Source organism: Oncorhynchus kisutch, linkage group LG16, assembly GCF_002021735.2.
Source record: "Oncorhynchus kisutch isolate 150728-3 linkage group LG16, Okis_V2, whole genome shotgun sequence".
Classification (NCBI taxonomy): domain Eukaryota; kingdom Metazoa; phylum Chordata; class Actinopteri; order Salmoniformes; family Salmonidae; genus Oncorhynchus; species Oncorhynchus kisutch.
Window position 1 is genome coordinate 43,999,014 of NC_034189.2, and position 232,573 is coordinate 44,231,586.

The window sequence follows — 232,573 nt, forward strand, 5'->3', positions numbered from 1 at the left end:
CTGCCGTCATCCCCTGCTTCCCCTACGCCCGGCAGGATAAAAAAGACAAGGTAAGCTTACCTTCCGGGCTGCTCCTAGGCACAAATAAGTCACGACTATGATTCACTGTGTGGTGTTCAGTATGTAGTGCAAAACGTAGCATATTTACAGTACCAGTCAAAAGTTTGGACACGCCTACTCATTCAAGGGGTTTTATTTGTACTATTTTCTGTATTGTAGAATAATAGTGAAGACATCAACTATTAAATAACATATGAAATCATGTAGTAACCAACAAAGTGTTAAACAAATCCATATATATTTGAGATTCTTCAAGGTCGCCACCCGTTGCCTTGACAGGTTTGCACACTCTTGGCATTCTCTCAACCAGCTTCATGAGGTAGTCACCTGCAATTAATTTCAATTAACAGGTGTGCCTTGATAAACGTTAAATGGTGGAATTGATTTCCTTCCTCTTGTGTTGTGACAAACTCCATATTATGGCAAGAACAGCTCAAATAAGCAAAGATGAAGGTCAGTCAATCCGGAATATGTCCAACTTCTAAAGTTTCTTCAAGTGCAGTTGCAAAAACCATAAAGCACTATGAAACTGGCTCTCATGAGGACTGAATAAATGCAAGTAACAGACACATCTCACAGTTCAAGTAACAGACACATCTCAACATCAACTGTTCAGAGGAGACTGCGTGAATCAGGCCTTCTTGGTCGGAATTGCTGCAAAGAAACCACTACTAAGAAGAGACTTGCTTGGGCCAAGAAACACAAGCAATGGATATTAGACCCGTGGAAATCTGTCCTAATTTTAGATTTTTGGTTCCTACCACTGTGTTTTTGTGAGACCCAGAGTAGGTGAACGGATGATCTCTGCATGTATTGTTCCCACCGCGAAGCATGGAGGTGGTGTGGGGGTGCTTTGCTGGTGACACTGATTTAAAATTCAAGGCACACTTAACCAGCATGGCTACCACAGCATTCTGCAGCAATATGCCATCCCATCTTGTTTACGCTTAGAGGGACTACAATTTGTTTTTCAACAGGACAGTGACCCAACACACCTCCAGGCTGTGTAAGGGCTATTTGACCGAGGAGAGTAATGGAGTGCTGCATCAGATGTCCTGGCCTCCACAATCACCCGACCTCAACCCAGTTGAGATGGTTTAGGATAAGTTGGACCGCAGTGAGGGAAAAGCAGCCAACAAGTGCTCAGCATATGTGGGAGCTCCTTCAAGACTGTTGGAAAAGCATTCCAGGTGAAGCTGGTTGAGATGGCTAAGAGTGTACAAAGCTGTCATCAAGGCAAAGGGTAGCTACTTTGAGATTCAGATGTGAATGTCATCCAATAACTTCTGTGTTACTACACAAAAACCATATGAGAAATACAGCATCTACCAAATATACTGTCCTGTTTGAATCAGAGCATGGTTCATCACCCGACAACAATTAGGCCTAATTCTCGTTAACAGTTTGTGCTAATGTTACTTAACTGAAAGTTGACGTCAGGCATTCCAAGAGGGGAGAAAGGGTTCACAGACCACCGCTTATCTGGTAAATGATTGTCACACACTCTTCCAGTTAATAAAGTAACAACAGTTTCCTCATGTAGCAAGCCAGTTGTTCTGAGGCCTATCCAACATTCCACCGTTTCTCCCTCCATCAACCCAAAGACAGTGTATCAAGCACCAGTTACTATCGTGAGACCCTAAGCATGAGATCTCAACGTTTTGGAGCATATTTAACCTTTAACTAGGCAAATCAGTCTAGAACAAATTCTTATTTACAATGACGGCCAAACCCGGACGATGCTGGGCCAATTTTGCGCCGCCCTATGGGACTCCCAATCACAGGCCGGATGTGATATAGCCTGGATTCGAACCATGTACTAGTAAGGCACTGCACTGAGATGCAGTGCCTTAGACCGCTGTGCCACTCGGGAGCCCTGTTATGTTTTCTAACATGAAGGTGGAACATGCCAGACCCCAAAGGCCCCTCTCTCAGTGGCATACTGTAGCCCAGTGTCTCCCTGCTCCAGTACTCCAGTGTACCCCCAACAGCACACATTTTTGCTGTAGCCCCGGGCTGACTTAACTGATTCAAGGTCATGTCTAGCAGGGATCCTGCTAATGTCAATGACGTCATAACTTGTATATTCGAGGTCACGTTGGAGAATTTTTGCAATTTAGCTAACCCTTTTCCTAACCTTACTTCAATGTTCCTAACCTGCTTTGAAAAGTCACTTCTGACATCAGGGGCATCCCATCTAGAAACCCTGATTCAACTCATTGAGGTCTTGATGATTAGTTGCATCAGGTGTGCATGTCTGGGCCTACAACAAAAATGTGTGCTGTAGGGGTTACTGGAGGACAGGTTGGGAAATACATCTGTAGCCTATACAAACACTCTGAACTACAAGTTCTAGAACAGGACATAACAGATTTCTGACGAGTGTTTACTTACGTTTGTAAATCAATGTTCAATACAAGAAGGATTTATGTTTGATTATACCAAATGATGGATGTTTAATTCCACATGTTGGCCTATCACTGAGGCATGTTAAATCCATTCATGGCACTGTGGAATGTGACCTAGTACAAAATTGAAACAAGTTGAAACAAGCATCTTTCCAGAGTTTCCAGAGAACTTGTGTGTGTAAATAAAGTAACCTGTGATTTGTCCCCTGAAACCAGAATCTCTACGGTCACCTTGTGCTGCTATTTGGCTACAGAGGGCTGTGTGTGCATTAACCGCAGAAGACTAAGATGTCTGTGTTGAACACGTGACAACCTGTAGCCAACAAGGATTGTGTTCCTTGTGGAGGAGCAGAGCATTTAGACTTCACTAGTTATTCAAGTCCAGGGCATTTTACTGTAGTACTACAATTGTTGCCACGCTGAATAATTAAATTGTGTGCTTCATTTGAAAGAGCCTGTAACTCCCTCTGTCCCAGAGTCGTGCTCCCATCTCAGCCAAGCTGGTGGCCAACATGCTGTCTGTAGCCGGCGCCGACCACATCATCACAATGGACCTCCACGCCTCGCAGATCCAGGTAGGCAGCGTCCAACACGTCACAGCAATGCAATTGCAGGGTGCAGTTTCCCCTGTCGATTTAAATGAAGTTATATTGAATTGAAACGACTAGTAGTAGTTGCTCAATTTTAGTTTCATTCCAAGTTATTGCAGTGAAGTCTGAAGTTGTCGCTATGTTTTTGCTCAATATTGGGCTAATCGGAGAGGCTGTATATTATCATGTTATTAAAGGGGAAATGTTGTAAACTTTTTCTGATCTCTCTCTGTAGGGATTCTTCGACATCGCCGTGGACAACCTGTATGCAGAGCCCGCGGTCCTCCAATGGATCCGGGAGAACATTCCAGAGTGGAAGAACAGCTGCATTGTGTCCCCTGACGCTGGAGGAGCCAAACGGTAATAACCAATTCAATGTGGCAGGGTCACATGAACCAGGTACGGCTGGTCCTGAGGTCTTCAACAATGTGGAACAGCTATGGGGAAAGTCAGAAATGTTTGGACCTGTTCATCTCTCCCTTGTTTAACCTTTCATTGGGGTTTGTTTGTACTTGTCCATCTTCGAGATGAGTTATGCTCGACTTCTGGAGGTCATGCGAATGAGATGCTATTTCAGCTGAGCGCTGACATGCATATCTCATATTTCTTTGTTTAAATTCCTGTATCCAGAGTGACCTCCATAGCTGACCGTCTGAATGTGGAGTTTGCCCTCATCCACAAGGAGAGGAAGAAGGCCAACGAGGTGGACCGCATGGTCCTGGTCGGAGACGTGAAGGACCGCGTGGCCATCTTGGTCGACGACATGGCCGACACCTGCGGTACCATCTGCAAAGCTGCTGAGAAGTGAGCGACCGTGTGTGTGTGTCTGTGTACACTCACACAGCTCCTAATAGCCCCAAAGTTATTCTACCATGGCCTTGATCTAGTTTATTTGTGTTTGGCTTGTGGTGTCAATACAAGTCAGTATTTATAGCTGGTTGCTATGTAGTCTCATCTGTTGAGCATCCGTTGATCTCAAATCACCGTATTGGTTATTGACCTGAACCACTGTATCAAACCTAATGAGAGAGATTATGTAGAGGGTGAGGAGTGATGTGAAGACTCAAAATCCACTCAGGGTTTTTTTCTGCATCAGAATGGGGGCTTTGCCCAAATGTAGAAGCCCTGCGGTTTGCTGCAGTTACAAAACGTAGCTGTTTTTAAAGTTTTCTGCTATTTTTATTTTACTGTTTGAAAAGGGGAAAAAGTCATTATCGTTTGTTCCAGTCTCAACCATGGCTCCCGTTTCATTGTCTCTCTCTTCAACATTTCACTCTTCTATTTGATGCTTGTGCATATTTCATTTTTCAACTTTGCTCATATGCATTATTTTATCTGACTTTCAAATGCAGTTTCCATATTACTGTCACATTGTTTTTTATATTACACCACTCATATCTCTCTCTAGATTGATTGATGCCGGTGCGATCAAGGTTTATGCTATCCTCACGCACGGCATATTTTCCGGTCCGGCCATCACGCGCATCAACGATGCTCCCTTCGAGGCCGTGGTGGTCACCAACACCATCCCCCAGGAGGAGAAGATGAAGTCGTGCCCAAAGATACAGGTACCCACTGTCCAGATGGGCACTTCCTGTTTACTCACACGTCCTGGTACCTTTTAGCCAATGAGGTTTGAGGAATCCCTTTGTTGATACATGCAGCATTTTGCCTCTCCCATGCCTCGAAACTGTAGCTTGCTGCTGTTAGAGCTAACCATTCCAACCAGGATTGATTGGCTGCCCTATAGGTTGCCTGACCTGAGGCACTGGTTGATGGCGGTCTGCTATAGAGATGTATCTATTATGATGTATTTCTATGGTCTCCACCAGATCATAGATATAGCCATGATCCTGGCCGAGGCGATCAGGAGAACCCACAACGGCGAGTCGGTGTCCTACCTCTTCAGCCACGTTCCCTTGTAAAGGATGGCCACGAGCAGAGGCCACAGCAGCCATTTCCTCTCCTCATGGTCCAATCAGCTCGCACCTTCAATGACCCCCGCCCTCCCGGAAGTCCTTAAACCCTGACGGTTTGGGCCAATTACATGTGGCCAATTCCTAAAGGCCACGCCCACTTTCCCAGCTCCGTTGTTCCGTGTGGAGACCCAAGAAAGAGTATCACCTCCTCTGAGACCAGCAAGTTTCTATTTATGCGTATTACCATGTTAAGATTTCCTTACTGTGTTTGTTTCAATATCATGCTTTGCCAGCCTTGCCACCCAAGGCATCTGGCTGTCGTTTTAACCCAAGGTCCATTGCCTAACGATGTTCCTGTTTGTTTAATTTTCCTTCCATTTCACTATAAATGAAAGCATTCCATTGTGTGATGTCACTTCTTGATTCATCTGACTGTTCTAACCTGCTCTGGAGAATCTGCAACGCTGTTGGTTTTAGAGGCACCTTTGTTTCATCAATACACGCCGATTACGAAATACCAGGGTCCTATTCACTAGACTAAAAACGGTAGCAAATGGGGGGGGACTATCTGTACAATAAGAAATGCCTGTCTTCATTTTCTGTTGTGGGATTTTTTGCTACGGTGTGTGCTAATCAATGCCACCTAGGGTTGTTTAGTCATCAACAGCTGATTTGTTTTTGATTTGTTTATTTCTTTAACCAGCAACATTTTGGTTAGTGTGGGCCTTTTTTTCCAGAGTAAAGACTGTATTTGTTCAACCAGCAAATAGATTCCTACATAATGTTTAAGCATCTAGCATTGTCTTCTTAACGTCCCAATATTGTATCATGGAATTCAATTTGAGATATGAGAGAGACCGTTCTAAGCATTTCCACAATTTCTGGCATTCTAGTTAAAACATTATTTTGTTAGTGCCACGTAACAAGGCCAAATCTGATTTGCCATTTTACTTTCCTTCATTTAGTATGCCCCTGGTGGTGCACTCCCTCTTGTGACGGACTTGTGTCATTGCAGGGCCTCATGCTCACTTTCGTATTTCTGATTTACCATCTTGAAATTGCTAATTTACTACTCCAACACCACTACTAATCTCCTGCTGCCCAGTTTTTCAAAAGTTATCTTTTCAGATTTCGGCAATCGGATAGGATGAAATTAATAGAACGGGTATCCATATTCAAGTCAATGATACACCCGCTGTATTTATGTCAATTTAATCCCATCCGATAACTGGGGACAGTACCTCTGTATATCAAGTTTATCCATCTTCTCAAAGGGTGATTGGTCGAACAACCCACACCCATAAGGTCATGAAGTATAAAAATGGTACTTTCCTCATGTCTTGAATGTTTATTTTTTTTCAAGTATTAGTTGAGAAAAAAGTTATAATGTATGAGTGTAACTCCTCTGCGTTCATTTTCTCCTGTTGTACGGTGAGTGTGCGCCGAAGGCAGTCTTCAGAATGAATTAGCGGATGGGTTGAAAGCTGCTGGCCGACAGGCAGCCACACGTTCTCTTTTTTTTACACCACCAGGGTTTTCATTGACAATAAAAACTTTGACAATGACATTACGTAATGCTGACTGTCTCTTTTCTTTGACCTTTGGTTACTGAGGATCCTCAGATGAGTTGTTATAGACAGTACACTGTTATTTTCCCTATTGGGGGGGGGGGGGGGGGGGGGGTGTTATCCCATTGGAAGATGTGAGTAATTAGGTGGCCATTAGGTGGCTACTCATCGCACCATAATCTTATTGCAGTGCCATGTGAGAGCAAGGACCTTGGTTGAATTCATGTTTGTCAATTGCAGGTTTTTAGAAAGGCAAGTTCACCAAACTGGGCATGCAACACTACCGCCCAACCACCATCTAGGATCAGGTCCTCCTTGACCATGTAATCTTATTAATTGTGATCTAAAAGGCTAAACTGGTACTAGATCAGCACTCCTAGTCTGAGATGCTTTCCCCTGGACTCCCATCCAAGGACCAAGCAGAACGAATATCCTTGTCTGAGCCTAAACAACTGCAAAAAAGGGGGATGCTTGTTGGTGTGGCTGATGGCTACAGCCATATATAGTGTGTGTATATTAGATAGCCTACTACCCTGACGGTGGGTGGGTTGCCTTAATACTGCCTTGTCACGTTCTGTATAAAGAGTTGGCAACAGTTTCTCAGACATGAGGACTGTCATTTTTGATTCCTTAGTGGTGGATAGTGGCTGATGAAAATATCCATAGCTGGCGTCCACGTGCTTATTAGGTATTTAATCTGAACCAGGCCAAACTATTACGTAACCATAACAATATACTTCACAAAGGATCATCAGGTGAAAATAAGACAAGTGCTATTAGATACAATTTGCCAGTGGGAATAATCATATGCGTTTGTTCATATAGAAACTACTGGATCGAACAGAGGTAATAGAAGGGACATGTTTTTTTTTTCTCTCTTTTGGAAATCAAAGGGTGTAAGAAAAAGTCACATGATAATGGTGATAAATACAGTATGTGATACCTCCATTTTCCGACAGGTGGCGTCTTGTGCATACTTCTCTCTGTGGTGCCTGAAACTCGGTGAATAAAGTGATTAAAAACACATCTGTGAAATTTTGGACACGTATCACGTCTCCATAATTTGTTCAAATTCCCGCCGTTGAAAAATGAGGTTCAAATGTTGTATTCTAATTTTAATATGGCATGTATTTAATTTCCAAGTCGCTCCTGGATGGAAGCTGTGTCATGACGTCAGACTCATTTGCATATTGCTCAGTATATCTCCTATGCTTGCGCAAAGGCGGGACACACTGCTGCAACGCGAAGCCTGGAGAAGTACAATTAGTCCATCAGTCCCAACTTTGGTAAGCACTGATATTCATATTTACTTTATGGTATTGGGTCATGTAAAAGTAGGATGCCTGATATCTGCTGAAATGCTGCCAGAATAGTGTAACTAACCTGAATTTATCCTTGCGAGAACATTCTAACCTGTACCATGCCAAGGACAAAAGGTGCGACTAGAAATATGTTTGGATGGGTGCAACCTCTTTTTTTGAAAGAAACATCTAACTAGTAAAATAGAAAAGACTGGATATGTGTTCTATTTGAGGTTCGTTGTGTAACACTAGCCATATCAGTCTATATCCTTTGTTCAGATTGTCTGTGGTGGCGATAGGCTACACTCAATTGTCATGCGTAATAACATTTGAAATGTGCCTTCAGATAGTATGTTATGACACGTATAGTCATGAATGGGCCTATTTGAGGGAGTCGCGGTACAATTTGGGAGCCTATCTTCGAAGGTAAAGCGGATCTGGGCGGTGGTTCTCCAGATTGCGCTGCCCAAGGGAGAGGCGAGTCTTAGACCAAACATGTGGAATTGACGTCTGATCAGCATTGTAGACAAATATTTTTTAAATGCATATATTATGCAGTATCTTGATACTTTAAAGGTTGATTTGAACGCATAGTTGGTTATGTGTGGCCAACCGCTTTTTCTCTTTTCGGCGTTCTCAACAGGGGAACGCGTATTGTTATGTAAATGTTCATTTTGGGGAATATTAGGCGCCATTCATTGTGGGGTGCGGTTTTGTGCCCCTGTGTGTGACATGGTCCCTGAATTGGATAACGGGATGTGAGGCAAATTGCACCAGGCTCTGCTTGAGGCGAACAAAAGAATTGCAGGCGCACTACTTGCACGTTTTGGTCACGTCCCTAGTTGCGCACTTGAGGAAAATATATTGTGGCTGCAGTACTGTCTGCGCATATGTTTAAGTAAAACAATGCTTCTCGTTTTGACAGATTCTTCGCAATCATGTCTGACAAGCCAAATCTCGAGGAGGTCGCCAGCTTCGACAAGACCAAGCTGAAAAAGACCGAGACGCAGGAGAAGAATCCGCTGCCGACTAAAGAAAGTAAGGATACAGACATTTATGCAATAGTCTGACATTATGATATGACACATGAATACTATATTTAAAAAATCTTAATAGACCTATCCCACTGGGCACACACTGGTTGAATCAACGTTGATTCCACATTATTTCGATGAAATTGTTGAACCAATGTCTGCCCAGTGGGATGCATCATAAGAAGGCTACTGTAGGCCTACGGGTACTCTTATAGAATATAATCCTACCTTTTCAATATTAACATTGTGTGTCTAATCTACGCTACAGTAGACATGACAGGCCTAGGGTAAGTGAAAGACCATTTATGCCTCAAGGGTGTTGCCAGTGAGATTCTCATCACTGTTTTTTTATCTCTCTGTCTCTCTCTCTCTCACTGTTCCCAGCCATTGAACAGGAGAAGCAGGCGTCGTCGTGAAGACCATCCCTCCGTCATGCACTGTAACCCCCTCCTCCTGCATTGCCTTCTTTTCACTCACTTCTTTTTAGCTGTATAACTTGTCAAGAAAAAACCGACCAACAACACAAAGCTGTACTGCGATGGATGACCATCCATGTCCAGGAGCTGACCCCGCCCCTCCTACCACCTCCACCAATAGAGGAGCAGGCCCTCGCCTAGCCAGGCCAGGAATGAGGAAGTACTACCAACCAACCAGGGGCGGTACGGTGAACGGTACCAAAGTTGTCGGGTGTGGTGTCCAAACATCAACACGGGGTAGAGAGGGCTACAGGATGTGGCCTTGGATCTAGGAAGTTGCGTCTCTCGTTTGACATCCTATTTCCTGTGTGGCCTCTTGTCGACCTGGTAACACACGCCCCAACGGTCTCCGGCTTTTTATATTTTAGTTTCGGAAAAATGCAAAACCTTTTTTTGTTTTTACACTGGTAATATGATTAACATACCCATCGGTTAATACAAGTTTTCTGTCAGATATTTTTTTTATCGAACCAAGGATGAAAAAACATAACCCATCTAGTCTTGGGAGATACTCGTGTGGACTTTATTTACGTCGATGTTTTTAAAACGTTTATTGTACGGTGACCTTTTTTATCAATGTGATTTGGGAAAGCTTTTTGTGTTGCACCCTGTCTCTGAATTGTTTAATATTGTAAGGAAAAAAGATCATTACTGGAAATTAATTCCATGTGTTCTGCAGTCGATCAAATTATTTGGAGTTTTCTAAATTCCCAGCAGTCATGTTAATCTACCACATACCATTACCAATAATGGAAACAGTGAAATGTTGTAATAAAAAAACAATTTGTTTCTATGAAGTGAATTGCGACATGCTTTCTTTATCCATGCATTTTTTTTAAACTTAGTGGACCACCCACGTTCTGTATGTGTCAACTAAGGCCAAATCTCTGGTCTGCCGACTAACCCACATTTCGTGCTCTACACAACCCATGGGCGATGACCCTTGACCCTGCAAGGCTATGAGACTGTTTGTACTGGGAACATCCACTCAAAAACCACAATATTTTGATTGATGTATTTTACAAATTTAACTAGGCAAGTCAGTTAACAACAAATTGTTAATTACAATGACAACCTGCTCTCTAGTAGGCTGTCAAACAGCCCTGTTCAGGGGGCAGAACAACACATTTTTACTTTTGACAGCTCAGGGATTCGATCCAACAACCTTTCGGATACTGGCCCAATGCTTTAACCACTAGGTCACCTGCTACCCCAATATCTTTGGGTATTTTACTCATTAGTCCACTGTTGATACAGTTCCAACATTTTTTTTCCATCATGTCAGCAGTCAAGTTTTCAAAATGAATCAACGTGATGATGTGGCAGGTGACACTTTGCTTCTTGAAAATCCTATATCTGGAAAAGCTGACATGCAACATATTTGGGACTATCAACAGTGAACTAATACACATCTTTTTTTAAAGAGAGTTTGAGTAAATGTACCCTTTTTAAAGGCATATCCAGGACATTTCAATTAAGAATGCAGTACTCCATTTCCAGAAAGATCCATGATGATTAAGGCCTTTTATGACCTGTTTATTGGGGAATAAGACATCTCAGACTCGGCATTGATTATTACACACATTCAGTATCAGCTCAGGCATTGTAGACACTTAGTTGAGAGAAAAAAGTAGTGGCTGCGTTCATATCTACTGTTATTCATGAAAGACACATTTATAGAGTATTTATTTGTAAGCCATGTGAACAAGTGTGTACGGATTTACAAATATCTGTGGCACAGTGTAGATGTAAACTCTTGACAGAAGACTATTTTTAAAAGTTCAATGAAATATAATAAGCTCATAAGAAACGTGAGTAAGATTCACCTCAATTAGATTTTGTATGAGTTAGCAGTTCTTTGTCCTCGGGGTCAATAGGGTGTTGCCTCTCTAAGTTGGGGATTTATTCAGCCCAACTCCCTTCAGCTTGAATTAGTGTTCCCCTGCAAAGCCTAATGGTATTATCATGACATCAGACACTCCACTTCCTGGAGATGGACAGACCCATGACAAACATACTCACCTCCATCCATACACAACCCAGGCCTGTTCCACTTCCTTATCAATATAAAAAAGACAAGTTGCCGATTGGGCTTTAATGATGACACTGTTCGTATTGTATGTTGCGACTGCAGTCAATTACGATGACTGAAAATAATGAAATCTTGAGATGAATACTGCAGTCTACTCTGTTGACATCTCTGTCCATCGGCCATATGCTAGTGAAAAGAGAAAGACCACTGAGTACTGTATAAGGATTTCAATCCAGTCCTCATTCCGGCCTGCAGTGTCCACAAAATATGTCCAAGACCTAACAGTAGGTTAATCACACGTCAGTGTAAGTAGATTGATGTTAAATCAGTTACTCTTAATAAGGCATTAATCTGCTGCCCGGGCTGGACAAGGCTGACGACTCTTGAGACAGTCCGAGAGAGAGAGAGTAGGCCAGGGCCACAGCCTCATTCACACGCCTCACGCTGCTCACATGCATGGGCACCGTGACCTCCCTGGATTAACCCCATAACTAACTAACTAACTCTCTCTCTCTCTCTCTCTCTCTCTCTCTCTCTCTCTCTCTCTCTCTCTCTCTCTGTCTCTGTCTCTCTCTGTCTCTCTCTCTTGTTCGTAGTCACCATCTGACCAACCCTATTGAAGGACGTTATTTACCAAGATGAATGTACTGTATTATAATCTCAAAGTAATATTAGCAATCCAATAGTGTGGTGACTCATATCTTATGTCTTAGTATGTGCATATGTGATGTGCCTATGTGCATTTGGGCCGTGCATAATGAGGTGGGGGTGGAAAGGGGACAGGGCTGTGCATCGGGCCAGATGTGTCACCAGGGTGACTGAGGACGGGGCCGTGATGACCTACCGCATAACCCATGGTAACAACTGCATGGGACTGCAGCTGAGTAATTTCCTGGTTTGTTACTCTGATGCGTGTTGTGGATGATCACAGTGTCCTACCAAGCACATTCCATGGGTTTGCAGTCTAAATAGAAAAACCTTTATTGTTATTTCTGCCCATTTTAAAGCCACAATCTGGACTTATGTTTCATTCCAACTGCAGTCAATGGGTTGGGTTGTCCTATATCTTTCATTGAAATGATCATTGAACAGCAGGAAATATCCCATATTGTTAATTTAAAGAAATACACAGACAAACATTTAGGGGCGCCCATCTAGAACGAGCTCATTCCATCTCTTAAATTCATCCCTCTCTCCACTGTGGATTTTGAAATCTGTGACCTCCTCCTTGGGTCCAGTTCCACAGAAGTCATCTATTGTTTGAAACTGGGCACAGATAGAGCGATGGCCACATTCATTGATGGATTGATAGATTGATTCATTAATGGTCCCTGTACAATCATTCCTTCCCTGGCTGCAGACATACCCTGCAGAGGCCAATGGGAGGCCGGTTAGCTCTTCACAGGCGGTTGCACAAGGTTGGTGCTCTTTAATGTCCGGGACAGCGGGCACTAAATAGATAAATGAAGATCGGTGTGAGAGTGGGTGTCGATGCTCGGCAGCACAAGCGAACAGCTCTCAAGAGCAGTGTTGTTGTGCCATAGGCAGGCATAGCTACTTATTGGGGACTGTAGATGGTATGTAGGCTACAGAATATGATTGTAGATGGTGTGCAATAAAATGTGTTCAACTATGTCATATCATTGTGACATATTTGGCTGATTTGTGTTTACTAGCATTGACATGCTCCTCCATTGAGGTAATGAAAAATAACAATCTGTTTTTAATCGTACAATGATTGTTCATGGATGCTTGATTTCTTTCTCCCCAAAGACAACACAAGACGTGTGTGGCAGAGACTCCAGACAATCACGGACTATAAAGGGAAAGCCAGCCACACCGATGCCTTGCTCCCGGACGAGTTAAACACCTGCTTCCGCTTCGAGGAAAACAACACCGAGTCGCCGAAGAGGGCTCTCGATGCTCACCAGGACTGTGTGCTCCTGTTCTCTGTGGCCGACGTAAGTCATTTAAGCGTGTTAACCCTTAAATGCCGAGACGGCATCCCAAGCTACGTCCTCAGAGCATGTGCAGACCAGCTGGCTGGAGTGTTTACGGACATATTCAATCTCTCCATATCCCAGTCTGTTGTCCCCACTGTGTTGTTCCTGTACCCAAGAAAGCGAAGGCAACTAAACTAAATTACTGTCGCCCCGGAGCACTCACTTCTGTCATCAAGTGCTTTGAAAGGCTAGTTGATGATCATATTACCTCCACCTTACCCGACACCCTAGACCCACTACAATTTGCACATCGCCCCAACATATCCACGGACAAACCAATCGCCATTGCCCTGCAAACTGCCCTATCCCACCTGGACAAGAGGAATACCTAAGTAAGAATGCAGTTCATTGACTACAGCTAAGCCTTCAACACCATAGTGCCCTCCAAGCTCATCACTTAGTTTAGGTCCCTGGGTCTGAACCCCTACCTGTGCAACTGAGTCCTGGACCTCCTGACAGGATGGTAGGCAGCAACTCTCCCACAGGGGTGAGTGCTCAGCCCCATCCTGTACACCCTGTTCAGCCATGACTGCGTAGCAAGGCACGTCTCAAACTCAGTCATCAAGTTTTCTCACGACACAACAGTGGTAGGCCTGATTACCAACACCGATCAGACAGCCTACAGGGATAAGGTGAGATCCCAGTGGAGAGGGTCAAAAGCTTCAAGTTCCTCTGCGTGCACATCGCTGACAACCACACAGACATGAGGCTGAAGAAATGTGGCTTGGCCCCTAAGACTCTCACAAAATTCTACAGATGCACCATTGAGAGCATCCTGTCGGGCTGTATCACCGCCTGGTACGGAAATTGTACTGTCCGCAAATGTAGGGCTCTCCGGAGGGTGGTGCGTTCATCCCAACGCATCTGCGGGGGCACACTGCCTACCTTCTAGAACATCTACAGCACCCTGTGTCACAGCAAGGCCAAAAAATCATGAAAGAGCTCAGCCACCCTAGCCACAGCCGGTACACGCCGCTATCGTCTAAGGGGCAGAGACAGTACAGGTGCATAAAAGTTGGGACCGAGAGACTGAGTAACAGCTTCTATCTCCGGGCCATCAGACTGTTAAAAGTCGCCTTTGCCCAGTACATGGCCCTGAACCTTAGTCACTGTTCTAACCAGCTACCACCCGCTGCTCTAACCTGCACCTGAGAGAGTGCTGCCCTATGTACATAGAGTCATTGAACACTGGTAACTGTAATATTGTTTACATATTGTAACGGTTACTAGGCAGCTCAGGAACATTCAATGTCGCCCTGGTAAGCAACTCCAGTCTTGTGTTTTAGGTTATTAACCTGCTGAAAGGTGAATTTGTCTCCCAGTGTCTGTTGGAAAGCAGGCTGAACCAGGTTTCCCTCTAGAATTTTGCCTGTGCTTAGCTCTATTCCGTTTCCTTTTATCATAAAAAAAAACGTCCTTGGTCCTTGCCGATGAAAAGCATACCCATAACATGATGCAGCCACCACCATGCTTAAAAATATGAAGAGTGGTACTGTTTTTTGTTGGATTTCCCCCAAACATAGTGCTTTGTATTCAGGACATAGAGTTAATTTCTTTGCCACATTTTTTGCCTTTTTACTTTAGTGCCTTATTGCAAACAGGATGCATGTTTTGGAATAATTCTATTCTATACAGGTTTCCTTCTCTTCACTCTGTCACTCTTCACACTGTCAATTAGGTTAGTATTGTGGAGTAACTACAATGTTGTTGATCCATTCTCAATAGTCTCCTATCACAGCCATTAAACTCTGTAACTGTTTTCAAGTGACCTTTGGCTTCATGGTGAAATCCCTGGGCAGTTTCCCTCCTCTCCGGAAACTGAGTTAGGAAGGACGCCTCTCTCTTTGTAGTGACTGGGTGTATTGATAATAACTTCACCACGTTCAAAGGGATATTCAATATCAGCTTTTTTTTTTTTTTTTTTTTTTTTTTTTTTACCTATCTACCAATAGGTGCCCTTTTTTGCTAGGTTGAATCTGGTCTTTGTGGTTGAAATTGTGTTTGAAATTCACTGCTCGACAGAGGGACATAACAGATAATTGTATATGTGGGGTACAGAGATGAGGTAGTCATTTCAAAAAATCAAGTTAAACACAATTTATTGTAAGTCCATGCAACTTATTATGTGACTTGTTAAGCACATTTTAAAACCTGGATATATTTAGGCTTTGCCATAACAAAAGGGCTTAATTGACTCAAGACATTTCATATTTCAATTTTTAAGGGATTTGTCAACATTTTGAAATACATAATTCCACGTTGACATTATGGGGTATTGTGAGTAGGCCACTGGCAATCAATCACAATTTAATATATTTTAAATTCAGGCTGTAACAACAAAAAAATGTGGGAAAAGTCAAGGGGTATGAATACTTTCTGAAGGCACTGTATGTATATACTGTATTATAGTCATGGCTTGTCCTATATAACTATTTATTTTTAATTTTTTGGGGTTATGTGTGTATCGTTTTTTAATGTGTTATTATCATTATTATTGCTAAGTATTACTGCACTGTTGGAGCTAGAAACACAAGCACTTCGCTGCACCTGCGCAAATCTGTGTACGCGACCAATTAACTTTGATTTGATTTGTCTGAGGCCTTTATCTTCTTATCGCCTCACCCAGACAGTATGTCTGAGCCAACAGTCGTATGCCCAGTAGTATGTATCAGTAATGACTCTGAAGTGGAAGTACACTGCATTCGTCCAAAGACCTGACAGTAGCTCATATATCCATCTGCCAAGATACAGTGTGAACTGTTCTGCACTCCGCAAGACCTACGCCTACTTGTCTAGAGCGACTGTTACCTGTATTACAACATCACAGTTTAAAGTTTAACATGTCTCTTTCATATAGATTGTGATTGAGCTGTAAGGTATTAGCCTTGATAAGAGCTTCAGTATGTAGGATGCCATCATGGGGTCGAAGGTCATGTTGGTTTGCAATCACAGGAAGTGACTTCATACACCCTTTGAAGACATGTGAACTGCAGGGATCTGTCAGGAATCCTTGTCTTACCAGGTGATAGGTATTTTCATCATGTGAATTCATGCAAAAAAAAGGGAGTCAAGGCTATACAACCCCTTACAATGCAGTTGGGAAATTGAGGCTTCACTGTTGTCAGCATTTATTACCCTCGTTCCTTTGCTATGTGATACAACCGCTTATCAATCTAGTATCTGTCACCGTGTCATTGATTGTCTGTGTCTTCCTCATCAAATGTCATTTTTAAAACCATGTCCTGGACTTAAGCAGGAGCCATGACTGACATCTTCATCTCTGCAATCAGTTGTATCTTGACTTGGCTCTGGTCTCATAGATAAGAGATATGTTCTGTTTTCTCTGCTCTGCCCCAAGAAACAAAGGTGTGTTAATGCTTGTCTCTGCAGAACAAGTTGGGGAGAATTGGGTCTGCCCTTGTCTCTACATGCTGGGTGTAGTACTATATAGTTGGCTATCGTAAAGAGATTCCTGCCAAACTATGTGCCACACTCCTGTAGACTACACCCTACTCTATTAGACTAGCCCCAGTAGGCTGGAGATCAATGATGGCTAGTGGTGTTGACTGTTCTCCAATCCATGTCTGTACTGTAATGCGTTAGCCGAAGTAGAGGGGAAATCGATGGGCACTGCTTGGACAGCATGGCTAAGCACAGCATCAGTCCACCCATGGCAGATCGACTCATGGTGATTTGATGAAGTGGCATGCTGGTGCTGCTGACAGTAGTTATCGACTCAAAGATGTTGACTTTGATGTTGACTCAAAGATCTTGATCCCCCCCACATGTCTGTCTGTCCTTCTGTACAGTATGTCTGTGCCTCTGCATGTAAACATGTGTATGTCATCAAGTCTCATGTTCTGCATTCAAGTGTAAATGTCACATTTAGCAACATCTGCCTGCCTGCGTTGCCTGCCTGCGTTGCCTGCCTGCGTTGTTCCTCCACTCCTCATTAAGAGGTGGGAGGTGTAAACATAAACAATCTCTCTTTATAACTGCACTGAGTAACAGTGATGACATTTCCACTGAGCAGGAAACTGTGTCCGACACGCTAAAAACAAGTGTGTGCCTGTGTGTGTGTGTTCATGCCTCAAACCACAGAGATATCTGAGCCATTTCTCACTTCTTCTTCCTCTGAGACAATGCAGCTCACTTCACTTTCAGATTTGTCTCTGTGAGACTGTGTGTCTGGTGTTGGGTTTGCAGTGAGACTGTGTGTCTGGTGTTGGGTTTGCAGTGAGACTGTGGAGGCACAGTATGAATTATATTGTCACAGTAGGGCCTGAGAAGGATAGAGAGAGAGAGAGAGAGCTCTGGTTAATTACCAGCCCTGGTGCCAACGATGTAAGACTCCTGATTCAAACACAAAGACCAGGGAGGTTTTCCAATGCCTCACAAAGAAATGCACCTATTGGTAGATGGGTAAAAAAAAAGCAGACATTGAATATCCCTTTGAACATGGTGAAGTTATTAACTGCACTTTGGATGGTGTATCAATAAACCCAGTCAATACAAAGATACAGGCGTCCTTCCTAACTCAGTTGCCAGAAAGGAAGGAAACCGCTCAGGGATTTCATCATGAGGCCAATGGTGACTTTAAAACAGTTACAGAGTTTAGTGGCTGTGATAGGAGAAAACTGAGGATGGATCATCAACATTGTAGTTACTCCACAATACTAACCTAAATGACAAAGTGAAAAGAAGGAAGCCTGTACAGAATATTCCAAAACATGCATTCTGTATGAGGCACTAAAGTAAAACTGCAAAAGATGTGGCCAAGAATTTAACGTTATGTCCAGAATGCAAATCGTTATGTTTGGAGAAAATCCAACACAACACATCACTGAGTACCACTCTTCATATGTTCAAGCATGATGGTGGCTGCATCATGTTATGGGTATGCTTGTCATCGGCAAGGACTAAGGAGTTTTTTGGGATAAAAAGAAAAGTAACAGAGCTAATCCTAGAGGAAAATCTGTTTCAGTCTGCTTTCCACCAGACACTGGGAGATGAATTAATCTTTCAGCAGGACAATAACTTAAAACACAAGGCCAAATATACACTGGAGTTGCTTACCAAGACGACATTGAATGTTCCTGTGGCATAGTTACAGTGTTGACTTGAATTGGCTTGAAAATCTATGGCAAGACTTGACAACGGCTGTCTAGCAATGATCAACAACCAACTTGACAGAGCTTGAAGAATCACAATCCAGGTGTGCAAAGCTCTTGGAGACATACCCAGAAAGACTCACAGCTGCAATCACTGCCAAAGGTGATTCTAACATGTATTGACTCGGGGGTGTAAATACTGATGTAAATAAGATATTTCTGTATTTCATTTTCACAAAATGTGCAACATTTTCTAAAAACATGTTTTCACTTTGTCATCATGGGGTATTGTGTGAGAAAATATATATGTTATCTATTTCGATTTCAGGCTGTAACACAATGTGGAATACGTCAAGGAGTATGAATGCTTTCTGAAGTGAAGTGCTATGTACCTTAGTTAACATACAGCAGTGGACAAAGTCTTGTGTGATTGCTTAACACTCAAACTATTACCAGAATATCTCTTGGCCGTCGGATCGACACAGAGACGCTCAACCACTAACCGTTGGGATAATAAAATGAGCAGAATTACCATGCTGGTTTGGGAATATGTGAAGGAATAGCTGAGTGGAACTGGGACGTTCAATATGAGCATTTCCAATGGATAAAACGGGGCCCTTTTTCCATTGTATGAGTGCCCGTGTGCCTGTTTGTGCACATGAATGTGTGGTGTGTGTTTTGTCTGTCAAGGCAAATACTGTGTCAACTCACTGTAGCATTGCTCACCTCGAATGCTACTTTGTCCTTGTGTGAGCATGAGCACTTAGCGCTAACTGGTGATCCAATCATTCAGTCTTACAGGATACTCTGTCAAAGTTTCTGTAATTTATAACACAAACTATGTGCCACAAAATGCTATTGTGTTCCCTTATAACACTCTTCCTGTATTAGGAATAAGTATTAGGCATCAATCCGCCTGAATCTGTTTGGGCCCATGTGCTATTTCTTATCCCTTAAAGCTCCGATCTGGGATTTGTTGTATAACAGAATAGCGAACCAACCATTCATTTGTTTTGGTTGAACAGATTCCCAGATCCCAAACTGTAGCTTTAACTAAAGCAGTGGAACCCAGGAGTCTTACATGATTGGCCCAAACATTGCTCAATGGTATGTGTTCATGTTGATCTCTGTCTAGGTCGAATATGTTTCAGCCTGGTTCTGTCTGCTGCCTCTGGGGATGGTTATTAGTGTAATGATGACGAATAGGGACATATAAAACTGCCTTATGTGTGGCTCCTTATCAATGAATCATCTCTTGCCAGAGCCCTTGAGCTAAGAGGTTGATAACGTTCTCATTCGCATGTCAAGTCTGAAATCATAATTCATTCATTGACTAAGACATCAAAAATTGAACTTGTGTGGGCCGTACGGATGACGGATGTGTTGAAAGACATGTATTGTACCATATATTATTGGTCTCCTCAAGTGTATACATACAACGGACTACAATGCCAGAGGCCATCCCTGAGTCATGTGGCTGGAATCCACAGTAGGGTGAAGCAGCGCCACTGACCGCCCCACCACCGTTGTTATAGTTGTTGTTGCCGAGCTGAGGAGCGTCGCACATCATAGTACATATTTTTTTGCAGTACATACATATTTTTTGTTGCGGTGCATATTTTGCTCTTCTATCAGGTGTGCAATGATGTCCGAGAGGGAGAAAAAACTGTGTTTGCTGTTTACAGCACAAGAACTAGGAGTACCTTGCTGTTGTAATATCGCAAAAGGACGTGGCTGTTTCACCATTAAGATTTCCAGCTGTAAGTCACGTACACATGAGGAAGAAAAGATTTGACTTTCTAGATTTGAGATGGGAGCCCTTAGACAAACTGTATACAATGACATCACGGTGTCCAAATGATCCTATTCTGCCAGAAGGAGGGATCATCCGCAGAATACTCCGTGTGTGTGTGTGTGTGTGTGTGTGTGTATGTGCGTGCGTGCGTGCGTGTGTGAGAGTGCGTGCGTGCGTGCCTGTTTGTGTTGGTGGGGGGTTCAAAGGTTAATGATGAGATGACTGTCAGTCTGATTGAAACACATGATTCTTCCCTAACACCCTATAGTGAGCAACAGCAGACACACCTTTCTCCAGTGCAAGGGAACCAAACCAGGAAGTTGGTCCATAATCATGGAAGCGGTAACTAGCTGTAGTGGAGTGCATGCAGAGTCAAGGGGAACAGCACTAAACTAAACCAGGTAGAAACCAGGTAGAAATGTGAGAAGGATTGTAGCATGCAGCAAGTACATAATGTCTCACATACATACACACACACACACACACACGCACACGCACACGCACACGCTCAGGCTGTGTTGCATGAAAGATTTTAAAAGGGGACATTAGCAGATATTTTTCTCATTATCTGTCAAGTTGTACACCACCCTAGTGAGGTTTATTGAAGTTTCACATACATCTTGAAATAGGAGACAGGGGAGCCAGTGGAAGAAAAATAACGATGTCATTGATCTCCTATATCCTGTTTCTCATCTCATCATCTACATCAAGGGGATGCTTTGATTATATTCACACATTTCTAGAGCCCCGCCCACTCTTCAAACACATGCACACACGCACCTCATGCACGGACACAAACACACCCACACACACCATGGGTATGCCATGGCAAGGGACCAAGAGGGGCACATTGTCCTTATTACCTCAAATTAAGTCACCAACGGTAGGCTATATAATGATGGGCCTCCAGAAACAGCACAAGGAAATCCCCTTGACCAAACAACATCTCTTGTCCAGTAGATAACTTGGACGATAAAAAACTCAAATGAAGATGTTGGATTTGTCTTAGTTAATCTACAGTAGGGTCTTGCTAAGTAAATATTTATCCTGCTTTGGTAAACATAAACAGAATTGATCATTTATCTATTTTCTCTGCAAGGACAGCCTTGGCGGTTCCTGAACCTCTCATCACGCTCAAGGTCATGTACGTGCGTGTTTGCACACAGAACGTACACACAACGTATACACAATGTTTCATTCACTACTTTGCAGGCATTTTAGGAATTTCAGACACATTTAGTTTTTTTTCTGAGGTCAGTGAATTCTCTTATTGATCCACACAGACGTTGTGGGAATTGGCCATAGAGCTGGACCCAACTTAACCACAGAAGACGTTCAAGGACATGTTCTCCTTAGAAATGTGTCTGTTGCTGAAATTGAGTTGGAGTTTGCAATTGTTTGAGACACACAGTGGGTTATCTTTGATCCATAAGGAATGGTGTTTGCTGACTTCATCATGCTTTTTCAAGAGGACCGGTGAGAATTGTCTACTCCTGTCTGTCAGAAGGCCGGCCAGTTAAATGTGTACTTTAAAGTTTTCAAAAGAACCTAAGTATGTTTACCAGTATTTGAAAACTGCATATATACAAAAGTAAAAACCCACATGGCTACTATATGGTGTGGCTGAAATAATCTCTCTCTCTCTCTCTCTGCCAAGTCTTGCTGAGCTTCCTCCGTTCACACCAGAGGACTGAATGTCCCTGAATGTTCTCTCTTCCTCCATCACAGATGAATGAGTCCTTTTGTTAGCTCCATTGAAACAAAAAGAAGAAGTAGAGGATATCACTTCCTCTCAGGGTATATCAGTTGAACAGTTTAAAAGTAACAGGAGCTATTCAGAGACAGTTTGGCAATTGCGCTATATATTATATGTTGTGTGGTCCATTGGAAAGGAACACACGGAATGCTGCATGTTTTAATAATTCCCGAGAAGCAAAAGACATTCAAGTTCGAAAATTCAGAGGGGGTGGAGTGATTCTCAAAGACGCCAGTGTCATAGGAGGCAAAACAGGAAGTTGCACAGCAGTGGAGCTCCAAAATTGACCTTTTTTGTGTCACTGCCCATCTCCTCTCAGATCTGTAGAGTGACTGCATGGGCCTCAGCGCTGTCTCCATGGCAACAGACCAGCTATTCCCCTCAAGACGTGTTGATGATGTACATCTCAATCTGATAGCTGTGATAGGCCTGGGGGCAGTAATGTATTTAATCTGACCTGGTGGAGCAATCATTTCAGGTGTGAAACCGTCTGAATTCGCTTCGATATGTGTTTGTGTGTCATTCAAAGGTTGAATAGGCAAGACACAAAATATATGTGACTTTGAACAGGGTATGACAGTAGGTGCCAGGCGCACCGGTTTGATGGTGCCAAGAGCTGCAACGCTGCTGGGTTTTTCACGCTCAACAGTTTCCTGTGTGTGTCAAGAATGGTCCTCCACCCAAAGGACATCCATCCAACTTGACAGAACTGTGGAAAACATTGGAGTCAACATGGGCTTCAATCCCGAGTGGCGCAGTGGTCTAAGGCACTGCATCTCAGTGCTAGAGGCGTCACTAAAAACCCTGGTTCGATTCCAGGCTGTATCACAACCGGTCGTGTGTAATGGTTTTCCTGAGGTGAAGTAGAGGCGGACCAAAACACAGCGTGGTTGTTATTCATTGTACTTTAATAAAGAAACTGTACACGAATAAACTAACAAAACAACAAACCTGCGAAAACCTAAAACAGTCCTATCTGGTGCAAACACAGAGACAGGAACAATCACCCACCAACACACAGTGAAACCCAGGCTACCTAAGTATGATTCTCAATCAGAGACAACTAATGACACCTGCCTCTGATTGAGAACCATACTAGGCCGAAACATAGAAATACCCAAAACATAGAAAATCAAACATAGACTGCCCACCCAACTCACGCCCTGACCATACTAAATAAATACAAAACAAAGGTCAGAACGTGACATCGTGATTGGGAGTCCCATAGGGCGGCACACAATTGGCCCAGTGTCGTCCGGGTTTGGGTTTGCCCAGGTTAGGCCATCATTGTAAATAAGAATTTGTTCTTAACTGACTTTCCTAGTTAAATCAAAATATTTAAATACAAATAATTCCTGTGGAATGCTTTGTAGAGTCCTTGCGCCAAAGAACTGAGGCTGTTCTGAGGGCAACAGTGGGTGTACTCAGTGTATACACCATGCACTATTGTGATACGTTAATTCACCTTGATGGCAACATTACAAGTAGGCCTATCTATGAGTCATTGACTATGAAATTGATAAGGCAATCTATTTTAGACTGGAACTCATTGTCCCACAATATAGCAGCCATGTAGGCCAATCTGATATCAATGTAGGTAAGACTGGATGACTGTGCCTGACTCCGTGCACCAGAGGAGGCTGGTGGGAGCGGTATGGAATGGTAACAAACACATCAAACATATGGAAACGACATGTTTGACTCCGTTCCATTTATTCCATTCCAGCCATTACAAGGAGCCCATCCTCCTATACCTCATCCCACCAGCCTCCTCTGCCGTACACATTTTCAGAACAGTTGTGAAACCAATGATACACTTTATGTCAGGGTGTGGCTGATATTGAAATCATTAGATTTGCAACTATTCGTGCTACACTGATAAGGCATTGCTTAACATAATGAAGTTTGAACACAGGAGGTTGTTGGCACCTTAATTGGGGAGGACGGGGCTCTTGGTAATGACTGGTGGAATGGTATCCAATACATCAATTACGTGATTTCCATGTGTTTGATGCCATTCCATATACGCCGTTCCAGCCATTACTATGAGCCGTCCTCCCCTCAGCAGCCTCCACTGAGTTTGAATAATGCACAAGGTGAATCAGATAGTATCTTTTCCCATGTGGAAAACCTGCTAGCATGCAGGTGTTCACGCTACATTTTCTACAAAACAGGACATCATCTGAATCCTGCCTGCTCTTTCAGATTACATGGATACCAAACTAGTAATGTGATTGAGTACTTTGTTTCTCTGAGTGGTTTTGTTGATTTGAGGTTGGTCCTCCTCTAGACTTCCTGAGCTCAGGTCTGTGTGACTGTGAGCTTGAGAAGCCCCTTGTTGTTCCTCTCTGTGTGAATTTAAAACAATATGCACTGTGATGTGTCTGATGTTCTGTCGTCTCTGCACAAGGAAGTCGGCTTCAAGGAGCTGATTGCACTTCCTGTTTTGGATGAGATTCTTTGGCCACCTAGCTGTTCTCCTTTCGGACCAGTTTCCTCCTTGTTAAATATCAAAATGTAAACCACTACAGAGGTGGTGACTCAGTTGGCTCATGCTGGGAGGAAGACACTGTTGAACGGTTGTGCAATCGACTGAGCATTGGCCAACCCTCTTCAGAACTTCAGAAACTTAAGTCTCTTGTGACAGAGTGGGTCAAACATTACAACATTATAATCAAGTAGCTGGTTCTGGGTGCCGAGTACTTTTGGGTGGCAGGAAAAATGTAAGGAGTACAAAGTACATTATTTTCTTTAGGAATGTAGTGAAGTAAAAGTAAAAGTTGGCAAAAATATAAAAAGTAAAGTAAAGTACAGATACCCCAAAAAACTACTTAAGTAGTACTTTAAAGTATTTTTACTTAGGTACTTTACACCACTGCAAACAAATTCCAGCATGCATCTGTTAATGTATGAATTAAGCATGTGTTTATTATTTTAAAAGAAAGTCAACAAGCGTTGCTTGGGTTAAAGGAATCCAGATACCTTGAGCTTTGGCGGGTAAAACATGCATCCCCTGTGTATCTCTTTGTCCATTGAGCCCCCCTTCATCAGAGAGGTCTTAGGTCGGACGTGTGCCTGGATTCTCTCCCAACCCCCGGGGCCGGCCTCTCGTCAAACTCTGGGCCCAACTCGCCCTCTTTGCTTGCCGGCCTGTAGCATGACCCGGTCTGGCACCTGGTCCCACGGGCCGTGCTCCAAACTCCCCCACTAACCCTTGTTCCTTTTGCCCAACCCCTCCCCCCATGCCCCCCATCAACCCCATCCCAATGTGGGCACGGTGCCAGACTGTCCCCAACAACAATAGGCTACCCACTCAAGCATAGACAGAGAAAGGAGAGAAAGGAGAGTGCGGAGTGGACACAGTCAATCAATATGAAGGGTCTGTGCGCCAATTGGGTCTTTTGTTTCATTTTAAACAAATTACTTTTTTCAATCCATTCATATTAAATCAATTTAACAGGGATGGCTTGGGGGAGAGGGAGTAGTCTACCGGGTGTGTGTCTGGGGGGTGACATGTATGGCAGAGAGAACAGGGAAGCATCCAGATAAGATTCAGTGGAGTATAATAATAGGAATATGGGGGGAACCGGGAATAAGGTGGAAGAGAAGGAATAAGGTGGAAGAGAGGGAAGAAGGTGGAAGAGCGAGAATAAGGTGGAAGAGAGGGAATATGGTGGAAGAGAGAGAATAAGGTGGAAGAGAAAAAATAAGGTGGAAGAGAGAGAATACGGTGGAAGAGAGAGAAAAAGGTGGAAGAACGTCAGCCATGGAGAACCCTATAGGGAGGTGTTGCAACAGATATTTCTCCCAGGCACCTCACAGCATGAAGGAGACAGATGACAAATGAGATAGAGGATGAGGTCTCACGGCCTGTCTGTCCCCTGAAGGTAGCTGATTCTGTACATGTCTGTGCAGGCAGTGGAGTGGAGTGTTGGGAGGCCTCAGCTGTAGGCTACACAGACAGTGTTAGAATGATTTCATCTTTCAAGTCCCCCCATGACTTCAGGGGATATATTTTCAATCAAATGTGAGGTTCAGAATGAGATGTTCTGATATTCTAGAGAGCGCATCAGTTGACGACTGAAGTCGACTTGAGTAGTCTGCTGTGTACCAACTCCTTGAGACAAACATAATTGAAGCGTTTCAGATCAACTTTGAGTGAATCCCAGAGAGCACAGCCTTTGTGGATTTTCTGAGTGTATTTCTCTGTAGACCGGCTTGGGGATACGCTCCTGGTTAGGAACATTAATTTGCATCCAGTACCTACAGGCAATACCAGAGGATTAGCTGAGAGAGAGAGAGAGAGAGAGAGAGAGAGAGAGAGAGAGAGAGAGAGAGAGAGAGAGAGAGAGAGAGAGAGAGTTGAAAGAATGGCCTCCCTCCCTCCAAAGAGCATTCTTCCAAACCCCCATGTTCTCTCTCAGGGAGGTCAGACTCAGGGTTACTTCACAGAAACGGTACCACCCTCCACAGCTCTCCATAACAAAGCTCTGGAATAATGATTAGGATAATACTGAATGCTAATGTGTTTTAGGACAGGATCATACAAACATTAGGGTTGTATTACCACACTATGTGTACTACGTGGAAAACAGGAAGTGTGGACCAATGTTAAATCAAAACAAACATTCAATACTGACAGCGATCTCAACCATCTGGTGAGGATTTGTGATTTCGCAACATATTGTTGCTACCGCACTAGTCTTCATCCGACTCAGTCCACTTAAACTGGCTTTATTACAAAGGTTTCATCATGTGTTTCATGTGGAATTCATAATGTGTTTCTATGTTTGTGCACGACTATGGACATTTATTTGTCTGTTTGAAACCACAGTAGCCATTTGCAGGTACTTTAGCAATAGCTAGTCTTTAGCAACAGCAAATATGTGCATGTTTCTTGTGTGTGTGTGTGTGTGCTTGTTAGAGCCACAAGCATTCTGAGGCCGTGGGCTGGACTGCTCAGTCAGTCGGGAATCTTTTTTTCCCTTCAGGCTGAGTCCCTCCCGTTCACACTTTTCACCGAATGTGTGTAATGGTTAACATCTTGGCAGGCCGGGGTCATACCAAAGGTAATTTTGCAGAGGCTTGTGTGGTGTTCCAGTAATGTAAGGTTGTATACCCAATCTACCTGCCTGTACGCTTGTTTATTCCATGTGTAACTCGGTGTTGTTGTTGTTTGTGTCGCACTGCTTTGCTTTACCTTGGCCAGGTTGCAGATGTAAATGAGAACTTGCTCTCAACTAGCCTACCTGGTTAAAACAAGGTGAAATAACAAATAATAATATGAAAAAATATCAAACATACTCATTTTACGAGGTAAAACCAGCTTTCAGGGCCTCATCCAAGATGTCCATGAAAAACTAGAATGTGTCAAACAAATCTCCTTGAAGTTGAGTCCTTTTTTAGTAACAGGGTTGAAAAGGCCTCAGTTATTGCATGTTGACATTCTGGTTGACATGAGATTCCAATAGCATTACAAAGAGGGTACTTTAAACAGCAGAGAGGTAGACCAACACTAACCAACCAATAGAAAATAATAGAACAGAATAGAATAGAACTGAATAGAATAGAACAGAATAGAATAGAACAGAATAGAACAGAACAGAATAGAATAGAACTGAATAGAATAGAACAGAATACAATAGAAGGGAGCGGTGGGCGTGCATTGGCATTTATTCGTCCCAGGGCCCAAGTGTGGACGTCAACATGTTCATGAGGACTCCTAACTCCATTTCTTCTAACAGTCCCATGGCAGATATATGTATATGAGATTAGCCAAGTCACAACAAGATCCAGCACAATGCATTCTTTATCAGTCTCTATCCGTTTCTATCAGATGGGCACTATGAGATACTGAAACAATGGTCTAATGTTATGGGCTAGCTGGCTGGTAGCCGCCTCTGGCATTCCTGCATTGTGTAGTCAGATAGATGGAGATAGACCCACTGACCATCCATTCAGACCTATTAAGAACCCAATCAATTTGCACAGGGATGGGAAAAACCATGTTAAATGCATCCACTCAGTGTCACATTCTGGATGTGATGGCAGTGTCAGGGTGGATGGGTACTTCTAGAAGGCTGCTATAGCCCAGAGGGGTCATTGAGTCAGTTGAGTGTTCGGTTCAGTAATATAGGGCAACTGGTGTTGCTATAGCTACAATAACAATGTCATTTCAGTCTGAATATAAGTGAAACAATTCATGTTTAAACTGAAGCTAAGAGCCTTGTTTTCTACCATGTCTGGGAGTTTGTACGTTGGTGTTTGGAGGTTTACTATCTTTAGTTTTATTATGCTCCTCAAGAGTTGTCTTTAAATACAAACGATCCAGAGTGTTATTATCATCAAATATCGAGACAATGCCAAGTGGTTCTTATGAACATTTCAGATCTAATCAAGGGAATTCCAGGCTTGCATGTTAATTACTTTGCGCTCTCCCACTCATCTGATCTGGTGTTCAAGCGCTTCTATTTTGACATGGCGTTCATTTTCCGAAGTGTGAAGCGTTTCATCCTGTACCATGACAGACAGACCGACAGCTCTCATGGTGCAGGATGGCACGCTTCACACGTCGTACACGTCACTCAAACTTCCATTCTTCCCGAGGGTTTAGAATTGGGTGGAAACCGACAGGTTACATAATAGACAGGCTGGATCCAAGAGCCTGAGGCAGGGTATGTTAACTCTCCCGAAAGTCAAACATAACCCCATTCAACTCAGCTTGTCTGTGAATAGCAATATTAATACATTACACTGTAACATGGACACTGTAATGTAAAGTGTTAACAAAGTGGAAAATCTTTGTTCTTTTGAATGAACTGTTTAACCCAAGTTAACAGGCCTTTGTTTCAAACAGTGCCATATGAGACTGCCTACTCATACAGTAAAGCTTTGCTAGGGCCTGGTGTTCTTCTGTAACTCGGCAAGTCAGTTACGAACATATTCGTATTTACAATGATGGCCGAACTCGGACGACACTGCGCCGCCCTATGGGACTCCCAATCATGGCCAGTTGTGATACAGCCTGAAATTGAACCAGGGTCTGTAGTGACGCCTCTAGTACTCAGATTTAGTGCCTTAGACCGCTGCACCACTCGGGGGCCCAAATGACCCGGCCAGGAAGATAACTATTGTATTTAAGCTTATAGAAAGACCCTTCGTGAGGGGGAGTGTCAGCTAACATAGTACATCTAGTTATAGCTATAGCTAATCTGCTACCTGGTCAAGTCTGACGTTCACATTTTACCAAGCTTCATTTGAAAGATGGAAGGGACGTCCATTTTCCAAACACACACAGACACACACACATGCACTCACAGTCTTTGCGCACACACGCAAATTCGCACACACATACACAGAAGCACAAAGGTGTTAATCGTAGTGACTGGAGACCATTCACACCTATGACAGGGTGTGGAGGTGGAACCCTGTAGGAAAACAAGGTGTGGAGAAAGGGAAAGGGGGATACCTAGTCAGTTATACAACTGAATGTCTTCATCTGAAATGTGTCTTCCTCATTCAACACAACCCCACAAGGTGTGGAGGAGGAACCCTGTAGGAAAACAAGGTGTGGAAGAGGAACCCTGTAGGAAAACAAGGTGTGGAGGAGGAACCCTGTAGGAAAACAAGGTGTGGAGGAGGAACCCTGTAGGAAAACAAGGTGTGGAAGAGGAACCCTGTAGGAAAACAAGGTGTGGAAGAGGAACCCTGTAGGAAAACAAGGTGTGGAGGAGGAACCCTGTAGGAAAACAAGGTGTGGAGAAGGAACCATGTAGGAAAACAAGGTGTGGAGGAGGAACCATGTAGGAAAACAAGGTGTGGAGGAGGAACCATGTAGGAATACAAGGTGTGGAGGAGGAACCCTGTAGGAAAACAAGGTGTGGAGGAGGAACCCTGTAGGAAAAATAGGTGTGGAGGAGGAACCCTGTAGGAAAAATAGGTGTGGAGGAGGAAACCTGTAGGAAAACTAGGTGTGGAGGAGGAACCCTGTAGGAAAACAAGGTGTGGAGGAGGAACCCTGTAGGAAAACTAGGTGTGGAGGAGGAACCCTGTAGGAAAACAAGGTGTGGAGGTGGAACCCTGTAGGAAAACTAGGTGTGGAGGAGGAACCCTGTAGGAAAACTAGGTGTGGAGGAGGAACCATGTAGGAAAACAAGGTGTGGAGGAGGAACCCTGTAGGAAAACTAGGTGTGGAGGAGGAACCCTGTAGGAAAACTAGGTGTGGAGGAGGAACCCTGTAGGAAAACTAGGTGTGGAGGAGGAACCATGTAGGAAAACAAGGTGTGGAGGAGGAACCCTGTAGGAAAACTAGGTGTGGAAGAGGAACCCTGTAGGAAAACAAGGTGTGGAGAAGGAACCATGTAGGAATACAAGGTGTGGAGGAGGAACACTGTAGGAAAACAAGGTTGTAAAGAGATAAAGGAAGAGAAAGGTCAGAGGAAGTGATGTAATCACAATGGGGACAACCCTTTTTTCATGGGAACTGCTGTGAGAGTAGTAATGTTTTGGTTTGCCCTGGTAAGGTTCCAATCTTGTATGTCTCTGTCATCTTATTTCCTACCTCACAGGTCAAATGTGACACAAACATCCCCCTTCCACCCCCACCCCCGTTGGCGCGGTGATACTTTTAGCACGGCCATGAAGAAAATAGTCCCAGTGCAAATAGGAATCAAAATGCGGTTAAGGTTAGACTACACCTCAAAGTGTCATTCAATGGATGTGCAAATTTTCACTCTACAGTGATTATGGTGTACAAATAGCCTGTCATAAATATCAGTTCTAAGTTAGTAGAGGCCCTGATGTTTCCCTGACCATGTGACCGGACCAGGAAACCCAAACAGAAGTAACAAAGGAGAGATGGAGACTAACCAGGTGACATGAGACTAACGCTGACTCAGAAACTCACTGTGACTTTATTCCCCCTTTCGAAGGTGTGGTTAAGCCTCTTTCTCTGCTCAGTGTTTTATCTACTAGGTGTTTTATCTGCTCAGTGTTTTATCTGCTCAGTGTTTTATCTACTAGGTGTTTTATCTGCTCAGTGTTGTATCTGCTCAGTGTTTTATCTACTAGGTGTTTTATCTGCTCAGTGTTTTATCTGCTCAGTGTTTTATCTGCTCAGTGTTTACTCTGCTCAGTGTTTACGCTGCTCAGTGTTTACTCTGCTCAGTGTTTACTCTGCTCAGTGTTTACTCTGGCCTGTGGCGAGGAGAGGAGAGCAGTCTCCTTGCCTAATGATCTACATCACTGTGGTTCGGGTTATAAATAGCGGAGCGGTCATGGATGATGCCAGCGCAGTGGTGGAAAACGTTGTGCCCTCTCTCTGCTGAGAGAGAGAGACTCAATAGGGATGGGGTATACGGCATTGGGCGTTGGGCGTTGCCGCTGCAACCTCAGTGGGCAAATACATTTCCCAGGTTGTCAGGGCAAATTAATTCAAATAAGTTGCAGAGGGAGCATGTCATATTGATGACATGAGCATACGGTACGCAAATCAACTATATTGCTCAGTCAGTATGCTAGTAAAATGTTCCGGATTCACAAGGCTCAGAAGTTTCCATTCTATATCATTACAGGAAATATACAATAATAAGCATTTCCTTTTTCTTTCTCATGCTCATAGGTGTATGCAGCCTCTATTACTGAGCAGTGTGTGAGAGAGTGTCGTTTCTATTCCATTTCCACATGCAGTGTATACTGTATTGGTTTTTATGCATTCACATTTTTATGCAAATCACCGTTGAGGAATTTCGAAGAGGAACTTCACTCTGGCTTCCCTCCTCTGTTTTAGCTGTCTCTGGCCTAATCTGGAATAGGGTCCACTTTGTAGCAGGTTCTACTTACAATAGAGTCACAATAGTTTGTGAGTGGTTTATTATTGATCGTTTGCATCTTATCATGCAAGCAGGTGGTTGAAGAGCTGTATATTACCATAGTGAATTCCTCAGGTGGGGAAAGAGGGGAGGACAACCAAATCCGTCTTCTATTATGAAAAACAATGGAGAGCCAATCACAATATCAATTACAAATATATTATGACAAAATATATTTCACAAAAGGAGGTGATGGAAATGAGACTTAGTTGTTTAGCGAATAGTGAACAGATTTCATTGGGGTTGAATTAGTAGCCTATATCTTTCTATGTATCGGTGTTGCCATGGGAATGGATATTGGATATGGAGCCAACATACAACAGATGGCATGTGAAATCAGTGGCAGTGTGTCAACACACTAGCTTGCTTACAGTTCGAACCAGAGAGGGAGGAGTGCACGACTATTCTCTACACAGCCTGCACAGGCTATTTCTTTCCCAAGTCTGTTAGAGTATGTGAGGGAGAGCAAGTATGCACAGGTGTTACTGTCTTTATCACCCAGCTACATGGGTTCGAATCTCTTCTCCAGTAATGTGGGTGTGACTTACTCTTCTGAGTTTTGTGGCTATCACAGCTGCTCCTGGAATAACTAGGGCTAACTTAGTGGGAATAATTGGACAGTAGTTGTTCCAAGGTTATTTTGCTGGACATGCTGGGTCGGTTATTTCCGATACCATTGTACTGTACACTCCCTAGCTCTGTTCCCCCTGCCTAAAAGTGTTTGACTTCAATTGTTTTCAATTGAAAAGATCTGTGAATGAGAGGCCCTGGATGTTGGTGTGGGAGGCCTAAGAACGGGGAATGACTGTTTCTGTACAGTACCCAAAACTTCCAATAGTACAGCAGTCAGCACTTAGCAGGCCCCCTCAATGCACACAAACACACACACACACACCACACACACACACTACTTTTGCCTGGCTCTGGACCCAGGCCAGATATAATTACTAACATTCCACCACAAACCCAGGCCTGCGTCTCAGGTTAAAGCTTCAGCAGGACTTCCACTATTCCACTGACATCCTCATAGTCTCCTGTATGGAAGTGGGAGACTTGTCCAATTAAGGTTAGGTCAGAACAATACCTATGTGTGATATGATGCACTATAAATGTGCATTACTGATGTACATAGTTATTTTTCAATCGCCCAACAAGATAACCACAAAGTACAGTACAGTGGGAATTATCAGGTAAGCATCATGCATCATGCTGTCAGTCCAGTCTCTCTTTTTTCCGTATAATTGCTTTACATTTCTATGAGGCTTCAAAGCTAAATCTGATGCTTTTCATTTTTACTCCCCTCAAGGAAAGGACACAGTGAAACAAAATTCTCACTCACCCTTCTTTCTTCAATCAATATATTATTTTCTCTGTCTCTCCTTGTACAGTATTAGCATACCCATGGCGGGAAAGGCAGGCTTGCCATTGTCTGATTGGGGGGCACCAACGCCAAGGAAAACAGCCCACCAATGAGAGGACCGCCTGCAGGGACAGCTGCGTGCCATTCAAGTGAACTGAGGACATTTCTGCTCATTATGACTCTGTGTGTGTGTGTGTGTGTGTGTGTGTGTGTGTGTGTGTGTGTGTGTGTGTGTGTGTGTGTGTGTGTGTGTGTGTGTGTGTGTGTGTGTGTGTGTGTGTGTGTGTGTGTGTGTGTGTGTGTGTGTGTGTGTGTTTGTGTGTGCATTTGTGTGTGTAAGTTTAAAAAAAAGAGAGGGAGAGAGAGAGAGAGAGATGGAGAAAGAGTCAGGGGGGAAGCATAGGGCATTTGACCAACTGAAAATAGATGCAGACAGTTGTTTTTCCAACATACTGATTATACAGCAGCCGGAGCATGAACACAGTGAATAATTCCACCTTTCAACACCCTTTCAGATTCTTTCAACACTCTTTGTAGTGACATCTGAGGCCACCGACTCGTTCCCTTGTTTTCGGGGGTAGGAGTTTAAATTGACCTTTTCCTCTGGGAGGCCTGAGTGGAACACATTCACCGCATGGGCTCCAATCTCTCTATCTCCCTTCTCACTTCTCACTTCTGGTGTCTCTTTTCTCTCTTGCTCTTTTCCTCTCACTCCCCAGGTAGCACATTTGGTTCCTTGGAAGTTGTGGGAACGTACGTTTTTGTTTTCCGATTTGTTCTGGGAATTAAGCCATGAGTTTCCTGACCATTAAAATGTAGTTTTCTAAACGTTCTGAGAACTGAAGTGAAAATGTCGCCTGTTCTGGGAGCTTATATTTCAGGTTGCAGGGAGGTTCTGAGAACGTTGTTCTATGGTTCACTGAAAGTTTTGCTGAGAAATTATAGGTTATTTTACCTTTAATTACAGTGCAAGCATAATTTGGCTAAACTGTTTTGAACTCCAAGCACAGATAGAAATTAATTTGATTAGGCATTAATCATGTGAACTCATTCATTTGTTTATTGTGGCATGGTGTCTGTGAGACTCAAACCTAGGATCTTCTGCTCTCTATCTATGGAATTAGTCAACTGAGCCACGAGGATGGAGCTACCATGCCATGTTATTTCTTTTACTCATACACATCATTTTTGCCTATTTAAACAGACCCTATTTCAAAGGAAACAAGCACTCATTAAAACCTACACACCTAAACACAAGATAGAGGATAGAGAGAGTTTTGTTGATGCAGAATGTGTATGTTTTTAAATAACATGTAGAAACCTGTAGAAAACGTTATGCTGAAGGACTGAAATTCCCACAGAAGAACGTTGTTACTTAACGTTTCTTAGAACCATGAGAAAACCTGTAGGAAACATTATGGGAAGGTTGTATGCAAAATAACTATAGGACAACCACGCTCTCACCAAGCTCGAAGAATATTATGGCTCTAAGAACGTCACATGCTAGCTGTAGCCCTCTTGCTTTGCTCTTTCCAACTCTTTCTCTCTCTCTTCCCCCCTCTCTCTCTCTCTCTCTCTCTCTCTCTGCCCCTGTCTAGTTCTTAAAGTGTTAGCACACACAGCCATATTAGGATGTGAAAGAACATGCCCTTTTCTGCACAGGAATTTCTCAGTTCAGCTCCTTATCTCCCAGTACTCAGAGTGTAGATGATAACAGATCCTTTTGGCTGGGTACAAGAGCCAGCACTGTGTTTCAGTGAGAGGGGAGAAGAAGAAAGGAGAGGGGGATAGAGAGAGAGAGAGAGAGGGAGAGAGAGAGAGAGAGTTGGAAAAGAGAACGCGAGTGAGGGAGATGGATACATATTATTCCATTAGGCACTAATATTAGAAACCAAGGAAAAGAGATCTAGGGAGGAGTCTGAGCCTGGATTTCATGCCAAAACCTTGTCCCCTTCCTTCTTCTTCCCTACCCTTCACAGATCTGATAGTACAGGTTAGGTCAAAGCAACATGGATGAAATTAGGTAGATCTAGAACAGTGAGGAAGCTCTCTTGTCATTGTCCAAACACACAACATTCCTACATTTAAATATAATGCACTTTTGACCAAATCAGCAGTGTTGTAACCCACAGACCAGAGATAAAACCTCTGTTGACATCGTTACAAGTACTCCGAGTCCCAAATGGCCCCCTATTCCCTACATAGTGCACTACTTTTGGGGACACAGCCATGGTAAACCACAGTCCCTAAAATGGACAGGTTGTACAGATCCGTTTGTCGACTTTCAGAATAATGAGGACGGCCCACATTCTTTAGCTCTGACTTCATCGTTTAAACCTACAGTGATTGGTTTAAAGTTTAGACACATGAGCCCCACTCTATACTCGCTTAGAGAAAAATCTTGGTGAGAGGCTTGCCACAGCAGCTCTGTTCCAGCTGTTATTTTGTAGTGCAGTCTTAAGCAGCAGAGCATGCCTCCTCAAAACATGTTTGGATTAGAAGGAGAGCATTATGCTGAAACCATGAGGCAGCATTTCACTTCAAAACGTTGTCCCCTCTTTTTCACCTTCACATTATTATTATTATTTATTAAACCTTAATTTAACCAGGAAGGGCTCATTGAGATTTAACATCTCTTTTTCAAGAGCGTCCTGCCAAGATAGGCAGCACCAAGTCATTACAAAAATTACAGACAAACAACATGAAAACCTACATGTAATCTAGTAAAAACCATAGAATTCACATGAGTATAACAAAATCATAAAACAGTCAATTAAAAACATTGACAGGTCAGGGAATCAGTGATTTAAAAATACCAATCGGGACAAGTTCTACCAGTTTAAAAGTATTTTGTAAGGCGTTCCAAAACGATGGTGCAGAGTTCATAAAAGCCCTTTTACTAAATTCAGTTCGGACATTTGGAACAGTTAGCAGGATAAAGTCCAGCGAACGAAGAGAGTACCCACCACATTTCTGAACAATAAAAATGCCCAAATAAATAGGTAGTAAATGCAAAATGGCTTTGCAAATAAAAGTATACCAGTGACTGAGCCTACGAGTGACTAGAGAAGGCCAGCCAACCCTGGAATACAAAGTGCAGTGGTGCGTAAGGGTTTTGCAGTTTAAAATAAATCTCAAAGTGCCATGGTAAAGGGTGTCAATTGATCTCAAACACTGAGCGGAAGCATTCATATATAAAATAACCCCATAGTCTAGTAAAGGCATAAATGTAGCTGATACTAGCCTCCTTCTGGCTTCAAAAGAAAAACAGTCCTTATTCCTAAAATTTCAGCTTCAATTATTTTGTAAGTTGTAGAATATGCTATTTAAAAGAGAGGCCGTCATCAATTAAAATTCCAAGATATTTATATGAGGTTACAGTCTCAATCTCAATGCCCTGACAAGTAAGAATAGGTGAAAAGTTCAGAAGTCTGTTTCTTGCTTTAGAAAACACCATTAGTTTAGTTTTGTCAGTATTGAGGATAAGCTTCAATTGACACAAGGTATGTTGAACAGTATAAAAATCATTTTGCAAGTTCTGGAAAGCTTTTGTAAGAGACGAGGCACAACAGTAAATAACAGTATCATCAGCATAAAAATGAAGTTGTGCATTTTGGACATTTTTGTCTACATTTTTTATATAAATAGTGAATAAGAAAGGACCAAGTACAGAGCCTTGGGGCACACCATTACAGACAGACAATTGAACAGACATGAGCCCATCAAGTTCTATCAGACAGATTGTTAGCAAACCATGCAACTGCATCCTCCGAAAGACCTACACTCGACAATCTCTGCCTTAGTATAGCATGATCAACTGTATCAAAAGCCTTAGAGAGATCAATAAAAAGTGAGACACAGTGCTGTTTTTTGTCAAGGGCTTCAGTGATATCATTTACAACCTTCATGGCTGCTGTAATTGTGCTATGCTTCTTCCTGAAGCCAGATTGGTACATTGATAAAATAGAGTTAGTATATAAAAACTCGTTTAGCTGTTCACTCACAAGGGTTTCAAGTATTTTTTTGAGGAAAATAAGAACAATCCGAAATTCCTTTTTAATACTGTCGCAAAGCTAACTAAAAAGCAGCATTCCCCAAGAGAGGATGACTTTCACTTTAGCAGTGATAAATTCATGAACTTCTTTGAGGAAAAGATTATGATTATTAGAAAGCAAATTACGGACTCCTCTTTAAACCTGCGTATTCCTCCAAACCTCAGTTGTCCTGAGTCTGCACAACTCTGCCAGGACCTAGGATCAAGAGAGACGCTCAAGTGTTTTAGTACTATATCTCTTGACACAATGATGAAAATAATCATGGCCTCTAAACCTTCAAGCTGCATACTGGACCCTATTCCAACTAAACTACTGAAAGAGCTGCTTCCTGTGCTTGGCCCTCCTATGTTGAACATAATAAATGGCTCTCTATCCACTGGATGTGTACCAAACTCACTAAAAGTGGCAGTAATAAAGCCTCTCTTGAAAAAGCCAAACCTTGACCCAGAAAATATAAAAAACTATCGGCCTATATCGAATCTTCCATTCCTCTCAAAAATTTTTGAGAAGGCTGTTGCGCAGCAACTCACTGCCTTCCTGAAGACAAACAATGTATACGAAATGCTTCAGTCTGGTTTTAGACCCCATCATAGCACTGAGACGGCACTTGTGAAGGTGGTAAATGACATTTTAATGGCATCGGACCGAGGCTCTGCATCTGTCCTCGTGCTCCTAGACCTTAGTGCTGCTTTTGATACCATCGATCACCACATTCTTTTGGAGAGATTGGAAACCCAAATTGGTCTACACGGACATGTTCTGGCCTGGTTTAGATCTTATCTGTCGGAAAGATATCAGTTTGTCTCTGTGAATGGTTTGTCCTCTGACAAATCAACTGTAAATTTCGGTGTTCCTCAAGGTTCCGTTTTAGGACCACTATTGTTTTCACTATATATTTTACCTCTTGGGGATGTTATTCGAAAACATAATGTAAACTTTCACTGCTATGCGGATGACACACAGCTGTACATTTCAATGAAACATGGTGAAGCCCCAAAATTGCCCTCGCTAGAAGCATGTGTTTCAGACATAAGGAAGTGGATGGCTGCAAACTTTCTACTATTAAACTCGGACAAAACAGAGATGCTTGTTCTAGGTCCCAAGAAACAAAGAGATCTTCTGTTGAATCTGACAATTAATCTTAATGGTTGTACAGTCGTCTCAAATAAAACTGTGAAGGACCTCGGCGTTACTCTGGACCCTGATCTCTCTTTTGAAGAACATATCAAGACCATTTCGAGGACAGCTTTTTTCCATCTACGTAACATTGCAAAAATCAGAAACTTTCTGTCCAAAAATGATGCAGAAAAATTAATCCATGCTTTTGTCACTTCTAGGTTAGACTACTGCAATGCTCTATTTTCCGGCTACCCGGATAAAGCACTAAATAAACTTCAGTTAGTGCTAAATACGGCTGCTAGAATCCTGACTAGAACCAAAAAATTTGATCATATTACTCCAGTGCTAGCCTCTCTACACTGGCTTCCTGTCAAAGCAAGGGCTGATTTCAAGGTTTTACTGCTAACCTACAAAGCATTACATGGGCTTGCTCCTACCTATCTCTCTGATTTGGTCCTGCCGTACATACCTATACGTACGCTACGGTCACAAGACGCAGGCCTCCTAATTGTCCCTAGAATTTCTAAGCAAACAGCTGGAGGCAGGGCTTTCTCCTATAGAGCTCCATTTTTATGGAACGGTCTGCCTACCCATGTCAGAGACGCAAACTCGGTCTCAACCTTTAAGTCTTTACTGAAGACTCATCTCTTCAGTGGGTCATATGATTGAGTGTAGTCTGGCCCAGGAGTGGGAAGGTGAACGGAAAGGCTCTGGAGCAACGAACCGCCCTTGCTGTCTCTGCCTGGCCGGTTCCCCTCTTTCCACTGGGATTCTCTGCCTCTAACCCTATTACAGGGGCTGAGTCACTGGCTTGCTGGGGCTCTCTCATGCCGTCCCTGGAGGGGGTGCGTCACACTGTTGTGGTCATCCTGTCTGGGTTGGCGCCCCCCCCCCCCCTTGGGTTGTGCCGTGGCGGAGATCTTTGTGGGCTATACTCAGCCTTGTCTCAGGATGGTAAGTTGGTGGTTGAAGATATCCCTCTAGTGGTGTGGGGGCTGTGCTTTGGCAAAGTGGGTGGGGTTATATCCTTCCTGTTTGGCCCTGTCCGGGGGTGTCCTCGGATGGGGCCACAGTGTCTCCTGACCCCTCCTGTCTCAGCCTCCAGTATTTATGCTGCAGTAGTTTATGTGTCGGGGGGCTGGGGTCAGTTTGTTATATCTGGAGTACTTCTCCTGTCCTATTCGGTGTCCTGTGTGAATCTAAGTGTGCGTTCTCTAATTCTCTCCTTCTCTCTTTCTTTCTCTCTCTCGGAGGACCTGAGCCCTAGGACCATGCCCCAGGACTACCTGACATGATGACTCCTTGCTGTCCCCAGTCCACCTGGCCATGCTGCTGTTCCAGTTTCAACTGACCTGAGCCCTAGGACCATGCCCCAGGACTACCTGACATGATGACTCCTTGCTGTCCCCAGTCTACCTGGCCATGCTGCTGCTCCAGTTTCAACTTCCACCTGACTGTGCTGCTGCTCTAGTTTCAACTGTTCTGCCTTATTATTATTCGACCATGCTGGTCATTTATGAACATTGAACATCTTGACCATGTTCTGTTATAATCTCCACCCGGCACAGCCAGAAGAGGACTGGCCACCCCACATAGCCTGGTTCCTCTCTAGGTTTCTTCCTAGGTATTGGCCTTTCTAGGGAGTTTTTCCTAGCCACCGTGCTTCTACACCTGCATTGCTTGCTGTTTGGGGTTTTAGGCTGGGTTTCTGTACAGCACTTTGAGATATCAGCTGATGTACGAAGGGCTATATAAATAAATTTGATTTGATTTGATTTGATATTTTCACCAGGGGTGACAGCTTTGAGATTGGCCTATAATTATGTAAAACAGTTGGATCTCCCCCTTTTAAAAGTGGTAGGACAAATGCTGATTTCCAGACCTTTGGAATTTCATTACATTCCAGGGTTAGATTGAACAGATATGTAAGTGGTTCAGCTATGAAATCAGCTGCCAGATTTAAAAAGCAGGGATCCAAAAGATCAGGACCTGCAGGCTTTCTCTGATCTAAGGATTTCAGGGCTTTATGTACCACCTGCACTGAGAATGGCAAAAAGCTCAAAGTTTGACCAGCTCTCACTGGTTCATCCACACAGGGTTGTACAGAGACAGAGGACACTGAATTAAACAGCCAACCATGATACAAAGTGCTCATTGAAACAATTCAGCATTTCAATCTTGTCATATACAGCAACAAAGTCCTTCAATACACATGACGGCAATTCATTAACATTACTGTTACCAGACATAGACTTAATAGCCTTCCAAAACCTTCTAGGGTCTTTCAGGATATCAGTGGTAACAGACATAAAATATTCAGACTTGGCCTTCCTGAGAAGAAAAGAACACTTGTTTCGTAGCTACCTAAAAACAAGCCAATCAGCATCAGAACATGATTTCCTTGCTTTAGCCCAGGCTAGATTACGATCGTGAATAATACAAGACAGCTCAGAAGAAAACCATGGATTCTCCCGCCCTTTAACCCTGAACCTGCGGAATGGGGCATGTTTGTTTACTATTTGGAAAAAACCATCATGAAAGAATTTCCAGGAAGTTTCCACATCAGGAATAAGCTCAATCTGCTCCAGTCAAAATAAAACAAATCATGAAAGAAAGCCTGCTCATTAAAACACTTCAAATTTCTCTTACGAATAAAACTTGTCTTAGGAACCTTAGTATTTCTAACAGCAACAACAACAGCACAATGGTCACTTACGTCATTACAAAAAACACCAACGGCAGAATATTTATGTGGAACATTTGTCAACATCAAATCAATCAGGGTAGGTTTTACTGGGCATTTAAGATATGGGTAAGATTCAACTGGGTAAGATTCATAGAATTACAAAACATTTTTAAATCATCAGACACCGGCTTTAACCAACACCAGTCGAGATCACCTATCAAGATCATTTCACTGTAAAGAAGTTTAGACATAAGGTTCATCAGAGAAGAAAATGCATCACAGAGAGCAGAGGAGGGTCTGTAACAGCCAATCACAGTTATAGAGAGACCCTTTGAAACTTCAATATTCAAAGCAAGAAATTCCAACTGTTTACAAATAGTTTCAGACTTCGCCACACTTACAGGGAATTTAGTTTTTACATATATAGCCACACCCCAACCTTTCTTAACTCGATCAGTGCGATTAACATTGTAACCACTTTTACAAATATCCTTATCAAAAAATACCTGAAAGGATTGGATGGGTTTAAACTGTTAATGATGATGGTGATAGTCTATGGTACAATATTACTGAAATGGTGTACTCTGTCCATCACAAATATTCTCTTGCATTTCATGAACATGTTATATTGAACGAAGGTGCAACCAAACCTGCCATAGTCATTTTTATGCAGTAGCCTATCTTTATTCACAAACTCCTCTCCGTGCACATGACTGAAAAGTAAACACAAAAGGGAGAAGGTGGAGGAAGAAGAGAAGGATTGGAGGGAGAACTGAGAACACTAGCCCTCGTGGCCGAGCCTTGTCCACTTCTGCATTCACCGCTGCAGAGGAAATAGGAGCAATGACCTCCTGTCGCGGTGATGAACGCCACGGTTCCTTTACTACCCAGAACCCCTTGTGCCACAGCAGGCGGTAGAGCTACAGGAAGTGTGATGTAGGGGTCATACTGGGTGACTATTTCAGATGGACTGACCACAGGGTAGGCAGAGATGTGTTCTTTATGCTTCCTGTTTGTTGCTTGTCAGCAGATGGACTATAGTTTGAGATAGGTCAAAGGGTGGTGTTTTGCTGTGTTAGAGTGGATTGCAGGATTGCAATATTCTGAGGCCTGGACCCGGTAGTCATGTGATAGACACTATTTAATAAAAACCAGTAGTGCAGCTTCAAAGTTCAAACCCTTTATCAGACAAGATAATAGAGGAGGAAATGGCATTGTCTCTCGTATGCCCTGTGCAGATTGGCTGATTCTCTCATATGGTCATGTGAAGAAAGGCTGGCTGATCTATTGCACTGACAGAATTTGGATTCACACAGGAAATAGAGTCAGACTAGCTCAGCGGAGTAGTGTGTAGTGTGTGTGTGTGTCCTATTGTACCTTGTACCATATCACTTTTATTTTCACTCTCTTAAAACTTCGGTGCACAACTCTTGTCCTCGAGGCACAGCCACAGTCTGTTAAAACAGACCTGGCTAAGCAGGGCCTACTTGTCAATTAAGAGCCAGAGGGAAATCATACCCAGCGGGACTTTGGCACTTGCGCACTTAAGTTGTGCCGCCCTGCCTTAAACCATCCTACCCCCTCCTATCCCTTAGTCACTCTGCCAGTCAAGACACAACTTCAAAGCTGTCGCTATTAACCCAGTCGACCACTCCGAGTTAACTGAGGTCAAGAATCTTTCTTAGGGTATGCAGTGACCTAACCCGAAGCCATGTCATGACATCAAACACACTGTAATTCTTGTGCTCTTTAAGATGCCAGATCCTGATAGCGCAGGGTATGTCATTCTTAAGTCCTAGGCTGGGCAGACACCCCTTGGTAAGGCTTGGGTTGATAGGCTACTAATGCTATGCTAACTAATGCTAAGTTCCCCTTGGTTTGAAAAAAACCTGCGGTGGAATTTTGGCTCCCTGGAGCTTCCTTCCTCTCCGCCATGATACCAAATATGACCTGAGCTTACCACATTTGCTGAAATATGAAGCTATGTGTGTGTGTGTTCACTGTTTTCCCTGCTGGCTATGATATATGACCCCAGCCACATACTATGAAATGAATGACATTGTTGTTTCTTTCTCTCCCTCTCCCCCCTCCTTTTTGTCCCTCTGTCCTGCATTTTTACATGTTCTGTATAATGTAACTCTGTTATACTGGCCAGGGAGATAGTGAACCTTTGCACTGCTCAGAGAAAACGTTTCTTTCTTTTTCCCCTTTTCAACTCCGCAGTCAGTTGCTCTGTTTCAGTAGTTTTCTATGTGTGAGTAAAGAACGTCAACAAGAAATAGACGTATTTTTATTTTGGGCAGAGTTTGCATTTACACTTAAAAACAGTTTTTATAACAAAGCCTAAATTAGGAAAATGGAGAGTGTTGACTGGGTTTGGGGAAAAGTGGCCCTACAACTAGTCTTGCACAATGTGTGTCTGTAGTAGGATATTCCGAAAGATGTCATTTCAAAATGTTGTTGTGCATCAGCAGTTTTTCTCTTGTTATGTCAGTCACTGACAGTCACCCAATTAGCCTTATCAGCTAACAATTTTTTGATTGGTAAGTTAGTAAAGCCAGCTATCTAAACATGGCCGAATACCAACCGCATGGCAAGATTTGATTTGATTGATTTTGCCTCCAGGGGGCCCGTAGCGCTTTTGCTAGTCACTCTCACTCTAAAAAAAAAACTCTGATATCATTAACATGGCATAAGTCAAAATGTGTAGAATTGCAGGTAATTAGGTTTAAAACGGCTAAAATTACTCTCCGTCCCACGGCAAAACAGGATCCTGTGGTTGGCGTTTGCATAAAAATATATATATACATACATACACTTCCATTTCTCTCTGCCCTACGGGCATATGATCTGCCTAGTCGAAGTAGTTTATATGTAGGCTACTATAGACCAGCATTAACACTTCTCCTTAAACATGAGATGTTGATTTCTCACTTGATCATCTCAGTTCCTGTTCGGCGATGAGATGAGGTTGCATGTGAAACGTTCACACAGGGAAGTGAGTGAGAGAGGCTTCTCTAAATGAAACTTGTCACTTCTACGTGACTCCCTTGAAATGAGCAAAGTGCTGATGAGGGGAGTGAACAGAGAGAACAGAGATCAGACAAATCTTCATAACTGGCTCTGGTGTTTACGGTTCCAAACACTGATCTCAGTCCAGAGATATGCAAGAGAAGTGAGGATTGGTACAGTGGGCCTACATCCTACCAATACTGTACATCCAACCCATTCTCCCATCTACTCAAAAACCAACCCCAACAACATGTCTGATTGTCTAAGTTGAACACGTGTTCTGTCTGTTTACTAGTCCTTTTTGGAGTCAGATGGCCTTAACACTGGGTCAGAGGTATCTATACATTTGAGAGAGAGCTTGAAGTGGTTACTGGTTGTAGATGGTAAGACGTAATGTGTCTATGGATGTCCTCCTGAGTTGTTTTACTACCCCCAGAAGGCTAAACTCCCCTTATCACACACACACACAACAGCTGTGTTTGGTAGGCCTGGTGCAGGAGTGGGACATCTTTGAGGGTCCTTCCTGAAGACACTCAGGGAAGAGAGAGAGAGGGCTCTCCTCCTCTTTGTTTATGCCTTTGCCACATGAGCAAGCAGGAATATGATGTGCTCATAGTGGCTAGGAGGGGTGTGTGCAGATGGAGTTGCATTGAAGACAAGCCAAACAAACAGCCACATACCCACGAAACAAAGCTCCTCCCTACTACACACATACCATAGCCCAGTTGACGATTGGTCCTAGAAACTACATCAAAAAGTTAAGAACCAGTCCAACTGAAATAAATTTCCCCACCTTCTGTTTCTCCCTCTCTCTCATTCTCCCTTTTCTCTCCCTTCATACTCACTCCCCTTGTTTTTCAAAACACTATTTTAACCCCTCCCTATCCACTATCTTTCTTCTCTTATTTCACTGTACCAACCCTGTTAAGTCACGTGAATGTCTGTTGTTTTTTCCATTTTTCTTCTTCTTGCATGTTTGTCTATCATGGATCTGCCTGTGGAGGAGAGGAGAGGAGGAGAGGAGAGGAGGGGTGCTGGGAGTATAACAGGGGCCCAAGGAATGCACAGTTGGGAAATATGCAGTGGTTGAAGGCTGGGGGTGCTGAGAGATGGAGGGAAGGGGCGGTTGAGTAGCGTCCTACACATGCCACATGCCAAAGAATCCTCACTGTGGGATATCTGGTTTTCATGCGCAATCACCCAATGGAAATTACCATGAAAGAGAAGGGGGGGGGGGGGGGGGTGCAAAACAGACAGCAGTACAGTACAATCAGCCTTTGTCCTGTCCTCTTGAGAAAAGTAATATATACACAGTACCAGTCAAATGTTTGGACACACCTACTCATTCAAGGGTTTTTCTTTATTTTTACTATTTTACATTGTAAAATAATAGTGAAGACATCAAAACTATGGAATAACACATATGGAATCATGTAGTAACCAAAAAAGTGTTAAACAAATCAAAATATATTTTAGATTCTTCATGTAGCCACCCTTTGCCTTGATGACAGCTTTGCACAGTCTAGGCATTATCTCAACCAGATTCACCTGGAATGCTTTTCCAACAGGCTTGAAGGAGTTCCTACATATGCTGAGCATTTATTGGCTGCTTTTCCTTCACTCTGCGGTCCAACTCATCCATGTCACGACTTCCACCGAAGGTGGCTCCTCTCCCTGTTCGGGCGGCACTCGGCGGTCGTGGTCGCCGGTCTACTAGCTGCCACCGATCCCTTTTCTTTTTCGTTTGGTTTTATTTGTCTTGTTGTTCGTGTAGCTGTCATTTGTTTGGGTTTTGGTTTGTTCTGCTGAACACATGTTTTTTTCGGGACTACGTTCCTGTTGTTTTGAGGCTACTGTTGTGGTCCTGTTCCTGTTCTTTGGACTTGTAAATAAAACGAGTTTTATGGATCACGGGTTCGCGTTTAAGTTAGGGATTCCCTTGGTTCAGATGGACCAACCCTTCCCCGTGCACGCCCTAGATAGTCAACCGTTAGGGTCAGGGCTGGTCAGGGAGGCCATGGTTCCACTGGACATGGTGATGCAAGGGGGTCATGAGGAGCGGATTAGTCTCTTCCTCATTGATTCTCCTGCGTTTCCAGTGGTGCTGGGGATTCCCTGGTTGGCATATCACAATCCCCAAATTTTGTGGAAACAGGGGGCTCTTAAGCGGTGGTCAGAGGAGTACTCAGGTAGGTGTGTGGGAGTTTCCATCGGTGCTACGATGGTGGAGAGTCCGGACCAAGTCTCCACCGTGCACATTACCTCCGAATATGCCGATTTGGCTATCACTTTCTGTAAAAAAGAGGGCGACCCAATTACCACCTCATTGACAAGGGGATTGTGCGATAAACCTCCAGGTGAATGCTGCACTTCCCGGGAGTCCCGTGTGTCCCCTGTCGCAGGAGGAGACGGTGGCTATGGAGCCATATGTCATTGAATCTCTGGGACAGGGGTACATTCGGTCCTCCATGTCACCCATCTCCTCGAGTTTCTTTTTTGTGAAGAAGAAGGAGGGAGGTCTGCGTCCGTGCATTGACTATAGAGGTCTAAATTCCATCACAGTGGGGTTCAGTTACCTGCTACTTCTCATCGCCACGGCGGTGGAGTCATTTCACGGAGCACGCTTCTTCACAAAACTGGATCTCAGGAGCACATATAACTTGGTGCGAATCAGGGTGGGAGATGAGTGGAAGACCGCGTTTAGTACCACATCTGGCCATTATGAGTACCTCGTCATGCCGTATGGGTTGAAAAAGGCTCCAGACGTTTTCCAATCCTTTCTAGACGAGATTCTCCGGGACCTGCACGGACAGAGTGTGGTGGTTTACATCGATGACATTCTGATCTATTCCGCCGCGCATGTGTCTCTGGTGCGCAGGGTACTTGGGCGATTGTTGGAGCATGACCTGTACGTCAAGTCCGAGAAATGTGTGTTCTCCAAACAAGCCGTCTCTTTCCTGGGGTATCGCATTTCCACATCTGGGGTGGTGATGGAGTGTGACCGCATTGCGGCCGTGTGTAATTGACCGACTCCTACCACGGTAAAGGAGGTGCAGCGTTTTTTAGGGTTTGCCAATTACTACCGGAGGTTTATCCGGGGTTTGGGCAGGTGGCTGCTCCCATTACCTCACTGCTGAAGAGGGGTCCGGTGCATTTGCGGTGGTCGGCAGATGCGGACAGGGCTTTTGGTCGCCAGAAGGCGTTGTGTACCGATGCTCCCGTATTGGCGCATATGGACCCCTCTTTGGCATTCATAGTGGAGGTGGATGCGTCCGAGGCTGATGTTGGAGCCGTGCTATCACAGTGCTCAGGCACGCCCCTGAAGCTTCGCCCCTGCGCTTTCTTTACGAGGAAGCTTAGTCCGGCGGAGCAAAACTATGATGTGAGGGACCGCGAGTTGCAGGCTGTGGTAAAAGCTCTGAAGGTGTGGAGACATTAGCTTGAGGGGGTGCAACACTCTTTTCTCATCTAGACTGACCACCGTAATCTGGAGTACATCACAGTGGGGTTCAGTTACCTGCTACTTCTCATCGCCTCGTCAGGCAAGGTGGGCGATGTTTTTCACCAGATTTCGTTTCACCATCTCTTATAGACCAGGTTCCCGTAACGCTAAGGCCGACGCATTGTCCCGTCTCTACGATACCGAGGAGCGGTCCATCGATCCCACCCCCATACCTCCGGCCTCTTGTCTGGTGGCACCGGTGGTATGGGAGGTGGACGTGGACATTGAGAGGGCGTCATGGTTAGAACCCACGCCACCTCAATCCAGCTGGTCGGAGGTACGTCCCACTTGGTGTTCGCGATAGATTGATCAGGTGGGCCCACACGCTACCCTCCTCTGGTCATCCGGGGATCGATAGTACTGGTGGCCCACCTTGACCAAGGACGTGAGGGTTTATGTTTCCTCTCGACCCGAAACTTGCCCCTCCGCCTGCCCTGCCGGAAGCTGGACCCGCAGTTTGTGGGGCCATTTAACGTCCTGAGGAGAATAAACCAGGTGTGTTATAGGTTACAGCTCCCCCTTACGATCGTATTAACCCCTCGTTTCATGTGTCTCTCCTCAGGCCGGTGGTGGCAGGTCCACTGCAGGACGTTGAGGTGCGGGAGGTCCCTCCGCCCCCTCTGGACAGCGAGGGGGCCCGGCGTACACTGTGCGTCCATCCTGGACTCTAGGCGTCGGGTGAGGGGCCTGCAGTACTTCGTGGATTGGGAGGGGTACGGTCCGGAGGAGAGGTGCTGGGTGACGTTGGGGGCCATCTTGGACCCATCTCTGCTTGGTGAGTTCCACCGCCTCCATCCAGATCACCCTGCGCCTCGCCCTCCGTCGTCAGCTCTCCCTGTTCGGGCGGCGCTCGGCGGTCGTCGTCGCCGGTCTACTTGCTGCCACGGATCGCTTTTCTTTTTCATTTGGTTTTGTCTGTCTTGTTGTTCGTGTAGCTGTCATTTGTTTGGGTTGCGTTTTGATTTGTTCTGTTGAACACGTGTTTTTTTTCGGGACTACGTTCCTGTTGTTTTGTGGCTACTGTTGTGGTTCTGTTCCTGTTCTTTGTACTTGTAAATAAAACACCCTTTCTTGCAATTCGCTCTCTCCTGCGCCTGACTTCACACCCACCTCTCCTAGGGAGAACTTGACAATCCCAAACCATCTAAATTGGTTTGAGGTTGGGTGATTGTGATGCCAGGTTATCTGATGCAGCACTCCATCACTCTCCTTCTTGGCCAAATAGCCCTTACACAGCCTGGAGGTGTATTGGGTCATTGTCCTGTTGAAAAACAAATGATAGTCCCACTAAGCTAGTGGTTAGGTCCTTGGGCCAGTAACAGGAAGGTTGCTGGATCGAATCCCAAGAGCTGACAAGGTAAAAATCTGGTGTTCAGCCCCTGAGCAATGCAGTTAACCCACTGTTCCCCGGGCGCTGAAGACGTGGATGTAATTTAAGGCAGCCCCCACACCTCTCGGATTTAAAGGGGTTGGGTTAAATGCAGAAGACACATTTCCATTGAATACATTCAGTTGGACAACTGACTAGGTATCCCCCTTTCCCAAAACGCAATCCAGATGGGATGGCGTATCGCTGCAGAATTCTGTGATAGCCATGCTTGTTAATTAAGTGTGACCTTGAATTCTAAATAAATCACAGACAGTGTTACCAGCAAAGCACCCACACACCATCACACGTCCTCCTCCATGCTTCACAGTGGGAACCACACATGCGGAGATCATCTGTTCACCTCACAAAGACACTCAAAATTTCACATTTGGACTCAATAGACCAAAGGACAGTTTCCCACCGTTCTGATGTCCATTGCTCGTGTTTCTTGGCACATGCAAGTCTCTTCTTCTTATTGGTGTCTGAAACCACTTTTACCAGTGGTTTCTTTGCAGCAATTCAACCATGAAGGCCTGATTCACGCAGTCTCCTCTGAACAGTTGATGTTGAGATGCGTCTGTTACTTGAACTCTGTGAAGCATTTATTTGGGCTGCAATTTCTGAGGCTGGTAACTAATTAACTTATCCCCTGCAGCAGAGGTAACTCTGGGTCTTTCTTTCCTGTGGCGGTCCTCATGAGACCCAGTTTCATCATAGCACTTGATAGTTTTTGTGACTACAATTGAAGAAACGTTCAAAGTTCTCGACATTTTCCGGATTGACTGACCTTCATGTCTTAAAGTAATGATGGAATGTCATTTGTCTTTGCTTATTTGAGCTGCTCTTGACATAATATGGATGTGGTATTTTAACAAATAGGGCTATCTTCTGTATACCCACCCCTACTTTGTCACAACACAACTGATTTGCTCAAACGCATTAATTACACATATTTACTTTTAACAAGGCACACCTGTTATTTGAAATGCATTCCAGGTGACTACCTCATAAATCTGGTTGAGAGAATGCCAAGTGTGTGTAAAGCTGTCATCAAGGCAAAGGGTGGTTACTTTGAAAAATGTTTAACACTTTTTTGGTTACTACATGATTCCATATGTGGTATTTCATAGTTTTGATGTCTTCACTATTATTCTACAATGTAAAAAAAAATTGTCAAATTAAAGAAAAACCTTGAATGAGTAGGTGTGTCCAAACTTTTGACTGGTACTATATATACAGACAGATACCTTTCAATCTGTCTGTTCTACAGTCATAATATACAGCTTCATGCATCTAATGCTTACAGCTCCTACAGTATAAACATTTTGTAACACTTTTATGTGTGCAAATTCTGATATGTTCAAACCATAATACAACAACCATGTTACTTGTAGTGGAATAGTCTATGACACACAGGGTGGGTGTGACCGTACAAAACAAAGTGCCATTGTCAGACCTCTTATCAGACCTTGGTTATCACACCTGTGTACACACATTCATATACGTAAATGTGTTACCACAACTGATAAAGGTCCTTCTATGTCACTGGACTTTCTGTTCTCTTCAAGTTAGGAGAAGTGAAGGTTGTGTGGTTGGAGTATGCAAAATAAACAGACTCCTGTTACACACACAGTACCAGACAGATTCCCCCCTAAAGCATTTCATTCATACCACATCACAGTGACCATGAATCAACCGTAAACCTCCGGATACATCATATCAAATCAAAATCAAATCAAATCAAATTGTATTTGTCACATACACATGGTTAGCAGATGTTAATGCGAGGATAGCGAAAAGCTTGTGCTTCTAGTTCCGACAATGCAGTAATAACCAACAAGTAATCTAGCTAACAATTCCAAAACTACTACCTTATAGACACAAGTGTAAGGGGATAAAGAATATGTACATAAAGATATATGAATGAGTGATGGTACAGAGCTGCATAGGCAAGATACAGTAGATGGTATTGAGTACAGTATATACATATGAGATGAGTATGTAAACAAAGTGGCATAGTTAAAGTGGCTAGTGATACATGTATTACATAAAGATGCAGTAGATGATATAGAGTACAGTATATACGTATACATATGAGATGAATAATGTAGGGTATGTAAACATTATATTAGGTAGCATTGTTTAAAGTGGCTAGTGATATATTTCACATCATTTCCCATCAATTCCCATTATTAAAGTGGCTGGAGTTGAGTCAGTGTGTTGGCAGCAGCCACTCAATGTTAGTGGTGGCTGTTTAACAGTCTGATGGCCTTGAGATAGAAGCTGTTTTTCAGTCTCTCGGTCCCAGCTTTGATGCACCTGTACTGACCTCGCCTTCTGGATGATAGCGGGGTGAACAGGCAGTGGCTCGGGTGGTTGTTGTCCTTGATGATCTTTATGGCCTTCCTGTGACATCGGGTGGTGTAGGTGTCCTGGAGGGCAGGTAGTCGACGAACATTGGAGGCATTACCTTTCTTTGTGTACGATTTTATATATATTTTTCCAAACAATACAAAACAAACGCATGCAAACAACAGCACACAGACGCACACAAACATCAACGACATCACACCTACTCACACCCCCATCTCCACACGGTCTACATGGACTAAACTGCACCATTTTGTTTCTCTCTGACGCCCAACATTTAGATAATAAAGCATTTGACCTTTCCATTTTATTAACGATGAAGGATTTGGTTGATTTCCAATTTTAAACTATACGTTTTTTTTCAAGATGATTAACGAGAAAAGTATTATCCAACCCATCAGTCATAGGAGGCATTACTAACTTCCTTTGCATGCCCTTTTTGGATATCTCTAAGCATTGTGGGAGGATGTGGGCGATTGTGTCTATAAGGACTCTGGTGGGCTGCGGCTTCCCGTGAGACCAATCATCTCTCCGATGGGAGTTCATGGGAAAACAATGTTATGAGTCACCACAGTGGCAAATCGTAAATACACTGTACAGCCAATCGGATGGACATATGTTAAAAACCACAGCAGTGGCTGAGCAGGAACATAATCAACATTTTCCTTCCCAGAAAATACCTTACTGTGATCCGAGGCCTACGGTGAGCAGGATGGATCAAAATACATAATTCAAACAATGTGAGAGTGGCAGAGATCCATACTTTCGATACTAAGTGCAATCATTCACATTCACTTGACAATGGAAAGGCAGTAAGCATCTGTATACATGCATTCAGTCAAGGGAGTAATGGAATATGTTAATCAATTGTTCAGCGCACTTGAAATGAGTCATACTTTCACCCAGATTTCCCATGGACTGTTTCGATATCGTCTTCTGAATTATGAACCATGCTGTAGAGCAGGGGTACTCAACTCTTACACTACGAGGTACAGAGCCTGCTGCTTTTCTGTTCTACCTGATAATTCATTGCACACACCTATTGTCAGTCCCTGATTAGAAGAGGAACAATGAAACAATGCAGTGGAACTGGCTTTGAGGTCCAGAGTTGAGTTTGAGGGCTCTAGAGCCTCAATACAACTTAACACACACGGAAAGCAGACACAGTAGGGGGGGGGGGGGGGGGGGGGGGGGTGAAACACAACACACTGTACCAGTTAACAACAAGTAGGATAGGAGATATCTCTTCTCAGCTATTTCCTGATTAAAAACAATAACGTCTCTTATCACACCGACTGAAACATCCCCCCACCTCAGACATAACAGGGGGGGGGGGGGGGGGGCAAACATACAGTAACAGATGGGCGGTCCAATAGTATCCTGAGGTGATGTACTAGTGTCTCGTGAGACTCTTTGTTAGCAAACACACAGATGCGTAGAGTTCAGGCTCGGCGAGCAGGGGTGAATCCCTTGTGGGATAACAAAATCTGTCACACACACTAACCCTCCCCATCCCTGTTGTCTGTCTGCTCTCAAGGTCACTGTGCGTGCGTTTGTGCGCGTGTGTGTGTTGGCCGGAACAGTCAGCCTCCCCCTCCCTTCCTGTACACTGTGTTGTCTGCAATACTGACTGAATCCATCTCTCCAGTCTCCCCTAACAGACTGATGCAGCGATGATGCCGTTATATCACTGCTGTAAGTGAGTCTAAAGTGAACTGGCTTAACAGAAATCGTGACACATTCAACATAGACACAATCCTTTCACGAAATGTGATTAACAAATAACATAAATCCTTTTCAGAATAGGTTGCATTTTTTAAAAGAATGACTACTGTCAGAGTACTTGAGCAAGCTGGCAGCAGGGAGAAAATGAAACATTTGTGGGAGGTACCTTGGTGCAGGCAATGGTAATATTTGGGTGTAAGGGATGGGGGCTTGGGGACTGGCCACATTCCTTTTCTACCTGCTCATTCTGTATGAGAATCTTCATGCTTTAAAACAAGTTCCCTCCTTATGAGGTGTCAAGCAGAGACGTTGGATGTGGTTGTGTGTGCGCATTTGTGTGATGGAGGAGGAGACAATGTGACAAAGCACATTACGCCATCACGTCTATCTGATACAATCATAAGGCAGAGAGCGCCTCCTTGTGGCCATAACATATCTGAGCATCATTATCATCATCACTACCAGCTGGTAAAATTCCATTCCCTCGTACAAGGAACGCACGAGTGCAGGGAGGACGGACTGCGGTAGCGGGCCAAGCAAATTATTCAATAAGATCCAAAGGAGCCTGGTGCGGGTTTTTAGAAAGTCCAATCATTCCTGGTTGCAGTTAGATCAGCACACTGGGGCCAGTCGATGTTGTGGTAGGCCTACAGCTGGTTTTCCCCTTGACTAATCAACAGACCAACCTGACTCCACCCATCTCCTTCCCCATACTGTAGCATGATAAGGGTGAGTTTAACGTGTTCTGAGAATTCCGTTTTATTCCCCACTGATCTTTTGTATTTAAAAAAAAGTATTCATACACAACCTCTGTATACCTGCTGTAAACAGTACATAGGAGGCCTAAACATATAGGAGTGGCAAGATTTCGTGAGAACATTGAGTATTGTAACTATCACCTGCATGTAGGCTTTCAGAGAAAAGGTGAAACTCTCCCTTAGTTTATTGAAAAGGTCACCTTGTATTCATCAAAGTAAAAAATAGAGCTAAATCCCCACAACACAAGGGCTCACTACACCAATTACAGGTTCCCAATACCTTTACTCTGCCTAACTTCTATGGCCAATGATTCCCAAATTTGGGCCCCAGGACCGAGTTTGGGAATCCCTGCTCAAGAGCATAACGGCATGAATATAAAAAATCTATTTCTCTTCAATGCAAACCATGTCATGGAAAAGCAATGCCAAAGGTTTTAGTCAGTGTTCCCCCCCCCCCCCCCCCCCCCCATTTATTTTACTATTGTTGTTTTTGTTCTTTTACACTTTTAAAAAAAGTCAGTAGTTACATACAAACCATTCTCTGTTAACAGACTGAACGCATTGTGCACAGCTACTTGTGTAATGTAGCCTAGGTAAGTTATACCATTAAACACACTGCCCATTCAATAATAAAGGTCAAATCAAATCAATACAAATGATAACACATGAATAATATAATGTATGCCACATTCAGAGTCATTGTGTGTTAAACTTGATCCTGGTTTACTGTACAGGTTTACTGTACGATGCCACACCTTAGCAATGCCTACTGCTCTAACTATAGACCTACCAGGCTGCCAATATTAATGCAACACAAACATTTGCCTTTCTTCTTTATGTCATACCAAACAGGGAATAGCTCAAACCCCATTCATCTAACACCTGTCGCTTTGCAAACCGTTAGCTTTGAAAGTTCTCAAGCGAGAGAAGGGGAAAAGATCCTCATGCCTATTCTACTTGGACCGTTGTACTATTTACCTGGCGGCAAACTTGCTAGCCACAATTTCACATCCCAGATGTCATGTGCCCATTTCCACAGTTCTCCCTCAACTTTCTAACTTTTATTGCATAACATAAAGTTATTTCATTTCACAACTGACAGAGTTGCCTCATCTTGCTTGTAATACTTCCTTTTCTTAGCTTTCGTTCATTGGCCGCATTGCAGAAAAAGTAACTGGTTTCAGCACTGTTGCTTGAGAGAACTCTCCACAAACAACTCCACAACAAACACTATTATAGCTGACCAAGGTATGACCTCAAAACAATACTTTAAAACAATGTGATATGGGTAGATATGGCTTTATTTATAGAATATTAATTATTATTATGTATTTTCTACCTAATACGTTTTTCAACCTTGCCTACAATTTATTTCATTATAATGGAAATGGAAACAAACATGGCAAAAAGTCACATGGACATATTACGATCAAAGATGTTCTATTATATTGACAAGATAGTCGAGTGAACGCTCTAACAATGGAAATACTTTTCCTCAAAGAGGCGGGGGGAGTCACGATCAGGTGGGACCATTCTAGCCAATGAGAGGGCAGATTCACGCGTGTGAACAACAGGGATAACTCTGATATAAAATCGTTGTTTTTTTGAAGAAATTCCATGTGCGTCCGCTTGTATCAATATATTCGTAACAAAATAACAATTACGAAACTTATATTCGATCAATTTAAGATTCACATAGCAAATTATATATTATTTTGTTTTAGCAAATTCAACACTCTCATTGACCTCCATACAAAAATGTTTCACTTCATGTCTTATTTTCTTGGACATATTTTGGGCGGAGTAAACCTTCTCGCTTAGCCTCTTCCTTCCTGTTACAATATTGCAACAAGTAACAGTTGGACACTGCCTGGCTGAGCGGCGCCCTCTTTCAGAAATCTGGTTTGGAAAACAGAACAAATGGCGGTTGACAGCTCGAGAACTGTTATTCGATTCGAGTGGTAGGCTGTGCTGTAATTTTCGAAAAATAAAAAGTGTAGCCTGTCCTGAAGTGCATTAGCTGCATTTTAGAATGTGGTTTCAAAATTCTGTACAAATGTGTCTGCCACACTTCAAAGCATTGCATACAAAATATATTAACTGCAGAAATGTTTGCAGGCCCAAGGGTTTCCAATGCCAATATCAAACAAAATGTCATGACCCTACAAAAGCTGTAGCCTAAATTGCATTTACATATCAGTCGTTCTCCGGCCAGTCTCTAAGAATATGACCACCATACCATGGACACAAAACAGATCACTCATCATGCTCTCCAAATGGACAAATTTAACAGGGAAGGTAACTATGGCAACATTATGCCTCTCCTAACCGCCCTTGATAATGACTGTGTGACTTGTGAGCAGCTGCAAGGCACAGATATCGTCAGGGTCCTTTACAGACTCCTCAATACCTGCTCAGACCATTCAGTGAGAAGAACTGCCAAGCACCTGTTGTCAAAATGGAAGAAACTCTACAGCTACCCCTATCACATCTCAAAGCAGAAGGGAAGCAGAGAAGAATTCACTGTCGTTGGAGAGAGTATGCTGGCTGATAAAGCTTGTCTGGCAGACAGAGGTGGCCTAGCTGCTGGTGACGCTAGTAAACCAGTGGAGTTGGGTGCGTCTTGTGAACATGTGGTTTTCCATACTGGGTCCGAGGACAGAACACTCACAAATGGGACCAAGTGTGGGAGAGCTAAGAGAGAAGGGGTGACATCATGGCAGGCAGCTGGTGATTTGTCTTCGGAGTCAATTTTGCCCACCCTCTCAAAGCAGTCAGAAACTCCTGCCACCACTTCCCTGGGTAACCCTTCCCCCTGTAAGGATTCCTATGAGTTGGCTTTGAGGACAAAGTGCATCCAGCTCCTCCTTGGTGCTCTCAATCCAGAAACTTCCAAGGAGGCAGAGGGGAGGAGGACTGCACATCCACCTCTATGACGTGAATGTGCAGCCCGCGTCATAGAGGTGCACATCCACGCGCTGCACCGTGCAAACGAGGCCAAATACAAGGCCTGCATCAGGGATAAGATGGCCAACCTAATAAACCCCAAAAACGGCCACCTTCGGTGTGGTCTCCTGGGCGGCAGCCTGGGGCCGTAAGTCTTCGCCGGGATGTCTGTGGAGGACATGGCCAACAAGGAGCTCCAGCGGCTACGGGAGGAGTACTCGTCGCGGGGGGTGAGCGAGATGCAGCTCCCCCAGGACCTGGAGGGGACACCCACCCAGAAGCTGCGGTGCGAGGGGTCGGACTGCAGGGTGACGCGGGTGTCCCGGGGCAAGCTGTTTCTGCTGGCGTGGTTTCGCCAGGCCACTGCAGACCAGGATGCCATGACCTTTGTGACCTGTAGCAGGTGTGGGGAGCAGTGGTACCACAGCGGCTGGGTGTGCCTCTGATAGGCCATCCTCACCACACCACATGTAAAATGCCTGCTTTGTTTTTGTCGAGATCCTGCTGATACGTCTTCACCCTATCAAACTGAATAATGTCATGTTTTAATGACAGAAATTAAGAATTCCATTTAACATTTTACCACATGATGTGTTGTATGCATTACATTGTCATTAAACTTGCTGCGCTACATACTGTAATACAAGAGTGTTTCTCTTTCTTTTACAATTTATTTCTCATTTGCCATTAATAGGTACTGTGTGTTTAGCATGGGGTCTGTCTGTGTGTGAGAACACAAGATGTAGTCCCTATGTTGACATTTCTGTTGAGCTGCAGAGTAAGACCCATGTGGCCTACCTGTGGTCATGTGACCCTGTGAGCAGCACAAGGAGCATGTGACCCATTAATCAGCCCAAGATACAGCTCCAGCAGGGTCATGTCTAGAAGGGATACAGCTTATGTCAAATTGATGTCAAAAGTAGATTTGTATTTTATTTTAGCTAACCATTTTCCGAACCTTAACCTAATTATCCTAACCTGCTGCGTAAGATCTCGTAACCTGCTACGATCTCAATTTTGAGATCCAGAAAAAAACCTCCGGCCGGGGGCTTGCTGATCTCCCATGATCCTTCACTTTCTAGCCCACAGCCAGTGCTAATGACTCAGCAGCCCATCATTGTGATGACAGTTGGACAAAGTTAGCTTAATGAGTTATTCTCTGTGGGCAGGGATAGGGGTTTGAAGATATATGGAATGGTAGCAGCATTTCATATCGGATAAGATTATAATAAATGGTTAAATTGCTAAAGAATGTTCAAGTTACATTGCTAAATGGGTATATCTTTCATTGAAATGGCCATTGAACAGCAGGAAATGTGAGATTATAGTATATGATTTGTTCTCATCAGTGTTTTTGTGTCTGTACACATTACAGAGACATCTGTATCAGAGTCATTGGAGATATCATTATGTTTTATCAATTTAATGAAGTTTGTGTTTCACTGTCAGTATGGCACGTGTATTTTCAAGGAGTGGCTTTTCCAAAGTCCATGCAGTTCCCTATCTTATTGATAGTCTCCCTATTTATAGCCTTTAACCTTTCAATCGTTGTCTGATAACTTTCTTTCTTTGAGACACACACACGCGCGCGCGCTCGGGCAGTATGTGTGTACTGTGCATGGTGGTACTTACAAACATACACACCTTCACAATCATTCACATTCACACTGTTTAATACATTGTTTGTGCAGGCTTTTCTGCCCACTCCCACACTGATAATATTACAATAGATAAACGTTAGCAAGTGGAAAGTCCACATTCTCCTATCTTTCAAAGAGCACACTATTGCTGATACTGTACATTGAGGTACAGCAGAATACAATGTAGGGGAGAGTGGGATAAGTTTGAGCCAAAGGGGTAAGTTGAGCCACCCTTGTTTCTAGGGAAACCATACACAAAATGTATATTTTACCAAATATTTAGGAAGAGGTCGTCATTTCATGGAGTCTGTTAAGGAAGAAACCACATGGAAAAAGTGGTAAGCAAGTTATGTGCAAGAAACTGATTTTCACCAAGTCATATGACTTTGTGTTAGAGGTTTCATGATGCTTGTATCTAAACCAAAGTAGATAATTTTACGATTGTTCTATACATCATTTGGGGTCAATATGAGGTCCTACACCTAGCATGAAATTGCATCCTTGAAGCTGTGTGGGCTAAAATAGTCAAATGTTTGCCTTTGGGTAAGTTGAGCCAATGGTTGAGCCAATCACAAGTTGAGCAACTTGAAGTGTTTTCTTCCCAGGCATAATGCAACGCATTATCGCTTGGATATGAGATAACAACAGGGCCTGGTCTATGTTAAAAGTGTTAAGGTGTTCAGCCTGCAATGTGAATTGTGTTGACATGGTTTTAAAAAGGTAGTGGTAATATTTTCATTCAGTACAGACATTTGTAGGCGGCTTAATTTACCCTCTCCCGGGGCTCAACTTACCCCATACTACAATGTATCTTCTTAAAATCTGATTTTAAACCTAACCTTAACTACACCGCTAACTTTATGCCTAACCCGAACCTGAATTTGGACTTTTGTAGACAATTTTGACTTTGTGGTTGTGCTATCTAGTGGAAACCGTGTTCTTGTCACAATGGGGCTCGGCTTATCCCTGACAAAGTGCAGCGTTTGAGTGATTGACTGTGTCATTGACTAAAAGATTGCTATAACATATGATGTAATTAGCTTTAAAAAAAAACGACCCATTGCGTTGTAAAATCTGACATGTGTAAGCAACTCCTGGGCAGAAGAACGCGCCCATTGTATGGAATATTACAGTGACGTCATCACAATATTGCCAGAGATGTTTTGTATGGTCATTGCCATGGCCACATTCAAAAGCCATGACGCATCAGTGTTTAGAATGTCAATTTCCTGCTATACTTTAATATACTTTTTCAGTAGTAAAATCACAATTACACACACATTAATAGCTTCCTTTATCCATTTTGCCCACAGTAGGCGTGACAAACGATCGGTCATATGAGCGTCAGTAGCGCCATGTCACCGGGGAAACTCGGCCGCTTGTGAGGATTTTGCAAAGGGATGGCACCGCCGAAGTACATTATAAACAGCAAGGTACAGTTGTAACCAAGTGATACAATTCGTTGTTAGATATTTTTGACTTTCACATTTAATGTTAACTATATATATGTTTTTACCAATTAGCCTAGCCAGCTACATTAAGCCAGCTGATGTTTAAGCTACGCGCATGATCTCAGACTACGTGGTTCATGGCAAGCGAGCATTTGGTGCTTTCGGGACAGCTGGGAACTGGAAAAAGAAGTTAAACCATGAGTCGGTGATCTTCAGGTCGGAAAGTCGGAGCTCTAAAAAAGCTGCCCAAGTTTCCGAATTGTAATTTCGAGTTGGATGACAGTTCAAAACGATATTTCCAAGTCAGAGCTCGTTTTTCCCCAGTTGTCTTGGACGCATTGAAGTCAAGGATGTCCGAGTTCAGAGTTGTTTTGAACGCGGAAAGTGATTTACTGTATATTTACTAGCAGTCTTTATTCCTATTCTTTGTTTGTTATTTGTGGCCATGGGAGTCCGCTATACTTATTCCATACGACAGTCTTGTTGTTTACCTGCTAATCAACCTACAGTACTACCAAAGCAAGTTAGTTTCAAATAGCCTATAGCTATAGCCTACGTCCCTTTTCAGATCATCTTCGCGATGGATATGTGTTCACTTTTATCCAAGTGTGTCATCAAGCAAACATTCCAAGCTTCTGCGCATGTCCTATCCAACCAAGTTCTCTGTTGGCTAGTGATATATGTAATGCTGGGGATAGGACCAGATTGGCTTGTTCTACAAATCAGTGGTATGATATTTTAGTAGGGCTCTCTGTTAAATAGATGGAGCATTACCATTTACCATAGTAAAACAGAATACCATTGATTACCATGCTGATAATGCTCAAACTATATATATTTTTTCTAACTGAACAGTTGGCCTACTTCCCCTTTAAAATGTATGTGTGTGCCACAGCTGCAGAAATGCAGCATAACAAAGGTGCAGTCAGTCAGTGTCCTCTCTGTCAAGTTATATTCCGGCACATTAAATTCACTGTAGTTGGCTGAGGCGGCTAACAATAGGCAACGTCTTCAACCAATTTGACTAACAGGATGTGCGTCTGTTACCTATGTCTCTGACCTACTTGGGCTGATTTTCCCATTACACTACCCCTTTGGATGTTATTATATCATTATGGAAATGGATAGAGGGCTAGAGAAGATTTCTGAAGTAGTTAACTCCATTGACTAGAGGTCAGTGGTGCAAGTCATTTCAATTTAGTGACACAGTATTGTCACAGTATTTGAGGAGCCTGCTGAACACTACCTCAATCCGAGACGAGACATTGATCGATTATGTGTTGGAGCGGCATTGAGGGGGTGATAAGCTCATATTTCTCTACACATTCTAACCCCTTCATCACCAACTAGATAACAGTTGGAGCCCTGTTTAAAATTGTCACTCTGGAAGAAGGCTCAAACAGGTCTCACAGGGATGATAGGATTTTCTGTTTCTTCTCATTTAAAAAAACAAAACAAAAAAACAACTTGAAATATAATTCATAGAACTGCAAGTGGGTTGACCCACCTGGTCTCTTGGACTAATTTGTGTCTTTGTTTGTTTAAGGATAACACTCTTCTTTACTTTCTCAGCAGAGTGCAACGTCGGTCATTGCTTAATAGCAGAAACATTGAACCCGTCAGTGTGTTCGTGTGTTACTGGATTCATAACCAAGGCCTACAACAACCTGGAATTGTAATACCCATACCAGACATCCATTAGACTAATAGGGTTGAAATGAACGACATTCATTCTAATTACAGGAACTTAAAGGCCTCATTAAATGCATGTCATGGAATCCTTTGACATGTTCACGTAGTTCATCATCGTCATGATATTAGTCTGATATCATGCCTTCTGTTTTTTCTAACAGGTGCTGAATTAGGCTATGGTTTGCCCTGATATGTAACGGTAAGAAATGGCATGTGTTGCAACAATGAAGAATGTATTACTGTAACTGTCTCTTGTGTCCTTACACAATGCATTCCATACTCAACTGTACTACTGTATTGTGGTAGGATAAACTAAGTTTTAGGCCTATCGTTGTCTACTTTACGATCGGCCAAACTCAACCCGTGTATTTAATGCAAAGTGTCTGCTCTGAAGCCGAGCTTTATGCATGCAAAACGGTCTCGTGGTGTGTGTGTGTGGCCTCTGGCAACAGCTTTGCTCATGTGATTCTCTAAGAGATGCTCATCTGATCATTGTCCATGTGACACATGCTGAGAATATTACAACTCCTACAACAGTTAATGTCGGGCAGGAAAATGCTACGTCTTCATTGGATAAGATATCAACTACTACTAGACTGTATAGCATTGTGACTGATTTGACTTTAGCTGACTACAGATGAGGTACTGCGTTGATATTGTTAATCTGTGTTTCTTAATCTCATTTTCTTTTCACAGACGGTTAACAGAGCAATCAATCAGTTGATTGATTAACCTGAATGACTGTCATCTATTTGTCAGGTAGCAGCAGCGCTTCCCAGAGCATCTCCCCCCTAGCCAGCTACTCCACCAACCCTTCAGCCCAGGCCCAAGCCCAGCCATGACAGCCAAGTCGTCCCTGCTCAAGGTGATCCTCCTGGGGGATGGCGGCGTGGGCAAGTCCTCTCTCATGAACCGCTACGTCACCAACAAGTTTGACACGCATCTCTTCCACACCATTGGCGTGGAGTTCCTAAACAAGGAGCTGGAGGTAGACGGGCGCACCGTGACGCTCCAAATCTGGGACACGGCGGGCCAGGAGCGCTTCCGCTCGCTCCGGACACCCTTCTACCGTGGCTCCGACTGTTGTCTCCTAACCTTCAGCATGGATGACAACCAGAGCTTCCACAATCTCAACAACTGGAAGAAGGAGTTTGCCTACTACGCTGATGTCAAGGAACCCGAGAAGTTCCCATTCGTGATCCTGGGTAATAAGTTGGATGTGCCAGAGAGGCAGGTTTCGGGCGAGGACGCCCGCCAGTGGTGCCGCGACAACGGCGGCCACCCGTACTTTGAGACAAGCGCCAAGGACTCGACCAACGTGGTGGCGGCGTTTGAGGAGGCGGTGAGGAGGGTGCTGGCGCAGGAGGAAGGGGGGGAGCACCTCATCCCGACGGACACAATGGACCTGCACAGGAAGCCGCGCTCTGGCGCCTCCTGCTGCTGAGATGTAGGGGTGATTACCTTTATTTGACTCTTAAAGGCCCAATGAAGCTGTTAATCTCAATTTAAAATGGGCAAAAATTGATTTTTAGCAAAAAACTATTTCTCAAGCAAGAATATGGCTAAGACTGGGAAAACTAGCTGTTATTGGAAGAGGGGTTTGGAACTGTCTTTGTTATTGGTCTATTAACCAATCAACCGCATAGTGATGTCACCATGGACAGCTGAAACTCCCCGCCCATGCAAACCTGCTGATTATAATGTCCTGTGTAGATTGCATTTTCAAACACCAACTATCAGGAAATAAACTGATCACATTTTTTCACAGTTTTTACAGTGTTTGTTTAATCAGCTGTTATACAATATGAATTTTGACTGCACTGGGCCTTTTTAAAGAGACAGTAGGAGCTCATTTGAACTTCTGCTGCCCAATTCTGGCCAACTTGGCTGTAACTTGTGAGTACTGATGATACCAACGGCCACTTGGTTCCAATTCTCCTTTTTTAGCTGTGGTTAATGCATTCGTTCTGCTCTGTGCTCCTCCCTTGGTTTACACGACTGCATGTGCACGCGGACACACAGCCTGTTCATAACGTCATACACACCGACCTACTTAGGCTATATAAGTTTCATCATACACAGGAGTGTACATAGTTGGGCCTGCTTTTTGACATTCCTTTGTGCTGGTGAGAGTGTGTCTGTGTTATCAGTGACCACTACGGTCAAGAGATTACTTTGTTATTCATTCCTCCTCCCAAGAGTTGCACTACTACTGTGCTGAAAGACACATACAGTAATCAAGTAATGACTAAGTATTTACATTTTTGTCATAGCAGACACTCTTATGCAGAGCAATTTACAGTAGTGAGTGCAGTACATTTTATGTACTTTTTCATACTGGTCCCCCATGGGAAACGAACCCACAACCCCGCGAGCGCCATGCTATACCAATTGAGCTGCATGGGAAATATTACATTGTCATCCCATCTATTAAATGGGCTGAATGTGCCAAATTTAATATTGTTGATTGTTAAATTGTATTTTGAATTAACGTTAGTGGTGCTATTCAGTACACAGGCTAACTGAACGACAGTATGTGTCGGGGTAAAACCAGATGGTTCTGTCCAGTCTACATCATTGTACAAATGGGAAGAAGATTCCAGTCAAACCCAGTTCTCTGATTATTCTCACTTGATGGGCTATGTGAATTCGATGCTGTTCATTGGCTGGATCACGTGGTCTATAGTGCAGACCAACGTCTAATGGACTCCCATCAACATCCATAAGTATGTCCAGCATTCATAATGACTGTTAGAGCTTTAACATGTTTAATCTCATCCCATTTCCAGATCAACCGTCAACAGCCTTTTTATAGCCATGTTAATGTGTGTTCAATAGGAATGTCAGCTCACTGAAGCATGTCTATTTCTTTTTATTTTTTAAAATAATTTTTTTAGCTACGAAAACATTTAGCTTTAATTTATTTACAGTCACTCATTATGCAAACTAGTGCACCCGAAGCCTCAGGATATAAGTGCATTAGCTAGCCTAACTGTTTTCGGAGAGTTTGGAAATGAATGGCTTCTTAATGTTATGTTGCCTGGACCTGCACTAACCATTTAGGAATGGAGCAGCAAACCCAGGGCCATAGTTTGTGATAAGTAGGCTATTAGTGGACTTGTGCTATCATGAGTTGTGTGTACTATAGCCCCAAGGAAACCAGTCGTGAATGCATACCAGCTGTTTCTACGTTTTGCTGTAAAACAAGACCAACTATGACATACCAAAAACTGTAAGCCTATTGTAGTTTGTTTCTATGTTAAAAAATATATATACACTGCTCAAAAAAAGAAAAGGAACACTTAAACAACACAATGTAACTCCAAGTCAATCACACTTCTGTGAAATCAAACTGTCCACTTAGGAAGCAACACTGATTGACAAATGTCACATGCTGTTGTGCAAATGGAATAGACAACAGGTGGAAATTATAGGCAATTAGCAAGACACCCCCAATAAAGGAGTGGTTCTGCAGGTGGTGACCACAGACCACTTCTCAGTTCCTATGCTTCCTGGCTGATGTTTTGGTCACTTTTGAATGCTGGCAGTGCTTTCACTCTAGTGGTAGCATGAGACGGAGTCTACAACCCACACAAGTGGCTCAGGTAGTGCAGCTCATCCAGGATGGCACATTAATGCGGGCTTTGGCAAGAAGGTTTGCTGTGTCTGTCAGCGTAGTGTCCAGAGCATGGAGGCACTACCAGGAGACAGGCCAGTACATCAGGAGACGTGGAGGAGGCCGTAGGAGGGCAACAACCCAGCAGCAGGACCGCTACCTCCGCCTTTTTGCAAGGAGGAGCACTGCCAGAGCCCTGCAAAATGACCTCCAGCAGGCCACAAATGTGCATGTGTCTGCTCAAACTGTCAGAAACAGACTCCATGAGGGTGGTACGAGGGCCCGATGTCCACAGGTGGGGGTTGTGCTTACAGCCCAACACCGTGCAGGACGTTTGGCATTTGCCAGAGAACACCAAGATTGGCAAATTCGCCACTGGCGCTCTTCACAGATGAAAGCAGGTTCACACTGAGCACGTGACAGAGTCTGGAGACGCCGTGGAGAACGTTCTGCTGCCTGCAATATCCTCCAGCATGACCGGTTTGTTGGTGAGTCAGTCATGGTGTGGGGTGGCATTTCTTTGGGGGGCCACACAGCCCTCCATGTGCTCGCCAGAGGTAGCCTGACTGCCATTAGGTACCGAGATGAGATCCTCAGACCCCTTGTGAGACCATATGCTGGTACGGTTGGCCCTGGGTTCCTCCTAATGCAAGACAATGCTAGACCTCATGTGGCTGGAGTGTGTCAGCAGTTCCTGCAAGAGGAAGGCATTGATGCTATGGACTGGCCTGCCCGTTCCCCAGACCTGAATCCAATTGAGCACATCTGGGACATCATGTCTCACTCCATCCACCAACGCCACGTTGCACCACAGACTGTCCAGGAGTTGGCGGATGCTTTAGTCCAGGACTGGGGGGAGATCCCTCAGGAGACCATCCGCCACCTCGTCAGGAGCATGCCCAGGCGTTGTAGGGAGGTCATACAGGCACGTGGAGGCCACACACTACTGAGCCTCATTTTGACTTGTTTTAAGGACATTACATCAAGGTTGGATCAGCCTGTAGTGTGGTTTTCCACTTTCATTTTGAGTGTGACTCCAAATCCAGACCTCCATGGGTTGATAAATTTGATTTCCATTGATAATTTTTGTGTGATTTTGTTGTCAGCACATTCAACTATGTAAAGAAAAAAGTATTTAATAAGAATATTTAATTCATTCAGTTCTAGGATGTGTTATTTTAGTGTTCCCTTTATTTTTTTTGAGCAGTGTATGTATATATATATTAGTTGGTAATTTGACAAAAGACAGTGATGTCACCAGTATTCAAATGCAAACCAGTCATTTTTACAGCAGGGTTCCCAAACTGACAGCCTGCAGCACACCAAGTTCTCTCAGCATATACAGTACCAGTCAAAAGTTTGAACACACCTACTCATTCAAGGGTTTTTCTTTATTTTTTACTATTTTCTACATTGTAGAATAGGGAAGACATCTAAACTATGAAATATCACATATGGAATCATGTAGTAACCAAAAAAGTGTCGATTTTAGATTCTTCAAAGTAGCCACCCTTTGCCTGGATGAACATTTTAAACACTCTTGGCATTCTCTCAACCACCTTCACCTGGAATGCTTTTCCAACAGTCTTGAAGGAGTTCCCACATACTCTGAGAACTTGTTGACTGCTTTTCCTTCACTCTGCGGTCCAACTCATCCCAAACCATCTCAATTGGGTTGAGGTTGGGTGACTGTGGAAGCCAGGTCATCTGATGCAGCACTCTCCTTCTTGGTCAAATAGCCCTTACACAGCCTGGAAGTGTGTTGCGTCAATGTCCTGTTGAAAAACATGATAGTCCCACTAAGCACAACCAGATGGAATGGTGTATCGCTGCAGAATGCTGTGGTAGCCATGCTGGTTAAGTGTGCCTTGAATTCTAAATAAATCACTGTCACCAGCAAAGCACCATCACACCTCCTCCATGCGTCACGGTGGGAACCACACATGCGGACATCATCCGTTCACCTACTCTGCGTTTCACGAAGACACGTTGGTTGGAACCAAACATCGAACATTTGGATTCATCAGACATATTTCCACCGGTCTAATGTCCACTGCTTGTGTTTCTTGGCCCATGCAAGTCTCTTCTTATTGTCCTTTAGTAGTAGTTTCTTTACAGCAATTCGACCATGAAGGCCTGATTCACAGTCTCCTCTGAACAGTTGATGTTGAGATGTCTGTTATTTGAACTCTGAAGCATTTATTTGGGTTGCAATTTCTGAGGCTGGTAACTGAATGTAATGAACTTGTTCTCTGCAGCAGAGGTAACTCTGGGTCTTCCTTTCCTGTGGCGGTCCTCATGAAAGCCAGTTTCATCATAGCACTTGATGGAAAGAAGGAAATAAATTCCACAAATTTACTTTTAACAAGCCACACCTGTTCATTGAAATGCATCCCAGGTGACTACCCCATGAAGCTGGTTGAGAGAATTCAAAGAGTGTGCAAAGCTGTCATCAAGGCAAAAGGGTGGCTAATTTGAAGAATCTGAAATATAAAAACACTTTTTTGGTTACTACATGGTTCCATCTGTTATTTCCTAGCTTTGATGTCTTCACTATTATTCTAAATAAATAAAATAATGAAAAACCTTTGAATGATTAAGTGTGTCCAAACTTTTGACTGGTACTATATATCATTTTTTGTTGGACATAAGACTATAAAAACACTGGGACGTGTGTGATTTTTTAAACTTGGAAATCGGTTCCAACGTATTCCCACATATTAAAGAAAGATACATGTGATCGTATGCAAATGTAAGGAAGGTTTAAAATGATTGTTTTAGTCAAATATTCGATCTCTGGGCTTCTTGTCAATTTGCAGTCTGAAAATAATTGACCCTCTGCTCAAAAAAAAAACATTGTCCTGTTCCAGTGTCTTGCATTAAAACATGAACCAACCTGAAACACTATCAATACGGTCTTAAAATGTATGTTTTTGTGTGTTGAAATAAAGTTGGCCATTTTAAACCTGCGTTGAAGTAATGTGCTCCATCTGTGGAGTGTGTTTGGTCTTCCACTGTACTGTCGGTCAACTGTAGGCCAAATACACTGCTATCCTAATTTGTGCGCCCCTCCTTGGAGTGTAGGGTGAAGTTGCTCCTAGACGGTGATCTTGGGTCAGTTTTGTATTTCCCCCACTAATGGTTAAGCTTACGATTGGGGGAGGGGATCCTAGATTTGTACCTAGGGGAAACTTCACCCCGGAGCTACCCTTAGTCTTAAATCAATGGTTTTGGACTACCATTTTAGGAAATGAACAATGCTACATTTCCCCACCAGGTGGCCCCTGCATCTCACAAAACTCTACAAAGGCAACACCCCAAGGTTGTCCCATCACTGTGGTTGAGGGTGAGCACTGGGGCGCGTTCAGCAGGATGCAACATTTTGGAACGTTCAGATAGCCCATTTCTATGTAGAACAAACACGCCTCTCTGATACATAGAATAAGGAATCACATCAGCTATATAAATGGCATTTCTATCTGCAACATTCTACAATGTTTGGCAACTGAACTGTTCAGAGCACATTTGTCATTCATCTCATTGCATGTGTGTTTAACAGGAAGTCCAAACTTGTAAGAAAGAGACAGATAGCAGCTCTTTCACGATAATAAAAAATATCGGTTTTTACTAGAGAAGGTTACAAAAATCATCACTATACAGGAATCATAACTATTGGAAACTTTAAAAAGAAAAGCAATGATGAAACGACTACAGGGACAACAATGTCATCCAAGGTACAATGGATATCTTTAAAAAAAAAGAGAGTTGAGTGGGGGGCAAACGCTGCCTACCATAGTTGTCAGTACAATTGACGACACATCACCTGAAAAACTGCAAAGACAGTCATGTCGCCTTCATGCAATAACGAGGAAACGACAACACACCCTGACACACGCATCTTATATGAAACGGCGCATGCCCTTGCCTACGTCGACCTGGTGGCAAAGCACACTGTACTATATCAAACATAACACACATGGGAATATAGTCATTTTTTCAGTATTTAGACGTTTGCACACGTGGACAATACCGACATGCCTTTTCATATGAAAGTTAAAAGTATCATCGTTTCACTGCTGCGAGGAAGATCACTCGAGAGCTTTGGGACTGTAAGGTTCTTTCTGCAAAAAGATGATTCTGAGGTAATTGGCTTTACCGTTTCGAGCCCTAGTTGTTTTGAACGGTGTCAGCCATTTTACCTTGAATTCTTTTGAACTTAACATGAATTGGGGTATTTAGAGTATACTGTATGTAGGTAGAGAACATCAAACAGAACAAGGCTATGTCACTAACTCAATTTAGACTAAAATGCAGATAGAACCTTATAGTCCCGGAGCGCATGAACTAGTCAGTGATCATTATTATAGATTCGGTTGTCATAATAAATGATATTGGGGAAAAAAAATGAACATTCCTGACTTGTTATATTGTAAACATCCAAATGGTATCTGTTCATATAACAGGCCTAAAAATATGAGATGAGTCACTTACATTTGGCTTGCCACAGTAAAATAATGTCAAAGACAAGTTCGTCATTACTTTAGCACAGGGAAAGATTCAGCAGTCTAAAACTGATTTTTTTAAAACACTGAAAACCATTTGGAACATTTTTTTTCTCCACATTTCAAAATGTACACAATACAAGCACCACCGCCATCATGACTCTGTACTTGCTTCCTTCTCACAACATACTGTTTTAAAAGATGTCACATTACTATTATATTTAATGCAGAACTAGTAATAGGATGCTAAACATACACTCCAAAAGGAAACGTTTACATATTGGTAATGAAAAGGTCAAATAGCATGGTAAAACATTGACCGTGCTCTCCACATTCAGGAGATGTCAGTCAATAAAACTTCCTTTGGGGCGGTCCGTATATTTACAGGTGAACTTCACCCCTTTAAGGGTGGACTTGTCTTGAGGAAAGCGAACGTATGATTCCCTTCACAGTTGTGTACAATGAACAAACATTGGGACTTTTGCTAAGTTCACTTCAGCTGTGGCCTTGCCTTGTAACAAGCATGTGCTTAATCAGTAAGGTGTTAGCCTGGTCCCAGATCTATTTGTGCTGTCTTGCCAACTCCTATGGTCATTATCATGCCAAACATAGGAGCAGGCAAGACAGCACAAACAGATCTGGGACCAGGCCAGAGGTTCATCTGAAGGTCAAAGCATTGTGTTAGCACTGCAGACAGCTGCTGACAGAACTGCTGCTTTGGGCCACAGTCACATTAGTGCATGTGTCCAATCCAGTTAGGGTACAGCACACGTTTTTCTACTCAGGCCAAAATGAAGAATTACTCAACAGAAGTAGCTGGATGTCAATAAAGGAATGGGAAAGTTAACCTAATAGTAGCAATATTTTCTAAGAGAGGCACCCTGAGATGCTGTGTATGTAATGTATGTAATGTATTCATGTTTTTTTTAAATTCGACTTTACTTTTTTCTATTTTTAAATAGTGCAACGTATCAAGCATTTCCATTTTTTTTAAAGCAAAAAACTAAATCAGGTAAAACAGGATTGCGATAAAATACCAGAGATAAGAGAAGACCAGATAAATATAATAATAGTAAACCTGTCATACTTTGTAGTATAAAAAAAACAAAAAAACATTCATACATACACATTCACACAATATATTCATATATATATAAAACAGCAAAAAACAGGACGTTTTGTGGCACACTTCCTCAGGAGTTGTGCAGACAGTGACTTTGTTGTTAGGCGGTTATTAGGAGCTGTGTTAGTGCTGTGCTGTGATTGGCTCAGAGCAGTTAGGCTATGGCAGCAGGGTTGCACTCAATAACGGTCCAATCGAGAGCAAACGTTCGGAAACAGAAAGAGGTACCACCTAACCTGAGCTCATCCAATAGGAACTTCTTATATACCTGTTCCGTTTGAAAACGTTTGCTCCCATTTGGACAAAGGACCTGATTCAGAGGTGAGAAAAGTGTGCGCAACTCAGACTTGTCCATTGATGTCAATGGAAGACATGGGCTGCATTTCATATACACAGGCAGTCCAATTCTGATATTTTCTTCACTAATTGGTCTTTTAACCAATCAGATAAGCTCTGAAAAAGAATTGATGTGAAAAGATATGATTGGTTGAAAGACCAATTAGTGGGGAAACAAAATCAGAATTGGGCTCCCTGTGTAAATGTAGCCAAAGTGGGACAATTTGAGTTGAGCGCACATATCTCAAGTCAGAACACCGCCCATAGTGAAGGAGACCCAGGTGTTGGTTTTACCCAGAAGGGGGTTGGAGGTTAGGTGTGAGGAAGTGTGGTTGGCCGGTTCTTATGAGTAAGAGGAGTTGAGACCCTCCTTGGAGCCACCCTCCTCCGCGTCGTCGTCCTTTGTCTTGATGTCCTGGTACTCGTTCTGGTTGCAGGAGCTCCTCAGGTAGGCCCAGTTCGCCGACAGGATCATCAGATAGTGGATCTGTGGAGAGAGAAGGGGAGAGAGAGAGGGGGGGGGGGCAGGAGAGAGAGAGAGAGGGGGGGGGCAGAGAGGAGGGAGGAAGGGAGAACAGAAAGAAAGAGGAAGGGAGGGAGGGAGGGAGGGAGGGAGGGAGGGAGGGAGGGAGGGAGGGAGGGAGGGAGGGAGGGAGGGAGGGAGGGAGGGAGGGAGGGAGGGAGGGAGGGAGGGAAAGGAAAGTGCATAGGGTGATGGCCAGTGAGAGGGTTAGTTAGCCAAAGCAAGCTACATGAGTAGAAGCTACATGTCATGTTGACCAGTCTACCAGATGTCAAATGCGACACATTAGCATTGCTACTGTACAATGTCAGTATTCTTTTGGTTAGGTTGGCTAGGTTAGTATTAGTCAATTACAGTGGGGATTATTTTTCTCCAAACAGTCACTATCCTAAAAAGAGAGGACAATGGTCTTGGTTTTTCTTCACATTTTATGTTTATTTTGCATAAACTAAAAAAAGGCTTTCATAACAAATATCACAAAGAGGCACAAGCCTAAACAAGCTAAAAAAAGACTTAACTTCAAGCTAGACAGTTGGCACTTGGGGGAAAGATATTAAAGTGTCGTTGGAAAGAACTATATCCTTCGATTGGAATAACTACAGAATACTACAGTAATCTGAAGCTAGATACAGCAACACATATATTCCCTTGTTCTTACACTGGCGCCGTCCCTTTGTATGGATGATCTATCCATCCTCAATGCTCTGTGGCTGCTCTACTCGAATGAACTGGTCAACCTCACCATAGCCTTGACTAGTGGTCCCACATGGTACTGTACTGGATCAGTACTTCTAGGTGCATATCCTGTCTGGAGAGAGATTGTGAGGGACCTCAGCCATGTTGGCTAATCATGCACTCGCTAGTCCCCTCAGTGTGGTTCAAAAGGTGTGTGTGGCAATAGGCTTGGACGCAAAGGCACATAGATCTATCTGTATTACGTTGACAGTAGTGTACGTTTCTCTATATGCTACAGTACATACTCTCCTCCCCACCATTCGGTCTTTCTTTCTCTCCATCTTTCTTTCTTCCTTTAAACCGTCTTTCTATTTTTGCTCCCTCTGCTTTCTACCATTTCTCTCATTCTCTCGCTCGCTAATATGACTCGGAGAACTTTGTGGATCGGCGGCCGCCGTGGCTCATAAACTTGAGAACAGCATAGTTATACGTGGTGGCCATCATGTAGATCAGCTGGGAGGGAGAGACGAGAAGACAGACTGGGGTGAGAAACAAAGTCAATGACCAGGAGGCCTTTGGGAGGCAGTTGCTATTATTGGGTGGCATCTGGCTAGATTTATGCAGTACTGTACCGTCACGTTGCTTCACATTGCATACATCTACAAACAAAGTGAGATTGCTACGGCGCACACAATTTCAGATGGCCGTCTACGTGCTGAATCTTCTCACACCCACTAATGAGCAATCCAAGTTTGGTGGAGTAGCTGAAAGGCATTAAGCCCTGTTGCCTCAGTGGAGAGCATGGCCTCATGACCCCATTACTGATTCCAACTGAGTTCAACTAGCCATCACATAATGACAACCACACCGATTGGATAAAACAGCTTAATTATTTGCAACAAAAACAAATAATTAGCTCCACCTACGAAGACTTAAACACCCTATAGAAGTCTTATTCTATCATCTCTGGTGCAAAATACAGTGTGGACAGAGTCTCTTGTGAGGCATTCCTCTCCTTTGGCCACAAAGCAAATGTGGCCCATGTCAGTGTGTCCAGCCAGAAGCTATAGGGCAGACTTACGCCCTCAGGAAAACTGAGTCAGAACCATGAAGCGTGGAGGAGGGATTACCATGGCAACAGATCAGCATGCCATGGCAACTCATGCAAATGATTCAAACATGGGGAATTCGGGATATAGGGCATCCAAAGCTTACCAATGCAATGAGGGTGGCGCCTGCCCCAGCACACGCAACAATGTACAGGTGGAAAGACAGGTAGAACTGGAAAACATGGAGACCGATCTCTGGTTAGTGATGATACTTTGATTGACACTCATAAAATATGTCCTTTCCACAATCAGCCTCTGTATAATTGCAGTACAGTGATGAAGAACGTTATATATATTTTTTAAATAAGTAGTGAATAGGAAGGTTTATATGATATTCCTATTATATGAGGTTCATATGATGTGCGTAAAGATTTACAGGAGGAGGAGGGGGTTGCCGTTCTCACCTCGCTGGTGCTACAGATGTCTCCTAGTGTAGATCCGCAGGCTTTGCCGGGTGTCGCGTTCCATGGGATAATACCTACACGATCAGGAACAAGAGATATCGGTTTAGGAGCGACAACTGTGGCTTTAAGACAGGCCCCATTCAGGGCAGTGGCCAATCACGTCATTTGGTGGGTAAAACCAGTTGAGTTGACGTAATGCGATAGTAAATGTTAACACGTCCTCTCATTCAGATGTATAACCGTTTATACCATCTTGTCATGACTTCCGCCGAGGTCGGTCCCTCTCCTTGTTCGGGCGGCGGTCGGTGGTCGACGTCACCGGTCTACGAGCCATCGCTGATCCATCTTTCATTTTCCATCGGTTTTGTCTTTTTTTTCCTACACACCTGGTTTTCATTATCCAATGACATGTTCATGTATTTAAGCCTCTGTTTCCCCCATGTTTGTTGTGCGTGATTAGTTCTATGTTCAGTTTGAATCATGATGGCTGGTTTATTTGTTTACCATGTGCCTTTAGTTTTTGAGTAAAGTCCATTGCTCACTCATTTTGCTCTCCTGCGCCTGACTTCATGCACCAGCTACACTCACCTTCTGACACATCTGCCATTAAAGAGGACAGATGATGCACTGCTTCAGGGTGATGGTAAGAGTCGTAAACATGATATGGATGTCGATGCAGTAAATGACTTAAACACCCTATAGATATTGACATGTAAAGGTTAAGTGTTATCAGCACCCGTAGCGAAGGCATAATGTTTATAAGATACAGCCTACCACTGCCAAGTGGACGTATGTCACACTGCATTAGGCTCTTATGCAGGGCTATATCGTGAAATCTATATATGGCTCATATACGGACGTGTTGTGCCGGACGCTATAGGCCGAATGGTTGTCACGTGAATATGGGTCACACTCCTAAATCAAATCAAATTGATTTATATAGCCCTTCGTACATCAGCTGATATCTCAAAGTGCTGTACAGAAACCCAGCCTAAATGCAGGTGTTGAAGCATGTTGGCTAGGAAAAACTCCCTAGAAAGGCCAAAACCTAGGAAGAAATATGTGTGTATGTGTGTGTAAACTCATGAACCAGGTTGACGTAATCACACGGATCAGTGTGTGTGTGTGTGTGTGTGTTACTGAGTGACACTCACCGTACTGCCTGACGTCCACACAGATGGAGTCCGGATCGGTGATGTTGGCGATGGGGGACTTCATGGCAGCACAGGTAGTCCACATGTTGTAGAAGAGGAAGACTGGGATGGCTGAGAAGCCAAAGATCCCCAGGAAGGCCAGGCCCAGGATATACGTAAGGAACACAAACTGATGAAGAGAGAGAGAGAGAGAGAGGAGTTAGTGACATCATCATCATCCTCGTCATCATCGTTATCGTCAATCATCACACAAGCATTTCGCAACACCCGCAGTAACATCTGCTAAAAATGTGTACGTGTCTAATAGAATTTGATCATCGCCATTTACCGTCATTGTAATCTACTGCTACACAAAACACTGTACTGTGTATAACTATCCCTCAATACAACGTCACCTAATGACCGAGGAGATTTAAAACCAAGCTCGTCATTCTCCTCGTCACCATATCGTCATCCACATTACCCTGATACATGACACAGTACCTGGTTAGAAGGGAGGAGACAGTTTCATACGACGTTAGCTTGGCGACACTCGGGAGAATACAACCGTCCTCATAGCAGCCTTAAAGGCTGATGTTACTGGACATCTGCAGCAATTACACTGAACAGGCTAGAGAGGACAAACTGTGCCAGTTACCCTCCAGGGTTTGTGTACAGCTGTATGTGTGTGAATGCATGCACAGCATGTGTGTGGTTGTACGTGTGTGCATGTATTCATGAGTGCAATATGTGTGTGTGTGTGTGTGTGTGTGTATACATGCATGCGTGACCATATTTGTGTGTGACCATATGGGTGTGTGTGTGTGTATTCATGTCTCACCGTGGCTGTGATGCAGCGGCCACACACGGTGGTCTTGAACTGGCTCTGCAGCTCCTTCTTGACGGCGCTGGTGGTGTAGAAGCCCTCAGCCAGCAGGATGATCCCATAAACAAAGAAGAAGGAGGCGATGCCATAGATGACGTACTGCATGGTCTGGATCCTTCTCGGACGGATACAGTAAACAATGTGAAAACGGGCACATTCGTATTGAATAACCTGGATAAGACTTCAAAGACATATCTTTACAAAACAGTAAAGGTTGACATATAGGTAAAGACATAGGGATCTTACTTTCTCTGTATGTATCTCCCATTTCTCTCCCACACACACACTACCACACCACTCCCCCCCCCCCCCCCCCACCACACACACACACCACACACACACACACACACACAACTTACACGATGGTGAGGGTGGCGTGGTCAGTGGTGATCTGGGAGAAGTGGTTCTCCAGCATGGTCAGTGTGCCGGTCAGCGCCACATGACCACACCCGCAGAACAGAGCCACGCCCGAGAAACAGAGGATGGTGGCCACCAGCGAGGCGTAGGGCACGCCGCCCAGACACTTGATGCAGCATTCGAAGCAACCTGCAGAGGGAGACAGAGAGCACCTTGCTGAGAAGGAGCAAAGAATTACACAGTTGGTCAACGTTTTTGTTGTTGAGCTACATTAGCCTAGAACTCAGCCTCTTGCTACATTATAATGTAGGCACACATTGCAACTATACTATGTATGTATTTGTCCTGGAGAGCAACGGTCACTGCTTAATTAATCATGAATTAGTGAATTCATAAATGCGATCCGATTTAGCAGCCCATGTCATATCTGACTGAGAAAGGGATTCACTGTATGCTGTAGCCTGAAACCCTTGAGGATTAGCATTCTTGCTAACCTGTGTTGAGTAAACAATGCTTAACAGAAACAACCAACTCACATTTACAGTAAAGTTGATACGGTAGTCTCATTGCCTCCAACCAAGAGCCACAACATGTCTTTTCTTCATCCATCTCAACCATATTGGAAACATTTTCACTTCATCATTGCAACTTTCCCAGTTAGAATTGACATGCTCAAGCACCCAGGAGTGTTCAATTTGACATGTGTTCGTTAGTACAAGCTCCCATCTTCCCCTCTACTTCCCCCCAAAAAGAATCCCTTTCCTTTGTCTTCATAGAGAAACCTTTTGACCAAATGGCATGAATAATGCACCGTCTAATTCTAAATGAAAACCCTTTTAACCAATGGCATAAATAATGCACGGTCTAATTCTAAATAAATGATTGCTACTTATTGTCAGAGCAGTGGTTTCTGGGCCACAGGCAAACAGACCTGGGCCGTGTTCATTAGGCACCAAACGGGAGAAAACAGACAAACAGGGAGGGACTACCTGAACTTTTTTCATTTTCAGCTTGTTTTCGTTTTCCATTGCAACGTGTTTTTCTACGGTGTGCCATAATGAACACGACCCAGATGTGTGGAACTGCGGCTAGTTCAAATCCTCCCCAGCACACAGAGTGGTCAGATCTCCTGCTGGATGTTCATAGAATGAATACAGAACCAACGCTAACCAGTGCTAGCACCACGAGATGCTAGAGTTGACCTTTGACTTCAAGCATTGCTACACTAGATCCCTGACCAGTCCTCTGTGCACAGCACCCAGTCATACCATCTAAATGGACACTACTAGTTCAACACAGGCAGGATGAGAGAGTTTTGAGGGGTTTACTATATTAAATAGTACTGTGTCATATGGTGAGTCAATGGTACCCTGATATTTTGCTTTGCCAATGGCAGCTACAAAACTCCACAAAATCAAAACTCTATAGCGTAGCCATGGATTCTATTCTATTTGTTTTGTTTCAAGACCATTCAATCTGACGTCGCATCGGCAGTGCACTGTGATAAGCTCACAAAGAGTTACGGGCAGGGTTGTAATGAAGGACCATTGTGGGAGGCAGTGGAGCGGGTTTGACAGTGCTATGGTTGCTGGTTCCTCAGAGGAGGCAACAGCAGTGTTGTTAGAGGGGAAAAGCGAGAACGAAGGAAAACACATTACATTGAACACAAAGTGCTTAAGGCTTATGTAACTGCCCGTTATAAATAGCATTGCAAACGTGGGATGTTACATCTGGGAAGATATCGCACTCTTACATGTGCCACTGTTTCCATGACAACCTGCTCCAATTGCCATCTCTCACACTAATTACAGACTCTCAAATATCTCCAGGAGTGTTACGGCTCTTTCTTTCACAGTTATTCCTCCAAATAAACAAATGCATTGTGATTTTATACATTTTCCATTTTGGAGGAGGATGTAGCCATAGTTTATTTGTCGTACTTAATTGAAGAGGCTAAAATGAATGTCGGGACAGAACCCGACTGAAAAGAAGGGGCCTATAGGCTATTCCGTTGCTATAGTGATGGGTGACAGAGTTGACTGTTAATGACATCCACAGGCCAACATCAATGCCATCCCATAATATCAGGCAAAGCATTTAGTCGTCCTCACTAGTGTTGCTTCCAACTGACGATTCACAGGACTATGGACTTCAACATCAACTGGATATCAACAGTTTGCCACAGGCATTGAGATAAGAGTGCGACAGAATCTTGTCTGCATGCTAGGCATAATAGTAATACTTCCAGACAGCACTAAGGTTGGCTTATCCAGAAAACACAAGGGGTTAAACCTAAGATGCAGCTGCTGCTGAGCGAGAAGCTGAGACTCCAAGATGAGGCGTTGGTTGGTTGCATAAGAGTATGGAGACGGAGCGAGAGCGAGCGTTGCATAATGGATCTCTATCCCATTAATGTTAATGAAGTACCAAGGCATGGCATGGATGGCCGTGTAGGGGCCACTAACTACTAACTCCCATCTCTGCGGAAAACCAGGCTAAATGACGGAACGCCAAATGGGTTGGTCGATATGGAACAACTCGGTCTGGTTCCCCTGACTTGTGCCCCGAGTCAAAAGGACAAATGAAATGGTTTACTTCCATCTCAAAAGACAACCATCCTGGCAGAGCTCAAAAGGGATTGGTCGAAATGGGACAAACAGGTCGGGCCCCCTTCAGTCTTGTGCCCCCTCGTCAAATGGAATGGTCCACATTCTGCTTTAAACTGTGGGCCTGAACATGCAACATCTGAGAAAAGAACCTGGCTAGACGACCAGAACTCAAAGGGGGTTTGTCAAAATCGGACAAACAGGTCGGGCCCACCTGAGTCTTGTGCCCCCTTGTCAAATGGAATGTTCCATTACTACTCCACTTCCTGCTTTAAACTAGGGGCCTCATCCGGGGCTATGCTGCCTGTGGCAATGCCAGCTGAGCTGACTGTTTATCATCACAGTTAAAGTGCACTAATGGGAAACAGACAGGCATGAGCGGACGGCCTCGGCGGACCAGAATGGAAATCGATGGGGCTATTCATTATAGGCGAATTTAGGTGACAGAGCGAGGTCGAGTCCATCTCTCTCACTTTGCCCTGCTTCTCTCTGGGGTGAAATATGAGAACTACAGGGCCCCAATAGAGCTATGGACAGAGACCTCAGACCAGATACAAGGCTATATATCTATATGCCCAATAGAGCTATGGACAGAGACCTCAGAACAGACACAAGGCTATATACAGTGGGGCAAAAAAGTATTTAGTCAGCCACCAATTGTGCAAGTTCTCCCACTTAAAAAGATGAGAGAGGCCTGTAATTTTCATCATAGGTACACTTCAACTATGCCAGACAAAATGAGGAAAAGAAATCCAGAAAATCACATTGTAGGATATTTAATGAATTTATTTGCAAATAATGGTGGAAAATAAGTATTGACAGAGGTCAAACGTTTTCTGTAAGTCTTCACACACTGTTGCTGGTATTTTGGCCCATTCCTCCATGCAGATCTCCTCTAGAGCAGTGATGTTTTGGGGCTGTTGCTGGGCAACACGGACTTTCAACTCCCTCCAAAGATTTTCTATGGGGTTGAGATCTGGAGACTGGCTAGGCCACTCCAGGACCTTGAAATGCTTCTTACGAAGCCACTACTTCGTTGCCCGGGCGGTGTGTGGGATCATTGTCATACTGAAAGACCTAGCCAACTTTCATCTTTAATGCCCTGGCTGATGGAAGGAGCTTTTCACTCAAAATCTCACGATACATGGCCCCATTCATTCTTTCCTTTACACGGATCAGTCGTCCTGGTCCCTTTGCAGAAAAACAGCCCCAAAGCATGATGTTTCCACCACCATGCTTCACAGTAGGTATGGTGTTCTTTGGATGCAACTCAGCATTCTTTGTCCTCCAAACACGACGAGTTGAGTTTTTACCAAAAAGTTATATTTTGGTTTCATCTGAACATATGACATTCTCCCAATCTTCTTCTGGATCATCCAAATGCTCTCTAGCAAACTTCAGACGGGCCTGGACATGTACTGGCTTAAGCAGGGGGACACATCTGGCACTGCAGGATTTGAGTCCCTGGCAGCGTAGTGTGTTACTGATGGTAGGCTTTGTTACTGTCCCAGCTCTCTGCAGGTTATTCACTAGGTCCCACCGCGTGGTTCTGGGATTTTTGCTCACCGTTCTTGTGATCATTTTGACCGCACGGGGTGAGATCTTGCGTGGAGCCCCAGATCGAGGGAGATTATCAGTGGTCTTGTATGTCTTCCATTTCCTAATAATTGCTCCCACAGTTGATTTCTTCAAACCAAGCTGCTTACCTATTGCAGATTCAGTCTTCCCAGCCTGGTGCAGGTCTACAATTTTGTTTCAGGTCTGTGAGAGCCAGAAATCTTGCTTGTTTGTAGGTGAGCAAATACTTATTTTCCACCATAATTTGCAAATAAATTCATAAAAATCCTACAATGTGATTTTCAGGATTTTTTTTTCTCATTTTGTCTGTCATAGTTGAAGTGCACCTATGATGAAAATTACAGGCCTCTCATCTTTTTAAGTAGGAGAACTTGCACAATTGGTGGCTGACTAAATACTTTTTTTGCCCCCCTGTATCTATATGCCCAATAGAACTATGGATAGAGACCTCAGACCAGACACAAGGCTACATATCTATATGCCCAGTAGAGCTATGGACAGAGACCTCAGAACAGACACAAGGCTATGTCTAATTCTCCACCTTCAATGATTCCCATGTTGTTTGGGTGGAATCTGACACTTTTATACAACCAACCTTCAACCAATTCAGACAAATCTGTCGTTCTGCCCCTGAACAGGCAGTTAACCCACTGTTCCTAGGCCGTCATTGAAAATAAGAATGTGTTCTTAACTGACTTGCCTATATTTACAATTATAAACTGGTTGGCTGACAGCTGGATATGACAAAACATTTTTTTTTACTCTAGTAATTACGTTGGTAACCAGTTTATAATAGCAATAAGGAACCTCGGGGGTTGTATCCAGGCACTCTGTGTTGCGTTGTTCATAAGAACAGCCCTTGGCCATATACCACACCCCCTTGGGCCTTATTGCTTAAGTATAACGTTTGGTGAAGTATGGGAGCCTACGAGGCTCAGTTGGAGAATTACAATGGCAAAATAGGAAACTGTCTGTCGTTTGTGGCCTATATTTCTGCCAGCAGTGAGAGAATAGCAAGGGCCTCCAAAGGCTCTCACAAACAACCCCTCTCAGTGGTTCTGCTGTCAAGAAGTTCAGCCTACTGCTTTGTGATGTAAGAGAGGGGGGAGAGACAGAAAATCAGAGAGAGAGAGAGAGAGAGAGAGAGAGAGAAAGCAAAGAGCACTTTTTTTTTGTCCCGGGGGCCAGTGAATAGTGGTTGCCATGGCAGCATGTTACCCACGACCCAGTTGAGCGGAGCCTGTAGCTAGCTGACTACATCCCTCCACAGCTCCTCGCTTCCCTTCCCACGCGTACACAGCAGAAGGACATGAACTCCCCCTCGGGGGTCAGAGCAGAGGGCTCAGGGATGGGGACATGACTCCGAACCTCAACCTGAGCGTGGTCTGAACGAGGTAGAGGAGAATGTGCGTGGTCCAAAAGTGGTCTGAACACTCTTGTCAGCCGGTCCCAATTCACTCTCTACCCCTTTCCTTTGGCACTTCAATGCAGATCTATAAGATGGAAGCAATATATCTCCACCACTACACACCTATCCAGAGCCTTCAGATCTGCAAACATGGAAGGGGTAAGGATGGTTAGGGGGGAATTGGGACCAGCTGTGAGAGTACACAAAACCTGTTGTTAGAGAGACGACAGACAGAGAGAACTGCGGCTCTGTGACTACGCCTACATCCATTATTCATTAGTCAAGTGATTGGTGATTGGTTTTTATCCCATTTGGAAAATGGGGCATCCACAGCCAGAGGAAAAGCCACTTTAACATTCATATGTTGATGGGTAGAAAGCTCTGAAAAAAAGACACCTATTTAAAATAGCTTCTGTACTTGATACTTTTCCAAGGGGATTTTCCTGCTCCAAATTATGAGTCACGTTATGACACATTTAGTAAATGACACCTTTAGTAATATGACACATTACTAACTATTACGAGACATGATGATGAAATGTTACAGTGACACAACTGTACATTGACTCGTTTTAGCGCCTAATAAAGTCGGTTATAATGACTAGCCTTGTGAATATTTCACCGCCAGTCTGTTCTCTTGCCTCAGGGGCTATTCCAGTTTAGCTCCATATTCATTATAGGACAACTTCCTCTTGCATTGATTGCATTGTGGGAAGACTCCCAACAGAGCTGTGTGGATCACCAAAGAGAGACACATGTCCTTTCTACAGCAGGAAAGAAATGGCTCCTTCAATGAGGCGTCGATGAAAGAGAAACCCCATCTGTTTAAAAAGTGAACAGGTTCGGGGTGGAAAACAGGCACCCGACACGTGTCATGATTAGAGATTAGCTGAATTTTGATAAATGATGACTAATACTTTCAGCATGTTCTGATATTTTAGGCTACTCCGTGTTTCTCATGTAGCAGTATGTTATAGCCCTATTCTACAACTGCCAAGCACAACGATATAGACCAAATAAATAGTGAAATCCAACGGTTCTAACGACACGTGACAGCATGTTTCTGTCGGATATCAAAGGACGGTACAGCTTAAAGGATCACGTGAAAAGTGACCTCCATCAAACTTCTCTTCCATATCCAGAGAACCTTTTCCACCTGACCCTGATCTGGTCTGCATCCTATAGCCAAGTTCTTACCCTGGTCCGGCATTAATATGAAGGACGCTAGGCGACAAGGTCCGTACCTGCTCACGCATAATTAAGTGTAATGAAGTGTACAGCTTTTAAATCCCATCTCAGCACTTGTCTACGACACTCCTATAATTTGATAAATACTTTATCCCAGCAGTGATCCCTAACCCTGTGCACTTACTGTAGCCTTCGCTCTTTAGCTGCCTGCCTGTATCCCTGCCTGCCTGTCTCTCTGCCTGTTTGTCCCCCTTCCTGCCTGCCTGTCTCTCTGCCTGCCTGTATCCCTGCCCGTATGTCCCCCTTCCTGCCTGCCTGCCTGCCTGTCCACCCCCATCAGCCAGTGTACTGTTATGGGAAATCTGGGATAAACCTAGCCAGCTGTGCAGGGGACTCCCATCATACACTTATGCACACATTAATATACAACCATACACATATGCACACAGAGAACTAGCTCTATGTAGTCAGGCACCTATAAATCGCATATAACCAGCTAGCACATTTGGTTTCTTGGAAGTTGTGTGAATGTACGTTTTTGGTTTCTCATTGATTCTGGGAACGAAGCCATACTTTTCCTGACCGGTAAAACTGAGAACATTCAGCCTATTCTGGGAACATACATTTTTACATTGCAGGGAGATTCTGAGAACAACTTGCTATGGTTACCTGAACGTTTTCCTGGAAGGTTTTATTCATTCATTTGCTTAGGCATTAATCATTCAAACATTTATTGTTGATTCTGGCACAGCATCAGTGAGATTTTAACCTATGATCTTCTGCTCTCTATCCATGGAATTAGTCCACTGAGCCACCAGGATGGAGCTAGAACGCCATGTTATTTTTTTCAACTCAAAGCTGTTCGTTTTAGTTTATTCAAAGGATCAGATGTGGCCAATTAGTGTGTGCGGCCAACACACCTGAAAATACTTAACAAGACAGAGGATAGAGAGTTTTGCTAACTCTGAGAATAGAATGTACATCTTTTTAAATCATATTTTTTGGAAGTTACTAATGTTTTCTTGCGTTATGCTAAAGTACTAAAATTCCAACAAAGAACATTGTTTCTTAGCGTTCTTGGAACAATTTGAGAAACCTGTAGGAAACGTTATACAGAAATTCACACCTAAGAAACATATGGTTCTCAGAACATTATGTGCTAGCTGGGTATCCTGCACCATTCCCAGAAACATCGTGGGGAGGTTGTATGCAAAATAACCATAAGACAACCACACTCTCACCAAGCTCTAAGAAACATATGGTTCTCAGAATGTTATGTGATAGCTGGGAAATCACGTAAACATACAAATACAAAGTACACATGGCCTAAGCAGCTAAACACACACACACACACACACACACGTCTCGAAGCATATGCGTGTAACACTGAACCATGCGTGAGAGCACTAGCAGTTCCGGACAACAGTGTGATCACGCTCTCCATAGCCGACGTGGGTAAGTCTTTTAAACAGGTTAACATTCACAATGCCGCAGGGCCAGACGGATTGTAGCAAGTTTCTTCACTGATATTTTCAACTCTTCCTGATCCAGTCTGTTATACCCACTTGTTTCAAGCAAACCACCATAGTCCCTGTGCTTAAAAATGCCAAGTTAACCAGTCTAAATTACTATTGCCCCTTAGCACTCACAGTTGTAGTCATGAAATGCATGAAATGCTTTGAAAGGTTGGTCATGGCTCACATCAACACCATCATCCCAGACACCCTGGACCCACTCAAATTCGCATACCGCCCCAACAGATCCACAGATGAGTGCAATAGAGATTGCGTCCACACTGCCCATTCCCACCTGGCCAAAAGGAACACCTACGTGAAAATGCTGTTCATTGACTACATCTCAGTGTTCAACACCATAGTGCATTCCAAGCTCATCACTAAGATAAGGACCCTATTATTAAACACCTCCCTCTGCAATTGGATACTGGACTTTGACGGGCGGCCCATCCGCCATGCTGAACCTCAACACAGGGGCCCCGCAGGGGTTTGTGCTGAGTCTCCTCCTGTACTCCCTTGTTCACCCACGACTGCGTGGTCGCACACAACTCCAACAACATCATTAAGTTTGCTGATGACATGACGGGGTGGTAGGCCTGATCACCGAGGACAATTACACAGCCTATAGGGAGGAGGTCAGAAACCTGCCTGGCAGTGTGGTGCCAGAACAACAACATTTCCCTCAACGTCAGCAAGACAAAGGAGCTAATCGTAGACTACAGGAAATGGAGGGCCGAGCACACAAATCTACATACTAGAGGTCGACCGGTTATGATTTTTCAACACCGATACCGATTATTGGAGGACCAACAAAAGGCCGATACCGATTAATCTGACCATTTTTTTTTACATATTTTTTTTATATACATATTTGTAATGATGACAATTACAACAATACTGAATGAACAATGAACACTTATTTTAACTTAATATAATACATCAATAAAATCTATTTAGTCTCAAGTAAATAATGAAACATGTTCAATTTGGTTTAAATAATGCAAAAACAGAAGTGTTGGAGAAGAAAGTAAAAGTGCAATATGTGCCATGTAAAAAAGCTCATGTTTAAGTCCCTTGCTCAGAACATGAGACAATATGAAAGCTGGTGGTTCCTTTCAACATGAGTCTTCAATATTCCCAGGTAAGAAGTTTTAGGTTGTAGTTATTATAGGACTATTTCTCTCTATACCATTTGTATTTCATATACCTTTGACTATTGGATGCTCTAATAGGTACTTTAGTATTGCCACCCTAATCTCGGGAGTTGATAGGCTTGAAGTCATAAAAGTCGTAATAGAGCTGCTGGCAAACGCAGTAAAGTGCTGTTTGAATGAATGCTTACGAGCCTGCTGCTGCCTACCACCGCTAAGTCAGACTGCTCTATCAAATCATAGACCTAATAACACACAGAAATACGAGCCTTAGGTCATTAATATTGTCAAATCCAGAAACTAGCATTTTGAGAAGAAAAAAAACGAAGCGTTTATTCTTTCAGTGAAATACGGAACCGTTCCGTATTTTATCTAACGGGTGGCATCCATAAGTGTAAATATTGCTGTTACATTGCACAACCTTCAATGTTATGTCATAAAATTCTGGCAAATTAGTTTGCAACGAGCCAGGCGGCCCAAACTGTTGCATATACCCCGACTCTGCATGCAATGAAATGCAAGAGAAGTGACGCAATTTCCCTAGTTTAATATTGCCTGCTAACATGAATTTCTTTTAACTAAATATGCAGGTTTAAAAATATTTACTTCTGTGTACTGATTTTAAGAAAGGCATTGATGTTTATGGTTAGGTACATTTGTGCAACGATTGTGCTTTTTTCGCAAATGCGCTTTTGTTAAATCATCCTGTGTTTGGCGAAGTTGGCTATCTTTGTTAGGAAGAAATAGTCTTCACACAGTTCGCAACGAGCCAGGTGGCCCAAACTGCTGCATATACCCGGACTCTGTTGCACAGAACACAAGAGAAGTGGCACAATTTCCCTAGTTTAAAGAAATTCATGTTAGCAGGCAATATTAACTAAATATGCAGGTTTAAAAATATATACTTGTGTATTGATTTTAAGAAAGGTGTAGATGATTATGGTTAGGTACACATTGGTGCATTCGCTTTTTTCGCGAATGCGCTTGTTAAATCACCTGTTTGGCGAAGTAGGCTGTGATTCAATGATAAATTAACAGGCACCGCATCGATTATATGCAACACAGGACAAGCTAGATAAACTAGTAATATCATCAACCATGTGATTATGTTAAGATGGACCGTTTTTTATAAGATAAGTTTAATGCTAGCTATCACCTTACCTTGGCTCCTTGCTGCAATCGCATAACAGGTAGTCAGCCTGCCACGCAGTCTCCTCGTGGAGTGCAATGTAATCGGCCCTGATCGGTGTCCAAAAATGACGATTACCGATTGTTATGAAAACTTGATATCGGCCCTAATTAAAATCGGCCATTCCGATTAATTGGTCGACCTCCAGTACATACTGTATTACCTCAATCAAGTTCCAAGTTTGAATGTCACATGCACAAGTACAGTGAAATGCCTTTCTTGGTAATTTAATCAAACACCAACTACCTCGTACCCAAGTACACTGTCTCTGTACCGGTACTCCTTGTATGTAGCATAGCATCGTTATTGTTATTTAATGTGCGATTTTACTGTGTTACTATTTTGTTTTTTGCTATATTTGTGTATCTATTACTTTTATTCTATCAATATTCATACCTTTTAACTGCATTGTTGGGTAAAGGCTCGTAAGTAAGCATTTCATGGTAACGTCTACAACTTGTTGTATTCGGCACATGTGACAAATACATTTAGATAATCTTTTTTTTTTTTTACACACACATACACACACACATAGTATCATTCCTATGGTGAAACCAGAGGGGTAAGAGTGTTGTCTAACCTTGTCCCTCAATCCTCAAGGTAAAGATTATGGTCCTCTGCTCTGAGACATTACATGAAAGTACGGCTCCATGCATTGTTTGCAGCGGTGTCGCATTAATTCACCAAAATGTAAGTCTGAGTCTCCAGCCAAAGGGTCTGGTACAGTCTGAATCGGAGTGGCAATGGGCTTATGTAACAGACTTAGCTAATGCCCTTTCCATTGCCCCTGTCATGTGATTATGGCCATTCACATGGTCAAATTAAGCATTTACATTTCCACCAATGTCTTCTTCAGGTCAGAGTGAGTGGAGGGAGGTTCATACCTCACTGGTAAGGATGGACACTAGCCCAATGTGAAGTCCAGTCCATTTCGTACAGATGCCAATGGAATCAAAGATGGACTCCACAGCAGAGATTGGCCAGAGAGCCCCCTGTCCTTTCTTAGTGGTGGTTATTTCAACATGATGTTATATTGCGAACCAAAGTGAACCAAAGTCATGAGAGAATGGTTTTTACTAACAATTAGGGAATAACACACAGTCTCATGGAGCCCATTTCCATAGAATAGATTTCCATTCAATGTTTCCATTAATACACCATAGTCCTCTTTGTCTTTTGCTCCATTTCACTCTCTTTGTAGTCACTGGGCAAAATCACATTGGCCGTCTCTCTTTATGATCCTGGATGTATTGATGTCATCGTTAACGATGACGAGAGTTAAATCGGGCACACTGAGATTTATGGGATGTGAGTGGAGCGAGCAGATTGGGCATTAGTAGGCGATGGAAGAGGGCCAAAGAGACTGACAGGAGGTTGGCATTGCGTTGGAACAATGCATGCTGCTCCAACCTGTCACTCAGTGCTATTCATATACCCACATACAGAGCATACTGTAGACAAAATTAACACACGGCATAAACACACTAATATGCACACAGACACGTACAAAAGGACTAAAACACACAGCCTAAGGAGCTGCACGTGGATACTCCCACTAAAATACATCTTATGCATGCATGAATGAACACACACACACTCCCCAGGTGGAGGCTGACAGCGTGTGTGTGTGTGTGTGTCAGAGAGAGCAAGAGAGAAATTGTTCAAGGCCTTGGAGGTTAATTAAGATAGTGGAGATGAGAAAGAGATGACAGTGAATGGGTGAGAGAGGGATGTAGCAGACTGACTGAAAGAGCGATGGGATATGAAAGAGAGAGCGACAGAGTGAGAGACATTAGGAGAGACTGGGTCAAATAAATGAACAGAGAAAAAGAAAGGGGAAGATGGGGGGAGAGAGAGAATCGCCATGTAGCCAGCAGCATGAAAATCCTGCCAAGTGAAGGCGTCACTGTACACTCAGAAAAAATGGTTCCGAATGGGTTCTTTGGCTGTCCCCATAGGAGAACCCTTTTTGGTTCCAGGTAGAACCCTTCTAGATAGCACCTTTTTGTAATGAGAGACCTGCCTATTACAGGTGATATGAGAGAGATACCAAGCCAACACACAAAGAACTAGGAAACCTGCTCACTCCTCCCTCGCCCCTTCTCACTCCCACCTCCACCTCCCCGCACGTCTATCAAACAACAGGTCTCCTGAAGGGGAGGGACCTTTAGATACACAGGGCCTCAGCTGGACCTTTCCTGAACCTTCTGAGAACGGAACGACTGTGTGTGTGAATTTCTGGGATCTTTAATTCCAGCTCATGAAACACGAGACCAAAACTTTACATGTTGCATTTATATTTTCGATCTGTGTAATTTTCACATACAAACGTTATATGTCTGAATCAAAATCTGCTTTCCAAAAATAACATGGTCGTTGTGCTAGAATGTTCCTTTTGATTGCCGATATTCTGCATTTATCCGAGTGCCATCAGGTTTCATGCGTCCATGTAATTATCCGAGTGCCATCAGGTTTCATGCGTCCATGTAAAGAGGATTATTAGGGAAATCGTTCTTCTTCCAAAGCATGTAAACGTTTTAATCAAACTATTTTATTCATCTGACATTCCACAATAATTGCATTATTGCATTATTGCATTATTGTGTGCATGTAACAGCACTGAATGTAACCAGGGAATTTCACACACACCACCTACAGTGCTACATTCCAATGGCATCCACTTATGCTGCAGTTGGATACATTGCATTGAGAATCTTTACACAGAGGTTCAGTACAGTAGAGGGTTTAGCACAAGGGAGCATAGCGCTGCGAGTGTTCTGCCTGCTTGAACGGTAAGTGAGGAAATGTTCTACGACTCATATATTAAAACGGAACCCATCAGCGCTCCACTGTTACGCCCCATCGCCGTGGTGGTGATGATGTAATCCCTCACGGTTGTGATCTGAAGACGTGGACGGCAACGCAGCGGAGAGTTACGTAAGGGAGAACATACTACCCCTGCCCCCTCCCTCCTTTCCTGTGTGATACAGGGAGAATAGGAGGTTTATGCCTGGCTAAGTCAGTCTGACATCATCGATAGAAAGAGAAGGAGAGAGAGGGAGGGGGAGACGTAGGTGAACTGACCGAGCGAAAAATGGTGACAGAGAGTGAGCGGAAGAGGAGGGAATGGGAAAGGCCAAAGGAGAGAGAAAGAGGAGAGAGAATAACTATCCTGTATCATACAATAGGGTCAGAGACCAGTCCCTGTACTGAGGCACCACAGGTCCAAATAGTAGGGATATAGCCTATAATAATTTAAACTCTCTCGCTCTCACAGCCTCTACTATATTGGAGTACAATATAGCCCAACTGAAACCCCACCTAGCCTCCTCAAGGGGTTTGGCAGAAATACAGGAAGGGATGCCAACTGGGTGTTCGAAATCACAGCCAATGTGAGCGGTTGAGTTTGTCTTCGGCCTGAAAGGCGGGCGTGGCAGATGTCAGCAGAGATGTTTTATAGGCTACATTGTAAGGGGCTTTGATGTCAGGTCACATCTTTGGTCAGATTACATTATGAATTGTGACGGATGCGTCAACTGAGGTGTTAGGCCTGCGAGAATGCTTTGGTTCGATCCCTCGAGGCTGCCTGGTTGCCCGAATCTACAGCTGTTACTGTGCAACTGATGTTGTTGGATCCCCAATGGAGGCGAGGCACTTACAACACACAAGCTTCTTACATGACATGGCAGAGCTTCAACTGCTTGCCCTACTCACTATAAATCTCTTCCATCTTAGAGATGCTGAGGATTATGGTGCAACGTCAACAGTTGTAGAATATACTCCAGTTGTAGATCGTGAAGACATTGCCAGCCACACGGCCCCTTCTCTCACTGTGAATGCCATCCACAGCCATACCCTTAACCAATCCATAGGATATCAGGTTACATTCATTTCGTAGAGATAAGCTACATATCCTGTAGAACGTTAGTTCTGCAAGTGTCATGTAAGACGATTCACCACAGGAGAACTTCCTAAGGAGATGTTATACAGTATTGGGGAAGCTACTCTTAAAATATAGTTTACCAAGCTACCAGTTACTTCACAAGGAAGTTAAACGACACTAAAGCTACCGTTAAGAAAAATATAGTTGACTTAACTAAAGTTACTTTGAAATTGTAGTTCACTACTGCCAAACTACTTTTTTGATCAATTATAATATCTAAATCTGAAATGTCATAGACTAGAAGTTGCAAGAACAGACCATTGTGGAGTCAGATGTTAACATCCTGTGTGATTTGGCCTATTAAACACAAACTGTGTTTTAAGTGAGAATTAGGCATGTCTGATGCTGAAAAAGGAAGGATGTTATAGCCTACTTCACCCATTTTCTTTTTTTCTTGCAAAAACAGTAGTGTGCAGCTCCTGTAATTAGCTACACTTCTATATACATGGCAAAACAGGAATTAACTACTTGAAAACACTGTCAAGATTTGAATTTAGTTCAACTACCACCAAGCTGCTGCAAAATCTATATGTATTGTTCACTACTCCCAAACATTGATGTTATAGTGTTAGTTATTATGATTAGATCAACGTAGGCTATTTGTTGGCTATGGCAAGCCTTATGACATGTAGCATGTATGCCTACTAAATTTAAATCGCTATGTAAAACATATTCAAATGTAACCACATCTGAACAACGTATTGAATGGATGGGGGATGGGGAGAAAGCCTTGGTGTCTGTTGTACACTGTTCGGGAAAGTAAGGTGCCATCTACAACATAAGTGTTATTTGGCTGTCCCCATAAGATAACCCTTTGAAGAACTCTTGTTGGTTCCAGGTATAACCCTTTTGGTTAATTGGTTCCAAATAAGTGCATTTTGGGTTCCGTGTAGAACCCTTTCCACAGAGGGTTCTGCAAGGAACCCAAAATGGTTCTAACTGGAACCAAAAAGGGTTTTACCTGGAACCAAAAAGGGTTATCCTATGTGGACAGCCTAAGAACCCTTTTGAAACCCTTTTTTTGAAGACTGTAGCGTTATATGGCTAGAAACAGGAGGATGGATGGGGTGGCAGGGTAAAGAAGCAGCCCCGAGGACACTAGCTGCTACATAGCACTGCCCTCTAGAACTGATTTAGGATCAGATTTGTGCATTCAATTCCTGACCTCAGCCACAGGGAGGTAATAGAACCAGCTGCTATTAGATTTAGTAGGCTGTAGCGCCAAGGGATAGTCTGTATCAAAATGATTGATTGAAATAGTGATTGCAAAATAGTGTAGCCTAATTGAGGTGATGGATAATGTTGCCAGTTATCTGATTACCGAGAGGTAATGACTGGGCAAGGGTGTTATTTTGCCCCAGTAACCTATATCACAAACAAATGTAGTCCCTATGTACATTCCTATACATTGGGCAAATTGAGTCGGCCCCACCCCCTGCTTTGTAGCTGGACAAAGGCAACGACAACCCAACATATAGCGGAAACAATATTATGCCTTGCGCATAGCCTACTATTTATAATTTGTCATTCCATGACCAATGGTGGTCAAAAGCTGCCGTTTTTACGAGAGTTATCATGTGAAATGAGAGGACCGAGCTTGGTATGTGTCAAGTGGAAAGGGACCCCAGTTTATGTGTCGCTGATCCCTTATTCCCAGATAGATGGTTTTTTGATGTATTTAAAAAATATCAACGCTCGCCAACATATGGGCGCACTGCGCTGCATCCTCTTATACTCGAACAAAATAACCACATCCTAATTTATCTATTCCATAAACCAAAGACAACAATGACAGTCACATTGACGACCACGTCTATGGCAAAATCCCTTTGTGAAACGGCTATTTCGCAATGATGAGATCCAATCTCGGCAGCAGTGGTCCATGCACCTGACCATTACGCGCACCTGAGACAAAAAATATATATATAAAAAAGGAGACAATACAATGGAGACAACCCCGCCTTTGATGTGCCACACGAGTCATTTATCATTTTCACATGATTGAAAAACAGGGTAATGGTGATTCTACATGGCTCCAGCAAAGCAAGACATATTGGCATTAACTATGCTCCATAAAACCGAGCGCGCGCCTTCAGCCCTCTGTCTTGGTCAAGCAAAACATGTCCAAATAAAAATCAACGTTGATGCGACACACACACACACACACACACACACACACACAAAATAATGTCATTTAATATTCTTTGTCATTTGCAAAAGGCTCATAACAAAACACATGCCATCGCAAGCCATGGTGCAGGAGGAGAAAACAGCGCTTTTGTGTCACGTGAAGCGAAGCCATCGCAAGTAGGTGAAATCGCGCAGTAGTCTAACAGTACGATTGAAACGCGCAAAAACGCTCCGTATCACAACGACCATTCCGTACCTTTGCTTTCTTCCCTCTCCTCTTGGTTTTCCTCTGTGGTAGACTCCATGACTGGCTTCGTCCCATCCATTTGGAATGTTTTCCTTTGAATACTTTTTCTCCCTGGCTTTTGGATTCTGACTGCTCTCTCTCCCTCGCTCGCTCTCCCTCCCTCCCTCCCTCCCTCACCCTCTCTCACTTGCAAGCTTAGCTCCTCTGTATATACTAGGCTACAAGATTCAAAGGTCTTGTCCGATTTTGCACAGATTAGTGGTCCCTAAACGATGCCAGCTAACGCTTTAGCCGTATGTCACTTGCAATCCCAATTTGGCGATGGACAAAAACGTTGATCATGGCAGATTTTTGAGCGCCCATTCAATTTTATAGTATATCACGTTACCCATCCCGGCCTCCAGGCACATAGCATCCATACACTTCTGGAAAAAACGGTTCCAACAGGGTTCTTCAGCTGTCCCCATTGGGTAAACCATTTTTTTTTGTTATTCCAGGTAAAACCCTTTGGTTCCAGGTAGAAACATTTTGGGTTCCAGGAACCAAAAAGGGTTCTTCAAGGGGTTCTCTGGACAGAAGAAGAACCCTTTAAGGTTCTATATAGCACTTTTGTTTCTAAGAGTGTACAGCTATATCACACAGGTGAGAGAAAGAAAACAAGAGAAAGAGAGAAAAAAGGAGAGAGAGATACAGATAGTGAGGTGGTCACCCCTCCAGGGTTATAGGTTACTGCACCGCAGGCTGTATCTGTTAGCACACACATGCACCAGTGTGCAAACTCACAGCACTGACACACAAAATACACACACGTCAACGCTCACATATGCACTTGCACTAACGCACAGCAGCTACCACACAAAAACACACCGCCCACTCTCCATCTGGTGACTAGAGGGCTAGAAAGAGAGAGAGTGGGTGATCTACAGGGAGTATGAGAGAGAGAGAGAAGAGGAGAGAGGGAGAAGAGGAGATACAGAGAGAGAGAAAATAATACACAATAGTCTAGGCTTTATTTGATCTGTAGTATATGCCTACAGTTTGGGGGATGGGGGGGTTACAAACTTTCCCATCCTAACAAAATATAAGATATTTCATGCTGGACAAAGAATTACAGAGAAAAAACATATTCATAATTCATTTGAATTAATTTGCTATGTACTATTGTTCATCTCATTTTCTAATAATACACACATCCCCAAACAAAGGGACGCCATCTGCCCCGAATCCTCTTAAATAAGGTATTAATTCTGATGCACGTGGCCTAATGCAGCTCAAATGCTTGGTGTCTAGCTGGACAAAGCCTAGTGCTCTGTCTGTTGTAGCAGGGCCACACAACTGTCCAGGAAAGGGGCTTTCAGAGCACACACAGGTGTTTTACAGAAGGGCATCAGGAGTCAGACTCTGATGGTGGAAAGATCTTCATATGGAGGCTCAGGCTGGCTCTCTGAGCTGAGCACTGGGCAGTGCAGTTTAACCCTACAGCTAGGCTCCTGAAGGTTGAATATCGTCACACACACACACACATCCTCCACCCCTACCCCCCACACACACTATCCAATAGTCATAGAGGGGAAGCAAACCGCAAACCTCCTGGGTGAACCTCAAGGTCCATTTCCCCCACATCCAATAATCCCTTATGCTGGGTCACAGATTAAGCACTTGTCCAGAAGATGAGATGCAGTGGGCCCTGGCACTCTCTCCTTCCGCACACAGATAATACACACACACACACACATAATACACACACACATATACTACACACACACACACACACACACACTACACACACTGAGGTTCGGATCCAATCTGTTCCAATTTAGGAGATATAACAGGTCAAGCCAATACTGTATGTCCTCTCTGGAAATCTCCTGCAGAATCAGACATTGGGCTTTGGTCAAGTAGAGTGGCTATCAGCCCCAATCATAGAATCCTTGACCATAGTGTCATACCAAAAACAGCTGTTCTAGTTATTATATTTCTATGGTTAGTCCGTGGTTGGGAGGGACATTGGGGAATGGGGGGGGGGGGGGGTTTACTCTGACACACTCTGGTCAAGGCCACCCTGATCACTAGTCTTTGCTGGCTCATTCTATGTCCCAGAATTCCTCTCTCTATTAAAGTCCAAAAAATGCACTGAACCAAAGACCCTTTAAAAATAACTCGACAATGGAACACTGCCTTTACTTCCTCAGAGGAAATGACTACTTACTTTCTTATGACCACAAAATAATAATAATTTAAAAAACTATGAATATGAATTCAGGAGCGGGACCGGGACCCCTCTCCTTCCTCATTACTGTGGAATAGAGAGAAACTAGAGCCACAATGGGTCGTCTCTCTCCCAGTAATGAGGCCATTACGGCTCCATTATGCCCTCCGATGTAGAGTTAATGGGGAGAAAGGAACAGTCTGGCCTCCCTTTGATGTCCCTGGAAACAACACTGCAGTTATGTCCGCCAATTCTGTCCTACTCCCAAAGCACCTCCATTTTGGAAATCGGTTTGCAAAACTTAACCAATTCCGTTAAAGGATATTTATGTATATCTGACTTGGCAAACTGGATCGGTCCGATCTTTCACAAGTCAACATGTGAGTCGATTCAAATATCGACTCAACATCAGAGAGATTATGTTAGGCCGAGGGGATGTTAATCGCTGTTGCTATGGTGACATGTCAACATGACGACAGCCATAAGCTGATTGAAATCTATGAACCTAACTATGCTATCGGTTCCTAGGACACGTCCTCCGTGTTCTCTCCGACAGCCGAAGTCAATAAATTGCAAATCTTTGAAATCCTGAGCCTAATATGGATGGCTGTAAAGAGAGTCTATATATAGTCAACCCTGTGGGTGGATGTTCTGTCTAGGCCAGAGCTGCCCAACCCTCTTCCTGGAGATCTACCGTCCTGTGGGTTTTCAGTCCAACCCTAATTTAACACACCTGATTCTACTAATTAGCTGCTCAACAAGACCTTAACTAGCTGAATCGGATACGGTAAATTAGGGTTGGACTGAAAACCAACAGGACAGTGGATCTCCATGAAGAGGTTTGGGCAGCCCTGGTCTAGGCCATCAGCAGTTCAACTTATGACATGGTCTGTAGACGATCTCCCCAGAGCTAGTGGATGGCCACCCAGACAGAGGCTTTAGAACAAACAGTCATGTTTTTGTTTACGCCTCAAGCTCTCTCGGTCTCCCTCCCTCTCAAGAAGCTATTTAAAGCCCCCGAAGACCTGCCTCCCCTCCACCGCTTGCGGGGCTCTCCATCCATTAGAGAAAACAACAGGGTTTTCTCAATGCACCAAGAACAACAAGCACACCACCCCTAGAGGCATTCTGCATGCACCTGCATCATCCCAAATGGCACCCTATTCCCTCATTAATGGTACTCTAAAAGTAGTGAGCTACTGTATATAGGGAATAGGGTGCAATTTCAGACATGCCCATGTTATTGGACAAGTTCCCATGATTCTCATGACCCCCATTAGGTCACCCTACTGCAGCCTACGGTGTTTCCTCCAATGGGCGGCCCTTGTCTGACCCCTGAACCCTCTCTGAACTGTCGTCGGAGTCTAGTGTCCTACTAACCTGGGATAGCAGCAACCCGTCCAGTGATGGTGTGTGTCTACTGCTTATCGGGTGGGGATGCAGTTTCATCAACTGATCACAAACACCAGCAACCAAATTAATACACACACACACACACACACACACACACACACACACACACACACACACAATCTGGGAGTGGGCATTAGGAGCCTCCTGCTGACGCTTTAGTCTAATCCTGGCCATTTTAATTGCCTTTGCTCCCTGTAAAAGGGAAACGTTGGCTGGGAGAAAACCAGTGGATGTTCTGATTAAGTCAACCACAGCTGGGACTAGAGGACATGGAGGGCTGTGAAACAGCAGCGACTCCTATTCTGCTCCCCTGGTTAGACGGGGCAGAGCGGACAGAGCCGGCCACACGGGACGTAATCTGGCAGGATGACCCACTTTCCTGCCAGGCCATTCTCTGCGCGCTCTCGCCCCGCCCCTACGCTGGCGGTCGCTAAGGAGACGCCTAGCTCCCTCTCATCAGGGACTCTGAACGTGGATGCTGGAAAGAGTTAATCCTTAGTAACCAAACACACAAACATCAATGGAGTTGTAGGTTCTGGCGGCACCTTTCCCAATCCTGCCGACAACCTTGCCTGCTCATACTCACTCCCCACAGTTTTACTAGAGCACACACACACATACAGATCCACTCTCACACATGTACATCCATGCAAACTCTGATGGTCGCGTCTGACTTGGCTCTCAGACACTGCCTAAATGAAAACACCCGCAACTCTAGTTTCCTCACCTTAACTCTGGCTGAACTATACTGTGTGGGCCAACAATTTCCTGAGCCAGCATCCATCCCTAGACATATAGGGATGTAAGGGGAGTTACATACGTAGGGGAGTTACATAGGGAAGGGAGGGGGAGTAGGGGAGTTACATAGGGAAGGGAGGGGGGAGTTACATAGGGAAGGGAGGGGGGGAGTTACATAGGGAAGGGAGGGGGGGAGTTACATAGGGAAGGGAGGGGGGAGTTACATAGGGAAGGGAGGGGGGAGTTACATAGGGAAGGGAGGGGGAGTTACATAGGGAAGGGAGGGGGAGTTACATAGGGAAGGGAGGGGGGAGTTACATAGGGAAGGGAGGGGGGAGTTACATAGGGAAGGAGGGGGAGTTACATAGGGAAGGGAGGGGGGAGTTACATAGGGAAGGGAGGGGGAGTTACATAGGGAAGGGAGGGGGGAGTTACATAGGGAAGGGAGGGGGGAGTTACATAGGGAAGGGAGGGGGGAGTTACATAGGGAAGGGAGGGGGGAGTTACATAGGGAAGGGAGGGGGGAGTTACATAGGGAAGGGAGGGGGGAGTTACATAGGGAAGGGAGGGGGGAGTTACATAGGGAAGGGAGGGGAGAGTTACATAGGGAAGGGAGGGGAGTTACATAGGGAAGGGAGGGGAGTTAGATAGGGAAGGGAGGGGAGTTAGATAGGGAAGGGAGGGGGGAGTTACATAGGGAAGGGAGCGGAGTTACATAGGGAAGGGAGGGGGGAGTTACATAGGGAAAGGGAGGGGGGGAGTTACATAGGGAGGGGGGAGTTACATAGGGAAGGGAGGGGAGTTACATAGGGAAGGGAGGGGGAGTTACATAGGGAAGGGAGGGGGGAGTTACATAGGGAAGGGAGGGGAGAGTTACATAGGGAAGGGAGGGGAGTTACATAGGGAAGGGAGGGGAGTTAGATAGGGAAGGGAGGGGAGTTAGATAGGGAAGGGAGGGGGGAGTTACATAGGGAAGGGAGGGGAGTTACATAGGGAAGGGAGGGGGGGTTACATAGGGAAGGGAGGGGGGGAGTTACATAGGGAAGGGAGGGGGGAGTTACATAGGGAAGGGAGGGGGGAGTTACATAGGGAAGGGAGGGGGGAGTTACATAGGGAAGGGAGGGGGGAGTTACATAGGGAAGGGAGGGGGGAGTTACATAGGGAAGGGAGGGGAGAGTTACATAGGGAAGGGAGGGGAGTTACATAGGGAAGGGAGGGGAGTTACATAGGGAAGGGAGGGGAGTTACATAGGGAAGGGAGGGGAGTTACATAGGGAAGGGAGGGGAGTTACATAGGGAAGGGAGAGGGGAGTTACATAGGGAAGGGAGGGGGAGTTACATAGGGAAGGGAGGGGGGAGTTACATAGGGAAGGGAGGGGGGAGTTACATAGGGAGGGGGGGAGTTACATACGGAAGGAGGGGGAGTTACATAGGGAAGGGAGGGGGGAGTTACATAGGGAAGGGAGGGGGAGTTACATAGGGAGGGAGGGGGGAGTTACATAGGGACGGGAGGGGGGAGTTACATAGGGAAGGGAGGGGGGAGTTACATAGGGAAGGGAGGGGGAGTTACATAGGGAAGGGAGGGGGGAGTTACAATAGGGAAGGGAGGGGAGTTACAATAGGGAAGGGAGGGGGGAGTTACATAGGGAAGGGAGGGGGGAGTTACATAGGGAAGGGAGGGGGGGAGTTACATATTGAAGGGAGGGGGGAGTTACATAGGGAAGGGAGGGGGGAGTTACATAGGGAAGGGAGGGGGGAGTTACATAGGGAGGGGGGAGTTACATAGGGAAGGGAGGGGAGTTACATAGGGAAGGGAGGGGAGTTACATAGGGAAGGGAGGGGGGTTACATAGGGAAGGGAGGGGGGAGTTACATAGGGAAGGGAGGGGGAGTTACATAGGGAAGGGAGGGGGGAGTTACATAGGGAAGGGAGGGGGGAGTTACATAGGGAGGGGGGAGTTACATAGGGAGGGGGGAGTTACATAGGGAAGGGAGGGGGGGAGTTACATAGGGAAGGGAGGGGGAGAGTTACATAGGGAGGGGGGAGTTACATAGGGGGGGGAGTTACATAGGGAAGGGAGGGGAGTTACATAGGGAAGGGGGGAGTTACATAGGGAAGGGAGGGGGGTTACATAGGGAAGGGAGGGGGAGTTACATAGGGAAGGGAGGGGGGAGTTACATAGGGAAGGGAGGGGGGAGTTACATAGGGAAGGGAGGGGGGAGTTACATAGGAAGGAGGGGGGAAGTTACATAGGGAAGGGAGGGGGGAGTGGTAGTTACATAGGGAAGGGAGGGGAGAGTTACATAGGGAAGGGAGGGGGGAGTTACATAGGGAAGGGAGGGGAGTTAGATAGGGAGGAGGGGAGGGAGTTAGATAGGGAAGGGAGGGGGAGTTACATAGGGAAGGGAGGGAGTTACATAGGGAAGGGAGGGGGGAGTTTACATAGGGAGGGGGGAGTTACATAGGGAAGGGAGGGGAGTTACATAGGGGAAGGGAGGGGAGTTTACATAGGGAAGGGAGGGGGGTTACATAGGAAGGGAGGGGGGAGGGTGGGAGTTACATAGGGAAGGGAGGGGGAGTTACATAGGGAAGGGGAGGGGGGAGTTACATAGGGAAGGGAGGGGGGAGTTACATAGGGAAGGGAGGGGGAGTTACATAGGGAAGGGAGGGGGGAGTTACATAGGGAAATGGAGGGGAGTTACATAGGGAAGGGAGGGAGTTAGATAGGGAAGGGAGGGGGAGTTACATAGGGAAGGGAGGGGGAGTACGATAGGGAGGGGGGAGTTACATAGGAAGGGAGGGGAGTTACATAGGGAAGGGAGGGGAGTTACATAGGGAAGGGAGGGGGTTACATAGGGAAGGAGGGGGGGAGTTACATAGGGAAGGGAGGGGGAGTTACATAGGGAAGGGAGGGGGGAGTTACATAGGGAAGGAGGGGGGAAGTTACATAGGGAAGGGAGGGGGGAGTTACATAGGAAGGGAGGGGGGAGTTACATAGGGAAGGGAGGGGAGTACATAGGGAAGGGAGGGGAGTTAATAGAGGGAGGGATTACATAGGGAAGGGAGGGGAGTTACATAGGGAAGGAGGGGGAGTTACATAGGGAAGGGAGGGGAGTTACATAGGGAAGGGAGGGAGTTACATAGGGAAGGGAGGGGGAGTTACATAGGGAAGGGAGAGGGGAGTTACATAGGGAAGGGGAGGGGAGTTACATAGGGAAGGGAGGGGAGTTACATAGGGAAGGAGGGGAGTACATAGGGAGGAGGTGGAGTGGGAGTTACATAGGGAAGGGAGGGGGAGTTACATAGGGAAGGAGGGGGGAGTTACATAGGGAAGGGAGGGGGGAGTTACATAGGGAGGGGAGTTACATACGGAAGGGAGGGGGGAGTTACATAGGGAAGGGAGGGGGGAGTTACATAGGGAAGGGAGGGGGAGTTACATAGGGAAGGGAGGGGGGAGTTACAATAGGGAAGGGAGGGGAGTTACAATAGGGAAGGGAGGGGGGAGTTACATAGGGAAGGGAGGGGGAGTTACATAGGGAAGGAGGGGAGTTACATAGGGAAGGGAGGGGAGTTACATAGGGAAGGGAGGGGAGTTACATAGGAAGGGAGGGGAGTTACATAGGGAAGGGAGGGGAGTTACATAGGGAAGGGAGGGGAGTTACATAGGGAAGGGAGGGAGTTACATAGGGAAGGGAGGGGAGTTTGAGGGTTCAAGAGACTCCAAGACAAAACACTGAGATCCCAGGAATGGAGACACATTGGGATAAAAGTGTCTGAATAACACAGGGGACAGGTCACAACTCTCCTCTCGAGAAGCAACCACTGTTTGATAAAAACAGATCATAATGCATTTTGCTTTCCCGTCTATCTTGTGCATCTTCTGGTCAGAGAGCTCAAAAGCCAAGGAGCTGAGGATGGAAATCGAGGCGGGAGTCTGGGGTCTCCCAATATCTCACCACCGTCTTTGCTGACATGCATAACCCAGCCCTCCTACTCCACCCCCCCACTGTTTTATCTGACTAGCCCCGTAATCCCTCTGGCCCTCTGGCCCAGATACTGTAGGCAGCGCAACATGATGTCACATCACACACCCCCCACCCCCACCATTTCATATATCCCCCAGGAAGCCAGGGTCACATGACCAGGGCCTTTGCTTCAAAACAACCCGCCCCCCACCACCCAGGAAAATGTCGCACCTGCGCCTAGCCTGTCGCTCCAATGGAATCCTTTACAGTGATCACACAGAGGCCAAAAATAAGTCATTTTGCAGGAGGTTAGTATCATCATTGCCATCGTCATGGTTCCCATGTAGATGCAAAGAAAGATTGACACGGCTACAAATAGGCATGCTCGGCCTGTATGTGTGTGTGTGTATGTATGTATGTACACGCACATGAGTGTCCCCAGATCACACGTGACAGGATTGAGACGGTGCTTTTTAAGCTTCCAGCATACATAGCTGTCGCTATGGCAACAAGTTATCTCAACGACCCATCCATCCATCGTCCCATCTCAGAGACCAGAGAAACCAATGGTTGCATGAAAGTCTTAGAAATGGCTCCTACCACGGGATTGGCTACAGTAGCCAGACAGCCAATGGCGGTCATGGAGATTTCTTTACAGTGAGAAGTGGGGTAAGAGAGGAAAAAGAGAGGAGTAAGACTTCCGCTCCAGTTCACCATTTACCCAAATATCCTACGTTAGTTTACCAAGTGTGTGAGTGTGTGTGTGTGCACATGTTCATCAAGTGTGTGTTGAAGAGGCTCTTCGCTGTTCAACTCACAATGAACAAATGGCCATTTATTTTATTTAACAATGATTTTACCAGGAAAGTTGACTGAGAACACATTCCCATTTACAGTAACAACCTGTGGAATAGTTTCTGGGGAGAGACTGGGGGATGAATGAGCCAATTGGAGCCATCTCTGTCTGTGAAGCACTTCATGAAGCAGTGACGCAACCGCTTCCTAACCAACCAGAGGAGAGCAAAGAGAGAGGAGAGCAAAGAGAGAGGAGAGCAAAGAGAGAGGAGAGCAAAGAGAGAGGAGAGCAAAGAGAGAGGAGAGCAAAGAGAGAGGAGAGCAAAGAGAGAGGAGAGCAAAGAGAGAGGAGAGAGATGGCGTCTTATTGGAGAGGTTGGCTGACAACTAAGTGAGGTCCTCGTGGGTAGTCAGTCAGTGTATAGCACGACGGTTCTCTTTTGATTAGTCAGTCAGTGTATAGCACGACGGTTCTCTTTTGATTAGTCAGTCAGTGTATAGCACGACGGTTCTCTTTTGATTAGTCAGTCAGTGTATAGCACGACGGTTCTCTTTTGATTAGTCAGTCAGTGTATAGCACGACGGTTCTCTTTTGATTAGTCAGTCAGTGTCATAAGTCAAACTCTTTGCTCACACTGCAAGCAGAAACCATTTCACTACGAGAATATTCCCAGTCTCTGTTGGGGCAGAGCGTAGTCTGCCATCAGACTCCATGGATACACACTGACGGGTCGGCGGAGAATGTCCAGAGTAAAATGAATTATTCCAAGGCCACAGCTGGGACATAACACTTGGATTCTTTCCCATCCATTTGGTCTACAACAGGGGCCAGGACACACTCACCGCATTCCCTTAATTTATTAGCGTAGATAGAAAAAGCTGATATAATATAAAACAGAATACAAAAAAAAAGGATTTATTATCTGTAGGCTACTACATTCTTTAGACCTATTAGTTTATTGGATTATAATTTGTTGTTGTTGCGTAAAGTCAGCCAAATCACAGAAAATGCTCAGCATTCATGCATTAGACAGTAGACTTGATTAGGCAAAGGAACTATGAGAGCGCAGATCGGATGATAGAATTTATACCTGCCACCATAAAGAAAATGACTCAACATCGCCTTAATCTTGTCAATTGATCGTGCGTGTAGGCTACGTCTACCTCTATCCTGCTGAAAACCATTGTTATGACATTAAAAACGTACCCAAGTATGAAGTTAAACAAAAAAATACATGTATACTCAAGTTTTCCAGTTGAAGAAAAGGAAAGTATTTGGGTATTAATAAATGCACCTACCCATTTTGTTACTTTCGTAGAATTTCAGTGCTTGGCCGATGCGATGTGACAAAAAGTTCTGCAAGTGGGGAACTGTTTCGTGCAGGGCGCGCGCTGGAGCACCAGTGCACGAACGCTCTCCCCGAAATCAATGCACCCCATACCGCAGGGACGGGGGAAGGGTGAGTGACGTCGCTGCTGAGCCTTGGGCCCTTTTTAGTCAATAGAAAAGTGTACTAATGTCTGCAACAAAATTGCATTCAACATATTTTGATCTATATAATGACATGCTTGATGTAGTATTTTAATTTTGTATTTAACCTTTATATAACTAGGCAAGTCAGTTAAGAACAAATTCTTATTTACAATGAGGGCCTACCCAGCCAAACCTCGGCCAATTGTGCGCTGCCCTATGGGACTCCCAATCACAGCCGGATGTGATACAGCCTGGATAGTAATGTTTTTTGGGGGGGTTGTTTTTGTCAATACTGTTACAGTGCCTTTCTTATTGTCAAATGTAATAAACTTGAATGGGACAAGATAAGTAACATCAGTGTTTATGGTAGGGGAGGAAATTATCTATATAATATCATGTGACCTCTTGGATTGGCCTCCATGGCCAGTGGGCTAAGAGTGAAATGCCAGGTGACGCAAGACCTGTGCAGCTCCTGCCCTACACAGAACGCCACCAACGGTTTGCTGCACCATGACCCCAATGTAAATGGCAAGCGTGTGTAGATGTAACTCACTAGAGTAGAGGTCTGGTTCCGTGTGCTGGCCTCTTTTCTAGCAGTTGGACCAGCTGATTACCTGTGACAGTAAGTTGCTTTAAAAATCAAAGCCAAAACCTTCACTACAGCTATGCCGGAATCCACTGAGTGGCTGGATTCTCATATATAACAGACTCAGACCAAATTAAATCAAAGTACCAAAATTCTATTTACAGGGACATAAATGATCATTAGCCTCACTGAAACAGAATTTGACATTTCAAATCTGATAACGTATTTAGAGTTTCAATTCATCACAAACATTCTTTATTAGAAACTATATCAACAATCTTATCTATAAAAAAAAATACAAGCGATTTTGATATAAAACAGACACGTGGGAAGAAACCAACACATTGTTCTACCTGAGCCGCTGAGACAGATACAACCCATCTGAATGTTGAGAAAGAAGCAGACAAACATTGAGGCGGAGGCTATTATGCAGTATCTGGAGATGATGAAATCAAAACCATCTCTTTCTTCATTTATGGTTGAATGAAATAGGAAAGAAATCCCCCCCCCAAATAAAAAATATATACAAAAAACAACTACCGTGACAGCAATAAGAGGATCATAGATTGAAAGCTACCTGGACATGAAACCATGCTCGTTGACAGAACAGGTAGCCTGAAAAAAAGATTTCACTTTTGAGTCTAAACTCAATTTGCTGGGGGAGCTTAAACATTTATGCAAATTGTGTATACTCGTCCTCTTCTTGTGCCTGCATCTTATGAATTTGATTGTGAAACCAGAAGAACAGAAATAACTGGCTAAGAATGACAGAAAAAAAATCCCCCCCCCAAAAATGTTGGTTGACATAAGATTTTATGGTGAGAGGGGAATGTTTAGGCACTGTGATCAGGTTGCAGGGAGTACCTCTCCGTTTCGATCAGTTTCCTCCCTTCTGAACATGACCCAGTTTCTCAGCTCTATGTTTCAGGGGGTTGTCTCGTCTGGAACTGTGTTGGTGGGCTTCATTGGAAGAAGATGGATGTCCGTAGTGGAGCTACAGTTTTAGAGGGATGACGGGCCAGTATTTGGGCTGTTTCTTGTCACAGTTTCTGTCAAAGGTGAGCTGCATGGCCGCCTCCATACCCTGGACCTTTGCCGCGTCTTCCCCGTACAGCTTCTTCATCTCAGCGCCTCGGCGCTCGCCCGGCCGCTCAGAGGGGGGCAGCGACCTGCCGTGCCAGGAAATTCTGTGCATGTCCTGGTCGGCCAACACGTAAGTATCCTGCTGCTCCGCCTCCAGCTGCTGCTGCTTCTCTGTGGGGAGGAACACAGCCTCAGAATACTTCATAATTCATTACATGTAGTTGTAATAGTGCGTTAAGTTGTGTACTTATACAGCAATATGATCAAAAGACCATATGACCGTGGTGTTAGGGGGTTATTATAGAGTTATTAACACTCATTGTGGAATTTTTTAGATGTAGAGACTGACACACACACACACACACTCACTGAGCTCCTCCTTGTGCCGCTCAGTCTGGGCAAAATACTGGCGCAGCTCCTCTGTGATCTCCATGTTGCTGACATCACATTCGATTTCGCTGTCCGAGCCACTTTCCCCGTCCCCCTCCTCGTCATCTGCACCCCCCTCCAAATCCTCTTCCACATGGTCCTTAGCAGCGACCGTCTCCTCTGCTCTCCTCCCTCCACCCTCTCCCCCATGCCAGTCTGCGTAGCGTTGGGGGTAACCTGGCCCGTAGGCAGCCTGCCAGGCCTTTCTGTAGGCCTGCCTGTGTCTCTGGTGCCAGTTCATAGCCTGCTGGTAATGCTGCCAGTAGTGGCCATACACAGGGTGGGCAAACCAGGAGTAGATGCTACAATGGTCCTCCTGTCCAGGACAACAGAGGATGGATGAGATTGGCATCACCATGATTCATTGATAACACCCAACCAACATACATTGTTTCATCAATGTTTAACGTGCACAACTAACCAAAAAGTGCAGATCTAGGCTAACCAAAAAAAGTCCAATGTGGCATCTTGATTCTAGAAAGGCACCTTACCATGGTGGTGCTTCTCCTGCAGCGTGGTTTAGATCGCAGCTACAGTCTCGTCTGTAAAGGGAAATGTATTGTTGTCATAAAACACTTCATTTCAAAACTAGCTAACGTTAGCTGGCTAGCATAGGCGCTCCGGGGGGGCCATAGCGAGCAAATGATCAGCAGCTAACAATGACATCATCAAAACAAAGATGGAGGCAGCTGGCGGTTAGACACACACCAGAAATAAAATAGATATGTCCTCAAACGTCAATAGCTATAACATTATTATAGACGGTAACTCATTGTGAATAAATGCACGATACGTTATATCGTATATAGCTCGTTACCTTCATTTAGTGCAGTACACTCAAACGCTGACAAACGCATACGGCAACCAAGAACAGGGTGAAAAAAATATCCCAGAAGCCTTTGAAAAAAATAAGCTATTTAGTTCACGACTACATGGTGCCACCTAGTGGATAGTAGTTCAAACTAATACATAGAGAGCAAGTCGGTTATTTAATCAGATGTGTAGCGCAAGGGCAAAAACCAAAACGTCCAGCCATGGGGGGGCCCAGGACCAGGACCAGGTTTGGTAAAACTCTGGTCTAGAGAACTTCACCTGTCAATTGGCAGTGGCACACACACACACACACACAGGTGCCGAAGATTTTATATGCAATTTGTGCGTCATACATGTGCTCTGCTACAGCTGTAGTCCAAATTAAATTGTTTGTTTTTGTTGTCATTAGAATGTTTGAGTGTTCAGTGTTGACTACAAAATATGTTGTAAACTATCCAACCTCATACTGTACAATCATTGCATCCATTTTGCCTTTACCAAACAAAGTGGCAGGGCCAGACTGTCGAAATGACATTGTGGCTTTTAAGCATTTGGAGTGTCAGTTCGTCTGTAACAGCTGAAATGTTGAAACATGATGGTCTACTTCCTCCCAGACAGCGCGTCAGGCACACATCCGAACCAACTGGTTTTGGTTTATCTTTTGAGCATGACGGACGCAAGATCGGCTTTATCAGAGCAGGTAAGCCTAATAATAACAGTAAAAGTTGACATTCTAGTTGTAACATTTGAAGAATTGGCGATATTTTTTAATCTTTCCTCTCAAACAGGACATTCAAAAGAAAATAGAGGAAACAAGAAAACGATTCCGTATCGAATATGCACAAGGTGAGCGCTCTGGTTTCTACTTGTTGTCCTGGAACAGCTGTTTGTGTAGAGTACAGTCGTGGCCAAAAGTTTTGAGAATGACACAAATATACATTTTCACAAAGTCTGCTGCCTCAGTGTCTTTAGATATTTTCAGATGTTACTATGGAATACTGAAGTATAATTACAAGCATTTCATAAGTGTCAAAGGCTTTTATTGACAATTACATGAAGTTGATGCAAAGAGTCAATATTTGCAGTGTTGACCGTTCTTTTTCAAGACCTCTGCAATCTGCCCTGGCATGCTGTCAATTAAATTCTGGGCCACATCCTGACTGATGGTAGCCCATTCTTGCATAATCAATGCTTGGAGTTTGCCAGAATTTGTGGGTTGTTTGTTTGTCCACCGCCTCAAGGATTGACCACAAATTCTCAATGGGATTAAGGTATGGTGAGTTTCCTGGCCATGGACCCAAAATATCGATGTTTGTTCCCCGAGCCACTTATTTATCACTTTTGCCTTATGGCAAGGTACTCCATCATGCTGGAAAAGGCATTGTTTGTCGCCAAACTGTTCCTGGATGGTTGGGAGACGTTGCTCTCGGAGGATGTGTTGGTACCATTCTTTATTCATGGCTGTGTTCTTAGGCATAATTGTGAGTGAGCCCACTACCTTGGCTGAGAGGCAACCCCTCACATGAACGGTCTCAGGATGCTTTACTGTTGGCATGACACAGGACTGATGGTAGCGCTCACCTTCTCTTCTCCGGACAAGCTTTTTTCCGGATGCCCCAAACAATCGGAAAGGGGATTCATCAGAGAAAATTACTTTACCCCAGTCCTCAGCAGTCCAATCCCTGTACCTTTTGCAGAATATCAGTCTGTCCCTGATGTTTTTCCTGGAGAGAAGTGGCTTTTTGCTGCCCTTCTTGACACCAGGCCATCCTCAAAGTCTTCGCCTCACTGTGCGTGCAGATGCACTCACACCTGCCTGCTGCCATTCCTGAGCAGGCTCTGTACTGGTAGTGCCCCGATCATGCAGCTGAATCAACGTAAGGAGACGGTCCTCACGCTTGCTGGACTTTCTTGGACGCCCTGAAGCCTTCTTCACAGTAATTGAACTGCTCTCCTTGAAGTTCTTGATGATCCGATAAATGGTTGATTTAGGTGCAATCTTACTGGCAGCAATATCCTTGCCTGTGAAGCCCTTTTTGTGCAAAGCAATGATGGCGGCACGTGTTTCCTTGCAGGTAACCATTAATAACAGAGAACAATGATTCTGAGCACCACCCTCCTTTTGAAGCTTCCAGTCTGTTATTTGAACTCAATCAGCATGACAGAGGATCTCCAGCTTTGTCCTCGTCAACACTCACACCTGTGTTGACGAGAGAATCACTGACCCGATGTCAGCTGGTTCTTTTGTGGCAGGGCTGAAATGCAGTGGAAATGTTTTTGGGGATTCAGTTCATTTGCATGGCAAAGAGGGACTTTGCAATTAATTTCAATTAATCTGATCACTCTTCATAACATTCTGGAGTATATGCAAATTGCCATCATACAAACTGAGGCAGCAGACTTTGTGACACAAATATACATTTTCATTCTCTAAACTTTTGGCCACGACTGTAGACTAAAGTAGGAGTGCACTGCAGCTCAACTGAATTCAATGTACCACACAAACGCACAGAGTAATAGTACTGAGCGACATCCATTTTCCCACAGACTCATCAGACAAGTATGACTCCAGGGATGTGGACAGGTTATGGAAGGATGATGTTTTGGTTGATGGTTATCTGGAGTGGCGCCACTTTGAGGTGGAGGACACCTTGAAGATGATCGATGAGAGTCTTCAGTGGAGAAAAGAATTCAAACTGAATGGTGGATTGACCTTTGCCTTTACAGGGACTTGATGTGAACCAGTGGCCTTGTCCCATACTGTATATCTGTATTAATGAACATATAGCTTCAACAAAGAACAGTAGAATAGCTGGCTAGAACACATACCAGATTATTATGCATTCTGCAAATTGCTGACATACTTCCACTCGTTGAACATGATGGTGTTGATAAGATGTTTTCCGCTTTGAAATTTCATTATGTTATGAATAGTGCTATATAAGTATAATATATAAGAATGATGTATTATTATTATAGACCGCATTGATAGTCCGGTGTGATTCATTTTATTTTTTTATATCCCTTTCTCTTTCAGACATCAACGAAAGCTCTGTTCAAAAGTCTCTATTTGAGTCTGGCATGCATTATCTCCATGGCTATGATAAAGAGGGCAACAAACTGTGTAGGTTTTTTATTAGATTTTTTTGAACATATGTGCTCACTGTGAATCAAGAAGGTTCTGTTGTGAAAATGTTGTTTCTGAAATACCTCATTTATGGCCACCAACATTTTATCTCTTGTAAAAGCCTCATCCTTTCTTTGGGGTGCTGTGATAATTTTTCTATGCATCTCACTATTCAGATTGTAGTTTCCTGATTTAGGTGCAGACACAATTCTAGTTAGGATTGAGATTGGAATCTTGAATTTTTGTATGGGTGATTACAGTTTGTCTTTTTTTGAGCTATTTGGGTCTCTGCCTTGAAGGCGTCTGAGGATTACCCGTATGCTGTCTGCCCAGTCTGGTTCAGGGTTAAGCTGCACGTGAAGGATGTGAAGATGTTGACAGAGAAGAAAAGGTACGTGGCCTTCTGGTTGGAGAGCTACGCCCGGCGGGAACCAGGGATTCCCCTCACCGTGATCTTTGACATGTCCGAAGCGGGTCTAAGCTGCATTGTAAGATGTCTGCTCTCTCATTCTCCTCTAGCCGATTTGTGTTGTGGAGCTTGGTGTCAATGTCCAAACATGTTGTGTTAACAAGTCACTGGGTGGATCTTTACAAACTAATGCTTGTCTTTGGGTGATTTTAAACTACCTTTGTGAAGACCCACTAAGGTAAACCTGAACTATCCTCACCTATTCTACACTCATGCATGTTCTGTTATTTCCTTTCCATATTATGTACAGTGCACTGTGCATGACAAGCACAAACATGTAGTAGATGGCAAGCTCTGAAATACTAGATGCTGACTATTAATTGTATTCTAACATTTTTCTCTCTGAAGTGGTTTCTTAGGAGCGTAAGATGGTATAAACAGAAGCAGTGTCTGGAAGACATTGAGACAAAGTATTCTCTGTTGCCCAGTCTGGGTCATGCCTTAGCTTGGGGCTCAAAATATGGCAGGAGACATGCAGTACAGCTGTGTGCTTTCAAAACAAGTTTCTCCTCACATACCAGGGTGAAAGATATTGGTTTATTTGTTGAAAATATTTATTTGAATGATAGGAATTCTCTCTTCTCTTTTCTCTTGTATAGGACATGGATTTGATCAAATATATAATCAATTGCTTCCAGGTGTATTACCCTAGATTGCTTTGTAAGTATCCCTTTCTTCTGGTGTGCTTCCAACACAGGAGGTTGCTGAGGGGAGGACGGCTCATAGTAATGGCTGGAATGGAGTAAATGGAATGATACCAAACACATGGTAGCCATGGGTTCGATACCATTCCATCAATTCCCTTCCAGACATTACTATGAGCTTGTCCTCCCAAATTAAGCTGCCACCAGCCGCCTATGGCTTCCACCTGGTGCATTTGGTCCCATAGCGTTAAAGGACTCAGTGGACCCAATTGCATGCCTTTATTGCCTACAGAGAATGTCAAATGAATCATGTTATGATTTATGTGTCCTATTTAATTTCAGGCAAAATGCTCATGTACGAGATGCCATGGATCATGAATGGTGAGTCACTTAAAGAAGAAATTGCTATGCTTCCACTCAATGTCACTGTTGCAGGCAATACTACTAACTACACTCCCCCCATCTTCTGTATATAGCGGCATGGAAGATTGTGAAGAACATGCTCAGTCAAGACGCCATCGACAAGCTGAAGTTTGTGTCCAAGAGTGACATCCAGAACTATGTTGATAGGGAGAACCTCCCGTCCTACATGGGAGGAACTGTGTGTAACTTACCGCTCAATGGCCACAATGACCCCCATGCATCCAAATATCTACTGAGTACATAAGCACATGCAGATGTTAAAACATCTGTGTATGCCCATTGGCTAACATGACAACATGCATGCACATTGCTTTCGGTACAGTGCATATGATGCACAAGGCAGACACATGACTGACATATACAAGAGTCATACATCCACGTTCTCATTTAAAGCTGCTGTGTCTTTGCACACACACATACTCGCATACATACAAACAACGCCATTTGCTGGTATCATGCATACAGTACATAAACCAATACTCTTTTGTATACACACACACACCTTTCCAGAATTCATCACCAGTACGTTATACTACAAGGATAAATAAATACATTTATTTATGGAATTCTTCTCTCATTTTCTCCCAGGACCCATTCAAATTCAGTTACCCACCGTTGCCTGATGACGTCTTCCAGAACCCCATATCAGAGACTGGACAAGAGGATGACACTGAGTCAAAGGATGATGACCTGGAGGCCAAGGACACCCTGGAGCCGAGCTCTCCTACACTCAGAACCAGAAATGTTGTCCTTCATTTCCCTTACGACACCCCTTGGTTTTAATACTGAACTTTGTGACACTCAAATCTCATAAGTGCATTGAATGATATCAACAACAGTAACAATAGTGTCCTTGATTTCTCTGACTTTGTCTGAGGCAGGTATACTTGGCCCAGGATGGGGACAATGATGGCTCCATCAGATGGAAAGGATCCCGTAGGCCAACCGTCACTTTCAAAGGCACCTTACTCTATATCAGGTTAGCTTTGGATTCTGTGTATTTGCCCTGATACATACAGTATAGTTTAAGCACTTCCAAAACGTATTGAGTCACATAGTTTCCAACCACAGACCTCACACTACCTTTTAAGGTTATGAGGCAACTGTTTACACTAAGTGCTGCTAGACGGAGATGATATGTGGCTCCCACACTCTCGCTCTCTCTTTCCAGTCCTGATGATGAGTTGTGCTTTGGCCACAGAGAGGGTGAGAAGAGATGTCCGATCATGCTTAATAATGTCACCAAAAACCAAGTGGCCTTCAAGGTCAGTTCTCATGTTGCTCTTTTTAAGTGTGTGATTGCATCATTACAATATACTTGTATGTATGAGAGCAGCCTTCTTTGTGTTTTGCCGCAGGTGCGGACCACAGCCCCAGAGAAGTACAGGGTGAAGCCCAGTAATAGCAGCTGTGGGGCGGGCAAGAGTATGGAAATCACTGTGTCACTGCATGGAGGTACTACATATCGTAGCCCTAATTCTTCCATCTCCTCTGTCTCTATGTAACATAAACCCATCATTCAGGTTTTGAGAAGGTCAAGGACTAGCCCATGTGGAATTGTTGCTGTCCTCTAATTGTTTGTGGTCGAATTCCCTCCTCTCTGATTGGCTCTCAGGGTCCCTGTGCTCTCCTCAGGACCGCTTCTTAATCATGGCTGCTGAGATGGAGCCATGTAGCGGTGGGGGGAGCACAGACCTCGCCCAGTTCTGGAAGGGTGTCCCAAAGGCTAAAATAATGGAGCACAGGTAGCACCATCTATTACACACAAAGAACACAACTCAAACCAGTTTTATGAGTATTGGTTTGTTGACTGTCACCAAAGGCAACTAGGCCTCGAGGACGCATGTGTAAGGACTGTTCACCAATGGTCTTCTATTTTCTTTACCTTCAGGCTGCGGTGTCGAATGCTAGAGAGCATCAAGTCGGCACTCAGCCCTGTGACTGACAGGTCTCACAAAATGGAGACCAATAGCTACCAAGACATGCACACCATGGTGAGTTGTGACCTCGGGTGACAGACACTGACACACACACACACTTATTATGCAAATGTCTCAATAGGACAATTACATATGTAGTATTATCTTTGCATGCTTAAATGTTCAATCTATCAAGTCCATCTGAAGTCAGTTTGTGGTCTGAAAAAGGTCTGATACTTCACCTGGGTCGTGTTCCATATGGAAGGGAAAGTGTCTTTAAATGTTTTGCAACTGAAGACAAAAATGGGCATTACTTACGGGACAAGGGCAGGTAGTCCTACTATGTTTCGGTCTGTTTTCTTCCATTTGGTGCCTAATGAATATGCCCCGGATGCCGTTGGTGCCCTCTGATCCTCCCCCAGCTCCTTCAGTTGATGGCCAGCAGCTCCAGGCTGGAACAGAAGATGGACCACTGCCTGTGGTGGCAGAAGCTCTTGACTGTACTGGTGACTGCACTGACGGCCTTGGGCTTCTCTGCCCTCTACATACAGTACACTGGGGAATGGCCATTTTGAAACTTTCCCACGGTGGAGGAAGAAGACAGAAGGACCAGTCACAGTGGAGTCAGGATGAAAGTCGATTTCTGATTGGAGCAGAAATATGAGGAACTGCTCGCAATCCACTCTATGACCTTTGAACACTGAATATAATTATATTTCCACACGATCAGGTTGGAATAATACTGTGAAATTATGAAAGTAATTATAATGCCCTTTTAAGTGTGAGACCTGTTTGAGTGGGTGATGGCTCGAAGGGATCTAGCTTTCGTCAAGTTAACGTCAGACTTGACTTTTCGTAGCAGGTTAGGAGAATTAGGTTAAGGTTGGCAACTTTTTACATTAATTTGACGAAAGCTGGAGCCTTTCTCGCCATGACCGTTTCGATGGAATGGAGTTTTGGCCTGCCTGGTGACCTCACCAGGCAGTAAATTATTTAATAGACCAATAAGAAAGAGGGTTGCAAACCTCTCTGCCAATAACAGCTAGTTTTCAGTTTTCCCGTACCCACTCAGACCACTCCCAGGCAGTCCTAGCAAAATTATTTCTTGAGAAATTTCACTTTGCTAAAAAGCTATTTTTGTTTCTTTTCTGACCATGTTTTCAATTAAAATCACAGTAAGGTACTACATTTTTACCCAGAAAATGATTTGATATTGAGATAAAAAACAGCTGCATTAGACCTTTTTAACCTATTTTCTGAATTATGTCTAACTAGAACTATTTACTATGGGTTTATATGAATGGAAGACCACAAATAGAGTTTTATAGTCTTGGTGTTTATACAGTGTAATTTACATTAGTTGTTACGTTGTAAAAGTCCTGTAGCATTTTCCCTTGATTCCTCTGCAGAAGCAGCCAAATACCAACATACACTCTGATATAAACACATTTATTGATTTGATTTAAAGATAATGACACTCACTCACCTCTCTCCCTTTGACACCAATGCTCTGAAGCACATTCTGAGATATTTACGGAAGTAATCAACGGTTGTTGTTTTTTTTAAACACCCGTCTGTCACTATGCACTCCACATCCAACTCACAAGGAATTGGGAGAGACACATTCATACATTTTTCTGAACGAAATAGGCAACGTTGTTTTTAATTGGTCTACTCTACTGCATAGTGTGTGGTTGGCTTCTTTTGGCAGAGGAGCCCCGCTTTGAGCAGATGGCTCTGGGGTGACCTTTCCCCTCCGCTGATGTGACAGGCGTTCTGGAGGGAGGTGTAGATGGAGAGAGAAACAAACGTTCTCCTCCCAACACCTCCACTGATTAGCTGGGGACATGGCGGCTAGGTGATACACCTCAGACAGAGATAGACAATTTAATGGCTGACACGCATTCCGTGCGACAGATGTGATCACTAGGTGTTTTTTTTCTCTCTCCCTGGTAGTTTTCTTGTGTAATTATCTTGACTGTTATTACACTAATTGAGTGTGATTCACTATTTGACTCCCTCTTTGATGCTGAGGTACGGCCTTCCAAGAATAGATGTAGAGATGTACAGCAACTGGCACATTAGATAAAGTATGTGTGATTGTTAAGTGGTGATCGTATTGCCCCCATCTTCTTTGTCATTGGTGACAATGGTTCTGTAGCCTAAACCCATTTATTACATCTATTGTACACTTTGGTAATATCTGTAATATCAGCTATTGGTCGGTCTTGACTTGATACCAAAGAACATGTTCCACAACTGTGGATCATCCTTGACTGTTTTGGGACGTGTCCTCATTCTGTGTAGGCTATGTCTGCCTGCCACCCAAATGTTGGTTATACTAGAAATCCATAAAGAGAAGAGAATGGGAGCCATTGTGGGGGTGTAGTAAGAAGCTAATTACAAGGTGTCAAATCCCCATGGATGGAAATGGGGGGACCAACAGTTATATATTATGTGAGAAGGGAAGCAGAACAAAAACAGCTTTTAGTCATTGCACGACAAACAAGCTACAAATCTCAGGGGAATATAATCGTATGATGTGACAATTATAGCAGGCTGCACTAGGATGCCCACATTGGTAGCTAGGGACAATGGTAATAATGCATTCTCCCAAAGGTTGGAACAGGTTTGTTAGCCTAGTTTGTATCACACTAATATTTGGAGCTTTGAGCATCAATTTGGGTCTGTACTAAATGCATATACTGCTTTACTGGCTGGTGCAGCTTAAGGGATAGTGATTCTGCTGCAGTCAGCTCCCCCTTGCTTCTAGAAAGCGACCTACAGCAGAATGTAGCGGAGAGTGGAAGTGGTCATCAAGGCGCCGGAAATACCCAATGTTCCGACGAATTTGTTTTGATTGAGGAATTCTGGCTGATTCATTGTAGCAAGCGAGACTTGAATAGTTAGCACACACGACTATTCTTTCCAACATTTTCACATCTTGAACAGGTAAGATATCACTCCCACAAATGTTTATATCACTACCCTAGCAACAATTAATCCGTGCCGAAAAAGTAGCTATGTAGTCAGTTTTGTTTTTCGACTGTCGCGTGTAAATGAAAGAGCTAACTGTCGCGTGTAAATGAAAGAGCTAACTGTCGCTAACGTTACCGCTAGCAAGCGAGCTAAGGCAGTTTATCTGGTTAACGTTAGCAAACTTAGTCAAACATGTTGGTTAGTTGACAGAGACCACTCTTTTTATAAAGAATTGTATGTTATCCCGGGTTTAACACTATTTTCTTTGTTCTGGGGGATAACATTAACTTAGACAGCTAGATGATTGACGTTAGCCCACTATCTATAATATGTAGCTAACTGTCAACGTCGTTAGTTAGCGTAGTCACTTTACTGTCATTATCGATCATTTGTGATGAGACAATTTAATATATCTAGTTATATAATAGCTAGATGATACTGTATGAAAGCAGACATTCCAGATTAATCATTAAAATCAGCTAGCTACATGTGAAACAGATGGTCACAACCATGTCTTCTGACAGTTAACGTTAACTGGCAAACTATGCCATGTCATTCCGTCCTGCTCTTTTGACTGCCTTTTGGTTAAAGGGATTAACAACTGTTTTGTAGTTTACGAATGAAAAACAATGCATATTGTTTAGAAAGTAATAGGGTTGAAGATGATAAATAGGGTTGACATTCATTGCTGTGTTTTCCCTCAACAGAAATGGATAGGCTGTTGAGGCTTGGAGGAGGAATGCCCGGACTGGGTCAGGTGTGTTTTCAGCCATGACTTATCTCGCACGCTGTTCCTATGGAATGCCTTTAGACCCTGTCTCATTAACTCAATAATGAATCAGAGCCCCAATATTGGGCTATAACTATCCTAGCTATATATCTACAACACCTATCTTATCCCTGATCACCAAACAGGGAGTGATTCTGACTTGAGTTGGGTGGAATAGGCTGAAGCGACTACAAATTAAAAGTGAGAGGCTATAGCCAGGGTAGACCTTGTTGCTCTTATTCACAGACTGAAAAGGACCTGGCACAGCTCGGCTGTCTTAAATATCGTGAATGTTAGTATGTTGTGGTCTATAATCCACACAATCAGGTTAAGAGTTATTGTTATAAAAATGTATTTCGTTTTATTTATTTAACCGTTATTGAACTAGGCAAGTCAGTTAAGAACCAAATGACGGCCAACTCTGAACGACCCTCGGTCAATTGTGCGCCGCCCTGTGGGACTCCCAATCATGGCCAGCTGTGATACAGCCTGGATTCGAACCAGGGGCTGTAGTGACGCCTCTTGCACTGAGATGCAGAGAGGTTGCCTCCCTCAATAACCTCTCTGCCAAGTTAAATAGTTTTCTTAGCTATAGCCTATTTGCTCTACAGTCTTTGTCATGTGAAATGGATAATGAGAATAGATTGTCAAGGCATTCTGTTCAATATGTATTAACAAATTCTAAGTAGCCTAATAGAAAGTAAAGAATTATGGTGTAGGCCACCTAACCACTGCATTGTCTCCCTTGCGCTATTATCGAGCATGCTTTGTTGGAACATGTTTTTATTGTAGCCCTGCCCAATCACAAGGGCCCGGGGCGCTCTTTGGTGAGAGAAAAGAAAAGAGCCCACTTTGTTGTGTTCATAGCGGCCAAGCCTTGCGAGGCCAATGAGGAGCTTGCTCCCGACTGGCGTTGGATTTGCCAATTAACACCTCCAGTAAGTGGCTGCCTTGGCACCCTACAGAGGTGTTAAAAAGAGGAGGGTGTCTTCTTTTAACTTCTCCCTCTCTGACATGCAGGGCTTCAGAGCACCATTTAAATTACAATATTACTTTCAGGATATTGAACATGCACTGAGTGTACAAAACATTAGGAACACCTGCTCTTTCCATGACAGACTGACCAGATGAAAGCTATGATCCCTTATTGATGTGACTTGCTAAATCCACTTCAATCAGTGTAGATGAAGGAGATGAGACAGGTTAAAGAAGGATTTTTAAGCCTTGAGACAATTGAGACATGGATTGTGATTGTGTGCCATTGAGGGTGAATTGGCAAGACAAAAGATTTAAGTGCTTTTGAATGGGGTATAGTAGTAGGTGCCAGATGCAGTTCTTGACACTCAAACTGGTGTGATGCTGCTGGGTTTTTCACTGGCTAGTGACTAGGCTAATGTCAAATTGCAGGTGGTGTTTATTGTCAACAAAATGTTAAAGGTAGACTCAACGATATGACGTAGAAGCAGAAAGTAAACGGCAATAGTGGCTCAATTTCCGCAACAATTAAGAGGGTTGAAGCACGAGGCTCAACTTCCCCGTGGACATGCGCAGACACTGAGAGCAAAGTCTTGCATCTCACTCATCTCAATATCTGCGGTGACGCTCGTGGCAGCGTCATTTCGCTGAGTCTCCCTTTAAACAATGATCATCAGTTTGTCAATAATATAATACTAGTATATTATAAACTCCAGTGAAGTTGTATTTTGTCATCCCAATCAGCTCTGTGTGATAAACTATAGCCTAAAATCAGTTATTTCCCCCCCCCAGGGCCCACCTACAGACGCCCCCGCCGTAGACACTGCAGAGCAGGTGTACATCTCCTCACTGGCACTGCTCAAGGTAAGAAGGAAATAAACAGTTGCCATTTTATACCGACTAGTTACATGATGTGTGTCCATGGCGTCTACGTCTCACCATGTATTTCCATCTCCTTCAGATGCTGAAGCACGGGCGTGCCGGTGTGCCCATGGAGGTCATGGGTTTGATGCTGGGCGAGTTTGTGGACGACTACACTGTGCGAGTGATTGATGTGTTCGCCATGCCGCAGTCAGGAACTGTACGTTTTCCCAGTCATTTCCCCTAACAGACCTCGCAGGACAATGTTGAGTAACTCTACAGTTATGCGTGTGATGTTTTCTCCATTCGTGTTTGAGTAATAGCACTTCTCTCTCTGACAGGGTGTCAGTGTGGAGGCCGTGGACCCCGTCTTCCAAGCTAAAATGTTGGATATGCTTAAGCAGACTGGCAGGTAAATGCATATGGACGACTTACTAATATAAAACATATTAGTTAGAACACGACTGTTCATTTGGCATAGCTTCTACCGGACAAAGTCACACTGTAAATGCTCTCCACTCCAGGATACACTAAAAACAGAAAAATGTCATTTCTAACAATAAAACGAAATGTGTAAAATAGACATGAAGAAAGGTATCTGTGCAGTAATAGTGTGGAACTAAAATAATTGAGGTGGTTGTCATTGCTGTGGCTCCTCCAACTAGACCAGAGATGGTGGTTGGCTGGTACCACAGTCACCCCGGGTTTGGCTGCTGGCTGTCCGGTGTTGACATCAACACCCAGCAGAGTTTCGAGGCCCTGTCGGAGAGAGCCGTGGCCGTGGTGGTGGACCCCATCCAGAGCGTGAAAGGAAAGGTAGGTCCAACAACCATAGGGATGCCAACTCATCACAGCGGTGCTAAAAAAGTAGTTCAGCACTCCCTCTCGTGTACAATTTCATTAACCAGGATGCGGGCTGTTTTAAACTACTCATGGCCCAAATTTTTGTTCTCAAAATAAGTCGTCCACGTGAACTTTGTAGATCCAGAAAAATAACTGTCTGATTGGGAAATTTGGAATGCAACATGGCTGCAAAATAGTGCTGTGACTATAGTTGATAAGAAGGATGTACGTTCCTATGGCGCAAATTATTACACAGTTGTTAATGTTAGCTAGCTACATTAGCATCTAAGTTGGCAAGATAACATTACCACACGCTTGCCTCGGCTTACTTCACTGTGTGTGTAATAACCTACTGGAACACGTATATGCATTGGAGGAAGGGAGGGAGTGACTTGGATGCTGTATTACTAAACCCAGCATGGTAGCGCAGGCAGGTAGCTGCACAACAGTGTATATTGGAGGCGTGATGTCCCAATACTCTTTTCAATGAATAATGGTGTATGCTTATCGAAATGAATAACTGAGAACAGAATGCGTCCTACAAATAGAATATCTGAGCGTGATGTCATATCAGAATGAGTGTTTCATGCAATATCACATGTGACTGTTGTGAGCAACCAGCTTGCGTTCGCCTACTCAGCTGCTTTTCTCACGCCATACTTTCTGCGCATCTCGGTCAGTTTTTTTAAATGTAATTTAGCCGTGATGGAGAGCTGGTGTGTGCAGACAGTGATGGGGTTTCTGTTACATTTGCTTAATTATTGGAGTGGCTCACAGCGTGAGCGAAGTGGATAGTATCTTTTCATTTCACCTGTACGAGCAAGCAGGCCGGTCTGACTAGGCTTCGCTGTCATGCAGCCTCTGAGTGCCACTGCTATAGAGGAAAAAAAGAGCACAGTGAAAGTCTGTGAGGTAATTGAGGTAATTTCGTCTACGAGGGGTTGGTCAAAACGAGCATTGGCGGGTCATGTTTCGGAGGACGCATGACTCAAACCTTTGCCTCCCGAGCCAGTTCGGAAGTTGAAGCGATGAGACAAGATCAGAAAGAGGGGTTAAAATACAATTATAAATGTCAAGAGACAAACGTTTGTACAGAGCCTTCGTTGTTGAAAACTAAATGTTAGACTGGATGCAAGGAGAAGTAATGTCAATAAGACAATTCATTACCTGGATCTTCACTGTAAAAGGCATCTAGACTTTATACCATTTGGTTTGCAACAACTGATGGAATGAACAGCCGGCTTGGCTAGCAACCGTAGATGTGTCGGGACTAGGTCGATATTTTCGTCAGGGATGAAATAGTAGCCTATGAATTCATTTATAGAAATATGCTTACGTATTTAATTGGTTACTGGTTGTGCAAAACAACTTTTTTAACATGACTGGTGATCTACGGTGCTCTGCCTCGTACATAATAACCAAGGCACAGCCGTGCTAAAGTAGTTCAGCACACCCTCTCGTGTACAATGTCTTTAACCATGACGCGTGCGGTTTTAAACTACTCAAGGGCCCACGTTTTTGGTTTGATAACGAACAACCTTGTTTAGTGATGTTACCTGGCTAGCTAGCATGGTACCTTGGCTATGCACATTTTGGATGGCACTCTTTTTCTGGTGTAACTTAAATTGTAACTGACAGCGTTTTAGCAACATGAAATCTTATTAAAATCTGATCATATACACACCCAGGAAGAATGACACCGTTGTTTTACATTTTCTGACAAGCGAGCGCTTAGATACGGTCGTTTTCATAAATTCATAGAATGTTTGGGAATGGCTTATATTAAGGCATTTGTGGAAAGCGGCCGTGCGTTTGGATAATTAAGACGCTGCAGTAAATAAAACCTGAAGTCTTTGCAGTTCAGTGCGTCATAGCCAATCAGTTACAGTAGGCCTATATGCAAATAAGCCATTTGCCACGCGGGTCTGCCGTCATTCATTTTGAACTGGACTGTGTGTTTACAGGAAGTAGCAGCAGCGTGACTTTTTATCATTAGAACGCATACGCCAAAAGCCATAAAATACATCTGGATGGATTATTTCTGCAAATATGTAAATACCACGGGAGTCCTCTTACATTTGGCAACTTCAGTCCTATTGATCAAGCAACCTTAAAGTTAGGCTCTCTCTCCCTCCGTTGCCTATGCACATCAACAACAATAAGAACAACAACTAGCTAGCCAGAACGTGATGAGCTGAAATCTAACGAGGGAACATAAGATAAAACCTCTCAAACTTTCAGCTAGTTGGCCGTCTCAATTGTACTGATAAATGATGGGGAATAGTAGCCTGCTCGTCCTTCTGCAGCTTGCCTGTCAATGCATGCTTGTCCCAACTCACGTTTTGACAACTGAATGGAAACTTGCCTGCCTGCCTGCCCGCCCATGTGATTGATGCAAAATATATACAAACGGAACTAAGCGATATGCTTACTGTGGATGTCGTTCAAATTCAAAAGAGCTAGCTAGCAAAGCGGTTCACATTTCTTGTTGACTGCAATAATGTCCCCAGAGCTGTTGCCAGAGAATTGAATGGTCATTTCTCTACCATAAGCCACCTCCAACGAATTTGGTAGTATGTCCAACCGGCCTCACAACCGCAGACCACGTGTGTGGGTGGGCGGTTTGCTGATGTGAACAGAGTGCTTGCCCTATTAGGCCCTGATCTAGGGATTTCACATGACTGGCAATACAGATATGCATCTGGTCACAGATACCATTTTTAAATAAAGGGAGGGGTGTTGATCAGAAGAGTCAGTATCTGGTGTGACCACCATTTGCATCATGCAGCGTGACATCTCCTTTGCGTGGAGTTGATCAGGCTGTTGATTGTGGAATGTTGTCCCACTCCTCTTCAATGGTTGTGCGAAGATGTTGGCAGGAACTGGAACACGCTGTCGTACACGTCGATTCAGAGCATCCCAAACATGCTCAATGAATGACATGTCTGGTGAGTATGCAGACCATGAAAGAACTGGGACATTTTCAGCTTCCAGGAATTGTGTACAGATCCTTGCGACATGGGGAAGTGTATTATTATGCTGAAACGTGATGTTGGAGGATGAATGGCGTGGACAGCATAGTTTGATTGTATTGACATTCCCAGCCTTAGTTAGTCATCCGTTTTTGTTGAAAATATTCACTCATTGAAACTGAAACAGTGCATCCTGAATGGGTGGAGGCAACAAACTATGTACCAGGCCAGCTTTGCTTTACAACCTGATAGCAATATTTTCTGGACCACCAAGAAATGTATTGGTGAATTATATGAATCGTCCATTGAATTGCAGAATAGATATTCTGCCAATAATGCCTTACTATACATCATGGAATTCTGAGTCAAGTATAGCCTATTTTTAAAACCTCTTATAAAGTTGGTTTTCTAGCATAAACTGGGAATTTTATATTTTTCATATTATGGTTGTCTGTCTGACAGTGCTTGAGTTACTTAGCAGATATGAAACAGTTTCACTTTAAATTCTGTTTGGTGCCTAACATTTGGGAGGGTGTGTGTGTGGCAGGTGAGGAGAGTGCGTAGGCTATGCATTTAAAGTTGTCTGAAGACTAGGCTAAATATGGTTTCATATAGGCCTAGTGTGTTACCCCCTTACTGCCACAATGAAAATGCAGATCATTATGCAGTTGTATTCCTAACTACGTTCCTCCTGCCCGATCATAGGTAGGCCTTTGGATATGAGCAAATCAGCTATTTTCTGCAGTAGCCTTTTTTATTATACAGTAAAAAAAGTGTGAAGCTAAATTCAATGTGTTGTATTGAGTAGAGTGTTGTATTGAGTAGAGGTGTGACTATCAGGTTTTTGTGCAGCACACGTATAGAAAATGGGATCAGGCGTTTACACAGATTTTTTTCCCCCCGCGATATTTCTCACCTTTTTGGGCCTTCATCAGTTTGCGTCCCTGAACCACCATGATTGTGATGGCACCTGCCAATGCTGTGAATGGACTGGTGATTTGATTATCTTTTATATTTAGCAATGTTCTAATTTAATTTGTATGCCAATTGTGTGACAGGTTGACATTCTTGTGGGTGCAAACTTCAATCAATCCAATAATAAAATCAGTGGTTGACTGACTGGGAGGAAGCTAAAATCTCTAACGATTTGAGTTAACAGCGTGTGTAGTCATCTAAGGTTGTTTACTCATCTAAGGTTGTTTACTCATAGATCTCCTGGGATTGAGACGTCTTCATCTAGAACTGATCATACACCCCACTCCCCATCCCCACCACCCTCCTTTCCTTGTTATGTTTCTTTCTCTCTCTTCCACCCTCACGGGCCCCATATGGCACTTCCTCCATCTGCTCCTGCCTCTGTGCTGCAGGGAGCTGTCTATTATCACCTCCACAGAGCTGTCTGTGAATGTGAGAGCCAATTCCATCTCAATGTGTGATCTCCGCTCAGAGGAGAGTGCACCACTAGAAATGAAAGTTAGCTCCCCAATGTTTTACATTAGAAATGGTTCCGAAGCACAGGCGATCTCATAAAGATATTTAATTAGATTGCTATTAAGAGTAGTGTGTTGATGACCGAGGGGATGGCTTACAACCTTTTTAGTCTTAATATTTTGCTACCCAAGCATGAGAGAGAATATACAAACATATACATTACATTTTTACAAATACCAGGGCACGTTTGCCAATCTTCATTTTGACATATTTGTGTTTTTAGCAGGTTTCACCGCCTCTGCCTTCGAGAAAAAAGGTGTCTCTCAGCCAAGTCTTGCTTGTGAAAGATGAAGCCTACGCTTGATGTGCTCAGAACATGGCAGTGTCCTGCTTCCCTGTAACGTTCACTGTCTCTCGTCACTCTGTCTGCCACTCGGAATCTCATTGTACACAATCCATTATGGTCCATTCAATGAGCAGCCAATATAACCACAGAACATGACAATAATGCCTGTCGTTTCACGGCACCTTTCCTTCGTGAGACCAATTTCCATGCAAGACACGATAACCTAGAGTTAATTTGGAGTGACATGGGTATTAAAAGTCAAGTACCTCATCCTTGGCTAAGGCAGCCAGGACCAGTGAAAGAAAACAGCTAAATGTGTTTCAACACACTAATTTCCGATGCTTTGTAGTAAAATGTATGGATGCAGGTCTCAGGGTGACATCCTAGTAAACAAGGCATAAGTCAGGTCCACCATAAATCCATCAATGTTTTAACATGACTGTAACCGTGAGCTACTCACCTGTCATGCTTTCCGGCAGAGCCTCTCCAAGCATGGTTGCATATCTTAGCCTTGCTATGGCTATGCAATGTCTACTCACCTGGAAGGATGCAACGCAGGGTCTAGTAATAGGATGTGACTAGGGACATGTCCTGCACTCAGGCAAGGCTGTGGTTTCGGTGTCGTTTACACACATCTGGAGTGACAGCCTGCTTACAGCAGTTGGTACCGTCCCTGATCTGCTGTTCACTATCTCCCTCCCTCCCCCAGTCACCTACTCTCCCTTTCACAGTATTCTCACACACGACGTTACCCTCATGGCTTAGATCCAAAGCAGAGTGTGGTACTTACTTGGCATTCTTTCAATTTTTTTCAGTTTTTTCTTCTTCTGTTCGGGAATTGAATTTCAAATGGTACGGACTTCGTTTCTCTGCTCTCTGTGAGATAACACGTGATTCCTTCTTGTTATTTCGGGCAGGTTGTTATCGATGCGTTCCGGCTGATCAATGCCAACATGATGGTTCTGGGACACGAGCCCAGGCAAACCACCTCCAACCTGGGGCATCTGAACAAGCCCTCCATCCAGGTAAGACCATGGAGCCTCTGACCAGCTCTGTGTTTTTAACATGCACGTGAATGTAGAGTTTCTATTCTTATTTCAATCATCTGTTGTCCTCCTCCAAGGCTTTGATCCATGGACTGAACAGGCATTACTACTCCATCACCATCAACTACAGGAAAAATGAACTCGAGCAAAAGGTGTGAAACATTTCTGAAAATCTATTATGACATCTGTTTAAGGGGAGTATAGAATGATATCAGAAAAGATGAGGACTGTTGACTGTCGTAGTTTATTGAGTTAATTATGATTTTGCCACAGTGACATTTCATAATATGCTTACTGTATGTTCTCCTGAATGACAGGTGATGTCATCTTCTGTGCGCCATAACAATACGTACACGGTGCCTCTATCCTCTCTTGGTTGCATGTGCCACATTAACATATGATCCTTGAGTGACTTTTGATCCTTGACCTCCCAGATGCTGTTGAACCTACACAAGAAGAGCTGGATGGAGGGCCTGACCCTGCAGGACTACAGTGAGCACTGCAAGCTCAACGAGAACATCGTCAAGGAGATGCTGGAGCTGGCCAAGAACTACAACAAGGTGAGCAGGCAGGGATCAGAAGGGGAACGTGGGAGGGCCTGGAAGTATTTTTAGACCAGGGGCCAGCGTGGGCAAACTACATGAGTTATCCCGGGTGGTGTTCATTAGTATTCAAATTGAAGAAAATGGACTACAACAGGGAGGGACTACCTGGACTTGTCCAATCAGACACACTAATTTCCAAGACATGGGCATGGCGCATGGGGGTGTAGTGAGATACCTGATGGGTTGGACGATGCTATTCTCATCACTCATCTTGAAAAAATGTGGAAATCAATCAATCCGCCATCATTAACACAATGGAAAAATCGAATGATTTATTATTTAAATATTGAAAGTGAGCGGGCTAGGGAGAGAAACAAAATGTTGGCGTTTCAGGCCATGTGGCGGAAAGTGAGGTGGCCGCTGGAGATGTGTGATGGTGTTCTGGCCAGGTGTGATGCAACTGATGTTTGTATGATGTATGTTTTGTGTTTATAAAAGGTCAAATAAAATAAATGCACTTTTTTTGTATTCTGTTCCAAATAGTTTTTTCCTTTACATGCCATAATGAACAAAACCCAGCTTTAAATGTTAATGTTGAGTGTTAATGTTGAGTGAGAATCAATGTTCCTGTGTTCTACCCCAGGCGGTCGAAGAAGAGGATAAGATGACCCCTGAGCAGCTGGCCATCAAGAACGTCGGAAAGCAGGTATCCGTCCTCGCTGTAACCTGAACACAATCTCTGTTTTGCGAGCTACATCATAAATGCCCATGTATAATATTTGTAATGACCCTCCCTGACCTGTTTACCGTGTTCTTCTCGCAGGATCCCAAGAGGCACCTGGAGGAGCACGTCGACGTCCTGATGACGTCCAACATCGTTCAGTGCCTAGCCGCCATGTTGGATACTGTGGTTTTTCAGTGAAGCCACCCCCCCTCTTGCATTTAACTGTTCATATTCTAACTTTGTTTTGTTTTATAAAAAATAAATGTGTATGAAAGGTGGGCCGTGGACTTGTATCCTTATACAGAACAGCAGCATGGGTGATGTGTTGCGGTTTGACTGGCTGGTCTCGGATGGGTGTCTGAGAGAATGTTTTGGTCCATACACACAGAATGGCTGCATCTGAAATGGCACACTAATCCTTATGTAGTTCCCTGGTCAAATCTAGTACACATATATTGTGAATAGGGTGCCATTTCTGACACACCCTATGAATCTTGCCAAGCTGCCAGCTATCACTAGCTGTCATTTTTCAATTAGTTATGCCATGGTTGATGGCACTTCTGATACTCCTTGAAGCCTTGTTTTCCCAATCACGTTAAAATTACCCTCCCCATTTGATGAGACATGCCCACTTTCAAGATTGAGTAATACTTCCTGATAAAAAAAGGAAATATATGAATGTTGTCATTTACTATAAACGTGTTTTAAATATATAATCTACCTGCCACATCGTACTAGAGGTATAACAGCAGTATTTTGTTCCAGTCCAGCAAAACGAACATGATCAGAGAAATGTCTATAACTGTTATAAACGTAACTGTTTATATAGGCTACTTCTCCTGTAATGTAAAGTGTAAAAACTGTAGGCGTTTCATTAGGTTCGTTCCAAGCGTATTTAGAGTTCATATTCCCTACAGGTGATACGCGTAACCTTAACCAAATTGGTTTTTGTGTTGCGCGTAATGCTACTTGCGCAGCTCCAGTATCTTCGCATCTCAACATCCAACGCCCAATAATATGGATAGCGACTACCACAGCTCAGACAGGTCTGAACTCGCTACCCAGTACCGCCCTATGCTCTCCTCTAGTGAGGGGCTGAACTGAATAGAGGAACCTAACACGTTCTAATAAAGAAACCACAGGGATGACAAATCCGTCAGAAGCAGACGACTTTATCGACTCGGAGGACTCATTTGGTGACGGCGACAAGGGAAGCAGGAGGCAGTCTGCTCAAGAGACCGTCTGTGACATTCGTCATACCTTCCATGGATCTACAGAGGGACGGTATCCCTCGTCTCAGCCCAGCCAAGCTCAGCCCGCGTCTGCTACCTCGCCTGGTACCATGTTCCCACACCGGACACTGCACGGAGCCACCTACCCGGCCCTTGCCATCACCAGTTCGGGTCACTACATGGCACACCATCCTGTGGTCACGCAAGGCTCATATAATAGCCTCTTGACCACCACATCACCTCAAGGCTTCCCAGCGCCCGGATACTTTTACGCCCAGCCATATGGGCATGGCCACCAAGGAGGTGCTTTCCACAAGAGCTCAGCAATGCAAACCGGGATGGTTTTTGGTAAAGCGCAAGTTTATCTCTGCAACAGGGCTCTGTGGCTCACGTTTCACAGGCACCAAACAGAGATGATCATCACTAAACAGGGGCGGTGAGTATTGACCCGTTCCTTTTCTCGCCGCCCTTGCCGTTATGTTGGCTAATGTCAACATAGTGGGCAAACTGCCGTACTTATTTGGACGAAGTAGATTGACGTGTTTATTAAAACCGCGTGGGGTTTACTAACACATTATGGCCACAGCAATAGTTCAAATTATAATTAATTTCGTTCTCTAAGTAAAATTTTAGCGGGATTTAGGAATTTGTAAAGGAAATAAATTCCTATTAATCTTTTTTTCTACTTCCAGACGAATGTTTCCATTCCTGAGCTTTAATATATCTGGTCTTGATCCGACGGCAAATTACAATATTTTTGTGGACGTCAGTCTCGCTGACCCTAATCACTGGCGGTTCCAAGGAGGACAGTGGGTACCCTGCGGCAAAGCTGACTCAAATGGGACAGGCAAGTGATTTTACTTTTATTTTCCCCCTTCTATTCTCTCCAAGTGAGGTTTTCTGGCAACAAAAGTGAGTAATGTCTTCAATAATTAATTTATAGGGAACAAGGCCTACATGCATCCAGACTCTCCGAACACCGGCGCGCACTGGATGCGTCAAGAAATTTCTTTTGGAAAACTGAAGTTGGCAAATAATAAAGGGGCATTGGAAAGTGCAGGGCAGGTAAGTGTTTAATGTGGTCCTAATTTCGTACAGTCCCAAATACATATATATAAGGTGAAAGAGGTCTTGAAAATATGCTATATTCAAGTCTGGAGACGTTGCATTGAGAGATTTTATTTACAAAATTATGTTTTATGCATTTATCAACCGTATTGTATGAAATAATTCAGAATTTATTCTCTTTTTTTTTTTGTATTTAGTGAAAAAAAATCATCTTTCAAGTTGTTCTTTGTCTCTAGAGATGATCACAGATGCCCCAATTAACACCTGTTTTTCATGTCCTCTGTTCAGATGGTTGTCGTTCAGTCCCTCCATAGGTACCAACCCCGTCTTAATGTGGTCGAGGTGCACGAGGATGGGGCCGAGAACGCAAGTCAACCCAGACAATCATTTACGTTCCCCGAGACGCAATTCGTTGCAGTCACAGCATACCAGAACACAGACGTAAGGAAATTCGTTCCTTCAAATATTGATTTATTTTCTTAATTGGGGCTAGGCAACATTTTTCCTAATGGGGTAAAAGTGGTTCACAAATTTACAGTAGGCTAGGCCTTTTTAATGTTATTTTCCTCTTTCAGATAACACAGCTGAAAATAGACCACAATCCTTTCGCAAAAGGTTTTCGGGACAATTATGACAAGTAAGTAAAAATAGATTAGCCTAGCCCATGTTCTTTTTTAATAGCCTTACATTATTTAAACAGTATTCTATTGGAATTATTCGAATCTCAAATTGTAACTCGAATATGAACACATTTAATGTGGTTTGTTTCGAGATTAGACTGCTTTACGCACGACTTTTCCCCATTTTATTGGTGACGATACTGTCACTCCTAAAACAACCATAGTTTAAAAAAAAAATGATTTCTTCAATACCAGCTTTAAGTTAAGGACTACATTCTGATGTAAACGATCATTGAAAAAGCATTACGGATTTGGATACACGCATGTTTTTGTTCCATTGGACATTTATGAGGTCACTTGTCAGAATTCCCGTGGACAGACAAGTTCGATTTTTTTGCCAATATGCTCTTCAAATAATTTTTATTTTATTTTTTTACATCGAATGTAAGAAACTATTGGAGCTGAATTAGGCTTAATGGTGTAAGACCTCTGGAGTTCTTTTTAAATGTGTTTTATAATTGCATGCCATTGTTACTTCATACTTGTGGAAACGTTTTATTTGAGGTCTTTCTCATTTGTATTATTTTTCAATTTCCTAATTGATTGTTTTGGATATGTCTAGAATCTACACAGGCTACGATAGTGACCGGTTGACGCCATCACCGAGTGACTCGACCTACGCTCAGTTTGTGCCCGGTGCCAGATATGCTCTTGCTAATTCTTTCCTTCAGCACCAATTCGTCAGCACTTATGCCAAGTCCTGTTTCCGCCCTAGCGCAGGAGCTACGTCTGGACTAGACTATAACGTTCCCTTAACTAACAGCATGCTGTCACCGCAAACCAGCGAGGAGGACACGATGGCGGCATCCCCGAGATGGTTTGTGACACCGACAAACAACAGACTGGACTATGCCTCCCGCACAAATGACGCGACTGGAAACACGGCCACTTTGCTGTCATATGCAGCAGCTGGAAAGGCCCTACAGCTGTCCGCAACGGACAGTTCCGGTAGAGCCCTTGCTTATTACGCAGAACCAACGGATTTTGCGCGTACCTCACCCCAGTATTGCGGTGCGTCTAGCCCGGCTCTGTCCTGCTGGACTAATGGACACGCTATTGGTACTGCGAACTTTGACGAGGTCCTCTCACTTTCAAAGGAGAGTTTGCCAACGGGTGTCTCTGAAGACGCAAAACCACAAGGTATCTCGGAGTCTAGTTGGATAGAGACATAAACTGAATTGAAGAGATATCCCATCCTAGGTTATTGGGCATCGAGAACTGTCTAAATACCCACCTGGACATCGTTCATTCGTTTTTTTTCATTAGACTGCATTTTTGGAATAGCCTACAGTGGGCTGTGGATATGACTGAAGTATTAAAATGTTAACGACAAAATAGTCTATTTAAGCTATAATAATGTATATATTTAACATTGGCTGTAGTCCCACTCTAGATGTTTTCATTGAATCCTGTTTTCTAATTTGACTGATTTGATTGATTTTTGATTTGTTGAATACATTTTTGGAAGGTGTTCATGTCTTAGCCTGCATTGAGTTTCATTGGCATTATGTTTTATTGTGCTGGCTTTAGTAGGCTATATAGGATCCACAATGTCTTTACTTGTGCAAAAAAAACAAGGTTCTGAGCTATAACAACTGTACTTAAAGTAAGTAGCCCAATGCTTCAAAGGACATATTCATAAATCAATACCCAACGCAAGAAGGTCAAGAGGGAATTTGTTGTAGTCTTTGATAGGATGTACACTAATTCATTATCTAAAAAATATAAATTGGATTAAAAGCAGATGGATAAATTGTCATTCCTTTTCTCTTATACCTGGTATGAAGGTTTATTACTGCGGTTGCTGCTTTGCTTGCAGATGCGTGAACAATGGCGCAAACTCCAGATGAAAGATATTCATGAGGACCACAATGGACATAAGTAATCTGAACTTGTTTTTAATCCTTGATAATGTTTAATGTGTGTATTGTTGTACTCACATAGCTGATTCAACATATGTATTTTAAATTTGTCAAAGAACTCATTTATTCGGCGACTCTTGAAGTCTTCTTTAAAAAGAAAATATTTTAGTGTTAAAGTAACTGTCCAGTGTTTCCAGATTTTTATGAAATATGACCTATAATTGACAATATGAGTGAAATACTTTTCATTTCAAAAGATGATAATTAAATATGTTGAAAATAAGCTTTTCGGTGTTTGAATGGTGTGGGCATACCCCAGTAACACAATGGTGGGGGTGTATACAGGTCATTAAAAATATGAATGACAAGCCAACCGTTGATTGGCCAACTCTGCCAATGAGCCAACCTGACTTTACATTATATGCGGAAATTGTAAGCATTTTTTAAATGTTTTTTTTTTCCTCAAATGTATGCTTTGGCTTCAAATACGAGTATAGGACGAGTCAACAACATTATTTGAGTATGCGCTAACAAAAACCTTTTAAAAGTGACATTTTCACTGGACAGTTACTTTAACCGTCATTGAGCTATTTAATAAAAATTCATCTCGGTTAGCCCAGAAGAAAAATCTTGCGCAATTTGTTCAGCTGTGTTTACATATTTTAAATATAACGTACATTATTTGCATAGAGCTTCCTATTGGTTGTTTATGATAATTTCCAAGTGGGAAACTCAGCCAAACTGGAAGTTTACGAGTTGTTTTTCCAGTAGTCTTTCTATGAGAGATTAACAGAAAGTAGTCGTGGCCCAATCCCAAACCAGGGACTGTTTACATAGCAGGTAACGTGGCAGGTTAGAATTAACATAACAGGCTAGGAGAATGAGGTTAAGGTTGGGAAAAGAGAGGTTGACAACTGTAGCATTGTAGTTAAGCCTAAACAACTGTTTTCCCCCAGACACTCTCCATTAGATGGAGCTGTAGTAGACCTACTCAATCTAGTCACAACGGTAGAAACTAAACAGACCATCAATCCTGACATACCATCAGTGACAACACGTCAGGCATTTTTTTACTTGAGAAATACTGCACCAAACACACAACTGACCGACTAAAACCTGCAAAAACGTCCAAATTAATTACAGATTAAAAAATATATATATTCTCACTATTTAGAAAAAGTATTGAGTTTGTTCCTATGGTGACCCATGGGGGACAAACATCATGAACGGCCACATCGAACCACACCCCCCCCAAGAATGTTTATTTTTTTATTAATGAGCAACAGAAACACTGAGCGTTCACTTGCTTTTTAGCCTAATCAAAAACCAGCCTCCAAAAAAAGCTAAAGGGGATCTATAAAGATTTGCTATGTATTCTCCTAAGGCCCATTGCTACTAGAGCAGCCCTTCCCCAAGACCAGCCTTCTGACTGACTTCCTGAAGCAAGGCCGCTGGAGAGGCCCATTGGAAACATCAGTCTACCATCCACTGCTCAACCTGTTGTGAAGATGTCAGGTGTGAATCAAAACTTGACTAGTTTAGGCTACACTTATACTGTTTAATTGCCTATACAAATAACAACCCTTTTTTTTTTTGGTAATCATCTTCAATTGCATATCCTAACTTTGGATTTCTTACCAGGTCATGGCTTAAGTTGTTCAGACATCTTCATATACACATTGTGGCTTAGTTGGAAGAGCATGACGCATGCAACACCAGAGTTGTGGGTTCGATTCCCATGGGGGACCAGTACGAAAATGTATGTACTCACTACTGTTAGTCGCTCTGGATTAGAGCTTCTGCTAAAATGTAAATGTATAAATACTTATCATATATTCATCTCAGTTCCTCTGGGGCTGGAACAAGAGCCGTTTATAGTGCTGGAAGGAGACAATATATGGACTTGATCCTGCCCTTCAAAGGGCTTTTTCATACATTGACATTGACATTGTAGAATGTTGACATTGTAGAATGTATCCATGTCAAAAATGTATTTGTTTCCCCTTCACTGTCTGTCATCTAGTATTTAAATGAATGAGTGCTCACACGCATTTGAATCAGGAAATCTCGATTTCTGCATAGAACAACAGTGCAGTGCAATTTCATTGTGGTTATGCATGTGCCTCCCCCCCCCCCCCCCCCAGGGTATCAGGCATAAGCATCAGACCTCAGAATAAGATTAGATTAGATCTGAAGGTTCCAGCTCGTACACACTTTGAACCCTCTCAATTTGAAGCACTGAAATAGCTCAAGGTGGAAACAGGAGTCAGTCAGATTAAATAGGGGTTTACCAACAAAATTGGCCTCCAAATATCTAGGGTTGGACCAATATGCACTTTAAGCACTTTGACATGCAAATACAAGCACAGCCTTACTCAAGACATTTTAAGACCTTTGCACTATCCTGCTGACTTTTTGTAAATGTTCTGTAAATATCCGTAGCTTTTTTTTCTCTGATGTTTCACACATTTCAATATGTGAACTTGTCATATTAACTATGCCTGCTGCAAAATGGAATTGCTTCTTGGGGACATTAAAGTAGTCTGGGGTAATTATTTCAGCTGTATAAATGACACATTAGTACTTCAACAGAAGGAGCTCTTACTAACTTGGTTCCCTGCAGACTTGAGCTCGCCATGGGGGAAAACGAATGTGTGTAGTCTGCAGCGGTTCTGTGGAACAGTTTTACCAAGCTACCTGAAAACTCATCAGAGAATAGCTTCAAGGTGTCCCAAACAAACCAGAAAATATTTTTAGAAATACCATGGCGGTTCGATTCGGGGTATTCTCCCACGAGGTGACTCTTAAATGGCCACCTCTGTACTGTAGATGTTGTTGTTGTAAATGGATTGCTGTAAATTGCATTTGTTGTTTTTAATTGCATTGAGTGCATGTGCAGTGTTGTTCTTTCCCACCTGTCGCCTTGCTGAAAAATGAGGACCACAATGGAAATAAGCCATCGGGTTTTATAGTGTTTTTTTTATCCTCGATAATTTTTTATGTATGTGATGTTGTCGCCATCTGGAGCAGCCTACTGCGTTTAACTACCCAATACATTCTATCAATCAGTCGATTAACAACTTTATCTTGAGTTGTACCATAGAATTGACCTGAAACGGGTATTCATTGGTTTTAATGGGCATTCATTTCAATCTAATATCTCGATGTGATTGGAGATATTTGTTTTTTTCTGTTATTTGTTTTATATTTGTAATATATTCCTGCTTGATTAATGTTGATCATTGAATTTTGAGAGAAATTAGCTGACTACTGAAAATTACGCCAATTTATTAATCAAATATTTCAGTTTGATTTGACAGATCCCATTGAACACCAGGTGGCACCAATGTAACGTTTTTTCCAAAGGATTTCAGTCAACGACTTCATAAATGGGTGAATGAATCGATGTGCTGTATATCCCATCTCACTGCGCACACATGTGGGCCATGATATAAATGGTTCATGGTTATCTGCATGCATTTTACGGTCCCCATTTTCTCTCGTGGATTGCAATAGAGCAAATTAATTGCTTTATAGGCTAATTTCATGGGTCAGGCAGCAATCATAGGATCCTTTGTTAAGCACATCGGAAACAGAACCAAAATAGGCAACATTAAAATATAGTAGCCTACGTGTTTTTTGTTGTGTGGGTAATTGAATTACAATAGGTCCTTGGTAGCCTGCCTAATACCTAATTACATATTGTCCCAAATTAACATAAATATATGTCAAGATAGCTACTAGAGCCCACCTCTGTTTTATTCTGAGCTTCTCCGGTTTCGTGCGTTCATATCCTGTTCTATTGAGTGCAACCCGTCCTAAACCAATATTCTGTATCATTTTTAAGAATAGGTCCAAATGTCTGCAAACTTGGAGCAACGCGCGCCACAGTAGACGCAATCTATATCGTGCTGCGCTTCATTGCCTCACGTGTGCTCTACCTCGTCATGTAGCGCAAATTGCACTCTCCAAGCTTGAGCGAGTGAATGGGAAATCGCTACCCTATGCCTAAATGATGTAGGACTGGAAGAGGAGGATGCTTATCTTAATTTGAGAAAATCAACCCAGTTTATATAAGGGTTCACCCTGATTTAGCCCGGCAACACTAGACAGAAGACGACAAAAGGAGCATATCAAGTCTACAGAGAAAGCGAGGCAAGGAAAATATGGACATAACGGACCAAGGAGCACAAATGGAGCCGCTACTACCCTTGGTAAGGATGTCCCATAGGCAACCTACAATAGGCAACCATTGTGTTTTCACTGACAAATGGATTTCATGTCGTTGATTGAGAATGTCGATGTGGGGATTGAACACACCACCATAGACCAGCCTGTGTGTACAATACATTTGAAATAAATCATAGTCTTTATATGTTATTACATTCTAAAAATGACAAAACTGTAGTAGGTCTAATACAGGTAAGTAGGTTATAACCTAGTTTTATAGACAACGGTTTTATCCCAAATATCGAGACATCGTAATCTGGACCATCCTGGATCTTTTTGTTTGTTTCTTGTGCTGGACCAATAGACCTACATTAATATTGTCATCAAATTGGGCTAATTACATTTTCAGAAATGTTGTTGCTTAGTCTGCTACAACATCAAGTACCTATAGAATACGGTAATTAACCTGATTTAGAAAGATACGGCCGTCTATTTACCTATTACCAATGCCTCATTTTCTTTACATCCACTAATTTCTCCTCTAATGCCACAGCTGACACATTTTGTATCTTTGATAAAGGATGATGTAGGCCCATGTCTTTGTTGAGTCTGCAGTTGATGTGTCTGTGGTTCCAGTTCAATTGGTCCCTTGTTGGATAACCTTATGGTGGAGCTGATTTGGGAATGTCTGTCATCTCGTGAACGTTCATCAGGACCCCGAGTTAGACGCAACCTAAAATCACCGCTGATCACCAAAGTCTTCATAGGTAGAAGAACTATGGTGAAGTCCTATTCAGTCTGTCTGTCAATCACTGATTATGATGCAAATAAAATAAGCCATTTAAGAGTTTTTGGACAGAGCCAGCTCCTATAATTAAGGACAGCTGTAAGTTCACGGCCCCTTGCCTTTATGGTAGTTTACTACTAGACAGTGGACATCGGGCTCATCTGATATCTGATTGGACCCATTAGGATCTATAGGTGTATTACTAAGGTAAGCCACAGACAGACACCACTCGTCAATAAGAAGCATAGGTTTTCTCTCTCACCCTGTAGGACACACTCTTTCTATGGTCAATCCTCGGCCATAGACCAGATTGATGAACCGTAACCTATACATGCTTCTGCATGTTGGACAGAGACCATATGTTATTAAACGGGTGACGACACTCAGTGGTGTCCAAAGACTGTGCCTGTTCCAGCGGTCAGGTCCTGTTTAGCATTCCGGTGATGGCGTGTTGAGGAAGGGAGAGGAGAAATAGGACTTTTGTTCAAACGCCGTTGAAAACATTGTTTCCCTTCTTATGAATAGGTCATTACAAAAAGAAAAACAACATTGATAAATAAATAAACCATTGATAAATTACATTGATAAAGCAGGCATCTGTGTGAGCCTACTTAACCAGTGCTGTAGATTGACCACAGGTTGACTATGACATGGGACGCTTTTGTTCACTGACTTAATGCAGTGCAGTGCCCTGTCATCATAACTCTTGGCTGCCTAGCTGTAGCGTGTTTCCCGAATCCCAATGCGTTGCCATAGTTGCTAAGAGTCGTTGTGTGGGTACGTGAGGTGATAGTAGGAGTGAGTGTTCTGTGGAACTTCTCACTGTATGACAAACAAAAAATGTCATGTAAACTTGTATTAGAAACCTGGGGACCGGCAGTGATTGCATAGCACTCAATGACTTCCAGTGTGAAGATGCGTAGCTAAGCAAGACTGGATTATGCATTGAAACAATGTCCTGTGGATTGATGTTGTACTTTGACCTTGTTATTTACAGGAACCAGGCCCCCAGAGCCCTCAGATACCTCAAGGAGACAAGAATGTGGTGAGTACTTCTGCTTTCATACCAAGCCAAGCATGCAGGATAAGTCCTACTACTTTTGCTCAGTGACGCATGAGTCCTTTTGATTTCCACTACAGACAAGCCACTTCATGCAGCAAATGTGCAGGTATCCATTTAAAACCGTCTTGGTTATGAACGTCACGGAACATCCATCTGGCAAGCTTCCAAAGACCTGAGTCAGAGTTGAGATAAGAGCTCCACAACCAAGACCTTCACAGAAATCAGTCATTGACATCAACGGGAGACTTCAAGCAAAAACTTGAGTCAAGCGCACTGATTCCACATCAGAAATATATATGCTGGCATATATTGGGCAGAGGGAGGGTGTTGGGAGTTAGGGCTGGAGACAGGAGATGGAGAGTGTGTGATGTAGTAAAGATGGGACGGAATGTTGAGCCCTAATCCTAGACACTGAGCCTGGCTGGTCTTCTGGCTGGAGTGGATCCAGTGTGGACAGACGGGGGAGGTCTGTAGAGCAGGGTGGGTATAGCAGACAGAGGTAGCCCTGTTCTCTTGGACAAAATGTTCCTGGATCAGTGGGGCATCTCTGTCTGACTGGGTGATCCGACTGTGCAGAGCCAGCCCCACTGTAGCGAGATAAGTGCCTAGACCGGCTGTGCGCCCTTGGATGTTTAATTATAGCGGATAGAGGGAGCTAGATGAAGAGAGAGGGGGGGGGGGGGGCGAGACGACACAGCTAAGAGAGATGCTAGTGCTTTTTCGTCACATTTCTGATAGTTTCCCCAACAATCCTATTTGTCATCTGTGCCTAAATTGTTATTGATCCAGTACTACTACCACTGGTAATGTATGTCATTAGGTAGTGTAGCAGAAGAATCGCTTGAAGCGCTGGATCCATTTCCATTACAGCATGTTTCTGCCATAGTGTTCCGCTGACCATGCAGCACAGACAGAGTACAGTAGTGTCATAGGCAGGACACACACGCACGCAGGATGACTGCAGAGTAGAAACGCCTCATAACATGTCCCTGTGGAGGTGGGTTGGATCAGATGTGGCAGGTGCAGCGGTGAGAAGTCCTAGGGCTTTTCAGTTCGAACCCCACAGAAGAAGGGTCTGTGTGTGTGTGTGTTTTGCTTACCGTGACTTAGCTACAAGCCTCTCTTAGATAAGAGGGCCACAACACCACACATCGGTGATGTCAGCAGCTCGCTAATCTCACAGGGGATTGGTGGATGGATGCTTGTCAGAAAACATCGGAGCCCGTCTGGATCAGAGCTGGGTAGTCTGAGCGCTTGTTTGTGTTGCGAAGCTGCTGTCAGGATGAGGCTGGCTGGCATGGGGAAGAGGAACCGGTGAGAAGAGCCTGGCTCGACCTTACCGCCAATACCTTTAGCCGACAAACACAGGTTCTGTCCGGGGCTTGGATACTGAGCTTCCATCTTGCGGTCTCTCGACCACTGTACAACCAAGAAGAAATCTCAGGCATCCTTGCCCACACTGACGCGCCATGTTATCGGGGAGCTTGGACCCCAACTCTAATGGATTTAACTGCCAGGTACGCCTCTGGGTTTAGCCTGTGCCACCTCAAGGAGGTTGGCACATAGGGGGTGGCACAAAGAATGGGATGGAAATGCTGATGATGTTGAGGTGGCCTAAACTATTGGTTGTTGCGTCACAACATTGTTTGTGTTCATGTAAGAATATATCCTGATTGGCGTTATAGCTCATATTTGGGGTTATGAAAGTATACAACTGCAGACTTAACATGCACACATTCACGTCATGATTCCTCGACAGTGACATTGGACAGAATCAATATACAACATTATTGATGGATCGCAAACGGGCCATTTTACGCTTTCCTGAACGCTTTGGCAGATTAACAGTGAAGTCACTACAGGGCAGAGTGAATGGCCTTCAGTTCAGTATTCTAGTGTTGGTTAATGCGATGCCTGATCACTGCTGTTGTTCTGCAGTAGAGGCTAGCTGTGCTGCAGATCTCCTGGCATAGGAAAAGGTCCCGAGGAGCTACTGACAGATGGGTCTTTGAGCACTCTCATTTTGCGAGTGGTGGGAGATCGAGCTAGAGATTATACCCACTGTCATGAACCCGATTGATCTTTGAGAGAAGCAAATGACCTAAACTGACCTAAACTGTTTGTGTTTGTCTTTTTGTCCGTTTATGGCTACATCAGAAGCATTGCTGTTTGTTGATGTCTTTTAGGTTTTGGATTCAACTGTCTTGATGTCACTAAGTGAATAGGAAAGCCTGTGATAGAGAGGTATGGCTTTGAGAAGCTCTGCTGTGATGCTGATGCTGAGCACACTGCCATTGCCACGGTAACCACGGCCATCTGTAGGGATCAGACCTGTGACAACGTCTGCCCTTAACCAATCAGATGGCTCTGGTGTAAGGGGCTCCGCCCATGCTAATCCACTAGCTGTAGCTATATAGAATCCCCTCGGCTTGAAACACATGTACAGTACTCTCATCCACATTAGACTGATCTACAGTCAGTAATCCTCTATCCAGTAGATGAGGCTTTGTGAAAAGTCACATGCTATATATGCTTCAGATTCACATAGGTGTTGTTGGTCAAAATAATAAGTAGAGATGTTCTTTAATGTATACCTCGTGGCCTAGATATCCTATGAAGGTAAATGTTGATCATCTCTGCAGGTTCCGTGCGTCACAGAACTCCCTGAGAGACACATGAGGAATGTGGAAATTGGGTCACAAGGCTGGTATGTGTGTCCTGGAAAGCTGTATTCTAACCTACCCGGCTTCCTGGAAACGGCTCGTGTGAAAGCTCCGGGGTGAAGTTTCCCCTAGGTACAGATTTAGGATCAGCGTCCCCTCCCCCAATCCTAACCTTAACCATTAGTGGGGGGAAAAAGCATAGCTGACCTCAGGTCAGCGTCGAGGGGCAACTTCACCCTACACCCGTGTGAACAGATAGGTCTGTGATTTTTACTGGCAAGGATATGGGTACATAACCCAGGCACACCTTTCGGTCAACATTAGGAGACATCCTCTGTGTTTATTGTTTCTTAATGAGTTCCATAATACTTCCTCCCCTTGAAAGATAACATCAGCAGACCACCTCCTCTAGTGCAGCAGCCAATCATATTGTTCTCTCTGCTGGAGGTCGACCTGAAGTCCCAGGATGTCATTATGATTTGTAGGTGGTTTACATTTTAAACAAAGACTTTGTTCACAACCGGGATGTGCAACCCTGGCCCTGGGGTTGCAGACTGTGTGCTAACAGGCTTTTGTTCCAGCCCTGCATTAACACTTCTGATTCAACTGGTTACATTTCGTGCATCATCAAACCAGTTCCTCTTCGAACTCAAAACAAAACAAAAAAAGAATGTATTTTCCTGTGCTGAAAATCATCATCTCCTTGAATACGGTAATTCGAAAATAAATGCTCAAGGGAAAAGGAAATTTCAAGCAAGGTCCTAGAGTGGTTATCGAAGAAAGGAATGACACCCAGCAGTGTGTGTGAGAGTTAAAGATGAGAAAGGAAGTCATTTTAATCTGACAGTCATTTTTAAGGGAACTGAAAGTGTTGGGTGCAGTTTATTTCAGAACACATCAGTCGCTAGTTGAGAGACCTCTACACACCATGCTCTTTGTTGAAAGCCATCTGACCATTTGTCTGTTTGATGAGAGCATGTCGTTATCACAAAATTGGACATGAAGAGATTGCTACGGTTCGTATTGCCCTAACATGTGAGGGGAACGCAGGTGCTATCGTTACACACACCATGTGTGTGTGCTCACTCAGGTTCTATACTGAATAAAAATATAAACGCAAAATGCAACAATTTCAATTTTTTTACTGAGTTATAGTTCATATAAGGAAATATATTCATTAGGCACTAATCTATAGGTTTCACGTGACTGGGCAGGGGTGCAGCCATGAGTGGCCAATCAGAATTATTTCTCCCTCCTCCCCACGCCTCCTCAGATGATCCCGCAGGTGAAGAAGCCGAATGTGGAGGTCCTGGTCTGCGGTTGTGAGGCCGGTTGGACATACTGCTAAATTCTCTAAAACGACATTGGAGTTAGCTTATGGTAGAGAATTTAAAATTCAATTCCCTGGCAAAAGCTCCGGTGGACATTCCTGCAGTCAGCATGCCAGTTGCACGCTCCCTCCAAACTTGAGACATTTGTGCTGTTGTGTGACAGAACTGTACATTTTAGAGCGGCCTTTTATTATCCCCAGCACAAGGTGCACCTGTGTAATGATCATGCTGTTTAATCAGCTTCTTGATGTGCCACACCTGTCAGGTGGATGTATTATCTTGGCAAAGGAGAAATCTTCACTAACAGGAATGTGAAATAAGCTTTTTGTGCGTGTGGAAGATTTCTGTCATTTTTTTTTCTATCAGCTAATGAAACATAGGACCAGTGTATATTGCCTCATTTGTCATCACCTCCAAGCCTCCAGTGCTCCTTCGTGGGTCGTCCTTGTTACCAGTATCAGTTAGTACATTATAGAGTTTTGATTAGATGGTATATACTGTAGCTACGAAGTGACTTTTTCATAGCAGGTTAGAACATATGCAGCAGGTTAAGAGAATTACCCTAACCTTAACCCTTATCCTAACCCTAAACTTAACCCTTACTCTAACCATTAGCCTAACCCTTATTCTAAACCTAACCATAACCTAAGCAAGCAGTTGCTTATCAACAGAGAGTTTGTTGGTAGTATGATGCTCTACAGATAGAAAATCTGGACTATCCAAATCTGGACTGAATTAGGTTAGGAAAAGGGTTAAGGTTAGCTAAAATGCTCTCCTAACCTGCGACAAAAAGTAACTTTCGGTGGTAGCTGTACTCCATCTAGTCACATCCCTTATCTAAGTCAATTAGCTTCCTGGTGGTCTGACCTCTCTCAGGTCTCAGGAAACACTGACGGACTTAGTTGATTCCTAAGGTCACAGTCACACCCACTCCATAATAGTCCATTGATGTCAGAACTCATTAGAATGAGTGGTGGCTGGTGGGGATACAGACTACTAGGTTACTCTGGGTCAGTTGTCGTGTCCCAGAGTTGGGGGCTGATTTGGGTCAGTGGTGTATTGTATTGATAGGCTAGCTGGCTGGGGGAATGAAAGCGCCACCTGTGAAACTGTAATTCTATTCCGGGCCACCTGCTGTTTGTAATCCGTAGAGGGATTTTGGTTTGGGAGGCTTTCGGCTTGATTCTTGTTTTTTGTTGCTTCGTCACTGTCACGGAAAAAAGCGACTAAAAGTACGATTTGACGGAAAAAAATTGTGTTAATATTCACTTTTGTACCTTTTCACTTTATAAAGAACGTGTGTCCTTGATGTTTTTGGATTCAACGCAGGAAACCTGTTTACAGGGCTGTTTAGATTAGATGTTTTATTGTCACATACGCCGGATAGGCCCTGCAATAGACTAGCGCCCTGTCCAGAGGGAGTACTTGTACATCAATCTGCCTCACACTACAGAAACAGGAGAGAGCCTCCTGCGCTATGGGCCATTCTGGCTTGGAACAAAGCTTACTTACTAAATAGACAACCGATACCCCTCCCATCCCACCTCTACCGCCAAATCTGTATATCAGCAAATATAAGCGTATCGGATGCAGTCCAGATTAAAGGGGGACTGTTGTAAACTTCAATTAAATAGTTTGATGAAGCTCTTCCTGGTCCCTGTTCTGTTCAGGGCTCTATTTTCAAGGCTGTGTTCCAAATGGCCCTGTACTGCACAGATGGTACATACAGTTAGTCAGCTTGACAGGAAGGAGCAGGGTGCATCAGTGAGCAACACGTGTTTATTTAAAAAAATATGTTTTACCTTTATTTAACTAGGCAAGTCAGTTAAGAACTAATTCTTATTTTCAATGACGGCCTAGGAACAGTGGGTTAACTGCCTTGTTCAGGGGCAGAACGACAGGTTTGTACCTTGTCAGCTCGGGGATTCGAACTTGCAACATTTTGGTTACTAGCCCAACGCTCTAACCACTAGGCTACCCTGTCGCGAGATGGGGAAAGGCTGCAGTAACCCTGAACTGAATACCAAACAACTGTACGTCTTTCTCCTCCTTTAACTCTGTCTGTCTCCCAGAGAGACGCTTTAGGATAAGAATAAGACTGCGCTTTCAGTAAATAGTCAAATGACACATAATAAATCATGGATAATTGCTGATGGGAAATGCAGTAAATTCAGCTACATGCCATTTCTAATACATCTATGTGGAGTGCATAGAGTACAGGAGAGTGAGCCTTGGTGTCTAGTAAACAGAGAGGAGGGAGAGAAGCCAATGACAGGCATCTCTCCAAGGTCAACCCTGAACTCGCCAAACGTGGAAATCAGATAGATGTCAACTTCCTCGTCCTCCTTTGGTTTTCAGTCCAGAGCTACAGCAGCTTCCCCTTCCCCGTACATGATGTCAACTTCCTCGTCCTCCTTTGGTTTTCAGTCCAGAGCTACAGCAGCTTCCCCTTCCCCCTACATGATGTCAACATCCTCGTCCTCCTTTGGTTTTCAGTCCAGAGCTACAGCAGCTTCCCCCTACATGTGTTGCTCTGCTCATTCCTATCAAGCTGACTAACTGCCTGCAGAACTAGGCCTGGATATGCGTTTATTAGCGTGCTTATTTCTCTGTGCATTTATGTGTGTGTGTGTGTGTGTGTGCACGCGCGTCCGGGCATGGAGAGCAACTCCCACCCCACGCTGGCTGCTCTGATGTCGTCACCAGGCAGAGAGCATAATAGGAGCTGATTTAATCAGTGCTGTGTATATCTCATCCAGGGTTAGATCCTGGGATTTACACACCTATGGCAAAAGGTTAGCATTTGTGGGGAGATGAAATCGTGGACGCTCTCTCTGCCGCTCTTCCATCAGTGTTCTGCAGCCTGCAGGAGATCCCGTCCCTAACATCATGCTATTAAGAGATAGAGACAGAAACCTGCTGCAGGCCGGAGATGCTGTCTCATTTGTCAAACTGAACAGAAGACACATAGCACCACTCTGTCCTCCTATAGTGGTCCCGGCACAGAGAAAGACAGTTGGCGTTCTAGAAGGATTTATTGACCTATTTTTCTCAACGTGTTGATCTAACGAGACTTCAACATGAGGTCATGAGCAAAGTCTCTGTTAAGATTGTGTTGTGAGCCTCCCGGGTGGCGCAGCGCTAGCTGTACCACCAGAGATTCTGGGTTCGAGTCCAGGCTCTGTCGCAGCCAGTCGCAACCGGGAGGCCCATGGGGCGACGCACAATTGGCCCAGAGTCGTCCGGGTTAGGGAGGGTTTGGCCGGCAGGGATATCCTGATATCCTTGTCTCATCCCGCACTAGTGACTCCTGTGGCGGGCCGGGCGCAGTGCACGCTGACCAGGTCGCCAGGTGTATGGTGTTTCCTCCGACACATTGGTGTGGCTGGCTTCCGGGTTGGATGGGCATTGTGTCAAGATGCAGTGCGGCTTGGGTTGGGTTGTGTTTCGGAGAACGCATGGCTCTCGACCTTCGCCTCTCCCGAGTCCGTACGGGAGTTGCAGCGATGAGACAAGACTGTAACTATTGGATACCACGAAATTGGGGAGAAAAAAGGGGTAAAAAGAAAAAAAAGATGTGTTGTGGGCTCAGAGTCCTTTCCATTCCAACTCCCTCAGACCAGGAAGATAATTGAAATTTGATTCATTAATAAAATTAGTATCACGAATGACACTTCTACTTATGAATTGAACCGAGATTCATCTCCTAAATTCACTGAATTGAAATTGAATTGGCACTCAACCCTGAAGAGGATGAAAAGTATTTGATCAGACCCAGACATTCTCATAGGTACATTTTGTAACGGGCTAAGAGCCAGGGAGCAGGAGGTGGGGGATTTCATTATGATGTCACTGAGAACGAGGGGATTTCCCAGGGTGCCATGGGTCCTCCTGGGGAAAGCAGCAGCAGGGTCTGCCCCCGGTCACCCTTCACATTTCTCCAAGGGTGGTCTCTTCAAGGGTGGTCTCTTGCGCTCCACTCTCTGCTATGACAGCCATGCTGCCTGATAAATAGAATGGGTATACATGACAGTTTTGCCCTACACCAAAGGGACTCTGATTATAACATGGCTGATTAGGACGTCTGTCTGTCCGTCCGTCCGTCCCTCCCTCCCTCTTTTAATGCTTCTTCCCACAGCCTCTATACTAGAGATCTCAGTCAGACTGTTTCAGCTGTGTATGTGGAAACAGCTTTGCCTGTGTCCAACTTCTTGACTTCCTTGACGTAAATGAATTGACATCCAATATCACATTTACAAACAAACCAGCCCTGAAAACGTTTGTATACTTTCTATTGGTAATTCCTTGATCTTCATCTGAGAAATCACCCTCCACATATGAGACGGTCTAATGTGATGTCTAAGCCCACACGGCCACAACCCACCCAACCCCCCCCACCATCTGTCCAGAACGTTCCCATGATCCTCTAGGCTCAGTCACATGGGCGTGCATGTGTGGGTGCCTCCTCTCTTCAGTAACCTGGCCTGGGCTAGCCTAGTCTTCTTCAGCATCCTGGCCTGGGCTAGCCTAATCTTCTTCAGCATCCTGGCCTGGGCTAGCCTAATCTTCTTCAGCAACCTGGCCTGGGCTAGCCTAATCTTCTTCAGCAACCTGGCCTGGGCTAGCCTAATCTTCTTCAGCAACTTGGCCTGGGCTAGCCTAATCTTCTTCAGCAACCTGGCCTGGGCTAGCCTAATCTTCTTCAGCAACTTGGCCTGGGCTAGCCTAATCTTCTTCAGCAACCTGGCCTGGGCTAGCCTAATCTTCTTCAGCATCCTGGCCTGGGCTAGCCTAATCTTCTTCAGCATCCTGGCCTGGGCTAGCCTAATCTTCTTCAGCATCCTGGCCTGGGCTAGCCTAATCTTCTTCAGCATCCTGGCCTGGGCTAGCCTAATTTTCTTCAGCAACCTGGCCTGGGCTAGCCTAATCTTCTTCAGCATCCTGGCCTGGGCTAGCCTAATCTTCTTCAGCATCCTGGCCTGGGCTAGCCTAATCTTCTTCAGCAACCTGGCCTGGGCTAGCCTAATCTTCTTCAGCATCCTGGCCTGGGCTAGCCTAATCTTCTTCAGCATCCTGGCCTGGGCTAGCCTAATCTTCTTCAGCAACCTGGCCTGGGCTAGCCTAATCTTCTTCAGCAACCTGGCCTGGGCTAGCCTAATCTTCTTCAGCAACCTGGCCTGGGCTAGCCTAATCTTCTTCAGCATCCTGGCCTGGGCTAGCCTAATCTTCTTCAGCAACCTGGCCTGGGCTAGCCTAATCTTCTTCAGCAACCTGGCCTGGGCTAGCCTAATCTTCTTCAGCATCTAGGACTGTAGGACCATCTTTGATTGGTCTGTAGCCACAGTCATCCAGTCACGGGATGCGTATGTAATAGTGCACAATAGTGCACTGCTTTTGACCAGCATTCTAAATGGAATGCAGAAAATACACAATCATTTGTAATACTGTCCAGATTGATCTGAACTGCAAAGATGCTTCATATATCATTTCTTTAGTATAATTGAGTTATGTTAATAAGCTCTGGTTTCTTACCTGTGGGAACTGGGGGGTAGAGTCCAGGGCCAGAGTCATGGCCAGGGTTACTTCCAGCTGTGGGATAGAGCCAGTCAAGGCACAAGGTTACTTCCAGCTGTGGGGTAGAGCCAGTCTAGGCACAGGGTTACTTCCAGCTGTGGGATAGAGCCATTCTAGGCACAGGGTTACTTCCAGCTGTGGGATAGAGCCAGTCTAGGCACAGGGTTACTTCCAGCTGTGGGATAGAGCCATTCTAGGCACAGGGTTACTTACAGCTGTGGGATAGAGCCAGTCTAGGCACAGGGTTACTTCCAGCTGTGGGGTAGAGCCAGTCTAGGCACAGGGTTACTTCCAGCTGTGGGATAGAGCCATTCTAGGCACAGGGTTACTTACAGCTGTGGGATAGAGCCAGTCTAGGCACAGGGTTACTACCAGCTGTGGGATAGAGCCAGTCTAGGCACAGGGTTACTTCCAGCTGTGGGATAGAGCCAGTCTAGGCACAGGGTTACTTTCAGCTGTGGGATAGAGCCAGTCTAGGCACAGGGTTACTACCAGCTGTGGGATAGAGTCAGTCTAGGCACAGGGTTACTTCCAGCTGTGGGATAGAGCCAGTCTAGGCACAGGGTTACTACCAGCTGTGGGATAGAGCCAGTCTAGGCACAGGGTTACTTCCAGCTGTGGGGTAGAGCCAGTCTAGGCACAGGGTTACTTCCAGCTGTGGGGTAGAGCCAGTCTAGGCACAGGGTTACTTCCAGCTGTGGGATAGAGCCAGTCTAGGCACAGGGTTACTACCAGCTGTGGGATAGAGCCAGTCTAGGCACAGGGTTACTTCCAGCTGTGGGATAGAGCCAGTCTAGGCACAAGGTTACTTCCAGCTGTGGGATAGAGCCAGTCTAGGGACAGGGTTACTTCCAGCTGTGGGATAGAGCCAGTCTAGGCACAGGGTTACTACCAGCTGTGGGATAGAGCCAGTCTAGGCACAGGGTTACTACCAGCTGTGGGGTAGAGCCAGTCTAGGCACAGGGTTACTACCAGCTGTGGGATAGAGCCAGTCTAGGCACAAGGTTACTTTTGGGGTAAAGCCAGTCTAGGCACAGGGTTACTACCAGCTGTGGGATAGAGCCAGTCTAGGCACAGGGTTACTACCAGCTGTGGGATAGAGCCAGTCTAGGCACAGGGTTACTTCCAGCTGTGGGATAGAGCCAGTCTAGGCACAGGGTTACTTCCAGCTGTGGGATAGAGCCAGTCTAGGCACAGGGTTACTTCCAGCTGTGGGATAGAGCCAGTCTAGGCACAGGGTTACTTCCAGCTGTGGGATAGAGCCAGTCTAGGCACAAGTTTACTTGTGGGGTAAAGCCAGCTGTGGGGTAAAGCCAGGGGACAGGGCCAGGGTAAGGGTGGTTACAGCTGTGGGGTAAAGCCAGGGGACAGGGACAAGGCCAGGGTAAGGGTGGTTCCAGCTGTGGGGTAAAGCCACGGGACAGGGACAAGGCCAGGGTAAGGGTGGTTCCAGCTGTGGGGTAAAGCCAGGGGACAAGGCCAGGGTAAGGGTGGTTCCAGCTGTGGGGTAAAGCCAGGGGACAGGGCCAGGGTAAGGGTGGTTCCAGCTGTGGGGTAAAGCCAGGGGACAAGGCCAGGGTAAGGGTGGTTCCAGCTGTGGGGTAAAGCCAGGGGACAGGGCCAGGGTAAGGGTGGTTCCAGCTGTGGGGTAAAGCCAGGGGCCAGGGTAAGGGTGGTTCCAGCTGTGGGGTAAAGCCAGGGGACAGGGCCAGGGTAAGGGTGGTTCCAGCTGTGGGGTAAAGCCAGGGGACAAGGCCAGGGTAAGGGTGGTTCCAGCTGTGGGGTAAAGCCAGGGGACAGGGCCAGGGTAAGGGTGGTTCCAGGTGTGGGGTAAAGCCAGGGGACAGGGACAAGGCCAGGGTGGCTGTGAGTTAAAGCCAGGGTCAAGGCCAGAGGGGCTTCCACCTTAACAACCTCTGCCTGGAGCTTAGCAGGCTGTAAACAGACAGAGCAGTGTAACAGCAGGACAACAACACATATAGCCAAACTAAACAATAATTTGGGACACAGATCATTTGGGTCCAATTATAATGCACCTAAACTGCTTCACATTTGACTTCTGTGGTATAATTGTGTTATGTTACAGTTTTTCTCAGTCGCTTTGGTGCATTTTTCACATCATCCCTAACATGTGCAAAATAATAAGTGCATTTCTCAGAACAATTTGTACAAACTGCAATATACAATAAATATGTTTCTAAAGCTAGTCAGTCACTAAAAATCCTTAGGACATCTCTCAAAAGTAAATATTCATGCCAATGATCATGTCAGTGTCATCAGAATGATAAGTCATTGAGTCATTGTTCACGAACAAGGTCGTCAAAATGTTTAGGCATGTTGTCAATGTAACTGTGTACCTCGACCGTATTACCTGATGTAAACTTAGGCTACAGTTTGGATGACAGTTACTGTATTGAAAATGCACAAGGCTGCACTTCTATGGCATATATCAATTTCAACAGTACTATTTACATATTACTGTATGTGGGTTATTGATTGAAAGAGACTGGACAACCCAAGGGGCACAAAGGAAAAAAAACTAAATTAGAAAGAAACACAGGAAACCACCCCTAAGGCACCTGTCTGTCGGCCCACATATTCTCATCCACATCACACCGGATATTTTCCCTTCCAATGCAATGTGGAAAGAATCTTTTGGAATGCCTTATCCATCCTCTGCAGGCATCTACTGTGATGTCCTCACATGCTGCATCCATTGCAGCCAGCAGGGTCATCTGTGTGTGTGGCTGACGATCGTACACCTTCCACTTCCATGCTGAAAATAACTACTCAATTGGGTTAAGGAATGGTGAATAAGGTGGGAGGAATTCTATGAGCATCCTCGGGTGGGTCACAAACCATTGCCTTATGACGTTTGATCGATGGAAACTCACATTATCACAAATGACCACATACTTTGGGAAATCCTCTCTAAACACACCCCTCTCATCATCAGGGATGAGAGCCCTGTAGAGAGTCTCTAAAAAGTTGAGTAGATGCTGGGTGTTGTATGGCCCTATAAGGGGGATATGGGTTAGGACACCATGCTCCGAAATAGAAGCACACATGGTGATATTTCCTCCCCGTTGGCCTGGCAAATCCACAGTAGCTCTGTGACCGATGATATTCCGACCCCACCTTCTGCATTTGGTCAGGTTGAAGCCAGCCTCATCCACGTATACAAAGTTGTGAGAGGGTTCACTTGATTCCAACTCCATTATACACTATATCATCCCAGAACACACAGTTGAATTTGTTTTGGTAAGGAAGAGTGACATAAAATGTACATATATTGCATGTTCCTTCCACAGCAATGGAAATGTGTGCCGTTTATGCTTACTGTACTATGTATCACTATAAAATGTTGCTGTAAAGTAGTTACATAGATATATGTTTTACCTGTACATACTGGTACCGTAGCTCCTTAACTCTGTCCTCATTCCTTTGGAATGGTACACGGTACAGCTGTTTCATACTCATCTGGTTTCTATGCAGCACCCTGTCGATGGTTGAGATGCTAACCGTATGGATGTTTTCAAAGACATCGTTGTCTTCTATAATGGTCCTTTGTATTTCCCTGAGTCTCATGGCATTGTTTGCTCGGACCATGGTGCAAATAGCCTCCTCCTATTGAGGTGTGAGAAGGCGTCCTCTGCCACCGGTTTGAGGTAATCTTGCAGTCCTATGTGGGGAAAAATGCAGAGATGCATCGCACACTTTCACATAGACAAAAACTATGCGAACACACATTTTACTGTAAAACATACAGGTGGGTGCATGTAAGGTGCAGTATGTATCTGTATAGAGTATATTTCTGTATGCTTTGAAATACAAGTGGACTACTGTAATATGAAGCATTGTAGGAAGTATACAGTATACTGCTTATATACAGTAACAGTGCACTGTACATTGGTGGACATACCTGTTCTCTCTTCGAAATGTTTAAACTATTGAGGACACGGTTGAGCTCCCAATATTCGGCTGCACCCTTCGACCCGCCTCAGCCATTGTAAGGCCATGATTGACAACATGGTCTACAATAGTGGCCCTTATGTCATCAGATATGGGGCGGCAGCGTAGCCTAGTGGTTAGAGCGTTGGACTAGTAACCGGAAGGTTAACCCACTGTTCCTAGGCCGTCATTGAAAATAAGAATTTGTTCTTAACTGACTAGCCTGGTTAAATAAAGGTACAAAAAGAAGAAGATTTGCGCCTATGTCCTCTGCTGCCTCTTCCTCTGTTTTGCCTTCCACCACGCATCCTTGCTCCTCTTCTTCCTCCTCTTGGCTGTTGACCTTGTTCGTTTCCTGGTCCATCCATTATTGGAAAATTGCAACTCTGTGTTGTGGTCTGTCTATATATGCTTGCCAATTGATTCTTCATGAGATGCACCTTAGACAACTGGTTGATTGTTGGTTGAACTAACACTTTACATTCCTTCATGAGTGAGGGTCAATTTCACCTGCATGATTCATCAATTAACGTTTTTAGACAAAAGGTCTAATAGAAATGTGTAAAACTATGCTTGACAGTTTATGACAAATAGTTCAACAATTTTGCATGTAATGGCTTATGCAAGGAACTAATGCCTAGATGTTTGGAGGGGTAAGACTATTCAACAGAGAACCATCTACTATATTTTGATCAACATGACATGAACAATAGATAATGTGGAAAAAAGCTGACACTTGTACATTATCAATTGCAATTTGTTCAAAGGAATAAGAAATTGCTTTAATGATGTGCACAAGTGACTAGATGATTTGGAATTTGTACAAGTAGTATCAAGAATTGCACTTTTGATCTAAGAAATGCACCAAAGCGACTGAGAAAAACTGTAATAGGCTCTGGTGTCTTACAGTTGAAGTCAGCAGTTTAGATACACCTTAGCCAAATACATTTAAACTCAGTTTTTCACAATTCCTGACCTTTAATCCTAGTAAAAATTCCCTGTCTTAGGTCAGTTAGGATCACCACTTTATTTTAAGAATGTGAAATGTTGGAATAATAGTAGAGAGAATGATTTATTTCAGCTTTTATTTCCTTCATCACATTCCCAGTGGGTCAGAAGTTGACATACACTCAATTAGTATTTGGTAGCGTTGCCTTTAAATTGTCAAACGTTTCGGAGAGCCTTCCACAAGCTTCCCACAATAAGTTGGGTGAATTTTGTCCCATCCCTCCTGACAGAGCTGGTGTAACTGAGTCAAGTTTGTAGGCCTCCTTGCTTGCATACACTTCTTCAGGTCTGCCCACAAATTATCTATAGGATTGAGGTCAGGGCTTTGTGATGGCCACTCCAATACCTTGATTTTGTTGTCCTTAAGCCATTTTGCCACAACTTTGGAAGTATGCTTGGGGTCATTGTTCATTTGGAAGAGCCGTTTGCGACCAAGCTTTAACTTCCTGACTGATGTCGTGAGATGTTGTTTCAATATATCCACATCATTTTCCTTCCTCAGGATGCAATCTATTTTGTGAAGTGCACCAGTCCCTCCTGCAGCAAAGCACCCTCACAACATGATGCTGCCACCCCCGTACTTCACGATTGGGATGGTGTTCTTCGGCTTGCAAACCTCGCCCTTTTTCCTCCAAACATAACGATGGTCATTATGGCTAAACAGTTATTTTTTTCGTTACATCCGACCAGAGGACATTTCTCCAAAAAGTAAGATCTTTGTCCCCATGTGCAGTTGTAAACCGTAGTCTGGCTTTTTTTTTTGACGGTTTTGGAGCACTGGCTTCTTCCTTGCTTAGCAGCCTTACAGGTTATGTCGATATAGGACTCATTTTACTGTGGATATAGATACTTTTGTGCCTGTTTCCTCCAGCATCTTCACAAGGTCCTTTGCTGTTGTTCTGGGATTGATTTGCACTTTTCACCCCAAAGTACGTTCATCTCTAGGAGACAGAACGCGTCTCCTTCCTGAGTGGTATGACGGCTGCGTGGTCCCATGGTGTTTATACTTGCATACTATTGTTTGTACAGATGAACGTGGTACCTTCAGGCGTTTGGAAATTGCTCCCAAGGATGAACCAGACTTGTGGAGGTCTACAATTTTTTTCTGAGGTCTTGGCTGATTTCTTTTGATTTTCCCATGATGTCAAGCAAAGAGGCACTGAGTTTGAAGGTAGGCCTTGAAATACATCCACAGGTACACCTCTAATTGACTCAAATGATATCAACTAGCCTACCAGAAGCTTCTAAAGCCCTGACATCATTTTTTGGAATTTTCCAAGCTGTTTAAAGGCACAGTCATAGTGTATGTAAACTTCTGACCCACTGGAATTGTGATACAGTGAATTATAAGTGAAATAATCGGTCTGTAAACAATTGTTGGAAAAATGACTTGTGTCATGCACAAAGTAGATGTCCTAACCGACTTGCCAAAACTACAGTTTGTTAACAAGAAATTTGTGGAGTGGTTGAAAAATGAGTTTTAATGTCTCCAACCTAAGTGTATGTAAACGTCTGACATCAACTGTACCTTTTGGAAGCTGTGGGGTTGTGCCAGTGTCAAGTTCTGAGGTGCTTCCACCAGCTGCAGGCCTGAACACATCAAAGAGTTCTATAATTAAGCGACATGATCGGAATAATACAACCACGGTTATCTGTAGCTCATGTCCATGTCTGTTGTATTACTAAAACACTGCTGTCATATGGTTCTACACCGTCTAACCAAAGTGCTGTAGATTCACTGTTTACGTTTTCCAATCACGTTAAGTGCTGATTACAATCTAGTCTGATTAGATTGTCAAATGATGCAATATGGAAAAGCTCAGCCGTGTCCAGAGATGATTTGAGTGTAGCATTGACTTAGAGATGATTGTGAATGAAGTGTGGCTGATTACCAAAGGGAATTAACTAGCATTACGCGGCATCATGTTTTACCAGCTTACCACTGGCACCCAGCACCTCCTATGTCACCTCATGGTATTTGGCACAAACATTAAGCCTACAACCCCCTGGACAGAAACATTAGTTATTTTTGGGACACTCACTAGCGAATAGTACACAGACACATATATATATATATATATACATACATACACACACACACACACACACACCCCATCAACCTTCTGAAACCCTCGACCCCAAAACCACTATTTCTCCTACAACAATCCTAGCCATTATCAGGACAGTCTTTTGGGTCAACAACAGTGTTCCTCTCGGGCAGCTGTGTGAGAGTCAGTATATATCTGACCGCACGCATGAGGAAGCATCCTTGTTAAAAAGAAATAAAACGTGACTAAAACAATACAACTATCTGGGTAGTCAGGGAAGGTGAATTCATAAAAATTGTGATTGGCCACATTAGTTGCCATGGTGACTGTCTGACGAAGTTAGCCTCATGAAGCTGCTGTGTGTTTATTTAAGGACTCATCCTCTTGCAGCAGGAGGATGGCAGGACGCCAGAGGCCTCTTATATAAGAGTTTTGGCTTTTTAAAATTCAAATGTGGCTCCGTGTACTGAATGGTCATTTTGACATGGTGGAATGGTCACTGGGCCAAATTCACCACTGTGTGCTAAGCCCTATAAAAAAAACAACACTGAGCTTTTTCTGTGAAAATCTCTTGATGTGCAAAGGAATGGTTCTCTTTGTACTGTACATACTGTAAATACATGTGCGTATTAAGTCGTTTGGACCATGATAGTTCGTTGGTGATGGGGACACCAAGGAACTTGAAGCTCTCGACCCGCTCCACTACAGCCCTGTCGATGTTAATATGGGGGCCTGTTCGGCCCACCATCTCTCTCTCTCTCTCCCCCCCCCCCTCTCTCTTTCTCTCTCTCTCTCTCTCTCTTTCTTTATCTCTCTCTCTGTCTCTCTGTCTCTTTGTCTCTCTCTGTCTCTCTGTCTCTTTGTCTCTCTCTGTCTGTGTCTCTCTCTGTCTGTGTCTCCTATAGAGGACTGATGAGGAGGCAGTCCTGGACAGAGGGGGCACTCGCTCCATGCTCAACACCAACTTTGAGAAGGAGGAGCTGGAAGGTGAGTCAACATGAACAGTTTAAGAGATGCATCTCACTTAGTCTAAACTGGCTTCCTCCCCTTGTCTCCACCTCTACCTAACCCTATTCTGCTTTTACATAGTCTGTGACTTCATATCACTTATGGGTGGAAGGAGAGGGACGCAAGTAGACAAGGACCGGGAGCAGGTTAAGAAAACTGGAATGCACCCAGTGACCTTTCTCAGACACTCTGTGTCGCTGTGACACTGTATTTGCTCTGGTGTATTATTCCCTGCTACCCCATAAGGATAACCTATGGATTTGTGAGAGAGGACACTGTAGTGAAGACGAGGAACACACACACACACACACACACACACACACACACACACACACACACACACACACAGAGAGAGACCACACATGAATGTCTTAATACGTGTGTCACTTTCATGCCACAGAGAGCAGGATGGGAGAGAACAGATGTTCCATCACATCAGCAAGTTCACAGGCCTTAGGGATGTTGTGATCATTTAATAGAAAACCTCCCGTCTTGACTCACAGACTGTAAGTTGCAGCCAGGGTCCTCCGGGTCCTCAGTGTTTCAACCAGGCATGTCCTAGGCTGCCCTATTGTCTTTCATAATAGTCTCTACGACACATTCAAAGGGAGATATACTCTATTGTACTGTGATATACCATGTTGGATGTTTCGTTGATGTCAGTGTGTTGCCGGCTGACTCAGAGATGCATGTTGTGGTTGTTGTTACTGTAGCAGGCCACACGCTAAGGCTGTCACACATGACGTTTCAGGGAGACATATTGCTAGAATCATCCTGTCCTTGGCTTACTGCCTTAGTTTCTGGGAATGGTTGTTTTTGTTTAACAGTACTTACACTGAGTAGTGCTGTTAAAGCAGGCCTGGAGGTGGGGTCAGAGATATGAGTGGCCAGGGTATTGTCCATGTCACCTTGTGTACCCTGGCTCTCCCACAGCTGGTTTGAGACCTATAGGGCAGGCCATTTTGGCTGTCCTAGCTCAGCATTGGAGTCAGCATAGATTATGCTCACCCTGGGAGGGAGGGAGGGAGGGAGGGAGGGAGAGAGGGAGAGGGAGAGGGAGAGGGAGAGGGAGAGGGAGAGGGAGAGGGAGAGGGAGAGGGAGAGGGAGAGGGAGAGAGAGAGAGGGAGAGGGAGAGGGAGAGAGAGAGAGAGAGAGAGAGAGAGAGAGAGAGAGAGAGATCATTACAGTGCTTGAGTATTTCATTTCCAGCTGACACCAAATTGACATTTGTTTTGTATGAATCTGGCCCATTTTTTCTCCATCAGGGCCTTGCGTTTTAATGAATGCATCAGATTTAAAAAGTACATTTTTGTAAATGCACGAATGGGGCCCTGTGGTTGTAGGCCCTACATTTCTGGGGTTATAGTAATTGTAGTTTGATGCCACGTTTTCATCGTGTCCCCAGGCCACCGGACCCTTTACATCGGGGTCCACGTTCCCCTGGGGAGGAAGTCCCACCGACGTCACCGTCACCATGGCGGCCACAACAAAAACAGCAGGAAGAGATCCAAAGAGAGGGAATCTGGGGTGGACGGCGATGGCAGAGAATCACCCTCCCACAGTAAGTCTATGGGGGGGGGGGGGGGGGAAGAAGGTTCCCTGTGAAAATGTGACCAAAACCCACACTTTGAGAAAAGGGTTCCAAAAGGGTTCTTCAGCTGTTCACATAGGAAAACCAGTTTTGATTTCCATGTAGAACCTTTTTGGGTTCCATGCAGAACACTCTGTGGAAAGGGTTCTACATGGAACCCAAACCAGTTCTATTTGGAACCAAAAGGGTTCTACCTGCAACCAACAAGTGTTCTTCAAAGCTTAATTTTTTTCTAAGAGTGCATTGTATGTCAATAGGGGGTGTACTGACAAAATGTTCCCTGTGAAAATGTGACTTGTCATTTGTTCTTGTTTCTCTGTCATTGACACTAGCCAGGTCTCAGATCTCTTTGTGCTCTTGCCAACTATCATTAATGAGCCAAAAGAGGACAGAAGTTGTGATCCTGATTCAATAACGTAATGGGTTATGCAAATATTGGGTTATGTAAATATTGGAATTCTATCCCTTTTTTTTGTACCACAGATCATTTTATTCTCAAGTTGCTAAGCAACGGCTATTTGTCTGTCCTGGCGAATAGTTGCTAGCTCATGAATTTCTCAAACTAAATCAGTGACCCCGCACAAAATCTGTCTGCATAGTGCAAGTTGAGATTGCCATGAGGCCAGACCGTTGGCAAGAGTGCAGAACAGACTGGCACCCAGGCTACATTGATTGACATCTCTTCACACCTCTTCTCGCTCTCTTTCTCACCTTTTTTATCCCTCTCTTCTTTCTTTCTTTCTTTCTTTCTTTCTTTCTTTCTTTCTTTCTTTCTTTCTTTGTCTCTGTCTCTCTCTCTCTCACCATGCTCTCTCTCTGTCTGTCTCTGTCTCTCTCTCTCTCACCATGCTCTCTCTCTGTTTCTCTCTCTCTCTCTCTCTCTCTCTCTCTCTCTCTCTCTCTCTCTCTCACCATGATCTCTCTCTGTCTATCTGTCTCTCTCTCTCTCTCTCACCATGCTCTCTTTCTGTCTCTCTCTCTCTCTCTCACCATGCTCTCTCTCTGTCTATCTGTCTCTCTCTCTCTCTCTCTCACCATGCTCTCTTTCTGTCTCTGTCTCTCTCTCTCTCTCTCTCACCATGCTCTCTTTCTGTCTATCTCTCTCTGTTTCTCTCTCTGTCTCTCTCTCACCATGCTCTCTCTGTCTCTCTCTCTCTCTGTTTCTCTCTCTCACCATGCTCTCTTTCTGTCTATCTCTCTCTTTCTCTCTCTGTCTCTCTCTCACCATGCTCTCTCTGTCTCTCTCTCTCTGTTTCTCTCTCTCACCATGCTCTCTCTCTCTCTCTCTCTCTCTCTCTCTCTCACCATGCTCTCTTTCTGTCTCTCTCTCTCTCTCTCTCTCACCATGCTCTCTCTCTGTCTATCTGTCTCTCTCTCTCTCTCTCTCTCTCTCTCTCTCACCATGCTCTCTTTCTGTCTATCTCTCTCTGTTTGTCTCTCTCTCTCTCTCTCACCATGCTCTCTCTCTGTCTATCTGTCTCTCTCTCACCATGCTCTCTTTCTGTCTCTCGCTCTCTGTTTCTCTCTCTGACCATGCTCTCTCTCTCACCATGCTCTCTCTCTCTCTCTCTCTCTCTCTCTCTCACCATGCTCTCTTTCTGTCTCTCTCTCTCTCTCTCTCTCTCTCACCATGCTCTCTCTCTGTCTATCTGTCTCTCTCTCTCTCTCTCTCTCACCATGCTCTCTTTCTGTCTATCTCTCTCTGTTTGTCTCTCTCTCTCTCTCACCATGCTCTCTCTCTGTCTATCTGTCTCTCTCTCACCATGCTCTCTTTCTGTCTCTCTCTCTCTGTTTCTCTCTCTGACCATGCTCTCTCTCACCATGCTCTCTCTCTCTCTCTCTCTCTCTCTCTCTCTCTCACCATGCTCTCTTTCTGTCTCTCTCTCTCTCTCTCTCTCTCTCTCACCATGCTCTCTCTCTGTCTATCTGTCTCTCTCTCTCACCATGCTCTCTTTCTGTCTATCTCTCTCTGTTTGTCTCTCTCACCATGCTCTCTCTCTGTCTATCTGTCTCTCTCTCACCATGCTCTCTTTCTGTCTATCTCTCTCTGTTTCTCTCTCTGACCATGCTCTCTCTCTCTCTCTCTCTCTCTCGCTCTCTCGCTCTCTCGCTCTCTCTCTCCAATTCAATTCAATTCAAGGGCTTTATTGGCATGGGAAACATGTGTTAACATTGCCAAAGCAAGTGAGGTAGACAACATACAAAGTGAATATATAAAGTGAAAAACAACAAATTAACAGTAAACATTACACATACAGAAGTTTCAAAACAGTAAAGACATTACAAATGTCATATTATATATATATATATACAGTGTTTTAACAATGTACAAATGGTTAAAGGACACAAGATAAAATAAATAAGCATAAATATGGGTTGTATGCTATGCTCACTGAGTCTGTACATAGTCAAGGCTTTCCTTAATTTTGGGTCAGTCACAGTGGTCAGGTATTCTGCCGCTGTGTACTCTCTGTGTAGGGCCAAATAGCATTCTAGTTTGCTCAGTTTTTTTGTTAATTCTTTCCAATGTGTTAAGTAGTTATCTTTTTGTTTTCTCATGATTTGGTTGGGTCTAATTGTGCTGCTGTCCTGGGGCTCTGTAGTGTGTGTTTGTGTTTGTGAACAGAGCCCCAGGACCAGCTTGCTTAGGGGACTCTTCTCCAGGTTCATCTCTCTGTAGGTGATGGCTTTGTTATGGAAGGTTTGTGAATCGCTTCCTTTTAGGTGGTTGTAGAATTTAACAGCTCTTTTCTGGATTTTGATAATTAGTGGGTATCGGCCTAATTCTGCTCTGCATGCATTATTTGGTGTTCTACGTTGTACACGGAGGATATTTTTGCAGAATTCTGCGTGCAGAGTCTCAATTTGGTGTTTGTCCCATTTTGTGAAGTCTTGGTTGGTGAGCGGACCCCAGACCTCACAACCATAAAGGGCAATGGGCTCTATGACTGATTCAAGTATTTTTAGCCAGATCCTAATTGGTATGTTGAAATGTATGTTTATTTTGATGGCATAGAATGCCCTTCTTGCCTTGTCTCTCAGATCGTTCACAGCTTTGTGGAAGTTACCTGTGGTGCTGATGTTTAGGCCAAGGTATGTATAGTTTTTTGTGTGCTCTAGGGCAACAGTGTCTAGATGGAATTTGTATTTGTGGTCCTGGTGACTGGACCTTTTTTGGAACACCATTATTTTGGTCTTACTGAGATTTACTGTCAGGGCCCAGGTCTGACAGAATCTGTGCATAAGATCTAGGTGCTGCTGTAGGCCCTCCTTGGTTGGTGACAGAAGCACCAGATCATCAGCAAACAGCAGACATTTGACTTCGGATTCTAGCAGGGGGAGGCCGGGTGCTGCAGACTTTTCTAGTGCCCTCGCCAATTCGTTGATATATATGTTGAAGAGGGTGGGGCTTAAGCTGCATCCCTGTCTAACCCCACGACCCTGTGTGAAGAAATGGTGTGTTTTTTGCCAATTTGAACCGCACACTTGTTGTTTGTGTACATGGATTTTATAATGTTGTATGTTTTACCCCCAACACCACTTTCCATCAGTTTGTATAGAAGACCCTCATGCCAGATTGAGTCGAAGGCTTTTTTGAAATCAACAAAGCATGAGAAGACTTTGCCTTTGTTTTGGTTTGTTTGATTGTCAATTAGGGTGTGCAGGGTGAATACATGGTCTGTTGTACGGTAATTTGGTAAAAAGCCAATTTGACATTTGCTCAGTACATTGTTTTCATTGAGGAAATGTACGAGTCTGCTGTTAATAATAATGCAGAGGATTTTCCCAAGGTTACTGTTGACACATATTCCACGGTAGTTATTGGGGTCAAATTTGTCTCCACTTTTGTAGATTGGGGTGATCAGTCATTGGTTCCAAATATTGGGGAAGATGCCAGAGCTAAGTATGATGTTAAAGAGTTTTAGTATAGCCAATTGGAATTTGTTGTCTGTATATTTGATCATTTCATTGAGGATACCATCAACACCACAGGCCTTTTTGGGTTGGAGGGTTTTTATTTTGTCCTGTAACTCTTTCAATGTAATTGGAGAATCCAGTGGGTTCTGGTAGTCTTTAATAGTTGATTCTAAGATCTGTGTTTGATCATGTATATGTTTTTGCTCTTTATTCTTTGTTATAGAGCCAAAAAGATTGGAGAAGTGGTTTACCCATACATCTCCATTTTGGATAAATAATTCTTCGTGTTGTTGTTTGTTTAGTGTTTTCCAATTTTCCCAGAAGTGGTTAGAGTCTATGGATTCTTCAATTGCATTGAGCTGATTTCTGACATGCTGTTCCTTCTTTTTCCGTAGTGTATTTCTGTATTGTTTTAGTGATTCACCATAGTGAAGGCGTAGACTCAGGTTTTCCGGGTCTCTATGTTTTTGGTTGGACAGGTTTCTCAATTTCTTTCTTAGATTTTTGCATTCTTCATCAAACCATTTGTCATTATTGTTAATTTTCTTCAGTTTTCTATTTCAGATTTTTAGATTTGATAGGGAAGCTGAGAGGTCAAATATACTGTTAAGATTTTCTACTGCCAAGTTTACACCTTCACTATTACAGTGGAACGTTTTACCCAGGAAATTGTCTAAGAGGGATTGAATTTGTTGTTGCCTAATTGTTTTTTGGTAGGTTTCCAAACTGCATTCCTTCCATCTATAGCATTTCTTAATGTTACTCAGTTCCTTTGGCTTTGATGCCTCATGATTGAGTATTGCTCTGTTTAAGTAGACTGTGATTTTGCTGTGGTCTGATAGGGGTGTCAGTGGGCTGACTGTGAACGCTCTGAGAGACTCTGGGTTGAGGTCAGTGATAAAGTAGTCTACAGTACTACTGCCAAGAGATGAGCTATAGGTGTACCTACCATAGGAGTCCCCTCGAAGCCTACCGTTGACTATGTACATACCCAGCGTGCGACAGAGCTGCAGGAGTTGTGACCCGTTTTTGTTGGTTATGTTGTCATAGTTGTGCCTAGGGGGGCATATGGGGGAGGGAATGCTGTCACCTCCAGGCAGGTGTTTGTCCCCCTGTGTGCTGAGGGTGTCAGGTTCTTGTCCGGTTCTGGCATTTAGGTCACCACAGACTAGTACATGTCCCTGGGCCTGGAAATGATTGATTTCCCCCTCCAGGATGGAGAAGCTGTCTTCATTAAAATATGGGGATTCTAGTGGGGGGATATAGGTAGCACACAGGAGGACATTTTTCTCTGTTAGGATAATTTCTTTTTGAATTTCTAGCCAAATGTAGAATGTTCCTGTTTTGATTAATTTAATGGAGTGAGTTAGGTCTGCTCTATACCAAATTAGCATACCCCCTGAGTCCCTTCCCTGTTTCACACCTGGTAGTTTGGTGGATGGGACTACCAGCTCTCTGTAACCTAGAGGGCAACCAGTGGGTCCATCTCCTCTATACCAGGTTTCTTGCAGGATGACAATGTCTGTATTGCCGATTTCTTTGGTGAAGTCCGGGTTTCTGCTCTTTAGGCCAAAGGCAGATGACATCAGGCCTTGGATATTCCAGGATAATATAGTGAAGGCTTTTTGTTCCATAGAGTGTCCAATGTTGTTGGTTGTGGTTTAGCCTCAGGCCAGTAAGTGTGAGCAGAGCCTGCTGAGCATCTGGTACATGCCATTGGCTTGGGCGAGTGTGAGAGTGGGGGTTGGGACTGTTTGCCCGCTCACTACCTGGGCGTATGTGTGGCTTCCATGTTGAGGCCCTCTTTGCGGGGGTGGGGTGCATGGGGTGGGCAGGAGTGGCATAGGTCTGATCTGAGGGGGCCTAAATGGAGTGTGGGCATGGTTGACGTGGGGGGGTGTTGATTGGTTGGGGTGGGGGTGTGGATGTGTCTGGGTGTACTGTGGTCTGGATGTAATTCCTCTTGGCGTGGGTCCTCTATGTGTAGGTCCAGGGGGAGGTCCTGCAGATCTGGGAGGGTGTCTCGCTGGTCTGGTGTCTATTGATCTTTTGCTCCTGTGTGGAGTGTTGGGGATACGTTTGCTCTCTCTCTGTCTCTCTCTCTCTCACCATGCTCTCTTTCTGTCTCTCTCTCTCTCTCTGTTTCTCTCTCTCACACCATGCTCTCTCTCTGTCTGTTTCTCTCTCTCTCTCTCTCTCTCACCATGCTCTCTCTCTCATGCTCTCTCTCTCTATGCTCTCTCTCTCACCATGCTCGCTTTGTCTGTCTCTCTCTGTTTCTCTCTCTCACCATGCTCTCTCTCTCTCTCTCTCTCTCTCTGTTTCTCTCTCTCTCACCATGCTCTCTCTCTCTCTCAAAACATGCTCTCTCTCTGTCTGTTTCTCTCTGTCTCTCTCTCTCTCACCATGCTCTCTCTCTCATGCTCTCTCTCTCTCTATGCTCGCTCTCTCTCTCTCTCTCACCATGCTCGCTTTCTGTCTGTCTCTCTCTGTTTCTCTCTCTCACCATGCTCTCTCTCTCTCTCTCTGTTTCACCATGCTCTCTCTCAAAACAATAAAGACATTACAAATGTCATATTATTTATATATATATATATATATATATATATATTTATATATATATATTTATATATATATATATATATATATATATATATTTATATATATATATATTTATATATATATATATTTATATATATATATATATTTATATATATATATATATATATATATATATTTATATATTTATATATATATATATATATATTTATATATTTATATATATATATATATTTATATATATATTTATATATATATATTTATATATATATATTTATATATATATATTTATATATATATATATTTATATATATATATTTATATATATATATATATATATATATTTATATATATATATATATTTATATATATATATATATAGTGTTAACAATTTACAAATGGTTAAAGGACACAATATAAAATAAATAAGCATAAATATGGGTTGTATTTACAATGGTGTTTGTTCTTCACTGGTTGCCCTTTTCTCGTGGCTACAGGTCACAAATCTTGCTGCTGTGATGGCACACTGTGGAATTTCACCCAGTAGATATGGGAGTTGATCAAAATTTGATTTGTTTTTGAATACTTTGTGGATCTGTGTCATCTGAGGGAAATATGTCTCTCTAATATGGTCATACATTGGGCAGGAGGTTAGGAAGTGCAGCTCAGTTTCCACCTCATTTTGTGGGCAGTGAGCACATAGCCTGTCTTCTCTTGAGAGCCATGTCTGCCTACGGCGGCCTTTCTCAATGGCAAGGCTATGCTCACTGAGTCTGTACATAGTCAAAGCGTTCCTCAATTTTGGGTCAGTCACAGTGGTCAGGTATTCTGCCGCTGTGTACTCTCTGTGTAGGGCCAAATAGCATTCTAGCTTGCTCTGTTTTTTTGTTAATTCTTTCCAATGTGTCAAGTAATTAGCTTTTTGTTTTCTCATGATTTGGTTGGGTCTAATTGTGTTGCTGTTCTGGGGCTCTGTGGGGTGTGTTTGTGTTTGTGAACAGAGCCCCAGGACCAGCTTGCTTAGGGGACTCTTCTCCAGGTTCATTTCTCTGCAGGTGATGACTTTGTTATGGAAGGTTTGGGAATCGCTTCCTTTTAGGTGGTTGTAGAATTTAACGTCTCTTTTCTGGATTTTGATCATTAGCGGACCCCAGAATACACTGTAGCGGTATTTATTAGAGGGGTAAAGAAAGATTTTGTTCGGGCGCCAGGCAGGTATTAACTATGCAAAAAGGAAAAGAGTAGAATAGAGAGAGTACCACTACCAGACCCACACACATCAGCAGAAGAGACTGCCTAGAGGGTAGCCTGTTTACCAGATAGCCAGTGGAGAGAAAAAAGAATACACACCATATAAAACCCACATCACAGCACAGGGGTAACCCAAACAAGAATACCTCATACAATAATACTAATAATGGCAGAGCAATTCAACAGCAACTTCTTACAAGAACGAACCCAGTCATCAGAGGATTTGCAATAATCTGTATTATTATTTTCTAGTGGATGAGTGCATAGGGTATGAATGTGGGGGGTGTTCATCGACACAACAAAGGCCTTAAAAATGTCCACAGTCTTCTCGGCCACATGTCATTAGTACACCCCACCTCAATACAGTTCACATAATATACAACTTGCAAGCAACCTACTAAAATGTCCATCCAAATACTTCTGGCAGGGAAATAATAGTCCAGCTCTAATGAACTTCAATGGGAAGTGCATTTGAAAAATAGAGAGTCTGTTGCAGGGTAAAGCACTGGAATGAGAGGGAAGAGTAAGAGAGAGAAAAAGATAACAAGAGAGATCTTAGCTGTGGTCTTCAGGCGTGAAGGTGTACTGTCTGACTGTCCGATGGTTTGTTGGTTTGTATGTTAAAGCTTCGCAACAATGTTGCTACTAATCCATGCGATCCATAACGGGCGCGGTCCCAAACGAAAACAACCACGACCTAGAGCGATCACACCGATGATTGAGTTAAATACTCTATAAACTACACAAGCTGAAAACAAACAAAACTTCTGCAGCACAGCACACACAATCAAACTGTCGCGCCACCCAAGAGCCCCTCCCCAAAGAGCTGAATGTGCCCTCTTTATTTTCTCCTTCCTTACTGCTCATGCGCTCTTAAAGTGGCAGTGCACGGTGAAGGCTCCGTGCAGATTTCGCCACAACACAACCATGAAGGGCAATGGGTTCTATACCTGATTCAAGTATTTTTAACCAGATCCTAACTGATATGTCGAATGTTATGTTCCTTTTGATGGCATAGAATGCCCTTCTTGCCTTGTCTCTCAGATCGTTCACAGCTTTGTGGAAGTTACCTGTGGCACTGATGTTTATCCCAAGGTATATGTATAGTTTTTTGTGTGCTCTAGGGCAAGGGTGTCTAGATTGAATTTGTATTTGTGGTCCTGGTGACTGGACCTTTTTTGAACACTATTATTTTTGTATAGTCCCCGAGATATGCAACTTTTCAGGGAAGTCAGGAACCAATACAAACAGTCAGTTAGGAAAGCAAAGGCTAGCTTTTTCAAACAGGAATTTTCATCCTGTAGCTCTAACTCCAAAAAGATTTGGGACACTGTAACGTCCATGGAGAATAAGAGCACCTCCTCGCAGCTGCCTACTGCACTGAGGCTAGGAAACACTGTCACCACCGATAAATCCACGATAATCAATTTCAACAAGCATTTCTCTATGGCTGGCCATGCTTTCCTCCTGGCTACCCCAACCCTGGCCAACAGCTGTGCACCCCCCACAGCTACTTGCCCAAGCCTCCCCAGCTTCTCCTTCACCCAAATCCAGATAGCAGATGTTCTGAAAAAGCTTCAAAACCTGGACCCGTACAAATAAGCTGGGCTAGACAATCTGGACCAATCTGGACCAACAATCTCTCTTTCTAAAATGATCTGCCGCCATTGTTGCAACCCCTATTACTAGTCTGTTCAATGTCTCTTTCATATCATCTGAGATTCCTAAAGATTGGAAAGCTGCCACGGTCATTCCCCTCTTCAAAGGGGGAGACACTCTAGACCCAAACTGTTACAGACCGATATCCATCCTGCCCTGCCTTTCTAAAGTCTTCGAAAGCCAAGTTAACAAACAGGTCACTGACCATTTCGAATCCCACTGTACCTTCTCCACTATGCAATCCGGTTTCTGAGCTGGTCACGGGTACACCTCAGCCACGCTCAAGGTACTAAATTATATCATAACCGCCATCGATAAAAGACAATACTGTGCAGCCGTATTCATCGACCTGGCCAAGGCTTTCGACTCAGTGAATCACCGTATTCTTATCGGCAGACTCAACAGCCTTGGTTTCTCAAATTACTGCCTCGCCTGGTTCACCAACTACTTCTCAGATAGAGTTCAGTGTGTCAAATCGGAGGGCCTGTTGTCCAGACCTCTGGCAGTCTCTATGGGGTTACCACAGGGTTCAATTCTCAGACCGACTCTTTTCTCTGTATATATTAATGATGTCGCTCTTGCTATGGGTGATTCCCTGATCCACCTCTACGCAGATGACACCATTCTGTATACATGTGTCCCTTCTTTGGACACTGTGTTAACTAACCTCCAAACGAGCTTCAATGCCATAAAACACTCCTTCCATGGCCTCCAACTGCTCTTAAATGCTAGTAAAACTAAATGCATGGTCTTCAACCGATTGCTGCCCACACCCGCCAGCCCAACTAGCATCACTAGTCTGGAAGGTTCTGACTACAAATACCTAGGTGTCTGGCTAGACTGTAAACTCTCCTTCCAGACTAATATTAAACATCTCCAATCCAAAATTAAATCTAGAATCGGCTTCCTATTTCACAACAAAGCCTCCTTCACTCACGGTGCCAAACATACCCTCGTAAATCTGACTATCCTACTGATCCTCGACTTCGGCGATGTCATTTACAAAATTGCCTCCAACACTCTACTCAGCAAACTGGATGCAGTCTATCACAGTGCCATCCATTTTGTCACCAAAGCCCCAAATACTACCCACCACTGCGACCTGTACGCTCTCGTCGGCTGGCCCTCGCTACATATTTGTTGCCAGACCCACTGGCTCCAGGTCATCTATAAGTCTCTGCTAGGTAAAGCACCACCTTATCTCAGCTCACTGGTCACGATAACAACACCCACCCGTAGCACGAGCTCCAGCAGGTATATCTCACTGGTCATCCCCAAAGCCAACACCCACTTTGGCCACCTTTCCTTCCTGTTCTCTGCTGCCAATGACTGGAATGAATTGCAAAAATCGCTGAAGTTGGAGACTTATATCTCCCTCACTAACTTTAAGCATCAGCTTACCGATCGCAACAGTTGTACATAGCCCATCCGTGAATAGCCCACCCAACTACCTACCCCATCCCCATATTGTTTTTATTTACTTTTTGCTCTTTTGCACACCAGTATTTCTACTTGCACATCATCATCTGCACATCTATCACTCCAGTGTTAATTTGCTAAACTGTAATTACTTTTCTACTATGGCCTATTTATTACCTTACCTCCTTACTCCATTTGCACACAGTGCATATAGATTTTTCTATTATTGACTGCACTTTTGTTTATTCCATGTGTTACTCTGTGTTGTTTTTTGTCGCACTGCTTTGCTTTATCTTGGCCAGGTCACAGTTGTAAATGAGAACTTGTTCTCAACTGGCTTACCTGGTTAAATAAAGGTGAAATAAAAAACATTTTGGTCTTACTGAGATTTACTGTCAGGGCACAGGTCTGGCAGAATCTGTGCAGAAAGTGCTGCTGTGTAGGCCCTCCTTGGTTGGTGACAGAAGGACCAGATCTTCAGCAAACAGTAGACATTTGACTTCAGATTCTGGTAGGGTGAGGCTGGGTGCTGCAGACCTTTCTAGTGCCCTATATATAAATATATATATATTCTAGTGCCCTATATATAAATATATATATATACACACACACACAGTGGGACAAAAAACTATTTAGTCAGCCACCAATTGTGAAAGTTCTCCCACTTAAAAAGATGAGAGAGGCCTGTCATTTTCATCATAGGTACACTTCAACTATGACAGACAAAATGAGGGAAAAAAATCCAGAAAATCACATTGTAGGATTTTTAATTTATTTATTTGCAAATGATGGTGGAAAATAAGTATTTGGTCAATAACAAAAGTTTATCTCAATACTTTGTTATATACACTTTGTTGGCAATGACAGAGGTCAAACATTTTCTGTAAGTCTTCACAAGGTTTTCACACACTGTTGCTGGTATTTTGGCCCATTCCTCCATGCAGATCTCCTCTAGAGCAGTGATGTTTTGGGGCTGTTGCTGGGCAACACGGATTTTCAACTCCCTCCAAAGATTTTCTATGAGGTTGAGATCTGGAGACTGGCTAGGCCCCTCCAGGACCTTGAAATGCTTCTTACGAAGCCACTCCTTCGTTGCCCGGGCGGTGTGTTTGGGATCATTGTCATGCTGAAAGACCCAGCCACATTTAATCTTCAATGCCCTTGCTGATGGAAGGAGGTTTTCACTCAAAATCTCACAATACATGGCCCCATTCATTCTTTCCTTTACACGGATAAGTCGTCCTGGTCCCTTTGCAGAAAAATAGCCCCAAAGCATGATGTTTCCACCACCATGCTTCACAGTAGGTATGGTGTTCTTTGGATGCAACTCAGCATTCTTTGTCCTCCAAACACGACGAGTTGAGTTTTTACCAAAAAGTTATATTTTGGTTTCATCTGACCATATGACATTCTCCCAATCTTCTTCTGGATCATCCAAATGCTCTCTAGCAAACTTCAGACGGGCCTGGACATGTACTGGCTTAAGCAGGGGGACACGTCTGGCACTGCAGGATTTGAGTCCCTGGCGGCGTAGTGTGTTACTGATGGTAGGCTTTGTTACTTTGGTCCCAGCTCTCTGCAGGTCATTCACTAGGTCCCCCTGTGTGGTTCTGGGATTTTTGCTCACCGTTCTTGTGATCATTTTGACCCCAGATCGAGGGAGATTATCAGTGGTCTTGTATGTCTTCCATTTCCTATTAATTGCTCCCACAGTTGATTTCTTCAAACCAAGCTGCTTACCTATTGCAGATTCAGTCTTCCCAGCCTGGTGCAGGTTTACAATTTTGTTTCTGGTGTCCTTTGACAGCTCTTTGGTCTTGGCCATAGTGGAGTTTGGAGTGTGACTGTTTGAGGTTGTGGACAGGTGTCTTTTATACTGATAACAAGTTCAAACAGGTGCCATTAATACAGGTAACGAGTTGAGGACAGAGGAGCCTCTTAAAGAAGTTGTTACAGGTCTGTGAGAGCCAGAAATCTTGCTTGTTTGTAGGTGAGCAAATACTTATTTTCCATCATAATTTGCAAATAAATTCATAAAAAATCCTACAATGTGATTTTCTCGATTTGTTTTTTTCTTCTCATTTTGTCTGTCATAGTTGAAGTGTACCTATGATGGAAATTACAGGCCTCTCTCATCTTTTTAAGTGGGAGAACTTGCACAATTGGTGGCTGACTAAATACTTTTTTGCCCCACTGTATATGTTGAAGAGGGTGGGGCTTACGCTTGCATCCCTGTCTCACCCCAAGGCCTAGTGGGAAAAAATGTGTGTGTTTTTTGCCTATTTTAACCGCACACTTGTTGTTTGTGTACATGGATTTTATAATGTTGTATGTTTTTCCCCCAACACCACTTTCCATCAATTTGTATAGCAGACCCTCATGCCAAATTGTGTCGAATGCTTTTTTGAAATCAACAAAGCATGAGAAGACTTTGTCTTTGTTTTGGTTTGTTTGTTTGTCAATCAGGGTGTGCAGGGTGAATACATGGTCTGTCGTACGATAATTGAGTAAAAAGCCCATTTGACATTTGCTCAGTACATTGTTTTCACTGAGGAAATGTACGAGTCTGCTGTTAATGATAATGCAGAGGATTTTCCCAAGGTTGCTGTTGACGCATATCCCACGGTAGTTATTTGGGTCAAATCTGTCTCCACTTTTGTGGAATGTGGTGATCAATCCTTGGTTCCAAATATTGGGGAAGATGCTAGAGCTAAGGATGATGTTAAAGAGTTTTAGTATAGCCAATTGGAATTTGTTGTCTGTATATTTGATAATTTCATTGAGGATACCATCAACACCACATGCCTTTTTGGGTTGGAGGGTTTTTATTTTGTCCTGTAGTTCATTCAAGGTAATTGGATAATCCAGTGCGTTCTGGTAGTCTTTAATAGTTGATTCTAAGATTTGTAGTTGATTATGTATATGTTTTTGCTATTTGGTCTTTGTTATAGAGTCAAAAGGATTGAAGAAGTGGTTTACCCATACATCTCAATTTTGGGTAGATAATTCTTCGTGTTGTTGTTTGCTTAGTGTTTTCCAATTTTCCCAGAAGTGGTTAGAATCTATGGATTCTTCAATTACATTGAGCTGATTTCTGGCATGCTGTTCTTTTTTCCGTAGTGTATTTCTGCATTGTTTTAGTGATTCACCATAGTGAAGGTGTAGTCTCAGGTTTTCTGGGTCTCTATGTTTTTGGTTGGACAGGTTTCTCAATTTCTTTATTAGATTTTTTCATTCTTCATCAAACCATTTGTCATTGTTCATTTTCTTCAGTTTTCTATTTGAGATTTTTAGATTTGATAGGGAAGCTGAGAGGTCAAATATACTGTTGAGATTTTCTACTGCCAAGTTTACACCTTCACTATTACAGTGGAACGTTTTGTCCAGGAAGTTGTGTAAAAGGGATTGAATTTGTTTTTTGGTAGGTTTCCAAACTACATTCCTTGCATCTATAGCATTTCTTAATATTACTCAGTTCCTTCGGCTTTGATGCCTCATGATTGAGTATTGCTCTGTTCAAGTAGACTGTGACTTTGCTGTGGTCTGATAGGGGTGTCAGTGGGCTGACTGTGAACGCTCTGAGAGACTCTGGGTTGAGGTCAGTGATAAAGTTGTCTACAGTACTAGTGCCAAGAGATGAGCTATAGGTGTACCTACCATAGGAGTCCCCTTGAAGCCTACCATTGACTATGTACATACCTAGCGTGCGACAGAGCTGCAGGAGTTGTGACCCGTTTTTGTTGGTTATGTTGTCATAGTTGTGCCTAGGGGGGCATATGGGGGAGGGATTGTGGTCACCTCCAAGCAGGTGTTTGTCCCCCTGTGTGCTGAGGGTGTCAGGTTCTTGTCCCGGTTCTGGCATTTAGGTCACCACGGACTAGTCCCTGAGTCTGGAAATGATTGATTTCCCCCTCCAGGATGGAGAAGCTGTCTTCCATAAAGTATGGGGATTTTAGTGGGGGGGTATAGGTAGCACACAGGAGGAAATGTTTCTAAGCTCATTTCCTTTTGAATTTCTAGCCAAATGTAAAATGTTCCGGAGGTCTGGGAGAGTGTCTCGCTGGTCTGGGCGGGGTGTCTATTGATCAGTTGCTCCTGTGTGAAGTGTTGGGGCTGCGTTTGAGAGCGATGTCCTTTAGAGCCCGGGCGAAGGTGGGCACTGCTGCCTTGTATAGGTGGACCTGGTCATAGAGGCTGTTCAAGTCCAGGGTGGAGTGGTGGGCACTGCTGCCTTGTAGAGGTGGACCTGGTCATAGAGGCTGTTCAAGTCCAGGGTGGAGTGGTGGGCACTGCTGCCTTGTAGAGGTGGACCTGGTCATAGAGGCTGTTCAAGTCCAGGGTGGAGTGGTGGGCACTGCTGCCTTGTAGAGGTGGACCTGGTCATAGAGGCTGTTCAAGTCCAGGGTGGAGTGGTGGGCCAGGAAAACATTTGGTTTTGAGGCACAGTCACGGGACATACTTGCATTTACCCGCTGTATTGTAGCAGGGTGGAAGTCTTTTCGTGGTAGCAGGGTGGAGATAACCACTTGTGCGTTGGGGAAAGTAGAAGAAGCTTTTTCAATCACTCCCGTCAGTGCTGTGGCCACCCTTTCCTGCTTTGTTCTCAGGTCGTTTGTGCCTGTGTGTATTACTATGTGGCTAGGTGAACCTAGTTGGTCCTCAGACAGAATGTCTAGGGTGTGCTGGGTGTTTGGACACCAGAGTTTAGACACACTGTGTTTGGGGAAAAGTTTTTTTTCTTTCTCTCACCCCCCTTTCTCTCTTTCTCATCTTCTCCCTTTCTTCCCCCCTCTCCACACCCCCAACTCTCTCCTTTGCCTCCTCTACCCCTCTACAGCAGACACTCCTGCCCAGAGGGTGCAGTTCCTTCTGGGGACAGAGGATGGTGATGAAGAGCACATACCTCATGCCCTCTTCACTGAGCTGGATGAGATCTGCCTGAGAGAGGGCGAGGATGCAGAGTGGAAGGAGACCGCCAGGTAACCAATCGCACCACCCGCTCCAGCTCCACAGCCAATCAGGTGTCTGTTTTTCTGCATGTGCATCTCTGTGTGTCTGTGTGTGTGTGTGTAGGTGGCTGAAGTTTGAGGAGGACGTGGAGGATGGAGGCGAGCGTTGGAGCAAGCCCTACGTGGCCACCCTGTCTCTTCATAGCCTGTTTGAGCTGAGGAGCTGCATCCTCAACGGCACCGTGCTGCTGGACATGAGGGCCAACTCACTGGAGGAGATCGCCGGTACGTAGAGTGGTGCTGGAGTGGAGGGTGGCCAGAAGTTTGCTGGTTCAAATCCGAGGGTCGACGGGGAAAGTCTGGCGGGAGTGAGTCTGCAACTGGAGAGTTACAGGAGTTAGAATATCAGGTGCCAATTACTGCCGTTTTGCCCTTGAGCAAGGCACGCAAACCCCTAACCAATCTATATGTGTGTTCTCTCAGATATGGTCCTGGACCAGCATGAGGTGTCGGCCGGGGTGGGGGAGGACGTGAGGAGGAGGATCCGTGAGGCACTTCTGAAGCAGCACCACCACCAGAACCACAAGAAGCTGGCCAACCGCATCCCCATCGTACGCTCCTTCGCCGATATTGGCAAAAAGCATTCCGAGCCCCACTCCATGGACAAGAACGGTGAGCTCACCAATCCACCAACCAACCAACCAACCATCCACACATCAATCACAGTTTTGTGGCTTTTCTGATTGTTGTGCTGTATTGTGTCTCTATGTGACATGATGTTTTGTTTGATTAATATCTCAACTACTGTCTACATTCTCTACTTTTGTTTGTGTGTGTGTGTCTATGTGTGTGTGTGTCTGTGTGTGTGTCTAGGTTTGCATGTGTATATATATATGTATGTGTGTGTGTGTGTGTGTGTGTGTGTGTGTGTGTGTATACACACACACACAGTTGAAGTCGGAAGTTTACATACACTTGGGTTGGAGTCATTAAAACTCGTTTTTCAACCACTCCACACATTTCTTGTTAACAAACTATAGTTTTGTCAAGTCGGATAGGACATCTACTTTCTGCATGACACAAGTAATTCTTCCAACAATTGTTTACAGACAGATTATTTCACTTAATTCTTATTTCACATATTTCACGGTATCACAATTCCAGTAGGTCAGAAGTTTACATACACTAAGTTGACTGTGCCTTTAAACAGGTTGGAAAATTCCAGAAAATGATGTCATGGCTTTAGAAGCTTCTGATAGGCTTATTGACATCATTTTAGTCAATTGGAGGTGTACCTGTGGATATATTTCAAGGCCTACCTTCCAACTCAGTGCCTTTTTGCTTGACATGGGAAAATCAGCAAAAAATTGTAGACCTCCAAGTCTGGTTCATCCTTGGGAGCAATTTCCAAACGCGTGAAGGTACCACGTTCATCTGTACAAACAATAATATGCGAGTATAAACACCATGGGACCACGCAGCCGTCATACCACTCAGGAAGGAGATGTGTTCTGTCTCCTAGAGATGAACGTACTTTGGTGCGAAAAGTGAAAATCAATCCCAGATTAACAGCAAAGCACCTTGTGAAGATGCTGGAGGAAACAGGTACAAAAGTATCTATATCCACAGTAAAACGATTCCTATATCGACATAACCTCAAAGGCCGCTCAGCAAGGAAGTAGCCACTGCTCCAAAACCGCCATAAAAAAGCCAGACTACGGTTTGCAACTGCACATGGAGACAAAGATCGTACTTTTTGTAGAAATGTCCTCTGGTCTGATGAAACAAAAATAGAACTGTTTGGCCATAATGACCATCGTCATGTTTGGAGGAAAAAGGGGGAGGCTTGCAAGCCAAAGAACACCATCCCAACAGTGAAGCACGGGGGTGGCAGCATCATGTTGTGGGGTGCTTTGCTGCAGGAGGGACTGTGGTACTTCAAAAAATAGATGGCTTCATGAGGATATATTGAAGCAACATCTCAAGACATCAGTCAGGAAGTTAAAACTCACTTTTGTTGTCAGCGGTTTAGACATTAATGGCTGTGGGTTGAGTTATTTTGAGGGGACAGCAAATTTACACTGTTATACAAGCTGTGCACTCACTACTTTACATTGTAGCAAAGTGTCATTTCTTCAGTGTTGTCACATGAAAATATATACTCAAATATTTACAAAAATGTGAGGGGTGTACTCACTTTTGTGATATACTGGATGTATATATATATATATATGCACTGCTCAAAAAAATAAAGGGAACGCTAAAATAACACATCCTAGATCTGAATACTTTTTATGAAATACTTTTTTCTTTACATAGTTGAATGTGCAATGGAAATCAAATTGATCAACCCATGGAGGTCTGGATTTGGAGTCACACTCAAAATTAAAGTGGAAAACCACACTACAGGCTGATCCAACTTTCATGTAATGTCCTTAAAACAAGTCAAAATGAGGCTCAGTAGTTTGTGTGGCCTCCACGTGCCTGTATGACCTCCCTACAACGCCTGGGCATGCTCCTGATGAGGTGGCAGATGGTCTCCTGAGGGATCTCTTCCCAGACCTGGACTAAAGCATCTGCCAACTCCTGGACAGTCTGTGGTGCAACGATGGAGTGAGACATGTTGTCCCAGATGTGCTCAATTGGATTCAAGTCTGGGGAATGGGCGGGCCAGTCCATAGCATCAATGCCTTCCTCTTGCAGGAACTGCTGACACACTCCAGCCACATGAGGTCTAGCATTGTCTTGCATTAGGAGGAACCCAGGGCCAACCGCACCAGCATATGGTCTCACAAGGGGTCTGAGGATCTGTACCTAATGGCAGTCGGGCTACCTCTGGCGAGCACATGGAGGGCTGTGCGGCCCCCCAAAGAAATGCCACCCCACACCATGACTGACCCACCGACAAACCGGTCATGCTGGAGGATGTTGCAGGCAGCAGAATGTTCTCCACGGCGTCTCCAGACTCTGTCACGTCTGTCACATGTGCTCAGTGTGAACCTGCTTTCATCTGTGAAGAGCTCCTCCTGCTCCTCCTTGCACAAAGGCGGAGGTAGCGGTCGTGCTGCTGGGTTGTTGCCCTCCTACGGCCTCCTCCACGTCTCCTGATGTACTGGCCTGTCTCCTGGTAGCGCCTCCATGCTCTGGACACTACGCTGACAGACACAGCAAACCTTCTTGCCACAGCTCGCATTGATGTGCCATCCTGGATGAGATGCACTACCTGAGCCACTTGTGTGGGTTGTAGACTCCGTCTCATGCTACCACTAGAGTGAAAGCACCGCCAGCATTCAAAAGTGACCAAAACATCAGCCAGGAAGCATAGGAACTGAGAAGTGGTCTGTGGTCACCACCTGCAGAACCACTCCTTTATTGGGGGTGTCTTGCTAATTGCCTATAATTTCTACCTGTTGTCTATTCAATTTGCACAACAGCGTGTGAAATTTATTGTCAATCAGTGTTGCTTCCTAAGTGGACAGTTTGATTTCACAGAAGTGTGATTGACTTGGAGTTACATTGTGTTGTTTAATTGTTCCCTTTTTTTTGAGCAGTGTTGTCAGCACATTCAACTATGTAAAGTAAAAAATATTTAATAAGAATATTTCATTCATTCAGATCTAGGATGTGTTATTTTTGTGTTCCCTTAATTTTTATGAGCAGTGTAGTACTACTTGAAAATTCAATTTAGGAAGTGCAACGTTTTGATCACAAAGAGAATCGTCAAGGCCTCATTCCTTCTTTAATCTAGGTAGGATTAATGAATTGATGACTTTCATCTAGATTATAGTGTTACACTAAAAGTCTTAATCTGAATACAGTGCAGTATGTTGTCCAGTGAGAGTGACTAACAGTCTGACTCTCTCCCGTCCTGATGTCTCCCAGGTCAGACTGTCTCTCCCCAGTCCCAGCCAGCCACCACAGAGGGCAAGGAACATGTCAGCCGGGAGAACAGCCATGTGGACTTCAGCAAGGTCTAGCCTGGTCGCACCATTATTTGTATGTTCTGTATAGCCAAGTCCTATGGTTGTTGTCATACTAAGGTTGGCTACCAGGTTACCCAAAAGTTTCTACTAAGCACAATTCTATTTTTTTATCGACATGCAGTACATTAGCAAGTAGCTACATTACTGTGACTATGCTAACCACCAGTTAGTATGTTTTAGACCAGTGCATTTACTATGCTGTGTGACCCACTCAAAGCGTTTAGCCATTTCTCTGTAGCTCAATGAATAATAAACCCACGGATTCTAGTCACAACTCAGTATCTAGCCAGACATCTGCTGTAGCCAATTTATGACAGATTTCTCAGTGGGCCTATCCATGATCCCTTGGCCCTAATTTCAGTCGACCCTATTTAGCATATTTTCCTATCTCCTATTAGCTAAATAGGATTCATGTCTGTAGATTGACCTCCACTTCATGAAGAAGATTCCACCCGGTGCAGAGGCATCCAATGTCCTGGTGGGGGAGCTAGAGTTCTTGGAGCAGCCCGTGGTGGCCTTTGTCCGTCTGTGTCCCGCCGTGCTGCTCAACGGCCTAGCTGAGGTCCCCATCACCACCAGGTCAGACACGCACACTTTAATTTTATTATAATATTGTTGTGAATGAGGATTACGGTTAATACTATGAATTGTATGTGTTCGTAAATGAAGTGGGATAGGTGTTTTTGCATTGGGTAAGTTCCTGAGTAGATGCACTCTATTTAAGGTAAAAGGTTAAAACCTTCTTCTCTGTTCTCCCTCAGGTTCCTGTTCATTCTGCTGGGGCCTCTGGGAAAAGGACCACAGTACCATGAGATTGGCCGATCCATCGCAACTCTGATGACAGACGAGGTAAGTAGCCACGTTGCAGTAGTCCTGTGTGTGCTTTTCCCTGCGTGGCCTTTGGTTATGTTAGCCAAGTTTATGACGCATACAGGTTAACCCCATTCCCTCTCTGCCAACCTCCCAGGTGTTCCATGACGTGGCGTATAAAGCCAAGGACAGGAACGACCTGGTGGCCGGCATCGATGAGTTCCTGGACCAGGTGACTGTGTTGCCACCTGGGGAGTGGGACCCCTCCATCAGGATAGAGCCGCCCAAAAACGTGCCCTCTCAGGTGAGCCTCTTCCTGGTGGTGTCTATGCCATCACCCCTAACCAGAGACTTGTTTTGAGATGCATATATAGTTGACTCTGACCCTATGCCATCATCTCTTAGTTTGCTTCCAACTGCATCAATGGCTAAACCCAATCGGAATTTTACTTCGGATATAACTGCTGGTGTACCCCAAGGACATGCTCTAAATCCCTTCTGAATAAATTTGTTTTGTTTTTCTATCATCAGCTGTTTTTGGTATGTGCCAGACTGCTTGTCCTTAAAAAAGCAGTCCCGTATTGTTGGAAGGAATGTTTTTCCTGACAGGCTATTTTAGGACAATCCCTACTAGCGGAGATGCATTGAAAATAAATGATATAGCTATTTTTGGCAAATAAATATTTATTTTCCATCTGACCTCTGACCTCTATTCTTTACCACACAGGAAAAGCGCAAGGTCCCTCCTCTACCCAACGGAGATCTGGGAGAAGCAGAGGAACCTGGTGGCCATGGAGGCCCAGAGCTACAGCGCACAGGAAGGTAGGTTTGAGTGTGTGTGTGGTGGTTGTGAGTTGAAGGGAAGTGGTGTGTGTGTTTGGGCTGAGATTAGGCTGGCTAGCACTGTGAGTGTGATCTACACCACTGTGGACCATCTAAGGTCCTCTTTGTCTTTCAATCCCCTGTTTATCTCCTCTCCGGCTCTCCCTGTCCCCAGCAGTACATCTAGCCATCCTTTAAAAAACACACATCCTTATGGGTCTCTCTTGTTCCTCGAGCTCTGTGTTCACAAAAAGAGCTGTGATTGATTCAGTGTGATATATGCATTTGGAATCATCCATGCGTACTTTCCTACATAAGACCAGCGTCACTTATTAAAATGTGCCTCGACAACACTGGGGAAACACTCTAGCTATTTTGGTAACACTTTATTGTACAATTTGATGTCCACATATAATGCACCAACTGTGTGTACGTTAACTAAGGGCCGATTTGAATCTTTTATTTAGCTATTATTAGTTCGTCATGTAATCATGTACACTTATAATACGAGCACTAAGTGTGCATTAACTAAGTGCTGACCTGAATCTGTTTTATAGGTCGAAAATTAGTTCAATAGTTAATAGCCTACAGCATTCGCTCATAAGCATTTTGATCCTGTAAATAAAGTGTTACCTAATCTCTTAAAATGCCTAATAAATACTTAACAATGCAAAATAATGTATATGAATTCATGAATTATTAGTATCTTATTAGCAGTAGCTTTTAAGTACTAATGGACACTCACAATACAGTGTTACAACTTTATTAACAATACTTTATTATAGGTGTCATGTGTTTTGGGTTTCTACAGTAGTGTAGTAGAGTGTATCTAGAGCGAGGAGGAAGCTGCAGTAGTGTGACACACTATATTTAGAGTGAGGCAGTAGGCTATGTGCAGCTGTAGTAAGTGGATACTGTATGTCGTGGGTTTTGAAGTGATGTAGTTGTAAGGGATGCTCCCTGCTACAGTAGGTCTCTGAGGAACTCATCCTGACGTGTAAAGTAGATTGGCCTGCAGCCCAGTTCTGCTATGAGCCATGATCTCCCGGAGGGCCAACAGAGTAGCATCCATCCCCGCACGGTTGAAAAACCACTCAAAGTCACGCCCACCCCCCCCCCCCCCCCCGTTTCCCCAGCAACCGCCTCTGGCTAGGTCGCCATGTGCTTCCTCTACCATCAGAATGTTTCCTCTCTCCTCCTAGTATGTGGCTTGTGGGGGGAAGAAAAAAAACACATTTAAAAACACACTATGGTGCATACTTTTTACTTGAAACTGAAAAATGAAAGGGAACACATTTGACTCCTTTAAATTCATATGGTAATTGATGTTGGTTCACTAAGGTGGTGTGTGTGTGCTCGTGTACATGCGCTATTGTGTGTGTGATTTCCAGGTTCTTTGGAGGGTTCTTCATGGACATCAAGCGCAAGGCGCCCCACTACCTGTCTGACTACACGGACGCTTTGAGCCTGCAGTGTCTGGCCTCCTTCCTTTTCCTCTACTGTGCCTGCATGTCTCCTGTCATCACCTTCGGCGGACTGCTGGGGGAAGCCACCGAGGGACGCATAGTAAGACACACCGCTCGTACCACATGACACGCGTTGGCTTTGCTGCGTTAACAACATGTTGTCCCGAATGGCAGAAGAACAGTCTGGCTTTCTGAAGGCCTTACTTCATGTGTTTGTCGGGATTTCTGATGGAGTTATGCACAACAATAAAGCACTTTTATATTCACCCGTTAGGGAAGCAACGATGGTGTCCCGATGAAGCTGAACTAAACGAATAGCTAGGTTTTGGTTGCCGTATCCCCTAGTAGATAACCATCTTCAACAAATGAAGACTGCACAGACAGTGTAGTTATTATGAAAGCGCTATGTAACCTGTCGTCCATTAACCCATTACTGTCACTTCCCCTTTTGGCCAGAGTGCAATTGAGTCCCTGTTCGGAGCCTCCATGACGGGGATAGCCTACTCCCTATTCGCTGGGCAGCCTCTCACCATCCTAGGCAGCACAGGCCCTGTTCTAGTGTTTGAGAAGATTCTCTTCAAATTCTGCAAGTGAGTTTGCCCCACTTCAGATACGTTGTCATGTTGTCTTAGGTGCTCTCATCACTGTGACATGGCTACAGTACATTGATCCTGGCATTCAGGAAGACTTTAGGTATATGGGTTTTTCTAAGGCTGTCTGTGTGTGTGCGTGTGTGTGCGTGTGTGTCCGTGTGTGTGTCGCTCGTGTGAAAATCGGTGACAACCTCGGCCCAAGAAGAAATGTCATTTTGGTCTAATAGTTAATATGTTGGTCTTCCGAGTGGGAGATGGGGGTTCGCATCCCACAAGTTACACATTTATGTGTGTCCACAGGGACTATAACCATGGCTACAGTTGAAGTTGGAGGTTGACTTACACTTAGGTTGGAGTCATTTTCAACCACTCCACAAATTTCTTGAAAACAAACTATAGTTTTGGCAAGTTGGTTAGGACATCTACTTTGTGCATGACACAAGTCATTTTAAGAAAAATTGTTTACAGACAGATTATTTCACTTATAATTCACTGTATCACAATTCCAGTGGGTCAGAAGTTTACGTACACTAATTTGACTGTGCCTTTAAACAGCTTGGAAAATTCCAGAAAATTATGTCATGGCTTTAGAAGCTTCTGATAGGCTAATTAACATAATTTGAGTCAATTGGAGGTGTACCTGTGGAGGTATTTCAAGGCCTACCTTCAAACTCAGTGCCTCTTTGCTTGACATCATGGGAAAATCAAAAGAAATCAGCCAAGACCTCAGAAAAACAATTGTAGACCTCCACAAGTCTGGTTCATCCTTGGGAGCAATTTCCAAATGCCTGAACGTACCACGTTCATCTGTACAAACAATAGTACGCAAGTATAAAAACCATGGGGCCACCCAGCCATCATACCGCTCAGGAAGGAGACGCGTTCTGTCTCCTAGACATGAACGTTCTTTGGTGCGAAAAGTGCAAATCAATCCCAGAACAACAGCAAAGGACCTTGTGAAGATGCTGGAGGAAACAGGCACAAAAGTATCTATATCCACAGTAAAACGAGTCCTATATTGACATAACCTGAAAGGCCGCTCAGCAAGGAAGAAGCTACTGCTCCAAAACCGCCATAAAAAAGCCAGACTACGGTTTGCAACTGCACATGGGGACAAATGTCATACTTTTTGTAGAAATGTCCTCTGGTCTGATGAAACGAAAATGGAACTTTATGGCCATAATGACCATTGTTATGTTTGGAGGAATAAGGGGGAGGCTTGCAAGCCGAAGAACACCATCCCAACCATGAAGCATGGGGGTGGCAGCATCATGTTGTGGGGGTGCTTTGCTGCAGGAGGGACTGGTGCACTTCACAAAATAGATTGCATCACGAGGCAGGAAAATGATGTGGATATATTGAAGCAACATCTCAAGACATAAATCAGGAAGTTAAAGCCTGGTCGCAAATGGGTCTTCCAAATGGACAATGACCCCAAGCATACTTCCAAAGTTGTGACAAAATGGCTTAAGGACAACAAAGTTAAGGTATTGGAGGGGCCATCACAAAGCCCTGACCTCAGTCCTATAGAACAATTTGTGGGCAGAACTGAAAAAGTGTGTGCGATCAAGGAGGCCTAGAATCCTGACTCAGTTACACCAGCTCTGTCAGGAGGAATGGGACAAAATTCACCCAACTTATTGTGGGAAGCTTGGGGAAGGCAACCCAAAACGTTTGACCCAAGTTAAATGATTTAAAGGCAATGCTATCCAATACTCAAATAGGTGATGATCCTAACTGACCTAACACAGGGAATTTTACTCTGATTAAATGTCAGGAATTGTGAAAAACTGAGTTTAAATGTATTTGGCTTAGGTGTATGTAAACTTCCGACTTCAACTGTATATATGCGAACAGATCTGGGACCAGGCTAATTGGAAATGTATTGGCAGATAATGTTAAGTACAATGTCTGTGGTACTGTACCACTGACATATTGACGGCTCCACTATAAATATATTTAATGTTAGTGACTCCATTTCCACTATGCAAAGATTTGGACAGAATCAAAGTGCGTGCATGAGTGACTGGCTCATGCTGAATCATGTCTCTCTGAAACAAGTCATTCATGCACGCTCGCACTTAGCATTGCAGTCACTTATTGTGTGTGTGTGTGTGTGCACATGCATGTGTGTGTGTGTGTGTGTGTGTCTGTGTATGTGCGCTCGTGTAAAAATCGGTGACAACCTCGGCCCAAGAAGGAATGTCCTTTTGGTCTAATGGTTAAGACGTTGGCCTCCCGAGTGGGAGATGGGGGTTCGCATCCCACCAGTTACACGTGTGTGTGTGTGTGTTTGTCCACAGGGACTATGACCTGTCCTACCTCTCCCTGAGGGCCTGTATCGGCCTGTGGACGGCGTTCCTCTGCCTGGTCCTGGTGGCTACAGACGCTAGCTCCCTGGTCTGTTACATCACCCGCTTCACAGAGGAGGCCTTCGCCTCGCTCATCTGCATCATCTTCATCTACGAGGCCCTGGAGAAACTCATCCACCTGGGGGAACACTACCCCATCAACATGAACAACAACCTGCAGAAACTCACCCAGTACTCGTAAGTCATGGAAATAGTATTAGTTAGTGGAACTAATACTCGTAAGTGGATCAAATAGTCATAAGTGGAACTGTTATAGTAGTACTCCTTTAAATGCCAACAAATTAAACTAGTAATCTTAACCTGTAGTATACTCTTAGAAAAAAAGGTGCTATCTAGAACCTAAAAGGGTTCTTCGGGTGTCCCCACGGGAGAACCCTTTTTGGTTCCAGGTTGAACCCTGTTGTTTCCAGGTAGAACTATTTTGGGTTCCATGTATAACCCTTCCCACAGAGTGCTTTGATGGTGTAGCTAGCTAACACTAAAACTATGTGTACAGGACTCTGGTATACTGTCTGTGTTTTGGTCTCAAAAAAAGGGTTCTCCTATGGGGACAGCCAAAGAACCCTTTTGAAACCCTTTTTTCTAAGAGTGTACTCATTAATGGAACCAATACTCCACTAACTACCGCTACTCTTCAGTGGAACTAGTAGTGATATGAGTAAATTTGACCTCTTTGTTTATGTAGCATTCTTAAATGTAAGTAGTACTCCACTTACAATACTGCAGGTGGAAAACAGTTTTTTGGGGCCACAACACAGACCGTATACCAGAGTGCTATACACATAGTTTTAGTGTTAGCTAGCTACATCATCAAAGCACAGATGGGCAACATGGGCAGTTTATCCAGTTTTTCGGTAATGCTCCAAGATTATAGCAGTATGCCGAATAATCCCATGTGTAAACCCAGGGACGTACATTAATACATGATGTAATCGTTCCAAGTCGATGTAATGTACGGTCAAGTTAATGTTTTCCATACATTGGTGAAGTCATCAAGATTAATCCTTATGGGTCATTCCATGACATTTCGTCAAGCCATGTCACCCGCCATCTCAGGTTGCTCTGAAATTGCTTCTGTAGTTAGAAACAGATAAGATTAGGATTCCTGAAACATTATTTTGTTGAAATATAATTTGATCTCTGAGAAATTAAATTGATGTCACCCAAATTGGCTGTTTTAATTTATAAGATTCATATAATCTTAAACAAATATAGTACCTAACATCTGATTTGGACCATAATTCTTCATAACAATGAGTAAGACTTGAGGAATCCAATGAAAGCCACCCACTGAACCCCCACATCTCACACCAAACCCACCCCAACAACCAGTATACAGTATCAGTTCTCTATGTCTGGCACGTAGTATGAAGCTGCTGCCTGGAGTATTGCTTCTTCATACTTTGTAATGTATTCCCTGTGAATCTGGAGATGTCCCCCCCCCCCCCCCCCCGGTTCAGAGAAATTAGCCATTGAAGTCACTTCTATTCTGTATCATAAATTAGTGTGAAGGTACCAAATTTTGCCCACTAGATGCCGTTGTTCCTGCTACTGACACCACACCCTTTTATCCATTTTGCTGGTCTCTTGTGTTTATTAAATGGATCACAACATTTTCTTTGCTACTTTAGGTAGACAACCAATTGCTTTTGCTCATATAAATCCTAAAAATTAAAATGGCCAATTTGGGTGCAATCCTTTAATTTCTCAGAAATCAAATTATATTTCAACAAAATAATATTTCAGGAACACTAATCTTATCCGTTCCTAACTACAGAAAGGATTTCAGAACAATCCAAATCCTCTTTCTTGTGCTTTTTAAGGTGGAACAACTCAAATAGTAGAGGACACATATGTGTTGACATGTTTAGACTAAGGCTGGAACATGACGAGTGTGTGTGTGTGTTTACTTGTGAACGTGTGTGTGTACTTGTGCATGTGTGTGTCTGCGGGCTTGTGTGTGACTGTTTGTGTGTGTGTGTGTGTGTGTGTGTGTGTGTGTGTGTGTGTGTGTGTGTGTGTGTGTGTACCTATGCATATGTGTGTTGTGCTCTGGCAGGTGTGCGTGTGTGGAGCCAAAGGATCCCAGCAACTCCACTCTGAGGTACTGGGAGGACAGGAACATCACTGCATCAGAGGTCAACTGGACCAGCATGGAGGTCAAGGTAAAGAGGGGTTTGAAGCCTAAAAGCCCTGATCTTGGGTTCAGGGGGATGAAGCCATGCTCTGTAAGGACTACCTCCTTCTGTAGCGGAGCACCAGCCACACTGTGCAATCATCACATGAACTTCTAGAGGTCAGTAGTATTATAGTGCAGGGTCAGGCACTACGGGGTACTATTGACCAATAACCACCCCCTGAAGTAAAATTGAGACATGATTGTTGTCTCTACCTTCTTGCCCTTTGTGCTGTTGTCTGTGCCCATTAATGTTTGTACCATGCTGTGTTGCTACCATTTTGTCATCATGTTGTGTTGCTACCATGCTGTGTTGCCATGTGTTGCTGCCATGCTATGTTGTTGACCTAGGTCTCCATGCAGTGTTGTGGTGTCTCTCTTGTCGGGATGTGTGTTTTGTCCTATATTTTTATTAAATGTTTATGTTTAATCCCGGCCCGTCCCCGCAGGAGGCCTTTTGCCTTTCGGTAGGCCGTCATTGTACATAAGAATTTGTTCTCAACTGACTTGCCTAGTTAAATAAAGGTAACGTAAATAAAACAATGTAACTAACACTCCTTACTCGATTACTTCTAAAATATCGCTCATCAGCAAATTGCTACAAATATTATATTGTATAAATATAGTGTATTTTTCATGGTGAAATAGCCCCCCCCCCCCCCCCCCCCTGGAGAGGGCTGTGAGGCTATAGGGATAGACATTGTCTCTTGGTGGTACAATGTGTTTCCCCAGAGGGAACAGAACAGTGTGACAGGATTAAAGACATGCAGGCAGGAATTCAACAGGATTTAACCACGCACAGTCACCATAGAGCGTTCTTTTAGTATTCACTGTGACTCTGTCACACTTCTGAAGGCTTAGTGTGTCAATCTCACTCCCACGTATGCACACACACACATGCATGCACATACTGTATGCACACCTGCATGAAGCCAGTCACGCATATGCACACATGCACGCACGAACACACACACACACACACTATGTGACTGCAATCCAAAGTGCATGCATGCATGTATGAATGACTGGGTTCACACAGACATGGTTCAGCATTGGCCAGTCACTCATGCCCTTTGATTCTGTCCAAATCAGTGCATAGAGGACATGAAATATATTTATAGTGGAGCCTATGAAATGTCAGTGGTAGTGTACTACAGATTACATGTACAAACATTTGACCTAACGTTGAGTGTGCCAATGCATTTCCAATTAGCCTGGTTCCAGATCTGTTAAGTGTGTGAAGCCTATGGTTGTGGCAACCATACAGTAAGAGTTGGCTATCTGCAAACAGATCTGGGACCAGGCTAACTTCGACTGGCTCTTATTATCTTTCCTATCTAGGTAACTCATGCCTTACAGTGGCTGTGTCCAAATAACCATACTTGCTTTCTAAATAGCAGGCTTTTTGGGTATGTGAAAAAATAACGTTTTATTGTATGTGAAATGTAACAACAACAAAAAATTTGTATGCTTTAAATGCCAGGATGTCATACTCAGTTCGGTGCACAGAATTTGCTGCAACACTATTGAGGAAGAGAATCGTCTTTTCACACCCACGTGTGTTTGACAACAGCTGATAATCAGAATAGGCGCTCTTCAAACAAACAATTCAAACATAAACAAATAGTGGGGAACAAGTGTGATTGTGCATTAGATGACGCCTTCTCAGTATGGATGAGTAGTATGTTGATATTTGTTGCCTACTGAATAGCCTACATTTTTATTAAACAGCACGTTCAGGCAAGATGTCTATCCTGTTTAACTCCATAGGAAATATATGGGGTATGGGGTTCCACTCAGGTCTCTCTGTATCTTCCTGTTGTAGGAGTGCTTTGTGTTCCGGGGGGAGTTTGAGGGCAGCGCCTGTGGCCCCCACGGACCCTACATTCCGGACGTCCTCTTCTGGTCCGTGGTCCTCTTCTTCTCTACTGTCTTCATGTCCGCTTTCCTCAAGGAGTTCAAGACCAGCCGCTACTTCCCCACCAAGGCACGTCCATCTACACCTCAGGCTTCCTGAGTGCAAGGAATGTGGACCGGTAGCCACATGTGCAGGGATTTCAATGATATTTGATTGGTTGATGCTTGTCCCTTAATCGCTCAGACTTTGGTGGATGTATCAGTGTTCAACCGCCTACAGGTGCCTCATTGTGTGAAATAATATGATAATCAATCATATGGCAATGAGTGCTGTTTTGTGCTGCAGGAGTAAGAATGGATTTTCCGGTATACTGATGCCCCCTTGTGGCATCTGAGATCCTACACTTATTGCACTTTATTATTAGGATGAATTGCCTTTTATTTAACCAGGTAAGTCATTGAGAACACATTGTCTTTTACAACAACGACCTGAACAAGATGGATGTGAGACACCGTGCCGCCAAGCAGACAAGTGAAGACGGTGCAGACCCTTGACTTGTATTCAAATGACACTGAGCACTCGGAGATTCACCATGAGCTCAGTTCCTAGATTGACTGTGAGTTTCTCTTGCTCTTCAGGTGAGGGCCCAGATCAGTGACTTTGCTGTTTTCATCACCATCCTCACCATGGTCTTAGTGGACTACGCCCTAGGAATCCCCTCACCAAAACTGCAGGTCCCCGACAAGTTCAAGGTGAGTACACACACACACACGTGTGCACACACACATGGATCATGATCATGTTCACTCCCTCCCACAGCCAACCAGAGACGACCGTGGTTGGATCGTGAACCCAATAGGACGCAACCCGTGGTGGACCACCATAATCGCGGTCCTCCCTGCGCTGCTCTGCACCATCCTCATCTTCATGGACCAACAGATCACGGCTGTTATCATCAACAGGAAGGAGCACAAACTGAAGGTGATGGCTGCCAATTCAAGTCATTCTACTGTCAGCTTTTAGTGCTATATGATGGTAAAAAGAAATGATCACAGCTAAAGTGTGAAATTGAAAATGTTATTACAATATAATTAACAGTCAAAGCCCTAAAAGCTGATTTCTATTTTGGGGTTTTGACCAAACATGTTTTGGGGACTGTTTCATTTCTGTCCCATTTTGCTATGGCTGCCATTTAATAAACTAAAGCTTTGCATACTGTTCCTCATTTCTCCATAACTAAAGATCTGAACAGTATACAGTATATCTCCTTATTGTTAATGTATTGTAGACTATGTATACTGCCTGCATCGCTGCTGTGTGGATGCTATAACCCCATATCTCTGGTTCCCATCAACAGAAGGGCTGTGGCTACCACCTGGACCTGTTTGTGGTGGGGGTGATGCTGGGGGTGTGTTCTGTGATGGGCCTGCCCTGGTTCGTGGCGGCCACCGTGCTCTCCATCTCCCACGTCAACAGCCTGAAGCTGGAGTCAGAGTGCTCGGCCCCCGGGGAACAGCCCAAGTTCCTGGGGATCAGAGAGCAGCGCTTCACCGGCCTCATGATCTTCCTACTCATGGGCTGCTCCGTCTTCATGACCTCTGTCCTCAAGGTGAGGGAGGTCCGAGGTCAAGACCCCAGATATACACGAGATCAATTACAACACACACACTAACACTTTAGCAGTCACGCACACAAGTGCATGAGCATAGTCCCACGCATACATAACTGTTGAAGACTAAATGGAGCGCTGTCTGTCTGTTTCCAGTTTATCCCCATGCCTGTACTGTATGGAGTGTTCTTGTACATGGGAGCGTCCTCGCTGAGAGGTATCCAGTTCTTTGACCGTCTCAAGCTGTTTGGCATGCCGGCCAAGCACCAGCCAGACTTCATCTACCTGAGACACGTTCCCCTCAGGAAGGTCCACCTCTTCACCATCATCCAGCTCAGCTGCCTGGTCCTGCTGTGGGTCATCAAGACCTCAAATTATGCAATCGTCTTCCCCATGATGGTAACGTGTGTGTACGGTGGGCGTGTTGCTGGGGGGGGGGTCTGTGTGCGTGCATGAGAAAGAGATGTCATGTCTGTAAGTTAGCATTTATTAAACGTTTATATTTAATTCGGTATTCACCTTAAGCTTTACATACAGTAGGTACAGCACATGTCGATGTCATTCACAACACTTAGTTGACAGGAGGAGAATGAAAGGAGAATTGCTTCTCTTCTCTAGGTGTTGGCTCTGGTGTTCATCCGTAAGCTTCTGGACTTCATGTTCACCAAGAAGGAGCTGAGCTGGCTGGATGACCTGATGCCTGAGTGGAAGAAGAAGAAACTAGAGGAAGGAGAAGAAGAGGTATACAATACTTGGCGCTCTTAAACATATTGAAGCCATACAGATATGTTGGCACATTATGACTCAGTCATCTGGGCTTGTAGTGTGTGATTTTAACAGTCACTTTCTTCATTTCTCTCTCTCCAGGAGGAGCCCAGTATTATAGTGGAGGAGGAGGAGGGGATAGTGAATTTGCCACTGGAAGGAAATTACAAGTAAGTCCAACTAACAAAACATCCAGAGACTGTGGGCACTAAAAGGTTAGTTAAAAAAAAACCTGGTACAGGTTTTGGTGACTAACTGTAGAGGGCCATGTTGCGCACAAGTTTTGTCCATTGTTCTGCCAACACCGCGGCACAACCACACTTTTCTTTTAGTGGCAGCAACAGAAACCATGATTACAGCTAATTCAAGATCGGGGGCCTTAATCATCAACACATTTCAGAGGATGTCTTGACCATGAGAACATGCAGCGACTGACAGAGCACCCTTGGTTTTTTGTGTTCTGTAGGAGCGATCCCGCGACGGTGAACATTTCCGACGAGATGTCCAAAGGCTCCTTCGGGAACGTGTGGAATAGTATTAGTCCCAGTGACAACGCCAAGAAGGAGCCAAGCTCTAAAAGGTTTGGAATGTCCACCAATCAATCACCAAAAATGCCATTTAATCAATTTATTGGACCTGTATATTAGCCGCAGACCATTTACTTGTCCAATCAACTACTGTCCTGTTTTCTATTGTTCATGGTGTGAATACTGTAAAACATATTTCATGTGGATATTAATGTACACATCAAAAGGTGGATTTTGTCCCGCCCTTCGCAGTAGAGATATAGATGGTCATTAACTTCTATCCTTTCTCATTCCATTCCCATCATAAGCTCCCCTTCCTAACCTCTCAGAAGCTCATTATCCCAAAGGCAAGTGGCTCCCAATCCTCAGTGGCATGGTGTTACGTATCTTGTCCCTCCGTTGCAGTTTTCTAGAACCAACGTGCAGTTTATCATTGTATGATGTGGAGGTGACAATATGAACGTGATGGTCTTTTGTCGTGCACGCGTGCCCGTAGTTTGAGTGTGGGACTTCAGTCTTAAGTACCCTGGAGCGACCTGTTATCTCTTGACCCATAAAGATCCAAAGTTTTTTTTAAAACAACTCAAACCTGGCACTCAGTTGTGAACAAATGTCCCACGGTGTCTCTCTTTGTTTTGAATGTTTCATGCTCACTGGTTTGGGGAATGTGAATGCATGCGTATGGTGGAGGCACGCACTGCACGCACACACACACACACACAGCATGCTCTGGTGTGGTTTGCCTCTTGACAACTGCATGTTTAGGGTGGTTATGCATCATGGTAATATCCGTCAATGGATTGCGTGACACTTCTGCCATGCAGGGCTCCAATACATAATGCCATCCAGCTGGTCAGTTCAGTGGTATACTGTATGTCGTGTCTCCTCTAATGCTGTTTCTGACACGTAGCCTTCTGTTTTTCAGTGGTTGCGAGAGAGGACATAAGAGGAAGGACTCAAAGTTGGACAGGGAGACAAGTTTGTGATCCATACCGGCTTCGTCACCGCTCTGCGGAAAATAACTCATCTGACGTGCCACACTCGACCACCTCTGAACTGTGCTGCACCATGCGTTCTCGTCATGTAAGACTGTGTGTGTGTGTGTGTGTGTGTGCAACTCATGTAAATCTTTTAGAAACAGTGTTACCCTATGGAGGAACCAACAAACATTAACTGTGATTATTTTCTATGTATGTCAATGTATGGTGATACCAGCAACAGAGGAAGCAAGGAATTCATATTATTATGTGTATCTACCCGTGGGCCAATTTATTACATATGTAGGATCTTAATTTTTGTACAGTTGGGAAATAATCCTGAAGTAACATGAAATGTGTGGATTATAATTAATGGACATTTTTGTAAGGGCTGAACATATTTTCATAAGGTAAAATCAAGTCTGACATTTTTTGGTGAAAATTACAAAACTTCAGAAGCCTTTTTAAACCGTAAATACACTACATGTTTTACAAGTATTTCTGCAACAGGGTGACCAAATTAAGATCCTACATCTGTGTCAACCAAATGGTTTTTAAAGAAACTTTACTTTAATGGAATCGTTTGTATTTTGTATGTTTTTTTTCTATTTTTTCAACATAGTAATCCTTTAAAAAAAATCTATTACAATATACAATGAAAATCTTGTTCATGGAATAAGCAATGTGTGTTTTGTTTTGTAATTTGACATCACTATCGGGTCTGTGCCCTTAACGATACGAAAACAGTATACTGTATATATATCAAATTAAAGTGTTAAATGTACAATTTTATTTCTTGAAAGCTCATTTGTAAAATTTTCGCTGACATTTTCCTGAAGATTTGTTGATAGTATTTTTTTCTCCATTACAGTGTGGAGGCAGGTCAGTGTTATATTTCAGGCATTGGGGACCATTACATTCCAGTTAGCATAGCAGCATAGCCCTGCCATTCTATACCTATTGGGAATGTGATTCCTATAGGGTTTTAACCATAGACTTACAAAGAACATCTTGTAGTAATTTATAGGATCTCTGGTTTTAACGATCAAATTGTCTCTGAAGTCTTCAGATGACCGTCTAGAGATACAGAGCCTTCAGAAAGTATTCACACCACTTGACTTTCCCCACATTCTGTTGTTACAGCCTGAATTCAAAATGAATAAAATTGATTTTCTTTGTCACTGGCCGACACACAATACCCCATAATGTCAAAGTGGAATTATGTTTTTTGAAATTAACAAATGAATTCAAATGAAAAGCTCAAATGTATTGACTCAGGGAGTCGAATACTTATCTAATAAAGATTTCTTCATTTTTACAGATGTTAGAATTTTTTTCCAATTTGACAGAGTATTTTGTGTAGATCTTTGACAATTTTTTGTTTTACAATTAAATCGATTTTAATCCCTCTTTAACACAAAATGTGGAAAAAGTCAAGGGGTGTGAATACTCTCTGAAGGCACAGTACGTGTACATGTGTGTTCCACGGGCATACAAATGTGTTTTACCGGCATACTGTTCCAGTCACCCTGTCGGTACGTTATGTGATATCTTCTCCTGCATTCCAGTTTGTTTGACACCTACAAAGTGATGTTGTGTTCTGATTCTGAACTACCAGTAACTGTATTTAAACACCTGCACAAAGGTGAATCAAACTTAACGGTGTCTTTCTACAGGCTGTTGTGGTTAATTGATAGAAATGCAATAATAGCTTTGTGAGAAAGGGCAAAATGTAATAAAGTGAAGACTCTTAACGATGTTCAATACATAGTATATTTTATTCATGTGTAAAATGTTACTAATATCTTACTAAAAACGTTGAATTGGGGTAACCGAAAACGTGTGGTTTTTATGTTGTCGACGTCTCTCCCATTGTACTGTGTTGTGATGGACTTTACTTATTAAAGAAATAAGAATGGCTCAATATAACATTTTGGCCACTTGTAGAAATCTGCCTTAAAATGTAGTATTGATAGCTGAGAAGACATGTTTATGTTTCAGAATTTATCGACTCATCTGTGTAAAATGATCAATTCAGATATTTGTTGTTCTATTATAAATGTGATTTGTTATACGAGAGAAAGAGAAATGTACGAAACAATAAAGTGACTCAAGCATCCTTTCATTTGGTGAATGTTCATATCTTGGCCATCCACTTCTGTTCGAGATTAAATGATACCAACACTCATTAACCGCTAACACATCACAGTTCAAAACCAAATCGACAATGACATCACCTCCTTTAAATCTGCTCCAATAACTTGCCTCATCTACAGTGCTCTCCACAGTCTCAATAAAGGAACCGGGCCCCTATCCTTGGCCTTTGAGGAGCTGGGTGTCCTCTGCCTTTGGGGCGAGGTACAGGCTGGAGTTGTCAGCCCATATCTCACCCGCACCCACTGGGGTGTAGCGGGTGTGGGTCTGTCCCCCCCCCCTCCTCCCATGGTCAAAGTGGAAGAGAACCAGTCACTCTGCCTGAACACGCCGAACCACCAAATCTGAAGAGGATTTCACAACATGTTTATTAGAAATGTCCTTAATTAAATAATACATTCACTAAGCACCTAGCTAAGCGTTACGCTCTACTTGTTTAGGTTATCAAGGAGAAAATACATGTACTACAGTGGAGGCTGGTGAGGGGAGGACGGCTCATAATAATAGCTAGAATGGAGTAGATGGAATGGCTTCATACACATGAAAACCATGTGTTTGATACCATTCCAATCACTCCATTCCGAGCATTATTAAGAGGTGTCCTAACCTCACCAGCCTCCACTGACTTGTACTACATGGTGTGCAATGTGTAACTGCAGTCTTTTTTAAATGCATGTGATTGAGGTTTCTGTTCTGTGTGTGTGTGTAATGACTGCATACAAATCACAGGAGGTTGGTGGCACCTTAATTGGGGAGGACGGGCTCGTGGTAACTGTTGGATCGGAATCAGTGGAATGGTATCAAACACATTGGTTCCCATGTGTTTGAAGCCATTCCATTTGCACCATTCCGGTCATATATTATGAGCCGTCCTCCCCTCAGCAACCTCCTGCGAATACTCGCCATACGGTATGTGAGATTGTGTGCGAGACTGTGCGCTCTCTTGCTGGCTTGCATTTGTGCATGCTATCCCATGCCATGCATCTAATACATCTCAGGCCCTTCCTCCAGTACTGTACCTGATTATGTGTGATCCAGCTCTCCTCCAGCTTGTTGCCGTGCTGCTGACACAGCATTAAAGCCTTGTTGAGGATGGCGTTGGCCAAGGCCTCGTGGCCCGCCAGCACGTACATGTAAGCTCTGAGGTGCAGCACCCGGGGCGCGTACACCTTGTTGGTCGAGTACTTCCGGTTGAACTCTGTGAAGTGCTGCATAAGAAATACTATGGCTGTTAGGACAGTTTCAGGGAAAACATGTATAATATATCATACACAGCTGTGTGTGTGGGTATGTGAAGGCATGTCCAAATGTGAGCGTGCAGATGCTCTTATCCAGAGCAATCAGTGTTAAGTGCCTTGATCAAGGGCACATCAGCAGATTTTTCAATTAGTTGACCCAGGGATTCGAACCAGCAACCTTTCGGTTTCTGGCCCAACGCTCTTAACCGCTAGGCTACCTTCTGTGTGCTCTGGTAGATGGCTTTGATGTGTTGGTTGTGCTCCACCAGGGCCTTTCTGAACAGCAGCGCACGGCACTCCAGGAACATGACCATGCCGTGGATGGATGAGGGAGCCTGTCGGGTCACTCCACAGGCCTTGGTGTAGAAGAAACAGGCCTTCTCCCACTCAAACAGACGGGCATACCTAGGCCAAACGAGAGACACACACACACACACACACACACACACACACACACACACACACACACACACACACACACACACACACACACACACACACACACACACACACACACACACACACACACACACACACACACACACACACACACACACACACAGACACACAGCAGGGTGGACTAGAGTATATCTTCGGGCTGCATTTTGAAAGGCACAACATTGTAGAAAGTTCAGCTAGAAATATGTTATGTAGAACAGAAATGCCTCTCTGGCATGTACAGAAAAGAATCATGTGGGCTATATCCATAACATTTCTATCAGTCCACAGAGCCAGAGCAAAGTAGAGGTTTGACTCTTGTCGGCCACCAGTTTAGGGTCTGACTGGGACTCCTCCGCAAAGGTGTAGCACTCCTCAAACGGAGGAGTGGAACACACACCATGAGACCCAGCCTATGGTAGTGGTCCTCTGTAGTTCAGTTAGTAGAGCATGGAGCTTGGAATGTCGGTGCGAGTCCCGGGACCAACTATACATACAATGTATATGCGCATGACTAAGTCACTTGGATAAAAGCTTCAACTAAATGGCATTTATAATTATTATCCATTAGTTCCTTAACTAAGATATGTCACGTGGAGATTGTGTCCCACAGGCATGGAATATCCAACTTGCCTGAGTAGAGCAGGAAGGCAAAGCAGCCTGCATAGAGCCAGCCTTTAGCCTTGCTGATGCGTGTCCTGTTTCCCAGGTACTCCAGACTCTGCATCAGCTGGACACACTCCTCATACCTGGGTATCATAGTATTCAACAGTAGATAAGGTACACATCCCAGTAAAAGAAACAAGTAGAAGTAGTGCTTCACCTCTGTGTGAGGAGGAGGGTGTGTGTGAAGGACAGAGATCACCAACATGTCCAGGCCCCGGCGGTTCGTCAGCTTGCTGATTTGCTCTGCTCGGAGACCTGAGAAGTAGAACTACTTTCAATACTGAAACTTTTTTGATATTTATTTTTTCTCTCTCCGTCTTGTCTCGCTTGCTTACACCCTTATTTGTTTCAACCGAACACACACTACCTCACCCATGCAACACACACATCCACTCCTCTCCTCACCATACTCCTCACCATACCGGGCGGAGTCGTGCAGAGTAGAGCTTGACGGTGGAGAGGGTGCGCATGAAGTAGCTGGTGAGGATCAGGCCCTCCATGCAGTCAGGCAGCTCAACACAGGTTCCACACAGCATCCTCTCATAGATCTTACACTGGTCATCTAGACCACTCAGCTGACAGTACTGGAGGTAGTCAATGTACGAGAAGATGGTCTAGAGACCGAGTAGGTGTGTCTGTGTGAGAGGGATGTTGAAGAGTGTATGAATGACTGTATACCAGGGTTCCCCAACTAGCGGCCCGCATGCTTTTATTTGCCCCCCCCCCCTAAGTTTTAAGTTAACCTAAAGAAGGTTTGAAATTATTATGTTTTGGTCAAACATTATATTGTATCTGTTTGGGCTTCTTGTGGCCATTTTGCAGTCTACAAATTATTTGTAATTACTGTATGTTTCCGGGCCCCTCGACCATCCGCTCAAAAAAATAATTGTTCCGCTGCGTTTGAGATTTCCACTGACCGACCAAACCCATTTTCCCTGATTTTCTGTAAAAAACAGAGAAGCAGAGTAAACAACCACCTTGTTCTCTGCACTCTTCTGGGCTGAGTTCATCTCCATAGTGATGGCCAGCGATGCTCTTCTCATGCAGCCAATCTGCCACATGTACGGCAGACAGCAGATCTGCTCGTGGAGGAAAGCCAGCTTCTTCTCTCTTTGGACATGACAACAACAATAACACCTAAACAACAAAACCTTTAAAAAGTGGCGCATTCAATTGTTTGTGGAGCGCCTCCATCCCCACTGTACGAGAGTTTATTTTTATAAAGCGTTTTACTATTTGAGTTGAATGCAGATAAATGATGAAATTGTCGGTTGTGGTATGTTTTGTCGTCAATAAATGGAAAATAGTTTATATTATATTGCTTGCTATATATAAAATATATATATATATGAATTTGTTTAATCTTTATAGGAGCTTGTTGAACATAGAACACACCCAGGGCTGTCAACGTTCTTGGATCTGTAGCAGACTCTTCATCTTCTCACAGACATACTTCAGGGACATGGCCACACAGTTCGTAGGGAGACGTCTGTTCAGGAGCCGTAGGGCGCAAGCAAACATGCTCTCAGCCTCCTCGATTTGGCCTGTGTTGTGCAACACCTAAATGTACAATAAACGGTACACTTCAGTTTGAGAAAAGCGCTATTTTGTATAAATGCCAATCATTATTATCCTTTTAGAATATAAATAACATTTCAGTGAACTTTTACCTCCCCTCTGAGACGGAAAACACAGGCTCTCTAAAAGTTGTTGATTTTCACTTTGACTTTCGGGTCGGCAGTCTTAAAGGCTGGCTTGCCCATTTTCAGATGATCCTGTATGATCTTGGCTTTGTTAAAATAGGATAGGGCCTGTGAGAGAGAGAGAGTACTTCTGTATGAGCGTGAACAGATCAGAAAAAAGTGCAAAGGTGTCGTGGAAAATTGCAAGATTATATTATAATGCTTGTATTGCATTAGAATGGTTGTTGTTTTATTCGACAGAATAGTATTCTGTTTACTATTGTGTGTGTTCCACTAAGGATGGGCCTCTATGAGATAGCACTGACAGAGGAGATTTACGATGTCTTTGGGTAATAAAGCCTAGGAGCATTCCAGATAACATGAGGTAATGTTATCGTGCTATACCGTACCAGGGTGAGACAGGTTCCAGTTTGGAGTAGGAGGGCCAGACATTGGTCTTTACAATGAGAACTGTTGACACAGCAGCAACTGTCTGCTATGTTTTATAGATATCTTTCATACACATCTTAATCTTTGTGAACTGTTCCTAAGATCTGTGGTTCGTAAGTGTAAGTTAAGATGGGTGTATCTTGGCTATAAAATATCTTTGTACTTTTCTGGTGGTACTTTTCAATGGTTCATTAGAGATAGCACATCATTGAAAGTCAAAAAGGCTATTGCAAAGCTTATGATTATTAAAGATGTAGTTTAAGTATAACTCTGACTGGTGTGTAGTTTGTAACTCTCCTCATTTGGTAAAGCAGAAATATGCCACCACAAAGGACACACACACCCTGAGGTTGTTGGAGAGGTAGGCCGAGGCTGCGGCTGTCTCTAGCAGGTAATAAAAGGTTTTGAGCACGTCGCCCACGCCCGTGCAGTGGCGCACCATGGGGCACAGCACACACTCCGTCACCTGGACACACATACACTTCCTGGTTCTGTCCACTGTGGTGTTGTACTCATCTACCATAGAATCTAGTTCAACAAGAACTCGTCCTCCTCACTGAGGCACGCAAACACACAAATACATTTGTTATGAAATCAGCCCACTTGTATTACTGGCCAGCTGATCTGGGACCAGGGGTAGAGTATAAAACCTTATCTGTTGGAAAGCAAAGGGCTGACCTGGTTCAGTTGAATAGACTCGGAGAGGTGGAGAGGAGAACAACGCCAACAGCACACATCAAATCAAACCTCAATGGTTACTTCGATCAGTTGGTTAGAGCGTCACTATTATCAATCTGCATGAGCGTGTGTGTGAAGTTTGGGCAAGCATGAGTGTTTGTGTCTGTCTCTCAGGGAGTGTTTGCGTGTGTTTCTCAGCTTGCGTGTGCTTCTTTAGCGGAGAGGTCAGTGGGCTCATCACTCACCCTTGGGGAGCCCCAGTGTATTTTGGCCCAGGAACAGGGCCTCCCCAGACTCTTGGATGTTGAGCAAACTCGGTTGGATCTCGATGAGGTTGTTCCCTATAGCCGCCTTGTGGCCGAAGATGAACTGGACGATGTCGCAGTCCCTGCAGCGGTGGACCTGTTTGAGGAAGTAACTGGCACAGAGTGAAAGTTTTCCTTGTCTGCGCTAGCCTCAGCTCCACTACTGACCTTCACGGACGTCTTCTTGGCTGTCCTGGACACAGTAGCAGTTGAGCGCGCCCCAGCACTCTGACTCCTTGGTGAGTTGCTGGGTGAACTGCTTGGGCTTGGAGCCGTACTCAAACGTGCCGACTTGAACAGGGAGGCGAGCGACAGGTTGAGCTTGTCAGGGTTTTCTGACTCTGGCAGGATGTTGATGAGTTTCTGCATGGTGATGGTTTGGCCGATGATGGCAGCACACTTCCCCACCACCTGTTCCGCTGGCTGCAGGTGGTCTAGGTGGGCCAGGGCCATACCTGAATAGAATTCACTTTTATTAGTAGCTCAGTTGGTAGAGCATGGCGCTTACAACGCCAGGATAGTGGGTTCGATTCCTGCGACCACCCATATGTAAAATGTATGCATACATGACTAAGTCGCTTTGGATAAAAGCATCCTCTAAATGGCATATATTATTATATTATTAGTAGGCCTATAGACATGCCTGGACAGAAAACATCCTTAATGACTTGAGTGTTTTATATATGAGTCATTTCTATCAAATAAGACTAATGAGATGAGGTTGTAGTGTTTGGGGGCAGTACAGGAACCCTGTACTACACCTTTCAATGTCAGAGAGATGGGAACTTTGTGGAATTTGGCAGCTTCTCCGACAAAACAGACCAAAGCACGGTCGACAAAATGGTCCAGGGCTGTGATCTTGTGAGATTTCAACATGGATGCCCTGGGTGACCCTGCAACCTTAATGTTTCACAAACTGGGAAACCTGCCACTCATATATTCTCAGCCAATACGTCTGTCTGTTTCACAGATAAGGGTGTTAATAGGCCGGGGGACCTGCCACTCAGACATTGTCAGCCAACAGATCCATCTTCCTACCCAGCGCTCCGGCCCTGGCGTCCTCCTCTTGCCCCACCTGGCTGAGATTGGAGCAGTGTACCACCAGGGTGGGCTCAGGGAACAGGATGTCTACGTCTTTAGCCTCATCCTCCTCCTCAATCATGATCAGATTGCCCAGATTACAGACTCTTCAAGAGCTCCTCGCAGTAGTATGGAACTCCATGGCTTCTCTCCACCAGGAGCCTATAAAACACATTACATTTTTAATTTATACATATGTTTTTACAAGGTAACTCCGGCTTCTTCTGTGAGATATTCATGTACTGAGACAATGACAGCCTTAGAATGAGTCTTCATAAAATAGCTATACAGTCCACAAGCCAATTCAAGTGTGTACATTTAAATAAATGCCTTTTGACTTGGATAACGATGCAACAGTTTAGTTTCCTTATTCACAACAGTCCCAATTCCCAAGCCATTGTCTTTGAGGAGTCTACGGTCAAATGCTTGTATTTGTCCTGTATCACTGCATGTACAAGTGGGTAACCTGAACGTGTGTGAGGTGTGAAACTCCCAACTCCCCCCGAGACACCCTCAGAGAGTCGATATGTGTAATGTATGTATATTCACACAGTGTGTGCGCGTGTGTGTGTACACGTACAGCTCCACCTCGCTAGGGATGCGGATCACCCCCAGGATCTGGCAGGCTAGCTGGGCGATAATGGGGGGGGGACTCCAGCCCAGGCAGGTTAAGGTAGAGGGTCCGGGGGTCCTTGATGATGCTGCTAAGCTCCGGGAAGGGCCCGCTCTGACTGGTGTGGGGGTGTGCCATACACACTGGTGTGGGGGTGTGCCATACACACCAGAACCGAGGCTCTTTCACATGCTTCGAGCAGGAAGGCCAATGAGGCTTGAGCCACAAAGTGATCCTGGTCCAGCACGTATGCGCACGGCTCGTCCTCGGCGAACTGGACAGACCACACACACACGTAGTCATCAAACAATCAATTGCCACCTAAGTTATATTTTTACATCATCCACGCTATTATCTTCCACAGTACATTGCAAAACAACTCCAGAAAGTAGTTCCTCATCTTCTTGTTCTTCTTGACTGTCCATCAGTGACAAACTTAGACACAGGAAACTAAAAGCATAGAACAGATCTTACAGAAAAGATCCATCTACCCTCGTTAGCTACTACGAATAACTTTCAGAAAAGCAACGTTCAGAGATCTCACCTACCTTGACTAACAGGATATCATTGAGAAGGCAGACGTTCTGCCTCATCTTTGGGTCGAGGATCTTGGTGAGGAGGACACTCTCTCGCTCGGCATAGCTCTTACAGTTCTGCACTGACCTGACTCCATCCTTTGCTGTTCTGTATACCACCTCAGCCAGCAGGCGGCACTTGCCATAGCCGACAGGCTAGATCAAAACATTGTTGTTGCCTCCAAGAAGCCCTTTAGCATGCTGGAGTACACTTCAATTTCTTTCTCTCAGCCTATGAAGCATTTGAGCGCAACATATCATTCAAATCAATGTGATCTTCCACGATGAATGCATGTCATTCATAATCTCGACCAATCACTAACAGCAAAGGACAAAGTGGTAGAGTTCAAAGTTCGTAGGTTAAACTGGTAAAACTTGTACAAAATCTGAACATAATAGTATGTGAGTTAAAATAATATAAAAGGGGCTACAACAAGTTATTGTAAGGTGGCAGTGGCAAAGCACAGTTCCACCTGAGAGTTCAAGAGGATGTCAAGGTGGATTGTACCTGTCATGCCTCACTGGATGTCCTACTACACCACAGAACACTGGACCTGTGGTTACTCCAACAGAGACAGTCCTGTTGGACAACATTGGACCTTTTGTTAACTAACTCCTAAAAAAATTTGTAGGAGTTGATACATTTTTCATAAGGGAAAATCAAGTCTCAAATTTCTAAGTGGAAATTACACAGAAGCCTTTTTAAACCTCAAATACACTACATGTTTAACATGTCCTGCAACAGGGTGATCAAATTAAAATCCTACATCTGTAGCTTGATAAAAAGTAAAGGCATGTGGTCCTAGAATATTAGGCTGAAACGGGCCTTACTTGAGGTTGCGGATCTCTTTCTGGCAAAGGTCATGTAAGGCACTCTCATTCTCCCGCTTGTCCCCAGGGAGCCCAAACAGACAGAGGAAAGTACAGCCCTGCAACAAACTCCTTGTTATACATACAGTGGATTTGACTGAAGAAGAAAGTCTTGGTGAGTGTTTCTGTTTCTTGTTAATTGTGTTTGTTGTTTTTCTCATTGCCACCGGGAACAGAGAACTGCTGGTGTCACGCCCTGGCCATAGAGAGGCTTTTATTCTCTATTTTGGTAAGGACAGGGTGTGACTAGTGTGGGCATTCTAGTTTCTTCATTTCTATGTTTTCTATTTCTTTGTTTTTGGCCAAGTGTGGTTCCCAATCAGAGGCAGCTGTCTATCGTTGAGTAATAAAGAATCATGAACACTCACCATGCTGCATTTTGGTCCATGCCTTCCCATGACGAGCGTAACAGCTGGGGTGTATTCATTAGATCACACCGTACCAAAACGGTTTGCAACAAAGTGTTTCTTATTGTACAAGTTCAGGTTAGTCCCTCCCAGTTTCATCCTGTTTGCTTGCATTTGGTTCCTAGTGAATAAACCTCCAGGATTCCACCTTGAATAAAACACTGACTGACCTTGTCGAACATGAACACTTTGTTGACCCTCCTGTGGTGCTTCACTATTTGCTGACTGATGCCAATGGCAGCCTGATGGATGGTCGTACACTGCTCCTGGTCACTTTCTCCTCCCTTGAACAGCATGTTGACAAACACTATGGTGGCCGGTCGCATCTCAGACAGTACTCCAGAGGCTAGTCGTCATCTAATGAGGGAGGAGAGGTCAGAATAGAAAACCATGCCAACGTTCCAGTGACCATACTAGCATACTTATTAGAATGTTTGCTCAATGCATTTCTTAATTCTAGGTAAGTAGTAGTGTGGACATTAAAACAGAGCCTACATTTATACATTCAAAAATACATTATTCTTATTTTGAAAAACAAGGTAGGTAGGTTCTTACGTTCTGCAAAACCGTTTTTCATGACGTACTTCCTTAAAGTTTTCTCAAGCTCTGCGTTTGGCATCAGTCGAGATGCTCTCCTCACACACTCTGTAGACCAAAAAAAGGACTGGTTAGGATGTTATAACACAACCGTGCAAGTAGAAATATCACAGGCTGATATCTAGCTAGTCTCTTTACTGTACTTCTTGTCACTTTTTCATGCTCTACCGACGTTCCTATTGAATCCTGGTACTTCTCAACAGAAAAACTGGGCTCTCGCTTGATGCATCGCACCTGCACACCGACACGGCTCTCTCGTTCTCTATTGGGTCAATGGTGATGTCGTCCCTCTCACATCTCACATAGTTCCCAGGCGTTAGGTGACAAGATGATTGTGCTGGCCACCGCCAACCCCTCTGCCAGCCGCACCTCGTCCACCGCCCGGCCAATCACCACAAAGTACTGACTGATCTCGCCTCCTACGATCACCTTGGAGAGCTTCCCAGCAGATATACCTTGGGACAGCAGAGGATAAAGGGTATCATATTTGAGGTTCTAGTTGCCTATGAAGTCAAGTGTAGCCGGATAATCAGGGCACAAATTCACAAAGCGTAGAATACTGATCTAGGATCAGGTCCCCCTTATTCAAATCCAAATGAAATCAAATTGTATTGATACACATATTTAGCAGATGTTATTGCAGGTGCAGTGAAATGCAAGTGTTCCTTATGGTTTTAAAGGAAGAACTGATCCTAGATCTGCACTCTTTGTGAATACAGGTCCTGGTGTTATAGCACAAACATGTCTCTCGGCCTGTATGAGACTCAGACAAGCACCTATTTTAACTTTCAGCTGACAGCCCACTTCCATCTCCCGGACTCCACACTGGTCCTGGATGTTGAGGCTGCATTTGACCACCAGGGAGATTACTTCACTGAGCTGGACTCTCTCCACTGTCCATAGAGCCAAGATGGCATCGCCTGTGATTAAAATGTGTTTGGCCATGACGAGTAGAATAGTACTGTAGCTAGGAATTGTGATCATGGTGAATCTGTGTCTAAAAGCTGAGATGGAAGCCTATTGTTACCTGCATAATTCAGAATATCTCCCCCAGCATCAAGGATATATGAAATACAGGCAACAAACATTGCTTGGTAATAAAAAAAATTAGACTAACTTAGTCTAAGTTAAGTTAACTAACGGTACATCAGGTTAGATTGATATTGTATTGCTTTAACTTAATGAAACCACAGCTAATTTACGACTGACTGTTTCCCCAATGTAGCTGTTGAGTGGGCGTGTGAACTCGTCTGCTCCATAGCCTTTCTTGCTACTCAAACTGAATTTCTCAGTCAGATTAGTGAAGCCTAAAAAATGGATTAGTTGACTTCTAGCTAGTGGGTTAGCTAGCTATCTTCTAAATGTAGATTGAAACGGGATTCCAGCTCATGTTAGCTAGCGAGATAGCTAATGTAGCTAGCTACTGAGATGAGCTTGCCTGATACATCCGCGAAGAGAAGGACTCCATGGAAGTTCTCTACGTAGGGGATATCGTTAGTGAGGGTGCTGTAGACAACAAGATCAGGTACATGGGCAGCTATTTTGCTTATTTTGTACGAGTTCTCTATCTCCCCCTCCCCCGTTATCCAACCCATTTTAGCTGTAGTTTAGGGGCATCATTACGAAGGGCTATATATATAAATACATTTTATTTTATTTTATTTGATCATGTTTTTCCGTTGAGCGAATCTGAACGGTCGTTTTTTTTCCGTGAACGTTCTAGAATTCAGCTGTTCACGACAAAACTCTGGTTCACCAATTCAAAAAGAAGTAGGTATTATAAGTATTTTTTTATAACTAAAAACGACGTTACTTGAATGCCATGCATTTCGGTTTCAGGACCATGGACAGAGCTTCTTTGAGACGCAAAACCACAGTTTCCAAACTCTAGTCTAGTACATAAACTACTATCATTGGCACAACAGTTGAATGTTGTGATGGTTTTTTTTCAGCACCATGAACAGAAAGAGTTTGGGATTCCATTTGTATGGATGCATGGCTAGTCAAAAACAGTACAGCAAACACAATGAAAGAGTTTAATTTTGCAGAGCAGGTTTTGATACATATGGGATAAAAAAACAAATTCACACAAATGTTACCAGATAGTTTTGCACATTATATCTGAGTTTTTACCATGTTCCCTTTCTTTCAACATTACAAATATAGAAAATAATGTTAATTTATGGAAAAAATATTTGTATAATTTGACAACTGACCTGATGCATTGTGCACCGCAAAGTTAAGGAAGAATACATTATCTGTTTTTTCATCACATAATGTAGAGTAAACAATCTAAGTACTTCCAACATTGTATCAACATCACAACAATGCTAAGCAGTATGGCTTTTTAGTATGGCTTTTAGTTTTTGTCAAGGCTTATCATTTGTAGCACAGTATCCAAGTTTCTCTTGAACAAGGAAGCGTTTGTCTTCTTTCAATGATCTTCTTGACGTTTGTTGCTGAAATAAACAATAAACCAAATGATCAATCTGTGACACCATACAGTAACATGGTTTAGTGGGAGAGAGAAAGATACAGAGAAAAGAGTGTGACATCAAAAAAAAACAATTGATCAAATATTGATGTAGGCAAGACACTCCATTTACAAACTTGTCTAAAATGGCACCATATGCACTCGTTTTAATCAGAGCCTTAGGCCCACTATATAGGGAATATGGTGCCCTTTCATACAGCTTCTGATTGTGTTCTGATGTTTACCTTTTCCCTGAGGTTTTGGAGGTCATGACCCAGAGTAAATACTCTTTGGCAGCCAAGCTGTCTAGGACCTTGTTCACATCACTGGTGAAGCTCCCATCTACATGTCTTCTGCTCATTGGGCCATTCATGCTCTCCTCTGCAGATCTAGGTACAGTACACAAGATAACACACACTTGTCAGTGGTTCCAAACACAATACTTCCACACACAATACTTCCACACACAATACTACCACGCACAATACTCGCACACACAATACTTCCACACAAAATAATTCCACAATCAATACTTCCACACACAATACTTCTGTACACAATTACCAACCACGTTGGATTAAACTTTTAGTCGGCCGAAGCAAGAATACACATTATCTTCAGGAAATGTACCCTTTTCTAGTTACGCCTTATGACTATTGGATGATTTTGGGAGTAGTGATCTGTAGCTGTAGTCATTCACTGTGCATTAGAGGACACCTTTGTTCCCTGAACAGGTGTTTATGCACACAGCAACTGTGTGATACGTTCTCTTCCAACCCAGTCAACACAGTCATCCAAGGGGCAAATATCAATAAATGTATCAATAAATGCAGAGCATAGTTTAATGGGATTTATTGGGCACGACCACATGAAATGTCAAAACAGGCCTTAAGAAAGCAGAAAGCAACGGTGCGGCAATGGATAAATTAGCTAAGTTGTTGATGATCTTTTCTCTCTCTCTCTCTTCTTCTCGCGTTAGACATGACACACAAGATGTTGGTGCTGTAGGGTGAAGGGAAGCCTACTCTCGTCTGGCCCGTCCTGATTTGAGCCAGGAAACAAAGTCCTTGGCCGCCTGGTCCTGTAGGTAGGTGCTCACGTCGCTGGTGTAGGTCCCATCGGCATGGCGTTTGGATGGAGCACTAGATGGAGGTAGAGAGGAAATGGTGTGATAGATACAAAACTCCACTCAACCAATTATAGTACTGTGAAATCATTCTGGCTCAGCTAAAATGGCCTCTGAGATCTTATAACTGTTTTTCACTAACTTTGCTAGTAAAACATTCAAATATTGTGTTTTAAGTGTCTGTATTGATATAGAAGTTGAGGATAAGTTGATAATGAAAATGGATGAATAACATGAAGTTACTTTGTTTGACTTGGAAGTACTGTGTATATGAATATGTTGCTCAGTACATTACTATCCTTTCTCTGCATGTACAAACAATGCCATAATATACATGGTGCTTTAGACAAACATTTTTGGGATGACGTTTAAATCTGTAATGCCTCCATCCAAATCTTTGATTGTTCATCTCAAGATATACCAGTATTCATCACAGTAAAAGTTTCCAAAAGACTGAACTGTCCTGGCTCTCATTAAGAAAAATACATTATTATTTCTCCACCCCGCAGTATAATATCAGTCATAAGCCTAGAAATATATAATATTACTCTGTTGGAACACTCACCCACTCCTCTTGGAGTTCATAAGCCATTGAACAAAGTCCTGAGCCATCCTTTCTTCCTGGTATTTACTGTAGTCGTTAAGAGAAGGTTCCCTCGGAATGTCTCTTCACGTTAGGCACGCCCACCAAATCCTCCAATAGTGGGTCTGCTGTCTCTAAGCTACAGGAGAAGAAGAATCTTTAATGCTGAAATTATGCTGATAGATGCCTCATTATAGTCTAATTTTGATTGACAGTTGCTGTTGGATACGTGTACATTATGTGTTAAACACTAGTCATTCCGTCTGTAGTCTATGTTGATACTGTGCGCTGTGCGCTTTTTTTCCCCTATGATATGATCTGAAAATATTTGTTAAAATATCCCGTGGAAAATTGGGCTCATTTCCCCCCCCCATAGAAAATATAACATTTTTGAGCTGTACCTTGAGTTGTCCTCAGCCTCTTGTAGAGGGACTTGCCAACTGCTCTGTATGATGACCAGGAGGAGAATACCAGCCAGGGAGTGGATGCCAAACATTGTGACCTGCAGACAGAACCACAATTGAGTAACTTAGCCGAAGATAGTCATGTACATTTTACATTGACAAGCAAAAGGCTCCATATCAAGCGTTCATCCATTGACAAAATCAAAGGTTTTGTTCACAATGGAAAATCAATAAGACGTGTCCTGGCTGCAAGCAACTCACCTGCTCCTGTTAACGTGCGGGTAGATGAGATGAAATGTGTGTCTGAGAGAGAGTGAAATCCTCTGCTTCAGTCCTGGTTCCTTGTGGATGTATCTTGGTGACCTGACTGGTTGTGGGGGTCTTATATAGCATGGCCATAAGGCCGGGTCTGCTCCTGTGGCCCAGTCCTCCCGCTCTCCCACTCTGTTACACCCATTTGTTACTCTCAATCCATTACACATAGGGCCACGTTTGGTTGCAGTGGATTAACTCGCAATGAAACGTCTGTTTAAAATGGAAGATGTGGCATTATCCATGCGAGAAAACAGCTGTCACTTAGGTGTAGAAATCAAACAAGATGACATCCTGTCAAATAGTGTGTGTGTGTGCGTGTGCGTGTGCGTGTGTGTGTGTGTGTGTGTGTGTGTGTGTGTGTGTGTGTGTGTGTGTGTGTGTGTGTGTGCGAGTGCGTGTGCGTGTGCGTGTGCGTGTGCGTGTGTGTGTGTGTGTGTGTGTGTGTGTTTACTGTAAATGGGAAGCTGAGTCAGGGTTTGTGGATTATATTAACTATGATAGAATCAGAGATGGAAACTATTTTTGGGGTGTTTTTCCTTTGGTCACCCATTTAAGACAAGAACATTTCCATTGTGGGTCCTGTTGATCATCCCCTTTTAGATAACATGAATTCATGTGTTATTCAAAGCCTAAACCTGCATTACCGTTTACTGAATGTACTTATAAACCATTTACAGATGATATCCAATTATTATGTCAAACCAAAGTCATTTTGAGTTTTGATTATATGGTACCAGTCACGTTTGGACGCACCTACTCGTTCAAGGGTTTTTCTTTATTTGTACCATTTTCTACATTGTAGGATAATAGTGAATAAATCAAAACTATGAAATGACACATGGAGTCATGTAGTAACCCAAAAAAAGTTCAACAGATCAAAATATATTTTATATTTTACATTTTTCAAAGTAGCCACCCTTTGACTTGATGACAGCTTTGCACACCCTTGGCATTCTCTCAACCAGCTTAGCTTCATGAGGTCGTCATCTGGAAATCATTTCAATTAACAGGTGTGCCTTGTTAAAAGTTAATTTGTGGAATTTCTTTCCTTCTTAATGTGTTTGAGCCAATCAGTTGTGCCATGACAAGGTAGGGGTGGTATACAGAAGACAGCCCTATTTGGTAAAAGACCGAGTCCATATTATGGCAAGAACAGCTCAAATAAGCAAAGAGAAACAACAGTCCATCATTACTTACTACTAGGTCAGTGAATCCGGAAAATGTCAAGAACTTTTAAAGTTTCTTCAAGTGCAGTCACAAAAACCATCAAGCGCTATGATGAAACGGGCTCTCATGAGGACCGCCACAGGAAAGGAAGACACAGAGTTACCTCTGCTGCAGAGGATAAGTTCATTAGAGTTACCATCCTCAGAAATAAATGCTTCACATAATTCAAATAACAGACACATCTCAACATCAACTGTTCAGGGGAGACTGCGTGAATCATGCCTCATGGTCGAATTGCTGCAAAAAAAACACTACTAAAGGACACCAGTAAGAAGAAGAGACTTTCTTGGGTAAAGAGCCACGAGCAATGGACATTAGACTGGTGGAAATCTGTCCTTTGGTGTGATGAGTCCAAATTTGAGATGGTTGGTTCCAACCACCGTGTCTTTGTGATATGCAGAGTAGGTGAATGGATGATCTCCGCATGCTTGGTTCCCACCGTGAAGCATGGAGGAGGAGGTGTGATGGTGTGGGGGTGCTTTGCTGGTGACACTGCCAGTGATTTATTTAGAATTCAAGGCACACTTAACCAGCATGGCTACCACAGCATTCTGCAGCGATACTGCATCCCGTCCCATCTGGTCTGCGCTTAGTGGGGCTATCATTTGTTTTTCAACAGGACAATGACCCAAAACACATCTGCAGGCTGTGTAAGGGCTAAGAAGGAGAGCGATGGAGTGCTGCAGCAGATGACCTGATCTCGAAATTACTGACCTCAAAACAATTGAGATGGTTTGGGATGAGTTGGACCGCAGAGTGAAGGAAAAGCAGCCAACAAGTGCTCAGCATATGTGGGAACTCCTTTAAGACTGTTGGATTAGCATTCCTCATGAAGCTGGTTGAGAGAATGCCAAGAGTGTGCAAAGATGTCATCAAGGCAAAGGGTGCCTACTTTGAAGAATCTAAAATCTAAAATATGATTTGATTTGTTTAATACTTTTTTGGTTACTACATGATTCCATATGTGTTATTTCATAGTTTTTGATGTCTTCACTATTATGTAGAAAATAGTACACCATCAAGAGAAACCCTTGAATGAGTAGGTGTGTCCAAACTTTTCACTGGTACTGTATGTACTGTCGATCCCCTACAGTAAGAATCCACAATCTAGATTTAACAATTTTATTGAAACAGTATACACACACACTGTAGGTACAAAGGTCTTCCAAGATCCCCTCTATAAAAACATGCAGTATGTTTGTACAATAAAATGCAAAGCAATATAATGTATCGACAATTAATGTTAATACCTGGAGGATAAAAGTGCAATCAAGGACCCTTAATGAATACAAGTCAGACATGCTTAGTCACTGGCTGATCAGTTCTCACAAAGCCCTTTGGTATTTCAATATAATCACATTCTTCATTTCAAATGTAACCTCATAACTCGCGGTGAGGCTCCGAACGAACAATGATAGATCAATCCTGCTGACGTCATTGTTTCATAACTGCATATGGAGAGGATAGTCTTTTGGAGTGTGTGTTTGGGTACTGGCTCTAACAACTTAATTTATTAAAAAAATAGGACAACTTTCAATTACATTGACATCATATAGTAGACGTTCTTATGCAGCGCTACTAACATGAGCAATTGTGGTTAAGTGCCTTGCTCAAGGGCACATCGGCAGATTTTTCACCTAGTCGGCTTGGGGATTTAAACCAGCGACCTTTTGGTAACTGGCCAAATGGTCTTAACCGCTAGGCTACCTGCTGTCCAAGTGAATTACAAATTAATTTGGGGCCGTTTGGTTATCGTTCGGCAAGCATCAGGTTGGACATCATTCATTCGAATGGCATCAGGCGAAGCAACTCTGGAGGAAGTGACTCATGTGGGTATAGACATGCTGATTGGCTGAACCATCAAGACCATGGTCCTTGTCCGTGTACCACTGTAGTAAAGTGATAGAAAGAAGGAATAAGCACCGATCATTTGTTTATTGGAGAAGTGTTTTCATGGAGCAGGTTCATTGAGGTATAAAGCTCTACAACCACTGATTGTGTAGATAACTCATCTATCTAAAATCAAAATATTTACCATAGCCTCAAAGTCCACTTGTTCCTCAACCAGAGCAGCAGAGATCTGAGCAGCTTGCTGAAAATGGACGTTGTCTGAAACAAATAGAGAGATTTAAATAACAATGTAACAGTATCCGATGTGCAGTGTTTTCCTATTCTCACATGATATGGTGAAGCCTCAGGAAAAGTATGCACACTGCTTAGTTCATAACACGTTTAGCTTAATCAACTAATGGGTTTACAGAGTCAAATGAATAGTCTAGACTCTAAACATTGCATGGTTGTTAATTGCACAGGTGGTGTGTTTTTAAAGAACATTCCAGAAATACTAGAGGAGGCTTCACCATCTGCTGTCCCATGGACCAGAAGGTATTGCACTGTTTTGAAGTTCTTAGCTCTGGCTGTCACTGTGGAGTTCTGTAAAACACATTTACATGGTGTTATTTCCGTGGAGAGTAATACTAGTTTGGATAGTATAAAATCGTATGTATGAATGGCCATTTAAAACATTGGAGTTGGGTCAACTTACGTTGTAGAATTCAAGATTTTCTGAAGGTTGATTCATGTAACGTTCTGTGTAGATTGAATCTGAAATATTGAAAGTAGGGAAAATGTGCGGATCATTTCCAATGATTTACACTTATATAAATGTAAATATATTAATAACATATCAATAACAGAATGGCATACCATAATACTCCCACTTGGAAACTGGGGCAACTGCCATTCCACATTTGAAAACTCCACTCCCAGCTCCCAGAACCATTGATGTGACATAACCTCCATAGGACTATAAAACACAATACCAGCTGATCATGTTGGCCTTGAATTCAGATAATATTAGATTACTCAAGGCACAAAGACAAGGTGATTGTACACGTGCTGCATTTCATTACGATGCACTTGATGGTTCCAACGTATCATATTTCCAAATTCTATGCTTTAACTTACCCAACCCCAAATTGCTATTCTGCCTTTGTCGACAAAGCCCATATTGGTGAATTCCCTGAAAGAGAAAAGTGACTTGCTGTGATTGGGAACCACCAGTACAAACACAAATTCATTTAAACGTGAGGGTCGGTTAAAAGGGGTTCTAATGGACCATGCCCACTGATGGTCCGTGGTCTAACTCTAATCTCTACTGTCCTCAGTCTCTCTGACATGAAATAAGGGAAAGGTAAGTCATGTTGCATTCCAGCTGACCCCATGCGACCTCTGATCAGTCATCTGATCATTAGCCTGGTGGTCAGATCTGTATGTACTTTAGCCAACACCTCTGTCACGTCCTTTGTCCTACCAGACAGGATATATTTAGCATGAAAGTGGAGATGAATAGGAGTTGGATAAAGATCTGTCAACCAGGCTATTGCATCATAAAGCTCAAACGAAAAAAGCCTTGGAATCTCAAAATATCCATGTAGAAATATATTGTGTTATATAATGTTTTTTATTTATTTTTTTATTTACCACATTTTCTCCCCAATTTGGTCTTGTCTCCACTGTAACTCCCGTCCGAAACACAACCCGACTAAGCCACACTGCTTCTTGACACAATTGGCCCAGCCGCACAAATGTGTCGGAGGAAACACTGTACACCTGGTGACCGCGTCAGTGTGCACTATGCCCGGCCCACCACAGGAGTCGCTAGTGCGCGATGGGACAAGGACATCCCTGCCGGCCAAACCCTCCCCTAACCTGAACGACGCTGGGCCAATTGTGCACCGTCCCATGGGTTTCCCGGTCGCGGCCGGCTGCAACAGAGCCTGGATTCGAACCCAGAATCTTTATATATCATGTTATCTTAATGTCACTTTTGCAGTGTGACACAGTATAATACAAAGCAACCTGTTTGAGTCAGTTGGGCATAGCTATCGACTTGGCTACTGTTCAACCACAGTTCAACCTTACTTTGCGGCCATTATCTGATCTTCCACCTCATAGGTTCCCAGACGTCGGTAGATGGAGTGCATTAGCTTGTCCCCTTGGTAACCACTTCCCCTACCATCGAAGCTGGCAACGATGACCTTCTCCGTGCTCGCCAGGTATGCGGCCCAGCCTAACCTATAGCGGAAGTCTGCTGTCTGACTGCAAGGCCCTGCATACCTGGAACACAAAAGAGAAAGACAAACATTATTGTTAGTTCCCAGAGTTTTCCCTGACCACTTGAGTTTACCAGAAAACACTGCAGACTTCTGAATTTAACTAGGGCCCAGAGTTTTCCCTGACCACTTGAGCTCACCAGAAAACACTGCAGACTTCTGAATTTAACTAGAGTCAAGAGTATTTCCGGCTTTAGTCATGTGGTCAGGATTAACTCCAGGCCCTCGTTATTGGTACAACAATTCATCATAAGACAAAGCAGATCATGTATTCACAGAGGTTAATTAATTCGTACACATCAATAAGTAAGGGGTATTTCTTGGATTTGTCAAATCCAGGAGGCAAGGTCATCTGGTACCAAAGATCTGTCGGGAAAAACAGAAGCATCCATCAATGGATATCAAGTTAGAGATGTCCCATGGTTTTAATATCAGATGAAAGATTCAATTAAAGTCTTTAATCGTTGAAAGCCTTACTAAATTCCCCTTTCTTGATAAAGTCGCGTCGCATGGTGGGCATGTGGATCTCAGACAGAAGGACTTCCAAAGCCGTGTTGTCCTCAAGAACCTGGATCTCTAAACGACGAGAACATGCACTGTGACTTTGCTTGGCTTATATCATTTATTTCCATCACACACTAGTAAATGTAACTGGCCTACCTGAACCAGCATCCCTGTTGTCCCTGAGAGTATACAGAGGTAGTCCAGGACCTGTGGAGACAAACACATATTTAATATAATGTGTGTCCTCCCAAATGATCTAGAAGCACTACTACTACAGAAACTATTATTTCAAAGTGAATATACCGGCTGGGATATTGTTTAGGGATGTCACAGCTACAGTATTGTGATGACTTGACTGCACAAACACTGTTGGAGTTGTGGGTTGTGTAGTGTAGTGTAGTGTAGTGTAGTGTAGTGTAGTGTAGTGTAGTGTAGTGTAGTGTGTGTGTGCCCGTGCGTGCGTGCGTGTGTGTGTGTGTGTGCTGTGTGGCTGACGGACCTGAGCAGTCCATGCGGAAGAAAGAGGCATCATGGCTGAAGTAAGCTGAGTTGTATTGACACCTGTCCTCATTCAGGGTACAGGTCAGGCACTGGGTGGTGGGGGGGGTGGCTCCGAGAGTGATCCTGACACACACACACAAACAACTGACATGACTCTATTGGCTACAACTATAGAGTTGTAAGTCATAGGTTATGGATGTTAGAAATGAGTACTGCGTGAGCATGACAGAACGACGGCATGAAAATGAAAGAGTGGTATTCTTACTTGTAAATGTTTCTCCCTCCTGGCTTGTGACCGTATTGGTTGCTTGAATAGTACATGGCATTATTAGTCACTTTTAAAATGTCAACGACCTCCCAAGTCCCCGAGGTGACAGCTGTTGCTGTGCCCTGCAAGGACCCCATACAAATATTACAAATCAAGTGTGTATCATAACCATGTCTGGGTTACTGAGAAGGTGCATGAAGAGAAATGTACTACTTAGTACTTACACGTGTTACGTGATGGATATGTTTATAGCCGTTATTGTCACTCATCACAATGTAAAAACTTTCTTTGTCCGCCGATAAAGTAGGATTAGAAGGTGAAAACTAGAAGAAACAAAGATAATGTATTTCTTTACAGGAATAATCCATGCTTGTTACTTGGTAAAATATGTTTTTATGGCCCAGGGATAATGTAAACATGTTCATATTGTTGTGTTCGTATAAAGTACACACCCGTCCAATCCAACCTGTCTTGCTTGTAACGTCAAGTTTCTGAAAACACAACAAAAAAGTATAGAATTTGATCGTTTATTGTGACATACAGTTGAAGTTGGAAGTTTACATACACGTAGGTTGGAGCCATTAAAACTCATTTTTCAACCACTCCACAAATTTCTTGTTAACAAACTATAGTTTTGGCAAGTCGGTTAGGACATCTACTTTGTGCATGACACAAGCCATTTTTCCAACACTTGTTTACAGACAGATTATTTCACTTATAATTCACTGTATCACAATTCCAGTGGGTCAGAAGTTTACATACACTAAGTTGACTGTGCCTTTAAACAGCTTGGAAAATTCCAGAAAATTATGTCATGGCTTTAGAAGCTTCTGTTAGGGTAATTGACATAATTTGAGTCATTTGGAGGTGTACCTGTGGATGTATTTCAAGGCCTACCTTCAAACTCAGCGCATCTTTGCTTGAAATCATGGGAGAATCAAAAGAAATCAGGCAAGACCTCAGAAAAAAATTGTAGACCTCCACAAGTCTGGTTCATCCTTGGGAGCAATTTCCAAATGCCTGAAGGTACTACATTCATCTGTACAAACAATATTACGCAAGTATAAACACCATGGGACCACGCAGCCGTCATACCGCTCAGGAAGGAGACACGTTCTGTCTTCTAGGCATGAGCGTACTTTGGTGCGAAAAGTGCAAATCAATCCCAGAACAACAGCAAAGGACCTTGTGAAGATGCTGGAGGAAACAGGTACAGAAGTATCTATATCCACAGTAAAACGAGTCCTATATCGACATAACCTGAAAGGCCGCTCAGCAAGGAAGAAGCCACTGCTCCAAAACCATCATAAAAAAGCCAGACTACGGTTTGCAACTGCACATGTGGACAAAGATCGTACTTTTTGGAGAAATGTCCTCTTGTCTGATGAAACAAAAATAGAACTGTTTGGCCATAATGACCATTGTTATGTTTGGAGGAAAAAGGGGGAGGCTTGTGTCATGACGTTGCCCTCTTTGGGTGCAGCGATCACCATCCCCCGCTCGCTGCTTCTACAACCAGACTGCTGTGGTCAGAGTGAGGTCGTAAATCCCTAGGGAAGACCCTGCCTCATGGCCACACAGTATAGAGACAGAGTGAAGTTTCATAGAGAACAAAGTAATTTCTTCCACCTCACAAAACTTGAGGTCCGAACAACGTTTACGTTCCGGAGAAGGTATAAAAGATCGGTGAAGAATCCATCTACAAACTGGTCCGTTTGTAACAACTTGGGGAAGCTCATGGGAGATGGTGCGGCGATGTGACCTTAACGCTGTTTTTGTAATAGCCTCAGATATGAGGTTTACATCTAATTGTTGTATAAGATGAATGAGTGAGATTGATACTGTTTGTAAAATTGTGTAATGTGATTTTGGACTGTTTAATTAAGGAAACTCCAATTCCCTTTTGAGTTTAACTAAATCAGGGGACTGCCCATGAGCCCAGTTAGGGTCAGGCATCCTGGGACAGCCCCTTTTCTGCAATTCCGAAAAAGAAAAAAAAACTTTGAGATATTCTCAGAAGACCATGTTTCTCTCAATCATAGGAGGACAAAGGTTGCAGACCATTGCTGAATCTTTTAATCATACCACGTGGTTAAGCTCTTAGACTATCGATACCGACAGAATAAGAACAAGTCTTTGATATTAATTACTAGTCTGCAGCTAGGAATTCGGTATCATTGAACGCGAAGAACGACAACTGCCGAAACATCCATTCTACAACAACATGAATGAATGTCACTCTGAACTATACACTATAACCACGACAGAGAGAGAGATGGACAATTCTACAAAAGAAACAAACTTTCAACAGTGATCAAGATGACACACTGAGCGTAAATATATATATATATTGATTGCAATTGTTCCCGAATGAGTGAGCATTCATGTGTAAAGGATTAGCATTTCAATTGTTATAATTATTAACTCTGTAGTGACTTCTTAGTCGACCCACACTTCCCTTTTGTACACCAAGCCACCATGCCGGTTTAGCCCACTAGGGGCACATTTCCCTATCATTTCTTGTAACCATATTTACTTTGTTTGTTTGTGTGTGCACTTCTGCGATTGTTTAGTTAGTTAATAAATAAATGATTTAAGACAATTGATGTATGGATGACTCATAGTGAAGACTGGGTTCGTGCAGATAACCAACAATTTACGACGTTCGGAATGAGACTAACGTGAGATAAAGTAAACAATTCATTAATTGACTAATTGATCAGATGTAAAATAGGATGGGAAATTATAACTTTGTAATCTGAAAATTTTCCTTGGTGCCCCGACTTCCTAGTTAATTACAGTTACACGATTAATCAGTTTGATCACGTTATACTAATTACAGAGAATCTTTGATAAAAACTAAGTCTTCAATTTAATGATAGTAAAGACATGACACTTGCAAGCCGAAGAACACCTTCCCAACAGTGAAGCACGGGGGTGGCAGCATCATGTTGGTTCTCCAAGGTGGCATAGCAGTTCAGACGTCTTTTGTCCTCGTCTTGTCGTGTCCTGTATATATATATATTTACAACTTTTTCACATACATTTTATTTTTATTTTCCATCAACTCATCTTCAAAACACTCTCCTGCAACCCGCCTCACCAATGTATATTTATAAAAAAGTATTATTTACCTCAGATCTGTAATCCTCCAAGAAGCTAGCCAGAAACTCCAAGAAGCTAGCCTGAAACTAGCCAGAAGCTAATCCAGAAGCTAGTTCAGAAGCTAGTTGGCTCCTTTACTGGTAAGTCGTTGGTGTTCAGCTAACCACGGTTTGTGGTCATCGGCTATCCTTTGGCTCGAAAGTCTATCGCCAGTTCTGTACGGCGCAGCGCGGCTCGGAGCGGAGCATACCGGACCAATTTTTCTCTCCATGTCCCTGGATTTCGACTGCTCTCTGGACATTCATGCCCGGATCTCACAGCTAGCTAGCTGCTATCCGTGTGACTATCGGCCTTCGTCGATTCCGGAGCAAACATCAATTGTTCCGGAGCTAGCAAGCTCCGTCAATCACTCCTGAGTTCCATCAATCGCACCTGGGCTGCAGTCGCCTATCCGGACCCGTTTTGCTGCCTTCGCGGAGCCCCACCGGGCCTTCACAACTGGACTGCCGACGTTATCTACCCGAAGGGGTTATTCGGCTGGCTCCTCCGTCGCGACGTTACCTGAACGCCCATCTGCGGCCTGCTAACCGTTAGCTGTCTTACCGGCTGCTATCTGAATAGACAATCGGACAATTTTTTTTATTTTTTATTTTATTTTTTATTATTATTATTATGTTTTCTTCTTGGGCCTCTATAACTATATCTATTGTTTTTATTTTTGTTGTTGTTGTTGTGTGATTTGGATTGATCCCCTCTACCACACGGAACCCCACTAATCTACTGACGGAGCGCAGGAGGTGGCTAACAACAGACCTCCATCCTATGCTAGCTTGCTACCGATGCCCTGGCTAGCTGTCTAAATCACCAACCAACCTCTCCACTCACCGGACCCTTTTGATCACTCGACTAAGCATGCCTCTCCTTAATGTCAATATGTCTTGTCCATTTCTGTTCTGGTTAGTGTTTATTGGCTTATTTCACTGTAGAGCCTCTAGTCCTGCTCACTATACCTTATCCAACCTATTAGTTCCACCACCCACACATGCAATGACATCTCCTGGTTTCAACGATGTTTCTAGAGACAATATCTCTCTCTTCATCACTCAATACCTAGGTTTACCTCCACTGTATTCACATCCTACCATACATTTGTCTGTACATTATACCTTGATGCTATTTTATCGCCCCCAGAAACCTCCTTTTACTCTATGTTCCAGACGTTCTAGACGACCAATTCTCATAGCTTTTAGCCGTACCCTTATTCTACTCCTCCTATGTTCCTCTGGCGATGTAGAGGTGAATCCAGGCCCTGCAGTGCCTAGCTCCACTCCTATTCCCCAGGCGCTCTCTTTTGACGACTTCTGTAACCGTAATAGCCTTGGTTTCATGCATGTTAACATTAGAAGCCTCCTCCCTAAGTTTGTTCTATTCACTGCTTTAGCACACTCTGCCAACCCGGATGTTCTAGCTGTGTCTGAATCCTGGCTTAGGAAGACCACCAAAAACTCAGACATTTTAATTCCAAACTACAACATTTTCAGACAAGATAGAACTGCCAAAGGGGGCGGTGTTGCAATCTACTGCAAAGATAGCCTGCAGAGTTCTGTCCTACTATCCAGGTCTGTACCCAAACAATTCGAACTTCTACTTTTAAAAATCCACCTCTCTAAAAACAAGTCTCTCACCGTTGCCGCCTGCTATAGACCACCCTCTGCCCCCAGCTGTGCTCTGGACACCATATGTGAACTGATTGCCCCCCATCTATCTTCAGAGTTCGTGCTGCTAGGCGACCTAAACTGGAACATGCTTAACACCCCAGCCATCCTACAATCTAAACTTGATGCCCTCAATCTCACACAAATAATCAATGAACCTACCAGGTACCTCCCCAAAACCTTAAACACGGGCACCCTCATAGATATCATCCTAACCAACTTCCCCTCTAAATACACCTCTGCTGTCTTCAACCAAGATCTCAGCGATCACTGCCTCATTGCCTGCATCCATAATGGGTCAGCGGTCAAACGACCTCCACTCATCACTGTAAAACGCTCCCTGAAACACTTCTGCGAGCAGGCCTTTCTAATCGACCTGGCCGGGGTATCCTGGAAGGATATTAATCTCATCCCGTCAGTAGAGGATGCCTGGATATTTTTTAAAAATGCCTTCCTAACCATCTTAAATAAACATGCCCCATTTAAGAAATTTAGAACCAGGAACAGATATAGCCCTTGGTTCTCCCCAGACCTGACTGCCCTTAACCAACACAAAAACATCCTATGGCGTTCTGCATTAGCATCGAACAGCCCCCGTGATATGCAGCTGTTCAGGGAAGCTAGAAATCATTATACACAGGCAGTTAGAAAAGCCAAGGCTAGCTTTTTCAAGCAGAAATTTGCTTCCTGCAACACTAACTCAAAAAAGTTCTGGGACACTGTAAAGTCCATGGAGAATAAGAACACCTCCTCCCAGCTGCCCACTGCACTGAAGATAGGAAACACTGTCACCACTGATAAATCCACCATAATTGAGAATTTCAATAAGCATTTTTCTACGGCTGGCCATGCTTTCCACCTGGCTACTCCTACCCCGGACAACAGCACTGCACCCCCAACAGCAACTCGCCCAAGCCTTCCCCATTTCTCCTTCTCCCAAATCCATTCAGCTGATGTTCTGAAAGAGCTGCAAAATCTGGACCCCTACAAATCAGCCGGGCTAGACAATCTGGACCCTTTCTTCCTAAAATTATCTGCCGAAATTGTTGCCACCCCTATTACTAGCCTGTTCAACCTCTCTTTCGTGTCGTCTGAGATTCCCAAAGATTGGAAAGCAGCTGCGGTCATCCCCCTCTTCAAAGGGGGGGACACTCTTGACCCAAACTGCTACAGACCTATATCTATCCTACCGTGCCTTTCTAAGGTCTTCGAAAGCCAAGTCAACAAACAGATTACCGACCATTTCGAATCTCACCATACCTTCTCTGCTATGCAATCCGGTTTCAGAGCTGGTCATGGGTGCACCTCAGCCACGCTCAAGGTCCTAAACGATATCTTAACCGCCATCGATAAGAAACATTACTGTGCAGCCGTATTCATTGATCTGGCCAAGGCTTTCGACTCTGTCAATCACCATATCCTCATCGGCAGACTCGACAGCCTTGGTTTCTCAAATGATTGCCTCGCCTGGTTCACCAACTACTTCTCTGATAGAGTTCAGTGTGTCAAATCGGAGGGTCTGCTGTCCGGACCTCTGGCAGTCTCTATGGGGGTGCCACAGGGTTCAATTCTTGGACCGACTCTCTTCTCTGTATACATCAATGAGGTCGCTCTTGCTGCTGGTGAGTCCCTGATCCACCTCTACGCAGACGACACCATTCTGTATACTTCCGGCCCTTCTTTGGACACTGTGTTAACAACCCTCCAGGCAAGCTTCAATGCCATACAACTCTCCTTCCGTGGCCTCCAATTGCTCTTAAATACAAGTAAAACTAAATGCATGCTCTTCAACCGATCGCTACCTGCACCTACCCGCCTGTCCAACATCACTACTCTGGACGGCTCTGACTTAGAATACGTGGACAACTACAAATACTTAGGTGTCTGGTTAGACTGTAAACTCTCCTTCCAGACCCATATCAAACATCTCCAATCCAAAGTTAAATCTAGAATTGGCTTCCTATTTCGCAACAAAGCATCCTTCACTCATGCTGCCAAACATACCCTTGTAAAACTGACCATCCTACCAATCCTCGACTTTGGCGATGTCATTTACAAAATAGCCTCCAATACCCTACTCAACAAATTGGATGCAGTCTATCACAGTGCAATCCGTTTTATCACCAAAGCCCCATATACTACCCACCATTGCGACCTGTACGCTCTCGTTGGCTGGCCCTCGCTTCATACTCGTCGCCAAACCCACTGGCTCCATGTCATCTACAAGACCCTGCTAGGTAAAGTCCCCCCTTATCTCAGCTCGCTGGTCACCATAGCATCTCCCACCTGTAGCACACGCTCCAGCAGGTATATCTCTCTAGTCACCCCCAAAACCAATTCTTTCTTTGGCCGCCTCTCCTTCCAGTTCTCTGCTGCCAATGACTGGAACGAACTACAAAAATCTCTGAAACTGGAAACACTTATCTCCCTCACTAGCTTTAAGCACCAACTGTCAGAGCAGCTCACAGATTACTGCACCTGTACATAGCCCACCTATAATTTAGCCCAAACAACTACCTCTTTCCCAACTGTATTTAATTTTAATTTATTTATTTATTTTGCTCCTTTGCACCCCATTATTTTTTATTTCTACTTTGCACATTCTTCCATTGCAAAACTACCATTCCAGTATTTTACTTGCTATATTGTATTTACTTTGCCATCATGGCCTTTTTTGCCTTTACCTCCCTTCTCACCTCACATTGTATATAGACTTGTTTATACTGCATTATTGACTGTATGTTTGTTTTTACTCCATGTGTAACTCTGTGTCGTTTTATCTGTCGAACTGCTTTGCTTTATCTTGGCCAGGTCGCAATTGTAAATGAGAACTTGTTCTCAACTTGCCTACCTGGTTAAATAAAGGTAAAATAAAAAAAAATATAAAAAAATAAAAAAATGTTGTGGGGGTGCTTTGCTGCTGGAGGGACTGGTGCACTTCAAAAAATAAATGGCATCATGAGGCAGGAAAATTCTGTGACTATATTGGAGCAACATCTCAAAATCTCATCTCAGTCAGGAAGTTAAAGCTTGGTTGTATATGAGTCTTCCAAATGGACAATGACCCCAAGCATACTTCCAAAGTTGTGGTAAAATGGCTTAAGGACAACAAAGTTAAGGTATTGAAGTGGCCATCACAAAGCCCTGAGCTCAATCCTATAGAACATTTGTGGGCAGAACTGAAAAAGTGTGTGAGAGAGGAGGCCTACAAACCTGACTCAGTTACACCAGCTCTGTCAGAAGGAACGGGCCAAAATTCACCCAACTTATTGTGGGAAGCTTGTGGAAGGCTACCCGAAACGTTTGACCCAAGTTAAACAATTTAAAGTCAATGCTACCAAATACTAATTGAGTGAATGTTAAATTCTGACCCCCTGGGAATGTGATGAAAGAAATAAAAGCTGAAATAAATCATTCTCTCTACTATTTTTCTGATAGTTCACATTCTTAAAATAAAGTCCTAACTGACCTAAGACATAGAATTTTTACTGGGATTAAATGTCAAGAATTGTGAAAAACGGAGTTTAAATGTATTTGTCTATTAGGACTCCAACAAGTTATCTGAAGAGAGGATAGGATAGGATAGGATAGGATAGGATAGGATAGGAGAGGAGAGGAGAGGAGAGGAGAGGAGAGGAGAGGAGAGGAGAGGAGAGGAGAGGAGAGGAGAGGAGAGGAGAGGAGAGGAGAGGAGAGGAGAGGAGAGGAGAGGAGAGGAGAGGAGAGGAGAGGAGAGGAGAGGAGAGGAGAAGAGAGGAGAGGAGAGGTGTGGAGGGGAGGGGAGGGGAGAGGAGAGGAGGGGAGGGGAGGGGGGTGAGGAGGGGAGTGGTATAGAGGGGAGAGGAGAGTGAGGGCGGCGGGAAAGCGGGTGTGTGTGTGTGTGTGGGGGGGGGGGGGGGGGGGGGTGTACCTCTAACGCATTCTCGATCCAGGTGTTTCCGACTGTGTTGAAGTCGTAGATCTGAAAGCGGAGCTCATTCTGTTTCCTCTTCTGCCACTGGACAGCGATGCGTTCATCCGTTACCCAGGTGACTGTGGCCAAATAGTGATCACTGTAAAAAAACACGGAAACAACCCCACTTGTCTCACAGCCTTGCACCTAAAATTGATTTTAAAATTCCAATGCAATGCGTTTCTCTCCTACTGAATACATTGTTTAATGTATTGTGTACTACAGAGTTTCATTACCCTGCACCAACTGAAGCTGGCACAACAACTTCTGTGATGTTTGATATGTTTGTAGTATCGTACACAAACAGCTTCACCACTGGATTGGGAGTGCCAGGCTAGAAGATGGAGAAAAAAAAGCATTCATGCAAAACAATTACGATGAAATAAAAACAAACTTTGGGTCTTATAGGTTTCTTTCTTACAAGCATCAACCACATCTTTAAAATGTATTTTGTTAACGTATTGTTTTAGAATGACTATACACACAGTATCAATGCATTAATATGTAACAATACAGAGTGTATGACTGTATTCAAATATATAGTCGTCAAGAGAGGTTTCCGAACTGGGAAATCATGGACCAATATAATTTTATTGGGACAGCTTAGACCTGAATGTACCCTGAGTTGTGATAAAACAACAACACGCTTTTAACCCAGAGGCCTTATGGTCCAGAGTCCAGTTCCCTTATCAACTCCCTCAGAACCTCATGCCAATAATGACCTACTCCAGCACACTTTTTACATACACATCAAACATACATTAAGTGTTATCTTACCTTAGGATAGGGGAAAATTACGGTGTCAGGATACTGTTCCTTCCCATACCAGGAATACTCTATGTTTTGGACCAGAGTGTCGTTAAACTCAGCATAGGCCAGATACCTCCCTCCAGGTGACCACCACATTGCCTCGTAAGAAGAGAACATTTCCTCTAACAAAACAATCAAAAACCACCGTTAGGCTACATCAGGATGGCACATCGATTTTCTGTGTTGTGGCTTAAGCTGTTCACAGACTTCTGTGTTGTCAAAAGAGAAACTTGTTCATGTATAATCACATTTGACACTATTGACATCACAGTGCTGACTAATATGTACTAGTTATAGTAAGAGGTATGTAAGATTCACAGCTGCCTTCTTGTCGGTATTGCTTACCCTCATACACCCAATCTGGGATGCCATTTAAGATTTTGTTGTGTTTTCCATTGGAGGTCACCTGCATGGCCTTAGCAGCAGGGCTGGTCTTCACATAGACATCATTTTCCCACACAAAGGCCTGTATGTGAGAGGAACAGAGATATTGAGATAAGTCTTAATGACTTGAGTTCCTCTTTAAACATGGTACAACACTGCAATATGCACAATAGTGTGCAATGTCTTTTGGTAATCCTAGTAACCTGAAATATTATGTTTAGATGAACAGTAACCTATTATTACATGTTGTGAATAAGTTATTTATTTGGCGCGCGTTGAAAATGTGATCTTTGAGCATTCCAGCTTTGAACTGAAGACAAACAAAAGTACATGTTGTGTTGTTGGGTGAGTCCTATTGATGATGAGTGTTTGGAGGACGTGTAATGGGTCAGACACCAGAAACAAGTTGGTTTCTGGTTTCTCTCAAAGTGTCCTTTTAACCTACCATTTTGTTCCCTGTTGGCGCCCATGCAAACAAATGGACTTGATGAGGAATGTCTGGTGTACTGAGAAATGTCCTAAAATGAGAATAAATAAAAATGGAACAGTATTAATGTCTTTGAGTTTGACAAAACACCATATACAGTTCATTCGGGAAAGTATTCAGACCCCTTGACTTTTTCCACAATTTGTTATGTTACAGACAATTTTCTAAAATGTGTTAAATAGTTTGCACCTGAGCTCAATTTCGAGTCTCAGCAAAGGCTCTGAATACTTATGTAAATAAGGTATTTCTGTTTTTTATTTGTAATAAATTTTCAAAGATTTCTAAGCCGCTTTTCATTTTGTCATTATGGGGTATTGGGTGTAGTTTGATGAGGAAATGTTTTTATTGAATCCGTTTTGAAATAAGGCTGTATTGTAACAGAATGTGGAAAAAGGGAAGGGGTCTGAATACTTTCCGAATGCACTGTAAATGCGTCCCTATAAATCATTTGCAGTAAACATTACAGTGTATGGCCCTCTTCAGTTTCTCTATCTGTTGAGTATTGTTGACCATTTCCTGCTCTAGTCCATTGAATAAAATAAAATGTCCTATATTCTCCACACTGCATATGTATAGTGTATAGTACATATTTGCGGACAAGAACAGTTGAAAGTGACTTACGAGCCTGCCAAATCATAGAGAGAATATGAAGCTGTGAAGGAGTGTCTCCATATCTGATGAAACATATTAAGCAAATTATAATTAGGAATTTGATTAGTAGCACAGATCAATTACTTATATTAATGAATTAATGAGTACATTCATTCAATTAAATGTATTCATTTTTTAAACTTTATTTATCCCTGCAGGGCAATTACTTTGGGCATATATGTCTGATTCTGCAACAACAACAACAACCACCACATCACAATGACATACCACACATAGCTACTTCACAGCAGGATAATACAACAACAACAACAACAACCGCCACATCACAATGACATACCACACATAGCTACTTCACAGCAGGATAATACAACAACAACAAATCATTAAATATCACAAGACATTACCTTGGTCCAATTGCTCTTGAAAGCAACATATTTTTGATCAGCAGACACTACATAGTCGTAGGCAGCCACTTGATCCTGGTTTTCAACAAAAAAAAGGAGCTGTGTTATACATGACACAAACACTCCTTCCTTCACCATACTTGCTTCCAAATATGCACAGACAGACAGGCAGACAGGCAGACAGGCAGACAGGCAGACAGACAGACAGGCAGACAGACAGGCAGACAGACAGATAGACAGACAGACAGACAGACAGACAGACAGACAGACAGACAGACAGACAGACAGACAGACAGACAGACAGACAGACAGACAGACAGACAGACAGACAGACAGACAGACAGACAGACAGACAGACAGACAGACAGACAGACAGACAGACAGACAGACAGACAGACAGACAGACAGACAGACCCATGAGGGGTATCTTACAAATGTGATGCTGCTCAGGAATTCTGAGTTGTTTCCTGTAATCAGGTTGTGAAGGAAGATGGAGCCGTCTTTTTCATGCAGATACTCATGGTCTGTCAGGGAGCGGAAAGAAGAGAGAAGTTTAATAATAACACACTGACGTTTAAGTTGAAATATCAGCACTGTTGCTAGTCAGGTCTCTACCTAGCACTGATGATTTAACAAAAAGCCAAAGTGTGCCATTTATATAGGGACAGTATATAGGCCTACTATCGTTTAAAAAAAAAAAGTTTCTTAACATTTTGTAAAGGGAACATTGTGTTGTTGGCTTACATCTAAACGTGCATCCTTCCAGGGTTAGAGTGTTGTGTCATACATTCCAGGCACACAATTACTGACTGGATTGAACATAACAGCCATCCACTCATTTACATACAGTTGATTGATTAGGCTTCCAGGGTGTTTTACCTGAGATCCAGCGCATGTTGTAGGATCTGGCCCTGATGGAGCTATTGAAGACATCACTGAGAGTGAACGTCCTCTGAGACGTCACTTTTTCCTCTGAAACGTGGGGCTCAAAGTTAGCGTTCACTGATTTCTTGTACTGTCTATACTAGGAGGAATGTACCAGTGAAGTCGACAACAAGTCATCGGCTACTGCAATGGCTCGTAAGACTACAATGCATTCACACATGATTAAACAGGTCTTGATAAAAAACTAGATAAGGATCACGGGAGGACTACAAGATTGTAACAGATAACAATGTAAGATCAATATACATTTGCCTGGGTTAGAGCTGTAGAGCTGCTATAACTGAGGTAAACGTGCTAGTAGGCTACACAAATGTGGTACCTGCATAGAAGATGTGATATTGCAACAAGGTGCTGCATTTCTAAAGCATTAAAGCACTAGGTTTACATGTTTGTATGTCACGTGGATTATGTAAAAGGGTTTATTTTATGCAGTGTTCTTTTACAATAATACAATATTATTATCCAGTGCATGCAGTGTTCTATTGTGGTAATAAAATATTTATTCTGAACAGTTTTTTATTTATTTTTTTACGGTTATGGTAGGCTACAATTTACTGGGTCATTGAAAGCAACTGAAAGTGGTACCACTCACCGTTCAGATATATTGCCGTGGGCACTACTGTCAAGATGATGACGCCAGCAAGCCCCAAAAGTCCCAACACCACCTTACCTATGGTATTCTGTCAAAGGTGAATAGAATGACGGGGAAAATGTTATGAAATAAATAGTTGTTTGTGGTATCTAGATTTGCGACACTTATTCACCAAGAAATGCTATGTTGTATTATAAACAAATTCTTATCGTTGAGTTTTGAAGTTTACCATCCTGCTGACTTGAAGGTGTTGAATCCATTTATATACAAAACCACATTGAGCGTAAACACGTTACCCACTAAACTGTTGAAGTGTAAATGGTGCAAAATAATGTTCTGCGCAAGATAATTTCCGTTAAATATTAGATCAACGTCGGTTATAAAGGTGGGGCAATACAATTCCGAAGTCCAAAGCAAAGCTCGTAAAGTTTGAACGTATCTTATTTTCCCCAGAGCCTGTTTTAGTGGAGAAGTTTATGCTTACTCACAGTCTAATCTATTGACGGATTGCATCCATACACAACTTTCATACACAGTGAAACCATCCACTTTGTAGTTGAACCGTTGTCCGAACAAGAATAGCCTTCACCACGCAAATTCAATAGGCATCCAAATTTTTTCTTGGAAATCCAGACACTGAATTTACAGTACTATATATAATTCCATTCAATCTGAATTAGGCCTAAATGTTTTCTCTCCCTTTTTGAAGGGAATTGTTTGGGCATTTTGTAAGGCATTGTCACAACTTCCACCGAAGTCGTTTTTTTTTTTTAATCTTTTTTTTATTAACAACAAATCAATACATAAAGCACATGAGGGAACACAAGCAGACATAGATTACAAACAATGGACAATCGCACTAGGGGGTACAATATCACATTACAATTACACAAGGACCTTAAGGGACATGCATATACTTACAATTCTAACAGCTTTTTTGTTAGTAGAGCATTTAACCGTCTTAAAATACAGTTCAATTTCTTTTTGTAGGGTACGAAAATGTGGTTTTCTGTTTGTAAATTTATATTTGTGTATATGAAATTTGGCCAAAAGAATTATGAAATTAATTACATAAAAATGATTCCGCTTATTTCTATTGTATGTAAAGAATCCAAACAGTACATCTCTCCACAATAGTGTAAAATCTTCATGAATGTGTTCAATTATAAACCTACTGATGTCTTGCCACAGTTTTCTTACATGCATACAATGCCAAAAAAGATGCACAACTGTTTCTGGGTGGTCATTACAAAAGGAGCAATTTGAGTTGATGTTTTCCTTAAACTTCTTCATATAGTGGTTGGCAGGATAATATTTATGAATAATTTTAAAGGAAACTTCCTTAATTTTGTTAACAAGTAGGTATGTGTGTGGCAACATCCAAACTTTTTTCCAACAGATATTATCAATAAATCCATTCCAAAAAGGCATGACATAAGGTATAGATACAACATCCTGCTGAAACAAGGATCGTATCGCTCTGTTGTTGAATGGACCAAAAGAGAAACAAATCTTTCCTACTGATGAGTCAACAGGGTCAATATTGTTTTAGATGCCATTCCCTCAGGTGTTGCTATGTTATTCAGGAACATGTCAAGACCTGACCCTCAGAGCCTAGAAGGTAGGCTCTGAGGGTCAGGTCTTGACATGTTCCTGAATAACATAGCAACACCTGAGGGAATGGCATCTAAAACAATTGCAAAATCTTTAGGTGTTACAGGGACCTTGTAAAGTGATAAGAATTCTTTATAACTGAGTAAAAGACCCTCTGCATTTACCAGTTGGCTCAACAATAGGATATTATTTCTGAACCAATATTCTAAAAACAGAGAGGTATTTTTATACAATATATCCCGATTATTCCATATATAATATCTGTGTGGAGAAAAATTGTGTTTATAAATTAAGGACCATGACAAGAAAACCTGCCGATGAAAAGCAGAAAGTTTCACTGGAACTTTGTCAATATTATAATTGCAAAACAACATGAAGTTAAGGCCACCAAAAGTAGAGAAGACATGATGAGGAATAAAATTCCAGATAGAAGTGGGTCTTCTTAGGAATTGTTTTATCCAATTGATCTTGAAAGTATTATTTAAAGTAGTAAAATCCAGAAAATTCAGTCCACCATTCTCATAAGTGTTCATTACAACAGTTTTCCTAATGTAATGGGTACGGTTTCTCCAAAGAAAGTTGAAAAGCATCTGGTCTATCTCCTTGCTTATTTTACAGTCAAGATATAAAGATAGAGCACCATATGTTAGTCTAGAGATACCTTCAGCCTTGGTTATTAGGACTTTACCTTTTAAAGATAAGTCCCTCTGTAGCCATTGATTTCGTTTCTTCTGGGTTTTTTTAATAAGAGGGTTAAAATTTAGTAAGCCTCTAGACTTCTGATCCTTTGTAATGGTTATGCCTAAATATGTAAGTTCTTCTTTTACTGGAATACCATAATAGGAAGGTGTCACACAATCTTTGACAGCCATGAGTTCACATTTCTTAATGTTAAGATATAGACCAGACGCTTTGGAAAAGGATTGTATCACATTGATCGATATGGGAATTTGGTTAGCGTCTTTCAGAAAAAGTGTAGTATCGTCAGCCAGCTGGCTTATAATAATTTATTTACCAGCTATGGAAATACCTTGTACAGGACTATTATTTAAAGAATTTGCAAGAAGTTGGGTGATTAATAAAAACAGGTACGGAGAGATAGGACAACCTTGCCTAATTCCTCTCTTTAACTCAAATCTAGGTGAGGTGCCATATTTCAATTTGATAGAGCTGTTACCATTTGCATAGAGAGTCTTAATAGCCTTACAGAAAAAATCCCCAAAGCCAAATCTCTCAAGGGAGTGGAAGAGAAACTGATGCTCTACTGTGTCAAATGCTTTATAAAAATCTAAAAATAATATGAAGCTATCCTCAGTTATTAGGTCTGAGTAGTCAAGTACGTCTAATACTAGTCTGACATTGTTAGAAATATGTCTGTTCCTCATGAAGCCAGACTGTGTTTCATAAATGATTGCATCCAGGACTTCTTTAATTATTTTTGCAAGTAGTGAGGCTAATATCTTATAGTCATTATTAAGAAGACAAATTGGACGCCAGTTATCGATGAGCAGCACATCTTTTTTAGGCTTAGGTATCAGTGTTATTAACCCCTGACTCATTGTAGGAGGGAGAACATTGTTTTTAATACTCTCTAAAAAGACTTCAAATAGGAAGGGAGCTACTTGTTCAGAAAATAATTTGTAAAATTCTGATGTAATTCCATCAACACCTGGTGATTTATTGTTCTTTAGATGTTTGATAGACTCTATAATCTCTTCAACTTTGATGGGTTCATCACACTGTTTAGATTCTATATCACTGATAGAGTGAACATTATTCAGTGAGTTAAAAAACATATCTGTGGATTCCTGACAGTACGTAGAGCTATACAATTTTCTGTAAAAATTGCTGCAGTATTTAGCGATTAATTTTTGGTCATCTGTAATAACACCATCAATGTTTAACTTATGGATAGTGTTATTTTTAGAGTGAAATTTCTCAAGTCTAAAGAAATAGGATGAATTCTGTTCTCCCTCCTCAATCCATTTTTTCCTAGATCTAATAAAGGCTCCTTCTGCTTTTAATTTATATATATTATCCAGTTTATTTTGTAACTCAATTAGTTCCATCTTCTCCTCCCCCAAGAGGTCAGCTGGGGACCTCTGAGAAAGGGAAGTTATCTTAATGATCACCTTTTCCTCCTCAGCTCTTCTGGTCTTAGCAAGATTACTACCATATTTTCTAAGATATTTGGACACCTCAAATTTAAAGAGCTCCCAGTTCTTGCAATAAGATTTTTCTTCACAAGCCCTTTCCCAAAAGTGTGAGAGCAGATCTTTAACCTCAAATGTAACTATATCATTATTTAATAATGAGCTATTTAGCTTCCAGTAGGATGCTCTACCAAGGTTCGTATCAGGGGTAAATATTTTGATATCAATGTAAATAGCCTTATGGTCTGTGAGGGGAGTAGTACAAATATTTGTAGTAACACACTCACTATCAATACATTTGGATATAAGCCAAAAATCTATTCTGGATTGTCTGGAACCTGTTTTGTTTCTCCAAGTGAATGATCTTTCGGCCGGACACCTCTCTCTCCATATATCAGTAAGATCAAACTTTTCCATAAAAAGTATTAAACCCAAATTCTGATTGGTTGGCCTACCTGGGGGCCATCTATCAGTTGAATTATCTATTGTAATGTTAAAGTCCCCTCCTATCAATAATAACAAATTGTGAAATTTAGATAACCAATGAAGTATATGTTTCTCTATAGATTCAAGCAACTCATCATTCTCATGTTTGGTGTTGTACCCGTAGAAGTTTACAGTAATGAGTGTAATGTCATTGTAACTGATCACAAGACAAATAAAGTGACCAAAGGGGTCACATTCCGAGTGTAGAATATTACCACCAAAGGTATTTTTCATTGTAGTGACACCAGCAGAGCGTTCAGATCCATGGGAAAGCCAAATATCGTTGCCCCACTGTGACCTCCAGAAGTTGGCATCAGCAGAAATTGAGTGAGACTCTTGAAAAAAGCAAAAATCTGTTCGAAATTGTTTAGCAAATAAAAATAAGGCCTTGCGCTTCACACTGTTTCGTAACCCCCTAGCATTAAGAGATAATATAGACAAAGACAAAACAACAAAGATTATATAAAAGTATAAACTGTAGTAGGATGAGTCAAAGACGTAGGAGCAGTGAACGTAAACGATAAGGAACCGAGATCTGCACCATTTAAGTCAATTTAAAGTGAAAATAGCTTATTCCATAACCTTTGAAATTCAACTCAACTGGAAATTATGTTCAAGACCAAACCAAGGGTTCTTGTAGTAAGAGAGAATAAAAACCCTCTTTAGTGTAATCAGGAACTATTCTGAGAAATAAAACAACAAATAATAATTTAAATAAAAGGGTACCTACTATAAGTACATATGAAAACTGATCATGAAATAATTGAATAACAAAATGTTTTACATATAAACGTTCCTAAGACCTTTTTTGGAAATAAGTATTAATAACTAAATAGAACAATAACCGTGTAAAGTCAGAGCAGACCTGTATGCCATTTAAAACAGTATCTTAGTTACTGTATACATAAAACATAAATTCAGCTTTCAATCTTCTTCGTAAGTTTGTAAACAACATAGGACTTCTAGTCATACAAGAACAAACTAATGAATTGAAATACCTGAGTATTCCTGTAAAATAGTCACCTGATGCTTGTTAGGTAAACCACATAAGGAAAATGAGAATACCATGGCTGAAACCATCAACCTGTTCCTTCTGGTGAGATTTTAGGGAGGAATATGGATTTCTGAACCGTTGATGAAACCTCGTCCTCCGACGAAGTAAGCAGCCTTCCCCTCACTTCGTGCTATCTTGATCGTTGGCCACAACTTGTTCCTTCTTTCTATGTCTTCCGGGCTGAGATGCTCGGCGAAACGCATACCATGGCTCTGAAGGAAGGCGTTCTTCCTAGCAGCTTTCCAGACAGCATCCCTGTAGAATCTGGTAGTGAATAGGATGATGATACCCCTGGGTCTTGAATCGCTTTGCTGTTGCTTCTTGCTGAGGCGATGTACAACGTCGATGGTATCACCAACTTTGTTCTTCTCTGCAGGCAAAACTTCTTGGCAGATACGGATAGCCTCTCCTCGCACATCTTCATTCTCTACCTCTGGCA

The 232,573-nt window shown here is 43.5% G+C and overlaps 9 protein-coding genes, 1 long non-coding RNA gene and 2 pseudogenes across 32 annotated transcripts in view; 7 read left to right on the top strand and 5 right to left on the bottom strand.

Moving 5' to 3' along the window:
* LOC109906724 (ribose-phosphate pyrophosphokinase 2-like) overlaps window positions 1-6,547 on the top strand; it is a 14,791-nt gene extending 8,244 nt beyond the window's left edge. Inside the window, exons 2-7 of the mRNA XM_020504583.2 lie at window positions 1-50; window positions 2,945-3,043; window positions 3,294-3,418; window positions 3,689-3,862; window positions 4,467-4,626; window positions 4,891-6,547. The exon at window positions 1-50 is cut by the window's left edge and continues 134 nt beyond it. Of these exons, the coding sequence (XP_020360172.1) occupies window positions 1-50; window positions 2,945-3,043; window positions 3,294-3,418; window positions 3,689-3,862; window positions 4,467-4,626; window positions 4,891-4,983 (701 nt within the window). The 3' untranslated portion in view covers window positions 4,984-6,547. The remainder of the gene's footprint in view (window positions 51-2,944; window positions 3,044-3,293; window positions 3,419-3,688; window positions 3,863-4,466; window positions 4,627-4,890) is intronic.
* A 1,026-nt stretch (window positions 6,548-7,573) lies between these two features.
* LOC109906725 (uncharacterized) lies at window positions 7,574-10,156 on the top strand. Its single transcript, XR_002257451.2, has 3 exons — window positions 7,574-7,831; window positions 8,772-8,884; window positions 9,265-10,156. It is a non-coding gene; the product is annotated as an uncharacterized LOC109906725 (long non-coding RNA).
* A 43,446-nt stretch (window positions 10,157-53,602) lies between these two features.
* LOC109906726 (ras-related protein Rab-9A-like) lies at window positions 53,603-63,377 on the top strand. 14 transcript variants are annotated; one of them, XM_031792496.1, is made up of 5 exons: window positions 53,612-53,849; window positions 59,778-59,897; window positions 61,488-61,590; window positions 61,769-61,806; window positions 62,304-63,377. In XM_031792496.1, exon 5 carries the CDS (start codon window positions 62,446-62,448, stop codon window positions 63,049-63,051), a length of 606 nt encoding a protein of 201 aa, XP_031648356.1. In that variant the 5' UTR covers window positions 53,612-53,849; window positions 59,778-59,897; window positions 61,488-61,590; window positions 61,769-61,806; window positions 62,304-62,445; the 3' UTR covers window positions 63,052-63,377. The 14 variants fall into 14 exon arrangements, with proteins under 14 accessions (XP_031648349.1, XP_031648352.1, XP_031648356.1 ...); XM_031792490.1 differs by having other exon boundaries at window positions 62,367-63,377; XM_031792497.1 differs by having other exon boundaries at window positions 62,371-63,377.
* Window positions 63,378-68,820: 5,443 nt separating this feature from the next.
* LOC109906727 (neuronal membrane glycoprotein M6-b-like) lies at window positions 68,821-103,778 on the bottom strand. Of its 4 annotated transcripts, none has more exons than XM_020504592.2 (7): window positions 103,644-103,776; window positions 76,274-76,460; window positions 75,870-76,029; window positions 75,050-75,218; window positions 73,896-73,969; window positions 73,598-73,663; window positions 68,821-71,671 (listed from the first exon to the last, which is right to left on the bottom strand). In XM_020504592.2, exons 1-7 carry the CDS (start codon window positions 103,645-103,647, stop codon window positions 71,528-71,530), a joined length of 804 nt encoding a protein of 267 aa, XP_020360181.1. In that variant the 5' UTR covers window positions 103,648-103,776; the 3' UTR covers window positions 68,821-71,527. The 4 variants fall into 4 exon arrangements, with proteins under 4 accessions (XP_020360181.1, XP_020360179.1, XP_031648360.1 ...); XM_020504590.2 differs by lacking the exon at window positions 103,644-103,776 and adding an exon at window positions 93,235-94,179; XM_031792500.1 differs by lacking the exon at window positions 68,821-71,671 and adding an exon at window positions 71,887-72,895 and having other exon boundaries at window positions 103,644-103,778.
* An 851-nt stretch (window positions 103,779-104,629) lies between these two features.
* Window positions 104,630-106,849, bottom strand: LOC109906730 (gem-associated protein 8-like). Its single transcript, XM_020504597.2, has 4 exons — window positions 106,734-106,849; window positions 106,408-106,458; window positions 105,857-106,232; window positions 104,630-105,658 (listed from the first exon to the last, which is right to left on the bottom strand). The coding sequence occupies exons 2-4, from the start codon at window positions 106,408-106,410 to the stop codon at window positions 105,399-105,401; spliced, it is 639 nt and encodes a 212-aa protein (XP_020360186.1). The 5' UTR covers window positions 106,411-106,458; window positions 106,734-106,849; the 3' UTR covers window positions 104,630-105,398.
* Window positions 106,850-106,865: 16 nt separating this feature from the next.
* On the top strand, window positions 106,866-115,314 carry LOC109906728 (motile sperm domain-containing protein 2). Of its 4 annotated transcripts, none has more exons than XM_020504594.2 (16): window positions 106,866-107,046; window positions 107,344-107,429; window positions 107,518-107,575; window positions 109,277-109,432; window positions 109,767-109,853; window positions 110,190-110,344; window positions 110,925-110,985; window positions 111,312-111,350; window positions 111,446-111,570; window positions 111,981-112,136; window positions 112,274-112,371; window positions 112,564-112,657; window positions 112,751-112,847; window positions 113,008-113,137; window positions 113,284-113,386; window positions 113,734-114,497. In XM_020504594.2, the coding sequence occupies exons 2-16, from the start codon at window positions 107,397-107,399 to the stop codon at window positions 113,884-113,886; spliced, it is 1,545 nt and encodes a 514-aa protein (XP_020360183.1). In that variant the 5' UTR covers window positions 106,866-107,046; window positions 107,344-107,396; the 3' UTR covers window positions 113,887-114,497. The 4 variants fall into 4 exon arrangements, with proteins under 4 accessions (XP_020360183.1, XP_020360184.1, XP_020360182.1 ...); XM_020504595.2 differs by having other exon boundaries at window positions 106,930-107,046; window positions 107,348-107,429; XM_020504593.2 differs by having other exon boundaries at window positions 106,940-107,041; window positions 107,341-107,429.
* A 733-nt stretch (window positions 115,315-116,047) lies between these two features.
* LOC109906731 (26S proteasome non-ATPase regulatory subunit 14) lies at window positions 116,048-127,081 on the top strand. The gene is made up of 11 exons (XM_020504598.2): window positions 116,048-116,263; window positions 116,998-117,047; window positions 118,827-118,898; window positions 118,996-119,115; window positions 119,237-119,307; window positions 119,561-119,711; window positions 125,405-125,512; window positions 125,611-125,685; window positions 125,968-126,093; window positions 126,722-126,784; window positions 126,902-127,081. The coding sequence occupies exons 2-11, from the start codon at window positions 117,000-117,002 to the stop codon at window positions 126,998-127,000; spliced, it is 933 nt and encodes a 310-aa protein (XP_020360187.1). The 5' UTR covers window positions 116,048-116,263; window positions 116,998-116,999; the 3' UTR covers window positions 127,001-127,081.
* A 110-nt stretch (window positions 127,082-127,191) lies between these two features.
* On the top strand, window positions 127,192-131,008 carry LOC109906786 (T-box brain protein 1-like; annotated as a pseudogene).
* Window positions 131,009-135,545: 4,537 nt separating this feature from the next.
* LOC109906787 (sodium-driven chloride bicarbonate exchanger-like) lies at window positions 135,546-192,675 on the top strand. 4 transcript variants are annotated; one of them, XM_031792503.1, is made up of 26 exons: window positions 135,606-135,858; window positions 137,599-137,646; window positions 155,145-155,226; window positions 156,654-156,809; window positions 172,483-172,624; window positions 172,719-172,879; window positions 173,078-173,266; window positions 176,477-176,565; window positions 176,999-177,156; window positions 177,339-177,426; window positions 177,545-177,691; window positions 178,115-178,209; window positions 179,601-179,775; window positions 180,132-180,265; window positions 182,572-182,817; window positions 184,700-184,805; window positions 186,642-186,803; window positions 187,313-187,426; window positions 187,494-187,655; window positions 188,032-188,283; window positions 188,440-188,682; window positions 188,902-189,024; window positions 189,151-189,218; window positions 189,515-189,628; window positions 189,884-189,922; window positions 190,501-192,674. In XM_031792503.1, exons 1-25 carry the CDS (start codon window positions 135,811-135,813, stop codon window positions 189,894-189,896), a joined length of 3,315 nt encoding a protein of 1,104 aa, XP_031648363.1. In that variant the 5' UTR covers window positions 135,606-135,810; the 3' UTR covers window positions 189,897-189,922; window positions 190,501-192,674. The 4 variants fall into 4 exon arrangements, with proteins under 4 accessions (XP_031648362.1, XP_031648363.1, XP_031648364.1 ...); XM_031792502.1 differs by lacking the exon at window positions 189,884-189,922 and having other exon boundaries at window positions 135,546-135,858; window positions 190,501-192,675; XM_031792505.1 differs by lacking the exons at window positions 135,606-135,858; window positions 137,599-137,646 and adding an exon at window positions 138,904-139,181.
* Window position 192,676: 1 nt separating this feature from the next.
* LOC109880519 (adenylate cyclase type 10-like) lies at window positions 192,677-203,900 on the bottom strand (annotated as a pseudogene).
* Window positions 203,901-204,327: 427 nt separating this feature from the next.
* Window positions 204,328-207,396, bottom strand: LOC109880521 (glucagon-1-like). Its single transcript, XM_020472726.2, is given in 7 exon segments — window positions 204,328-204,764; window positions 205,024-205,167; window positions 205,804-205,920; window positions 206,470-206,546; window positions 206,548-206,626; window positions 206,889-206,989; window positions 207,153-207,396. Coding segments are annotated over 6 exon segments (537 nt in total). The 5' UTR covers window positions 206,984-206,989; window positions 207,153-207,396; the 3' UTR covers window positions 204,328-204,739.
* A 2,145-nt stretch (window positions 207,397-209,541) lies between these two features.
* On the bottom strand, window positions 209,542-227,188 carry LOC109880518 (dipeptidyl peptidase 4-like). Its single transcript, XM_031792506.1, has 25 exons — window positions 227,057-227,188; window positions 226,828-226,915; window positions 226,170-226,262; window positions 225,723-225,814; window positions 225,291-225,365; window positions 224,896-224,948; window positions 224,233-224,305; window positions 223,749-223,869; window positions 223,371-223,525; window positions 222,830-222,927; window positions 222,552-222,693; window positions 214,274-214,312; window positions 214,046-214,144; window positions 213,819-213,943; window positions 213,552-213,676; window positions 213,209-213,259; window positions 213,026-213,124; window positions 212,845-212,914; window positions 212,358-212,552; window positions 211,401-211,455; window positions 211,140-211,239; window positions 210,979-211,037; window positions 210,794-210,866; window positions 210,469-210,542; window positions 209,542-210,322 (listed from the first exon to the last, which is right to left on the bottom strand). The coding sequence occupies exons 1-25, from the start codon at window positions 227,057-227,059 to the stop codon at window positions 210,230-210,232; spliced, it is 2,250 nt and encodes a 749-aa protein (XP_031648366.1). The 5' UTR covers window positions 227,060-227,188; the 3' UTR covers window positions 209,542-210,229.
* Window positions 227,189-232,573: the final 5,385 nt, after the last annotated feature.

Bases quoted from the DNA above. Each gene is read 5' to 3' on its own strand.
- LOC109906726 (XM_031792489.1), top strand. From the start codon at position 62,446: ATGACAGCCAAGTCGTCCCTGCTCAAGGTGATCCTCCTGGGGGATGGC.
- LOC109906727 (XM_020504590.2), bottom strand. From the start codon at position 93,304: ATGGATGGGACGAAGCCAGTCATGGAGTCTACCACAGAGGAAAACCAA. The intron at 73,970-75,049 runs GTGAGTGTCACT...CTGATCGTGTAG, and splicing joins TGTGGACGTCAGGCAGTACG to GTATTATCCCATGGAACGCG. The intron at 71,672-73,597 runs GTAAGCTTTGGA...CTCTCTCCACAG, and splicing joins GCGCCACCCTCATTGCATTG to ATCCACTATCTGATGATCCT.
- LOC109906730 (XM_020504597.2), bottom strand. The intron at 105,659-105,856 runs GTGAGTGTGTGT...TCCTCCCCACAG, and splicing joins GCGGCACAAGGAGGAGCTCA to AGAAGCAGCAGCAGCTGGAG.
- LOC109906728 (XM_020504594.2), top strand. From the start codon at position 107,397: ATGACGGACGCAAGATCGGCTTTATCAGAGCAG. The intron at 109,854-110,189 runs GTAGGTTTTTTA...CTGTCTGCCCAG, and splicing joins TAAAGAGGGCAACAAACTGT to TCTGGTTCAGGGTTAAGCTG. The intron at 111,571-111,980 runs GTGTGTAACTTA...ATTTTCTCCCAG, and splicing joins CGTCCTACATGGGAGGAACT to GACCCATTCAAATTCAGTTA.
- LOC109906731 (XM_020504598.2), top strand. From the start codon at position 117,000: ATGGATAGGCTGTTGAGGCTTGGAGGAGGAATGCCCGGACTGGGTCAG. The intron at 125,513-125,610 runs GTAAGACCATGG...TCCTCCTCCAAG, and splicing joins TGAACAAGCCCTCCATCCAG to GCTTTGATCCATGGACTGAA. The intron at 126,094-126,721 runs GTGAGCAGGCAG...GTTCTACCCCAG, and splicing joins TGGCCAAGAACTACAACAAG to GCGGTCGAAGAAGAGGATAA.
- LOC109906787 (XM_031792502.1), top strand. From the start codon at position 135,811: ATGGACATAACGGACCAAGGAGCACAAATGGAGCCGCTACTACCCTTG. The intron at 179,776-180,131 runs GTAAGACACACC...CCTTTTGGCCAG, and splicing joins AAGCCACCGAGGGACGCATA to AGTGCAATTGAGTCCCTGTT. The intron at 184,806-186,641 runs GTAAAGAGGGGT...TTCCTGTTGTAG, and splicing joins GGACCAGCATGGAGGTCAAG to GAGTGCTTTGTGTTCCGGGG.
- LOC109880518 (XM_031792506.1), bottom strand. The intron at 224,306-224,895 runs GTAAGTCACTTT...TTCTCATTTTAG, and splicing joins CTCTATGATTTGGCAGGCTC to GACATTTCTCAGTACACCAG. The intron at 223,526-223,748 runs GTAAGCAATACC...TTGTTTTGTTAG, and splicing joins CCCAGATTGGGTGTATGAGG to AGGAAATGTTCTCTTCTTAC.